Raw genomic sequence first — 244884 nt, forward strand, 5'->3', positions numbered from 1 at the left:
AGTAAAGTACTACATTTGTTACTCAGAAATGATTTGATATTGAGATTTTTTTTTAAATGGCTGCATTGGGCCTTTAATAACACACAGACATTCTACAACTACCCAAACTCGCTAATAAGACACTCACACCCTCTCAGCAATTAATATCACTTTGTTTCCTGAATTGTTCTCTTTAGCAGCATCATGTTCATTTGGGACATTAACACAGAGGCATTCTGAAGGATGAGGAGAGGTAGACAATAGGCGTGCTGTTAAAAGGTATGTTGCCTGGTTCTAGAGCAAAGCTATTTCAATCACAGGACAAAAACTCAAACTTTTGTGGAATGTAACCTATTGTATGAAATGGATTTGGAGGGAACCTAATCATGTGACGTTTTTGTTATCGTTTTATTTACACATAAACGACTTACAATAGCAGAAAATAACTCAAGGGGAGAGCCCATATTGTATTAAAGGTCGTCCTTGTTCACAACCATGACAACCATTCATAAGAACATGGTCACTGATTGACTCGTGACTTAAACATGCAAAACAACACCGGGTGTAATATTCACCTTCTTTCCATGGGCTCTCTGCTACCAACTATCTATGTCATATACTCCGTTATTGTTACTGTTGGTTATTATATGACAAATTCTCTCCTTGAGCTCTTGGCTACCAATCATCACGTTCACATAGATCTTAAGCTATGAAGGCCCTAATAGTTTTCCCACTGCTTGGGTGTCGGTCTCCTCTTCTCATATTTGCTGTGAGGCAAATTTCATAAAATATGCAAACATTTATCCCACCACCCAGCAGAGAACCTCTAACAAAGTAAACAAATTAATTAAACAAAGTTATCCATGACTGCAGGCTGGGAGTAAAGGTCATTAGGTACATGACTATGAGGAGAGTCACAATAGCCTGATTTTCACTCTCATCTCAACAACATGAATGGAAGAGCCGGAGGGGGGAGATAGTGGGTGGAAAGACAAAAAAAGAGAGAGAGAGAGAGAGAGAGAGAGAGAGAGAGAGAGAAAGAGGAAGGAAGAGGAGGAGTCTGCAAAGGCCAGAAGCAGGAATTGGGAGGGTGAGATAGAGAGATAGGAGTGGTATTGTAGTTGATCTGAAACCAGCTCACTATCCAGTGATAGAGTTCCACAGAAGGAGTTTACTGTTCTCTCCCCACAAAACTCATGGAGCGAGCCTAGTGAAGAACTCAGTCTATAGGAGGCTTGGTATTACCTATACGTTCAAGGTAAGCAGACTGGTTTTCCAGAATTTTTCTTTCTGCATTCTATTCTCCTCCTCTTCCCTCTCCTATTTCTCCCCTGCCTTGCTTACACGGTTTTCTGGGTGAGGTATTTGCAGCTGTGTTTCTAGGCCTCTGGCCAGCTTCACACACACACACACACACACACACACACACACACACACACACACACACACACACACACACTCTCTCTCTCTCTCTCTCTCTCTCTCTCTCTCTCTCTCTCTCTCTCTCTCACTATCAGGGTTAGAAAAGCTTCCACCTAAAACACAGAACCAGAACTTGAAAATCTATATTCAGCAATGGAAACAGGTTGTGAAGTGTGAAGTGAGATCTAGTGTGTTTTAGAATCATTCAAAAAACAAGCCACAAACTTCTGGTTTCTGCCTTACACAAGAAAACCTATATGTTACACAACCAGCTGTTCCTGGAGAGCTACCTCCTGTTGATTTTAGAGAGCCCTGCTGTACAATGTGTGGAATGGAGACATCACCTCTCAGGCCGCTCGCTACCTGTACATGGGAAGGCAACCTGGACTCGGGGGTAGACGTAACATATCAAAAGTAAATCTATATCCCTCCATTTAGTATGATATGTTATGTTTTGTATGGTACGCAGCAAATTGGGCGGTGTAACCTAGTGTTGATTTTTCAGTGTAACATTTGTAGTGTTGATTCAGGTGTGAAATGAACTCTATAAGTGTTAAAATAACACTCATTGGTGTAAAACAACCCTAGTGTTGGTGTTAATAACCAGCGTTAAAGGTAAACCACGCCCACCATTATCATGTTTCTCAGCATGCTCTATTGCAGGTAGATTTTTGGAATTGTATTGTTTGTTTGAATATGTATGTTTTTGCATGTATATTAATTGATTAATTAATGTTGTGCTACTCAAATACACATAACATAGATTTTTCCAAACTTATCCAATCTGTTACTTATTGCCCCCGTTATTGAAAAGTCTGTTTCAGTTTACAATGGCTTGCGAAAGTATTTACCCTCCTTGGCATTTTTCCTATTTTGTTGCCTTACAACCTGGAATTAAAATAGATTTTTTTGTGGGGGTTCATATCATTTGATTTACACTACATGCCTATCACTTTGCAAAATATTTTTTATTGTGAAACAAACAAGAAATAAGACAAAAAAAACTTGAACATGCATAACCAGCTCCTTCAAGGCAAAACTGCTCCAGCTCCTTCAAGTTGGATGGGTTCAGCTGGTGTACAGCAATCTTGAAGTCATACCACAGATTTTCAATTGGATTGAGGTCTGGGCTTTGACTAGGCCATTCCAAGACATTTAAATGTTTCCCCTTAAACCACTCAAGTGTTGCTTTAGCAGTATGCTTAGGGTCATTGAAGGTGATCCTCCATCCTCGTCTCAAATTTCTGGAAGACTGAAACAGGTTTACCTCAAGAATGTCCCTGTATTTAGCGTCATCCATCATTCCTTCAATTCTGACCAGTTTCCCAGTCCCTGCCGATGAAAAACATCCCCACAGCATGATGCTGCCACGACCATGCTTCACTGTGGGATGGTATTCTCGGGGTGATGAGAGGTGTTGGGTTTGCGCCAGACATAGCGTTTTCCTTGATGGCCAAAAAGCTCAATTTAGCCTCATCTGACCAGAGTACCTTCTTCCATATGTTTGGGGAGTCTCCCACATGCCTTTTGGCGAATACTAAACGTGTTTGCTTATTTTTATCTTTAAGCAATGACTTTTTTCTGGCCACTCTTCTGTAAAGCTCAGCTCTGTGGAGTGTACAGCTTCAAGTGGTCCCATGGACAGATACTCCAATCTCCGCTATGGAGCTTTGCAGCTCCTTCAGGGTTATCTTTGGTCTCTTTGTTGCCTCTCTGATTATTGCCCTCCTTGCCTGGTCTGTGAGTTTTGGTGGGCGGACCTCTCTTGGCAGGTTTGTTGTGGTGTCATATTATTTCATTTTTTAAATAATGGATTGAATGGTGTTCTGTGGGATGTTCAAAGTTTCTGATATTTTTTTATAACCCAACCCTGATCTGCACTTCTCCACAACTTTGTCCCTGACCTGTTTGGAGAGCTCCTTGGTCTTCATGGTGCCGCTTGCTTGGTGGTTCCCCTTGCTTAGTGGTGTTGCAGACTCTGGGGCCTTTTAGAACAGGCGTATATGTACTGAGATCATGTGACAGATCATGTGACACTTAGATTGCACACGGGGACTTTATTTAACGAACAAATAGCGTCATGAGTGGTCACTATAATTCACTCGAAAGTCAAGGCAGAAGAATGGTTTATGCAGTGTGTTAATTTAATAGTGAAAAATGTGGACTCCTATAGACACTGGACGAGTTTTAAGTTTGACACACTCTCAATGTTGAAAAAACACTGGAGAAATTGCTGGGTATGTATTCTTTTGTTTATTTCAATCATCTATTTCGTATGATATGTTAAGAATTAAAATTCTAATGATATGTTATGAATTGCAATTTGTACAATATGTAACAAATTTGCAATACATACAGTTGAAGTTGGAAGTTTACATACACTTGGAGTTATTAAAACTCATTTTACAACCACTCCACAAATTTCTTGTTAACAAACTATAGTTTTGGCAAGTCAGTTAGGGCATATACTTTGTGCATGACACAAGTAGTTTATCCAACAATTGTTTACAGACAGATTATTTGTCTTATAATTCACTGTATCACAATTCCAGTGGGTCAGAAGTTAACATACACTAAATTGGCTGTGCCTTTAAACAGCTTGGAAGATTTCAGAAAATTATGTCATGGTTTAGAAGCTTCTGATGGGCTAATTGACATCATTTGAGTGAATTGGAGGTGTACCTGTGGATGTATTTCAAGGCCTACCTTCATACTCAGTGCCTCTTTGCTTGACATCATGGGGAAATCAAAAGAAATCAGCCAACACCTCACAAGTCTGGTTCATTCTTAGGAGCAATTTCCAAATGCCTGAAGGTAATACGTTCATCTGTACAAACAATAGTATGCAAGTATAAACACCATGGGACCACGCAGCCGTCATGCCGCTCAGGAAGGAGACGCATTCTGTCTCCAAGAGATGAACGTACTTTGGTGTGCGAAAAGCGCAAATCAATCCCAGAACAACAGCAAAGGACCCTGTGAAGATGCTGAAGGAAACAAGTACAAAAGTATATATATCCACAGTAAAACGAGTCCTATATCGACATAACCTGAAAGGCCGCTCAGCAAGGAAGAAGCCACTGCTCCAAAACCGCCATCAAAAGCCAGACAATGGTTTGCAACTGCACATGGGGACAGAGATCGTACCTTTTAGAGAAATATCCTCTGGTCTGATGAAACAAAAATGGAAAAGGGGAAGGCTTGCAAGCCGAAGAACACCATCCCAACCGTGAATCACGGGGGAGGCAGCATCAAGTTGTGGGGGGGATTTGCTGCAGGAGGAACTGGTGCACTTCACAAAATAGATGGCATCTTGAGGAAGTAAAATTATGTGGATGTATTGAAGCAACATCTCAAGACGTCAGTCAGGAAGTTAAAGCTTGGTCGCAAATGAGTCTTCCAAATGGACAATGACCCCAAGCATACTTCCAAAGTTGTGGCAAAATTGCTTAAGGACAACAAAGTCAAGGTATTGGAGTGGCCATCACAAAGCCCTGACCTCAATCCTATAGAAAATCTGTGGGCAGAACTGAAAAAGTGTGTGTGAGCAAGGAGGCCTACAAACCTGACTCAGTTACACAAGCTCTATCAGGAGGAATGGGCCAAAATTCACCCAACTTATTGTGGGAAGCTTGTGGAAGGCTACTTGAAACGTTTGACTCAAGTTAAGCAATTTATAAGCAAAGCTACCAAATACTAATTGTGTGTATGTAAACTTCTGACCCACTGGGAATGTGATGAAAGAAATATTAGCTGAAATAAATAATTCTCTATACTATTATTCTGACATTTCTCATTCTTAAAATAAAGTGGTGATCCTAACTGACCTAAGACAGGGAATTTTTACTAGGATTGTCAGGAACTGTGAAAAACTGAGTTAAGGTGTATGTAAACTTCTGACTTCAACTGTATATTTGAATGTTCTTTTTCGCCCAGAGTACAAACTTTTGATTTATTGTTATTTTTTTATTATTACTACTGAACCTACATTCTTAAAAACTAAAACAGAGAAAGCGTACATTTTTTTAGGAAAAGCCACAAGAGGCAAAAACACGATGGAAGGGGGGACTAAGAGATGGGTAAAGAGAAGAGTAGAAAACTATTTTTGCTGAAATAACCACTTCCTTTTGTGACTAGAGTCTAATACTTCCTATGGCACACATCAGCGGGTATGATGGGTCACCAAAAAGGATTGTGAAGTGTGCCAGCCCTTGCAGTCCCAAGCTATATCTGAGCCTAGAGGAAAGTCTTTGTCCTCAGGCCTGGAGGGAAGCCAAAGTAATTCCGTTACCCAAGAGTGGTAAAGCAGCCTTTACTGGTTCTATCAGCAGACCTATAAGCTTGCTGCCAGCTTTTAGCAAACTGTTGGAACAATTGTGTTTGACCAAATACAATGCTATTTCTCTGTAAACAAGTTAACAACAGACTTTCAGCTTGCTTATAGAGAAGGGCACTCAACATGTACTGCACTGACACAAATGACTGATTGGTTGAAAGAAATTGATAATAAGAAGATTATGGGAGCTGTACTTTTAGATTTCAGTGCAGCCTTTGATATTATTGACCATAACCTGTTGTTGAAAAAACTTAAGTGCTAGGGCTTTTCAACCTCTGCCATATCTTGGATTCAGAGCTATCTATCTAATAGAACTCAAATGTCTCTAATGTCAAACATGTAAAGTGTAGTGTACCGCAGGGCAGCTCTATAGGCCCTCTACTCTTTTCTATTTTTTACCAATGACCTGCCACTGGCATTAAACACAGCATGTGTGTCCATGTATGCTGATGATTGAACCATATACACATCAGCAACCACAGCTAATGAAGTCACTGAAACCCTTAACAAAGAGTTGCAGTCTGTTTTGGAATGGGTGGCCAGTAATAAACTCGTCCTGAACGTCTCTAAAACGAAGAGCATTATATTTGGTACAAATCATTCCTTAAGTGCTAGACCTCAGCTGAATCTGGTAATGAATGGTGTGGCTGTTTAACAAGTTGAGGAGACTAAATTACTTGGTGTTACCTTAGATTGTAAACTGTCATGGTCAAAACATATAGATTGAACGGTTGTAAAGATGGGGAGAGGTCTGTCTAATAAAGAGATGCTCTGCTTTTTTGACACCACACTCCAAAAAAGCAAGTTCTGCAGGCTCTAGTTTTGTCTAATCTTGATTATTGTCCAGTCATGTGGTCCAGCGCTGCAAGGAAAGACCTAGTTAAGCTGCAGCTGGCCCAGAACAGAGAGGAACATTTAGCTCTTAATTGTAATCAGAGGGCTGATATAAATACTATGCATGCCAGTCTCTCTTGGCTAAGAGTTGAGGAGTGACTGACTGCATCACTTCTTCTTTTTATAAGAAGCATTAATGTGTTAAAAATCCCAAATTGTTTGCATAGTCAACTTACACACAGCTCTGACACACACACTTATCCCACCAGACATGCCACCAGGGGTCTTTTCATAGTCCCCAAATCCAGAACAAATTCAAGAAAACAGTATTATATAGAGCCCTTAGTGCATGGAACTTCCTTCTCATATTGCTCAAATAAACAGCAAACCTGGTTTCAAAACACAGATAAAGCAACACCTCGCAGCACAACACCTCTCCCCTATTTGACCTAGATAGTTTGTGTGTATGCATTAATATGTAGGCTACATGTGCATTTTAAAATAATGTATATAGTTCTGTCCTTGAGTTGTCCTTGTCTAATGATGTTCTGTATTAAGTCACTCTGTATTATGTTTCATGCTTTGTGTGGACCCCAGGAAGACTAGCTGCTGCTTTTGCAACAGCTAATGGTTTGCATACCAAAGACAAACGGGGGTGTCAGAATATGTCATGATTACAAGGGAACTGTAAATGCATGGGTGGATGTGGAACAGTACCCCTTACCAAAGACCCAGGACTTGTTTGCTACTCTAGCCGGGGGTAAACAGTTCAAAGTTAGACCTTACACAGGCCTACCAGCAAGTGGAGGTAGATCAAGAGAAAGCATTTCCTGACTATAAACACATTGAAGGGTTTATACCAGATGAATAGACTGCTTTATGGAGTATCAAATGCTCCAGCTATATTCTAACGTATTATGGACCAGGTCTTACAAGGTTTACCTGGGGTTGTGTGCTTTCTAGGTGTCATTCTTATCACAGGGAAATTGGCTGAGGACCACTTACAGAACGTAGAAGCGGTGTTAAAGAGGCTGCAAGGGCGTGGGTTAAGAGTAAACAGGAACAAGTGTGCATTTTTTCAGTCTAGTGTCACTTAGGTCACAGGATAGACAAACAGGGGCTACATCCAGTGCAGGACAAGACTGAAGCCATAGCAAAGGCTTCAACTAACGTGACAGAGCTCCGAGCATATCTGGCTTTACCTACCAACTATGGCAAGTTCATGGAGAATCTCTCTACTTGCATCAAACCCATGACAGAGCTCTCACAGAAAGATAGACCTTAGGTGTGGTCAGAACAATGTCAGCAAATAACGAAGACACAGCTGCCTTCCTCCGGGGGGGGGGGTCAACTATCGAGTGTCATTTTTAGATGTACCTTTCATTGGCATAGCCAGGGAAACTTCCAAGGACAAGAGTTTTGCAAAAGTGAGGCACTTTACACTTACAGTAATCATGTTACTGATCCTGAACTAAAGCCTTATTAGGTGAGAAGGACTGAGCTCACTGTAGAAAGTGATTGTGTGCTATGGGGTATGAGAGCGGTGGTGCCGGCTACTCTACAGAGGGACTGACTGAAGGAGCTACATGAAAACCACTGGGGCATGGTCAAAATGAAAGCTCCTGCAAGGACATAGAAGACATGGTAAGGAGATGCCAGGTGTCAGTCTAATAGACATATGCCGAACCTTGCACCAGTGCATCCTTGGAAATGGCCTAAGAGGCCCTGGCAGCGCATCCATATAGATTTTGCTCAAAAGGGAAAGTACCCGTTCTTAGTAGTTACGGATGCATACTCATGCTGGCAAGAAGTAATATCGTTTTATATATTGTTTTCCTCTGTTTTTTTCGTATATATTTTAATATCACTTTCCATCTAAGGACTGCATATACTCTCCGGCAACCGCCTCACCCAATGTGGTACGGATCTGCAATTTTTATACTTTAGAACCGGAACCCACATCAGAAGCTAGTTAGCTAACTAGCTAGTAGTCAATTAGCCACTGCTAGCGGTCTTCACCATTAACTAGGACATCAGCCAGCCTCAGCTCGGACAATACTTGCCAGTCTGCACATGCGATATCAACCCAGAGCATATCGGACTTCTTTTTCTGTACCAAATCTCCGGATTCCTACCGCAAACTCTGAACCTTTACGCCGGATCATCGTAGCTAGCTGGCTACTATCCGATCTCTGTCCTGAAGCAAGCATCAGTTAGCCTTGAGCTAGCCTCGAGCTAGGCCCTTCTCCCGGCTTGCCGAAGAAGTCCACCAGCTAATTCTTGGTCTACAATACCTCTTTTGCCAATTGGTCTGGACCCTTTACTGCCAACACGGAGCCCCGCCGATCCATCATAACTGGTCTGCCGACCTAATAGCCCGAGGTAGTTTCAACAGTCTCTTCCATTGCGACATCGCCAAAGCCCCACCTGCTAGCCCCGGCCCGCTAGCTGTCTGAATCGCCGCATAGTAGCAACTACTGAATCGGCTCCCTGACTCACCTATTGCTACTCTCTGGACCCTATGATCACTTGGCTACACATGCCCCTCCCTAATGTCAATAAGCCTTGTCTATTGCTGTTTTGGTTAGTGATTAATTGTCTTATTTCACTGTAGAGCCCCCAGCCCTGCCCAATATGCCTTAGATAGCTCATTTGTCCCACATGCGGTGACCTCCCCCCCACATGCGGTGACCTCACCTGGCTTAACTGGTTCCTCTAGAGACAAAACCTCTCTCCTAGTCACTCAATGCCTAGGTTTACCTCCACTGTACTCATATCCTACAGTACCCTTGTCCATACATTATATTCTTCCACGCCCAGAAATCTGCTCCTTTTACTCTCTGTTCTGAACGCACTAGACGACCAGTTCTTATAGCCTTTAGCCGTCCCCTTATCCTACTCCTCCTCTGTTCCTCTGGTGATGTAGATGTTAACCCAGGCTCTGCAGCCTCCAGCACCACTCCCATTCCCCAGGCGCTCTCTTTTGTTGACTTCTGTAACCGTAAAAGCCTTGGTTTCATGCATGTTAACATCAGAAGCCTCCTCCCTAAGTTTGTATTATTCACTGCTTTAGCACACTCCGCCAACCCTGATGTCCTAGCCGTGTATGAATCCTGGCTTAGGAAGGCCACCGAATATCCTGAAATTTCCATCCCCAACTACAACATTTTCCGACAAGATAGAACTGCCAAAGGGGGTGGAGTTGCAATCTACTGCAGATATAGCCTGCAGAGTTCTCATACTATCCAGGTCTGCGCCCAAACAATTCGAGCTTCTAGTTTTAAAAATCCACCTTTCCAGAAACAAGTCTCTCACCGTTGCCTCTTGTTATAGACCCCCCTCAGCCCCCAGCTGTGCCCTGGACACCATATGTGAATTCACTGCCCCCCATCTATCTTCAGAGTTCGTACTGTTAGGTGACCTAAACTGGGATATGCTTAACACCCCGGCCGTCCTACAATCTAAGCTAAGTGCCCTTAATCTAACACAAATTATCAAGTAACCTACCATGTACAACCCCAAATCCGTAACCCTGAGCACCCTCTTAGATATCATCCTGACCAACATGCCCTCTAAATACACCTCTGCCGTCTTCAACCAAGATCTCAGCGATCACCGCCTCATTGCCTGCGTCCGTAATGGGTCCGCGGTCAATTGACCATCCCCCATCACTGTCAAACACTCCCTAAAACACATCAGCGAGCAGGGCTTTCTATTCGATCTGGCCCGGGTATCCTGGAAGGATATTGACCTCATCCCATCAGTACAGGATGCCTGGTTGCTCTTTAAAAGTGCTTTCCTCACCATCTTAAATAAGAATGCCCCATTCAAAAAATGTAGAACTGAGGACAGATATAGCCCTTGGTTCACCCCAGACTTGATTGCCCTTGACCAGCACAAAAACATCCTGTGGCGTACTGCATTAGCATCGAATAGCCCCTGCGATATGCAACTTTTCAGGGAAGTCAGGAACCACTATACACAGTCAGTTAGGAAAGCTAAGGCTCGCTTTTCAAACAAAAAATATGCGCCCTGTAGCACTAATTCCAAAAGGTTTTGGGACACTAAAGTCTATGGAGAATAAGAGCATCTCCTCCCAGCTGCCCACTGCACTGATGCTAGGTGTCACCACCGATAAATCTACAATAATTGATCATTTCAATAAGCATTTTTCTACAGCTGGCCATGCTTTCCACCTGGCTACCTCTACCCCGGCCAACAGCTCGGCACCCCCTGCAGCAACTTGCCCAAGTCACCCCCCCCCCCCCACTTCTCCTTCACCCAAATCCAGATAGCTGAATGTTCTGAAAGAGCTGCAAAATCTGGATCCCTACAAATCAGCTGGGCTTGACAATCTGGACCCTCTCTTTCTAGAATTATCAGCCGTAATTGTTGCAACCCCTATTACTAGCCTGTTCAACCTCTCTTTCGTATCTTCTGAGATCCCCAAAGATTGGAAAGCTGGCGCAGTCATCCCCCTCTTCAAAGGAGGTGACACTCTAGACCCAAACTGTTATAGACCTATATCCATCCTGCCCTGCCTTTCTAAAATCTTCGAAAGCCAAGTTAACAAACAGATCAACGACCATTTCAAATCCCATCGTACCTTCTCCACGATGCAATCTGGCTTCCGAGCTGGTAATGGGTGCACCTCAGCCACGCTCAAGGTCCTAAACGATATCATAACCGCCATCAATAAAAGACAGTACTGTGCTGCCGTCTTCATCAACCTGGCCAAGGCTTTTCAAACACTGCATTCTTATCGGCGGACTCAATAGCCTTGGTTTCTCAAATGACTGCCTCGCCTGGTCCACCAACTACTTCTCAGATAGAGTTCCGTGTGTCAAATCGGAGGGCCTTGTTGTCCGAACTTGTGGCAGTCTCTATAGGGGTGCCACAGGGTTCAATTCTCGGGCTGACTCTTTTCTCTGAACATGTCAATGATGTCGCTCTTGCTGCTGGTGATTCTCTGATCCACCTCCTAGCAGACGACACCATTCTGTATACATCTGGACCTTCTTTAGACACTGTGTTAACAAACCTCCAAACCAGCTTCAATGCCATACAACACTCCTTCCGTGGCCTCCAACTGCTTTTAAATGCTAGTAAAACTAAATGCATGTTCTTCAATCGATTGCTGCCCGCATCCGCTCGCCCGACTCGCATCACTTCTCTGGAGGAGTCTGACTTAGAATATGTGGACAACTATAAATACCTAGGTGTCTGGCTGGACTGTAATCTCTTCTTCCAGACTTACATTAAGCATTTCCAATCCAAAATTAAATCTAGAATCGGCTTCCTATTTCACAACAAAGCCTCCTTCACCCATGCTGCCAAACATACCCTCGTAAAACTGACTATCCTACCGATCCTCGACTTCAGCGATGTCATCTACAAAATAGCTCCAACACTCTACTCAGCAAACTGGATGTAGTCTATTATCACAGTGCCATCCACTTTGTCACCAAAGCCCCATATACTTCCAACCACTGTGACTTGTATGCTCTCGTTGGCTGGCCCTCGCTACATATTCGTCTCCAAACCCACTGGCTCCAGGTCATCTTTGCTAGGTAAAACCCCACCTTATCTCAGCTCACTGGTCATCAAAGCAACGCCCACCTGTAGTACGTGCTCCAGCAGGTATACGGTGTATACACTACTTCCGGCGCCGACAGAGATGGCCGCCTCGCTTCGCGTTCCTAGGAAACTATGCAGTTTTTTGTTTTTTTACGTGTTATTTCTTACATTAGTACCCCGGGTCATCTTAGGTTTCATTACATACAGTCGAGAAGAACTACTGTATATAAGATCAGCGTCAACTCACCATCAGTACGACCAAGAATATGTTTTTCGCGACGCGGATCCTGTGTTCTGCCTTACAAACAGGACAACGGAATGGATCGCATGCAGCGACCCAAAAAAACGACTCTGAAAAAGAGGGAAATGTGGCGGTCTTCTGGTCAGACTACGGAGACGGGCACATCGTGCCCCACTTCCTAGCATTCTTCTTGCCAATGTCCAGTCTCTTGACAACAAGGTTGATGAAATCCGAGCAAGGGTAGCATTCCAGAGGGACATCAGCGACTGTAACGTTCTGTGCTTCACGGAAACATGGCTCACTGGAGAGACGCTATCCAAAGCGGTGCAGCCAACGGGTTTCTCCACGCATCGCGCCGACAGAAACAAACACCTTTCTGGTAAGAAGAAGGGTGGGGGTGTATGCCTTATGGCTAACGAGGCATGGTGCGATGAAAGAAACATACAGGAACTCAAATCCTTCTGTTCACCTGATTTAGAATTCCTCACAATCAAATGTAGACCGCATTATCTACCAAGAGAATTCTCTTCGATTATAATCACAGCCGTATATATCCCCCCCCAAGCAGACACATCGATGGCTCTGAACAAACTTTATTTAACTCTTTGCAAACTGGAAACCATTTATCCGGAGGCTGCATTCATTGTTGTTGGGGATTTTAACAAGGCTAATCTGAAAACAAGACTCCCTAAATTTTATCAGCATATCGATTGTGCAACCAGGGGCGGAAAAACCTTGGATCACTGTTACTCTAACTTCCGCGACGCATATAAGGCCCTGCCCCGCCCCCCTTTCGGAAAAGCTGACCACGACTCCATTTTGCTGATACCTGCCTACAGACAAAAGCTAAAAAAGAAGCTCCCACGCTGAGGTCTGTCCAACGCTGGTCCGACCAAGCTGACTCCACACTCCAAGACTGCTTCCATCACGTGGACTGGGACATGTTTCGTATTGCGTCAAATAACAACATTGACGAATACGCTGATTCGGTGTGCGAGTTCATTAGAACGTGCATTGAAGATGTCGTTCCCATAGCAACGATTAAAACATTCCCTAACCAGAAACCTTGGATTGATGGCAGCATTCGCGTGAAACTGAAAGCGCGAACCACTGCTTTCAATCAGGGCAAGGTGTCTGGTAACATGACTGAATACAAACAATGCAGCTATTCCCTCCGTAAAGCTATCAAACAAGCTAAGCGTCAGTACAGAGACAAAGTAGAATCTCAATTCAACGGCTCAGACACAAGAGGCATGTGGCAGGGTCTACAGTCAATCACGGACTACAGGAAGAAATCCAGCCCAGTCACGGACCAGGATGTCTTGCTCCCAGGCAGACTAAATAACTTTTTTGCCCACTTTGAGGACAATACAGTGCCACTGACACGGCCTGCAACGGAAACATGCGGTCTCTCCTTCACTGCAGCCGAGGTGAGTAAAACATTTAAACGTGTTAAGCCTCGCAAGGCTGCAGGCCCAGACGGCATCCCCAGCCGCGCCCTCAGAGCATGCGCAGACCAGCTGGCTGGTGTGTTTATGGACATATTCAATCAATCCCTATACCAGTCTGCTGTTCCCACATGCTTCAAGAGGGCCACCATTGTTCCTGTTCCCAAGAAAGCTAAGGTAACTGAGCTAAACGACTACCGCCCCGTAGCACTCACTTCCGTCATCATGAAGTGCTTTGAGAGACTAGTCAAGGACCATATCACCTCCACCCTACCTGACACCCTAGACCCACTCCAATTTGCTTACCGCTCAAATAGGTCCACAGACGATGCAATCTCAACCACACTGCACACTGCCCTAACCCATCTGGACAAGAGGAATACCTATGTGAGAATGCTGTTCATCGACTACAGCTCGGCATTCAACACCATAGTACCCTCCGAGCTCGTCATCAAGCTCGAGACCCTGGATCTCGACCCCGCCCTGTGCAACTGGGTACTGGACTTCCTGACTGGCCGCCCCCAGGTGGTGAGGGTAGGTAACAACATCTCCTCCCCGCTGATCCTCAACACTGGGGCCCCACAAGGGTGCGTTCTGAGCCCTCTCCTGTAGCAAGTAGCAAGTTTTAAGTTCCTCGGCATACACATCACAGACAAACTGAATTGGTCCACTCACACAGACAGCATTGTGAAGAAGGCGCAGCAGCGCCTCTTCAACCTCAGGAGGCTGAAGAAATTCGGCTTGTCACCAAAAGCACTCACAAACTTCTACAGATGCACAATCGAGAGCATCCTGGCGGGCTGTATCACCGCCTGGTACGGCAACTGCTCCGCCCTCAACCGTAAAGCTCTCCAGAGGGTAGTGAGGTCTGCACAACGCATCACCGGGGGCAAACTACCTGCCCTCCAGGACACCTACACCACCCGATGTTATAGGAAGGCCATAAAGATCATCAAGGACATCAACCACCCGAGCCACTGCCTGTTCACCCCGCTATCATCCAGAAGGCGAGGTCAGTACAGGTGCATCAAAGCTGGGACCGAGAGTCTGAAAAACAGCTTCTATCTCAAGGCCATCAGTCTGTTAAACAGCCACCACTAACATTGAGTGGCTGCTGCCAACACACTGACACTGACTCAACTCCAGCCACTTTAATAATGGGAATTGATGGGAAATGATGTAAATATATCACTAGCCATTTTAAACAATGCTACCTTATATAATGTTACTTACCCTACATTATTCATCTCATATGCATACGTATATACTGTACTCTATATCATCGACTGCATCCTTATGCAATACATGTATCACTAGCCACTTTAACTATGCCACTTTGTTTACATACTCATCTCATATGTATATACTGTACTCGATACCATCTACTGTATCTTGCCTATGCTGCTCTGTACCATCACTCATTCATATATCCTTATGTACATATTCTTTATCCCCTTACACTGTGTATAAGACAGTAGTTTAGGAATTGTTAGTTAGATTACTTGTTGGTTATTACTGCATTGTCGGAACTAGAAGCACAAGCAATTCGCTACACTCGCATTAACATCTGCTAACCATGTGTATGTGACAAATAAAATTTGATTTGATATTTCACTGGTCATCCCCAAAGCCAACATGTCCTTTGGCCGCCTTTCCTCCCAGTTCGCTGCAGCCAATGACTAGAATGAATTGCAAAAAAACTGAAGCTGGAAACTTATATCTCCCTCTTTTACTTTAAGCATCAGCTATGAGAGCAGCTTAACGATCACTGTACCTGTACACAGCCAATCTGTAAATAGCACACCAAACTTCCTCATCCCCATATTATTTTCTTCTTGCTCTTTTGCACCCCAGTATCTCTACTTGCACATCATCATCTGCACATCTAACACTCCAGTGTTAATGCTAAATTGTAATCATTTCGCCTCTATGGCCTATTTATTGCCTTACCTCCCTAGTCTTCTACATTTGTACACACTGTACATTGATTTTTCTATTGTGTTATTGACTGTACGTTTGTTTGTAACTCTGTGTTGTTGTTTTTATGGCACTGCTTTGCTTTATCTTGGCCAGGTCGCAGTTGTAAATGAGAATTTGTTCTCAACTGGCCTACCTGGTTAAAAAAATTGAAATAAAACAATTAAGTGTATGAGTAATACTTCAGCTCCAGCCACGGTAGCGTCACTCTGGGGAATGTTCTCAGCCTATGGGTTAGTTGAGGAGTGTGTTCAGACAATGGTTCACAGTTGGTGTCAAAAGAGTTTCGATGTAAAATGGTTACAAATAGCCAATGGGATTTTTTAAAAGGGGTTGAGTTTGAGGTTTAAGATTAGGGTTAGTTAACATGCTAAGTAGTTGCAAAGTAGCTAAAAAGTAGTGTTGTGTCTTTGGCTATGCCGGATTAAGTGATATGACATGCTATTCTATAAAATAATGTCTCGTTATTAATATTACCCGATTGAGCTAATCATGTAAATGTAATTAACTAGAGAGTCGGGGCACCACAAAATAATATTTATAGAGCTGTTATCTTCCGAATAAACTCTTAAAGACCTAGTAATATTTTACATTAATCGCAGTCAATATTAATCGTCACCTTAATTCAGTTTCATCTGAAAGTTGTAAATTCTTGGTTATCTGCACGAATCCTGGCTAACAAGTTGAATCAGCAATACAAAATTGGGTTTAATTATTTATTTACTAAATACCTAACTAATCACACAGAATTACACATACACATAATTAATCATAACTTGATTACAAATTACATCATAAAGGAAAACGTCCCTAACGGGCGGAACAGATATGACAGCTTGTTACACAAAAGAAAAGTGGCTGGGTTTGAGTGAAAGAGCGGGAAGACTGAGGAACAAAGGGCGAAGCTGTGCTATTGTGAATACAATATCTTATGCATTCTAAATTACCGCCCATTTGGAAAAGGAAAATGCAATAAATATTTACTCTGAGCTGCGCTTCAGTAGGTTGGTGGTAGATGGAAGGCCGTGTTGCCCAACCGAGTCCTTTGTCCTTTGAAGAATGTCTCTGCTGGTAAATTGAATACTTTGTAGTAACGTCGTTGTGTGGTAGACGGGATACTCTGTCTGTTCCTACCTAACCTGCGTTTGCAGCTGCTGTTGCTAACTCAACGGCTAGGAGGTATCACTTCTATAGTGAATAAGAGTTCAAAGTTCATACAATTTGCAACCAAAGCTCACGCTGATGTTGGCTTTTTTTCTGTAGTTATTATCTGAACCGTTCTGACATCGGACCGTCGTCCTCACATCCTCGGAACAGGAGGTCACATTGTCATCAAGGCTTTATATAGGATGGGAGCGGAGGGCGTGTTTGAAAAGTTTTATAGTCCATGTCCCTTCACAGGGGCGGGCCACTGATTGAGCATAGCCCTAATTTATGAAAACCCAAATCTCACATTTTAGTAGTTAAAATCACATTTCATCCCATCATGAATAATTTCATATTCAAACATTTAAATTGAACAACAATTCCATGTGAATCCGATAACTCTGATGTGTAGACTTTCCACCGTAGAGTTCATCTTATCATTGATGAGAATGTCTCAGATGACAACCTAACTGACATCATATTCATTAAGTACCACCGCATATGTTCAATTTGTCGGATTACCAGAATATAGTTCATTTCCCCCCACCTTCTGATGTTCCCAGAATCTCTATGTTAACCAAAGGTTTTGAAAATGTAACATCAGTAGGGTAGAGAGAGAAAAAAGGGGGAAAGAGGTATTTATGACTCTCATAAACCTACCCCCAGGCCAACGTCATGATAGTAGTAAGTAAGTGCAAAGTTGCTAGAATACTAAAGTTTGCAATGATGAGATTCAAACACGCAAGCTTTGGGTTTCTAGATGTTCGTGTTATACACCCACAGCCTTTTTGTTTTGTCTTAAGTAGTCTTATGTAACCATACCATTAAATTCGAGTGTCCCGGATTTACGTTTACTAGGTTACTTCTAGTCTATGGGACCAGGCTGGTAAAGGAGGGGGTTAAGATGGGGAGATTATCTTTTGGGTAAAAGACCATCCTTTGTCCTCTCTCCTTCATGACCCGGAAAACCAATAAGAGGTCAAGTGGTCGAGGAGTGTGTCAATTCATTAGACAAGCAGAATAGTGTCCTCCCTTACTTCATAGCCACCTTTCATTGAGGATACGCGTGTATATCCTACTGTTTTAAAACAATATGCTACGTATTGTTATATCTATAAAATATCTTGCACAAGTAACTTAATTTGTTTTGAGCAATTTACACATTTGTTTTGGGATCCAGCCCTGTAAATGTAATTTGCCTAATAATGTGCAAATGTAGAGAAGGAAGTGCTTCCACGTTCACTCTCCTCACCGACTCCCCTTGATTGACTTTGAACTTTTTCAAAAGGAGGCAAGAGAGGACAGAGGAGGTAGGACGCTGGAGGGGAGCAAATCTAAGTGATAAAAGGGCTTTTTATGACTTTACCTGTCCGCAGGCAGGGTTGGGGAGTAACTGTAATGTGTTACATTACCAGCAAAAAAGATTGTAATCAGAATAGATACTTTTGAGAAATTACATGATTATTTCTTTGATTACTTTTAAACCTTTGTTCTTTCATGACATTCGATTCAGTATTGAAAAAGGGTGCAAGTTTAAGTTTGTTCCACCTGAACGAGTCTGACCACAAGCCACTGTTGTTTTCTTCTATATACCTCTGAAAGGAAAAGTAATCAGATTACATTACCGAGTTATGTTATGTTACTGATTACAATTTTGGACAGGTAACTGTAACGGATTACATTTAGAAAGTAACTTACCCAACCCTGGCTGCCGGACACATTAAGGTGTAGTCTAATCCTTTTGTACTTGGGCAGAGAATGACTGACACAGTGTGTAACGTTTCCTGGCAGCAGTGCCAATGTAAACTAGCTAGTCAGACGAGCTAGACTACCTGTACATGCTTTCGGAGCAGAAAACAGTTACTTTCAACATTCACTCTCTTGAAATGTTTTTATTTGTCTTGTGGCATGTTTGATGTGCTAATTCCTCTGTTTCTGCCAGGCCTGCACAAGGTCGGTGGTGCCAAGATAAGTACAGATAACTGATAAGGCTAACGCTTCACAGGATTTACTAGAGGATGGCTGTTGAGGTAGGCAAAGTGTTCCACGTTGTCAAGTGGTTCACGACCAACATTTTTTATTTTATTTTACTAGGCAAGTCAGTTAATTCTTATTTTCAATGACGGCCTAGGAACAGTGGGTTAACTGCCTGTTCAGGGGCAGAACGACAGAGTTGTACCTTGAGTCTCTGACAATTTTATGGGCTTTCCTCTGACACCGCCTATTATATAGGTCCTGGATGGCAGGAAGCTTGGTCCTAGTGATGTACTGGGCCGTGCGCACTACCCTCTGCAGCGCCTTATGGTCAGATGCCAAGCAGTTTCCATATCAAGCGGTGATGCAACCGGTTAGGTTGCTCTCGATGGTGCAACTGTAGAACTTTGAGGATCTGGGGACCCATTACAAATCTTTTTAGTCTCCTGAGGGGGAAAAGGTTTTGTCGTGCCCTCTTCATGACTCTCTTGGTGTATTTTGGACCATAATAGTTTGTTGGTGATGGGGACACCAAGGAACTCTCAACCTGCTCCACTACAGCCCCGTTGATGTTAATGCGGGCCTGTTCGGCCCGCCTTTTCCTGTAGTCCACGATCAGGTCCTTTGTCTTGCTCACATTGAGGTTGTTGTCCTGGCACCACACTGCCAATGCTCTGAACACCTCCCTATCGGCTGTCTCATTGTTGTCGGTGATCAGGCCTACCACTGTTGTGTCGTCAGCAAACTTAATGATGGTGTTGGAGTTGTGTTTGGCCATGCAGTCGTGGGTGAACAGGGGGTACTGGAGGGGACTAAGTACACACCCTTGAGGGGCCCCAGTGTTGAGGATCAGCGTGGCAGAAGTGTTGTTGCCTACCCTTACCACCTGGGGGCAGCCCGACAGGAAGTCCAGGATCCAGTTGCAGAGGTAGTCTCAGGTTCCTTAGCTTAGTGATAAGTTTCGTGGGCACTATGGTGTTGAACGCTGAGCTCCAGTCAATGAACAGCATTCTCACATACAGTTCAAGTCGGAAGTTTACATACACTTAGGTTGGAGTCATTAAAACTAATTTTTCAACCACTCCACATATCTCTTGTTAACAAACTATAGCTTTGGCAAGTCGGTTAGGGCATATACTTTGTGCATGACACAAGTAATTTTTCCAACAATTGTTTACAGACAGATTATTTGTCTTATAATTCACTGTATCACAATTCCAGTGGGGCAGAAGTTTACATACACTAAGTTGACTGTGCCTTTAAACAGCTTGGAAAATTCCAGAAAATGATGTCATGGCTTTAGAAGTTTCTGATAGGCTAATTGACATCATTGTATTTCAAGGCCTACCTTCAAACTCAGTGCCTTTTTGCTTGACATCGTGGGAAAATCAAAAGAAATCAGCCAAGACTTCAGGAAAAACAATTGTAGACCTCCACAAGTCTGGTTCATCCTTGGGAGCAATTTCCAAACGCATGAAGGTACCACATTCATCTGTACAAACAATAATACACAAGTATAAAAACCATGGGACCTCGCAGCCTTCATACCGCTCAGGAAGGAGACGCGTTCTGTCTCCTAGAGATGAATGTCTTTGATGCGAAAAATGCAAATCAATCCCAGAACAGCAAAGGACCTTGTGAAGATGCTGGAGGAAACCGGTACAAACGTATCTATATCCACAGTAAAACGAGTCCTATATCGACATAACCTGAAAGGCCGCTCAGCAAGGAAGAAGCTACTTCTCCAAAACCGCCACCAAAAGCCAGACTACGGTTTGCAACTGCACATGGGGACAAAGATTATACTTTTTGGAGAAATATCCTCTGGTCTGATGAACCAAAAATGAAAAAGGGGGAGGCTTGCAAGCCAAAGAACACCATCCCAACCGTGAAGCACGGGGGTGGCAGCATCATGTTGTGGGGGTGCTTTGCTACAGAAGAGACTGGTGCACTTCACAAAATAGATGGAATCATGAGGAGGTAAAAATGATGTGGATTTACTGAAACAACATCTCAAGACATCAGTTAGGAAGTTAAAGCTTGGTCGCAAATGGGTCTTCCAAATGGACAATGACCCCAAGCATGCTTCCAAAGTTGTACCAAAATGGCCTAAGGACAACAAAGTCAAGGTATTGGAGTGACCATCACAAAGCCCTGACCTCAATCCTATAGAAAATGTGTGGGCAGAACTGAAAAAGTGTGTGCGAGCAAGTAGGCCTACAAACCTGACTCAGTTACACCAGCTCTATCTGCAGGATTCTTAAATATAAAGTGGTGATCCTAACTGACCTAAAATAGGGAATCTTTACTAGGATTAAATGTCAGGAATTGTGAAAAACGGAGTTTAAATGTATTTGGCTAAGGTATGTAAACTTCAGACTTCAACTGTATGTAAATAAGGTATTTCTGTATTTAACTTTTTTAATTTGCTAAAAAAATTCTAAAAACCTGTTTTTGCTTTGCCATTATAGGGTATTGTGTGTAAATTGATGAGGATTTGTTTTATTTAATCAATTTTAGAATAAAGCTGCAATGTAACGAAATGTGGAAAAAGTCAAGGTCTGAATACTTTATGAATGCACTGTAGAGTAAGCAAATTAGTTTAATTCATGATCTCATTCACTCTCAAAATGTTTTGTTCACATCATAACACACTTTATTTTTGTATTTTAATTGAATTTTTACCACCTTTTTTGATATTGTCTCATCGCTGCAACTCCCCAACGGGCTCGGGAGAGGCGAAGGTGGAGTCATGTGATCCACCGACCTAACCGTGCCCCTTAACACCCGCCAGTTTAACCCGGAAGCCAGCCGCACCAATCTGTCGGAGGAAATGCCTTTCAACTGGCGACCGGGGTCAGCCTACAGGCACCCGGCCAGCCACAAGGAGCTGCTAGGGCGCGATGAGCCAAGTAGCCAATTGTGCACCGTCCTTTGGTACTCCTGGCCACGGCCGGTTATGGCACAGCCCCGGAATGAAACGGGACTATAGTAACGCCTCGAGCACTGCGTCACTCAGGAGGCCATCATAACACACTTTAAACTAAAGTAAGTAATGATGTCTAACTTTGAGTGAACATCAATGTGCGATCCACTGTGTGGAGGAACCTCTGCTTGTTTGGTGGAGAGTAGAGGTTTCCTATTTCAGCTGTAACATCTGAAAAATATGTGAGGACCAAGTGCCTGTAATTAACCTCTTGTCATAATAGTTGTGTGTTTCTGTAAAACTACAACAATTTGTCATGATTAAATAAATGCACTATAATGATTTGAAATAACATACGTGTTATTACTATATTGTGGCAAAGAATGAACTTAATCAGCCACACAAGGTGCTGCACAACCAGTAGTGGACTATCGGCCTCCAAGCACTTTCTCTCGAGATACACAGGCCAAAATATGATTGTAGTAATTTGTGTGTTTTGGGATGCTGAAAAAAGTATGTTCTATTGGAGAACGTTCAAGTCTCTGATCTCCTTATCAGAAAGTGTTGGGGTGGGCTGAAATCTTGCCTCAGAACTCTTGCCGCAATTGCGAAATATGGTCAATGGCTTCCCTTCCATTCCCGTAATCGTTATCTGTCAATCAGCAGAAAAAAAATGCTCTGAAACCTTCGTAGATGATTGTTCTTGTGTTGAGTCACATTACGTGAAATGTGTTCTCACAGGCTGCTACTTCTTAGGATCTGAGCCTATATCTGACTCGAGGAAATGGCTGAGGATGGCACTACACGCCAAGTTTGACTACAGTCAGATGCGACTGTTTGCACATAAATATACGGCCTGAAAGGATGACACAATATCCTTGTTGAGTTGCAATACCTCAACAAGGATATTTGTCAAATATATTGACACAATTACATACCCAGGTCATTTTTATCTGATACTGACATATGAGCATGTGTAATATTGGATATATTTTACCGGTCTATTTGTTCAGTGACAGGCAAGTTAGTTTAGACAGTTTAAGAAGTAATTCAGTTTCAGTGGCTAAGCTGATTTATGACTATAGTAAATCTAACACCATAACCGATACATTAGTGGCAACATATTGCATGTTAAATGCATCTATAAGTACATTCTTCAATAGTTGGCATCCCTTCTTGGCTAGGTATCTTTTCCGCCCTCTTAAAAAAAGAAAACGGATCGTAATTCACTGTGACTGTAATTGAATGATTTAAAGCCTCTCTCTCTCTCTCTCTCAGATGGGCGACCAAGATGTTTATGACAGACTGTCTGGGTCCCAGACAGACGGAGAGATGGGTGAAGAGAAAGGAGAAAGCGAAGGAGAGAGTGAAAAGAGGGGGTCGTGGACAGGCGCTGAGAGTTTGTACCAGTTCTCATCCTCTCTACGTGCTGTGGTTCGCATTAGACAGAAATACCTGGCCATGAAGAAACGACGGCTGGAGTTAGCCGGGCTGGGTGTAGTAGGGCCAGTGGTAGGGGCTGGCCTCTTCACTGGGGCCCCTGTTCGCACCAGCCCCAAAATCTTCACCTTTGAGGGGTTGACCCCCTCCAGCACCACCACGACCTTGTCCTCACTCCTCCAAAAGAAGAAGAAGAAGAAGAAGAGGTCGCGGCGGGTCATGTTCCCCAGTGGAGGGGGGTGCAGGGCCCCCGTCATAAAGGAACACAGCCGAGCAAAGAACTGCCTCTTCCTCCTCTGCACCATCCTCTTCCTCCAGGTAATATGTATGTGTGTGAGGTTGATCATCTTCCTCTTTGTCTGTGTTTTTTTGTCTCATTCTGTCCTTTATCCCTCCCTCCCTCCATACAGGTGTATAATGCCATAGAAAACCTTGACGACCATGTCCTGAGGTATGACCTGGAGGGATTAGAGAAGACTCTATGCAGGGAGGTGTTTGGCCAGCAGGGGGCGATGGAGGCTCTGTTAGCCCAACTCAGAGACTACCTCTCTACCTACGTCCACAATAAACCCCTGGTCCTCTCCTTACATGGAACCAGCGGCGTGGGGAAGAGCCACGTAGGGAGACTCCTAGCTGGGCACTTCCGCTCAGTAGTGGGGGAGCCCCTGGTTCTCCAGTACTTTGTGTTGCACCACTGCCCCCTGGAGGATGACGCCTGGCGATGCGCCCGAGCGCTGACGATCTTAGTGTCGGAGACGGTGCTGAGAGCAGAGGAGGAGGAGAAAATTCCAGTATTCATCTTTGACGAAGCAGAGCACCTTCACCCAGAGCTGCTTGATGCGCTGCAGGATCTGGTGCAATCAAAACTCTCCAACGAATACCTTAACGCAGTCTACCTGTTCCTTAGCAACCAAGGACACAATCACATCACCAAGCACCTGCTGCACAACTCCTCCAGCGACTCCATGATGACCGTGTCTGAGTACAATGGCAACTTCATCAAGGAGCTGACCCCGTTGTTGCGGAACACGCTGGAGATGCTCCACCCACTGTGGGCAGAAGCTGAACTCATACCTCTGACCCTGCTGGAGAAAGGTCACGTGACAGAGTGCTTCCTGGATGAGATGATGAGGGAGGGGTTCTACCCGGACCGTACCAACATTGAGAGGCTGGCAGGGGAGATAGAGTACTACCCCGTGGTATGGGGTCGGGTGTATGCCCGGACAGGCTGTAAACAGGTTGTGGCGAAGGTCAACCTGCTATGAGAGACCTACAGAGGGATGTTGAGATGACAGAAGACAGGGACCGAGAAAGACGTGTCCTGAGAAAAGATACTACTGGACCGTGTCAGTGGCGGTTCCAATAACTGTTTTGGCCCATAGTCTTTTGGAGCCTAAATACTTTTGGTGTTTCTTGTGATCCATCAAGCAAACAAAGTCCACGTTACTCGCCAGAACCCACCATTGGGGAAAAAACATTGTCTTATGTCTGAGAATGAGGAGTAATCTCCACGATGAAGGCTAATCATGTCAGATAATCGTCTTTTCTACGTTCTGTAATTTAGCACCATCCGGAACGATCCCCTTGGTTACTAGATTAATAGATAATTACCATTTAGGTATGAGATAGGATAGGTAGGGCTAATATCATAGCCTGCACATCTGGAGAGGAGTCAAAATAAGGAGTTGTGGTCATGGTGAAGAACCACTGCTCATTCTCCCACGATGCTGTTAGGCAAACTGACAGTGATACACAAACCCACTCCCAATAGAGCCTTCAAACTCAACTCAGGACCTCGAAGCCAGTTCCACTTAATTTGTTCATTGTTCCCTTCTAATCAGGAACTGATTTAGACCTGAGACAACAGATGTGTGCAATTAGTTATCAGGGCTAAACAAAAAACCAGCAAGCTCCAGACCTCGTAGTGTAAGAGTTGCATAACACCGCAATAGAGGAAGATATTAGTAATCGTACCAAATGAGTCTGGTTGTGGCAATGACAAAGACAGGGCCAAGAGCAGCACAGGAAAATGTGATGAAGTAGTTGTATTTTGTTAACATACTATAATGATTAAACTGTATCATGCTTTCTGAATTATTCATCTATCCGGTTGACAGCGACCAAGGGGTTTGGGACATAATGCTTGTTCTGAAGCCCCCAGAAATAATTTTTAATAAAAAAATACATATGCAAATTATTCCAACTGAACCAAATACTGGAATAAGCAGGCTGGTATGGTACAATCTCAGAAACACTGTGCCTCTACTCATCACATTGTTATCTATAATCTCAACCCTCTATCACTACTATTCTCACTAAAGTGTTAATGGACCACAAATATTCTCAAAATAACATTGAGAAATAAAAGACATCAAGACAAGCTTTTTTTAATTAGAGTTCCATTACTTGAGGTTGGGGGGAAAAACAAGATGCTGTGTCTCGAACACAACCAATTCAAAAAGACTCATAATTATGACAAAATTGGAGAAAAAAAACAAAGATACATGGAGTCAAGGTTTACGACTTGGTAAAGGAGGGACCGAGCCTACACAACAGCATCACTTCAAATGTTGTCTCACCGTACGAGTGTTGAAACTCGGGAGGAGAATATGTATACTATGTACAGAGAGTGGGACATACAAGGAGGGTCATTTGGCTCCCAAGGGCACCAATGACAGCCAGGAAGGGGTGTAAGTCTAAAGCAGCATGAGCAACAACATCCACATCCCTCTTCATGTGACCACAGATCTTAAGAGTAGATAGATATAAGCAACACTAGAAAGGCCATCTTTTCTCACCTACTGGGAAGATTTCACCATATTGCTTTCACCTACCAGCTGTCCTCTAAAGACGAGTGGCCTCAGAGAAAAGACAAGGAGATGAAGATATATTGAGTTTTGGGACATGTAGAACTGCATTCAGCCGACAATAATCTTAATAGGTCCTTCCGTTTGTAGCGCTGTATGCGTAATGTAGAATCTTCCTCTTCAGTGTAGTTACAGTAACAGCAGACTGTAGTGGTGGTGAAATGGTTGGTTCCCTCTCAGGGTTGGGCTCACTTAAAATCTCAGTTTGGTCAAGTCAGGAATTGAAAGAAAATTGGCTGAAGTGGCATACAATTGAAGTTGTACACATCCAAAATCACAAACATCCTACGATCACACTGGGTTTAAAGGACAACATGGTCCACAACTGAACACAGCACAACCAAAATACACCGAAACATTTTATACTCAAACCAACACAAAAGAAACAGACGGCATTCTTTTTAAACCAAGAGAACACCGGGCTTCAAATGCATCCGGCTTCCATCCTTACTAAAGCCTTCTGTTCTACACCCGGTATTCATTCAGACATGCTTACAATGAAATACGAATGGGGATAATAAACGTATGTAAGTTCACGCCAAGCGACACGTTTACCGAGGACTACTCAGCCAAACTCCTACTGAAATATTAGTGCCACTTCAGTAACCAGTCAGAAGATTAAAAAAAAAAGAAAAAAACTTAGCCGGTGTTTCTGTACAGCGTCAGCTAAAAGGGGAGGTATCCATCCCCAGTGCTTTGCCTTTATGCACTCAGACTGATAACTAACCAACTAAACCAAAAGGCTAGACTATAACAGCCATGACATTACATAATGCCTCTCTCAGTCTCTCTATTCATTCATGTATTTTAGCTACTTTAGTCAAGATGGACATGACGGCCACAGGTCTGACTATTACTGCCAAAACACTCCATGTGTGTGAGTGTAAAGGGACTGTGGTGTGTGAGAGAGAGGTGGGAATGGAGTGTCTACAGGATGACGGTTTTGGATAAGGGCTGTGGTAGGGTGTGTGGGGTTGGGAATGGGGGTGATTGGTTCTGGGCTCTTCTCTAGGTTGTTGGGTCTTGTTCCCTGCCGCTCTATGCCTCCAGCTCGAAGCCCAGGCCCACTTTGTGGCCGCCGGTGTTGAAGTTCTTCCCGTCGATCAGGGCTGACAGAGTCACCTTCACACCTACAGAGGAGAGGAATTTACTGGAGATGTAAAGCAGTAATAGCTCGACCTAAAATGACAGTTGTGCTCAGAGACCTTGCTCAGAGGATATCATGAATTGTAATCAAATCAACCAGTCATTAGATCACCTGGCCTGAGGGTCTGGGTGTAGCCGACTCCAATCAGGCTGGCATTGTTCACTTTGGCCTGCAGTGGGAGACACAGGCAGTCATTGAACGTGTTCTGGTCAGCAAATCTGAATGAATTGCAAAGAGCTGCGTCCCTGCTTGGGGTGGGGCTACAGCAAGAGCCTGGGTTGAGACTAAGATAGACAGAGTGCTTGTGTGCGTGTTACTCACAGACAGGGAAGCATCTTTGTCCAGGGCGTATTTGGCTGCGATGCCGAAGCGTGTGTTGTTGCTGCCGGCCGTCCAGGCCAGAGTGACCGCCGTCTCCAGCTGGTCATCCACCTTCTGGTAGATAGAACCTCCAAACTCAGTCCCATCATTACTGAAAGAGGAGAGAGAAAACAGATAGACATGCCCAAATCAAGCACTTGCTCACACTCCTAGACAACCTCTCTCCATTGTTCCTGAAAGAGAGAGGGGGGCAAGATACAGTAAGAAACAATCCTAAAATGAATGAATACCTCCCTGCTCCATGACATTATTACTGAGAAAGAATCCATAGAGCGGGGCTTCCCCATTCATGTCAATGTTGGCATTATGGGTGGACCCATGAGTTAACCCGTCAAATTGCTAGGGTTAGAGGTGTTACGTTCATGGTTTTAAGTATCCCTATATTGCTGTTATTACGGTGCCGTCACCCTTATTAGTGCACCTGCGCAGGAGTCTCGTTGATGAACACGGCCTAAGTGCAATGGCAACCATGTACTGAGCTAATACGGCTGAGTGAACGTTAAACTGGAATCTTATCGTTGTGTCATTTTGACTTAACATGAGGTTCTTAGCCATTCTATGGATTCATTTTCTATTAGAGAGACACAGGGCAACAGTTACCAAACTTGTATCATCTAACACATTTCTACACTTATGATGATTCACAAAAACAAAACCAGCGTTTTTAGCCATGACCCACTGCACTGGGGATACTCACACGTTGGTGTGGAGCTGGAAGTCTCCAGCCTTGTATCCCAGGGCGAAGTTGTTCTGGGCCAGTTTGGACTTGGCCATATCGAAGGCCATCTGGTACCCGGCAAGCCAGCCGTCATAACCCACCACGGCTGCTGCGTGGATTATGGGACCCTCGAAGTCAACATCACAGCCCACATTAAGGAAGTCACGCTTGTAGCCAGTCTTCAGCTTGCCACTCTTCTTGCTGAGTACAGATGGAGAAGAGAAAGAGCAAATTAGACAGCCAACAAATATCCTTTCATATCTGATCCTTGATTTTCTAAAAAAAAGGTGATAGCATCGTCAATAAATAAATCCTAAATCCTTTCATATCTTTTCGTCAAATCATTTTAGTTAACCTCGCCTTTCGTGTAAAAACATCATGTACATCATGCTTTTAGGTAATTCTGGGCATGTATTAAATTGTGAGTTCGACCAATTACAGTCCCCTTGCTTAGGACAGGGGTTTTCAAAGTAGGGTATTGCAGGAGGTCCGTGGGCAAGTCTCTTCATATATAATTTTGGCCAAGGGATCCATGGAACATGTGCCTGGCAGGCTCACAGGGATATTGGTATCCACACTACTCCACCAATTATACATTTTTCGACTCAATACTTCTTGGATTCCCCAAAAGTGATTTTCTTTTCAACATAAATGCACTGTAATTTAAGCTTTAAACTGTAATGCTCTCTCTGCCTAATGACAAAATGTGTTGAAAAAGCAGGAAATTTGCCAAGAGATGGGCCTTTAAATATTCCTTCCGAGGGACCCAGGACTTGGGTTCGTCTGGCCATGCACTATTAGAACTCCTTGTATGCTATATTTATGTCACTTGAGTTGTGTTCTGATTATGAGGGGGTCCCTGATGAATTCACCATCACTAAAGGGGTCCCCCATCATTTTTATGTAGAAGGACTGAAAAGCTCAGTTCTAGTGATGTTTCTACAACTTGATTGGAGTCCACCAGTGAAAAATGAAATTGATTGGACATGATTTGGAAAGGCACACACCTGTCTATATAAAGATCCCACATTTGACAGTGCATGTCAGAGCAAAAAGCAAGCCACGAGGTTGAACGAATTGTCCGTAGAGCTACATTTCTAAAAAAACTAAAACTGTTTTTTTGCTTTGTCATTATGGTGTATTGTGTGCAGATGGATGAGGGGGAAAAAACGATTGAATCCGTTTAAAAATAAAAGGCTGTAACGTAACACTTACAAATAAAATCACCCCCTACCAGATAGGAAACACTGGTCTAAACAATGCTTGAAACTCCAGTTGTACGTGCTTTTTTTTTTTTAAACGATGCCACGCGCAATTGTAGGAGTAGCGATATAAATGTGGTTGCGATGGAAAGCTGGGACCAACGTACTGCTTTACAGAAGAAATATCAGCCTGCGCATAGAAGCACGAGATTGAACTTCACTCAACTTTCTAGAACTTTCCCCGTTAGTATACTCCATCAACGTTTGTGAGAGAAGGAAAAAATGGTCTTTGCATTACCTTAAGGCTTATATAAATGATAGGAGTGTTACTCTGGTTGTGCAAGTTGCTGTTTTCACATAACTCTGTACCTAATTCACCACGGCTGTGCACATCTCGTGTTCTTACCCCCCCACCCTCTGTACTCTGAAACTTGCACGTTCGGAACGAGGTATCTCTATTCCAAACAGTCTCTCCTTATCCTCTTTCTAAGAATAAACTGTTCTTAGGTCTCGCAGGAGACCTCGCAGGAGGACTCAGAATATATGGCCACCTCATCTAGTAGATATGGGTTGGTTCGACACATTTTTTAATATATATTTTTCCTTTATTTAACTAGGCAAGTCAGTTAAGAACAAATTCTTATTTTCAATGATAACCCACTGTTCCTAGGCTAACTGCCTGTCTCAGTGCAGAACGACAGATTTGTACCTTGTCAGCTCGGGGATCAGTTACTAGTCCAAACCTCTAACCACTAGGCTTCCCTGCCGCCCACAATGAGACAGTTGTGGTGGATTATGGAAATGTACCAGGTTGGGCTATATAAGGCAAGCCCCAACTCAGAATCATTAAGCTCTCAACGAATCACCTACGGTGGGTCGTTGACCAGCTCCATTATTGTAATAATTAATCATTATCAAAGAAAATTAGAGAGTGTCAAGGCAAAGGGTGGCTACCCTGAATCTCAAATATATTTGGATTTGTTTAACACGTTTTTGGTTACTACATGATTCCATATGTGTTATTTCATAGTTCTGATGTCTTCACTATTATTCTACAATGTAGAAAACAGTAAAAATTAAGAAAAACTCTGAAATGGGTAGGTGTGTCCAAACTTTTGACTGGTACTGTAGATCATTTGTATACAGCAATAGGGGAGTAGCGTGATTTGTCTGATTCTCAGTAATAATGGTATGGGAATAATGTAGCATTTTATTTTGTAAAGTATTTTTTTGCATCTAACACCACAACAACATTTTCAGTCACCTCCTTGTCTGAAGGACAATTGGATAAGTCTCATGGTATGTAGGCCTACATTGAACACCCCACATTGGCTGCTACTGTAGGCTAAATGATATCAGATATTTCCATGATAAAATGTTATGCAATGCATTTTCTCCATAGTTTTCCCCATTATGATCAAATAGCCACAGTAGCCTACTTGACCACTGTTAAAACTAACTTAAAGCGGGTACATCCTGCTTTCACAGTAAACGTGCACCCTGGAGGTTGCACAGAATGTTCACAATGTTCAGGTTCGCACTCAGCAGACCTGTCATTTGCTCAGTGCCCCCAAAAAATTGAGAAATATTTATCTCGCATAGAATGCACAACATTATTTGGGAATTTATTTAATCGAATAGACATGCTACTTTATTAGGCAATGTTATCCCCTCCCCTGAGATTTTTTATTGCCCACCGAAAACGTTAACATCTGTAAATGGCATATATACACTGAGTACACCAAACATTAGGAACACCTTCCCAATATTGAGTTGCACCCCCTTCTGCCCTCAGAACAGCCTCAATTCAGGGCATGGACTCTAAAAGCTGTCGAACGTGTTCCACACGGATGCTGGCCCATGTTGTATCCAACGCTTCCCACGGTTGTATCAAGTTAGCTGGATGTCCTTTGGGTGATGGACCATTCTTGATACACACAGGAAACTGTTGAGTGTGAAAAACCCAGCAGCGCTGCAGTTCTTGACACACTCCAACTGGTGTGCCTGGCACCTACAACCATACCTTGTTCAAAGGCACCTCAATCTTTTATCTTGCCCATTCACCCTCTGAATGGCACACATAAACAATCCATGTGTCGATTGTCTCAAGGCTTAAAAATCCTTCTTTAACCGGTCTCTTCCACTTAATTCACACTGATTGAAGTGGATTTAACAAGTGACATCAATAAGAAATCATAGCCTTCACCTTGATTCACCTGGTTAGTCTACGTCATGGAAAGAGCAGGTGTTCTTAATGTTTTGTCCATACATATCAGATGGACGTCTCTCTCTCACCCTGTGTTTGGTACGAAGGATGTGTCCAGGGCCACCTTGAGTCCCTGAGCCAGCTGGTCCTCCACAGTGACCTCTGTAGCCAGGGTGTTGTCGGTGTTCCACTTCTGGTTGAAGCTCAGGCCCAGCTCCTTCATCTTGTACTTGGTCTCCAGGTTACCTGCTGCCTTCCCTGTGTCTGTGTTACTGGAACCTGATGTGTTGAACTCCTGAGAGGGTGAGAGAGGAAACAAAAAGAGAGTGGGACAATGTGTGAGACAAGCAATGGTGTGAGGGGATAGAGAGTTGAGGTCAAAGAGTTTGAAAGGACTGAGTGTGCGAGTGTGAGAACGGGAGAAAGAGACATCCAGAGGAGCAGATCGTTGAAACGGGCAGTTTTGTGCTGACTGCAGAAGACATCCTGACAGAATCATGCATTATGTGAGGGGAGACACAGAAAACATTACAGGTGGGAAGAAAAGTATGCGAGGAAAATAAAGGTCAATAAAATGAGGGATGCAAGGTAAGGATGGTGGGTGACTGGATCCCTGGGAGAGAGGAAGGATAGATCATTTGGATGGAGACAAAAATTATTATCATTTTCACTGGACAGTGATGAAGAGGCAAACAGACCGACATTACCATCAGCGGGACATAATTTTAACAGTGAGATCAGACCGTCTGAATCTCCCGGCACATATCACATATATATATATATATATTTTTCTTACTTGCTATATTGTATTTACTTTGCCACCAAGGCCTTTTTTTGCCTTTACCTGCCTTATCTCACCTCATTTGCTCACATTATATATAGACTCATTTTTCTACTGTATTATTGACTGTATGTTTGTTTTACTCCATGTGTAACTCTGTGTTGTTGTTCGTGTCGAACTGCTTTGCTTTATCTTGGCCAGGTCACAATTGTAAATGAGAACTTGTTCTCAACTTGCCTACCTGGTTAAATAAAGGTGAAATAAAACATATCACAGATCATGCTGTATATAGTACAGACATCAGTACACTGTGGGAGAGAGTCTTACCATCTACAGTAGAGAGCAATCCAGGAGGCAGCGGGACAGAGCAGGGGTTAGGATGGCAGATAGGGAGACACACACACACACAGTCTTACACAGCAGGCCTTACACACAACCTATTGAATGGTTGTGTTATTACAGAACCATAGACAGGATTAGAGAGAGAGAGAAGCTGAGGCAGAGCAGAGCAGGTGGGACAGAGGATAAAGTGAGACAGAGCAGAGCAGGTGGGACAGAGGATAAAGTGAGGCAGAGCAGAGCTGGTGGGACAGAGGATAAAGTGAGACAGAGCAGAGCAGGTGGGACAGAGGATAAAGTGAGGCAGAGCAGAGCAGGTGGGACAGAGGATAAAGTGAGGCAGAGCAGAGCAGGTGGGACAGAGGATAAAGTGAGGCAGAGCAGAGCTGGTGGGACAGAGGATAAAGTGAGGCAGAGCAGAGCAGGTGGGACAGAGGATAAAGTGAGGCAGAGCAGAGCAGGTGGGACAGAGGATAAAGTAAAGGGGAAAAGGACAGTAACAGAAGACTTACCACTCCACTCTGAGACTTGGTCTTCAGGTCCAGCTTCACAATGCCAAAGCCTGGATGGTTAAACAAGAGGTTGATGAGTTAATGTTACATCTGAGCAGACTCGTAGAGTCATAAAACACATATGGCCGCCATATAGTCAAAGACTTCTGAGAAAGCACGAATGACAATTGGTTTATGAGGCATTCAATTACACATATTGTTTGCTTTGCTTTCGAACAAACCATAACCTCGCCAGCCAAGTACAATTTTAAAATGTATTACATCACATTGACTGATTCCCAGTTGACTTCTGAGTTTCAAATTCTGGCAAGACCAGGATATAAACAGTAACTTGATCTGTTCTTCACTGCTTTAGCCAACTCCCTGGCGGTCATTTGTTTTGTGTGTAATTTTGGCTTCTCCTTAGCCTTACTGTTCAGGTGTGCAAACATTTTTACTATTAACTCACCATAGCCCTTGCTGAATATGTCCTTGGCAGTCTTGCCCAGGTCTGAATATGAAGGAGGAACAGCCATTGCACTTGGAGAAGAGAGAAGACAGGACATTCAACACATGTAGGCATGTATCCCACTGCAAAATTTGTTCACATAGATCAGGTGGTTAGTCAGTGGTGTGTGATTTTCTAGAATATTGCAAACAGCCGACACGATTCCCTCAGGACTGATTTGGAAAAGTCAGAGGTGGTATGCATTTCCTTGACAGAACAGGCTGCAGTATTTGCAGACCTAGACCCTTGTTATGGCATGACAGGACTGGGTATAGACACATATTGCAACAATATTTGCAGGCATCACAAAACCAAACTAAGAAAACAAGTGTATTTGTGTTTATTAAGCATCCTAGCAGCTACTCTTCCTGGGTTCCAAACACATTAAGGTACATACATCACACATAAAACAAAAGATAAAACAGTACAACATTACCCTCTTCCTGTGGAACCAGAAGATGTAAGGATTGGAGAGAAGGGGGGTGTCTGAATTGGAGAATATATACTTGTGATGGTAGGAACCTGTCTTTGCCTGAATTACTGCTGTAACGACCCCTTGAGAAGAATTCAACTTGGTTGACCTTCTCTAGTTTCCATGAGTTATTTACTCTGAAAATGTAGAACCTAACAGAAGGCAGAGCAGCGCTTTATTATGGACAGACTTCTCCCCATTTTAGGTACTGTTGTATCAACATGTTTTGACTTGGGATGAAACGGTTACCGGTTTCACAATAAAATTCCCAACGGTTAGTATTACTGTTTCTAATTTTTATTATCGTTAAAACGCACGGTAAATACTGTCCAGCATCAACCAAAGTTAGAAACAGTCGAACGCAGGCGCAGCATTGGTTTTATTTTGTGTGGAAACATGGCGGAAGGCAGTGACAGCGATCGGGAGATTTTTCAGCCTTCTAATAAGAGGTCAACATCTGAAGTGTGGTCGTATTTTGAGTTTTACACGAGTGCTGAAGGAAGCTTAATTGAAGATGGTCACTGTCTGCAGAACACGCAACGACAAAACGCTGCAACACTTCAAATCTCATGAGTCATCTTTTCGTAACCAACACCCACTAACGTTACTTTATTGCGAATTAAAGGTAATTTAACGTTTAGCTCAACGCATGTGGGGACTTCGTAAAGGGGGAAAATGTAATACTTTGTCTGTCTAACTTGCTCATAGCCTGTCAATAATGGAAACTGAAGCTTTCAGTGTTACCTACTTTTGTAAAAACACTACACGTTGTTCTGCTGCTGTATGCGACGTGTGTCTGCACACTATTCGTCCATTGCACAGGATAACACGTTGTTTAGTCACGCAACCAACATATTTTGTTCATTTAAAATCCGGCAGTTGTCGACTTGGTTGTAAAAGTGTTCCAACAGGAGAAACACTAGACTCTTATACAAGACTCCTGTATTTATGTCAATTGTTGGGCTCATTGCAATTACTATCACTGTCTTCTTAAGACTCAATTGTATTTAAGTAAATTGTGCATGGGTCATTGCATATACTCAAATGCAACACAGAATTTCGACTGTGTGTAATAATAATTAATACATTTGCTATTCCCTTGTTTACAGAGTGGGCGTGCAGCTATGTTACTATTTTAAATGTTTATGCACACAAAGTGCATAGTGCTGCTAATTCTATTTGTTGTTTATCCCATTTGCTTACTTAAGGTTGTGTGCACAAGATAAATTTACCTCATGGCCACATGGTGCCATCTTTAATGTTATTATTTTAATGTTTATGCAAAGTGCATAGTTATGCTAATTGTATTTGTTGGTTTTCAATATAACACTTGGTGAAATGTCAGTGTGTATATCAGTACATTTCCAGCACATTTGAACAATACCGCGATAATGCTGATAACTGATCACTATAATCGTGATATGAAATGTTCGAATCGTTTAATCTCTAGTTTTGACCATGACAGATTACAATCCAATATTACTTCAAGCAGTTTAGTCACCTCAACTTGCTAAATATCCACATTATTCATTACAACATTTTGTCGATGGCTAACTAGTTGATTTTAGAGACATTTCTATTCATGTGTATTTTGAGAAACCTTTAAATGTCGCAAAGCATTTCTATTCATTAATGATCAGGTAACCAATAATCAGTCAATGTATTTATAATATTGAAAAAATATAATTTGCTATTCTAGTTAGCTAATGTTCAACGCTATAAAATTGTATTATCCTGCCAACTACCTAACAATGACTGGTTAATCCACTCCTGATTTTTTATTTTACCTTTATTTAACTAGGCAAGTCAGTTATTATAGGAACAGTGGATTATCTTTCAAAATGAGCAGTCAATGATAGCTAACGTTAGCTGAAAGCTAGTATTTAAGGTGAGGGCCATCGGCATAAAATAATACCTTTGTGCCCTAATATCGGGCTTAACATGTATTGTGCACCGTCAATTTCAGACAAAGGACAGTTTGGAGAGTGGTCTTTAGCAAGGCTAGCCAAATTGTCCTAGTTGGAATGCTGGCTAGGCTAGGTAACTAGCTACATCTGCGTTGGGGTGGCTTGACTTCATCAGTAAATTAGCCAACTAGCCAACATTAAGTAATTCGTATGTTAAGTCATTGTAATGTAATCATTTATATTGAGTTTCAACACAAAATTATACTTGGGATTAGACGGTACGACATTGGCAAACAACATTATGTAACATTTGCTAGGGCACTAGCCAGTGCTCTGAACTACCTAGTTAGCTTGCTATCCAACCACATTTACTCAACAGATGAACATTGGAATAGTCCCTTGTAGCCGGCTAGTTGGTGCAGTGGCTGACCTTGGACAAACGCGCTAGTTAGTGACATGCATTTTCCATGATTATTGCATGCAATAAACAGCATTATAACAAATAAACCGTTGTGCTTTATAATAGCTAGATTGTTCATACCTATGTTGTGAAGCGTCTGAGCACTGTTCTTCCTTCACCCTGTCAAAGCTAGCGTACTTTAGTTCTCTCCCACCAACTAGCATGAAGAATCTGCTTGGCAAAGATAAGACACAATGAGCATGCGCAATTCACCGGGGCGAGGGCATGAATGACTGCAGCAGAATGTTTTAGCTCCATAATTTGTCAAATTCATTCCAGCAATTTGCCAATAGAACAATATATTCCGTGAATTCAATTTATTCATAATAAAATTGCATCTCAAAGTGGCTTGGTAGGGACACTGTCTCTTTTGCAATCTTCAGACTTTTTGCAACCTACAATTTATTTGGTCAGGGTACGCCTCTTCTGTGAAGTACGCATTTGCACTCCTCAACGAGATTTAAAAAAACTTTTGCAAAGGGTAAAGTCTACGAAACGTAGTCCACTCTGTTCATAACATATTATAGTTTTGGGAACAGAACTGTATTGAGATCAAATGTTTCATCGATGAGAAAATGTGCAGAATTTCGGCCTAAATCCATCTCGTTCGGTATTCTCCTACTGCCGGCCAGTGGTCTTCCTCTCCCTACCATATTTGTTAGTGAGTGGAAACGCTAAGCGGATGCTTCACATTTATAGAACAATATTGTGTATCTGTGGTATAGCCATCTTTGACTTTGTGGCCATGGTAACTAGTGGAAACCGCATCCACTGGAGATTCATAGTGGCCACTAGCGACTGCGCAGCCTATGACGAAAATAGCCATTGTTTAGTGACAAATAATAGGATAAGAAGTCGTCACTACTGTTGTTGTAGGCTACATAAATGGGGGGGATGTAGTAAGCTTACCTAATATAGGGTCCAATGACGTGTCAGTGTAGAAGGCTGCCAATAATTTGTGTAAAGCTCCCGAGTGGCGCAGCGGTCTAAGGCACTGCATCTCAGAACAATAGGCGTCACTATAGTACCTGATTTGGAGTCCCATAGTCCCAGTGTCGTCCGGGTGTGGCCAGAGTAGGCCGTCATTGTAAATAATAATTTGTTCTTAACTGACTTTCCTAGTTAAATAATATTTATTTATTTATTTTAAGCCCAATGTGAGGGTCACATTGGTGAATATTTTTGTGTATACCTACATACCAGGCCACCCTAAGAAATGTACAGGTTGTTTGAAGAGGTCAATGTCGGAAACGTTTTATAAATGTGGTGGTAGAGGCCAACAAGGGCTATGGGGCCACTATGAATAACACGAGACTACTGACTGATATATTTCTTTAGGGGAGGCTGCAGTTACTCTGTCTGGACTATGGCACAGTGAACTACAGGGCTAATCAAAGCAGCTGAGGGAATTTCCCGTTCCACCTTAAATCTGGTTTGTTTGTGAAAAATATGGAGACGTTCTCTTTTTACGTGGAAGGGTGAAAGCCCCGCCCTGTGAACACTTGCAATGCACGAGTGAACTTCAACTGTCAAAAGTGGAGGACACATTAGCTTTTGAGCTGTGCGGTTTTCAATTATCATCATCGCCTTTGTAAGTGATCGCACATCAATACGCTGTAGGTGTGATCGAGGCGCAATTTGTACACAAAGCGCCGGAGTGCACGGAGGCTGACGATCGGGAGGGATAAAGAGTGTCGTCCTAGAAGTGAACAAGTTCTTGGTTGTTTTGGGGGGCCGATTGTTGCCAATATGTCCAGGAATCCCACATTTGTGAGTCCATTCCACAGACCCCACTGTTTGGCCGCTGCCGCCCAGGCAGGAAAAGCCAAACTCACCCACCCTGGCAAAGCCATTCTAGCAGGTAAGGATACATTCATTCATCTTTCCTTGTGTAGGCTGCTGATATTGCTTCACAATTCAGGCAGCGTTCATTATAGCGTCTTGTTACGTTGTAACAATGCAAATCATTGTCACTGTGACAATACAATATATTATACAGGACTTTCTTTTTACTTTTGTAGTGGCAGTCAGTTTGTAGCAAGATATTTCAACACTATTGCCTGCCTACTGTATAGAGCTTGCCATGGGAGGCAACGTGAACTTTGTTAGTGTAGTAAATCATTATTTAAGTCTACTAATCTATTCAGCCTTTTTTCTTAATTTCTTCATGAACTACGTGTCCGTTGCTAGGGAGTAAGGCACATTTGATCACAATATAGCAACACAATTATGTGCTGTGCTCGACAGGGTGTCCAAACCGCCTCTAAAACGGCACCAGTGGCAAGTAAGTATCCAATGTGCTTTGGCATGAGATATTGTGTATCTGGTCATATGCCTTGTTTTTTGTGACTGATGGGGGAGGTTTGTGATTCAAAAGTAACTAGTCACCCTTTGAGTACGATGTACTGTCTTCATGCACTGTGGAACTTGAGGAGTGGCATGAATCTGCAGCCTGCCGTGTGTGTGTGTGGGAGCTGCAATATGATAATTATTGAATGCATATGAGACTTTAGGAATACAAGGCAGTATTCAATTGTTTGCAATGTCTATGCCTGGATTCTCTTCACATTGTGCACTCCCAAAGTGCACACCTCATTTCGACTATAGTTCAGGAGAACTGGCTGCATCTGTTGAACTATCAATTTGCCCTTTTAACCTTTGATTCAACTTGTCTGTGTGAGCGATCTGTTATTCCTCTTTTCACAAAATGTATTCCATAGCATGGTGCTTTGGAAGAAGGATTGTTGACATATATTTGACATTTGTATCTAAAAGCATAATAAAGAAATAATGAATAAAAGTTGGCATATTTATTACATTTTGGCCATACCCAGACCTCCTTTAAGACTCCATGTTGGCGCAACAAAGCTAAAATGTGTGTCATATGAAGCTTTACCGCTTGCTCTGTAATACGAGTAGTATACTGATTTCAATAGAAACGTTCTTACATAAATGTATTAGTATAGTAAAATAAACATGAATATATAAAATGTTTGACTTGGCAATTTAAAGAAATATATTGTTGAACATAATATACTTTTTGGCAGTGTTTCCCAAACTCGGTCATGGGGACCCCAAGGGGTGCACATTTTGGTTTTTGCCCTAGCACTACACAGCTGATTCAAGTCATCATCCAGCTTTGATTATTTGAATTAGCTGGGTAGGGCTAGGGCAAAAAAACAAAATGTGTCCCCATGACCGAGTTTGGGAAATGCTGGTCTATGGGCATATTAAAGTTCCAGAGTGGGCAATGAAGGAGGGCTGTGATTGGTTACATTGCCTACTATGACAATGTATTGAAAGATTTGCTGACTCAATTATGTTTGTTTTTTCAATATTCACGTTTTTATATTTTGAAACATTCAAATTAATGTAAGAACTACTACTACTATTACAGAGCAATATGACAATCTTGTCTGCTTTGTAGCATCTACACACAAAAATATTATGGGGGCTTTGGTATGGCGAAAACTTAGGTTAATAACAGGTTATTTCTCAATTATGCTGTTAGATTAAAATGTGTCAACAATCCTTCCTCCAAAGGACCATTCTACGATTAACATTTTGTTAAAATCCTCCAAATCATGGTTGTTTTTTTTGGTCTGGGTTTCAAGACAGATCACTCCTGTTCTACAAGGACACATGCTTTGCTCTAGTCGTCAGTTCCAGGGTGTGTAGAGTTAATTAGATGTGTCATGGTCCTTTTCTCTGGTAATTCCTGACCCCATGATCATACCAAAGCCCCCTTTCCCTTAGTCCAGCAGAGTGTGGTCATCATGGCTGATGAATGGGAGTTTGGCAGACTCCTCTCACAGCACTGAGTGGGATGTGCCGGACACTGTAAAGCTAGGCTACAGAGGTACAAAATCCAAGCCAACCATGTCCTTGTGTTCCACAGCTGTGTAGAGATGTGTAGCCCTAGTAAGGCGTGTCAAGGTTTGCATGCAGCCTGATGAGTAAGGTCCTTAGATGGAACCGTTGCTGCACGTGGATCCTTGAATGCAGTTGCACTACTTAGTTTGTCTCTTTTGGGACAATGCATGGCGCCGCATTATTGAGGGGATTCATGGTTGATAACTCATTTGTTTGCGTAAATTGCTTCTGTATCTTGCTTCTTGCAAGAGTAACAAGTGAACACTGATCCATTCCAATTCCTTGATATAGTAGAACTATCCTCTCCTATCAGGTGATAGAAACCATTTGTCTATCTTAGTTCTCTGGCACATGTTTCAGCCCTGTTTTCCCATGTCTATCAGCCTATCCTTGTCAAGCAACTACGCTTTCACCTGGTGTAAATTGTAAGCTAACGGGGCCTGCTCATTTGCACTCACAGGACAGATGAGAGCAATATGATGGATGTCTACCAGGAAGTGCTTTCCCAATCAAACCAGATGAAGGAAAGGAGATGACAGGGAACCTATTACACTACCAGTGAGATTCACCCAGTAGTGTGAGTGCTTGACAGGGGGCTGAGGCCTGCAGTGCAGTACAGTGTTGTGTGCCTGAATCCATGAGCCATGATGACACAGCACAAACTGCACACACTTCTGCAGTTCAGAGAGTACACACACACACACTCCTGTACACACACACACACACTCCTGCACAGACACACCGCTTCACACATGGCACACATGCAGCTGGTTTACAACACCCTTTCACCAGACCGGGGGCGCATGCTGGCGGGTCGGGGGTTATAATTTACCTTCAATGATCACTCTTCAGTCCACTTTTTGAACTTGATTACCCCCCATTTGAATGCAAAGCACTCTGAGACCTACTAAAATGTGCTGTAAAATGAATTAGTAATGTTGTTGAGCATTATTATTGCACTCAACACACCCTCATCTACCCAGATTAAGTTATATCTTGCGAAACATGCAGTCGTTTGGCTTGCTTCTTATCTCTCAGGTTGTGTGGCTTTTTGTAATTCAGCTGACACCTGCTTCCTTAGAATAGTAGGGAATGAATGACTGGCCTGTTATGAGGAAACAATTGGACATGTCTAATTATAAAACATCTAGCGTTTATGACAGGCACTGGACAGAATTTCTAGCCTATTGTGTAATAACAAGATAATGAACATATGAGCCTACTTGTGAGAAAAAAAACACTCTTTAGGCAGCTTTTTGAAAAGGGGAAGAAAAATAATTCTGGGCTGGACCCACTTCAGACAGACAACTCTCCCAACAAATCACGAGGTACACATGCCAGAAAGTGGTTTTAGGTGAAGCTAGTTTATGTAAATTAGCCACTTGCGAAATGCACTCATTAAAAAGAACCACTCATCTCCATCTTGCAAGCTACTAGTTTGTTTTTTATTCAAGCGGTTAAGGAAGTGACATAGAGGAACTATGCCGAACTAAAGTGTTCTGTTACATGCAGACTTGTTAAGCCGGAACATTTGGAAATTGTGGGAGGCAATATGGATGTCTAGGGTTAGGGTGCTGTAGGTCATGTAACTATTTGTTACATGCAATATGCTTTGTGGACTTCAACGGACAGAGGCTGCACTCCAGTTTTGTGATAAAACAAAGGTGTGGTTGAATTTATTCTAACACTGTGTCTTATTTCCTTGGCCTTAGTTCCTATGCCTTGCGACTGTGATACATAGGCCTAACAGGTTATAGAGCAAACAACGTAAGATTCTCAACACATACTTTTGCATATATAGTGTATGTGGACACCCCTTCAAATTAGAGGATTCAGCTATTTCAGCCACACCCATTGCTGACAGGTATATAGAAATCGAGGACACCGCCATGCAGTCTCCGTAGACATTGCCAGTAGAATGTCCTTACTGAAGAGTTCCGTGACTTTCAAAGTGGCACCTTAATAGGATGCCACCTTTCCAACAAGTCAGTTATTGTGAAGTGGAAATGTCTAGGAGCAACAACGGCTCAGCTGCGAAGTGGTAGGCCACACAAGCTCACAGAATGGGACTGCCGAATGCTGACGCGTGTAAAAATAGCCTGTCCTCGGTTGCAGCACTCACTACCGAGTTTCAAACTTCCTCTGGAAGTAACGTCGGCACAAGAACTGTTCCTCTAGAGCTTTATAAAATGGGTATCCATGGCCGAGCAGCCGCACACAAGCCTAAGATCACCATGTGCAATGCCAAGCGTTGGCTGGAGTGGTGTAAAGCTCGCCGCCATTAGACTCTGGAGCAGTGGAAGCGCGCTCTCTGGAGTGACAAATCACGCTAAACCATCTGGCAGTCTGACGGATGAATCTTGGATTGGCAAACTCCATGGGAACACTACCTGCCCCAATGCATAGTGCCAACTGTAAAGTTTGGTGGAGGAGGAATAATGGTCTGGGGCAGTTTGTTCATGGTTCTGGCAAAGGCCCTTAGATTCAATGAAGGGAAATCTTAACGCTACAGCATACATTGACATTCTGGATGATTCTGTGCTTCCAACTTTGTGGCAACAGTTTGGGGAAGGCCCTTTCCTGTTTACAAAGCGAGGTCCATACAGAAATGGTTTGTCGAGATCGGTGTGGAAGAACTTGACTGAGCTGCACAGAGCTCTGACCTCAACCCTATCGAACACTTTTGAGAGGAATTGGAACGCCGACTGCAAGCCAGGCCTAATCGTCCAACATCAGTGCCCGACCTCACTAATGCTCTTGTGGCTGAATGGAAGCAAGTCCCCGCAGCAATGTTCCAACATCTAGTGGAAAGCCTTTCAGAAGAGTGGATGCTGTTATAGCAGCAAAAGGGGAAACAACTCCATATTAATACCCATGATTATGGAATGAGATGTTCGGCAAGCAGGTGTGCACATATTTTGTCATGTAGTGTAGGTTGTAATATAGCTTTTGGGGGGGCTTCCCAAGTGATTAAAAGAAATATATTTACCCACATGCCACTACTAAGAGGGACTAATTGTGTGTGTGCTTGTGGATAATGAAGTGTTGCATGACCATTCCTGTGTGGGACTGACCACCCTGCATGCTTGTGTGGAGAGGTGAAAGGCATGCTGAAGTCCAGAGCCTCAACAAATGTCTCTTTCAGAAGCATCAGCATGGGGTTGATGTTTAGACTCAACCAGGACGTTTCCCACACACACATTAGGGTCAGCTTTCCCCACTTCAAATCAAACAGATTTTCAAATGGGGATTGTTCAGTTAACTGGTTAGAGATATGTGGTTGAGCATGCTATGTTATCACATAACTGTTTGAGAACTTGGAAGACAGTTTGCTCAGCTCTTATGGAGTTGCCCCTTGACCCAAAGTTGGTTTGTTGCCAGCAACAAACTCTATCGGTTTATGACGACTCTGTGTGAGAGGCGTCCACATGCTTCTCAGCCGAAACAGTTTCGGTAGAGTTCGTGCATATTTTGTGACGTCTTTGTTCGTATGGACTTCGGTGAGGGTTTTTCGGCTGTTCGGGCTCACCACTTTTTTTTCTGGAGGCAAGCCGAAGTTTGGAGCCGAAGTCTACGCCCCCTCGTCGGTGATTAGTTAACAGTAGGGATTCTTCAATAAAGTTTCTGTTGTTATTCAACGAGAGACGACTCGTTTTCATTCACCAAACATCTTAGTTCGATGTAAAAACTGCGCGAAAGATCTATTCGGCAAACACGTCAAAATAAATGACAGATTTCTTGTTCTCTTAGATTAGTTATATATTAAGTGTATACTGGCTACGGCGTCTCAAAATGGACAAGCAGTACTTTTTCTCGTTTTTCAAGCAAAGGTATTTCATTAAGGGAGTAATGCGAACACACTCGTTCGGCTAGCTGAGTTCCGAACTGAAACATGCTGACGTCTTAACTCTCTCTGTCAGTGGAATCACACCCCCACTGATCAGAGGAGAGGGGCGTATCCTGTGGACAGAATCCCAGCTCAGCCAATCAGAGCCCTCTTTTCTGTTAGCCATTCAACTGCAGATGTGTGGAGCTCCGGCTGTTAAGGTGGAACCAGGAGGTTACCGATAAAACTACAGTTACAGAGAAACTGATTAAGAGGACTTAAAAAATATAAAAATACATCCGTTTTTGAGACACTGATGATACTTTATATTGTATTTTATTTGTGAATGTAGTAATAACGTTATACATAAAATGATGCCATCTATTCAGCCACAGCAGAGAAGACACAAGCCTTTAACTGAACTTGTCTGTTTTTCCAGATGGAGCAGGGGGAATAGAGATCCGCCTAACGACCATAACTTTTCTGTCTCTCCCTTTCTCTCTCTAGGTGGTATTGCTGGAGGAATAGAGATCTGTATTACATTCCCTACAGAGTATGTGAAGACTCAGCTGCAGTTGGATGAGAAGGCCAACCCTCCCAGATATAAAGGCATCGGTGGGTATCTCAAATCAAGTGTTATTTGTCACATGCTACATGCTTCAACAGGTGTAGACTAATAGTGAAATGCGTACTTACGGGTCCTTTTCCAACAATGCAGAGTTAAAGATTGTATTTAAATAGAAAGTGACATGAGGAATACATGCAATGAATAAAAATAATAAGTAAAACATTTTTTGGCTATATACAGGGAGTTCCAGTACCGAGTCAATGTGCATAGGTACGAGGTAATTGAGGTAGTATGTACAGTACCAGTCAAAAGTTAGGACACACCTACTCATTCAAGGGTTTTTCTTTATTTGTACTATTTTCGACATTGTAGAATAATAGTGAAGACATCAAAACTGTGAAATAACACATATGGAATAATGTAGTAACCAAAAACAAATCAAAATAGATTTAAAATTCTTTAAAGTGCCTTGATGACAACTTTGCACACTCTTGGCATTCTCTCAACCAGCATCATGAGGAATGCTTTCCAACAGTCTTGATGGAGTTCCCACATGCAGAGCACTTGTTGGCTGCTTTTCTTTCACTCTGCGGTCCAACTCATCCCAAACCATCTCAGTTGGGATGAAGTCGGGTGATTGGAGGCCAGGTCATCTGATGCAGCACTCCATCACTCTCCTTCTTGGTCAAATAGCCCTTACACAGCCTGGAGGTGTGTTGGGTCATTGTCCTGTTGAAAAACAATTGATTATCCCACTGAGTGCAAACCAGATGGAATGTCATATCGCTGTAGAATGTTGTAGTATATTTTGATTTGTTTAACACTTATTTGATTACTACATGATTCCATATGTGTTATTTCATAGCTTTGATGTCTTCACTATTATTCTAGAATGTAAAAAATAGCACAAATAAAGAAACTCTTCAATGCGTAGATGTGTCCAAACCTTTGACTGGTACTGTACATAGTAGGGGTAAAGTGACTAGGTTGCAGCAGTATACTGTATGTGGTGAGTGTTTAAAGCTGCAACTCGCTGTTGGCTGGGCTCCCTGCCTGTGCCATTAAACCCCTACAACTCATCCAGAACGCCGCAGCCCGTCTGGTGTTCAACCTTCCCAAGTTCTCTCACGTCACCCCGCTCCTCCGCTCTCTCCACTGGCTTCCAGTTGAAGCTCGCATCCGCTACAAGACCATGGTGCTTGCCTACGGAGCTGTGAGGGGAACGGCACCGCAGTACCTCCAGGCTCTGATCAGGCCCTACACCCAAGCAAGGGCACTGCGTTCATCCACCTCTGGCCTGCTCGCCTCCCTACCACTGAGGAAGTACAGTTCCCGCTCAGCTCAGTCAAAACTGTTCGCTGCTCTGGCCCCCCAATGGTGGAACAAACTCCCTCACGACGCCAGGACAGCGGAGTCAATCACCACCTTCCGGAGACACCTGAAACCCCACCTCTTCAAGGAATACCTAGGATAGGATAAGTAATCCTTCTCACCCCCCCCCTTAATGATTTAGATGCACTATTGTAAAGTGGCTGTTCCACTGGATGTCAGAAGGTGAATTCACCAATTTGTAAGTCGCTCTGGATAAGAGCGTCTGCTAAATGACTTAAATGTAAATGTAAATGTAAATTTAGTGTGTGTATTGGGTTGTCAGTTTTAGTATGCGTGGGTAGAGTCCAGTTATGTGCATAGAGTTAGTGCAAAAAAGGGTCAATGCAGGTAGTCCTGGTAGCTGTTTGATTAGCTAATTTTCTGTCTTGTTTGCAGTCTCATGGCTTGGGGGTAGAAGCTGTTAACTTCTTATGGCTGGGGGCAGTATTGAGTATCTTGGATGAATAAGGTGCCCAGAGTAAACTGCCTGCTACTCAGTCCCAGTTGCTAATACATGCATATTATTAGTATATTTGGACAGAAAACACTCTGAAGTTTCTAAAACTGTTTGAATGATGTCTGTGAGTATAACAGAAATCATATGGCAGGCAAAAACCCGAGAAAAAAATCCAACCAGGAAGTGGGAAATCTGAGGTTGGTCGTTTTTCAACTCATTCCCTATTGAAGATATAGTGGGATGTTGGTCATGTTGCACTTCCTAAGGCTTCCACTAGATATCAACCGTCTTTAGAAACTTGTTTGAGGCTTCTACTGTAAAGGAGGGGCTCGTAAGGGCTCTTTTGAGTCAGTGGTCTGGCAGATTGCCACAAGCTCATGACGTTCCTTCGTGTGAGAGTTAGCTCGCGTTCCATTGCTTTTCTGAAGACAAAGGAATTTTCCAGTTGGAACATTTTATTGAAGATTTATGTTAAAAACATCCTAAAGCTTGATTCTATACATCGTTTGACATGTTTCTACGGACTGTAACGGAACTCTTTGACTTTTTGTCTGCAACTAGTGAACGTGCTTCGTGAGTTTTGGATTTGTTTACAGAACGCGCTAACTAAAAGTAGCTATTTGGACATAAATGATGGACATTATCGAACAAAACAAACATTTATTGTGGAACTGGGATTCCTGGGAGTGCATTCTGATGAAGATCATCAAAGGTAAGTGAATATTTATAATTTTATTTCTGACTTCTGTTGACTGCACAAAATGGCGGATATCTTTTTGGCTTCTTCGGTCTCTGAGCTCCGTACTCAGATTATTGCATGGTTTGCTTTTTCCGTAAAGCTTTTTTGAAATCTGACAGCGGTTGCATTAAGGAGAAGTGATTCTAAAGGTCCATGCATAACACTTGTATTTTCATCAAAATTTATTATGAGAATTTCTGTAAATTGATGTGGCTCTCTGCAAAATCACCAGACGTTTTTGGAACTACTGAACGTAACGCGCCAATGTATACTGCGATTTAAAAAATATATAAATATGAACTTTATCGAACAAAACATACATGTATTGTGTAACATGAAGTCCTATGAGTGTTATCTGATGAAGATCATCAAAGGTTAGTGATTAATTCTATCGCTATTTTTGATTTTTGTGACGCCTCTCTTTGGCTGGAAAAATGGCTGTGTTTTTCTGTGACTTGGCTCTGACCTAACATAATTGTTTGTGGTGCTTTCGCCTTAAAGCCTATTTGAAATCGAACACTGTGGTGGGATTAACAAGAAATATATCTTTAAAATGGTGTGAAATACTTCTATATTTTGAGGAATTTTAATTATTGGATTTCTGTTGTTTTGAATTTGGCGCCCTGCACTTTCACTGGCTGTCATATCGATCCCGTTAGCGGGATCTCAGCCCTAAGAAGTTTAAGGATCCTCTTGGTTCCAGACCTGGTGCACTGATACATCTTGCCAACAGTTGCTCCTAAACAGGAGGGGGAAATATTTGTTTTTTTGACAGCATCCCATTTGTTTTAAACAAAAACTTTCCACACGTCTACCCAGGAAAGAAGGTTAAAGTGACTTTTTGGACTCGAATGCCAAAACATTCAGTTGACCCATTTTGCATAGCCCACCGTACCATGAAACATCCATGTCTTCATCACTGGAAAAGATAAATGGTTGAGTTTGTTATAATTTAAAAGCTAAAAAAAAACAGGGTTGTCAAACTGTTTAATCATTTATTGAATTCCACTTTTTTTTAAATAGGAATTGTCAATTATCCAAAAACGCATTAACTTAGATTCTTCTCATATTCGCATATTTTGTAGCTTAGACCATATTTTATTTACCTCATCTGAGGTTTTTGTGTTGTGCCCGCCATCGTTGAGACACAACATGCTTTTGAATACTGTGTGGGTGTCAGCAGCTGTTTGCATGAGGCCTTACAGTAGGCCTTACATGTCAGATTAATAAAAAGCCGAGCAAGGGATCTGTAAATCAATAGGAGAGGTCCAAAGTGGAAATGTTTGTGTATTAAAACAGCGGCTCAATCAATCAAATTTTTTTATAAAGCCCTTTTTACATCTGCCGATGTCACAAAGTTCTACACAGAAACCCAGCCTAAAACCCCAAACCGCAAGCAATTCCGATGTAGAAGCACAGTGGCTAGGAAAAACTCCCTAGAAAGGGAGGAACCAGGCTCAGAGGGGTGGCCAGTCCTCTTCTGGCTGTGCCGGGTGGAGATTATAACAGTACATAGCCAAGATGTTCAAACGTTCATAGATGACCAGCAGGGTCTAATAATAATAATAATCACAGTGTGGTAGAGGGTGCAACAGGTCAGCACCTCTGGAGTAAATGTCAGTTGGCTTTTGAGAGAGAGCGAGCTCTTAAATTCACACTGGATAAGACAGGAGAAATACTCCAGATATAACAGACTGCCCCCACACCACTACACTGCTAGTGAGTTCCAGTGACTTTCCTGAGAACTTCAGAGCTTCCTCTGTGTGTGTGTGTGTTTGTTTGTTTGTTTGTTTACTTGTGTTCAGCCTAGCCGTGTTATCTGTATGTTCAGAGTCACTGAACTTTGTCCTGGAGTCTGTCTGAAACAACATGTTTGTCAGTCAGTACTGAGTTCACTCTCCTGGACTTAACTGTAGCTGCGAGCACCATGACTCTCACTAACAGTTTCCTGTACCCGTACAATGCAAAGTTATTTGCTAAAATACCGTTGAATGTCCCACAGGTAACGTGCACAAAACACCATGCAAAAAAACAACAACTCAAAAGTGATTTGAAATATCTGCAGTTGACTGTGTATGTTTTTGTGTCCTCTCTGATTCTCTCTCTGTCTCTTCCTTACCCTCCCTGTAGTTGACTGTGTGAAGCAGACGGTAGACGGTCATGGGGTGAGAGGTCTATACAGAGGGCTCAGCTCACTGCTCTATGGCTCCATACCCAAAGCAGCTGTCAGGTACACACACACACACACACACACATCACACTGTCCCTCTCTGCCTCATCCTCTGCCTCGGTCCATTTTCAATATGTCCCTGACATCCTCTCTCTCTCTATCAGGTTTGGTGTGTTTGAGTTCCTCAGTAATAAGATGCGTGATGAGAGTGGGAAACTGGACAGTACCCGGGGTCTTCTCTGTGGGCTGGGGGCTGGAGTGGCTGAGGCTGTGGTGGTGGTCTGCCCCATGGAGACGGTCAAGGTGTGTGTGTCTTAAATGACTTAATGAAATCTTAAACCGTTATCTGCATGTATCGGTGTGTGACGTTACTAGTTTGAAAAAACAAAGGTCTGCATATAACTTGAATCTGTGTTGTCCTCTTGTCATTTCAGGTAAAGTTTATCCATGACCAATCGTCAGCCAACCCAAAGTACCGGGGATTCTTCCATGGAGTCAGGGAGATCGTCAGAACAGAAGGTAAGGAAACGAGACAGACACTGAGTTTACTGCCACCCAATGTTCCCCCGAGACTGCCTTGCAGCTCCCCCAGGACTGCTGCACAGAATAAATATCAGCCCACAGAGAGAAGCACGAGATTGAACTTCACTCAACTTTCTAGAGCAGTGGTCACCAACCTGTCGATCGGCAAACATTTCTGTAAAAAACCCAAACATAAAGCTATTCCTGTTCCTATTTCTTTTTGTTGTCTGGGGCTGTTTGTAGGCGCACCCGAATCAGGTGAACTGTTGCCATTTTGAACCATTTCATGTGTCTGAAGGTACAAACTCTGCCTTACCGGCGGGCCCGGAGAGCTAATCAAGTGCTCTATAGGCCTACTGCTGGTAATCTGAGATTAGTGTCTGCAGTAACGTAGCAGGCATGAAAGGCTACAACAAAGTTGATACTGTGAGATTTCAAAACGTTTAAAACCGTGACTAGAGAGAGGCTGTCAACGAATACAGCAAAGAGCTGCTGTTTTTATGAGTCTGTTCATGTTTAAGTTCTTATTCGGCACTGTCAACACATTGTATTCAACAATTTTATAAGTCATAAAATATGCGTTCTTCCTATTTCAACTCATCGCTACAACAAGCACTGTAGCAGAAATGAATGAGTAGGAAAATGTATCTATAGGCTTGCGTTTATTATTAGCTTGCTCAAGGAATATTTCACTTTCTCTGTTCATAGGAGTAACAACTTGAATTTGTGCATGAGGCAAAAAATGATGTGGTGCGACTCGAGTTTCGCCATCAGCTGGAAGACGGTTTACCTTTTTGGTCAGTGTCAGCGGAGGGATGTTGAGAGGGGGACCCTCAGTCTGCTGCGTTCTCTCTGCACTGAGACTGACCATTAGATGCAGGCACCATCAGCCCAGTAAAATAAAAAGCTAATTATTTAAATGTATGCTCACTCAGCTGTGACTCATAAGTAATACATCAAACGATCTATTACCGGTGTGATCATATAGCCTACCTCCAAAAAATGGCCCGAAAGAGCAAAGCCAATATGTGGTGACAATGTATTGGGCCTATAGCTTACTGCACAAACCTCATTGCTACAGTACTGTTTTTAATTGGTTAATGATGCACAGGCTTCCGTTTCTTTAAGTCATGTTTAAAAAGAAATCTGAGCGGTAGATCTTGGCGTGCTTTTTGACTCAAAGTGATCTTGACAAGGAAAAGTTTTGTGACCACTGTTCTAGAGGTTTTTTTTTTCCCTGTTAACCCTATCAATGTTTTCCTTTACTGTGGCAATTGTGATTAAATCAATGCAATATTAACCACTTTCAATGCAACATACCAAAACAAAATGAACAATACAAGAGATTTTGTTGTAGGCAGAACGCATCGGAGTAGGATTCTATTGCATTGACATGCAAGACTCAGCCCGTACTCTAAACAGACCGGTGTGGCATAAACAATCAGAGCTGCAGTAGGCATATATGCAATTAGACCATTGCCATATATGGATCTGTGCAATTTACTTTAAACTGGACTGTGTTTACAGCATGAACGGTCGTGAGTAGATGAGCTTGTTTTGAGATCAAAGCAAGAGCTGCATGTAGCCACATGTGCACATTGGCTGCTACTGTAGGTTGAATGATAGAACAGCTATTTCCATGTTGAAATGTTATGGATGCATTTTCTCCATTGTTTTAATGATAGGCCACTCTGGTAGACCTACATTATTATCAAATAGTCACAGTAGCCTACTTGGCCAGTTAAAGCAGGTATAGCCTCAGTGTTCACAGTAAATGTGTGCTGGAAGTTGCACAGAATTTTCACAACGTTCAAGTTTGTGCTCAGTGCCTCTTTTTTTGATGGAACATTGCTGCCACCTGAACCACAGAAAGAAGAGGGTGTGGTGTCCACAGATCCATCATGTAGCTGTTGTAGTGTCAGTCTGTGAGTGAGTATGTAGAGTCCTGTGAGTGTGCAGAGTCGGTGTAAAAATAAAAGGATCAATGCAGATAGTCCGTATAGCCATTTTGTTAGCTGTCTTATGGCTTGGGGAAAGAAGCTGTTCAGGAGCCTGTTCGTGTCAGACTTGATGCTCTGGTACCGCTTGCCGTACAGAACCAAAGAGAACCGTCTATGGCTTGGGTAGCCGAAGTTAAAATAATAATAATAATCATCTGGGCATTCCTTTCACACCGCCTGATATAGAGGTCCTGGATGGTAGGGAGCTCAGCTCCAGTGATGTACTGGGCTGTCCGCACCATCCTCTGTAGCGCCATGCGTTCGTGGGTGTTGCAGTGATGCAGCCAGTCAAGATGCTTTCAATGGTGCAGCTCTAGAACTTGAGGATTTGAGTGCCCATTACACATCTTTTCAACCTCTTGAGGGGTTCGTCACGACTGCAAGTGTGTGTGGACCATTTTAAACTCTTGACCCGCTCCATTCCAGCCCTGCAGATATCCCCCTCCCCCTTTGCTGTAGTCCTCAATCAGCTCCTTGGTATTACTGACGTTGAGGAAGAGGTTGTTATCCTGGAACCACACTGCCAGGTCACTGCCGACCTCCCTGTAGGCTGTCTCATCATCGCCGGTGATCAGGCCTATCACTGTTGGAGTCGAGCTTGGCCACACAGTTGTGGGTGAACAGGGAGTACAGAAGGGGACTCTAAGCACACACCCCTGTGGGGCCCCCATGTTGAGGATCAGCGTGGCAGATGTTGCCTACCCTCACCACCTGGGGTTGACCCGTCAGGAAGTCCAGGATCCAGTTGCAGAGGCAGGTGTTCAGTCTCAGGGTCCTAAACTTGGTGACGAGCTTGGAGGGGACTATGGTGTTGAACGTTGAGCTGTAGTCAATTATCAGCGTTCTCACATAGGTATGGCTCTTATCTCTGTGCGTAAGGGCAGCGTGGAGTGCAATAGAGATTGCATCATCTGGATCTGTTAGGGCGGTATGCAAATTGATTGGGTCTTGGGTTTCTGGGATAATGGTGTTGATGTGAGCCATGACCAGCCTTTCGAGGGCACTTCATGGCTACAGACGTGAGTGCTACGGGTTGGTTGTTGTTTAGGCAGGTTACCTTAGTGGTCTTGGGCAGAGGCACTATGGTGGTCTGCTTGAAACATTTTGGTATTACAGACTCGGACAGGGAGAGGTTGAAAATGTCAGGGAAGACACTTGCCAGTTGGTCAGCGCATGCACTGAGTACATGTCCTGGTAATCCGTCTGGCCTTTTGAATGTTGACCTGTTTAAACGTCTTATACACATTGGCGTGATCACACAGTAGTCTGGAACAGCTGATGCTCTCATGCATGTTTCAGTGTTACTTGCCTCGAAGCAAGCATAGAAGTAGTTTAGCTCATCTGGTAGGCTCGTGTCACTTGGCAGGTCTCTGCTGTGCTCCCCTTTGTAGTCTGTAATAGTCTGCAAGTCCTGCAATGAGCGTCGGAGCCAGTGTAGTACGAGTCGATCTTAGTCCTGTATTGTCGCTTTGCCTTTTTTATGGTTCGTTTGAGGGCATAGTGGGATTTCGTATATGCTTCCGGGTTAGAGTTCCGCTCCTTGAAATCGGCATCTCTACTCTTTAGCTCAGTGCGGATGTTGCCTGTAATCCATGGCTTCTGGTTGGGGCATGTACGTACAGGCACTGTGGGGACGACGTCATCAATGCACTTATTGATGACGCGAGTGACTGATGTAGTTTAATCCTCAATGCCATCGGAAGAATCCCGGGAACATATTCCAGCCTGTGCTAGCAAAACAGTCCTTTATCTTAGCATCTGCTTCATCCGACCACTGGTGCTTCCTGCTTGAATTTTTGCTTGTAAGCAGAAATCGGGAGGATAGAATTACGGTCAGATTTGCCAAATGGAGGATAGAGCTTTGTACTTGTCTCTGTGTGTGGAGTGAAGGTGGCCTAGAGTTTTCTTAAATTAATTTTTATAAATTGTATTCCTCTGGTTGCACATTTAACATGCTGGTGGAAATTTGTTCAAATGGATTTACGTTTCCCTGCATTAAAGCGTTTCCTGTTTGCTTATGGCGGTATACAGCTTATTGAGTGCGGTCTTAGTTCCAGCATCGGTGGTATGGTGGTATGCAGACAGCTGCGGAAAATACAGAGAAACTCTAGTTAGATAGTGTGGTCTACAGCTTATCATGAGATACTCTACCTCAGGCGAGCAAAACCTTGAGACTTCCTTAGATATTGTACAAAATATGTTGTTTACAAATATACATAGGCAGCCACTCCTTGTCTTACCAGAGGCTGCTGTTCTATCCTTTCGATACAGTGTAAAACCCACCAGCTGTATGATATTCATGTCGTCATTCAGCCACGACTCGGTGAAACATAAGATAATACAGTTTAATGTCCCAATGGAAGTTTAATCTTGCTCGTACGTCATCTATTTATTTATTTTCAATAATTGCATGTTTGCCAATTATTACGGATGGCAGTGTAGTTTCACTTGCTCGCCTACGAATTTCTAAGAAGGCAGCCTGACCTGTGTGTTGATGTGTTGTGTTATCTATGTCTCCTCTAGGCCTGAGGGGGACGTACCAGGGTCTGACAGCCACGGTACTGAAACAGGGATCCAACCAGGCCATCCGCTTCTACGTCATGACATCTCTAAGGAACTGGTACAAAGGTGTGTGTGTGTGTGTGTGTGTGTGTGTGTGTGTGATCAACTGAGTTTGAACCCTTCTCTCCTGTGTGTGTGTTTTTCCAGAGTGTCTCACTGCTCTGTCTCTCTCTCTCTGTTCCCTAGGTGAAGATCCTAACAAGGCCATTAACCCTCTGGTCACGGGAGCATTCGGAGCCTTCGCTGGAGCTGTCAGTGTGTTTGGAAACACTCCTCTGGATGTCATCAAAACCAGGATGCAGGTACACACCACCATTATTAATGACCTGGTCACTTGCAGTGAATTGAATCTCTTTTACTATACTATTGTTTTGTTAGTTAAACCCTGTCACTCTCTCTACTAACAGGGTCTGGAGGCTCACAAGTACAAAAGCACCCTGGACTGTGCCGTCAAGATCATGAAGCATGAGGGCCCTAAAGCGTAAGTGTCTCTGTACACACTAACTTTGACCTCCTGTCTCATTTTCATCGATTTGTATCAGATATAATTGTATTGATCCTGTCTGCTCTTTGCCTCCTTCCTTCATTATTTCCTCTCTCCCCAGGTTCTATAAGGGTACAGTCCCCAGGCTGGGCAGGGTGTGTATGGACGTAGCCATTGTCTTCATAATCTACGAGGAGGTGGTGAAGGTCCTTAACAAAGTCTGGAAGACGGACTGAGATCACGTTTCCGTGACAACCAGCAGAGTGGAGAACCCTCGGGCAGGGCGGGGCAATGGCCTGATTCCAAACCCAATCCCTCTGCCCTATCCTTAGGTTATCCATGACTTGCTACCTCCTTACAGATCTGATATGGCTCGTTATATTTCATTACAAAAAAGTTGGTCTCTGTCCCCTGCCATTGTTTGCTTTAGTCAGTTGGAATGAAATGCAGCCATGATAAGTGTAAACAATCTGGGGATGAGTGCACTTCGCCTATGATCCTATTGGGGATACTACTATCATATTGTTTATACCTACATCCTCTGTTCTTCTTTATATCCACAGTGGGGAGTGAGCAAGGGCACATGGGTAGGGTGAGGGATTTGGCCTATATGACTGGAATAATGGGAACATTGTATCATTCCAAAGCAGTGTCTTAGACCGACAGTGCTTCAGTTCACTAATTGCTATTATTAACATCTTATGTTGTACATTAATCAAAGATGAAACAATACTTATAGCTAAAAACCCAATATAATGTGATGTAAATCAAAGGAAAAAAACTTGAAATGAGAGAGGAGGAGGATCAAAGGCTTTTAACTCCAAAGACCATGTTGTATATTTAACACGATGGTGTGACCCAGTGAAATGGGTCTGGTAGAGATGTGGAGGCCGTCGTTCATACACATGATTTCACTACAACAGACATGCCTGTTCACGTGTCACATGGGTGTTGTTTTTCAGGTTTAATGCGGGTCTGAAATTCATCCGCTTTACATACCTGAGTGCAATTGCAACACAATGCCTTATATGTCATAATATTCAGAGATATCTTTATGGTAGAGCGCTACTATATGTACAGTGCCTTAAAAGTATTTGCCCCCTTTCTGAGTTTCTCTATTTTTGCATATATTTTTTTAATACTGAATGTTATCAGATCTTCAATCAAAAGGGAACCTGAGTTTACAAATAACAAAAAATATGTACTTATTTTATTTATTTAACATTTTGCTTACTGGGACTTCTAATTTTGAGAGGGGCAGCATTTTTTGGTCTCGCCTAGGGTGGCAGAACAGCATGGACTGGCCCTGCTTCCAAGAGTCTTGATGATAATCCAGGTGCTTCCAAGAGTCTTGATGATAATCCAGGTGCTTCCAAGAGTCTTGATGATAATCCAGGTGCTTCCAAGAGTCTTGATGATAATCCAGGTGCTTCCAAGAGTCTTGATGATCATCCAGGTGCTTCCAGGTTCTTTATGGCAAACTTGTCAACTTTTTGGAGGTCATGTGTCTGTATATGCCTAGCAAAAACCAAACCAGGCACTCCACAGTAAGAACCTTACACCAACGGTCAAACATAGGAGTCTAGGTGTCATTTAGATGTTGGCCACAAGAGGCAACAGGGGTTCAAACTGTAGAACCCAGTTCCAACATTTTTAATATAAAAATTGATTTTATCAAACAAAACTATGCTACATTTTATCTCTTGGACCTTCAGTATGACAAATCAGAGCAAGATTACTGAATGTAAGTACATTTATTTACCTTCAGAGGTGAATGTATCAAACCAGTTGCTGTGATAAGTATTTTGTTGTTGTGCACTCAATAAATAGCATGCTATTTTTTGTATTTTTGTTTTACTGTAATAGCTACTGTAAATTGGACACTGCAGTTAGATTAACAATAATTTAACTTTTCTGCCCATATAAGACATGTCTATGTCCTGGAAAGTTGGCTGTTGTCATTCTAGTCACATTAGCTCACGTTAGCAACAACCGCCCCAGTTTAGGGACACTGATCCCATAGAGGTTAAAGCAGTTCTGCATGGAAATTCCTCCGCAGCGACGTGAGAGACTGATCAAGAACTACAGGACATGTTTGGTTGAAATCATTGCAGCTTAAGCTGGCACAACCAGTTATTGAGTGTAAGGGGGCAATTACTTTTTCACCTCCGCAGCGATGTGAGAGACTGATCAAGAACTACAGGACATGTTTGGTTGAAATCATTGCAGCTTAAGCTGGCACAACCAGTTATTGAGTGTAAGGGGGCAATTACTTTTTCACAGAGGGGCATTCAGTGTTGCAGCATAATTTTGTTCATGAAATAAGTAAGTGATTGTTGTTATTTGTTCACTCCGGTTCCCTTTATCTTGTATTAGGTTTTGGTTGAAGACCTGATAACATTCAGTAAAATTAGAAAGGGAGCAAATACTTTTTCACAGCACTGTATGTAGTAGTATAATATTAATTGTTAAAATAAGAACTCAGTTTTGAATTACTATTCATTCTTATTCTATGGTTGTCATAACCCTGTTTTGGCATAGAATTAAGAATGAGAATCCTAATTAAATAGTATTTTTAATAGGATTTCTATGTTTTTTGGTGTCTGTCGACTACAGAGATGAACATGTTGTACAGTATACTCAGACATTCTGCAGAATGAACCAAAACTTTTCAAGTGAATTACATAAAAACTGACCAAGATTGAGATGGTGAGGGACTTTGCAGTTGTAAATGTGAAACATCAGAAATATATTTACATAATGATTGTTTGTGCTTGCAAATGTAGTTTGATGGTTTTAGAAAGCTGGTGTAACATCTCTCGTGCTACTAATGTCTAAAATTGAAATGATTCATGTTGCATGTCTTAGCTGGGTCAGTTTTTCCTCACTGAGTTACAGTATGATACAATAACACCTAATCATTGTTTTTAAAGTGTTAATTTGATATAGACAGTAACACATTGTAATGATGCCTTGCTGAGATGTTTATCAAATCTACTGGTACTAGTTGACAGTATAGCTTACCAGATCATCTTTGTAATACAGCCTTGAGTAATTCAATGTGATGAGATATTGCCTGGTAATGTTACCTGACAGTTATCGAGTAGGTATAAATGCCCTTAGATTTACAATTAGTTCACACATATTTTCTTAGTAGTGTTAGTGGAGGGGGTGGGGACACCAATTTTTATTTAAGATGTCTTGATGTATCCTTTTCCAAAACCTAATAGACATTTTTAATGAAACAATACATTTGCCACTGTCATGGTCTGCCCAATGTAAGATGCATCTATTTTTTATGCTCAAAGACAAGATCTTATGTAAGCATATTTTATTGAAAGACCATGCACAGCCATTGCAGATTGTAGTGCCTGAGAGACATTTGTAACATTTGCGTTTGGGATTTTGAATATGCCATGTGTGCATTAAAGAGTGTAAAGGATTGTATACAAGATGATTGAGTCTGTTTTGCAGTGATTTTTAAAGTGTTTTGGGCATCTTACAACTGAAGTATTGTTTGCAGACCATAATACCATAGAATAAGATAACAGGAGTAGTTATCGTCAAGGTCCTAAAGCTGCATCCTCCCACATCAAGATGTTTGTGTGACCACATGAGCCTTCAAACCTATTTTTTATAATCCCCTATTCATTGTCAACCCAACTGGAACATTTGACATTTAATTAATCTTATATAATTCTTCAATTTCTGGTTCTCAGCCGACATGATTTGAGAAACATTCGAGTTCTCAAATTGTTTGACTTCAAAACCTTGATCATTGCTTACCATTAACAACGCATTTTTCTAATGACCTTGTACTGCGCCGTATGAACTCACGTGCTCGCCGTAGTTGTTGGTGTCCGCTATCTAGTTAGCTTGCCCTCTTCGCAGTGGTAAGCGCTGTAAAATGTTCTTACTACCTGTTTGTGTTGAATTATAAAAATGTCTGCGAAGGCAACAGGAACCAGAGGATTTTATTTCAATACTGTCTTGTCCTTGGCGCGCTCTTTGGCCGCACACCGCCCTGCGCCAATAGATAAGGTGAGTCTGAATGATTTAAAAGCATTAGTGAGCTAATGCTAGCTAAGTTGGCTATTAGGTTCGGTTAACATTACATGTGTACCTTGTTGCTATATGTACATGGCTAACTCATAGTGATGTGCGATGCTATCGAGACCAGCTACTAGCTAGCTACTCGTTTTCCATAAGCTACACAGCTGTTGGAGAAACAGTTTACTAACCTAGCTATGTTAGTCATTCATTCTCAAACAAGGCCCTTGCTTTGGCTTGTCATTCCACATCGGAACATGATACAGCAACAAGGCAGTTTTACACATTGGGCTAGTTCGTTTTGCATGACCCGGTGCCCAGGAGGATGAAGATTGCATTTAAGGACCAATGGAAAAGTCTAAGATGACCAAACTCCGCCTACCCGGAGCACCGTGCCTTGCAAAACGAACTAGCCCATACTGACAACCTAGTTTAATAACTAGCAAAAAATTTGCTAGGTACGCCTTTAGCTGCCTGTCGATGATATGGTCGATTGTCATTCCATCAGAATGAGGAAGTTAGTATAGCCATTAGTTATCAAGTTAGCTGTCAAACCTGTCAAATGAGTTAACGCCCCCATTTATTTGTCAACATTGGTCATTGATTGATTTACTATTTACTTGAATGTGCTGAATTCTTTATTTCAACCATACGGTTTATGATTTCAACAAACATAATTTGCCTTATTTCACATATCGCAGTCATATTAAACCAACAACATGATTTGGGGTGTGTTGTATTGCGTGGCTAATTATTCAGCGGTTGGCAGGAAAGCTGCGTGGGAGGAACTGTCAGCCAAACTCTATTAAAAAACTGGAAGTTATCAATAGTATAACAAAACACAACCATATCTCCCATCTATGAAATGGATTCTTGTGTAAAAATGTTTTACTGCAAAAGTGGTTACATTGATGGCACCACCCCTTAACTCAAACAGTGCAGAATAATGCCAGGCTGGAGGGGGGAGTGGCCACAAAGCTATGTAACCCAATATTACAAGCTCTGATATTGCTCAAATTTGTTATACAAGTAGTCAGCTGTCTGCCATACACACATAAATAGCATTATACCTGTAAACAGACAGATACAATAGGCGTAAATATAAACTCATCATGGTAAATGTAAACTTTTTGCACTCATTCAGTGCTGTATGGTCATGCCTGGAAATAATGCATACTGTTGCAAATATGTTGATGTTGTGGCTATTGTAATAGGCTCTACGGAAATCAAGTGGGCTCAGACATAGAAATAAAAACTTTTTGTGTCCAAGGTTCCTTAAGTGATTATGTATCTATAGCCCCGAGTCTTGCAATTAAGTCAAAGGGCCAAACACAGATGACCTTTGATTTTTTTGCTTCAAATCCAATATGGCTGCCTTTATAACATTTGCTGGAGGTTAAACCACCTGTAAATAGGAATTTAGTAAGTTGAGCATTTTTGTTTAGAAGTGTGTACAACAGTCATGCCTATAAAGACTGTTGGTTTGAATATAAGTAGCCCTTGTTCATTTGTATTGTTTTATTCTTCTTGTTTGAATTGTTTGAATAGCCGACGCCAACTAGTTTTTCAATATGCGTTCATGTTTTAATCTCATTCACACACTTACAGCATATCAACAATGGGCAATTCCACCAAAATATAGTAACAAGCAGAAATTAGCATAACCAAGTTACAGGAAAGCAATCGTAATACAACAGGCAGCTACTCTAGTAGTGTATAAATACAGCTCTTTTCCCCAATAAAACTAAGTGTGCAAGGTTGATTCAAAGTCTTTGAGCTGACCAGGTCATGAGTGTGTCCTTAAAGGATGAGGAGACAATGTAGTCAGTGGTGGTTATAGTTCTGTGGCCTGACCAGTAGTGGTTGTAGTTCTGTGGCCTGACCAGTAGTGGTTGTAGTTCTGGGGCCTGACCAGTAGCCAGTGGTGGTTGTAGTTCTGGGGCCTGACCAGTAGCCAGTGGTGGTTGTAGTTCTGGGGCCTGACCAGTAGCCAGTGGTGGTTGTAGTTCTGGGGCCTGACCAGTAGCCAGTGGTGGTTGTAGTTCTGGGGCCTGACCAGTAGCCAGTGGTGGTTCTGGGGCTTGACGAGTTTACACAGCTAACTGGTCATTCTGGGCAATCTGCAGCAACAATGTTAGTATCTGGGCCGGCAGGGTAGCCTAGTGGTTAGAGCGTTGGAGGTTGTGAGTTCAAACCCCCGAGCTGACAAGGTACAAATCTGTCGTTCTGCCCCTGAACAGGCAGTTAACCCACTGTTCCCAGGCCATCATTGAAAATAAGAATTTGTTCTTAACTGACTTGCCTGGTTAAATAAAGGTAAAATAAAAAAAATAAAATCCTTCCTGTATGACTGGTGGGATATTGGGGCTGTGGGCTACATTTTTACAAATGTATTAAAAATAAAAAGCTTAAATCTCTTGGGTCAATAAGTTGTCTCTTAGGCAAGCCTAAATAAGTTCAGGAGTAAAAATGTGCTTTACAAGCCATATAATAAGTTGCATGAACTCACTCTGTGTGCAATAATGGTGTTTACAGGATTTTTTGAATGACTACCTCATCTCTGTACCCGACACCAGAGTTTCTGAACAATGTGACCGGGAAGATTTTAATTTACCAGACAATTTGAGAAATTTAACGGACATCCATTTGATTCTGAACTGGGGCAGCCAGGGCCATCAATAAACAAGTTATATTGGCCAAATGAGACACATTTACGTGTCCTTAAAAACAGTATATAAAAAATTACCAAAACACCATTCCTTGCGTTTCAATATGTAGCATACTTTGGGGGGGGGTTTTACTTTCCTAAAACAATAATTGTCCACATCACGGTTCAGGTGTCAGAGATTTGAGCACGACATGCATCAGAGCATTGAATGCATACAGTGCCATAGGAAAGTATTCAGATCTGTTCACTTTTTCCACATTTTGTTATGTTACAGCCCATATTCTAAAATGAATAAAATAAAATTAAAAACTTCAGTAATCGACACAAAATACCCAATAATGGCAAAGTGAAAACAGATTTTTAGAAATGTTTGCTAATTTATTAAAAATAAAATACCTTATTTACATAAGTATTCAGACCCTTTGCTATGAGACTCAATTGAGCTCAGGTGCATTTTGTTTCCATTGATCATCCTTGAGATGTTTCTGCAACTTGCTTGGAGTCCACCTGTGGTAAATTCAATTGATTGGACATGATTTGGAAAGGCTCACACCTGTCTATATAAGGTCCCACAGTTGACAGTGCATGTCAGAGCAAAAACCAAGCCATGAGGTCGAAGGAATTGTCCGTCAAGGCACAAAACTGGGGAAAGGTACCGAAAAATGTCTGCAGCATTGAAGGTCCTCAAGAACACAGTGGCCTCCATCATTCTTAAATGTAGGAAGTTTGGAACCACCAAGACTCTTCCTAGAGTTGGCCGCCCGGCCAAACGGAGCAATCGGGGGAGAAGGGCCTTGGTCAGGGAGAGCAATGGGCTAGTAACCAAAAGGTTGCAAGTTCGTATCCCGAGCTGACAAGGTACAAATCTGTCGTTCTGCCCCTGAACAAGGCAGTTCCTAGGCCACCATTGAAAACTGACTTGCCTAGTTAAATAAAGGGAAAATAACATTTAAAAAACCTGATGGTCACTGCCAGAGCTCTAGAGTTCTTCTGTGGAGATGGGAGAATTTTCCAGAAGGACAACCATCTCTGCAGCGCTACACCAATCAGGCCTTTATGGTAGTGACCAGACAGAAGCTACTCTTCAGTAAAAGGCACCTAAAGACTCTCAGACCATGAGAAACAGGATTCTCTGGTCTGATGAATCCAAGATTGAACTCGTTGGCCTGAATGCAAAGTGTCACTTCTGAAGGAAACCTGGTACCGTCCCTACGGTGAAGCATGATGGTGGCAGCATCATGCTGTAGGGATGTTTTTCAGCGGCAGGTACTGAGAGACTAGTCAGGATTTGAGGCATAGATGAACAGAGCAAATACAGAGAGATCCTTGATGAAAACCTGCTCAGGGCCTCCGACTGGGGCGAAGGTTCACCTTCCAACAGGACAACGACCCTAAGCACACAGCCAAGACAATGCAGGAGTGGCTTCAGGACAAGTCTCTCTGAATATTCTTGAGTGGCCCAGCCAGAGCCCGGAATTGAACCCGATCGAACATCTTTGGAGAGACGTGAAAATAGTTGTGCAGCAACACTCCCCATCCAACCTGATAGAGGTTTGTGCAGTAGACAGGACTTGTACATTATCACAGCATATTAGCTATATGCCTTGCCTGACAATGTTGTTCTTCTCAGAGCATATTCTATTTAAAAACTCAAGCTTTGATAGCAAAATATATTTAGTTTAGAGCCTGAAATCAACTTTTTGGTCCACCAGCCAATGTGGCAGGTAGAAGAAAAACAATTCTATCAGCCAAATAATCTTTTTTTTTTATAATCTTTTGCTATATATACATTAAAAACGGATGAGCGTACTTTGTAATGTAACTGCTGCTGACCTCACAACGGCAGTCAAGCACCCAAGCTAACTGGCTGAAGTTGGCTAGCTTCCTAGCTACTTCCAGTCACAAATGAGAGAACACCTCAGTCACCGTTTTTCTCACCCAAGCAGAGCTGGTTAGGCTGTTTTCATGTTATCTAGAATGTTAGTGACTGTAACTGTGCTGCTGGCAACAATGAAACTTTTTTTTTATGCCAGAGAAGCCCGTGTTTGGAGGATATATTGGTACGTGTGTTATTCTCCAAACACCGGCTTCAAGGGCATTATCACTTATACTATTTCATCCTTCCACAAGATATAGTCCCGACACAAATCAAGGGTTGCTACCTGAGCCAGCTGGTCGTTCTTACTTTCGGTTCGGTTGCCAGAGACGCGACCCTATCGGTCAGTCATTTTGTTCTTTATCTATGGACGTGACCCACTCATTCGTTCTAAATGTTCTATTGCCACACTGACTGGCAACGTTATTATTCCTTGCTTTCTATCTAGCCAACTACGGCTAACTTAGTCACCCAAACAGTGCAGCCAGAATAACAACAAAGTAGCAGCATTTGCATATTTTTAAGCTTTTCTCTAGTGACATTTATTTGGATACATCTGTAAGAATGAGCTAATGATTTGAAATTTCACCTGGCATAGAAAATGTGCTCACTCGTCAGGACACTGTTGTTCAGAGGAGCTAGCCAACAACACAGCTAACACAATCACTTCAAACTGAAGCTGGAAAGACTGCAAACTAGCCGCACTTCGTTTCGTTCTACCTATTTCTTTGTCTATATCCATACAAATTATGCTCATTCATGATTTCGACTGCCTGAGAAAAGCTGCCTGTCTGTCTGTTTCATCCAGACTCGTTCATTACTATGGGACAGCTGGATATCAATTTGAATATTGAAACAATGTTGCAAATGTCGGAGAGACAGACGGCTAAGTTTATACACATCTCTCTGCTGTTGAAAACTAAATGTTAGTCTAAAAGAAATGTGAGATAATGTTTAGATGCTTTTATAGTGGAGATCAAGAGTATAAATTGCCTGGCTGGGCTGATGAGAAAGTGGATTGCACAGTCAGATGGAACAGAGTAAATAGGCATTTTAACTTCGTAGCTTTAGCCAGTGGTAACATGTGGAATAGACACCGGCTGGAATGCTGAACCAATCATCATCCAGGATTTGACCCACCGGTTGAATAACTGAGATATAGGGCAAGATACTACATTTGTTTTATCCCCTTATTGGTGGCGGTTAGGACTGATGGACTGACTAGTTAGCAAAATACAAGCCACATGTTTGCTGTTCATCTCTCTTTCAGGTCCAGAAGCTACAATGCATGTGTCCAGTAGATTTCAGAGGGGTGTTCCAGCTGGACGAGAGAAGGAGGGATGCGGTCATAGCTCTGGGCATCTTCCTGGTCGAGTCGGACCTACAGGTAGTTTGAACTGAAGCAGCTAGGCCTACTCTGTTAATGGTTGCGTTTTTATAATGCTTTATATGGGACGGATGTTCCTTGAGTCCCTGACCCTGTCAGACCAATAACTGGCTACTATCTCAGCACCCTGTGTGCCCCCCTTAGCTGTTTAGTGGCTTTTGCTCGAGCAATTTGATGTTTTTATTGCAGCACAAAGACGCAATCATCCCCTACCTGTTGGGGCTGCTGAAGGGACTTCCCAGAGTTCAATGGATCGAAGAAAGCTCTGGAAGCAAGGGACTTGGTAAGGAAAGAGATGCAAGCATTTGTCTGTCTCATGGCATTCAGTATGAATTCATCCTGTGACTGGTTGATGGTCTATCTTCCTGTCCAACAGAGATCCTGCCGGTAGCAGAGAACTTCTGCTTCTGTCTGGGCACTCTTCTATCTGACGTTGCCCAGCGAGATAACACCTTGCGAGGACAGATCCTGGAGGCCATCATGGACATAATGCAGGTCCTGCTGGACATCTGCCTGGACCCAGAGAGCCATGATAAAGGTACCAGCATGTGTTCTCTATGTCACCATTTCACTTTCAACAGTGTTTAAGGAAAATGTTAGTTCCAGGTTAGTTATTGAGTTAATTTCTCTTGTCCTCACAAATGTTGTGATATATGTAGATGGACACAGAAAGAGCATAGAATGAAAAAAGCAGCTGTTCACCTGTCTGTCTCTTTCTCTCACCCCTCTCCCTTCCTCCCTAGAATACCTGTGCCGGTACACTGTGCCCTGCCTGTTGGGCGTGGCCCGGGCCTTCGGTCGCTATAGCAACACAGAGGAGCCCCTGCTGTCCAAGCTATTTCCGCGGGCGGGAGCCCCGCTCCTGTCTGGTGCCGAGGAGGCTGACCCGTCACGACGGCGCTCCTTCAACGACTTCCGCTCCATCATGCCGGCCTCGCTGCTCACAGTTTGTCAGGGAGACACCATCAGGCGCAAAGGAAGCTCCGTGTCCAGCATATCACAGCAGGTACTATTACCATACTATACCAACACTACTACCATCACTACTGCTTCACCATAGTACTGTCATTACTGCTCATTGTGTGTCAGGGAGACACCATAAGACTCAAGGGCTCCTCTGTTACTATTTCAGTACAGAGAATACGTCTGTACTACCATACCCTGCCACTAGAGGTCAAGGGAGTCTCGTATTTGAAATGTCTGAAAATGTTATTTCTTCTGTAGGCCAGTCCAGAGCGAGCAGGACTGACCCTCAGCTGCCCAGTTGATCCCTCTGCACAGTACTTTGAAGGTGAGGAAATATAAGAAAAGCAATATCCACTGCTCAAAAAAATAACACATCCTATGAAATATTCTTATTAAATACTTTTTTCTTTACATAGTTGAATGTGCTGACAACAAAATCACACAAATTATCAATGGAAATCAAATTTATCAACCATGGAGGTCTGGATATGGAGTCACACTCAAAATGAAAGTGGAAAACCACACTATAGGCTGATCCAACTTTGATGTAATGTCCTTAAAACAAGTCAAATTGAGGCTCAGTAGTGTGTGTGGCCTCCACGTGCCTGTTTGACCTCCCTACAACACATGGGCATGCTCCTGATGAGGTGGCGGATGGTCTCCTGAGGGATCTCCTCCCAGACCTGGACTAAAGCATCCGCCAACTCCTGGACAGTCTGTGGTGCAATGTGGCGTTGGTGGATGGAGCGAGACATGATGTCCCAGATGTGCTCAATTGGATTCAGGTCTGGGGAACGGGCGGGCCAGTCCATAGCATCAATGCCTTCCTCTTGCAGGAACTACTGACACACTCCAGCCACATGAGGTCTAGCATGGTCTTGCATTAGGAGGAACCCAGGGCCAACCGCACCAGCATATGGTCTCACAAGGGATCTGAGGATCTCATCTCGGTACCTAATGGCAGTCAGGCTACCTCTGGCGAGCACATGGAGGGCTGTGCGGCCCCCCAAAGAAATGCCACCCCACACCATGACTGACCCACCGCCAAACCGGTCATGCTGGAGGATGTTGCAGGCAGCAGAACGTTCTCTACGGTGTCTCCAGACTCTGTCACTTCTGTCACATGTGCTCAGTGTGTACCTGCTTTCATCCGTGAAGAGCACAGGGCACCAGTGGCGAATTTGCCGATCTTGGTGTTCTCTGGCAAATGCCAAACGTCCTGCACGGTGTTGGGCTGTAAGCACAACCCCCACCTGTGGACGTCGGGCCCTCATACCACCCTCATGGAGTCTGTTTCTGACCGTTTGAGCAGACACATGCACATTTGTGGCCTGCTGGAGGTCATTTTGCAGGGCTCTGGCAGTGCTCCTCCTGCTGCTGGGTTGTTGCCCTCCTACGGCCTCCTCCACATCTGTCTCCTGGTAGCGCCTCCATGCTCTGGACACTACGCTGACAGACATAGCAAACCTTCTTGCCACAGCTCGCATTGATGAGCTGCACTACCTGAGCCACTTGTGTGGGTTGTAGACTCCGTCTCATGCTACCACTAGAGTGAAAGCACCGCCAGCATTCAAAAGTGACCAAAACATCAGCCAGGAAGTGAGAAGTGGTCTGTGGTCGCCACCTGCAGAACCACTCCTTTATTGGGGGTGTCTTGCTAATTGCCTATAGTTTCCACCTGTTGTCTATTCCATTTGCACAACAGCATGTGAAATGTATTGTCAATCAGTGTTGCTTCCTAAGTGGACAGTTTGATTTCACAGAAGTGTGATTGACTTGAAGTTACATTGTGTTGTTTAAGTCTTTATTTTTTTTGAGCAGTGTATTTCGGAAGTATTTCAGTTGATTTAGTAGCCCACGTCTCACTTTTTGACTGATACTTTTCTCATTATATATCACTCTCTCTCACGCTCCCTCTCTCTATCCCCCCTCTCACCCTCCCTTCCTCTCTCTATCACTCCATCTCACCTTCTCTCTCTATCCCTCTCTCTCTCTTTCTTTCTTTCCACCCAGGCTCCTATCTTCCGGATGGTAGTGCTGTGGATCCAGACTATTACTTCTCCACCATCAGTTCTAGTTTCTCTGTGTCTCCTCTGTTCACGGGCAGTGCCCAGGGAGAGTTTGACGTCCCTCTGGACATTCTGCGCCAGCTCCTCAACATGGTCAGTACATGTGTAGAATCGGATTGGATAGAACTGTGGACTCGGGTTGGATAGAACTGTGGAATCGTTTTTCAGAATTTATTTCTAAGTGTTCTGTTTGTCTTGTGCAGGTTGAGCAGTTTGTCGCTGAATCCTTTCTGAAAACACTGGATGACACCTTGCAGGAACTTCTGGAGGTAGGTTCATTTCCCCTCTATTTGAATGAAAGCCCTTTCCTGTGGAGCCCTCAAGATCGATGTTACATCATGTTTGTTGTGTTCTCTCCCTGTAGTTGAACCCAGGTATGCACCTGCACTACAGGACCTTCAGTGATCCTCTGTATGTGACCATCTTCAAGATGCTCAGAGACACGCTGTATAACCTGAAAGGTAACAACCCCACTGGTCTCTCACCCGAATCTTTTTAAAGGGGAGAAATCTGCAGTTGCTACATCCATGTTTGGACGTATACATGAATGATATGTACCCATATCTTATAATTGCCTCCTGAACTCAACTGTCGTACCCCATCAGAACTCAAAAGATAAGTTGGTTGTAAGCAAACACTATACAGCCTCAAAACATGGTTACAATTATCATTTTGATTTCATGCATGAAATCAATTTGTGAATTTGAGAGTGGTTACATTTCTCCAGTCCAGTCCCTCAGCTGTTTAGCAAAACCAGTGTTGTTGTTTGAACGGCAGATTGCCCCTTTAACCTGACCCTAACCTTTAGCCTAACCTAACCCATCTCTAATATACAGAAAGCCTATTGATATGACCTGATTTGCTATTGTTCAGAATCAGTTCAGCGGACTGTTTGCTGCACGTGTTTCTGACTGTTCCACGAGCGTGTTATTGATGTTGGTGTGGCGGTGTTCCCAGACCTGCAGACGGGCTATGTGAAGGAGGTTCATGACTTTGTCCTGGAGCAGTTCAGTAGTAGCCAGTCAGAGCTGCAGAGGATCCTACATGATGTAGATCACCTCCACAGTGAGCTGAGTCCTCTGAAGCTACGCTGCCAGGCGAACGCTGCCTGCGTCGACCTCATGGTCTGGGCCGTCACTGAGGAGCAGGGTAAGCTTGCTCCCCATGCGCATGCCTTGAAAAGCAGGGGGGGGGGGATTGGGTCATTCATTTGGAATGAACGCAAACCGACTGTTCATGCGTTTTGCTTTGATCAGGAGCTGAGAACCTGTGTACCAAGCTGTCGGAGAAGCTGCAGTCCAAGACGTCCAGTAAAGTTATCATCGCTCACATGCCCCTGCTCATCTGCTGTCTACAGGTAGGTTCTGCAATGCCGACAGTGGTTCCCTCCGAGTCGCTTCCTGTTTTTATCTGTCTTCACAATATTGTGTTGATGAGAATGCCAATCAATCATACCTGATAAGAATGTTCCTGGGTGTGTTTGTGTGTAGGGTCTGGGTCGTCTGTGTGAGCGGTTCCCGGTGGTGGCCCACTCTGTCACCATGTCTCTCAGAGACTTCCTGGTGGTCCCCTCTCCTGTCCTCGTCAAGTTGTACAAGTACCACAGCCAGTACACCACAGGGACCGGCGAGGTCAAGATCCACGTGACCAATGAGCACTCCCAGTCTACGTTCAGTGCTCACGCTAATAAGAAGAGCCAGCCCTCCATGTACGAACAGCTCCGAGACATCTCCATAGACAACATCTGCAGGTGAGGAAAGACTTTTGTTCTCAGAGAAGAGAAATATGAGCAACGTTCATGTCTTTCATTCGCCGCTGTCACCAAATATGCGGTCTGTGTCTTTCCCTTCTCTCAGCTGTCTGAAGGCTGGTCTGACTATGGACAGTGTTATAGTGGAGGCTTTCCTAGCCAGCCTGTCCAACCGTCTCTACATCTCTCAGGAGAATGACAAGTAAGTCTATCTGACCCCAACATCACCTCTTACTTTACTTATGAGCAGGCTGTACTACCTCTGAGAAATAACTCTCAATGTTAGCTAGTGAACCTCAGGTGACCTGCCTAGAAAGACTCCTGCAGTGATTGATAGGAGCTCTAACCAATCCCCATCTCCGTGGCAATGACTGTCAGCCCCTCTGACCAACTGTATGTCTCCCCCCCCCCCCAGAGAGGCCCACTTGATCCCAGACCACACCATCAGAGCCCTGGGTCACATCGCGGTGGCTCTGAGGGACACGCCCCGCGTCATGGAGCCCATCCTACAGATCCTACAGCAGAAGTTCTGCCAGCCGCCTTCACAGCTAGACGTACTCATTATAGATCAGCTGGGATGCATGGTCATCACTGGGAATGTGAGGCGCTCACACACTCGATCTTGTCTTTTTATACTCATTCCTTCTTGCCTCTCTCCCCTTTGCAATACATCCCTCAGCAAACGCATTGTTTTCTCTCACCTCACAGCAATATATCTACCAGGAGGTGTGGAACCTGTTCCAGCAGATCAGTGTGAAGGCCTCCTCTATGGTCTACTCTACCAAGGACTACAAGGACCACGGATACAGGTGTCATCAGCCCCTAAACCTTTGCCCCCTATCCTATCCTCAGTAGCCAATCATGACTATAGGAGCTAGGGCTTCCGAGGGACCAGAAATCTTCCAATACGTTGTATCAAACAAACAAAAATCAAGAAGAAAACAGAAAACATTATCTTCTTTAGTTGGTCTGATGACATCATGAATGAATCAAACAGGCCTGGCAGCGCTTCGGGCTGCCGCACACACAGAGTCAGAACCGGCACGTACACGACGTGACACACAGCATAAAATAATGCGACCGTCAAAACAAAAAAATCACATTGACCACGTTTACATGCGCACAGTATTTCGGATAGTAGCTCATATCCCGCTTAAGGTCTTATTCGGGATAAGCTGTTTACATGCACTTTTGATATCTCGCTCACTAGTATCTCTGTAACCATGAATAAACAGAACATTCCTCATTTAAGATCATCAGGTTTAAATGGAATCATAACTGACATCTGGACACTGCCTATAGGTCTATAACCTCTCACATGTAGTGTAATACCATATTAACTCCTGCAGAATTATGCATTTCTTGCAGTAAAATGATACACCAAATGTTGATTTAGTCTCGGGAACAGGAGTGGAGAAATATGCTTTCTTTCAGCGTCTCTTGAGAAAATGCAAATGTGGGTGTCACGTGTTGTCTTGGACACTGTTATGCAAGGAGACAGTATTTCAACCACATAAAATATGCACCCAAGACGAACTGAACTGTCTTATCAGAGACGTGTTTTATTGATTTTTCTCAGCTTTTCATTTCCTTAAAACCGGTCAAACTGATGACATTTTGCACAGGTCCATTCTTTCCTCTGTTGTGGAGTTATTGACTTTTCTCCCCGGTTTCCTAAACGAAACCGACATCTTTACCGGTGTCAGCTAGATTACTAATGCATTCATTCTATTGATGTAAGACATTCTGGTGAGCACTGCTTTATTTAGTCTTCTGGGGCAACAAGTTATGACCGAAGAGAATCTGCATGTATCTATGTAACAAACAAATAGCCTACCAAATGTTGGAAATTATAAGCAAAAACGTATTTAAATTAGGCGTGAAAGTAGCATAACCCAGTAGGTCAGCGTCCCCCTAACTCGGTGCGCGTTTTGGTTTTTGCCTTAGCATTACAGCCGTGTAGTACTCCAACAAAAAAACAAAACGTGCACCTCTTGGGGTCCCCAGGACCGAGTTTGGGAAACACCGCAGTAGGCTATATCGTCCAGTAGCCTGCAGAGTATCAGCAAAACCAATTATTCTAGATGTACTATGGTGGATGGGACTGCGCAGGTATCCTACTTTCTGAAGGGATTTGTTTGACAATCCGGTGAGAACATCATCACATGACACCCGTGATATGTGAAACTGAGCAGACTGTGAAAAACAACAGTAAACAGAATAAGATGTTTACATGCCACTGTATCCCATCTGAGATCAACATATCCCAGCTATCTTATCCGGGTTTCTCATGACCCGGATACAAGCTTTTCCAGGTTATGGTAAATGGGATAAGATGTGTAGGGTGCCGTCTTTCGGATGGGACGTTAAACGGGTGTCCTGACTCTTTGTGGTCACTAAAAGATTCCATGGCACTTATCATAAGAGTAAGGGTGTTAACCCCGGTGTCCTGGCTAAATTCCCATTCTGGCTGTCGTACCATCATGGTCACTTAATCATCCCCCGTTTCTAATTGGATCATTCATCCCGCCTCCACTCCCCTGTAACTATTCCCCAAGTCGTTGATGTAAATGAGTGTGGAGGGGTTAATACTGTTTTTAATTATGTTTATATGCGTCAACTCCCAAAAAAATAATAACGGGATATTGGTGTGCGTGTAAACGTGGTTACTGTTTACACAACCTATGATAGCCTAACACCACTGTCACCAATAGAGACAACAACATTGTCACATCAATGGTGACAGGCTCGTTGTGCTGGAAGGACAGCGACCGTAATACCTGTGTTCTTCAGTTTTGGTCAAATACATAGACACGGCTGATAGACAGACGACAGAAGTCACACACAGCATCAAATAATGTTAAAGAATAAGCAGCCAATCAGAACAATGCAAAAGGCCTTCTGTCCAGCTTCTGAAGGCCTAGCCAATGGCTGGCTGAACTAGTTAGATTGTTCTACCCAGAGACCACCAAAGCAAAATCCTGATGGGATATTTTTAATACTCTTCAGTATTAACCCACTCACTGCCTGACTCAAACTGAAGAGATTAAATCAGAAGATCATTAAAATGATTGTAAAAAAACAAAAACATTTTGTTTAAATCCTCAGGCCTTCCCTGTTCCCCACAGTCCCCCACTGCCGAACCCCTAACTCACTGCACATGGCCAGCTCCATGACCCACTATACTAAAAACGACTATGCAAATCTCATGTGTGTTTCAGACACTGTTCCCTGGCGGTGATCAATGCGTTAGCAAACATAGCAGCTAACCTGGCCGCAGAGCAGATGGTAGATGAGCTGCTGGTCAACCTACTGGAGCTGTTTGTCCAGCTTGGACTGGAGGGCAAGAGGGCCAGCGAGAGGGCCTCGGACAAGGGCCCCGCACTGAAGGTACACTCCATTTACACAGTAACCATAACTTAGGCTAGACTACAAGGTTCCTTGACAACAGGCTTGTGTTAGTTGTTTTGTGTTGACATTGTTTAGCTATCGTTTATTTATTTCCAGGCGTCAAGCAGTGCAGGAAACCTTGGAGTACTGATTCCTGTTATTGCCGTGGTATGTGGGTTGCCTCTATACATTTTTGTATTTTCAACAGTTTGTGCAGTATTTGTCTCGAGTGTCTGTGCAGCACTACTTCATCTCTACACTCCGTGTTGATCTGGGTCTCCTCTGTGTAGCTGACAAAGCGTCTGCCGCCCATCAAGGAAGCGAAGCCTCGCCTGCAGAAGCTGTTCAGAGACTTCTGGCTCTACTCTGTGGTGATGGGCTTCGCTGTTGAGGGATCAGGTGGCTGTTTAAGATTATATTAACATATACTACAGTAAACCACCAGGATTGGTGTACAATCTATAGAATTGACTCGACGTGGTTTAAATGGTGGCCTATACCCATCTCGTGGTAAGATTAAAGTGAGTTTATCAGGCTAACAGTCATTCTGCTGTGTAAAAGTGCATAGGTGTAATAAAGGTTTTGTGTGTTCTGCAGGTCTGTGGCCAGAGGAGTGGTATGAGGGAGTTTGTGAGATCGCCACCAAGTCTCCCCTCCTCACTTTCCCCAGTGGAGAACCTCTACGCTCTGAACTACAGTACAACTCTGCCCTGAAGAACGACACTGTCACCGCAGTACGAAACGCAACCACACACACATACAGATCGTGTACAGACATACACACACGTCCTACTACAAACACACACACACAGGCTGACGTTCCCTGGTTTTGTGTGTGTGTGTGTGTGTTTTCAGGCGGAGCTGAATGACCTGAGAAGCACCATTATAAACCTGCTAGATCCTCCTCCTGAGGTGTCTGCTCTCATCAACAAACTAGACTTTGCCATGTCGACCTACCTACTGTCTGTGTACAGGCTGGAGTACATGAGGTAATCTCTCCCCTCTTCTCTCACCAGGATGCTGCGTGCTCTAGACTCTGACCTATTCCAATCCATCTCTCCCCTCTTCTCTCACCAGGATGCTGCGTGCTCTAGACTCTGACCTTTTCCAATCCATCTCTCCCCTCTTCTCTCACCAGGATGCTGCGTGCTCTAGACTCTGACCGTTTCCAGGTGATGTTCCGCTACTTTGAGGACAGAGCCATCCAGAAGGACAAGTCTGGTAAGCTGCATTACACAGTCATTGCAGTTAATACACAGGTATTACAGGTGTTACACAGGTATTACTCATGTATTAGACCGCTATTACACATTTATTACACCTATATTTTCCATTTATTCCACATGATTTAGACAGTGATATAATGAATGTCTCCTCTCTTTGTCTCCAGGTATGATGCAGTGTGTGATAGCCGTTGGGGACAAAGTGTTTGAGGTCTTCCTACAGATGATGGCTGAGAAGGTAAGGTTGTCGGATAACACTTAACACCCAACACTAGCCATGGAGTCGTACAACGAATATTTGAGGGCCGTCGTCAGATTCAATCAAAACGGAGAGACGCAAGAGCATCTGAAAGTCAAGGACACCTGACCGTCTGTGGAGCATGTCCTCTCCAATGATTGGTGGGTTGGTTTAACCGTTGCTCTCTCCTGTGTTTCTCTCCCCAGCCGAAGACTAAAGCCCACGAGGAGGAGTTGGAGCGCCACGCTCAGTTCCTATTGGTCAACTTCAACCACATCCACAAGAGGATCCGTAGGGTGGCCGACAAATACCTGTCAGGTCTGGCCGAAACGTTCCCCCACCTGCTGTGGAGTGGCCGCGTACTGAAGACTATGCTGGACATCCTGCAGACCCTCTCCCTCTCCCTCGGCGCGGTGCGGACACATTGCTCTCTGGTATCCACCTGCCATTTGTTATTCTCTGTGATCCCTCAATGTATTGATTTGTGCCCCTGCTTTGTGTATAGGACATCCATAAGGACCAGCCGTACTACGACATCCCGGACACCCCCTACAGGATCACTGTACCAGACACATACGAGGCCAGAGAGGTAGGAATGGGTGTTTGGTGTGTGTGTGTGTGTTTTCTGAATGTTGCATTGACATTTCTCTGTGGTTGTAGAGCATAGTGAAGGACTTTGCTGCTCGCTGTGGGGAGATCCTGAAAGAAGCCATGAAGTGGGCCCCCTCTGTCACCAAGTCACACCTACAGGTGAGCTACACACACACACACACACACACACACATTTTGTAAAGGAAAAGCAGATGGAAACGCATTGCAGATGTTCTGTCAAATCATTGTTCATGAAGAGGTTCTAAATGGCTTTTTTTGAGGAAGTCAAGGTTTTAAATGAGTCTTGTCTTTATTCCCTGTTTTTGATGTTCTTCTCTATCTCCAGGAGTACCTGAACAAGCATCAGAACTGGGTGTCAGGTCTGTCCCAGCACACTGGCCTGGCCATGGCTACAGAGAGCATCCTGCACTTCGCTGGCTACAACAGACAGAGCACTACGCTAGGGGTGAGAACACACACACACCTAAAATGTATTTCCATTCAAAATTGTATTTTCCATAACTCTAACCCTAAACCTAACCCCTAAGCCTAAAATAGCCTTTTTACAAGCGAGGACGGCAAAATATCCTGACTTCTCAGAGTTGTAGGACTTCTGGTACTCACAAGTATAGTAAAACGTGTCCACACACACACACACACACACACAATAACCAAGTCCCTTCCTCCCTCCAGATCACTCAGCTGACAGAGAGGCCAGCCTGTGTGAAGAAAGACTACTCCAACTTCATGGCCTCACTCAACCTGAGGAATCGCTATGCTGGAGAGGTACAGAGATTCACTACTACAGTTCTAGACCGGACACTCACTTCTTCATAGACTTCATATTTCTTCGGCTGAGTCAACAGAACAATGTTGCGGTTCACATCGACATTGCGTGTGTGTGTTTCTCCCTCCAGGTGGCAGGTATGATTCATTTCATTGAGGCGGTGCGTAGCCAGTCAGACCTGTCCACCCTGATGGTCAAACAGATGACGGAGGCCCTTGACACTCAGAACCCTGAGGCCTTCACTGAGAACATGTTCAAACTGGCTGCTCTGCTCATCAGCACTAAAGGTGTGTGTGCTGACGAGTTGACTTTGGTTTGGAAGGGAAAGAAGGCACCATGTAGCCCAGGGTAGGGCAATCATTTCCGGCTACATCGGGCTTTCAAAATTCAGCTGAAGGGCTGCACTTATTTTTGTCCAGATCGATTTGTTCATCAGAAGTCTTTAGCGGGCCAGAGAAAGGGCAGCTATTTGAAAACGTATCGGTCCATTATGATGTCTACATACTTTCTGTCTAGTTTTAGAGTGGCCTGGATTTATTATAGATAGATATAGATGTTTTGTTTTTTACTCCAACCTCCCCGGGCCAGATTGAATGGATTCGGCCCATTGCCCATCCCTGATATTGCCCATTGGGGTGCATTTTTCCATGGATGTAGTCCCTTGTCCAGTTTTCGCTGTGGTGTCTCTGTCTGCCTGTCTGTCGGTCTCTGTCTGTCTCATTATATTGAAGTCTTGTGTTGTCTCCCTCTCTCTGTGAAGAGTGTGATCCTCAGCTGCTACACCACCTGTGTTGGTCTCCTCTGAAGATGTTTACAGAGCACGGCATGGAGACGGCTATCGCCTGCTGGGAATGGCTGCTGGCTGCTCGCACTGGAGTGGAGGTCCCGGTAAGCATGTTGTAGACATCTATTGCTGGAGTTGAAGTAACATTGTGTATTTCTGTGAAAATAGTGGTGGGACCCGGATTCAACCCCACACTAACACGGGTATTCTCTCTCTCTGTCTGTAGTTCATGCGTGAGATGGCGGGGGCGTGGCAGATGACAGTGGAGCTGAAGATGGGCTTGTTCTCTGATGCTCAGGTGGAGGCTGATCCCCTAGCAGCCTCAGAAGAGAGTCAGCCTGTCCCCTGTCCCCCCGACGTCACCCCTCACTGCATTTGGATAGAGGTGTGTGTGTGAGTTCAATCCAGTTCGCTTAAAATACTAGAGTAAGTGGAATTCCCTGCATGAGTCCTATGTGTTTTCATTCCATGCCCCCCCCCTCCTCCCGCTCCAACTCGTCTTCTACTTTCTCCTTCTCTCTCTCCCTCTTTCTCTCTCCAGTTTCTGGTTCAGAGGTTTGAGATAGCTAAATATTCCAGTGAAGACCAGGTGGAGATATTCGGGAGCCTATTACAACGCTCGCTCTCCCTCAATGTAGGCGGGGCCAAGAGCAGCCTCAACCGCCACGTAGCCGCCATCGGACCTCGCTTTAGGTCCACACAAACATATATATACACACACACAAGATCCAGTTTCTGATTCAGAGCAAATTCATTGAGGTAATCTCTGTGTGTGCGTGTGTGTGTGTGTGTGTGTGTGTGTGTAGGCTCCTAACTCTGGGTCTAGCACTGCTCCATTCTGACGTAGTCACCAACACCACCATCAGAAATGTCCTCCGAGAGAAGATCTACTCCACCGCCTTCGACTACTTCAGGTACACGCACACACACAGGAAGTTCTACTCCACCGTCTTCGACTACTTCAGGTACACACACACAGGAAGTTCTACTCCACCGCCTTCGACTACTTCAGGTACACACACACACACACACACACACAGGAAGTTCTACTCCACCGCTTTCGACTACTTCAGGTACACACACACACACACACACACAGGAAGATCTACTCCACCGTCTTCGACTACTTCAGGTACACACACACAGGAAGTTCTACTCCACCATCTTCGACTACTTCAGGTACACACACACACACACACACACAGGAAGTTCTACTCCACCGCCTTCGACTACTTCAGGTACACACACACACAGGAAGTTCTACTCCACCGCCTTCGACTACTTCAGGTACACACACACACACACACACACAGGAAGTTCTACTCCACCGCCTTCGACTACTTCAGGTACACACACACACACACACACACACACAGGAAGATCTACTCCACCGCCTTCGACTACTTCAGGTACACACACATACAGGAGGTTCTACTCCATAGTCCTTCACTACTAACATGGGCGATAACTTTCCCTCTCTAAATCAGTATCTTTACCACAAGGAGAGAGCGTCTTGTTGACTCAACAATATGCGATATGACATTTTAATAAATAGTTTCCTCTCCGAGGGAGGATCCTCAAAAGCCAGATGATGTGATGCCAGGTAGCCCTAAGCAGGGGAAAGGAGTTCCAATGATGGGTCTTGAGGTTATTATAGCTGGTGGTGGTTAAACAGCAAGTGTGAGGATTGTGCATTATTGTGCCGTGGTTATAGACTATAAGGTCAATAGGTCAATGACATTCCACACATGGCTACCAGGAAAGCGGAGAAGAAACAGGACACTATGCTGCTGATGATACGTTTGTATTCATTCCCAATCGGTTGTGTAAAGTACTTAAGTAAAAATACTTTAAAGTACTACTTACAGTTGAAGTCGGAAGTTTAAATACACCTTAGACAAATAAATATGAACTCAGTTTTTCACAATTCCTGACATTTAATCCTAGCAAAAATTCCCTGTCTTAGGTCCGTTAGGATCACCACTTTATTTTAAGAATGTGAAATGTCAGAATAATAGTAGAGAGAATGATTTATTTCAGATTTGACTTATTTCATCACATTCCCAGTGGGTCAGAAGTTTACATACACACAATTAGTATTTGGTAGCATTGCCTTTTAAATTGTTTAACTTTGGTCAAACGTTTTGGGTAGCCTTTCACAAGCTTCCCACAATAAGTTGGGTGAATTTTGGCCCATTCCTCCTGACAGAGCTGGTGTAACCGAGTCAGGTTTGTTGGCCTCCTTGCTCGCACAAGCTTTTTCAGTTCTGCCCACAAATGTTCTATAGGATTGAGGTCAGGGCTTTGGTAATGGCCACTCCAATACCTTGGCTTTGTTGTCCTTAAGCCGTTTTGCCACAACTTTGGAAGTTTGCTTGGGGTCATTGTCCATTTGGAAGACCCAAGCTTTAACTTCCTGACTGATGTCTTGAGATGTTGCTTCAATATTTCCATAATTTTCCTGCCATCTATTTTGTGAAGTGCACCAGTCCCTCCTGCAGCAAAGCACCCACACAACATGAATCTGCCACCGCTGTGATTCACGGCTTGCAAGCCTCCCCCTTTTTCCTCCAAACATAACGATGGTCATTATGGCCAAACACTACTATTTTAGTTTAATCAGACCAGAGGACATTTCTCCAAAAAGTACAATCTTTGTTCCCATGTGCAGTTGCAAACCGTAGTCTGGCTTTTTTTTATGGCGGTTTTGGAGGAAAAAGGGTACAAAAAAATACGCTTGTGGCCACCTGTTGAACACCTGTTCAGGGTCGGGCCTGATTAGTACTGGGACGGGAGACCGCCTATGAATACCAGGTGCCGTAAGCTAAAATTATAATACTAATGTAAAAAAGGTATTTATTATGCAGAATGTTGTTGTTCGTAAACACGTGTCATTGGCCCAAAGGGGCCGATGATCCAGAGGTCAGGATTTTCTTGTGTTAATTAATTGTATACTTCCCTCATTCTCTTTCCCCCCCCCCTCCCTCTCTAGTGCCCCACCTAAGTTCCCTACTCAGGGGGACAAGCGTCTGCGCGAGGACATCAGCTTCATGATTCGTTTCTACGCCAGCATCCTGTCGGACAAGAAGTACCTGGCGGCGTGCCAACTGGTTCCTCCCGGTGAGCTAGGCGCCGTGCCCACCCCCAGCACCCTCTCTGCCGGGATATTCGGATCACTAATCGTGTCCAGCACTTCTCCGATATCGATGCTAAGTAAGCCTACAGCGGTGGAAACACCGGCTGATTAACAACAGCATTGCAAGACTACAAGAGCATGTTTTTACACAGGTCAAATCTGACGCCTAATCAGGCTCCTTGCTACGTTGCTCATAGATCGATAAATCTTCATAGTCTGTAGGATCTCTCTCTATTTATTTCTGTCTCTCTTTCTCTGTCTATTTCTGTCTCTTTCTCTGTCTTTCTCTATTTTTCTGTGTCTGTTGCTCTTTTTCTTTCTCTCTCTCTTTTCTTTCTCTCCTTTCTCTCTCTCTCGCTCTATTCTTTCGGTCTCTCTTTCTTTATATCTATTTTACTCTATCCATCTATTTGTCTGCTGCGGAGCAAGGCGCAGATTTGCCACCTCTGATAAAATGCATGATTGATTATTTATTATTATTCTACACATTATATCATGCCGATCCGCCCCTCAGCTCGATTTGTCAATTTGTCAACAAAAAGAAAAGAAACAAATTGAGAAATTTGAGAGACGTATTTCTTCTCCACCACCCACACCGCTCCTTCCTCCTGTCCGTCCCTGGCGACCCCAAGAACAACATGATCTCACTTCATAACACATCGGATCGCGCCGGGTAGAAACTAGCCCTAACCACAGATCTAGAATCAGATGACTCTACCCTCAATGGTAACCCTTTACCATCAGGTGGGTGAAATAATGTCTGGCTGTATCAGCGGTTAGGGGTAAATTCTACCACTGCCTGTGGGACCAACGCATGGTCATCTCATATAATACAGGACTAACGTTATAAAGCTCATCATATCGCTCTTCAAAAACTCCTTCCTCTCCATCGAATGCTGAGACGATGCTCGTCGCCTCATTTTATATTTCACAATGTCTTGTCGTTGGATGGTGATGCATGTCCGTGTGGATTTAGACAGGAATGAATGCATTGAGTGGTAGAGAGATGGGATGCATGTCAATGTTGTTTTAGATGAATGTTTTGAGGGATGGAGAAAGATTGAGCTAGAGAATGTGAAGGAATTAGGCGTTAGATGGACAGAGATAATTGCAGCAGGAGATAGTTGAGTTTGTAGTGGAAAGAGGGAGGGACAAAGAGATATGGATAGAGAGTGTTAAATGAGGAAGTAGATTACAGTCGGGAAAACCCCAGGGCCCAAATAATGAGGGATAGAAAGACTGTGTGTGTGTACTTTATCCCTACCTACAGTGTATTCAGAAAGTATTCACATCCCTTGACTTTTTCCACATTTTGTTGTTATAGCCTGAATTTAAAAGGAATTAAATTCAAATGAATTAAAACAAAAACAAATTGTCACTGGTTTACACACAATACCCTGTGTCAAAGGAGTATGATGTTTTTAGAAATGTTTACAAATTAATTAAAAATGAAAAGCTGAAATGTCTTCAGTCAATAAGTATTCAACCCCTTTATTATGGCCAAAATAAGTTCAGGGGCAAACATTTGCTTAACAAGTCACATAATAAGTGACATGGACTTACTGTGTAATAGTTTAGCATGATTTTTTTTTTTAAATGACTACCTCATCTCTGTGCCCCACACATACAATTATCTGTAAGGTCCCTCAGTCAAGCAGTGAATTTCAAAGTGTCGATTCAACCACAAAGACCAAGGAGGTTTTCCAATGCTTCGCAATGAAGGGCACCTATTGGTAGATGTGTTTTAATTTTATTTTTTACCGTCTTTGAATATCCCCTTTGAGCATGGTGAAGTTATTAATTACACTTTGGATGGTGTATCAATACACCCAGTCAATACAAAGATAAAGGAGTCCTTCCTAACTCAGTTGCTGGAGAGGAAGGAAACCGCTCAGGGATTTCACCATGAGGCCAAAGGTTTTTAAAACAGTTAAAAAGTTTAATAGCAATGATAGGAGAACTGAGGATGGGTCAACAACACTGTAGTTACTCCACAATACTAACCTAATTGACAGATTAGGTTAATATTGTGGATAAGGCACTAAAGTAAAACTGCAAAAAATGTGGCAAAGAACTTTAGTTTTTGTCCTGAATACAAAGTGTTATGTTTGGGGCAAATCCAACACAACACTGAGTACCACTCTTCATATTTTAAAGCATGGTGGTGGCTGCATCATGTTATGGTTATGCTTGTCATCGGCAAGGACTAGGGAGTTCTTTTTTGGATCAAAAGAAACGGAATAGAGCTAAGCACAAGCAAAATCCTAGAGGAAAAGCTGGTTCAGTCTGCATTTCACCAGACACTGGGAGACAAATTCACCTTTCAGCAGGACAATAACCTAAAACACAAGGCCAAATCTACACTGGAGTTGCTTACCAAAATGACATGGGATGTTCCTGGGTGGCTGAGTTACAGCGTTTACTTTAAATTGGCTTGAAAATCTACGGCAAGACTTGAAAAGGGCTGTCTAGCAATGGTCAACAACCAACTTTACTGAGCTTGAAGAATTTTAAAAAGAACAATGTGCAAATATTGTGCAAAGCTCTTAGAGGCTTGCCCAGAACGACTCTGTCTCAGAACTACAACTGTAGTCGCTGCCAAATGTGATTTTAACATGTATTGACTTACGGGGTTGAATACTTATCTAATCAATATGTAATAATGTTTTATTTGTAATTAGTTTGTTTTTTTACAAATGCTAGAATTTTTCTTCTACTTTGACATTTACAGAGTATTTTGTGTAGATCATTATCAAAATAATGACATCTATTTGAATCCCACTTTGTAACACAACGAACTGTGGAAAGAGTAAAGGGGTGTGAATACCTTCTGAAAGCACTGTATGCCTGTCTGTGTGTGTGTGTGTGTGTGTAGACAACCAGGACCCGTCTTTGAACAGTCTGTCTGTGATGACGGCCCAGGACCCCAGGAGCACCATGTCTCATGACTCCAGCTCCCGCTCCCAGCAGAGTGGCCAGAGTGGCTGGATCAACACCTACCCTCTGTCCTCTGGCATGTCCACCGCCTCCAAGAAGTCAGGTAACACACACAAGACAGACAGACGCAATGCGCCCACACACACGCGACGAGATCTGACCATGTCCTTCCTGTCCCCAGGCATGTCTAAGAAGAGTAACAGAGGGACTCAGCTCCATAAGTACTACATGAAGCGTCGGACCCTGCTGCTGGCCTTACTGGTGAGAGCAACAGTGGGGATTTTTACTGTGGAAGGTTTCGGTACTGTGGAAGGTTTCGGTTCGGACAGAAACATTCCCTTTGAATCTCCCTCTTTGCTATTCATTTGCTGTTAGTCTACATTCTGACCGTCCACTTTGTTGCTAGGACTGATGTCCTCTTCCCCCCCCCCCCCACCACCTCCTCTAGGCCAGTGAGATTGAGCGGTTGACTACCTGGTACAACCCTCTGTGCACCCAGGAGTTGGCCATCGCTACAGAACAGTCCGTGGAGACCAGCATCGCCAACTGGAGGTCCAAGTACATCAGCCTCAGTGAGAAACAGTGGAAAGACAACGTCAACCTGGCCTGGAGTATAGCTCCTTATCTGGCTATGCAGCTACCTGCCAGGTAAACACACACAGTCTCACACAGACATTTGTAGGGGAAACGTGGAAAAGCTTTAGATTGGTTCCACCTGAATAATAACTGTTGTCAGGTTGAAGAACGTTGCGATTGTGGCATGTTAGTGCTAACCCTCTCGCGTGTGTGTGTGTGTTTAGGTTTAAGAACGATGCGATCGTGGCTGAGGTGACCCGGCTGGTGAGGCTGGACCCTGGAGCGGTCAGTGACGTACCTGAGGCCGTCAAGGTGAGTCAACCTGTAGTTCGGCAGTCATCTGCTACACAGGAGTGGTCAATGCTCATCATACCTCAAAGATGTTTGTTGAAGAACATGTTTTTTTTCTTGTCAGAGCCACGAAGTTCAGGTTTAAAAGTGGTGGTGTTTCTAATTGAATGTTTTTTTGTCATTCAACAAATTAAATAATTGTGTGTTTTCTAGTTCCTGGTGACGTGGCACACCATTGATGCAGACTCTCCAGAGCTGAGTCATATCCTGTGTTGGGCTCCTGCTGACCCTCCCACCGGCCTGTCCTACTTCTCCTCCATGTACCCCCCACATCCCCTCACCGCTCAGTACGGGGTCAAAGTACTACGGTCGTTTCCTCCGGTACGAAACACACACACACACACACACACACACACACTTTATACCGTCACTTATCCTAATGTATTTGTTTCTTCTCTAGGATGCCATCCTGTTTTACATTCCTCAGATAGTTCAGGCCCTGCGCTATGACAAGGTGAGTGACACTACTAACTAGCTGCTGTGTTTCTACATTACCCTGTGTGTGGTGTGAAAGATAACAAGCTTGTGTTTGATTGGCAGATGGGCTATGTGAGAGAGTACATCCTGTGGGCGGCCCAGAAGTCTCAGCTGTTGGCCCACCAGTTCATCTGGAACATGAAGACGAACATCTACCTGGACGAAGAGGCACACCACAAAGACCGTGAGACACACACACATAGTCACGACCAAAATTATAAGCATCCTTTGGTGAAGGATGCATATGCAGAAAAGAACCCCATACCTACTGTAAAATATGGTGATGGATCTTTGATGTTACGGGGCTATTTTGCTTCCACTGGTCCTGGGGCCCCTGTTAAGGTCAATGGCATCATGAAATTTACCAAGTACCAGGACATTTTAGCCAAAAACCTGGTTGCCTCTGACAACACTTGTTTGCAAGTGGATCTTCCAGCAAGACAATTGTATTAGTATAGAATGAGAACATAAAATACACTGTAGCTCAGTGTTTTTGTAATTGATTTTATACAGCCTTTTTTTGCTCATCTTTATCAATAATGTTGGTCGTGACTTATACACACGTGCGCATATGTACACACTCACTCTTACCACTCCTTTCTTTCTCCCCCTCTCTCTCTGTCTCACTCTCGCTCTCCGTGTAGCCGACATCGGGGATCTGTTGGAGGAGATGGTTGAGGAGATAATAGGTGCTCAGTCTGGTGCAGCTAAAGACTTCTTCCAGAGAGAGTTTGACTTCTTCGACAAAATCACCAACGTATCTGCAATCATTAAGTGAGACTAACACCCATCCTTATATAGTCCACTACTGTTAACCAGTTCAGTCTTTGGACATTGAAGTGTTGGTGTTTTTCAGGCCCACCCCAAAGGGAGATGAGAGGAAGAGGGCCTGTCTCAAGGCTCTGTCTGACATCAAAGTCCAGCCAGGTAACAACAGCCTTTCCTTAATTGGATTTGCTCAACTCCTGTGTCCTCTCTCCTCCATTTTAAATGTATTTATTTTTTATAAAAAAAAAAAAAACACATTAAAACAGGTCAAATGTAATTGAGGCGAGGACGGAACCTGGGTGAAAAATGACCTTGTATGAAACGAGACTCCTTCTCCACCCGCACGTCATCAGGCAAATGACAAAATCAATGTGTGAAGTGATGAAAAACAAGTGAAGTTACTTGTGCAAGACATTTTATAGATAAAACAATAAATAGTATGTTGTCTTTAAACGTGTGCATGCTTTCAAAAGCTGGTTTCAAAGGGTGTCGTAGATTCTTTTCAACTCTTCCGCGAAGGGCTCAGGTAGGATACACATGACTGTCCTGCCCTCCTCGAGGGGAGGACACTTTCCCGTTCGCCTACTAACAAATTGACTTCTCCTTGACCTCTCAACCACTTATCGGTTTCCGGGTCACAGAGGGTGGAGGACGGACTTTTGCCCAAATGATGAAATACCTATGTCTGTGCGGGTGCGTGTTCGATGACAGTGAGGTGTATTGTAAATGTATGAATAGTTTTACCCAAGGTGTTTTGACCTCTGTAAGCAGTTGATTCCGATATCTGTGATTGTGCTACGTGGAAGCAGTAGTGTAAGGTATGTGTGTGTCTGACCGTTGTATGTCTGTCCTCCACTGGTGGCCATCCTCCAGGCTGCTATCTGCCCAGTAACCCAGAGGCCATCGTACTAGACATCGACTACAAGTCTGGAACACCCATGCAAAGGTACTGACGAATTGATTTTATTCATTCGATTGATTTAATTGATGATTTTTTCATGCCTGACAAAGACCTTCCAGTTGAAACGTTGCAATAAAGTATACAGGAGCATTCAATGTAGCCTAGTGGTTAGGGTAGCCTAGTGGTCAGAGCGTTGGACTAGCAGCCGAAAGGTTGCAAGCGACAAGGTACAAATATGTCGTTCTGCCACCGAACAGGCAGTTAACCCACTGTTCCTAGGCCGTCATTGAAAATAAGAATTTGTTCTTAACTGACTTGCCTAGTTAAATAAAAGTTTAAAAAAATGGTATGTGGATATCTATTCCTTTCTATGGCTAATTCAAGAAAGGTTTATTTTCCTATCTCACAGGATGTACAGTGCATTTGGAAAGTATTCTGACCCTTTGACCTTTTACAAATTTTGTTACGTTACATCTTTATTTTAAAATGGATGAAATTGTTTTTTCCCCCTCGAGCTACACACGATACCCCATAATGACAAAGCTAAAACAGGTTTTTAAACATAACTGCAATATCACATTCACATAAATATTCAGACCCTTTACTCAGTACTTTTTTGAAGCACCTTTGGCAGTGATTACAGCATCGAGTCTTCTTGGGTATGACGCTACAAGCTTGGCACACCTGTATTTGGGGAGTTTCTCCCATTCTGCTCTGCAGATCTTCTCAAGCTCTGTCAGGTTGGATGGGGAGTGTTGCTGCATAGCTATTTTCAGGTCTCTCCAGAGATGTTCGATCGGTTTCAAGTCCGGGCTCTGGCTGGGCCACTCAAGAACATTCAGAAACTTGTCCTGAAACCACTCCTGTGTTGTCTTGGCTGTGTGCTTAGGTCATTGTCCTGTTGGAAGATGAACCTTTGCCCCATTCTGAGGTCCTGAGCGCTCTGGAGCAGGTTTTCATCAAGGATCTCTCTGTACTTTGCTCTGTTCATCTTTCCCTCGATCCTAACTATTCTCCGAGTCCCTGCCACTGAAAAACATCCCCACAACATGATGCTTCCACCACCATGCTTCACCGTAGGGATGGTGCCAGGTTTCCTTCAGACGTGACCTTTAGGTGCCCTTTGGAAAACCTCCAAGCGGGCTGTCATGTGCTTTTTACTGAGGAGTTGTTTCCGTCTGGCCACTCTACCATAAAGGCCTGATTGTTGGAGTGCTGCAGAGATGGTTGTCCTTCTGGAAGGTTCTCCCATCTCCACAAAGGAACTCTGGAGCACTGTCAGATTGACAATCGAGTACTTGGTCACCTCCCTCACCAAGGCCCTTCTCCCCCGATTGCTCAGTTTGGCTGGGCGGCCAGCACTAGAAAGAGTCTTGGTGGTTCCAAACTTCTTCCATTTAGAAACGATGGAGGCAACTGTGTTCTTGGGGACCTTCAATACTGGTACCCTTCTCCAGATCTGTGCCTCAACACAATCCTGTCTCGGAGTTCTACAGACAATTCCTTTGACCTCGTGGCTAGGTTTTTGCACTGACATGCACTGTCAACTGTGGGACCTTATATGGACAGGTGTGTGTCTTTTTTAATTGTCCAATCAATTGAATTTACCACAGGTGGACTCCAAGCAAGTTGCGGAAACATCTCAAGGATGATCAATCGAAACAGGATGCACCTGAGTTCAATATAGCAAAGAGTCTGAATACTTATGTAAATAAGCTATTTCAGTTTTTTATATTTAATACATTTCGTGAAATTTGTCATTATGAGGTTTTGTGTGTAGATTGGTGAGGAAAATAATTCATTGAATCCATTTTAGAATAAGGCTGTAACGTAACAAAATGTGGAAAAATGGAAGGGGTTTGAATACTTTCTGAATGCACTGTATATCCGACTGCTGTCTCTGGTCTCTCCCAGTGCTGCCAAGGCCCCGTACCTAGCTAAGTTCAAGGTGAAGCGTTGTGGGGTCAGTGAGCTGGAGAAGGAGGGTCTGCGTTGTCAGTCAGACTCTCAGGACGGGGAGGACAGCGAAGAAGTAGCTCGCAGGATCGTCTGGCAAGCTGCCATCTTCAAAGTGGGCGACGACTGCAGACAGGTAGGATACACACACACACACACCACACGCATATTTTACATACTCAGCACTTTATAAACAGCACAAAATGTCATCAGCATTTTCTGATAATTGTATTATCTCCATACCTCCTTTTCTTTCCCTCCTCTCTCTTCCTCTCTCTTTGTCCCTCCAGGACATGCTGGCTCTCCAGATCATTGGTCTGTTTAAGAACATCTTCCAGCTGGTGGGACTGGACCTGTTTGTGTTTCCCTACAGAGTGGTTGCTACTGCCCCCGGGGTAAGAATACCCTCTACACCCCTTTTTGCAGGCCCACGGATCAATTTCGAAATTGCACCTGGTGTATTCCACTATTCTAACTCCGAACAGTAAGTTGAGACCGTGGCTCTTTTTTTTTTTTTACCCTGTAGCTGTCTCAACTTACTGTTCAGAGTTAGAATAGTGGAATACACCAGGTGCAATTTCAACATTTTGTCGTGCATCAGCATGTCAGCTAAGATTTTTTTTATTGGTAAGTTAGTCTAGGCCAGTTATATAAACAAGCATTTCGCTACACTCGCATTAACATCTGCTAACAATGTGTATGTGACCAATAAAATGTGAATTATTCTCTCTGCCCCATATCAACATTTTTCGATGTGCATGAAATGAGTTAGAAACTTGCTAAATCTTCTCTCTGCCCCATGGCAAAATGAGTAGAATTGCATGAAATTAGTTGTACATTTGTCAAATCTTCTCTGCTAAAATGTGTAGAATTGCAGAAATCTGCTCTAAAACTTCCATTTTTACTTTCCGCTGTCAAGAGGGGGGGCGCTAAAATGTTTTGCTCACAAGTTGGGGTGGTCTACACCCCAGCCCTTAAACCTTACCCGTTGTCTTGTTACTCTGTGCTGTGTAGCATCACAGTAATGGTTTCCTTGTATCTGTCTCGGTGTCCAGTGTGGTGTGATCGAGTGTATCCCCGACTGTAAGTCCCGTGACCAGCTGGGCAGACAGACGGACTTTGGGATGTACGACTATTTCAGGAACCAGTACGGAGATGAGTCCACTCTGGCCTTTCAGAAGGTGAGATGACTGTCCCCCAACCCCTGAACCTTCATCCCTGACCTGACCCACTGTGGTATTTTTTTCACGTATTTGGACATATACTTACAGTGCCTTCAGAAGGTATTCACACGTCTTAACTTTTTCCACATTTTGTTGTTACAGCCTGAATTTAAAATGGATTAAATTTAGATTTTGTTTTGTCACTGGCCTACACACAATAGCCAATAATGTCAAAGTAGAATTAGTTTTTTTGAGATTTTTACTAATTAATAAAAAATGAAAAGCTGAAATATCTTCAGTCAAAAAGTTTTCAACCCCTTTGTTATGGCAAGCCTATATATGTTCAGGAGTAAACATTTCCTTAACAAATCACATAATAAGTTGCATGGATTCAATACACCCAGACACTAGAAAGATACAGGCATCCTTCCTAACTAATTTGTCAGAGAGGAAGTAAACCACACAGGGATTTAACCATGAGGCCAATGGTGACTTTAAAACAGAGTTTGGCTGTGATAGGAGAAAACTAAGGATGGATCAACAACATTGTAGTTACTCCACAATACTAACCTAAATGACAGAGTGACCAGAAAGAAGCCTGTACAGAATACAAATATTCCAAACATGCATCCTGTTTGCAACAAGGCACTAAAGTAATACTGCAAAAGATTTTGTAAAGCAATTCACTTTTTATCTTGAATACAAAGTGTTGTTGTATTGGATTTGCTCCAACCATATTACTGAGTACCACTCTCCATATTTTCAAGCATAGTTTTGGCTGCATCATGTCATGAATATGCTTGTAATTGTTAAGAACTGTAGTTTCAGGATAAACAAAGAAACAGAATCCTAGAAGAAAACCTTGTTTGGTCTGCTTTCCTCCAGACACTGGGAGAACCTTTCAGCAGGACAATAAACTAAAACACAAGGCCAAATCTACACTGGAATTGCTTACCATGAAGACAGTGAATGTTCCTGAGTGGTCGAGTTAGATTTTCAAGTAGATTTATGTTAAAACTATGGCAAGACCTGGAAATGGTGGTCTAGCATTGATAATGATCAACAACCAAGTTGACAGAGCATGAATATTATTTTGTTATAATAATGGGCAAATGTTGCACAATCCAGGTGTGGAATGCTCTAAGAGACTTTCCTAGAAAGACTCACAGCTGTAAATTAGATTTCTGTATTTAGTTTCAATACATTTGCTAAAATGTCTAAACATGTTTTTACTTTGTCATTATGGGGTATTGTGTGTAGATGGATGAGAGAAAGAATATTTAATCGATTATGAATTCCGGCTGTAACCCAACAAAATGTGGAATAAGTCAAGGGGTATGAATACATTCTGAAGGCACTGTATGTCTCTTGTCATTAAAATGGAACAGTTGCCTTAATATACATCAACTCTTTTACCTCACCAACATTGTGCACAGAAGGCGCAACCTATTCTCTCTCTCCGTCATCCACACTTTCTAGGCGAGGTACAACTTCATCCGTAGTATGGCAGCCTACAGCCTGCTGCTCTTTCTGCTGCAAATCAAAGATAGGCACAACGGGAACATCATGCTGGACAGCAAGGGACACCTCATCCACATAGGTACAAAATCATCCATACCATAGTCCATATTGGTACACAATCAGTCATCCTTAACCTCATCCACACAATCATTCATTCAATATAGCAAGGGACACATTATTTATCTTTGGGACAATAAAGATATTCATTTAATTTACAGTGGGGTCTGAAATGGACACGTTTTGATAAAGATGAGCAATGATGAATAAAATAAATAATTAAAATACTGAGGTATATTGTAGGCAAAAAAGGGGGAAATTATACTTTTTTATACTAATACAATTTCTCAGAGAAACAGGAAAAAAATGTTATCAAAAAGGTAGGGGCCAAGATGATTGTACAAACAGAGTGAAGACTGAAACGGACGACTGGTGAAAGCGCAGACCAATTGTATTCAACCCACTGCGTGCCTCAGCTGCAAGCACACTGCACATGATCAAACAACCATTTATATGTCATGACGAGAGTAGGGTTACAACTTCTTGGAACTTCTTATGTGTTGCCCAACTGTTGCTCTGGTCAAACAGTCTGGTAGCAGTTCCTCTTTTTCCGGTCACTTCTCCATGATGTTTATCAGTGACATCCTGTTCACCTTACTCGACAGACCGGGGTCGTATACTGTTTTCCTTTTCTCTCACAGTAAATGTCCATTCACAAAGTTCCTATTCACTCTTCATTGACCCCTAACACCAATATAATTTTAACATGTACATGTGACGTAATCAATAAGTTCTAATATCGCGACTGGAATAAGTATATTTCAAGTTAGAACCCCTAAAGATTCTTATAAATCAAGTAGTCAAACGTTTAATATATGTTGGATGCATTTGCGGTTCGTTTTGGTTGTTTCTCTGGTTTATTTTGTGCCCAATAGAAATGAATGGTAAATCATGTAATTGTGTCGTTTTGGAGTCACTTTTATTGTAAATAAGAATATAATGTTTCTTAACATTTCTAAATTAATGTGGATGCTACCAAGATTATGGATAATCCTGAATTAATTGTGAATAATGAGTGAGAAAGGGTCACAGATCATACCCCCAAGACCAGCTAACCTCCCGTTATGGGTAATGGTGAGAGGGAAAGTAAATCATTCAGACTCCTATCTTTTTTAGGAAAAACTAATATTACTTGTTTAAACTAAATCTATTTCTCTGAGTAATTGTGTTAGTATAAAATACCATTTTCCAAATGTTTTTTTACATCAATACAGCTCAGTATTTGAGTTATTTATGTTATACAGTCATTTACTGCTCATCTTTAATCAAGGGTGTCAATCGTTTTAGTCCCCCACTGTATAGGAGTTGTCTAACAAAAATATCTACTTTCAGACTTTGGCTTCATGTTTGAGAGTTCTCCTGGTGGTAACCTGGGCTGGGAGCCGGACATCAAGCTGACTGATGAGATGGTGATGATCATGGGAGGCAAGATGGAAGCCACTCCCTTCAAATGGTTCATGGAGATGTGTGTCAGGGGTTACCTGGCTGTCAGGTAGGAGTGGGTGTGTCTCTCAATCTTATTTGCATCTAAACTGTCGTTCTTTTGGGTTAATCAGATTTTTGTTCTCCTCTGCGTTAGGCCCTACATGGACGCGGTGGTGTCTCTTGTCACTTTGATGCTGGACACTGGACTACCATGCTTCAGAGGACAGACCATCAAACTGCTCAAGTCAGTACATCAATAAACCACATGGGTGCATAGATTACATTTTTGCAAAGTCTCTTTTGACCATTTCTGAACATGTGTGTTTGGGTTCATAGGCAGCGGTTCAACCCCAGTATGAGTGAGAAGGAGGCGGCCGCTTACATCATCAAGGTCATCCAGAGCTGCTTCCTCAGCAGCAGGTAACACCAGAGGCCCTGTCCCTTTCCAGTCTCTAGCGCCTTCCCTCACTCTATGGCCCTGTCCGTTTCCAGTCTCTAGCGCCTTTCCTCACTCTAGCCCTGTCCGTTTCCAGTCTCTAGCGCCTTCCCTCACTCTAGCCCTGTCCGTTTCCAGTCTCTTGGTCCTTTCCTCACTCCTATAACCCCATGTCAATAACCAGAAATATCTATATACCGTAATTTCCGGACTTTAAGCCGCTACTTTATTCCCACGCTTTGAACCTCGGTTTATACAATGACGCGGCTAATTTATGGATTTTTCCCGCTGTCACAAGATTCATGTCACCAAAAAACTGAGCACCGTCACATGATGTGACGTAAATCGAGCACGCTCAAACTTCCCATCATTCTGATTACGGTAGTAATTTTGTCACCCTCATCATGGCAAAGACACGGAGAAATGCATAAGATGCAGCTTTCAAGTTGAAGGCGATCGATCTGGCTGTTGGAAAAGGAAATAGAGCTGCTGCACGGGAGCTTGGCCTTAATGAGTCGATGATAAGACGTTGGAAACAGCAGCGTGAGGAACTGACTCAGTGCAAAAAGACAACAAAAGCTTTCAGAGGGAAGAAAAACAGATGGCCCAAAGTATTTGCAGCCACTCGACATCAGTGTAAATCGTGCATTTAAGGTGGCGCTCCTTGTTCAGTGGGAGGCTTGGATGACAAGTGGGGAGAAATCCTTCACTAAAACGGCCCACATGCGAAGAGCAACTTATGGTCAAGTCTGCCAGTGGGTCCTGACAGCGTGGAGCATTGTCAAAAAATCCACTATCATCAACGGGTTTCGAAAGGCTGGACTGCTGCGTGTTGAAGGGGCAGCATGAGCTCAGCGGGGTATTTGCCTCTGGATGAAAGTGACGAGAGCGACAATGAAAACGATCCAACACCGGATTAAGCAATTCTGAGGCTATTCAACTCCGACACCGAAGGAGATGACTTCAGTGGTTTCAGTGCACAGGAGGAGGAAGATGGTGACCAAGTTCATTTGTTTCAATGTACCGGTATGCACCTGCGGCTTATAGACATGTGCGGCTTATTTATGTACAAAATACACATTTTTTAAATAATTCAGTGGGTGCGGTTTATATTCGGGTGCGCTTAATAGTCCAGCAATTACGGTACATGCTAACTGTCTATATACACATCCTATACATGCTGGCTAACAGTCTATATACACACACGCTATACATGCTGTCTATATATACATGCTAACGAACTGTCTGTATACAAATGCTATACATGCTTATTTATACATGCTAACTAACTGTATACAGATGCTATACAGTGCATTCGGAAAGTATTCAGACCCCTTGACTTTTTCCACATTGTGTTATGTTACAACCATTATAAAATGGATTAAATTGTTTTTTCCCCTCATCAATCTACACACAATACCTCAAAATGAAAAATCAAAAACAGTTTTTTTGCAATTTTTTCAAATATATCAAAAATAAACTATCACATTTACATAAGTATTCAGACCCTTTACTCAGTACTTTGTTGAAGCACCTTTGGCAGCGATTACACCTGTATTTGGGGAGTTTCTCCCATTCTTCTCTGCAGATCCTCTCAAGCTCTGTCAGGTTGGATGGGGAGTGTCACTGCACAGCTATTTTCAGGTCTCTCCAGAGATGTTCGATCGGGTTCAAGTCTGGGCTCTGACAGGCCCATTCAAGGATATTCAGAGACTTGTCCCGAAGCCGCTGTGTGCTTAGGGTTGTTGTCCTGTTGGAAGGTGAACCTTTGCCCCAGTCTGAGGTCCTGAGCACTCTGGAGCAGGTTTTCATCAAGGATTTCTCTGTACTTTGCCCCGTTCATCTTTCCCTCGATCCTGACTAGACTCCCAGTCCCTGCCGCTGAAAAACATGCCTACAGCATGATGCTGCCATTACCATGCTTCACCGTAGGGATGGTGCCAGGTTTCCTCCAGATGTGAAGCTTGGCATTCAGGCCAAATAGTTCAATATTGGTTTCATCAGACCAGAGTATCTTGTTTCTCATGGTCTGAGAGTCTCTAGGTGCCTTTTGTTTGGCAAACTCCAAGCGGGCTCTCATGGGCCTTTTACCGAGGAGTGGCTTCCATCTGGCCACTCTACCATAAAGACCTGATTGATGGAGTGCTGCAGAGATGGTTGTCCTTCTGGAAGGTTCTCCTATCTCCACAGAGGAACTCTGGAGCTCTGTCAGATTGACCATCGGGTTCTTGGTCACCTCCCTGACCAAGGCCCTTCTCCCCTGATTGCTCACTTTGGCTGGTCGGCCAGCTCTAGGAAGAGTCCTGGTGGTTCCAAACTTTTATAATTTCAGAATGATAAAGGCCACTGTGGGATCTTATATTGACAGGTGTGTGCCTTTCCAAATCATGTCCAATCAATTGAGTTGACCACAGGTGGAACACCAAGTTGTAGAAACATCTCAAGGATGACCAATCGAAACAGGATGCACCTGAACTCAATTTCGAGTCTCATAGCAAAGGGTCTGAATACTTATGTAAATAAGGTATTTCTGTTTTTTGTTTTTAATAAATTTTTATAAAAAAATATGTTTTTTGCTTTGTCATTATGGGGTATTCTGTGTAGATGAGGAACATGTTAATTTAATCGATTTTAGAATAAGGCTGTAACAACAAAATTTGGAAAAAGTCTAGGGGTCTGAAAGCTTTTCCCGAATGCACTGTACATGTTGACTGTCTGTATACACATGCTTATACAGTTGAAGTGGGAAGTTTACATTCACTGAGGTTGGAGTCATTAAAACTTGTTTTTCAGCCACTCCACAAATTTCTTGATAACAAACTATAGTTTTGGCAAGTCTGTTAGGACATCTACTTTGTGCATGACACAAGTAATTTTTCCAACAATTGTTTACAGACAGATTATTTCACTTATAATTCACTGTATCACAATTCCAGTGTGTCAGAAGTTTACATACACTAAGTTGACTGTGCCTTTTAAACAGCTTGCAAGATTCCAGAAAAAGATGTCATGGCTTTAGAAGCTTCTGATGGGTCAATTGACATAATTTGAGTCAATTGGAGGTGTACCTGTGGATGTATTTCAGGACCTACCTTCAAACTCAGTGCCTCTTTGCTTGACATCACAAGTCTGGTTCATCCTTGGGAGCAATTTCCAAATGCCTGAAGGTACCACGTTCAGAAGTACAACAGTACACAAGTATAAACACCATGGGACCATATAGCCGTCATACCGCTCAGGAAGGAGACGCGTTCTGTCTCCTAGAGATGAACATACTTTGGTGCGAAAAGTGCAAATCAATCCCAGAAGCACAGCAAAGGACCTTGTGAACATGCTGGAGGAAACGGGTATCGATATCCACAGTAAAACGAGTCCTATATTGACATAACCTGTAAGGCCGTTCAGCAAGGATGAAGCCATTGCTCCAAAACCCCCACAAAAAGGCCAGACTACGGTTTGCAACTGCACATGGGGGCAAAGATCGTACTTTTTGGAGAAATATCCTCTGGTCTGATGAACCAAAAATAGAACTGTTTGGCCATAATGACCATCGTTATGTTTGGAGGAAAAAGGGGAGGCTTGCAAGCTGAAGAACACCATCCCAACCGTGAAGCATGGGGGTGGCAGCATCATGTTGTGGGGGTGCTTTGCTGCAGGAGGGACTGGTGCACTTCACAAAATAGATGGCATCATGCGGAAAAAAAATATGTGGATATATTGGAGCAACATCTCAAGACATCAGTCAGGAAGTTAAAGCTTGGTTGCAAATGGGTCTTCCAAATGGACAATGACCCCAAGCATACTTCCAAAGTTGTGGCAAAATGGCTTAAGGACAACGAAGTCAAGGTATTGGAGTGGCCATCACAAAGCCCTGACCTCAATCCTATAGAGAATTTGTGGGCAGAACTGAAAAAGCGTGTGCGAGCAAGGAGGCCTATAAACCTGACTCTGTTACACCAGCTCTGTCAGGAGAAATGGGCTAAAATTCACCCAACTTATTGTAGGAAGCTTGTGGATGGCTACCTGAAACATTTGACCCAAGTTAAACATTTTAAAGGCAATGCTACCAAATACTAATTGAGTGTATGTAAACTACTGACCCACTGGGAATGTGATGAAAGAAGTAAAATATTAAATAAATCATTCTCTCTACTATTATTCTGACATTACCCATTCTTAAAATAAAGTGGTGATCCTAACTGACCTAAGACAGGGAATTTGTACTAGGATTAAATGTCAGGAATTGTGAAAAACTGAGTTTAAATATAATTGGCTAAGGTGTATGTAAACTTCTGACTTCAGCTGTACATGCAAACTGTCTATACACATGCTAACTGTCTGTGTTCTGTCTTTATTCAGGAGCAAGACCTACGATATGCTGCAGTATTACCAGAACCAGATCCCATACTAAAGACCTGCTGCAGTATTATCACATACTTGGACCTGTCTGATATGAGTCCTTATTCCCTATATATGCAGTAACCTCTGCTTTTTGTCCTGTTTGTAAGGTCAGAGGTTGTCCTGTACAAAGTCATTCTCTTCAGCTAGCTAGCATCAAGCATCTTGTGCACTTTATAGATCATTGTATTTCACCCACCTGATTGGACCCTGATCAAGAGTTGTTACACCAGACTGGAGAATTCACACTAACCTATCAATCAACTAACCAACCAACCAGTCGATTCCTGCGAAAGGCAATCACACAACCGGTTACTGAACTCCAATACAATCAGCAAATCTCACGGTCATAATACATATCACATATCAATCATATACTAATGCTGTGTGTGCGGGTGTCTTTAGTAGTCAAAAGCGATAAGAGTAGATCTTCTCTCGGGGGACATTTCTAATGGTGGCGCTAGTGACTATATCTGTCTTGAATCAATAACATTGTGTCGTGTGTGTGTGTGTGTGTGGACTTGTTTAACTATTCTTGTGGGGACCAGTTTTCCCCACAAGCATAGTAGTCCCCACAAGAATAGTAATCAAACAAATATTTGACAAACTGGGGACATTTTATAGTCCCCACAAGGTCTAATGCTATTTCTAGGGGGGGGTTAGGAGCTAGGGTTAAGGTTAGGTTTTTGGGTTAAGAGTAGGGGTTAGGGAAAATAGGATTTTGAATGGGACTGAATTGTGTCCCCACAAGGTTAGCTGTACCACACTCTCTGTGTGTGTGTGTGTGTGTGTGTGTGCGCGCGTGTATCAGCTCCAAGGTGGTTGGGTCCAGTCTAGGATAAACCAATGTTGTTTGTTTACCTACTAACCTACTAACTCTGCATGTCTTAAGACCAGACCTTTACTAGTATTAACATCTTACATGGATTTAGTTAGCTGTCTTAAACGTGTGTGATTTCTATTTGGAGACATTCCTCTTTCTGTACAAAAAGATTTTCACCTTCGACCCTCTACTTGAATCTCCAGGATTTGGGTTTAGTATTATGATGATGGTAGTGATGATAATGATAACTATGAAGACCCAAAAAGCCATTTCTCTAATCCTTGGCACAAACAGAAGTGTAATTACATAACTACTCTCCTCTGACGTTATGCAAGATGTTACCGTCTTAATGTGTGTCAACATATGAGATTGCTGTCATTATCCCTTCAAAAGCCCTGCTGTTGTGCTGTACTAAATGTTCTGTCTTTATGAAGATGTTTTACTTGATAGTCTGTATAGATAATGAATCTTACATCTGTTTATCATTTTAGATTAGAATGGTATGTATTATATTTGTTCTGAATGGATATGTTATAATTAACTTAAGGGTATGTTACTTGGATGTATAAGATGAAATAACCTATGTATGTATTACAGATTTGTAATATGAAGGAAATTACAGAGGGCTGTATGTTTGTAATAACTAACAAGACATGCATTTCAGACCAATAAGAGCTGTTACATTATTAACCCCTAGTTGTAAAAGCCTGAGTCCATTGCTGTAGTCTTTTAATTGGACTATTGTCGTTTGATTTAATGTCTGTTTTCTACTGTCCTCTGTCAGCCACTGTCTGCACCTTTTTTGTGGTTTCAGGTCTAAGTTCTACCATATCAATCTCTCTCTGTGTGCACGTTTCTAGGATCTTAGTAGAGAGCACATTACACCCCCCCCCACACACCCAATGTATAATTGTGATCAAGTGCTGAAACATAAACCCCAGTTGCAGCTACAAACACTTGATGTCTGTGTCATTTGATCTGCGGTTTTGAAACGTTATCATTAAGACCTGAGTGTGGGATTATCCTTGCCAGAACAGGTGCTACTCTACTGCACTTAATCATTTTGCACTTGTCCAAAACCGCTGTCCAAAAGAGAAACAACGATGAGTATTTTCAGGTAGTGACTCCTGTTTCCAAGCATTTGCTCCCATCCCCTGCCAACTGGCCTATGTAAACATTTTTTAATTGATGACTTCAAACATCATTTCGTGGTGAGCTGGGCTGAAGGGGGGAAAGCCCAGTAGTATTAAAATAGGTCCTCAGATGCTCCAGCGCTTATCTTTTAGACTATTGGTTACCAAGGCCTACCGTGCCTTCCTGCCCCATGCGGCTCTAAATCAGGCCTTTCTGCCCCACGTGCTGATCTGTGTGGGGGTAAGGTGGGTGAATTAGATTAAACGGCATGTAGTCTCGAAGAATCAGTTGCTTGATCTCAGATCCACCAGATTACTGCCTGCCACAAGCATCTTAGGTGCCCAGTAATAAACTAAAACTAAGAGCATTGTATTTGGTACAAATCATTCCCTAAATTCTAGACCTCAGCTGAATCTGGTAATGAATGGTGTGGCTGTTGAACAAGTTGAGGAGACTAAATTACTTGGTGTTACCTTCGATTGTAAACTGTCATGGTCAAGACATATAGATGGGGAGAGGTCTGTCTAATAAAGAGATGCTCTGCTTTTTTGACATCACACTCCACAAATCAAGTCCTGCAGGCTGTAGTTCTATCTGATCTTGATTATTGTCCAGTCATAAGGTCAAGTGCTGCAAAGAAAGACCTAGTTAAGCTGCAGCTGGCCCAGAACAGTTTCTCTTGGCTAAGAGTTGAGGAAAGACTGACTGCGTCACTTCTTGGAAATTCCAAATTGTTTGCATAGTCAACTTACACCAGACATGCCACCAGGGGTCTTTTCATAGTCCCCAGGTCCAGAACAAATTCAAGGAAACGTACAGTATTATACAAAGCAGTGAGTGCATGGAACTCCCATCTTTATATAGCACAAGTGAACAGAAAGCCTAGATTAAAAAACAAAGCAAGTCTCTCCCCCATGCGACCTACTTGTGTGTATGTACTGACATGTATGTGTAACTGATCGATGCACACACACACACACTACACCATCTTTTTATTATAAAGTATTTTGTCAGTAATGTATTTTTCGTTGGACCCCAGTAAGACTAGCTGACGCCATTGGTGTCGGCTAATGGGGATCCTAATAAATCAATTCTTCGACCTGAGAGAGGGCAAGGCTAAGGACCAATTAACCCGTTCTTTATCTCCCGGGATAATAGGTTCTTGTTATGACAGACCTCAACTCAGGACCGGCGTTATGGGCAGGCCTTATAGGGGCCATGGCCCGCCCTGCCATTTCCTCATTCAAATAAAATATTGAAATACAGATACTTTATTTGGAGGAGACTCGTGCCGACCAAAAGACACATCAATCTCAGATAAAGCATCTGAACGAGCGAAACAACGCCCATCTGTCTCAGTGTGTGTACATGGGCTACAAAGAGTAAAACAGAGGGGCGCTGTTTCGCTTGCTCGGATGCTTTCTTTGGGAGATAGTTTAAACCACTTGCTATACAGAGATGTGGTGCTGCTGTCCTGCGGAGGAATGGTGCAGAATATCACGGAGCTGGTAAAAATATAGATGGGAAATGTAATGAATGATTTAATTGCAACTAAAATTCCATGAAAACGATAGAATGCTAAAGTCACTAAATATGTAAGCTATAGCAACCTATACATAGGTAAATAGTGGTTTCTTCTCTTTCTCTCTCTGGCGGTGGTGGGAATAATTAATAACTAAAGGCGTGTTCTGAGTACCGTCTGTTGGACGCTTGACCACTTCAAGCAGGACAAATCCGATGAAACAAGAAACGCGAAAGACAGACAATTCTACCAAGAGTTTCTAAAACGGCTGTTCTCCAAACAGTTCGTTATGGACTTGGGGTTGGGACTCGTGACCCGCCCTTCTGTCCGAGTGCTTACAGATACCGTACCACCTCGATTACGTATGCAAACAAACTGATCCACCGCGTGAACCTTATCGTCACACCAATGAAATCTAGGATCCAAATTCACCGCCTGTCTGCCAAAAAACACGGACCGCCTATTGCGCAGTGGAATCCGGAACGATATGTCAAGGTGCTGTCCAGTGCCATAATTCAAAGGGCGCTCAAATCGCTTAAAATAACCCCCATCATTCTGTTTTCTACGCCTAATAGTTATACTACTCACTTATTATTATTACAAATAAGAGTATCACTTCTCACAATGGTGTTGGTTTAGTAAAGTTAGATCAAAGCTGAATCAATGTCTTGCAAGATCAAATAATGATTAGTTAGTATTTTACATAAAATAACTGAATATAATAGCATATGCTGTAGCATGGTAGTCCTAAAATATGTTACACCAAAACCACATCCTCGGTAATTTCTTATCTGAAGCTCAATAGCAACAAAAAAAAGACAAAACTCAACAGCGCTCGACACTAGTCAGGATATATGCTTTCACATATCCTGCCTATGTGGTTTTGGTGCCAGAGAGAGAAAGGGAAGAAACCACTATTTACCTATGTATAGGCGGCTATAGCTTACATATTTAGTTACTTTATCATTCTATCGTTTTCATGGCATTTTAGTTGCAATTCAATCGTTCATTACATTTCCCATCATTATTTAATAGATAGTTTAAGCCACTTGCTATTCAGAGATGTGGTGCTGCTGTCCTGCGGAGGAACGGTGCAGAATATCACGGAGCTGGTAAAAATATTGAAGAAAAGCTAATGGTTTGTTAACACCGCTTGCTTTAATTCGGCCACGAAACAGTAATTCAAGCAGATCTAAATGCATATTCCCATTAAACTGATTGAGATCAAATTTCTGGCATGCAGTTTGGACATTGTACCTCTAAAACGTGAGGAATTGTCATTTACGATTGACTGGGACGATGGCCTATTTTGGTGTTTGGGGGTATTAAAAATATAACATTGTTTTGAGACAAATGTGTGAGCATAGGCAGACATGGCAATAGGAGGAAATATGTTATGCATAGGCCTATTCTAGAATGATATTCGATAGTCTGTCAGTACAAACGTTGAGAAATTACATCATTTTTCTATACTTTTTTACATTGTGCTCTCTGACCTAAAATAAAATAACACTACACCACTGGAATCTGGGAAAGTTTGGTGGGTGCACAGTGCACAGTTCGGATGTTGGTATTATTTTGTTTGGAGGAACATGGGAAGGTAACATAAGAATTTTTGTTTGACAATCCGATGAGAACATGACTGGCTGTGTTCATTGTTACAGTTAAATTACGTCTTTACTCAAAACTTTTTTTTAATGGTGCACTTGCACAATTCCGTGAATAAAACTTTAAAAGCACTGAATTTGTGTCCCTTATCTTACCGACAGACAAAGCGCTATGAATGGATCAGTGGCTCACAAATCAGGGCCTTGATGAGCTCAGAAACTGGAACAAGGTGCGATGTGTAATGAAAAGCGTTTTGGGGGGGGGGAAGAAATGTTCTTTGGGACCATCTGATGACGCCCTAAAACGTCTTTAGGAGTCCATGGTCCGGGGACCATGACATGACCCTGTTTTCAACATCCTAGGAGACATGGAATGTTCTTGCAATGTTCCCATGAAAGGTGTCTAGAACATGAATATCTTATATTCTGAGGACATGGCAACCATGATTACAGCCCCCCCTCATCTCTCTGATTCAGAGAGGTTGGTTTAAATGCAGGAGACACATTTTGGTTGAATGCATTCAGTTGTGCAACTGACTAGGTATCCCCTTTCCCTTTCCATAAAACTGGACACTCAAACACCAGGGGAACATTACGGGTAACATTACAAAAACGTTCTCTCTCCCTAGAATTGTTAGCTGGGATGGGTGGTCTAGAGGCTTGGTATGAACAGCCAACAAAGTAGACATACACACACATGTCCTGTAAATTAGGTGTGCTAGTTCTAGAATAAATCCATTACGTGGAATGGCTGGGGGTACTCAAGTAGAGTTTAAGTCTCCCAGTCTTCCGGATAGGGATTAAATTAAACCTCTCAGTGTGAGATCAGTGGGTTGGGTCCAGGGCACTGAAGGCAGGGCCTCCTGTTCTACCTCTAAACCTATACTCTCTCTACCAGTCAGCTTATCAGAGAAGATTACTTCCCGCTGGGCACAGCACGTAATTTCAACGTGGATAGTTGGATAACGTTTGGTTGAGACGTTGGTCAATAAGATTACCACCTATATTGGTTAAATTTACAATTTGTTATCACGATGCTTTCAAATATCTAAAACAGGGGTTCCCAAACTTTTTCGGACCGCGAACCCATTTTGATATAAAAAGAAATGTGCGATCACATCATGTAAAAAAAAAAAAAAAGAAGTGATGTACTCAACAGCCAATGTTGACTTTTTAAAATTGGTGCTCTGAGAGTCTATTACAAATCAGTCTGACAGTACTTTGACCCGTATTTTAAGCTGAAGGAAGTATATGACTTAAACTGACTGAAATATATTGGGAAGTTCAGAAGATCATCAGGCAATAATTTTGTTTGTTTACCCAGTCTAATGTACAATCAATTGGTGAGAGACTCAAATATCACATTCATTTGTACATATCCACTGGATACATGAATTGCAGCAAAGTTGGTTCCTGTTTCAGTCACGTCTTTGGAAGCCTCTGCCCAAATCCCCAACAACCCAGATGTTCTGGTTTTCGGGGGAAATGGAAAGAGAGCCTGTGACGCGACTTCCGCTTTTGGACGTTAACAAAGGCGTCATCTTTTTTTATTCAAGTCAAGTCTAGTATGTAGAGGATCTAGTTTCAGGTGGTTATTTTACTCTGGCAACATTAGGTTAAGTCTCTGCTCACGTTCAGGTGGGTCAAACAAAAACACACAACTGACAGGCGATGGCTGCAGGGTGAAGTTGGTGACGAGCAACTGACAGAGCTTCCCACAGTGCAGGCGATGGCTGCAGGGTGAAGTTGGCGACGAGCAACTGACAGAGCCTCCCACAGTGTAGGCGATGGCTGCAGGGGGAAGTTGGTGACGAGCAACTGACAGAGCCTCCCACAGTGCAGGCGATGGCTGCAGGGTGAAGTTGGTGACGAGCAACTGACAGAGCCTCCCACAGTGCAGGCGATGGCTGCAGGGTGAAGTTGGTGACGAGCAACTGACAGAGCCTCCCACAGTGCAGGCGATGGCTGCAGGGTGAAGTTGGTGACGAGCAACTGACAGAGCCTCCCACAGTGCAGGCGATGGCTGCAGGGTGAAGTGATAACTGATATATATATATATTCACACTATGAGGTTGGCCCTTTAACTTTTATTTTTGGTTGGGTTGGAGAAATGAATCTCCAAGTTAAAAGGCTATTTATTGTATTTCGAAAGTGATATTGAATTGTATTTGGTTGTCAACACAAACCAAATGTTAACATTTGAAGGAGATTTATCTTCAGCTTCGATAGTTCCATCTGTGCCATTGACTTAGTCTGGCTTTATTTCTAGTTTGTCTACAAATTAATAATGGATATGTCTCAACCTCAACCAAAAATCTAAGTATCAGAGTTTTGATGTCCTCACTATTATTCTACAATGTAGAACATTTTAAAAATAAAGAAAAACCCTGGAATGAGTAGGTGTGTCAAACGTTTGACTGATACTGTATGTGTTATAGCTTTACACCCCTGCTATATTGTGGATAAAGAGTTACCTGTCTAACAGAACACAGAGGGTGTTCTTTAATGGTAGCCTCTCCAACAAAATCCAGGTAGAATCAGGAATTCCCTAGGGCAGCTGTCTAGGCCCCTTACATTTTTCAATCCTTACTAACAATATTCCACTGGCTTTGAGTAAAGCCAGTGTATCTATGTATGCGGATGACTCAACACTATACACGTCAGTTACCACAGCGACTGAAATGACAGCAACACTTAACAAAGAGCTGCAGTTAGTTTCAGAATGGATGGCAAGGAATAAATTAGTCCTAAATATTTAAAAAACTAAAAGCATGGTATTTGGGACAAATCTTTCACTAAACTCAACTAAATCTTGTAATAAATAATGTGGAAATTGAGCAAGTCGAGGAAACTAAACTGCTTGGAGTAGCCCTGGATTGTAAACTGTCATGGTCAAAACATATTGATACAACAGTTATGAGGATGGGGAAAGGTCTTTCTATAATTAAGCGCTGCCCTGCATTCTTAACAGCACAATCAACATGGCAGGTCCTACAGGCCCTAGTTTTGTCGCACCTGGTTTACTGTTCAGTCGTTTAGTCAGGTGCCACAAAGAGGGACTTAGGAAAATCGCAATTGGCTCAGAACAGGGCAGCACGACTTGCCCTTGGATGTATACGGAGAGCTAACATTAATAATATGCATGTCAATCTCTCCTGGCTGAAAGTGGAGGAGTGATTGACTTCATCACTACTTGTACTTGTGAGAGGTTGACAGGTTCAACATTGACATGTTGAATGCACCGAGCTGTCTGTTTGAACCACTGGCACACAGCTCGGACACCACACATACCCCACAAGACATGCCACTAGAGGTCTCTTCACAGTCCCCAAGTCCAGAATAAACTATGGGAGGTGCACAATTGTCTTGTCTTGTTTTAGTCAACTGAAATGAAAACTCATTTTCGTTTAGTTATGTATTTTTTGGGTCTATTTACTCACTTATTGTTCAGTCAATTGCCACTGAAAAATGCAGAATATTTTAGCCACAATTTTTGTTAACGAAATTAACAGTGGCCCGATTTCGTCTTTGCTTTGGTCACTAAGAGCCCTGTTGGTTTGACAGTAAAGCTTGTTTCTGAGCTACTTAAAGTAAGGCGTTAAAGATATTATGTAAAAGTAATGACCGCTCACTCTATAGTCGTGGGCACAAAGACATGAGTGTGTTGTGTTGGGGAGGGGGGTCTCTGAACATCACAGCTGGCCCTGGGGACTTAAAGGACCTCTGCCACACACACTCCAGTCCCCCCCCCCCTCAGTACCCAGGCCCACCACTGAAGGACAAAGGGGGTTGGTCGAGTCGGGCATCTGGGGTTAGGGTGGATGGAAGCCTCAGAAGGCAACAAAAGGATGGAGACAGAAACAGAAGGATGGAGAGAGCAGTGGGACGAAAACTCATAGCATCTGCTGCTTTCTTGCTCTGTATGCTAATGGTTTGTGGATGATATGTAGACAAAGTCATGCCCATTGTCAACTAGATGTGATTGTTTGATTGCCTACAGACTCAGCTAGGATCACATCCCATCTCTAGAACACACATAAAAAAATGAACAATGAGCTCTGTTATTTAATCGGCCTTAATCGTGGTGACCTGATGAGATGACTGGCAGAGAGAGATTAGACTTTGTCGACAGGAGTAGACAATCAAAACACGCATTGGGATCTGACTGTGATTAGATTTTCTTGACCAACTTCAGAGTTAGTCAAAGACACATCTTGTAAAGACATCCTTGAAGTGTAAACGAGTCCAGACAACGATGCATATGAATTTGGCCAACGTCATGTTTGTCCCGCCCTCTCAAAAAAATGACACTGGCCAGTTGAATTAGAAACCAAGTGCCTACTTGCACTGTGATCAGTTGCCAAAGCCCAATACCGTGTCCAGCTCTTAATAAAATTGGCATGTATAGAAATAAATATATTTATGAAGAAATATCATCCCGAATGAGAGAAAATGGGTTCTCCGGTTCCCACGTCCGATGCCAGCTCAAAATCGAATATTTGGAAACATTGCAGGCTATAGAAAGGCCAAGGACTGCAATAGCAGAATTTAGACTGAACTACAAATGTACTGGAGATGTATGGGATGGACTGTAGTGTATGGCAAATTATAATGTGCTGCAACCTGGTGTCAGAGCATGTCGTATTATTTTATACGTAAAATCAGAAACAACATTTAGTATGATATGTTACGTTTCATATAGTATGTATTAGTTTGTGGATGTCCATCGCCCATTTAGTAGTTAATGTTACGAATTACAATTCATATTATATGTTACATATTTGAAAAACGTACTATATGTTACAAATGAGCAAAATGTACAATATGTTACCAATTTGCTAAACTTATGTTATGATTTCTTGCTAGGTAGCTAACGTTAGCTAGCAGGCTAATGTTAGGTAAGCTGGGGGTTAGGGTAAGGGTTAGCTAACATGCTAAGTAGTTGCAAAGTAGATAAAAAGTTGTAGTAGTAGTTGAAAAGTTGCTAATTAGCTCAAATGCTAAAGTTGTCTTTGATAAGATTTGAACTCGCGTTATATGTCCACCCCTCCAACCACCCTATTTTCATTTTTTGTCTTAAGTAACCATCTGTCTTATGTAACCATACCAAACTTAACATATCACACTAAAAGAGTGTCTGGATTTACATTTACTATGTTACGTTACTCTATGAGACCAATCTGTAAAACTAGACTACTTGCAGATGTACCATTAACCATTTGTTTAGGCTACACCTTGTTCAGTCATGATATATATAGCCTATGGAGCTAATGAGGTAACAACCTGGGGAAAAACAAAGAAAAATAAATCAATGATAAAACATTTAAAAATACAACCTGGGGCGGGTTCAGCAGGACACGTTTTGGAACGTTCAGATAGAAATATGCTAGGTAGAACAAACATGCCTCTCTGACATGTTGAATAAGAAACATCTGCTCTATTCATGGTATTTCCATCTGCAATGTTCAGAACATTTAGCAACTGAACGTGGCACTGGTAACATTGCCAGTAGTCTATATAGCACAGAAAGAAAGGAAAAGGGATAGCGAACAATTTATTGACTAAATTCCTCTTGCCACTACACTATATCCGACTATGTAAATCCTTTTATTTTAAGTTAATGGGGACCCAGTGACTCAGGCTTGAGCACTTTGACCAGGACTCGAGCACTGGGACTCGACTTGTGACTCGATCATTGGTGACTCTGGCTTGGACTCGAGCACAGTGGACTTGGGACTCGATTTGGACTCAAGGTTTAGTAACGAGACGACATCACTGGACGAAACATTAGCCCCTGTTCTGCTTTTGGACACAAATGTGGCTGTGGAACAGTGATAACAATGGCAAGGACGAGACCTAGTGATGGAGGTGCAACCCATACTACTTACCAATACTTTGCGGCACCATCTAATGATTGTGCTACTCTCGCTCTTTCTGCACTTTTGTGTGTCTGTTTTGTGTGTATTGTGCAATATCTATGTATGCTGATAAGGAATTTACATGGCCAGATTACTCTTATATATTCTATTCTGCTGTTGGGAAGAAATGAGGAGGTTATGCAGAAAAATGTGTTGGTAGGACAAGGCTATGTATGTTTGAAAGTCAGTGATTTATGTTAATGAAGCACTACAAATGTGATGTGACTAAAATGTGACTAAAATGAAAGGGCATTTAGTGAACTAAAATGGCCCACTGTTTTTGTCATTTTGACAATAACTAAACTAAATCATAATTCAAATAACAAAAATGTGACTTCATTATATTTGAGTCAAAATTCCTAAGAATAGACTAAATCAACAACAACAAAAAATGAGTTCCAAAATTAACACTGGCTCGGGCAGGCCTTAACTGCTCATTTCTGGAATCAGCAACACCAGTCCACCTTCAACCTGCCCCTCCAAAATGCAAATCCCTTCACGTCCACCCTCAGATTGAAACGCATCTAATTATGTATCCCTGCCTGCTGCCATATTTGGGCGCGGTGGCCATGAAAGGAGGACATAGGGAGGGAGGAGGGAGGGGGTTGAATAAAAATGCAGTCTATTGTGTTGGACCTTGACCCCTTTAAGGGTCAACTGGCATGTGACACCAGGAGGGGAGGGGCTTTACATGGGCCTCACATTATCAACCGCTCCACTCCCCCAGGGGCTAGGGTGTGTGTTTAAGTGTGTTGGGGGAGTAAGTGGGGTGTACAGGTTACCACATACACAGACAAACACAGGCAGGCTATGACCAAAAGGACTGCTGTGCTTCCCACTGAAAATGTCTAATGAAGCTTTGGAGTGTACAACTATCTTCAGACCAATTCTCCAATTCCAATCCTCACCGTTGTGATAACTGAACTAGGAGGGGGGGGGCAGAGAGAGAGACAGAAGGAGTCAGTCTGTTGAAGGAACGCCTATTTGACTTGGGCACAATAGACCGTCCTACAGATGGTAGACGTTGCCCCATGCCCCTCCCCACACACGACTCTTCAACCATGCCCAACTGGAACAGCCCCCCCCCCTCCCGGGTCTGAACCCATCCCCTCCCCCTCTCTTTCCTCACCCCCATAATATCCACCAGTGACCAGTGACCAGTGAACCCCCCCCGACACACCACACAAAAAAACTAAAGAATCATTCAGTTCTTTCTAATCAAGTTTAATTAAAATATTGTTATTAGATTACATTCCCATATCTGTACATTAAGACTGTAGGTTGACCAGTGGATTCTGAATCATGTGACGGTGCAGTGTGTGAGCCACACGGATAAAGAAACTCCTGAACACAAACTGAGGAATTAAAACAACTTTGGAGTTGTCTGCAAGCATGTTCAATTAAGACACAAAATATTTGCTCAATTATATTTTCTAGAACAGAGAAACCTGTTCTACAAAAACAGACATAAGTAAATTAATACATAGATGCAGCTTTGACATGGTTTTAGCCCAGTAGTCTTAGGAATTACATTGCTTTTGGGTGGATTCATTCGTGGCTTGGTTTGGATTTGCAGTGGCATGTGTGACTACTACGTACATATTAAAGCTGCCATAGACACCTTTGGTTTTCTGGTAGAGATTAAACAAGAAGCATCTCTGTACTAGTAACAATACCAGCCTTCAACAGAAGTTGCTTTGGGAAAAAAAAACATGCTTTCTGTAGGATACAATACATAGTGTCTACCACGAGTTGGGGTTTCCATTCCAATGGATAAACTAGCATATAAAACAGATGACATGACAATAAACACAGATCACATTCTCAAAAAAAAAAAAAAAAAAAAAAATGCAGCACAGTAAAAATATGTCATCTTTGTATTCTTCTTACTTTGGGATAAAAGTGGTATAAAACACATCAAACGCCTCAGGAGCAGTACATTAAATTCCCCCCCCGTCTCCAGTGTCTTGGGCTCGGAGCTTGATGTGGTTTATGGTTATTTCATGTTTTAAAAGGGACATTTCACCAAAGATATCATACTATGGCACTCTCACAATGTCGTCATCAAGTTGTTTGGGGTTAACTTAGCTCAGACCTGCCGATCTTGAAGAATCTTTACGAGTTACACGCCAGCGAGACAGCGACGCCCCTGGACCCCACGACGGCTCCACCACGCTCAGATCCGAGACAAATGTACCCTTTTTTTTTTTTGCCTGATAATGACGTTGGCAGAAGACCGCCTCAGTACGAATGGTAGGCTATAGACTCATGGGTGCTTGGTTTTGGCTAAGATGTTTAATTTACAAACCAGGGATCTCCCTAGAATTTTCTGATATTGGTGTTAATGGAGGCCTGAGGTCAGGTAAGGGGGAGGTGACCCCATCTGAAAGTTGGAGCGTTTAGCTTTTTTGAAAAACTGCAATTTTCTGAAACTTAGGGAATTAAATTATATCAATACAATGTAGCCAACGCAGAAGTTGATCCTGAATGAATTTTGAGTGGTTCTCAATTACTTTGAAACATTTCTAATAGGTTACATTTAGGGGGGGGGGCGACAAATTCTGAATAGGCCTAGTTCAATTACTAGATGCAATGTAGTAGACCTAGTCTACTGTAAATGGAATAACCATGGAACACCTGAACAAGGCCTATATATTTTTTAAATGTAACCTTTATTTAACAAGGCAAGTCAGTTAAGAACAAATTCTTATTTACAATGAACAGTGGGTTAACTGTCTTGTTCAGGTGGCTTAACTGTGGGTTAACTGCCTTGTTCAAGGGCAGAATGACTGATTTTTATCTCGTCAGCTCGGGGATTCGATCCAGCAACCTTTCGGTTACTGGCCCAACGCTCGAACCACTGGGCTACCCTGCCGCCCCTATACGAGCTTGTTTCAGATCTCCATCCTTGACTTAATTAATCAATCTTCCTTCTCAGTTCAGGTCTACCATTCATTCAATATGCCTTGTCGTCATTGGTGAACTGACTAGGAGGCTATTATCACATCATTAGCAGCCGAGGACAGATCAAGAACTGATGAATAGAATGAACTAAGCTAGCGCAACACCGCTCGTTTCCTTGCTAGTCAATCCGCTCGCGTTCAGCAGCAGAGACGTTGACGGTGCAGCTACTTAGCATATTTTTTTCTGGGTGAGCAGGAACAAAGTAGCAAAGCCCATGACTATCATCCACTGAGTTATCATAAAGAGGCTTAAAACAGGATCCAACTAATAAATACATTCGTGAATAATCAATAGACATCAACACTAAGTTTCTGCAACAACATCCTAAACAGAGGGACAGCAACAGACAAATAGAACAATCTTACTAGATAAAGGGTTTGTTGACCAAATGCATGCTGATATAACATTCAAGAGCTAAAATAGTAAAATTGATATTTCATCACGCAGTTATTTGAAAGAAGATAATCACCACCTTCTCCCTGTAAAAAAATCTCTTGTGTAGGAAGCTAGTGTTTATGCTTTCCGCACAGACATTTGACAGTGCAGACTATTTGACAACACAACGAACACTCCCTGAAGATATGAGTCAGAAGTATCCCTGTCACAGCTCAAACATGTTTCTCTCGGCTCTCTTTCATTTGAGTTGTCGACATATTACATTCTAAATGCCTCAACCAAAACAACCAGAGAGAGTGTTGATAAGGAGTGTATAGATGCCAGACCCTGACAGCAATGGTTCCTGAGTTGAGGAGTAATATACATGTTTCTGGTGTAAAAATGACTTTCTTTCAACAATTGAGCGATAAACATGAAGGAAAGAGGATTTAAATACTAGTCCAAAACAGAGTCATACAACAGTCTTAGATTTTTGGTCTGAAATGAAATGTAGTCCTCCTGAGGACAGAGTAAAGATAATGCAAGACCATAAAGTGAGGTTGGTCCAATCAACATTGGTAATTCCAACCACGTGGCTGTTTGTGTGGAACGAGGAGTGGACTATACCATAGACATAATAACATGGGTACAACTTCACTTTGACACTGAAAGACTTTGGTTGTTAAGTTTGTTGGTTTTGTATTCGTTCTCTTTGGATTTCAATATACAATCTCGTAGCAGTTTCAGCTCTGTCATACACTAGTAATACACTGTCCAGAAAGCTATGCTCTCCTCACAGCACTAAAGACATGCTCTGGAACTTTGGCTAAGTGTTTTTTAAATCTCCAGGTTTGGGCTGAATGTGTCAATATGTAGTTCATACATGCATAATCTATGAGCAGAAATACTATTTTACCTCAATTTGCCACGAAATCCCTAGTTTGAAAGCGACTGTTTTTCTGGAAACTGTGCTGTGCCATTTTCCCTACATTTTCTCCCATGTGGGCCAGCCCGATTGCAATTTGAGTTCTAGCCAATGAGCTTCAGTCCCTCGCCATTTGAGTGACAGCTAGCAAGATGCACACACAGCAGAGCAAGAGAGCAATGACGTGGTGAACATATCAGCACATACAGTGACGTAGTAAGCATTTTTCAGCGACCACTTTTGGCTGGTGAGCATGACATTTAGAACTACTAGCTAAAAAGGTATACAAAAGTACCGGAGAATCTCTTTAAGAGATAGGAGGAACTTGTTGAAAACCAAAAGCAAACTTAATACAGGGATACTGGCCACCTGTCTCAGTAGACCAGCCCTTTAAAGAAAAAAAACACTACACACAAAACACAACAGTACCACCAGAGTATGATGCCTCACAGAAAATATCCCCACCCCTCCCAGGCCCAAAGCAGAAATATCCAGTTTAAACATTCACAAAAGCGTACCAATAAGTTCTCAAAACATTTAACCCCCCCAAGTTTGGCTTTTTCAAGACTTCACATAAAATACAAACCCTGACCTGTAAACCAACAGTAAAGTAAACATCATTGCGTTAAGAATACCCCCTGATCAATTTCTAATAACGGCAAGTTTCAAACAGGCTGTGTATGTGGAGGTGAAAATGTATTATTATATACACAGAGGATAGGCTGACTAACCTGTTCCATCTAGCTGGAGAACATAGTATTACTACTGACTGTTAGCCAGTCATGCCTGGGGTCCAGTATGTGTCTTATAATGAGGTAGTAGAGGCATTGAGGTCACACATTGACCAGCGAGAGACAGCTACAGCAGCCTGGAGGCACAGAACTGACACCCTGGGAGGACTAGTTTGGTTGGATGCTAAAAGCTATCATCAAAACACGTTTGAGCCACCTTGGATGGGAAGGAGTCTTTGGCAGATGGCGAGGTGTGGTGTGTTGACCCTGAGATGGCCAGTACATCTGGCTGGCTGGCTCTATGTGGATTTTATGATGGGGTTCTGAGGGTGATGTAATGGTTGGTATTAGTAAGATGGGGTTCTGAGGGTGACGTAATGGTTGGTATTAGTAAGATGGGGTTCTGAGGGTGACGTAATGGTTGGTATTAGTAAGATGGGGTTCTGAGGGTGACGTAATGGTTGGTATTAGTAAGATAGGGTTCTGAGGGTGACGTAATGGTTGGTATTAGTAAAATGGGGTTCTGAGGGTGACGTAATGGTTGGTATTAATAAGATGGGGTTCTGAGGGTGACGTAATGGTTGGTATTAGTAAAATGGGGTTCTGAGGGTGACGTAATGGTTGGTATTAGTAAGATGGGGTTCTGAGGGTGACGTAATGGTTGGTATTAGTAAAATGGGGTTGAGGCAAGTCAGAGGAACAGTTGTCATGAGTGAGGCTATGGGTGAAGGTTGTTATGAGGTTGATGTATGGGTGAAGGTTGTTATGAGGTTGATGTATGGGTGATGGTTGATTTGAGGTATGGGTGATGGTTGATTTGAGGTATGGGTGATGGTTGTTAAGAGGTTGAGGTATGGGTGATGGTTGTTTTGAGGTTGAGGTATGGGTGATGGTTGAGGTATGGGTGATGGTTGTTATGAGGTTGAGGTATGGGTGATGGTTGAGGTATGGGTGATGGTTGTTATGAGGTTGAGGTATGGGTGATGGTTGATTTGAGGTGTGGGTGATGGTTGTTAAGAGGTTGAGATAAAGTAAAGGAGCAGAGTTACTCAGGAGGAGTGGTTATAAAGGTGGGGTCATTCCTTTCAAGGTGAGTTTCTAAAGTTGAGGTAGAACCCAGGTGTGTTTACAAGGGTGAGGAGGTACTATGGGTAACAGCAACACCAGATAGCATCTGAAGATGAGGCAGACAGCCTAATAGAGCCCAGATATCTGTGGTCCAGCTGCAGTAACCATGGTGAAGTGTCCTCTATGAGGGCGAGGTGTGCATCTTTAGATGGCTGAGGAGGTTGCGTTGCTGGGTGAACTTTCCGCCACACAGCTGGCACTCGTAGGGCTTCTCCCCCGAGTGGACCCGCATGTGCTCGGCGAGACGGTACTGGCGTGTGAAGCGCATGCCGCACTCCTCGCAGGCGAAGGGCTTGAGGCCCAGGTGGCTCCTCATGTGGCGGGTCATGGTGCCTCGCTGGGTGAACAACTTGCCACAGATGTTACAGGGGAACGGCCGGTTCAGCCAATGGCTCTTCTCGTGTTCCCGTAGCGACACCGCGTCCTTGCAGGTCTTACTGCAGACTGTGCAACGATGCCGAGGTTCGTCAGCGCCAGGCTCCACCCCCCGTGATGCATAGATGTCAGGGTCTTCATCCTTCAGGTATACACCACCCTCCTCTTCTTCCTCCTCCTCTTCTTCGAGGTAGATTTCATCCTGGGTGTGTGTGTCGACGTGGGCGTTAAGCTGCTCGGAGCTGGGGAAGCCTTTCCCACAGGGGATGCAGACGTACAGATTGTCCCCCACACCTGGCTCAAACCCTGGCTGGGGCTGACGGTAGATATAGTTGGTGTTCCCATTTCTCTTCCCTCCTCCTCCTCCTCCTCCCTCACTCCCACTGTGCCCACTCTCTTCACTCTGGTCATGGCCATTCTCCTCTCCATCCACCTCCCCATCCTCCAGGTCTGGGGTCACTCTATCCCCTCTGACCAGCTTTTCGTGCCCTGGTGCACCTGGTTTCTTCACTAGGCCCTTGTGCATTGCCTTGCCCGTCTCTCCCAGGTTGGTGGCCTCTCTGTGGGGTCGGGGTCTCTTGCAAGGGGCCCTAGGCAAGAGGTCTGTGGAGGTATTTGGAAGCTGCCTCTGGTTCTCCCTAGGCTCTGCCGTGGTGGGAGGAGTGGGAGAAACAGATGAGGAGTGGGGGGAGGAGCTTTGGGGGAGACTGCTGGGGGACACTTCCTCTGTGGCGGTGCTTCCTGATGGACTCCTCTTGGACAGGTCCAGTCCTAGAGCCAGCCCATTAACCCTACTTCCTCCAGAGGGGCTGAGGGAAGCACACCGCGAGCCCGAAATAAACACCTCCTCCTCGGAGAGATCCTCTCTCAGCCTCCCCTCCTGGCCCCATCTCTGGTTCCTCAGGTTGCCCTTCCTGGACCCTGAGTGGTTGTTATGGTGGCTGGGGGTTGCTCTGAGGGGGGTGGAGGAGAGGCGGAGGGGGCCAGGGGTGTGTCCATTGGGGGTTGGGGAGGTGGTGGTCAACTTGTTGGAGCTGGAGGGGGTCTGTCCATTGTGTTTGAGCTTCCTCCGACAGAGAGCAGCTAGTTCGGTCAGCTGGAGGTAGGAGGCGGCGGTCAGGAGGGACGAGACACTGTGGTCACTGACAGAGTCAGAACTGGACAGACGACCTGTATAGATGAAGTCCAATACCTAGAGGAGGGGGGGGGGATATTTATATTGTTCCAATGAGCAATTTGTTTCACGGCAAGTTGATATCAGAATACAGATAAAACAGCTGAGCTTTCAACGATTGATATGGAATCTAAATTGATGAATGACAGAGTTCAACACAAATATATCTGTGTATCTGTGCCTACGGTCAGTGAGATGCTGCCTGTCAGGTAACCCACCTGTCTGAAGACGGAGGGGCTGACCATCTCCGTGTCCAGGTTGATCAGGTTATCGTGGGGGACCAGTGACTTGAAGTAGACGCTGCTGGCCGCCAGGACGTTCTTATGGGCGCGGAACAGCGCATTCTCCACCACGATGATGACATCACACAGGTACCCTTTGGCTCGCTGCTGGTTGAGCTGCAGCAACAGCTGCTTGAAATGGTTTTGCTGCTCCATCTCACACACACTTTGGTTAACACACATGGGAGGGAGGAGGAAATAGGGAGAGGTCAGTTACTCCGTTCTGAGAACTCAAAGAATCCAACCACTGATATTCCTAGACTAATTTAAAGTTCTGCAGGCCCAAATGTGTTCCTGAAATTCTTGCAATGCCCAGGATCACCCACAAATGGCCACATACTTAACACCTCTCTGCTCTCCCTACAACCATCGCAGTGGTTTCTTCACATAAGCCCAAACAGCATACTAGCAAGCGGAGAAAGATAAGCGCATTGTAGCTCCTCTGGCAGCATTAGATTCTGAGGAATGAGATCTATCAGTCTGTTCATTAACAAAGCATGCAGCCATACATGCACATGCCAGCGTACCTACACCATGATGTGGGCCAAAAGTTCCATCCCACCAGAACAGACTGAAATTCCCAGTATTTCAGGGGCATTCTTTTCACAATTTCAGAGTGTTATTTTGACCTCAGTGTGGAAATATATATATTTTTTTTAAACAGGAAATAACTGCACTGGCCTTTTAGAGACACCTGAAACCCCACCTCTTTAAGGAATACCTAGGATAGGATAAAGTAATCCTTCTCACCCCCCCACACCCCCCTTAAATGATTTAGATGCACTATTGTAAAGTGGCTGTTCCACTGGATGTCATAAGGTGAATTCACCAATTTGTAAGTCGCTCTGGATAAGAGCGTCTGCCAAATGACTTAAATGTAAATGTAAATGTTAAATGTTTTAATGAATCATAAACCAAATGATCAGTAAAAACACTATAACTAACTGATGGGTCTGCCTTCACTTCTTTGAACCTTCCTCCCTCCTCACGCGGGATAAAATATCATATAGATGTGGGTTTTTTGGTAACAGACACAAGGCAATATTTCTCAAACTTACAGAAGGAAAATAATTTCTGGAAAACTAAATATTAATATTAGTTGGCAGGGGTCTTGACTTCAACATTATTGTGTTTTGATGTACTGGTAATACCTTTAAGAATTTTTCTGCTAGATGTTTTCTAAGATGCCTTTTCCATGGGTTTGGCCAGAAATCACAGCCTTAATAACACATACATATTATACATACATACATAACTGTTCAAAAGTTTCGGGTCACTTAGAAATGTCCTTGATTTTGAAAGAAAAGCACATTTTCTGTCCATTAAAATAACATAAAATTGATCAGAAATACAGTGTAGACATTGTTGATGTTGTAAATGACTATTGTAGCTGGAAACGGCAGATTTTTTAAATGGAATATCTACATAGGCCCATTATCAGCAACCATCACTACTGTGTTCCAATGGCACGTTGTGTTAACTAATCCAAGTTTATAATTTTAAAAGGCTAATTGATCATTAGAAAACCTTTTTGCAATTACGTTAGCACAGCTGAAAACTGTTGTTCTGATTAAAGAAGCAATAAAACTAGCCTTCTGGAGCATCAGCATTCGTGGGTTTGATTACAGGCTCAAAATGGCCAGAAACAAAGAACTTTCTTTTGAAACTCATCAGTCTATTCTTGTTCTGAGAAATGATAGCTATTCCATGCGAGAAATTGCCAAGAAACTGAAGATCTCATAGAACACTGTGTACTACTCCCTTCACAGAACAGCACAAACTGGCTCTAACCAGAATAGAAAGAGTGGGAGGCCCCCGTGCACAACTGAGCAAGAGGACAAGTACATTAGAGTGTCTAGTTTGAGAAACAGACGCCTCACAAGTCCTCAAATGGCAGCTTCATTAAATAGTACCCGCAAAATCCAGTCTCAACGTCAACAGTGAAGAGGCGACTCCACGATGCTGGCCTTCTAGGCAGAGTTCCTCTGTCCAGTGTTTGTTATTTTGCCCATCTTAATCTTTTCTTTTTATTGGCCAGTCTGAGATATGGCTTTTTATTTACAGCTCTGCCTAGAACGCCAGCATCCCGGAGTCGCCTCTTCACTGTTGACGTTGAGACTGGTATTTTGCGGGTACTATTTAATGAAGCTGCCAGTGTGTTGTTAGTGTGTTGCAAAGGGAAGTGCTGCCAACACCTTGAAAATGAAGATTAAGAATACATTTAATGAGGAACAACGTCTTTCTCCCACCTTGTGGACAAAAAAACCTGCTAATAACCATGTTTATTAAATAGACGTGTACACTTAAAATGTACAACATTTTGGATGCATTATTATAGTCATCCACTTCGTCACATATGCGTTATTTGACACTAGCACCAGTAGGAGATTGTTTTTCTAATAAAAAAAAGGATGTTGTGTATGGAACGCGAAACTACACAAAAAGTATCAGAGCATACTGTCTTAGCAGGGGACACTACCTGTACTAACTAAATTGAAGTGATCTGAAGGGATGGGTCCATTCTATTTCTATGATTGAAATGCCACCCACCCTCATTTTCAATTGGATTGGACCAATTTACAGTAGTTCTAATGAAGGTACTAAGCTTCGGCAAAACTTAAGACCGAACTACTCTTCAGTTCTGATCCTCCATCTCCACCAATCTGTTGCCCTACATCTGTACAAGTGGCAGCACCCCGGGGGTCATTTTTGCTTTTAAACCAGGGAGATACAAAGTTAGAAATAGTACTACTGATAACAACACATCCCATCTGTCTTGCCATACATCGATGCAGTATCACCCCCCCCCCTCCCCCCCTAAAATACACACTGGGAAAAAAAGAGACGTTTGGGTAATCTGTCTATCTAACGACTGCACAACACACCGATGGTGATAAGATGCTGAGGGTCCTTTTATGGACCTTACAGGCCCCTTCTGCCCCCCTCCTCCCCTGCCTGCTCAAAAACAACCTCATCGCTTCAAAAGAGAGAACCATAGACTTATATAAACAGGCTGTAACCACAGTCTGGAGGAAAGAGAACAGAGAGCAGGCCATATAACCAGGTGGTCTGGTTTGGAGAGGGCGCCTGACCTACAGCATCAATGAGTTTGCCCTGCTAGCTTCTGATCAGCATGCCTATTTAAGAAGACTACTACAATTCAATGTAGGTTCAGTTAACCTACATTGTTCTGTAACGGTTCTAGTCTTGTGTTCTGGTTTGGCCTGTGTTCGAGCCAAGCCTGTGTCTGTTCTAACCTGTTTTCTGTTATTTCCTGTGTTGTGTTGGCCTGTGTCCTGTTCATTTGTCCAGTGTTTCATCTTGACTCCCTGGCAGAGATCACTGTCAGTAAATCACAAGATCTGGTCATTTAGCTGGGTTTTAGGCATGTTAGAGCAAAAGCAGCTTGTCCCTCTGGTAAAAACCTGTAGAATATTGATCATCTGAGCCGGCCCACTTTATATACTCTCCTTAATGCTCGTTAACTCAAATACACTGTTTTCTACAGGAGATTTGTTTAGACCTGAAGTCAGCCACCCTTGTCCCAGAAAACTACCAGGGTCTAATCCTAATCAGCACCAAACCCAATCGATTCAACCTAACCTGAGGTTAGTCTCATTGAGATAAAAATCTATTTTGCAAGAGAGACCTGGTCTAAGATAGCAGCAGGGTCAACGTTTAATTGCTGGGCTAAAACCCCCCAACCAACCAACCACACACACACACACACACCACACACACACACACACACTAGAGGTAGAGAGAGGTATTTGAAGTGAGCAAGACAATGTGAGCATACATTGTTGACATTTTCTAAATATGACCAGCCTCTGATCGTCAAAACTTCCTCTGTGTTAATGTTGACAGAGTTTATTATAACCAGAAACTGACGTTCTGGTTCATAGTGGTTTGTGTCATGTTAATGTTATGTTCCACTCTACCTTCGGGCCACCTGGTGAGTGAGAAGGGAGGGGGCTTGATTGCATTAATCACCGATACCTGAAATGAGACTGCCACAGTAAATACAGCACATGGGGGATGTGTGAAACTTACTCTGTCCTCAGCCTGTATCCCCACTTGCGCCAGCGAATAACTCGCTTTTCGTCCTTTACATACAAAGTGGCGTTACCAATAACCTTCTTACCAGAGTGCCAATACGGAGTAGAGTTGGCCTGAGCAGATCAGGTCACAGATTAGCGAGAACCCTGTTAGCCACAGAGTTATTAACCTGGCTCAAAACGATGTCCCCAGTGTGACTCTTACTGAGACAGATTTACACAGCGTTCCTGGAAAGGCCACCCCAAGGTTAGTCCATCACGCATGATCCCTCCTAACTAGCTAACTTAATTATTACTAAACACATGTGAACTCCGAACATAATTAGGTGTAAGAATCGTTTTATACATAGATTTTCCAGATATTATGGGAAGGGAACTTTGTTTCGTCCATGTTTGTGTTCATTCGGTTAAACCAAAAAAAGGATAGTAGGTTTTTACAGCCACAATCCTGAGTTTGTGTTTCAGACAAACAGCATCCCTAACACTTGGTATAAAACTGAGGGATGTGGCTGAGGAAATGTAACCACTAAAACTCAAAGACCAAGCATAAAATTGATTTAACATCACCGTTTTAAACATATTCCCAGACATTGTTTGTTTACAGACCTAAATGGCAACAAAACAAACATTGGAGTAAAATAACCGTAGGCCTATTTTGTGTTAGGATAGGGTAAGACAGTTGTACTACCTGATGTAAACAACCATGATACTTTATGATATATTTTTCAGGAATCAAATCATTAGGACGAATTGAAATTAAACAGCAGGAAATATTCGAAGAGATTGTGGCAGATATCAGAAAATGAATTTGAAAAAACACAATAAACAAATGAATAACAAAATCCCCATAACCATGTTTTTATTTGAGCTATTTACACTATTTTGTGTTAATTCTGATTAATTTTGGTCTAACCTACGCAGTAAAACGTCCAAATCATTAGTATTGTTTATAATGTTGCGAAAGCCTGACGTTCCTCACATATTGGAGAAACATTTAAATTCACTGCAGTATCCATCATCACACAAGCGATTGTATAAACCAGTGTTTCTATCCCATGATTTAAAATATCTGATTCAATGACACACAGTTGAGAGAAAGAAATAAGAGGGGAAAAAAAACATTAAATGGGCGATACTCGCCTACCACAAAAGAGATAATGGTCTACGCGCCGAAGGGGTAGGGCGAAGGAAGGAATCCAACAATGCCTTTTATTCAATTAACCTACATTGCTGCGTCTGCCCTGCATCAGATTTCAGTTCATATTTTTGTTTGTTATAAGTTTATTATATCATAAAGTTATTTATCTTATTCCAAAGATGTGAAAAATAAACCAAAGGCAGCAATCCACGGGTTAAAAGGAGTGCAGGTATTAAGGTGGTTGCCAAGCTGGTAATACTAGCTCTGACTTTGGCTACACACTGGGAGACCCCTCTGGGCATATGCTACGAGCCAAATGTTAGGTGTTTCTGGTATTTCTTCAAACAACGTAGTGCAAACTCCTTGAACACGACTACACACACCAAGTTGCATTACAAAACATGCGAGGAACTGAAAAAAAAAAATATAGATTTACCTTAAATCATCGATGATCGCGTTTTTAATTTACCATCCTCTCTCCTACCTCACTACCCTCGGTTCGCACTCCCCCACTACTATTCTGCAAGCAGTACTGGCGATGACGTCACTTTTCTATGGTAATGAGGAAACCTTCAAAATAAACGCCTGAATTTCAAAATATTGGAAGGTGGATAACTCCACACCAGGGATTGGCAGCTTTGATGGGGGGTGGGAACTCATCATGTGGGGCCGCAGTGGCTCGTGGGTCTGCATACCGTGCGTCAGTTCTATAACTAATTTCATGCAATTCTGCACATTTTGCCATAGGGTGGATGGAAATGTTTGCAGTTTTTGATATAATAACTCATGATCAATGGGCCCCACCCCTGTCAGTAATTGGACAATGCTAACTACAAGTTTAGATAGCTGGCCAATAGACCAATTTACCAATCCCAAAAAGTGTTGGCTGACATGGGCCAATTGAGTGACCGCTAAAGGACAACCAAATTTTGAAATTGCACAGTAAGTTGAGACCCCTTCTGGTCTGGGGACCAACAAAAGGGGGGCATGGGCCGCCAGTTGCCTACCCCTGCTTAACACTGTTTGTCAATTTCAGTTTCTGTGAGAAAATAATTATTGAATAGTGTAGGGCCTCCATACTCAACTGGCGGGCAGGATCTGGACCCATAACGGGGTCAATACGGACAGGCTTCAATCCCTGGTATCATATAAACACACATAAGACATGGAACAATGTGTAGAATTGCAGGACATTCGCTTAAAACAGAAGAAGAAGAGAAACTGCTGCATGCAAAATGTCTAGAATTAGCTTTAAAAATGCATAATTTTCTCTCCGAGAAACAAGAGGCGTGTGAGTGGGGGTGTGTTACTATGTTATCCATTCGAACCTTTGCCACCTAAAACATTTGTGTAACTAGACCTTCTCAAAAAGCTATTGAGTACCCCTGGTATTGGGAATCATTCTACCAATCTAAATCGCTGTGAAATATATTTTCAATAACAAAAAATATTATTTTTAGGTTCAGCTGTTTGAAACTGGGTGGACCAAAACTGCTGTTCGAAGCTGGTGGAACAAAACCGAAAGTAACTTTTGTACAGCTCTATAAACCATATTTTTTGTTATTGAAAATATATTTTCGATGGTGATTTAGATGATACAATGATCCCCTACATTATTCATTGCTTGTTTTGTCACATAAACGGAAATTGAGCGAACAGTGTAAATTTTAGCAACCAGGAAATGACAGAGCGATTTCCACTAGATAACCCTGCCACAAAGTCGGGACAGCTTTCCCAAAATGACAACAGATACTGCTCCAGTCCGAGAAATCAAGAGCAATATCACAGCCAATCACAACACTGGCGGGTAAGTAATACCGTGAAAAACTATCGTTCACTGGTTGGTTATGAATATGATTGGTTTGTTTATTATTACTGGCAATGTCAATAGTTTGTATGTATGCTTGTTTCCATGTAACTATTCCTCTTTTGTTTGTTGATATTTGTTTGTAAATAAAACAACAATAAAAATACAATTGTAAAAAAAGAAGATACGAAAAAAATGTGCCGGTTGCTTAGCAACAAACCCCAACATTCAAAACACATCAAAACAATAGATGGTATCATGAGCTGAAAGGAGCCAAATAAGATTTCCCACATGGCAGTTTCTTGTCATTCTTGCTAGCAATCTGGCCATCCAGAGTCACAACAACATGCTGACTTCTGCAACATAGAAGCGCGCACATAATTGTCATGGCGTGGTCAGCTACATGTACATAGAGAAATAATAATGGCGTCTTTTTGTAGGCACAAACTCCGCCATGGTTCGTCGGACGAAGCCTATGAGGAAAAATAATAGAATTTCTGTAGGGTTTTTGGATAAACACTGAAAATATGGTCTGTGGTAAACACAGGCTTAGGAGGTCTTGTACGTTTTGTTCTATGATCTCATATTCAACAGCTTTACGGCACTTTGTGAATTATGAAGAATTTATGTAATAATAAAAAACACAAATCACATAAAGGCTTTATGATTTATAAAAGTTAACTGACTGCTATTATCTCATAAAACAAAACGTATAAGATCTCCTAAGCCTGTGTTAACCTCAGACCTTGTTTTCGCGTTTATTCCAAAACCCTATTCTTTCCCCGTTCATTGTTCCCATGGGGATGGCTGAACAAACCAGAGGTAACTTATTTCCGGGTTTTAGGACTAAAAATTGGAGAGCTCTATTAGCGCCAGATATATTATGGCCATTTTCTGAAATTACAATGCAAAAATAAAAAATAAATCCTATGTGTAGCACCTTTAAAAGTGAAACATTGTTTTTGAGGTAGTACAGGCAGAGTGCAAGGCATGTGTTAACCCTCGCTTTACCAAACTAAATGCAAGGTTGGAAGCAAGGGTAAATAATGTGTGAGTTTAAATAAATACAAGCGGTGATTCGGACAGCAAAATTAAAGTGATTATTTTCAGATGGAACTGTTAGCAGGCATAGGTGTGCCTGTGACGGCCAATACAGCGCGGCTTGGAACGCAGCTTGTCCAATCAATCAATCAAATGTATTTATAAAGCCCTTTTTAAATCAGCTGCAGGCTAAAAAGATGTTCTCCAATCAGCACCCAGGAGCCAAACAGCCAGTTTTACATTACATTTGAATCAATTTCGATTTTTTTTTGTGCTTATAAGAACTGCACGAAGGAATTTTAAGACCACTGTTGAAAAATACAATGTTCAGGCTAGTATGTTGACAATGTTGGGCTTATAGTGGAAAAAAAACGTGCCGATATAAAAGTGGGGTTGGGAGTACTCCGTAGGTTCTGTAGAATCTATATATTGTGTAATTTCATACGGCACTGAATAATATGGAGTGTTGCTGGCCTTTTACCCCACCCATTCCATAGGCCACAATCAGAGGTGGGTAGTAACGCCCAACAAGTAAGTCTTTACATGCACGTAAGTCATTTTTGGAGGAACTAGTACTTGTTTAGTTACTTTCTGTGGGCTATACTCTTACTCAAGTAACTTAATTTTTACTCAGTTACATTTTATCAAATCACTTTAGTTACATACATTTATATTATTATATCGTTGCTGACAGATAACCTCATCTCTCCAAATTTTTAATGGTTATCATTCACTATTCAAAATAGCTTGTCATCAAGTCTTAAGTCCATTGGCTCTCAAACCGGCTCTTGACGTGAAGCGCTCCTCTTCACTCCTGAGGTTATTTTTTGTTGTTGTCAGTTCTTAGCCAGACGCGATTTAAGTTGCGCTATAATTACCTTCTGCTTTTGTAATATTATATATTTCTGGAGTAAGATAAGTATTTGTCTGATATTCTGCTGTTGAAATGGTTTTGTTGGCAAGTGGAAATTAAACGACTAAGTAACTAGATAGTTAACTCCGTATCTGACAATGTTTAAAGGGATTCTTTACTCCCCCAGTGTCAGATGAACTTGTGGATACCAATTTTATATCTGCGTGCAGTTTGAAAAAAGATGCTAACTAGCGTTACCCCTGGACTTCCAGTCATTGCGCTATCTGCTAGCATGCGGTGGGACTAGCAGATACCCATCGACCCCCAGTCATTGCCTTAATGTTAGTTAGCATTGGCTCGCAAAACTACCTCTAACTTCCTTCATACTGGACATAGAGAATTGCTTAAATATATTTATATTTTATTAAAAGTGTATTTCTTTACATATACATGTAGCCTACACACTAGCTTTCAACATACTAGTATTGGTGTAAACTTTCTAAAGAAATGCTGTTATAAATATAAAGGTATGGCGAATTATCCATACATCTTTTTAAAAAGATTGTTGCCATGCTGTAAAAAACAGTTCTATTGCACTAGAGTGCAAAAAAAATGACATTCACAAAGATTAGCATTTATTTGCAGGGGGCTCTTATTTTGACAAAAATACATCTGTGATTGTGCTGCCAGCATAATTTCCTGCAGACAGGTGAATGGTAATGGGATCCCTAACCCCTTGACCCAAATTTAAATAAAAGCAAACTGAAAGGGGAGGGAGGAGAAAAGCCTCTCCTTAGCCCTGCCAGACCAGCTGCTGATGCGCAGAAGTGCCCAAGGGAAAAAGTTTTGTCAGTTTAACCTGAACAACCAGGATACAAGCCGGATAAGTTGACCAGAATCGACAAAGATAACTGCCTGCCACACTGTATGTATGGGCCCCTGACATTGTACAAACTGAAATATCCTTGGCTTAAAACAGGCTCCTTGAGGGTGCTTGACTTAGGCAGGAGCTCACCGGAGCTGAGTCTTGGCACCTCAAATGTTCTACTGCATGAGCTCCTCTTCCTCTTGATAGAATATTAGCTTAAAAGTATTGTGGAGCTCCTGCACCTAAATGTAAACAGTACCGGTACCCAAAATGAGTACCGACACCTATTTTAGTCCAAGTCAAGCACAGCTCCTTGATGAAATAAAGCACTGGTGAGTAAAGGGTGTGGTGCAGGCTGATTTATAGGTTACATCAGTGTTTCCCAACCAGGGGTACTAGGGGGTACTTGAGAAGACTCATGAGACCATAGGTTTACTGGTAAAATGCACATGAGGGGGAACTTCAGGGGTACTCTGGGCAGAGCAAAATGTACTTGGTGGTACATTAACTGAAAAAGGTTGGGGAACCACTGGGTTACATAATGTCTCTGTCAGAGAATGGACTTCAAATCTTTCATGTCTTAAAGCTTGCTGACATGAAGGCTCAGTATTATTTCATGCCTTGACATGTATTATTGATTATGACTGTGCCAAAAAATGAACACGTTTTGTGTGAGATAAAAAGAGCTCCCAAATTAGTGGACCTCTTAAATATAAATTTTAAAGAAACATTTTGACGAGAAATTGACAGGGTTAATAAATCATGGAAAGGTTGTGGTTTAAAAGCCATTGTTAATAAATGCATGAGTTCAACTGTAATGCTTATGTGTGTTACTTTCTAAATGTAATCCATAACATGAGAAGGATTTATCAAGAACAACTTCCCGCGTCTCTGTTAGTTACTAGTTACCTGTCCAAAATCGTAATTAGTAACATAACTTTTGGATTACCCAAACTCAGTAACATAATCTGATTACTTTCATCAGATAAAGCAGATGGAGCCAACATGAGCCAGCACCTTTTTCCAATGCTGAATTGAATGTCATTGATAAAACGGAAAGGTGTCATAATGTATTTTTCTCTGCAAAAATACCTTTCTGAATTTAAAAGTAAGCCAAGAAGTAATCTAGTTTTTCAAAAGTGTCTGTAATCTGATACAATATTTTTGCTGGTAACATAACTCATTACAGTAAACAAAAATTGTAATCAGATTAGATTTAACTGATTACATGTGTGTGCTCTCTCGAGGCTGCAAGGGATTCTACATGGACTAGTATTCCCTCTAGAGGACACTGTATACACTTTTATAACATCTACTTCAGTTTAAATCTGCCAAGCAACTTTTAGGTATTGAACCTACAGTATACCATATCATGGTAGTAGGCTATTCAATAGCTATGAAGCAAAAGGTTGATTATTTGTACACCTTATATTGTTCCTGGTGCATAAACAAATTATTTGAAAAATAAACTCCACCACACTGGTATTCTTGTAGCTTCAGAATGTGTTATTGATTAGGCTCACCAGGGGGCATGGCATTGAAACCATTGTAACGTATTTTGTAACATGATCTTATCTTTTTATTTCAACATCAACCTGCTACCAGTGTGTTTATATTGCCTCAGATGAATACCCTTTTACTATTTCAATCAAGTGAGGAATAGTGGCCCATGTTTTGGATTCTCCCAAAATAGCCGTAATAAATGGACGAATACTCTCATTTGACAAAATGACTTCCGGATAAATATACTAAAATCAAAGTAGCCGTGCACTCCAAGTACAGTGTTGTTTTTCATTCGGAAAGAGTGCGTGCGTACACACTGTACAGAGGAGACTGTAAGAGCCAACATTTGGATATCGCTGTGTATTCTGGGTACAGACAGTAATTCCACGATGGCGGCGAGCAGGAGGCTGCACAAGGTATATTTCCTGATCAATCCAATTAGGATTTTCTCTTGTTAGGTTAAAGAAAGTAAAATATTCGGACTCCCAAATCTCAGATACAATTAAATGTGTCGTTAAATTAGTTTTATTTAGCCCCACAGTGACAGAAACCTCATGAAACTCGTTAGGCGGAAAATGACGTTAGTATGCTAGGCTAACCAGCTAGCAGTTGTTTTTTGGTCATGTTAGCACCGGCATATTAATAGGCTAGATTCGAATTAAACGGTTTATCTAAATTCATTAACAAGGTTAACCATGTGTCATCATAAATTAAGATTTAATTCAGTATGGTGTCATCAGTTGGGTGATAATCGCGCTTCAACATTTTTGATCTTCGGCACAGAAAAACTTTAGCTAGCTACGTATTGTAGCTAGCTTAATACTATTTTAGCAGGGAGTTAATTGTGCTAGCTAGCTACGCACAACAGTTACATAGGTCGCTAGCAGTGTGGTTCGTTGCGCTAGCTAGCGAGTTAGCAATTCGGGTTATTTTCTCAATGTGAAACCGAGGCGAGGAAGCTGACCAGCTAACGTTATCCCGATGTATATACAATCTTGCTAACGTTATGATGTAGCTACCGGTAAACAGCCAAACCTACTTCCTGTGATTTGGTTTCTTAGCTTTGAATTGTTTTGAGTAGTCTAGTAAATCGAAAGTGAAATTGAGCATGCGGCTGCCAAGTAACGTTAAGCTAGCTAGTTAACATAGCTTAATTTCATTCATTCGATCTCAATATTCGAGGTAACACAGTGTTGAGAACATGATTTAAACCCGGTGTGTCAACAACCCGGCCTTATCATAATTGGCATTTATATTTTCCCTTGCATTTGTCAGCCACCATTTGACCCAGTCTAGGATAAGTACTCCTAGTAAACAGTCCCCATCAAGTCAACAAGAATACATACAATGTTTTGAACTCCACACATCTTAGTTTGACAGTCGTTTGCATTGTAATCCTGTAGCAGTGGTCTTATCCAGAGCAAGAATAAGGCTACATTTGCGCTCTGATTTGATAATACATGAAATCAGGAAGCTGTGCACATGTTTAATTCTAATGTGTATGGGTGTGTTAACTGTAAAGTCCTTGTCACTATAACAATACCCCCAATCTCATGATTTCCAGTGAAAGGTGGGATTTATGAATCAGTCCTCTGGTGTGTCAGAAGGCAGTGTTCTGTAGTGAGATTAGTGTGAGAATGCACTGGATCACTTCCTGGTTGAGAAGGGGTGTGGCTGCTTGGTTCCAGGGATGAGACTGACAGTTGATATGTTAATCCCTAGTACTTTTAGGCATCCAGTCTTCTATTTGTATGACTTTTTTTTAAATTTAGGGCAAATTAGTGTTTAGTGCCTTGTCGGCTCGGGTATTCAAACCAGTGACCTTTCGGTTACAGGCCCAAAGCCGTAACCGCTAGGCTACCTGCCACCCTGTGTGAGTAGTTCCGTATGTCACCCCGTTTGTTTATAGTTCTGTATGTCACCCTGTGTTTTTGTGTCTGTAGTCATTCTGTTGTTTTTGACCTATAGGACACAGGTTGTTTAGTGGTTACTTGGACTCAGCCAACACAGAAACATGTATTATCAGTTCTTTATCTCTTGTTTGATAAAAAAACCTTTCTGCTTCCTGTAATGGTTATGATTAACTAACTGTACAGGGGAACTTGCTCATGATGTATTCATCCTCTTTTTCAGGAACTTGATGAAATCCGCAAGTCTGGAATGAAAAATTTTCGTAACATTCAAGTGGATGAATCAAATATTTTGACTTGGCAAGGCCTCATTGTTCCAGTAAGTCACCATTTACTACTCTTGTCTCCGGACAGACATGAACATGACCAGAATAACAAGGAGGACCAAGGCACTCTCCGCGATATTGCAATTCCTTTGTTGCTGTGGCATGTTCAGTAGGACATCAGCTCACCTTTTAACCAAACGTCATTGTCTCTCTCCCCTCTAAAAGGACAACCCTCCATACGATAAAGGTGCTTTCAGAATCGAGATCATCTTCCCAGCAGAGTACCCCTTCAAGCCCCCCAAGATCACATTCAAGACCAAGATCTACCACCCCAACATCGACGAGAAGGGACAGGTGTGTCTGCCTGTGATCAGCGCAGAGAACTGGAAACCAGCCACTAAAACTGACCAAGGTACGGCGGAAAGACGCACCCACACTCAGACAAAGACAATAGACAGTGGTTTCTTCTCATAACTTTTTAAGTAGTAGTTATTATTGCAGTTCTTTGTAATTTCTCATTGAAATGCCGCCTGAACCCTAACCCTCCAGTCTCCTCTCCCTCGGAGGCTCCTGTCTATTTGGCTGGAGAGGTTTCCATAGTGCAACCTCTACGTGGTTATGGACTTCAATGTCTTTCTCATCTGTTTCATCTGGTCTACATGACGTCATCCTCCATTTTTACATAATTCTTAGTCTCCTCTTTTTGTTCTGCTTGTCTCCCTGCAGTGATCCAGTCCCTGATTGCGCTGGTCAACGACCCCCAGCCAGAGCATCCTCTCAGGGCAGACCTAGCAGAGGAATACTCTAAGGACCGTAAAAAATTCTTTAAGAACGCAGAAGAGTTTACAAAGAAACATGGAGAAAAACGACCTGTGGACTGAGAACGCAAACGTGTGACTCCCTCTTCCTATCCCCCCTCTTTTCCCCCCCTTCCAAACCCCCCCCCCCCTACACCCCTCTCTGCTCTTACCCAATCTCCTGAAAATGCCCCCACACACGTACACACATCCTTCTAGCCCCCCTCCTCCTGGGGTGATATATCTCAGCTCCACTTCTCCCTGGCAACAGGACTGTGTCGTGATTCAGGCAAGTTGGTCACCTCTGGGTGTCAGCTTGTGGCTGTTACTAACTTTCTACTGATTTCTTAAATTATAAAAATGCCGGAATTGGGCCCAAGAGAGCAACTTGTTAAAGAGGGAACAAAACAAATACAACAAAAGATCTAGATGGAAATGTTATGCTCAATTTGTACACAGAAGTGCTGGTGCAGACCTCTGTATAAAGATGATCAAGTGTTTTGAAAACTATTTGGTAAATGCTCAACTTGTGGTCTGATTGTTAACCCTTTTCATCTCACTCCTTCCCCTCACTAAAATATGTAACAGAAAAAAATCAAACCCAAAGCAACAAAATGATAAAAAAAAACAACACTTAAAGCATCAAGGTTCAGGTGTGGCGAAATGTTTATTTTGTATTTCTTCTTTTTTTTTTGCCTATGTTGCACTTTACTCTGTGGAACTAGTTTTTAAGTTTACCATAAAACATCAGTTTGTCACCAATTCAATGGTCCAGATGTTATAAAAGGGAAAAAAATGTTTGACTGAACTTGCTTTTGTTTCTTTGAGAGGTTACGATGAAATGTTTTGTTCATATGTTGTATACTTAGCAGACGGTTTGACCATGTGACAGGAAGTACTGCTCTTCATGCCATTGCTCACTGGCCTCTTTTCAAGGTTCTGACTAGAGGGAGTACAGCTATGACCAGAAGTTACACTCTTTTTTTTTTTTTGTAGCGGGTTAGGAGATTTAGGTCAAGAAATAACGTTTGACACCCCGTTCCCATTGAAACTGCTCGTCAGTCTCCGCCCCAACCAGCAAGGCACTGCACAAATTCACCAATCTTAATCACATGAGTAGTTATTTGGCATAAAAAGTGATTTGTGAATGATGATGATGGTAGAAGTTTAGTCATTTAGACATGCAACAACCAGCAGACCAGTACCAGTAGAACAGTAGCTGCCATGAGGGTGTAAATTACATTGGACCCGCCATTGTGGGAAATATTTTGGAAGCCCTAGAAATGCATTCATGTTTACATTTATTTTTACCACGTTTATTCTACTACAGCCACCTTAATGCACACTTTAAAATTGTGTGAGCTAAACATATGTATGAAATGTTATGGATATTACTAATGCTATGGTCCCTACTACAAAAAAAAAAAAATACTTGTAATTTTGTCCTTAACATTTATTTGAAATACTGTAGAATTCCTTTCATTCTTATGGAGATCTGTTCCTTCTGCGGTGAGGCAATATGTCCGACTGGTGGCTTCAAAGCCTGTCAGTGGCCAATAAATAGCATCAGCAATCCAGGGTTTATATCCGTCACTGCTTTATTTAAGTTATTGGTTAAGACCAATAATGTATTGGTTAGGGCTCGGTGCCAATGAAATGCATACATTAGTGTATTGAGACCGGTGTGTCACTTTTCACCACTAGAGGGCAGTACTTCTCTACAATAGAAATTGACTCCATATCCGAAGGTCTCTGGTCTTATGCTGTGGCCTGTGTACAGTCTACCATAGGTGGTATATGGTCTCTACCCATATATGAACTGTGAAGTCTACCATTAAATTGTAAATAATCAGTGTGTCCAAAGAGATCGGTCTGAGCAAAACACTGTGCACTAATCTTGATCACAGAGTGAGCTGATAGTTGAGGTGCAAAATGATTTGTAGATCAGTGATTCTGCACAGGGCCTTGCTTAGACCGATTACCTCAAACATATATGAACTCTTGTTGTATTGGATTGTCTCTGCAGTACGGACTCCGTTTCCCATGGTCCTCAACACCTCTCTAATAGGCCAATAGGTGTTGGAGCGTCGGTGAGGTAACTGCTCGCTCCTGCTGCTAACAATGACCTGTGACTGAGGACATGGTTATGGGAAATACATTTATTACATGCAGTACCACACTGTTATACTGATTTAATCTTATATAGCTTGACCATTGGGTGGGTTATGTGAATTATCCAAATGGAAATTCAAGTCTTAGAGCTTAGTGGCTGTTCTGATATGATTTATTTTCATTGGGTAATCTAGATCCCAGGCTAAGATGTCATATAGCTGTACTGAACATAAGCAAAGCATAGTGGGGTCGGCAAGCCTAGAAATGAAGACGTGACGTTGCATGTAGCCTAAACTGTTGCTGTCCTGTTGCTCGTCTGAATCATACCACATCTCCCATGAGACGGACCTACAACCCTCCTCTCTCAAACTTCTAGTGTGTCCTTTTTGGTATTACACAGAAGTCTAGTGGTCAGCACGTAGACCACTGCTAAAAATACACAGACCAGATTCAGTTTCCTCTCCAACACACACCCTCTCACACCTACTCAAACACAAACCCACTGGCCCCTGCCCTCTCAGTCACGCTATGTCCAGCGGGCCCTCTGGTCTTTTCCCACGTGCAATAAATATGTACACTTAATGCCTTCTGTTTCTTTGGTCCTCTGGCCCTGCTCATACTAACCCTCCTTAGTGTGTAAGTACAGCAGGCAGCGATTAGTTGATTAGCTCCACGTCACTAAGCTGCTCCAAGAAGCCCAATTACCCTCCCTGTACTATACAGACGAACAGAGCCAACCCTTTAAGACAGACAGACGTTTTGGCACTGATGATGCTTCCATTCCTGTCTGGGAGTCAGCGTCCTCAGCGCTTACTTCCAAATCCACGACAATGTTGGGTTTTTGTATTTTATCTCATTGAGAATAACCCGGATGAAGAAAGGTTAAATGAGAGACATCTGTGTGAATTCTGTTGGTAGTTTCCCGTTGATGGAATTGGGCTTCTGCCATGCTTCTTCCTGTCTGTTCCTCTCACTGACCTCTAGAAGTGCTTAACTCAGTGTTAAACACTGTTACTGCAGTAAACCTATTATGGCAGATCAGCTGCTGGGAGACAGATACACTGGCGTGACTAGAACTGTAAATATTTTACATTTAGTACTTTAGCACTTCTCCAGAGCGACTTCCGCCTCACGCCAGACTTCCATCCGTAACACAGCCATGTACAGTCAACTTCACAGGAAGTGAATCATCTATTACATAGCCATTGCACATGAAAAGTACAATGACATGTATGAGCACGTTATGGAAAGTCCAAGTCAGTTGTTAATTGCTAAGGTGTTTAAACTCTTAGTGAGGTAGTGAAGTTAGCAGGAGGAGAAAGGCACACGCTGTAATATCGCCTTGGAAAGCGAGCCGAGAACGAGTCGTTTTGTGGATCAGAAATCAGATGTTTTATTAAGGTCGATTTTTATTTTATTTTATTGAGGTTAGTGTTACAGGTACGATTTCTCACTCCTGGTAGAAGTTGCTCCTAACCACAGACCTAGGATCAGATTATGATATCCCCAACCCCAGCCTTAACCACAAGGGGAATACACCAACACCTTTACCTGGACTAGTGGAAATGTAACCTTTATTTAAGTCAGTTAAGAACAAATTCTTATTTACAATGACGGCCTACCGGGGAACAGTGGGTTAACTGCCTTGTTCAGGGGGCAGAATGACAGATACTACTGCTACTTTATTCCAAACCGCTCAGTTTGGTCACAAGTGGATGGATCGGGCCTCCTCGCTGGCGCCTCACTTCCTGCTCTCCCTAACCGCAGAGCAGGTCACTTCCTCTCAGAGGTGGGGCTCAGGTGTTTCACTTCCTGAACTGGACGATGGGGGCGGGGATCTTGATGTCCTGGCCCCTTTCCAGCCTCTTCTCACAGTCGATCAGATAGTTGACTCCATCAACCAGCAACTGGACCAGCTCCACCTATACACACACACACATGGATACGCAGGTATTAGCAGTCGAGGTGAGGTGGTTTTCTCTTTTCTCTGGCCCTGATACGAGTTTATGGTTTCATTCAGTCTCAGAATAGCGGTTCTAGTTTTACCTCAGATTTTCCCAGACGGTCGTTGTTGGAGATGTCGAAGGTGTCTCCAGTTGTGGCTGTGTCGACTCCGCCTGTCCCTCTCTTCTGCAGACGCATGTTGTCCAGGATCTTACTGAAGCGGGTATCCTGCAGGGTAAGTATAGAACTTTAATCAATGCTCTGTCTTGGGAAGGAGGGGGTCAATGCACAGGGACACTTCAAGTAAAAACATTAGAGAGAGGGGGGAGGAGGGAGAGAGAGAGAGTTACCTTGCTGAGTTTGGGCAGTCTGACGTGCACTCCAGCCCTGAGTCCAGTGCCCAGGTTGGAGGGGCAGGTGAGGATGTAACCCAGGTGCTCGTTCCACATGAACTCCCAGCCTCTCTCCTGGATCAGCTTCTCCACCTAGAGGATGGAAGGACACGTGAGGTATTCTATACTGTATACTGTGTGTTCATATTCACGTCCCCAAAAAATCTCTAAACCACTAAGACGTAACATGTAAAGTACCTGTTGGAGTCCTCTGCAGAACCTCTCGAACACTCTCTTCATGTTTCCTCCCTTCTCCATGGAGATGACCCTAGTGTGGTCCTCCTCATTGACCCAGATCAGGAAGGTCTTCTCATTGTTGTGCCTGGAAGAAAGAACACATTCCTAAGAATCCAGAAACATTTGTTGATTGCACTGATTATGTCAACGTCTATGATCACAGAACACACATGCTGGTTAGAGGCTTCTGCTAGTAAGAGCCTTGTAGACCATACCAGAGGCCCCTGCCGTCGGGCCAATCACGGGCCATGAAGGCACACGTCAACAAGGGGGAGACAGGCTTGTCAAACAGGAAGTGGTCCTACGGGGGAGAGGAGGGAGGAGGTGGAGGAGGAGAAGGTAGTGGTCAAGGAAAGGGAAGTCAGGGTTACAACTACATAGAGGTAATTCTACTTTGGGGAGGAGGAAGAGGAGTTGAGAGGAAGAAACCTTCCCCAAAGACCTCTAATGCTATGGGAACATGGTTTTGCTTTCTACTCCTTTGGTCTCACCAGATTCCCCTATTCACAGATAGCACAGATAGCACATCTCTACAGCTATTATAATACAAGATACTCTTACAGGCTTTTAAATCTACAGGGACAGGGTCCGGCTCTCTACTGCTCTGGTCTTACCAGATGCCCCTGGCATCAGGCCAGTCACGGGCCATGAAGGCAGAGGTCAGCAGAGGAGAGATGGGCTTGTCGAACAGGAAGTGCTCCTGAGGCAACGTGAGGGTGAGAGGGCAAAGGTCAATGAGACTGAGGGTTGAAGGTCAACACTAGTCTAGTCTCTCCCAAATCCCCAAAGGATTGCCTCTATTTTCAATCCTTATCATAGCCGTTAGGCTTTAAAGGCAACATGATGTCACCCTAATGTGTCAAGACAGAGTGGATCAACTTGGTAACTAAAAACTCTGCTTCCCTGAAATAATTGGATGGGCTACCAATGGGGAATGACGATAAATTAGTGCAATCGAGAACCATGTCTTCAGAAGAGTCGGGTCAGATAAAACTGATGTGACAATGCTGTCACTACAGTTCAGGTTCCTGTGGCACTGTTTCAGTCTTCACAACAGTCCCTGCCATTAACATGGTAATACAAACAGGCAATATCACAGATAAGAGGAATCCTGTATGCAGTCAGGTTACAAAGAAAACACGTAGTCATGTACTTTTTGGACGCAGACACAGACCAATGGGAAAGGAGAGGGGGGATACAGAGATCGATAGCAGTCCTTTGTGAGTGCCTCACATCAATAAGCTGCTGCTGCTCCTTCTCCGTCATGTCTCCCAGGCTGTAGTAGCGCCCGGACAGGTCACCCTTCAGGCCGGCCAGGGCCTGCACGGTCACACGCTCCACCTCGCGGCGCTCCGAGCGGGAGCAGCACGGGGGCAGGCTCAGACCGCGGATACTACGGCCTGTGCGCACGCGAGACGACAGAACGTATTTCTCATCGAAAACACCGTTAGTGATCTGAGGAGGGAATGGGACAGTTATTGTGCATACATATGAGAACAATGAACTATACTGTGTGTGTGTGTGTGTGTGTGTGTGTGTGTGTGTGTGTGTGTGTGTGTGTGTGTGTGTGTGTGTGTGTGTGTGAGAGAGAGAGTTACTTTGGATGCATCCAGATCAGTGGGGTGTTTCATTGTCTTGGGGTCGTAGCCGTTGTGTCGGTCTTTAATGACGGGGTCAAAGAGGTCGGCGAACACCTGGAGAGAACGGGATGGACTGTTAAAAGATCTCCTTCAGATAGATCGAAAGATGCACACAGGCAACCTCCACCACGTACCTTGTAGCTCTCCTCGTCCCCAGCCACCATGCCGACAGTCTTGATGAAGGGGTGGCCCGGGTTGTCCACTCCGGTCTGGATGCACTGGTCCAGAGTCCAGTTGTTAGGCGTCACCTGGTCTCTCAGCTTGCCGTAGATAGCAGGGGTCAGAGCGTGCGCCATGCAGTTGTTGTGCCTCCTCAGGTCAGGAAAGTCAGCGCTGGGGAAGATGGGAGAAGTCGTTTTCATTCAAACCATAGAGATGAAAAGATGGAAAGGTGTGCATTATGAAGGACATTTCAAAATAGAGTGATGTGATTAAATAAATGTGATTATGGACACCGTCCTGGCCAAGAGGACAGCTTATACACTGCTGTTTTGGATGTGATGTGGATTAAAAACGTTTTTTTTTTACAGGTACATATTGACTGGTCGCTTGATTGATTGAGACAAGTAGAGGAAGTTGTTTTAGAGTGTTGGTGATGTGTCTAATCTGTGGCTCAAGGCTTAGTTCCTGATCTTGTGTGTTTGTGCGTGTGTGCGTGTGTGTGTGTGCGTGCGTGCGTGTGTGTGTATACGTGTGTGTGTACGTGTGTGTGTACGTGTGTGTGTACGTGTGTGTGTACGTGTGTGTGTATACGTGTGTGTGTGTACGTGTGGGTGTATACGTGCGTCTGTGTATGTGTACGTGTGTGTGTATACGTGTGTGTGTGTGTGTGTGTCTACTATATGTGGATGTAAGAAAGGGCAGAGGATGTATCTACTAAACGTCTTAGGTTTCATTCCCTGTCCCACCCCTCTACCTTTGACTTACATTTCAGACTGACTGCAAACTGGGTGTCAGATTCAGGTTTCTTCCCATTCAACAGGTGCAGCTATCCCAGGCCCCACTCATGTGCTCCAAATTATTTCTCCAACCTCTGTAGGTCGTCTGTATATGGCCAAGCTTTTTGTAGGCCACAGGCCATTAGAGGCCATGTTGTTTTGTAGTCCTACCTGGGTGGGTAGAGCTTCCTCCTCTCTTCAGCGGAAAGGATGTTGCTGTCAGTCATCAGGTAGCAGGTTGCCATGGTGCCTGCTCCCAGGCTGGCCAACAGCGTGGCCGTGTTACGTCTGGACATCATTCTAGTGAAGGAGAACGCCATCTTGGACGGTTCAAAGGTCAGAATCAGGTCAACTGGGGGTGGGAGAGAGAGAGGAAGCGGCAAGAAGAGAGAGAGAGACACAAAGGTATAAGTTACACATTTAAAAGGCTGTACTTCCTCAAAATTCTTAAATATGTGTTTATTTATGCATTGGTTTCTTGTTGTGTGTGTATGACTGTCGTTGGATTCTTAAGAGCAGTTCACTTCCTTCCTTTAACCTTTCGGCCTGTCTGACGGTCTTTTTCTGTTGTAGCAAGCTTCACGATGCAGAGTCAGACAGTCACCCTCTTCACCCTTTGACCTCTACATTTTGTCCATCGAATACAGACTGTGGATGATGCAGGTCAAGCAGACTCCATGTCCTCAGTTGAGTTACAATGTGCTTCCGGTTTGTTGATTGTACTGCATTCAATCGTATCATACTAAGTACTTTAAAAAAGTTCATCAAGTTCGTGCAGGTTGTCAATAACAAGCTTAAAGTATGAGAGGGGAGTCTCAGCAGGTGGCTGGTTAAGCTCAGTCTGCTGATTTGGCCTCACAGGACGGCCTTTTAACTATCCCAAAATGGCTGACGCAAAATGGCCACCACCATCAAGGGGGAGGAGGTAGGAGGAAGTTGCCTCTGTACACCGATCGTAGGTCACCAAGATAAAACTAACTTTGGTGTAGCCCCTGAGCAAGGTATTCCTTTCCATATGTCCTGTGACTAAAATCTAAAGGTGAAAGGTCATTCTCACCCACTTGTCCTTCACTTCAGCACAGAGGAGAGAAAGAGGGAGAAATAGAGAGGCAGAGCGATTGGAAAAAGAGAGAGAGAGAGATACAGAAATAGGGAAAGCAGTCTTAAAACAGAGAGGTCTATATAGATCTGTAGAGGTCTAGTCACTAAAAGAACAGAAGCAGGGATTGACTTTCTGTTTCATTAATACTTCTACACACCTATAATATCATTGTCTGCAGTCTTCAGTTGACAAAGTTCCATGTGATTGTTCTTCATTAAGACAGTAACGACTTGGAGGAAGAATACAATTCAGCTTGATCGCTAGATCGTCAGTTAGCTGCAAAGCTGACAATGCACCCGCTCTAATCTACGATCCATATCAATGAAGCCCAATGTGCAACTCAGTGTCTGAACATAAGGTCTCTGGGTCAACTCAACACTATTGACCTCAAAGTCATGGCTGTGTTTACCCCCAAGTTAAGTACAGCAGACCAGAACAAAGTAGGTGGCTGAGGGGTTTGAGAGGATGAGGCAGCCTGAGAGGAGGAGGCAGCCTGAGAGGATGAGGCAGCCTGAGAGGAGGAGGCAGTCAGCGCTGAAAGACATATTTATTTATATAGAAATCTAGAGGAGAGAAACCGTGCCAAACGGGTCTAATGCCATGACCGCTCTTTCAGGAATCAAAACACCGCAGGCCACGTGTTCTGTCCTGCTCTGACATTCCGAACCGGTCACAGCCTCTCATTACAGGACACAGGCCAAGACAAGGACACGGGGAGTGAATGAGAGAGAGAGAGAGAGAGAGAGAGAGAGAGAGAGAGAGAGAGAGAGAGAGAAAGAAAGAGAGAGACACACACACACACACACACACACACGGAGAGACATAGAGAGATAGAGAAAGAGCAATGGTTACAGAGATGAATCAGTGAATCAGTGATAAGGTTATGTCATAAATGGCGAGCAGCTGGTATGACAGGCCTGAATGGTGGTTTAAATGCCTCGGAGTCACAGTGGTAATAAAAGCCTTAAAGCCAGGATTACACTAGAACCAGCTCTGAAACCACAGATCTAGGATCAGTTTACCATCAGGGGGAGAAACGTAAAAACTGACCTTAGATCAGTGTCGGGGAGCAATTACATGCTACTAGCCATACGGAGAGGAGTGTTAAACCCATGGTGATGGAATACTACTTCTCTGTAAAGCTCTTGAAAGGATGCATTATCTCAAGTCGTGAAGCAGCTCATGACCATTATGACAGCTAATAATGTGCTTAAGGAACTGATGCTCTGCTGTCCTTCAGAACGTCAGACAAGACCATGTAGACCAGTCTACGTTCCCTACGCCAAAAGGCTCCTGCTCTGTCCATCAATGTCATGTCAATACAGCAATTATAGTGACAACTATCAGCCAAATCTCATGAAGATACGCATAAGGAAACTTGAACTAATAACCTGTAGGTGGAAGGGAGATGTTAACAACTACTTGGCTGTATCTAGAACTTTTAAAATGTATACATTTAAAACAGCCTGTTATTATCCCCCTTGTCTGAATGAGAGATAGAGAGCTACAGAGAGAGGGAACACAGAATTAAAGATAGAGGGTACAGTACCTGTTTCACTGCTGGTTTCCCTCCCTGCTAAAGATTTCTCTTTCAGGAGTCTATTTCTCTTTCTGATCCCACACTCTACCCACTAACACGTGACTAGGACCTGTGCTTTAGGCCAATTAAAATGTCTGAATTTACGCTGTGAGCCAATGGGTATGTAAGAAGCTGTGCTGCTGACCAATCAAATGTATTTCTGGTGCAACACCTTGGATGGTCCTGGCTCTGCTGCCCGTATTGACCTTGATCTGTACTAGACGCAAAGACCCCTCCCCTCTCCAAACATAGATAGCGTCTCTCTCTCTCTCTCTCCCCCCCCCCCCCTCTCTCCCCCTCCCCTCGCTCTCTGTCCCCCCCCCTCTCTCTCTCTCCCCCCCTCTCTCAGCTCTTGACTGTAGAGATGAATATCAACTTACTATAGAAGTGACATGAACAACTTTTATTTTATTTCCAAACCAGGGGTGTAAATCTGTACATTCTCTAAGGAAGTGCATGGAACAATACAGTGGTAAAACAGCAGGTTTTATAACAAAGTACATGGTCAGGTAGAAAAGCAGGACCGTAGAAACTATCAGGATGTGCGAAAAATTCCTGGCATTCAGGACCGTAGATACTATCAGGATGTGAGAAAGATTCCTGCCATTCAGGACCGTAGATACTATCAGGATGTGAGAAAGATTCCTCCATTCAGCCATTCAGGATGTGAGAAAGATTCCTGCCATTCAGATACTATCAGGATGTTCCTGCCATTCAGGACCGTAATACTATCAGGATGTCCTGCCATTCAGGACCGTAGATACTATCAGGATGTGAAAGAATTCAGATTACCAGGATGTGAGAAAGATTCCATTCAGGACCGTAGATACTATCAGGATGTGAGAAAGATTCCTGCCATTCAGGACCGACTATCAGGATGTGAGAAAGATTCCTGCCATTCAGGACCGTATCAGGATGTGAGAAAGATTCCTGCCATTCAGGACCGTAGATACTATCAGGATGTGAGAAAGATTCCTGCCATTCAGGACCGTAGATACTATCAGGATGTGAGAAAGATTCCTGCCATTCAGGACCGTAGATACTATCAGGATGTGAGAAAGATTCCTGCCATTCAGGACCGTAGATACTATCAGGATGTGAGAAAGATTCCTGCCATTCAGGACTGTAGAAAACGGAAGCAGTCTGGAAAAAGCAGTTATCTGAAGAATGACACTGTAAGGAAAGAGAAACATGCTAAACCGCTTAAACGATCCAAAATCTCCAAGAAGTTACAAATCTATTGGCATACTTTACAAATCAATAGCGCAAGATTTCCAAAAAATACTGTTTAACAAGTGATCAGATAAAAATCAAACAAATACTAATAAATAAACACATCCAGAGATAAGCTACAACAATTGAGAAATATTCAGACAAAAGTTGTAAGTAAACTTTAACGACCGTTTGGGTCAAGTCCCTTTACTTGAATGTCGTCATTCGCAAAACAGACATGTTACACTTGATTGAACAACATTTCTGAAACTGCAATTTGGGTCAGGACTGGCAAAGGTAAAGCTTTACATGTATATTCTCTTATACACTGTCTGGCTCTGGGGAGAATTAGCTACAGTATATTAGATTGTGCAAAATTACACGGTTGAGAAAAGTGGCTCCTCATATGCGTTTACATGTTCTTCAAATGTTTCTTGTAACAAATAACAGTTGAAAACCTTCATACAGAGAACCCACGGGCACACACTGGTTTAATCAATGTTGTTTCCACCTCATTTCACCTTGAACCAATGTGGAATAGATGTTGAATTGGTGTCAGTGTCCAGTGTGAATACAATAATAGACAGAAGTAAAACAATGTTTAAAATGCTTAATACATAAGTAAATAAATAAACATGCTAAATGACAGGATGTAAAGTCCATGCTTACATCATCAGTGTGTGTCAACAGGAACAAGGCCGGAACCAATCAGGCAATTGTTCAACAGACACAGATCGACTCGATTGGACCCGAGTGATCATTTTTTGTATGTTTATCTTCCAAGTTCGTCTTCTGGTTAACAAATAGGTTTTGATGACAATCAGACATGATGACAATCAGACAGGACACGACCCGGACCCGAGGGAAAATATTGAATTTTGAACCCGGTCGGGTCTCGGGTATTTGGGTTCGGGTGGACCCATGAAGATGTCTTCAAGGAAGAGCAAAAAAAAACTTTGGGGAATGTTAATCACTATTTGATGAGGCTGTTAACCAGTAGAGGGCAATATAGTGACCGCCACTGTTCCTCCTCACTCGTCTGCCCACAGCTGCCATTAGTCCGGCAAGCGAGACGTCTCTCCTAATCAGTTACAGCCAAACCTGCCTTTTTCAGAGCAAATGTAATTGGATACATGGAAATTCATGCAAGATCATCAGGAAATCATTATAACATGTTATAAAAACACTTTACAGCTTATTACTACATCTTGATATGTACATATTTACAAGCAAGGCACATCTTCACCAGAGTTCTTAAGCATAATCATTGGCAATGGTGATAAAGTAAGAGGAACCCTTAATAGGGTGATTCTCAGGGCTCTCCTGTCCACTGGTTCCATAGTTACCAAGCAGACAACAATAAGAAAACTAACTACTAAGTGTCTGATGCAGCTGGACTGAGACCGACTGTTCCTGTGTGTTTAGCCAGGAGGGATGCGGGGTTCAATCTTCAGGGACAGCTCATACAACGTGTCCTCATCCATCACCAGAGTCTTATCCAGCAGGAACTGAGTCACCTGGGAGAGAGCGAGACGGAGAGGAAATCCGGCGAGTCAGTTAGTTCTAACAGGGTTGTAGCTAGAAACAATGATTGGCTGTGCGGCGGGTGCTACCTTGGCTTGGTGCTCTATCCTGTAGGGCGCACCCTGGAACTGACGGATCTCTCTGATGATGTGAGAAATCTGGAACAGACAGGAGAACAGGGAGGAGAGACATGAGACAGGCAGAGAGAGAGAGAGAGATACAGGCTGACTGATTGACTGACTGTGTGTGCGTGCGTTTGTGCGGTTACCATCCTCATCTTGGAGAAGTTGACGAGACCCTCCTCGGTGAAGTTGGGCGTTCCCTCTTCGATGAAGGCCAGGTCAGTCAGGTACATCCCCAGATAGGGCACACAGGGAGGGTTGCAGCTGCACACGGACCAATCCATCAATCAATGTTCACATAGTATTCAAGTTTTTCCTAACTTTTCACAAGTCCTTAAAGAGATTGAACAGGATCTACAGCCCTTACAAATGTGTAACATATCATACGAATTTCAGGATTAAAATAAATAAATAAAATGCGGGACGGAATATCATACGCGATGGATGACTATGTACAGTACACCATTGTGCACCATTTCCTGGGACCCATTTTGTCTCGTGAGCGCTGCTTTCAGAACTACTGGCTGAAATGATACAAAACTTCTACAGCATCACTTTAATTATTTAAAAAAATATGCACTTAATCATGTGGACAAATATTCTGCCTCTATTGTATTGTGCTTGCTCAAGGGCACATCGGCAGATTTTTCACCTTGTCAGCACGGTATTCGAACTGGCCCAAACACTCTAACTGCAAGGCTACCTGACATACTATAGCTCCTTGGTGAGATTTCACTGTTCGCCCAGGTACACGTCGTGGCGATAATCTGTGACCAATACCCAGACACTCAAATCCTCCCTTTATCTCCCCTCTTCCTTACTTTTTCAGGGTTTCTCTCAGGTTCTTGAAACGGCCCTCTGATGACACTGTCTTCTGCAGCCTGTCCATCAACGACTTGGTCTGTTTGCAGACTTTGGCCCATGTCTTCTTCAGCCTGTAGATGGCGCTGCGGTTGAGAGCTGACGTGATCTCTAGAACTCCGTTATAGTTGTTAAGGCAGCGACAGATATCAGCAACCGCCAACCACTTCTCTATGGAGTTAGCCCTGGAGCCCACGTCTGTATGGGCAATGATCTGAGACGCTACCAGGTTACTCATCTAGAGCAGGAAAACAGAAGAAAAACAGAGAGGGGGAAGGGAGAGAAGGGATGAGAGAAATAAGGGAAGTGGGAAAGAGGCATAGATACAGAAAAGAGGGACAGGGAAATATGTTGAGATACGAGTATAGATCTGAAGCGCTGGCTGGTATAGAGTTATTGAGTATAGATCTGTTTGAAATCTTACATCGTTAAAGTGCTGACTGGTCTTCATGATGTATGGAGTTCTCTCTGACTTGTCCAGCTTCATCCAGCCCTGGCCCAGAAACTCTCTGGTGGACACGGAACACACCACAACTATGCAACAACAACACAACAACACTATTCTCTGATGTAGAATATACACTCACACTATTCTCTGATGTAGAATATACACTCACTCGTAAGGGATGCTCCTGAACACAATGTGGTCGAGCAGGGTGATCTGTTCAGCCAGCTCCATCGCAGACAGAGACTCAAAACACTCTGCTTTGGGACACTCCGCCTGGTAAACCAATATTAAACAGTGTTCCATGTCTGCACTACAAACGGGTTGACATCTAATATACACAAATAAGGGGACCTTATATACAGTAAGTGTATATCTTGCATATCCCCCTGAAAGTGAGGTCATGGCCAGGGTTCAGCCATTACTCAAGGCGACCCTGGAGGAATTAGGGTCAAGTGTCTCGACAGACTTTTCACATTGTCGGCTCAGTTGGTCAAACTAGCAACCTCTCGGTTACCGGCCCAACACTCTAACCGCTAGGCTACCTGGCAGGTAGCCGCTAAATAAAAGGCCACCGTGGACTAATATGGCTCTACTGGGGACTAAAACCAGGGTCACATACATAGTGCATGTCAAATACTTTACAATACTTGAGCTAAGCTTGATTTATATCCCCTGTAAAATAGAAGCAATGGCGTTTTCCCAAAAGTGAAATCTCCAATCGAAATCAAGCGCACCTCAAATACTTCTAAATACATTCTAAAGTATTTTACATAAAGTATTGGTTGGGTCTTCAGGGGATGCTCCACCGCACTACACACTAATATAACTAATACTGTAGGTTCTAATTATTTATAGCGAAGACTTCAAATAGTCTAAATCCAGACTATGTATCTGGACAACGTCTTACCAGGATGAAGTGGAGCAGTGGACTTCTCTGTTCCAAAGTCAGCATTCCAAATTACATCAACATTCATTTACTGACTAAATAATGACTAAACACACTTTCTACCACTATATTGTTATAAGATGGCGCCGGAGAAGAAGGCAGACGTTTGACGTTTCCCCAACCGATTGTGTTTTTTGTTTGTTTATTTGCGTTGTTTGTAACTTATTTCTTTAACTTATTTTGTACATAATGTTGCAGCTACCGTCTCTTATGACCGAAAATAACTTCTGGACATCAGGACTGTGATTACTCACCACGGACTGGCAGGATCCATTTTTTACTTTAACGAGTTTGACGAGGCCGATGCGAACGATATACTGCTTTCTCGGGAACAGGCCCAGATCCCCATGATTTGCGTGAAGAGGAGGCGGAGAAAATGGGCCTGGGTTGGCTGCCTTCTGAGAATTCGTAGGCGATCAAACAAACCCCCACTTCTTTCCATTCTGCTAGCAAACGTGCAATCTTTGGACAATAAAATAGATGATTTACGCAGATGATTAAACTACCAACGGGACATTCAACACTGTAATATCTTAAGCTTCACAGAGACGTGGCTGAACGACGACACTATCAACATACAGCTGGCTGGTTATACACTGTACCGGCCGGATAGAACAGCGGTGTCTGGTAAGACAAGGGGCGGTGGATTATGTATTTTTGTAAATAACAGGTGGTGCACAATATCTAAGGAAGTCTAGCGCTATTGCTCTCCTGAGGTATCGTATCTCATGATAAACTGTAGACCACACTATCGACCTAGAGAGTTTTCATCTGTATTTTTCTTAGCTGTTTACATAACACCACAGTCAGAGGCTGGCACTAAGACTGCATTGAATGAGCTGTATTCCGGCATAAGCAAACAAGAAAACGCTAATCCAGAGGCAGCGCTCTTAGTAGCCAAGGACTTTAATGCAGGGAAACTTAAATATGCTTTACCAAATTTCTATCAGCATGTTAAATGTGCAACCAAAGGAAAAAAAACTCTGGACCACCTTTACTCCACACACAGAGACGCATACAAAGCTCTCCCTCGCCCTCCTTTTGGCAAATCTGACCATAATTCTATCCTCCTGATTCCTACTTACAAACAAAAATTAAAGCAGGAAGCGCCGGTGACTAGATCAATAAAAAAGTGGTCAGATGAAGCAGATGCTAAGCTACAGGACTGTTTCGGTAGCACAGACTGGACTATGTTCCGGGATTCCTCCGATGGCATTGAGGAGTACACCACATCAGTCATTGGCTTCATCAATAAGTGCATCGATGGCGTCACCACAGTGACCATACGTACATGACCCAAACAGAAGCCATGGATTTACAGGCAACATCCGCACTGAGCTAAAGGCTAGAACTGCCGCTTTCAAGGAGCGGAAGCTTATAAGAAATCCTGCTATGCCCTCCGACAAACCTTCAAATAGGCAAAGAGTCAATACAGGACTAACATTGAATCGTACAACACCAGCTCTGATGCTCGTCGGATGTGGCAGGGCCTGCAAACCATTACAGACTACAAAGGGAAGCACAGCCGAGAGCTGCCCAGTGACCCGAGCCTACCAGACGAGCTAAACTACTTCTATGCTCGCCTCGAGTCAAGTAACACTGAAACATGCATGAGAGCACCAGCTGTTCTGGAAGACTGTGTGATCACGCTCTCCTCAGCCGATGTGAGTACGACCTTAAAACATGTTAACATTATCAAAGGTCGCAGGGCCAGACGGATTACCCGGAAGTGCACTGCGAGCATGCGCTGACCGACTAGCAAGTGTCTTCACTGACATTTTCAACCTCTCCCTGTCTGAGTCTGTAATACCAACATGTTTTAAGCAGACCACCATAGTGCCTGTGCCCAAGAACACTAATGTAACCTGCATAAACAACAACTGACCCGTAGCACTCACTTCTGTAGCCATGAAGTGCTTCAAAAAGTTGGTCATGGCTCACATCAACACCATTATCCCATAAACTCTAGACCCACTCCAATTTGCATACTGCCCCAAAAGATTTGCATACTGCCCCAAAAGATCCACAGATGATGTAATCTCTATTGCACTCTACATGGGCCTTTCCCACCTGGACAAAAGGAACACCTATGTGAGAATGCTTTTCATTGACTACAGCTCAGCGTTCAACACCATAGTGCGCTCAAAGTTCATCAATAAGCTAAGGATCCTGGGACTAAACACCTCCCTCTGCAACTGGATCCTGGACTTCCTGATGGGCCACCCCAAGGTAAAAACACATGCGCCACTCTGATCCTCAACACAGGGGCCCCTCAGGGGTGCGTGCTCAGTCCCCTCCACAGCCAACAACGACAGCAACGAGACAGCCTATAGGGAGGAGGTCAGAGACCTGGCCATGTGGTGCCAGGACAACAACCTCTCCCTGAACGTGATCAAGACAAAGGAGATGATTGTGGACTTCAGGGAAAAGAGGATTGGGCACGCCCCCATTCTCATCGACTGGGCTGCAGTGGAGCAGGTTGAGAGCAAGTTCCTTGGTGTCCACATCACCAACAAACTAACACGGTCCAACCACACCAAGACAGTTGTGAAGAGGGCACGACAAAACCTATTTCCCCTCAGGAGACTGAAAATATTTGGCAGATCCTCAAAAGATTCTGCAGCTGCACCATCGAGAGCATCCTGACTGGTTGCATCACTGCCTGGTATGGCAACTGCTCAGCCTCCGACCACAAGGCACTAGAGAGGGTAGTGCGAACAGCCCAGTACATCACTGGGGCCAAGCTTCCTGCCATCCAGGACCTCTATACCAGGCGGTGTCAGAGGAAGGCCCTAAAAATTGTCAAAGACTCCAGCCACCCTAGTCATAGACTGTTCTCTCTGCTACCGCATGGCAAGTGGTACCGGAGTGCCAAGTCCAGGTCCAAGAGGCTTCTAAACAGCTTCTACCCCCAAGCCATAAGACTCCTGAACACCCAATCAAATGGCTACCCAGACTATTTGCATTTCCCCTCCCTTTTTTTTACAGTGCTGCTACTCTCTGTTGTTATCATCTACGCATAGTCACTTTAATAACTCTACCTACATGTACATATTACCTCAACTAACCCTGCACATTGACTCTGTATCGGTACCCCCCTGTATATAGTCTTGCTATTTTACTGCTGCTCTTTAATCACTTGTTACTTTTATTTCTTATTCTTTTCCGTATTTTTTAAAAACTGCATAGTTGGTTAGGGGCTCGTAAGTAAGCATTTCACTGTAAGTCCTACACCTGTTGTATTCGGAGCATGACAAATACAATTTGATTTGACTAGATTTGATATTTTGCAAATGAAATAGTAGTTGTGTGTGTGTGTGTGATTGAACTATACATACCGTCTGTAGGATGTCTTCTATCTTGAGTTGAGCATCATCTTGTTCATCTTGAGAAAGGGCACTGAGAGACAAGCAGTCTCATGAATAACAAATGTAATGACACAAACACACACCCACTTTCACACACACTCTCACACGGTATACTAAGGTACACACACACTCACTAACTCTCACTGTGTGTGTGTGTGTGTGTGAGCGTGTGTGAGCTTGTACTTAAGCATGTGTGTGTGTGTGTGTGTTTGTGTGTGTGTCTGCGAGTGTGTGTGTGTGTCTGCGAGTGTGTGTGTGCTTGTACTTTAGCTCGCGCGTGTGTACCTTAGAATGTTTCCGGTGGCTTTCCTCTCTTGAGGCAGCAGGTCTGCGTCTCGTAGCACCTCCTCCAGAAGGGTCATTACACCCACCTTCAGCTCACTGTTCATCTCAAAGTCCTGACACACGCACAAACACACACGCAGCTTAGCGATCATTTCCCCCAGTCATTTCTTCAGAGGATGCTGTAAACTCACAGGTACATCGTTCACCCCCTTCCACATCAGAATTATTATAGAGCATAAATTGACCTCTTCTCTCTGCGTCAACATCAGCCTGTTTCAGCATGTATGGTCACCTACGCCATACTCTGTCTGCTACAGAGGGCAGGACACCAGGGGGCCCCAGTGGAGCAGGGTGACATTTCTCTGGACGTCACGAGAGTTGGACAGAGGACAACAGGGGTAGGCAGGCAGTGTTTGTGTGTGTATGTGGTTCAGACCTGTGAGTGCTTGGAGACCCAGTGACGCAGTACGTTGAGGACTCTGTTGGTAGCAGCTCTACGGATGATAAACTCCTTGTCACAGGTCCTCTCGCTATTATTGAAACCTGAGAGAGAGAGAGAGAGAGGGAGAGGGAGAGGGAGAGGGAGAGGGAGAGAGAGAGAGAGAGAGAGAGAGAGAGAGAGAGAGAGAGAGAGAGAGAGAGAGAGAGAAGGAGAACTTGTGGTGAAATGGCAAATGCTGCTGGCAAGACGGTTGTTATTGTTCATGTTGTCTGTTACCCTGGGAACTGCCGTGTCCGGCGGCTGCCGTGGCAATAGCGAAGGCTGAGGCTGGTGACATAGTACCACGATTGTTTTCCCCCGTGGAACCTCCAGACTGTCTGTATCGCATGTGTCTGGGTGTAGAGGGGGAGCGACAGGGGGACTCTGTCAGGGGGACTCGGTCCTCGCTGACTTGAGGGTTAGACTCTGGGAGGAACTTCTCCAGAGAAACCGTCTCCAGAACAGCTGTTAATTAAAATATACAGGCACTCAGTGATTGTGTGTCTGTGTTTGAGCGTGTATGTCTGTGTTTGAGCGTGTATGTCTGTGTTTGAGCGTGTATGTCTGTGTTTGAGCGTGTATGTCTGTGTTTGAGCGTGTATGTCTGTGTTTGAGCGTGTATGTCTGTGTTTGAGCGTGTATGTCTGTGTTTGAGCGTGTATGTCTGTGTTTGAGCGTGTATGTCTGTGTTTGTTTGAGCGTGTATGTCTGTGTTTGTTTGTCTGTGTTTGAGCGTGTATGTCTGTGTTTGAGCGTGTATGTCTGTGTTTGAGCGTGTCTGTGTTTGATGTATGTCTGTGTTTGATGTCTGTGTTTGAGCGTGTATGTCTGTGTTTGAGCGTGTATGTCTGTGTTTGAGCGTGTATGTGTGTGTTTGAGCGTGTATGTGTGTGTTTGAGCGTGTATGTGTGTGTTTGAGCGTGTATGTGTGTGTTTGAGCGTGTATGTGTGTGTTTGAGCGTGTATGTGTGTGTTTGAGCGTGTATGTCTGTGTTTGAGCGTGTATGTCTGTGTTTGAGCGTGTATGTCTGTGTTTGAGCGTGTATGTCTGTGTTTGAGCGTGTATGTCTGTGTTTGAGCGTGTATGTCTGTGTTTGAGCGTGTATGTCTGTGTTTGAGCGTGTATGTGTGTGCCAGCCTACCCCTGCGGATGCTGCGTCTGAGTTTTCCACAGAATGCGTCGATGCGCGGCATGTCTCCTCCCTCTTCCGGCGTTGGGGGGACAGGTTCCTGTGAACAGGTGGGGCGGCTCAGTTCTAGAAGGGCTTTTGTGGTGGTGGGAGGGGAGGTGGAGACCCCCAGGACTGTTGGCAGGCTGGGAGCCCGCGTACAGGTGGGAGGGGGGGACGAGAACCCAGATGGAGCCCGGGTGGCGTTGGGAGGAGGGGAGGAAAAACCCGAAGGGGGCCTGGTGGCGTTGGGAGGGGGGGAGGAGATGGAGGGAGGGTGAGAGGAAGTGGGGGAGTTAGCAGCAGAGGAGGAAGGGGTGGAGAGGTCTAGAACCCCTGCCTTGGAGGAGACCGGGGAGGAGAGGGAGAGTTTGCGGGAGTGAACCGGGGAGGAGGTGCGGGAGGGGATGGTGAGAGGAGGAGGAGAGGAGAACTTGCGACAGAGACGGGGGGATTTGTTGTTGAGGTGCTCGCCTCCCCACGTCCCCTGGTTGGTGGCAAAGAACAACTCCAGAGACCTGAGGAGGGACAGAGGGATGGGAGAAGAAGAGGAGGATAAAGACAAAAAGGAAGCACTTGATTATTCCTACGTCATATGAGAAACCTATGTAACATCTATGTTAGCCCTCTGAACTAAAACCAAAAAGAAAAGGTATTTTTGTTTGAAAGGCTGTATGAGTGAAATGAACCAATGAAAGAGTCAATGGAGAGGCAGTGAAAAGAGGAGAATGTACGAGAAAAAAGAAAACAAAAGAGTGTCACTCTTTTTGGTCCAGAGCAAGCCGTGTGATCTTCAGACTGTAGTCAGGACAGAGAGACGTGATGGACAGACGATCGGAGGAGTGATACTGAACCCTGAGAGGAGAGGAGGAGAGAAGGAGAAGAGGAGAGGGCAGGATGGCATGGGAGAGGAGGTGTCGAAGGGAAAGATGTGGAAGGAGGGGGTGAGGAGGAGTGACAAAACCAGGAGTGGAGGAGGGGAGTGGAGTGGAGTGGAGTGGAGGGGGAGGAAAGAGAAGGAAAGAGACAGAGAGAGTGATGGTCAGCATGCATGTCTATTATACGAGGATAGAGGGAGGAAGAGACAGAATGGATGAAGGAGTGATGGAGTGATGTGGCATGAGAAGATACAATGTGTGTGTGGGTTCATACTGTATATCTTTCTACCTGACCGGTATAGAGGTAAAAGGTTTCTTGTATATGTCGGCCAGTTTGTCCATGACCACAGCAGCGGTAGTAAAGATCCTGTACGTGTGGAGGAAGGTGTTGAGGAAGTCGATAGAGAGGAAGCGCAGGTCAGTCAGTCTCTCCAGCAGCCGCTCCACGCTGGCGTAGCGGATCTGGGGGACCTTGCAGGAGTTGAGCGTTTTGCTGAAGCAGATGTCCACATCATCTTTGTGCAGCCGTGCGTCCGACCTGGTGGGACAAGTATCAATAAGATTATCAGCTATTGGGTGATCTCCCAGATGGGCAAAGGGGATTGGATAACCTGGGGATTATCAACCCTCACTGACGTGGAAAAGAATTTACAGTCTTTATTTGGGCTCTTACTTGATCATGTGCGGCACAGTTACTTTAGAGTTCTCCTCAAATACACTGGTCATCAGGCCATTACAGCGGATATTATCTATACACTATAGACAGAGAGAAAGAAAAAGGTACAGAATGAAAGAAAGACAGAGAGAGACAAGAGGGGAGAGACAGTCATGTTACTGTCCATGGTGCTGAACCTCTTTCAAAATCAGTGCAGAGACTTGCAGAAGCAGTAGGTGTAGGAGTTGATTTGGGACTGGGCATCTCATCCCCAGGTATGTTTACCTGACTGATGTCACTGGTCCAGGCAGCTTTCTCCTGGCGGGAGGGAGCCAATAGGACGACAGAGAAGGCGGGGCCATCAGGGGGTTCCACCACGATTTTAAACTCCAGGTGGTTGAAGCCCTGACCTCCTGCATTGTCTACAGAAGGGAGGTGGGAAGGATCAAGGTCAAAAGTTTGTTGATGTATTGAATTGACTTATTCAGTTATTTATTACTTTATGAAAGATACTTACAGTCCTCATCATTGGCATCTAGCTCCTCTACAAGGGTACATTCTATTAGGGACAACACCCCACCCTGCTGTGAGGGTCAAAGGGCAGAGGTTAGAGGCCATACATCTAACACGCACGTGTAGAGGGAAGGTCAACTGTGTCAAAATCTGCTTGACATACAAACGTTTTAGAACACCTACTCATTCACGGGTTTTTCTTTATTTGTACTATTTTCTACATTGTAGAATAATAGTGAAGGCATCAAAACTATGAAATAACACATATGGAATCCTGTTGTAACCGAAAAAGTGTCAAACAAATCAAAATATATGTTTTATTTGAGAATCTTCAAATAGCCACCCTTTTCCTTGATGGCAGCTCTGCACACTCTTGGCATTCTCTCAACCAGCTTCACCTGAAATGCTTTTGCAACAGTTTCCACATATGCTGAGATTGGTTGAGGTCGGGGGATTGTGGAGGCCAGGTCATCTGATGCAGCACTCCATCACTCTCCTTCTTGGTAAAATAGCCCTTACACAGCCTGGAGGTGTGTTGGGTCATTGTCCTGTTGAAAAGAAAATGATAGTCCCACTAAGCCCAAACCAGATGGGATGGCGTATCGCTGCAGAATGTTGTGGTAGCCTTGTTGGTTAAGTGTGCCTTGAATTCTAAGTAAATCACAGACAGTGTCATCAGCAAAGCACCCCCACACCATAATACCTCCTCCTCCATGCTTTACGGTAGGAAATACACATGTGGAGATCATCCGTTCACCCACACTGCGCCTCACAAAACACAGCGGTTGGAACAAAAAATCTCAAATTTGGACTCCAGATTAAAGGACACATTTCCACCGGTCTAATGTCCTTAACTTGTGTTTCTTGGCCCAAGCAAGTCACTTCTTCTTATTGGTGTCCTTTAGTAGTGGTTTCTTTGCAGAAATTTGACCACGAAGGCCTGATTCACACAATCTTCTCTGAACAGTCAATGTTGAGATGTGTCTCTGTGAAGCATTTATTTGGGCTGCAATTTCTGAGGCTGGTAACTAATGAACTTGGTCTTTTACCAAATAGGGCTATCTTCTGTATACCCCTCTACCTTGTCACAACACAACTGATTGGCTCAAACCCAGGAAGGAAAGAAATTCCACAAATGAACTTTTAAGTAGGCACACCTGTTAATTGAAATGCATTCCGGGTGACTACCTCATGAAGCTGGTTGAGAGAATGCCAGGAGTTGGCATCAAAGCAAAGGGTGGCTATTTGAAGAATCTCAAGTATAAAGTATATTTTGATTTATTTAACACTTTTTTGGTTACTACATGATTCCATATGTGTTATTTCATAGTTTCGATGTCTTCAATATTATTCTACAATGTAGAAAATAATCAAAATAAAGAAAAAGTAGGTGTTCTAAAACTTTTGACCGGTAGTGTATAATAACACATTTCGTATGTAAATGTTTGCATGTGTCTGACCACGTGAAAGTACAGATGTCGCATCTTAATTTGAGGAAAATAATCCTGCAGCAAGAGGCTTTGAATATCTGGAGAAATATTAAGAATCGCCACCAGGGGGCAGCTGAAGCGGTGTTTATGTACAATGCAGCACCGTACCTACATTGTACCTTAGACTGCAGGTCCACTGGGCGCCTGTTCAAGTAGCGTCTTGTGTGAATTCTTATGTGGATTATAATTAACGGGCATATTTGTAGGGGATAGACGTATTTTTCGTTAGGGCATATCCGTTGAAATAAATATAGATAACTTGTTTTATTATAAGTGCAAGGGAAGCAATAGCAAGAATAGATGATTGGTGGCCTCAGTGCCTGTGTGGTCCAGGGGTTACAACCGCTGACCCTGGCACACATATGGTTTTGAATCCGGCCCACTGCCCTTTGACTCCCCCTATCTTCTCCATCTTTACAACACTGTTCTAACTCTTCAGGGTAAGCAACAACAACAAAAAATACTTCAATTCATTTAGATAACCTACATTAGGCCCACAAGCTAATTGCATTAATTTCAATGTTTTCAAGAAGTAAAACGAATAGCCTGATAATTTTCACATCAAAGAAACGTGTTTCAGCTCAACAAAATAGTTCTTGGATAGGCTCAAACGCATACACATCCTGACAGCTTTAAGAAAGGACATTTTAAAGCCACACAATAAAGGCTTTCAATCCACAACAAGGATGACTTCAAATGCCGGCATCAAACTGGAAGCACAGCAGGCCTTTGCTACTGTAGCCGGCGCATAACAGTTTGGTAATGGAAATGTATAAAACGTGGGCGAGTACTGGAAGAAAGTTTATCGTTCTACGGCGGGCATTCATCTAACAATCAACTGATGGCCGAAATCAACTCAGACAGGGGAACACAAACAGTATGTGATTGGGTAGTTTAGAGAACGTATTGGAATATAATCAAATAACAAGGAACCTAATTGCAACCATCGATGGCACTAGATCATCACCAGCTGATGTCTTTTTAAACGATCAATACGTGCTAAATTCACCCGCACAGCTGATCTCAATTGCAACCATTATTGGTCACCTGATTACCGCGCCCTGAAAGATGATATCGGTGTTGCCTTCGTCCTGGTTGCAACCAAAGTCTTTCAAGATATGTTCGCCCTCTGGTTGGTATTATCATCGGAACAACTTAGTCATTTTGAAAATACTAAGGGTGATTTATCTATTTGACAAAATAAATTTAGTATTTCCTAATTTACCACGGCAAGTCTACTGTGGCAATTTACCCCACACTTTGTATGAAACTGACGTTGGTGTAGCCCACTGCTATTATTTTGTTTGTTAATAGATTTAAAATTACTGTTGCATGTCTTCACACCATTATGTCCTCTTAGTATGAACAGATTGTTTTTATATATCCTTAGAGAGTGACAGTAGTGTTGGGTTGAAGCTCTTTGTGCATGAGAAGTCCAATTATTTCATGGACTGTAGGAATGTCTACTCTCAGTTACTCATTGCCTCTCCTGACTGTGAAATACACGGAGGAGCACAAATGAATCCTGGCTGATGGAAAAGTACCGAAGTACATCTTTGTGGAAGGGAGGGGGTGAGAGCTAAGGGTATAAATGAACACTGCGCTGTACTGAATGTACAGTATGTATTCGACTGTTACATCTTCGCCAAGTAAACATTTGAAACATCACTCGGAGTTTGGGCTCTTTTGTATGATAAATATCTTTATTTTATTTTGAGATATTGCTTTTCTTATCAGTTTCCTATTTACAGTATGTTATCTATTAAATACATCTGTCTTTCTAATAAAAGTGTCTGGTATGGTGATTTTCTTATCAAGTTTGGTGGTAAAATATCCCTGGACTGTCCATACTTAAAATGTGTAACTAGTGCCAGAAGGGTATGGGATGGAATCGAATCCACGCCGACAGGGTAGGCCTAAATGTCAAATGCAATTTTATTTGTCACATGCGCCAAATACAACAGGTGTAGACCTTACAGTGAAATGCTTACTTACAATCCCTTAACCAACAATGCTTTAAGAAGTTAAGAAAAACGTGTTCAGTAAAAAAATAGGATAAGTTAAAAAAATATATTTAAAAAAAGTAACAAATAATTAAACAGCAGCAGTAAAATAACAGTGAGGATATATACATGGGGTATCTGTACAAAGTGACCATGTGTAGATAATAAACAGAGGGTAGCAGCTGCGTAAAAGAGGTGTCTGGGTAGCCCTTTGATTAGCTGTTCAGGAGTCTTATGGCTTGGGGCTAGAAGCTGTTAAGAAGCCTTTTGGACCGAGACTTGGCGCTCCGGTATTGCTTGCCGGAGCGCTTCTCGATGGTGCAGCTGTAGAACCTTTGAGGATCTTAAGACCCATGTCAAATCTTTTCCGTCTCCTGATGGAGAAGGAACAGGCTTTGTCGTGTCCTCTTCACAACTGTCTTGGTGTGATTGGACCATGATAGTTTGTTGGTGATGTGGACACCAAGGAACTTCAAGTTCTCAATCTTCTCCACTGCAGCCCCGTCGATGAGAATGGGGGCGTGCTCGGTCCTCCTTTTCCTGTAGTCCACAATCATCTCCTTTGTCTTGATCACGTTGAGGGAGAGGTTGTTGTCCTTGCACCACACGGTCAGGACTCTGACCTTCTCCCTATAGGCTGTCTCATCATTGTTGGTGATAAGGCCTAGCACTATTGTGTCATCGGCAAACTTAATGATGGTGTTGGAGTCTTGCCTGGCCATGCTGTCATGAGTGAACAGGGAGTACAGGAGGGGACCGTGCACACACCCCTGTGGGTCCCCTGTGTTGAGGATCAGTGTGGCAGATGTGTTGTTACTTACCATTACCACCTGGGGGCAGCACATCAGGAAGTCCACGTTCCAGTTGCAGAGGGAGGTGTTTAGTCCCAGGGTCCTTAGCTTAGTGATGAGGTTTGTGGACACTGTGATGTTGAACGCTGAGCTGTAGTCAATGCACTGCATTCTCACATAGGTGTTCCTACTGTCCAGGTGGGAAAGGGCAGTGTGGAGTGCAATAGCGATTGTATCATTTGTGGATCTGTTGGAGCTGTTTGCAAATTGGAGTGGGTCTAGGGTCTCTGGGATAATGGTGTTGATATGAGCCATGACCAGCCTTTCAAAGCACTTCATGGCTACAGAGTGCTACAGGTCGGTAGTCATTTAGGCACGTTACCTTAGTGTTCTTGGGCAGGAACTGTGGTGGTCTATTTGAAACATGTTGGTATTACAGACATGTTGGTATTATAAAGCAGCGGTCCTAACAACTAGACTGCCCCAGGCCATGATTGAACTACATTTTGACAGTTGATTCATAACCTTACGTTCGCGATAAACCTTGAAATGTTTTTAGGTTTTTGATAATACACTGTAGATTTCAAAAATCATGGGCCAAGTTTTTTTTGCCTGCTTTTACATCTTGTCTTTACATCTGATATTACAGGCTATAGGCTATAGCCTATCAGGGTTGGGGAGTAATAGATTACACGTAATCCGTTACATGTAAGGGATTGCAAAAATAAATAAATGGTAACTGTAATCCATTACATTAACAGCAAAAATACTGTAATCAGATTACAGATACTTTTGGAAAACAAGATGATTACTCCGAGGATGACTTTTAAATTCAGAAAGGATGTTTGCACATTTTTTGGGGATACTTTTCTCAATGACATTCGAATCAGCATTGAAAAAAGGCGCAAGTTCAAGTTTGTTCCACCTGAATGAGTCTGACCACAAGTCAGAGACCGTTATGATGACACACCAAATGTGTTTGATGGATCGCGGGTAAAGAGCAAGAATGGGCTTTTGTGGGCTACAGTCTAAGCTGTGTCTTCCAATGGGCGACTGCTGTCGGCATCCAAAGCTTATCCAACTTGAATAAACGCTTGGAGGTCAGGATGACAGCAGTGGTGTAGTGTACGGCGATACGGATATCACTTACTATTGATATCTACATAGCACATTGATGTGAATCACACTGCTGCTCTCTCATTTAGCTATTTGTGTCTTACTATTGTGGTTGTTGTGGATGGCTGTTCACAAATCAAAATGTGTATTTGAACCCAATAATGGTTGAATTCAAGATGTTTACGCTGCCTATCAATCATTGCTTTTGAAACCAGTGGACAGCCAGTGAAAAATGTGCTCTTGCAACAGCAGCACAGTGCGGATCCCAGCCTATGGAATAACATCTGCACAGTGCGGATCTAAGCCTATGGAATAACAGCTGCACAGTGCGGATCTAAGCCTATGGAATAACAGCTGCACAGTGCGGATCTAAGCCTATGGAATAACATCTGCACAGTGCGGATCTAAGCCTATGGAATAACATCTGCACAGTGCGGATCTAAGCCTATGGAATAACAGCTGCACAGTGCGGATCTAAGCCTATGGAATAACAGCTGCACAGTGCGGATCTAAGCCTATGGAATAACAGCTGCACAGGGCGGATCTAAGCCTATGGAATAACAGCTGCACAGTGCGGATCTAAGCCTATGGAATAAAAGTGTGACTTTTATTGCTCAATCTAATTGATGCTGATAAAAGAAATACATCTATAGGCCTAATGGACACGTGTATGGATACATTTCAGATGAGTCCATTTGAATGTGGGGGTGATGGGACCTATAGGCCTACAGCAGCAGTAGGACATTGTCTAGCTTGAGCCTATGAGCAAAGTCAGAGAAGGAATATGATTTTGATAGCTGGCGCTGGTCTGAATGACTTGACTGCCCCTGAATACGTTTTTGTGAAAGCATCTGAATCATGAGACTCATTTTAAGTCCCTGTTGCGCAGGAAAATTTCACGAGACAAAACAGTGATCAAATTAAGATCGGACATCTGTACATGCATAATGTGTCTGTGTCTGTGTTTGACTCTCACCTTGAGCAGGTGCAGCTTTCCCCCGGAGGTGCGTGTGCAGACAAGGAAGTGTTTCGTAAATAGGAAGCACTGTCGTTCTCCTTCCTTCCTGAGGGACAGAGAGCCCAGACGGACCTTACTGAGCATGCCCCGTTCACTGCTGGATGGGAGCTGGATCAGAGAGCCTGATGGGTAGAGAGTGTGTGTGTGTGTGTGAGTTTGGTGGGAGGGGGAAAAAACAAAAAACATAGGCTACACATACTGTACTACTGATGACAGTTACCAGTAGCCATCTTATAATGCTCGGGATTCTGGCTGGTGTGTGTGTGTGTGTGAGTGCATTTGTACAGTATGTGTGTGTGGACTCACCCTGTCTGACAAAGGTCTGGCTGGTATCCAGCAATATGTCACAGCCTTCTACGATCATTCTCTCGATGGCCAGATTCTTACGAATGTTCTCTGTATCGCTCACCTCATCATGCATCATCCTGACAACACAACCACCATTAGCTACATTATCCACAACACAACCACTGTTAACTACATTATCTACCACACAACCGTGGTTAACGACATTATCTACAGCACAACCACCATTAGCTACATTATCCACAACACAACCATTGTTAACTACACTACCCACCACACAACCACTGTTAACTACATTATCCACCACCCAACCACCATTAGCTCCATTATCCACTACACAACCACTGTTTACTACACTACCTACCACACAGCCAATGTTAACTACATTATCCACCACACAACCACCATTAGCTACATTATCCACCACACAACCACTGTTAACTACATTATCTACCACACAATCACTGTTAACTACATTACCTACTACACAGCCACTGCTAACTACATTACCTACCACACAACTACTGTTGGCTACATGATCTACTACACAACCACTGTTGGCTACATGATCTACTACACAACCAATGTTAACTACATTATCCACCACACAACCACCATTAGCTACATTATCCACCACACACCCACTGTTAACTACATTATCTACCACACAATCACTGTTAACTACATTACCTACTACACAGCCACTGCTAACTACATTACCTACCACACAACCACTGTTGGCTACATGATCTACTACACAACCACTGTTGGCTACATGATCTACTACACAACCACTGTTGGCTACATGATCTACTACACAACCACTGTTGGCTACATGATCTACTACACAACCACTACAGCTCCGTTATCCTCACTTTGACAGCTCCTCTAGTTTGGACTTGGCGAACTCCAGGCTCTTGCGCTCCACGTGCTCATGAGGCGTGTGTGCCAGCAGCTCATGGAGAGTGATGATGTAACGAGGGATCTGAAACACAACGGAGAGGTGTCAGTCAGGTCTGGGCCGTAGACTAACATGTGGAAGAGGAGGGGTGAAAGGGCGGAGGTTAATGAGGTCCGGACGCGTGTGCGACGTGCTACCTGGAACATGGGGTACGTGAGGAAGGTCTCCAGCATGCGTCCCTCGCAGGCAGCGTTCGCCTCATACTGCTTCAGCAGCTTGTCCAAGTCCCGGTTCTGTTTACAGTTGGCCAGCACCTGCAGGCTGTACTGGTGGTTCCTCACAAACTCCTGGTAGATGTTCAGCATGGGCAGCAGGATGTCAAACAGGTCCGCTGGGGAGACAGACACATAAAACATCCCACACAAAGATAATGGTAGAGGTTAGCTCGAGTAGATTTCACCCAACATAGACGCCTCATATCTCACCCAGCACCAGCGTGGGCCAGTTGGCTATCCGAGCCTTCAGGCCCTGATGAAAGATCTCATGGAGGAACATGATGGTCTCACTAAAGGGACACAAAGAAGAAAAAGATATTGCTATGACATCTATTCAATCCGTTCGCAAGTGTCTAAGGGGTAGGGGCTGTGGGTTGATTCTGGAGGGGGGTCAGACGGTGTGTTTACCTGTTGAGGAAGATGCTGCTGACGTCATCGTGGCTGATGGGAGGTTTCTTGGAGCTGGCGGCCATACGTAGCGGCCTGAGGAAGAAGTTGACCAGGACAGAGAGCTGGCAGACGTACTCGGTCTCGGCCTCCACCATGTTGAACACAATGTGGTTCCTCTTCCTCATGTTCTCAGCGTGGGGGGAACAGATGTAGTCCTGGACGATGATCTTCCACTTCCTCCGACACAGCCAGCCTCGCATGAAACTCTGGACCTTTTTGATCTTTTTAATGTCTGGGTCCTCCTCCTCCTGGTTGGTCTGGTAAGGCAGCATCCTCTCCTTGGCCTTGTTCAACAGCACGATCTGGAAGCACACAGACCACAGTCAACACACACCAGTCCACACACAAAAGTCCACAGTCAACACACACCAGTCCATACACAACAGTCCACAGTCCACACACACCAGTCCACACACACCAGTCCACACACAACTGTCCACAGTCAACACACAACAGTCCACAGTCAACACACAACACACACCAGTCCACACACAACAGTCCACAGTCAACACACAACAGTTAACACACAACAGTCCACAGTCAACACACAACACACACCAGTCCACACACAACAGTCCACAGTCAACACACTACAGTCAACACATAACAGACAACACATAACAGACAACAGTCCACAGACAACAGTCCACAGTCAACACACAACAGTCAACACACAACAGTCCACAGACAACAGTCCACAGACAACAGTCCACAGTCAACACACAACAGTCAACACACAACAGTCCACAGTCAACACACAACACACACCAGTCCACACACAACAGTCCACAGTCAACACACAACACACACCAGTCCACACACAACACACAACAGTCAACACACAACAGTCAACACACAACAGTCCACAGTCAACACACAACAGTCAACACACAACAGGCTACAGTCAACACACAACAGTCAACACACAACAGTCAACACAACAGTCCACAGACAACAGTCAACACACAACACACAACAGTCATCGCACAACAGTCAACACAAATCAAACACTAGCCAGATCCCCTTGCCTAACGGAAACCTTTATTTGTGTCCATTTTTGTGTGTGAGCAATGTGGCCGTGTGTGTGTGTGTGAGGGAGCACGTGTGTGGTTGTGTGTGTGTGTGTACGTGAGTGTGCGAGAGACCGTGTAAATGTGTGTGTACCTCTGCTTTCAGCCTCTCTATCTCTGTGTCCTGGTCCTCTAGCTGGGTGCGTAGCTGGTTGGCCGCCACCTTCTCTGTCTCCATGATCTGGACCAGGTGGATGTACTTCTGCATCAGGACCTCGCGCTCAATGATGATGTCAGAGTAACTACAGGTGGAATGGTAAGTGTGGAATGGTGAGTTTAAACCCAGTCGACATGGTGCACTCTGCACAGGGAACGCCACAGAAGCATTATGCTCTATGCATATTACCGAGAAACATTTAAAAGTAAACACCATAGCATAAATGTATTCATCATCCCTCAGTGTGCATAGAGAGAGAGAGAGAGAGAGAGAGGGAGAGAGAGATTACAGTAGTGGGGTGAAGAGAGAGAGAGAGAGAGAATGTGGGAGATGTAGAGAGAGCGAGACAGAGAAGTTACAGTAGTGGGGTGAAGAGAGAGAGAAAGTGCTGGATAGAGACAGAGAGGAGAGGGGGAGAGAGAGAGAAAGTGCTGGATAGAGACAGAGAGAGGAGGGGGGGGAGAGCGAGGTGGAGTGTCGAGGTTAGGGCTGTGATGTAATCACTCTGGTGGTACAGCACCAGAGTGTGACCTAAATGTGAACTGCTCCGAGCAGAGCACACACAAACTCCTACAAATGGAGAAGACATATGGAGAGGGGGTTGTGTGTGTGTGTTTAGTGTGAGGATCACTACACAGTCACTGTGTGTCTCAGAGCAGAACACAGCATACCGGCTGCCTAGGTGACAGTCAACCAGTGCATTTGCATGTGTGTCATGAGTAAAACAAGCAAGCCAGACCGAAATCCGAGCCTAACTCCTATCCTTCCCTTAGCACCTCGCTGCTACAGTAGCTACGAGTTCTTAGCCCCCAGGCTCCTGTAAAGAGGCGTTGACGTGATGTCCTTGGATAGACTCCACCCTCTTACCTGGCCTGTTGGATAGACTCCACCCACTTTTTGCAGTCTGACTCCTCCTCCGTCCGCAGCTCCAGAGGCTTCTGACCGTCATGGCCAAACACCACCAGGAAGTAGTGCTGGAGAAAACAGGAAACATAAATACTATTACCAGGAAGTAAACAGGAAATAGAATCAACATTTCAGGTGGTACCAGAGAGGAAGAGGCGAAGTGACAGGGTCCACTTCTGTCAAAATCTGTCCATGCGAGAATACAAAAAAAAATCCCCAGTTGGTCTGCTTATATTGGTCTGCTTAACCTTTCACTGCAGTGGGCTAAATCAGGGTCACACAGAATGTCCTGGAAAGCCACACACACGCACGTAGATGTACACACATTCACAAAACCCAGAACTTACAATCCAGTATGAGAAGAATGATGCTGTTTTTGTCAAACTAGTGTTTATCCTTGTCTTGTTCTTTCTCTGAAAGGAATCATATAAACACACTTTCCTACATGTTAAGCATTCCCACTACATCAACAAAACTCTCATAATATCAAACCTGACTTCATTGTTTAAAAACAGGAGAGAATATATCTTGGGCATGGAAAGCAGGAAATGGCATCCCAAATGAGCCCTTCTGTTTGTCACTCAGTTCCCTGACCAAGAGAACAGGAGAGAGGATAGAAGAGAGGATCGGACAGGAGAGAGGACAGGAGAGAGGACAGGCGAGAGAACAGGAGAGAGAACAGGAGAGAGAACAGGAGAGAGGACAGGCGAGAGAACAGGAGAGAGAACAGGAGAGAGAACAGGAGAGAGGACAGGAGAGAGGACAGGAGAGAGGATAGGAGAGAGGATAGGAGAGAGGATAGGAGAGAGGACAGGCGAGAGAACAGGAGAGAGGACAGGAGAGAACAGGAGAGAGGACAGGAGAGAGAACAGGACAGAGGACAGGAGAGAGGATAGGAGAGAGGATAGGAGAGAGGACAGGAGAGAGGACAGGAGAGAGAACAGGAGAGAGAACAGGCGAGAGAACAGGCGAGAGAACAGGAGAGAGGATAGGAGAGAGAACAGGAGAGAGGATAGGATAGGAGAGAGGACAGGACAGAGGACAGGAGAGAGGATAGGACAGGAGAGAGAACAGGAGAGAGGACAGGAGAGAGGACAGGCGAGAGAACAGGAGAGAGAACAGGAGAGAGAACAGGAGAGAGAACAGGAGAGAGAACAGGCGAGAGAACAGGAGAGAGGATAGGAGAGAGAACAGGAGAGAGGATAGGATAGGAGAGAGGACAGGACAGAGGACAGGAGAGAGGATAGGACAGGAGAGAGAACAGGAGAGAGAACAGGAGAGAGGACATGAGAGAGAACAGGAGCGAGGATAGGACAGGAGAGAGAACAGGAGAGAGGACAGGAGAGAGGACATGAGAGAGAACCGGAGAGAGAACAGGAGCGAGGACAGGAGAGAGAACAGGAGAGAGGATAGGAGAGAGGACAGGAGAGAGGACAGGAGAGGAGAGAGAACAGGAGAGAGAACCGGAGAGAGGACAGGAGAGAGGATAGGAGAGAGAACAGGAGAGAGGATAGGAGAGAGGACAGGAGAGAGGATAGGACAGGAGAGAGAAGAGGAGAGAGGATAGTACAGGAGAGAGGACAGGAGAGAGGACAGGAGAGAGAACAGGAGAGAGGATAGGGCAGGAGAGAGAACATGAGAGAGAACAGGAGAGAGGACAAGAGAGAGAACAGGAGAGAGGACAGGAGAAGGGGACAGGAGAGAGGACAGGAGAGAGAACAGGAGCGAGGACATGGGAGAGAACAGGAGAGAGAACAGGAGAGAGGACATGAGAAGGGGACAGGAGAGGGGATAGGAGAGAGGACAGGAGAGAGGACAGGAGAGGAGAGAGAACAGGAGAGAGAACCGGAGAGAGGACAGGAGAGAGGATAGGAGAGAGAACAGGAGAGAGGATAGGAGAGAGGACAGGAGAGAGGATAGGACAGGAGAGAGAAGAGGAGAGAGGATAGTACAGGAGAGAGGACAGGAGAGAGAACAGGAGAGAGGATAGGGCAGGAGAGAGAACATGAGAGAGAACAGGAGAGAGGACAAGAGAGAGAACAGGAGAGAGGACAGGAGAAGGGGACAGGAGAGAGGACAGGAGAGAGAACAGGAGCGAGGACATGGGAGAGAACAGGAGAGAGAACAGGAGAGAGGACATGAGAAGGGGACAGGAGAGGGGACATGAGAAGGGGACAGGAGAGAGGACATGAGAGAGGACATGAGAAGGGGACAGGAGAGAGGACAGGGGAGAGGACAGGAGAGAGACTAGGAGAGAGACTAGGAGAGTGAACAGGAGAGTGAACAGGAGAGTGAACAGGAGAGAGGACATGGAAAACAGGAGATTGAACAGGAGAGAGGACAGGACAAAACCGGAGATTGAACAGGAGAGAGGACAGGAGAAAACAGGAGAGAGGACAGGAGAGAGGACAGGAGAAAACAGGAGATTGAACAGGAGCGAGGACAGGAGGAAACAGGAGAGAGGACAGGAGAGAGGACAGGACAAAACCGGAGATTGAACAGGAGAGAGGACAGGAGAGAGGACAGGAGAAAACAGGAGATTGAACAGGAGCGAGGACAGGAGGAAACAGGAGATTGAACAGGAGCGAGGACAGGAGGAAACAGGAGAGAGGACAGGAGAGAGGACAGGAGAAAACAGGGGTGAGGACATGAGAGAGAACAGGAGAGAGGACATGAGAAGGGGACAGGAGAGAACAGGAGAGAGAACAGGAGAGAGAACAGGAGAGAGGACATGAGAGAGGATAGGACAGGAGAGAGAGCAGGAGAGAGGACATGAGAAGGGGACCAGAGAGAGGACAGGAAAGGGGACAGGAGAGAGGACATGGGAGAGAACAGGAGAGAGGATAGGAGAGAGAACATGAGAGAGGATAGGAGAGAGGACATGAGAAGGGGACAGGAGAGGACAGGAGAGAGAACAGGAGAGAGGACAGGAGAGAGGACATGGGAGAGAACAGAAGAGAGAACATGAGAGAGAACAGGAGAGAGAACAGGAGAGAGGACATGAGAGAGGATAGGACAGGAGAGAGAACAGGAGAGAGGACATGAGAACGGGACAGGAGAGAGGACAGGAGAGAGAACAGGAGAGGGGACAGGAAAGAGGACAGGAGAGAGGACAGGAGAGAGAACAGGAGATTGAACAGGAGAGGGGACAGGAGAGAGGACAGGAGAAAACAGGAGATTGAACAGGAGCGAGGACAGGAGGAAACAGGAGATTGAACAGGAGAGAGGACAGGAGAAAACAGGAGATTGAACAGGAGAGAGGACAGGAGATTGAACAGGAGAGGGGACAGGAGAGAGGACAGGAGAAAACAGGAGATTGAACAGGAGCGAGGACAGGAGGAAACAGGAGATGAAACAGGAGATTGAACAGGAGAGAGGACAGGAGATTGAACAGGAGAGGGGACAGGAGAGAGGACAGGAGAAAACAGGAGATTGAACAGGAGCGAGGACAGGAGGAAACAGGAGAGAGGACAGGAGAGAGGACAGGAGAAAACAGGAGATTGAACAGGAGAGAGGACAGGAGAGAGGACAGGCGAGAGGATAGGAGAGAGGACAGCAGAAAACAGGAGAGAGGACAGGAGAGAGGACAGGAGAAAACAGGAGAGAGGACAGGTGATTGAACAGGAGAGAGGACAGGAGAAAACAGGAGAGAGGACAGGAGAAAACAGGAGAGAAAACAGGAGAGAGGACAGGAGAAAACAGGAGAGAGGACAGGAGAAAACAGGAGAGAGGACAGGAGAAAACAGGAGAGAGGACAGGAGAAAACAGGAGAGAAAACAGGAGAGGACAGGAGAAAACAGGAGAGAGGACAGGAGAAAACAGGAGAGAGGACAGGAGAAAACAGGAGAGAGGACAGGAGAAAACAGGAGAGAGGACAGGAGAAAACAGGAGAGAAAACAGGAGAGAGGACAGGAGAAAACAGGAGAGTGCTATAGAGCATGTAGTTCAGAACCAGGTTTCCTGAAAAATAAATGTTGTTTTATTTATCTACTGTGTTCTGCCCACTGATTCCTTGGGAAGAAAAGGAAGGTAATATTTTGTATTCTATTCTATTCTATTAAACAATATTATTACACATTGAATGTTAATTTTCTTTTTTTAAATTAAAATGTATTTTCCTATAATTATGATTTGAATGTCACCACTGGTCTGCTTATTTAGAAAATAAACATGTTGTCTGTACCTGATACATTAAATACTGGATTCAATTAGAATTCATTACAATTCATTACAATTCAATTCATCAACTACACTCAAATTCCACCACAAGAATTTGTTGATATCAAATCAAATCTGATGATACAAACGTGTGTGCGGGTGCATGTGAGTACAGTATATAAGTGGGTGAGAGACACTAGCTAGTGTGTGTGCCTGTTAAGAGACCAGAGAGAGGCTTAAGGGCTTGTCCGTGTTGTGTGTGTGTGCGTGTGTGTGTGTGTTAGCGTGTGTGTGTGTTAGCGTGTGTGTGCAGGTTACATAACCACCAGTGCTTGTGCAGCTCCTTACTGCGACTAATGCGGCGTCCCGAAGGCCTGTTGTCAGCTGGGGATAACAATGAGAGAGAGAGAGAGATGGAGGGATAGAGAGAGAGAGATGGAGGTAAAGAGAGAGAGAGATGGAGGTAAAGAGAGAGAGAGGGAGGGGGAGAGATGGAGGGAAATAGAGAGAGAGAGGGAGAGGGAGAGAGAGAGGGGGGATGGAGATGGAGAGAGAGAGGGATAGAGATGGAGGGAAAGAGAGAGAGAGGGAGGGAGAGAGAGAGTGGGGGATAGAGATGGAGAGAGAGAGAGAGGGATAGAGATGGAGGGAAAGAGAGTAAGAGAGAGGGAGGTGGAGAGAGAAAGTGAGAGAGGGGGACGCAGGCCCACACACAGGACTACTCCACAGCGAGCCATCAGTTCATATCTCTGGTGTCCAATCTGAACAACAACATGATAGAACCCCTAGGCAGTATGTCAACACAGCGAGCCATCAGTTCATATCTCTGGTGTCCAATCTGAACAACAACATGATAGAACTCCTAGGCAGCATGTCAACACAGCGAGCCATCGGTTCATATCTCTGGTGTCCAATCTGAACAACAACATGATAGAACTCCTAGGCAGCATGTCAACACAGCGAGCCATCAGTTCATATCTCTGGTGTCCAATCTGAACAACAACATGATAGAACTCCTAGGCAGTATGTCAACACAGCGAGCCATCGGTTCATATCTCTGGTGTCCAATCTGAACAACAACATGATAGAACCCCTAGGCAGCATGTCAACACAGCGAGCCATCAGTTCATATCTCTGGTGTCCAATCTGAACAACAACATGATAGAACCCCTAGGCAGCATGTCAACAGAGAGACTGAAAAACAGCTTCTATCTCAAGGCCATCAGACTGTTAAACAGCCACCACTAACATTGAGTGGCTGCTGCCAACACACTGTCACTGACTCAACTCCAGCCACTTTAATAATGGGAATTGATGGGAAATGATGTAAATATATCACTAGCCACTTTAAACAATGCATATGTATATACTGTACTCTATATCATCGACTGCATCCTTATGTAATACATGTATCACTAGCCACTTTAACTATGCCACTTTGTTTACATACTCATCTCATATGTATATACTGTACTCGATACCATCTACTGTATCTTGCCTATGCTGCTCTGTACCATCACCCATTCATATATCCTTATGTACATATTCTTTATCCCCTTACACTGTGTATAAGACAGTAGTTTAGGAATTGTTAGTTAGATTACTTGTTGGTTATTACTGCATTGTCGGAACTAGAAGCACAAGCATTTTGCTACACTCGCATTAACATCTGCTAACCATGTGTATGTGACAAATAAATTTGATTTGATTTGAACACAGCGAGCCATCAGTTCATATCTCTGGTGTCCAATCTGAACAACAACATGATAGAACCCGTAGGCAGCATGTCAACACAGCGAGTCACAACAGGTGCAACAACCATAAAGGCCTGTGGACCAATAGTTGACTTCCATTTATGTGTCAGACTGGAGAGCTTTAAGCCGGCAGACAGATCTGTCTAAAGTATCAAAATACAAATAGGCCTGTAGGTGTGCGTGTGCGTGTGTGTGTGTGTGTGTGTGTGTGTGTGTATTCATGTCTCTGTGTGCGTCTGCATGTGTGTGTTAATGTGAGGACAGAGGAAGGATTTCTGCTGGTCAGTTGGGTGCTTGAGCTGCTTGCAGCAGCAAAACACAAACATGCTGATTTCCTCTGAATGATACAACTGAGAAAAACACACTCACTCACACACACAGTCCCAGGCCTCAACATATCCAGGTAAACAGAGAGCTCTGTAAAGTATGTAGACTGTGTGGCTTGAGGCTAAAGGACCAGCAAGCTGCTATTCTTAGTCAGAAGCATCCCAGAGCACTTGTACCCTAATACACATAAAAAAACACACACACACAGAAACACACACACACACACACACATATACAAACACACACAGTAACATACAAACACATAGAAACACACACATAGAAACACACACACACCTAGAAACACACACACACCTAGAAACACACACACACACACACAGACCGGGCATCTGATTCTCCAGCAACCTTCATCTCTCAGTATCCTGCTTGCTTTCGGTCTTCCGCTCTCTCTCTCTCTCTGGTGGATTTCTGTGCTAGTATGTTAAATGTTTTAAATGTACATACAGTTCCATAGCTTTCCGTTGACCTAATTAAGTGTTTTTTAAATTCAAATAGTTTCTCTCTCCCTCTCTCAGCCTCTCTCCAAAAGGGTTTCTGTTAGGAAACTGTGGCGCCGGACAACGTGAAGATTTTAATTTACTGGCAATTTGAGAATTTACCTGATGAATGGGTGCTCATAACCCGCGGTGATCAGAATGACAGAAATCACATGTAGATTATGGTAGTGCATTTTAGCAGAACATGCAACTCAGGTAATGAAGCAGCCAATGAAATGTTGTTTGAAACATTTTGCTCAAATGCAATTCGCGGGAAAACACCATTCTAAACAGTGCAGCGGACAGCAGTGTTGGGTAGGTTACTTTCTAAATGTAATCTGTTACAGTTACTGGTAACCTAATCTGATTACATTCAGTTACTTTTAGATTACTTTCCCCTTAAGAGACATGAGAAGAAGACAAAAATGTATGTTTCCAGCTATTGCAGGATAAATCCATGTTAAAGTTTACATAGCTGGCCATATATGGATGTTACATGTTACTTTATGGGTTGGATGTGTAGGCTTCTTCTAACCCATTTGCTTTCTACTACATATAATAATACGATTATATTATATATTTTGTCACGCCCTGATCTGTTTCACCTGTCGTTTTGCTTGTCACCACCCCCCTCCAGGTGTCACCCATCTTCCCCATTATTCCCCTGGGTACTTACAGTGGGGCAAAAAAATGCACTGCTCCAAAAAATAAAGGGAACACTAAAATAACACATCCTAGATCTGAATGAATGAAATATTCTTATTAAATACTTTTTTCTTTACATAGTTGAATGTGCTGACAACAAAATCACACAAAAATGATCAATGGAAATCAAATGTATCAACCCATGGAGGTCTGGAATTGGAGTCACACTCAAAATTAAAGTGGAAAACCACACTTCAGGCTGATCCAACTTTGATGTAATGTCCTTAAAACAAGTCAAAATGAGGCTCAGTAGTGTATGTGGCCTCCACATGCCTGTATGACCTCCCTACAATGCCTGGGCATGCTCCTGATGAGGTGGAGGATGGTCTCCTGAGGGATCTCCTCCCAGACCTGCACTAAAGCATCCGCCAACTCCTGGACAGTCTGTGGTGCAACGTGGTGTTGGTGGATGGAGCGAGACATGATATCCCAGATGTACTCAATTGGATTCAGGTCTGGGGAACGGGCGGGCCAGTCCATAGCATCAATGCCTTCCTCTTGCAGGAACTGCTGACACACTACAGCCACATGAGGTCTAGCATTGTCTTGCATTAGGAGGAACCCAGGGCCAACCGCACCAGCATATGGTCTCACAAGGATTCTGAGGATCTCATCTCGGTACCTAATGGCAGTCAGGCTACCTCTGGCGAGCACATGGAGGGCTGTGCGGCCTCCCAAAGAAATGCCACCCCACACCATGACTGACCCACCGCCAAACCGGTCATGCTGGAGGATGTTGCAGGCAGCAGAACGTTCTCCACGGCGTCTCCAGACTCTGTCACGTCTGTCACATGTGCTCAGTGTGAACCTGCTTTCATCTGTGAAGAGCACAGGGCGCCAGTGGCGAATTTGCCAATCTTGGTGTTCTCTGGCAAATGCCAAACGTCCTGCACGGTGTTGGGCTGTCAGCACAACCCCCACCTGTGGATGTCGGGCCCTCATTACCACCCTCATGGAGTCTGTTTCTGACCGTTTGAGCAGACACATGCACATTTGTGGCCTCCTGGAGGTCATTTTGCAGGGCTCTGGCAATGCTCATCCTGCTCCTCCTTGCACAAAGGCGGAGGTAGCGGTCCTGCTGCTGGGTTGTTGCCGTCTCCTGATGTACTGGCCTGTCTCCTGGTAGCGCCTCCATGCTCTGGACACTATGCTGACAGACACAGCAAACCTTCTCGTAGGAAGCATTTCAAGGTCCTGGAGTGGCCTAGCCAGTCTCCAGAACTCAACCCCATAGAAAATCTTTGGAGCAACAGCAACAGCCCCAAAACATCATTGCTCTAGAGGAGATCTGCATGGAGGAACGGGCCAAAATACCAGCAACAGTGTGTGAAGACTTACAGAAAATGTTTGACCTCTGTCATTGCCAACAAAGGGTATATAACAAAGTATTGAGATAAACTTTTGTTATTGACCAAATACTTATTTTCCACCATAATGTGCAAATAAATTCATTAAAAATCATACAATGTGATTTTCTGGATTTTTTTTCTAATTTGTCTGTCATAGTTGAAGTGTACCTATGATGACAATGACAGGCCTCTCATCTTTTTAAGTGGGATAACTTGCACCATTGGTGGCTGACTAAATACTTTTTTGCCCCACTGTATACCTGTGTTTTCTGTCTGTGCGACTTCATTCAAACCTACCAGTGGTTTCCCTTCTTTGCTATAGTCCCTGTTTTTGACCTTTCCTGTCTGACGTTGTCACGTCCTGACCTTAGTTCCTTTTTTATGTCTCTACTTTAGTTTGGTCAGGGTGTGAGTTGGGGTGGGCATTCTATGTTTTGTGTTCTATGTTTTCTATTTCTATGTGTTTGGCCTGGTATGGTTCCCAATCAGAGGCAGCTGGCAATCATTGTCTCTGATTGAGAACCATACTTAGACGGCCTGTTTTCCCACTATGGGGGGTGGGTAGTTATTTTCTGTTTAGTGTTTTTGTTGCATTTTACAGAACTGTTTGTTTGTCGGTTTGTTGTTTTTGTTCAGTATTCATCTTTATTAAAATCATTATGAAAACATACCACGCTGCACTTTGGTCCTCTTCTCCTTCTCCCGACGACAACCGTTACAGCCGTCCTGTACCTTTGCCTCTACTCTGGATTACCGACCTCTGCCTGACCTGACCCAGCCTGCTGTTCCACCCTCTCTGGATGACCGACCTCTGCCTGACCTGACCCAGCCTGCTGTTCCACCCTCTCTGGATTACCGACCTCTGCCTGACCTGACCCAGCCTGCTGTTCCACCCTCTCTGGATTACCGACCTCTGCCTGACCTGACCCAGCCTGCTGTTCCACCCTCTCTGGATTACCGACCTCTGCCTGACCTGACCCAGCCTGCTGTTCCACCCTCTCTGGATTACCGACCTCTGCCTGACCTGACCCAGCCTGCTGTTCCACCCTCTCTGAATTATTGACCCCTGCCTGACCTGACCCAGCCTGCTGTTCCACCCTCTCTGGATTACCGACCTCTGCCTGACCTGACCCAGCCTGCTGTTCCACCCTCTCTGGATTATTGACCCCTGCCTGACCTGACCCAGCCTGCTGTTCCACCCTTTCTGGATTACCGACCTCTGCTTGACCTGACCCAGCCTGCTGTTCCACCCTCTCTGGATGACCGACCTCTGCCTGACCTGACCCAGCCTGCTGTTCCACCCTCTCTGGATTACCGACCTCTGCCTGACCTGACCCAGCCTGCTGTTCCACCCTCTCTGGATTACCGACCTCTGCCTGACCTGACCCAGCCTGCTGTTCCACCCTGTCTGGATTACCGACCTCTGCCTGACCTGACCCAGCCTGCTGTTCCACCCTCTCTGGATTATTGACCCCTGCCTGACCTGACCCAGCCTGCTGTTCCACCCTCTCTGGATTAACGACCTCTGCCTGACCTGACCCAGCCTGCTGTTCCACCCTCTCTGGATTATCGACCTCTGCCTGACCTGACCCAGCCTGCTGTTCCACCCTCTCTGGATTATTGACCCCTGCCTGACCTGACCCAGCCTGCTGTTCCACCCTCTCTGGATTATTGACCCCTGCCTGACTTGACCCAGCCTGCTGTTCCGGTGATTTACCCCTCTCTGGATTATTGACCCCTGCCTGATTTGACCCAGCCTGCTGTTCCGGTGCTTTACCCCTCTCTGGATTATTGACCCCTGCCTGACTTGACCCAGCCTGCTGTTCCGGTGCTTTACCCCTCTCTGGATTATTGACCCAGCCTGCTGTTCCGGTGCTTTACCCCTCTCTGGATTATTGACCCCTGCCTGACTTGACCCAGCCTGCTGTTCCACCCTCTCTGGATTATTGACCCCTGCCTGACTTGACCCAGCCTGCTGTTCCGGTGCTTTACCCCTCTCTGGATTATTGACCCCTGCCTGACTTGACCCAGCCTGCTGTTCCGGTGCTTTACCCCTCTCTGGATTATTGACCCCTGCCTGACCTGACCCAGCCTGCTGTTCCACCCTCTCTGGATTATTGACCCCTGCCTGACTTGACCCAGCCTGCTGTTCCGGTGCTTTACCCCTCTCTGGATTATTGACCCCTGCCTGACTTGACCCAGCCTGCTGTTCCGGGGCTTTACCCCTCTCTGGATTATTGACCCCTACCTGACCCAGCCTGCTGTTCCGGTGCTTTACCCCTCTCTGGATTATTGACCCCTGCCTGCCATTTTTTTTATTTATTTTTATTTTTTAGATTCAACAACAACTGGGACACAATCATGAAGTGGAACAACATTTATTGGATATTTCAAACTTTTTTAACAAATCAAAAACTGAAAAATTGGGCGTGCAAAATTATTCAGCCCCTTTACTTTCAGTGCAGCAAACTCTCTCCAGAAGTTCAGTAAGGATCTCTGAATGATCCAATGTTGACCTAAATGACTAATGATGATAAATACAATCCACCTGTGTGTAATCAAGTCTCCGTATAAATGCACCTGCACTGTGATAGTCTCAGAGGTCCGTTAAAAGCGCAGAGAGCATCATGAAGAACAAGGAACACACCAGGCAGGTCCGAGATACTGTTGTGAAGAAGTTTAAAGCCGGATTTGGATACAAAAAGATTTCCCAAGCTTTAAACATCCCAAGGAGCACTGTGCAAGCGATAATATTGAAATGGAAGGAGTATCAGACCACTGCAAATCTACCAAGACCTGGCCGTCCCTCTAAACGTTCAGCTCATACAAGGAGAAGACTGATCAGAGATGCAGCCAAGAGGCCCATGATCACTCTGGATGAACTGCAGAGATCTACAGCTGAGGTGGGAGACTCTGTCCATAGGACAACAATCAGTTGTATATTGCACAAATCTGGCCTTTATGGAAGAGTGGCAAGAAGAAAGCCATTTCTTAAAGATATCCATAAAACGTGTTGTTTAAAGTTTGCCACAAGCCACCTGGGAGACACACCAAACATGTGGAAGAAGGTGCTCTGGTCAGATGAAACCAAAATTGAACTTTTTGGCAACAATGCAAAACGTTATGTTTGGCGTAAAAGCAACACAGCTCATCACCCTGAACACACCATCCCCACTGTCAATCATGGTGGTGGCAGCATCATGGTTTGGGCCTGCTTTTCTTCTGCAGGGACAGGGAAGATGGTTAAAATTGATGGGAAGATGGATGGAGCCAAATACAGGACCATTCTGGAAGAAAACCTGATGGAGTCTGCAAAAGACCTGAGACTGGGACGGAGATTTGTCTTCCAACAAGACAATGATCCAAAACATAAAGCAAAATCTACAATGGAATGGTTCAAAAATAAACATATCCAGGTGTTAGAATGGCCAAGTCAAAGTCCAGACCTGAATCCAATCGAGAATCTGTGGAAAGAACTGAAAACTGCTGTTCACAAATGCTCTCCATCCAACCTCACTGAGCTCGAGCTGTTTTGCAAGGAGGAATGGGAAAAAATGTCAGTCTCTCGATGTGCAAAACTGATAGAGACATACCCCAAGCGACTTACAGCTGTAATCGCAGCAAAAGGTGGCGCTACAAAGTATTAACTTAAGGGGGCTGAATAATTTTGCACGGCCAATTTTTCAGTTTTTGATTTGTTAAAAAAGTTTGAAATATCCAATAAATGTCGTTCCACTTCATGATTGTGTCCCACTTGTTGTTGATTCTTCACAAAAAAATACAGTTTTATATCTTCATGTTTGAAGCCTGAAATGTGGCAAAAGGTCGCAAAGTTCAAGGGGGCCGAATACTTTCGCAAGGCACTGTACTTCCAAAGTTGTGGCAAAATGGCTTAAGGACAACAAAGTCAAGGTATTGGAGTGGCCATCACAAAGCCCTGATCTCAATGCTATAGAAAATGTGTGGGCAGAACTGAAAAAGCATGTGCGAGCAAGGAGGCCTACAAACCTGACAGTTACACCAGCTCTGTCAGTAGGAATGGGCCAAAATTCACCCAACTTATTGTGGGAAGCTGGTGGAAGGCTACCTGAATTGTTTGACCCATTTTAAACAATTTAAAAGCAAATTCTAATTGAGCATATGTAAACTTCTGACCCACTGGGAATGTGATGAAAGAAATAAAAGCTGAAATAAATCATTCTCTCTACTAATTATTCTGACATTTCACGTTCTTAATATAAAGTGGTGATCCTAACTGACCTAAAACAGGGAATTGTTACTAGGATTAAATGTCAGGAATTGTGAAAAACTGAGTTTAAATGTATTTGGCTAAGGTGTATGTAAACTTCCGACTTCAACTGTATATACTACTGTTCACTTAGAAATGTCCTTGTTCTTGAGAAAAGCTAAAAAAAGATTGTCCATTAAAATAACATCAAATTGATCAGAAATACAGTGTTGACATTGTTGTAAATTACTATTGTAGCTGGAAACGGCAGATTTTTAATTGAATATCTACATAGGCGTTCAGAGGCCCATTATCAGCAAGCATCGCTCCTGTGTTCCAATGGCAAGTTGTGTTAGCTAATCCAAGTTAATCATTTTAAAAGGCTAATAGATCATTAGAAAACCCCTTTGCAATTATGTTAGCACAGCTGAAAGCTGTTGTTCTGATTAAACAAGCAATACATCTGGCCTTCTTTAGACTAGTTGAGCATCTGGAGCATCAGCATTTGTGGGTTCGATTACAGGATCAAAATGGCCAGAAACAAAGAACTTTCTTCTGAAACTTGTCAGTCTAACCTTGTTCTGCGAAATGAAGGCTATTCCATGTGAGAAATTGCCTAGAAACTGAAAAACTCTTACAACGCTGTGTACTACTCGTTTCACAGAACAGAGCAAACTGGCTCTAAACCAGAATAGAGAGGAGTGGGAGGCCCTGGTGCACAACTGAGCAAAGGACAAGTACATTAGTGTCTAGTTTGAGAACAGATGCCTCACAAGTCACCAACTGGAAGCTTCATTAAATAGCACCCGCAAAACACCAGTCTCAATGTCAAAAGTCAGGAGGCAACTCCGGGATGTTGGCCTTCTAGTCTTTTCTTTTTAATTGGCCAGTCTGAGATTTGTCTTTTTCTTTGCAACTCTGCCTAGAAGGCCAACATCCCGGAGTTTCCGCTTCACTGTTGACGTTGAGACCTTTTTCTATGGCTAAACCAACTAGGCTCGTAATTTATTTTTATTTTTATACCCCCTTTTTGCTCCCCGATTTCGTGGTATCCAATTGTTAGTAGTTACTGTCTTGTCTCAGCGCTACCCCTCCGGTACGGGCTCGGGAGAGACGAAGGTCGAGAGCCATGCGTCCTCCGAAACACAACCCAACCAAGCAGCACTGCTTCTTAACACAGCGCGCATCCAACCTGGAAGCCAGACACACCAATGTGTCGGAGGTAACACCGTACACCTAGCGACCTGGTCAGCGTGCACTGCGCCCGGCCCGTCACAGAAGTCACTAGTGCGCGATGAGACAAGGATATCCCTACCGGCCAAACCTTCCCTAACCCGGACGAAGCTTGGCCAATTGTGCTTCGCCCCATGGACGGCTGCGTCAGAGCCTGGGCGCGAACCCAGTGTCTCTGGTGGCACAGCTAGCACTGCGATGCAGTGGCTTAGACCACTGGCAGGAGGCCTATGCTCGTCATTTAACCATTTTATTTGTATTTACAGATGACATACAAGTTTGATAATAAGGCACATGAAAGTTCACATGTGCGAGAAGGCATTTCGGCCAAAAAGCAAGTTCAGGGAGTGGATACATTTAATGAATAAACAAAACATAATACAAAACGCGAACGACGCACAGACATGCTTTCTTGAACATGTGAACTTTCATATGCCTTAACATCAAACTTGTATGTCATCTGTAAATATGAATAAAATTGTTCAATTATGAGCCTAGTTGGTTTAGCCACAGAAAAAGACAGCAGTCTCAACAATTTTATTCGACATACAAGTTTGATATTAAGGCACATGAAAGTTCACATATTCGAGAAGGCATTTCTGCCAAAAAACGCATTTTGATAAATATTTTTTTACGTTCAAAAGGCTCTTCTGTGAAGTCGTGACTTGTGACATATTGCCTAGTGTCTTGAACTGGGTCACATTTGGTGTGTCATCATCATGGTCTCTGACTTGTGGTCAGACTCACTCAGGTGGAACAAACTTAAATTTGTGTCTTTTTTCAATGCTGATCTAAATGTCATTGAGAAGACATAGAAGTGTCAAAGATTGTTTTTCGCAAACATCCTTTCTGAATTTGAAAGTAATCCAAGAAGTAATCATCTAAATTTTCAAAAGTATCTGCAATCTGATTACAACATTTGTCACGTTGTGCTCCCTCTCCGGCCTCTAGGTCACCAGGCTGCTCGTTATGACACACACCTGTCACCATCGTTACACGCATTATGACACTCACCTGGACTCCATCACCTCCTTGATTACCTGCCTTTTATATGTCACTCCCTTTGGTTCCTTCCCCAGGCGTCATTGTTTCATGTCTGTGCGTAGAGTGCTCCATATGAGCATGTGTCTGGTTACTCTGTCCTGATAATGTTGAGGGAGCGCAAGCACCTGAGCACGCATAGACTTTCCTGGCTTGCTGCACAGAAATATAGGAACGTGTTTGTTTTTTAACATCCATTGCAAATGGTAATATATTAAAACAATAGTTCCTCACAGTAAGCTATTTGAAAAATCATTCCAACAAACTCCCCCTCGATGATCACCAATCCTCGGTGTGAAAGAGCAACCAATGGACGTTATAGGCCTACTGCTGCATTGGTTTATAGGCTATCAGTTCCATGCGCTTATGTCTTTAGCCGCCAATGGATCTCGGTGTATCAATGTGTCATATGGTAGAGGCTGGTGATCTCACATTAGTTGACTTTTAACTTTCACTTTTTTGTGTGTGTGAATTTTCATTCAAATTTTATGATTGACCAATGTGGCAATGATTTTGAGAAACTTTATTCCTGAACTGAAACTGTTTGAACGGTAGAAATGGTAGGATACATTTTAAACTCACGCTCAGCCGATTAAGTCTTTATTAAATAACTTCCTCGAAGTTCCCATGGTTGGATTTTGCCTGTAGGCTACATTGAAGCAAGGTAAGACATGCCTCATAATATAAAATAAAACATTTAGGTTTCAAACAAGTATGTTTTCAAAATGCATACGGCCTCCAGCTCACATTGTAAAGTGGTGGGTGAGTGCATTTAGCCTGTTCCCTGCACTTGAATGGTGAATGGGAGCCGAGCTTCAATTACCAATTGAGAAATAAAAATAGTAGCTATTTTTTTTATTCTGCACCAAAACTGTTTTAAACACGTGATGGCATTTTGAATTTTTCCACCATGAATGGTCACGTTTTACTCCAATGAAAATACGCACAAGCCTATTTAATTGCACAAAATTATACAAATGAACCTATAGACCGATAAGTGTGACTGTCAAATGTTTTTACATGGAATGGCATTTTCATCATTGAATAAAAAGCATTATTTTGCAATGGGATTTGTTTTGTCCCGATCATTTTGGCCGGCAACAGTTTTATTTATTGGTTTATCTTTTTTTTAATCGGCCAAAAGCTGGCAATGGCAGGTTAACGGAAACTCTGCTCTCTAATTGTCACAGTCAGTTTTCAGGGTGTAGTGAACCGTGTGTACTAAGAGTAGACACCATCACAGCAGAGGGCCACACACACAACCTTTACAACCCTCCGCTCATTCCCTCCCTTTTTCTCATCACACATCATACTTAATACGGTCAATCACATCCCAGTTCTCATTTACAAACTCATCACCTCTTCCTCTCTCTCTCTCCTCATCTACAATATTTCTCTCTACTCATCTCCAGCCTTTTACTCCCTTATCATCTCTCATTCACTCCCTCAGTCTTTCTAATTATCTTTCTCTGCCAGAACTTGTAGACCACCTTGTATAACATTTCTTGAAGTGCTACTTCTCTCTGTGTGTGTGTGTGTGTGTGTGTGTGTGTGTGTGTGTGTGTGTGTGTGTGTGTGTGTGTGTGTGTGTGTGTGTGTGTGTGTGTGTGTGCGGTATGTGTTCTCAAACTGTGCCACTTCAACTATCAACCCTGGTAACCATGGTAACCCATCAATCAGCCGGCTGGCTGGCATTGAAGTAGCCTATAGTAGGCCGCATCATTAGCATACAGAACTTTCCTATGCGAGACCACAGAGAGGTAGATTATCTAAGGACTTACATAAAGAGAGAGATGGGAAAGAGAGATAGATAAAGACAGACAGACAGACAGAAAACACTTACACACTTACAGGCAGTCTGCATTACCTATCCTCCCCCCCTTCCTCTCTTCATTCCATCCTTTCCCCCTTCCTCTCTTCATTCCATCCTTTCCCCCTTCCTCTCTTCCTTCCATCCTTTCCCCCTTCCTCTCTTCATTCCATCCTTTCCCCCTTCCTCTCTTCATTCCATCCTTTCCCCCTTCCTCTCTTCCTTCCATGCTTTCCCCCTTCCTCTCTTCATTCCATCCTTTCCCCCTTCCTCTCTTCCTTCCATGCTTTCCAGCTTCCTCTCTTCATTCCATCCTTTCCCCCTTCCTCTCTTCCTTCCATGCTTTCCCCCTTCCTCTCTTCATTCCATCCTTTCCCCCTTCCTCTCTTCCTTCCATGCTTTCCCCTTCCTCTCTTCATTCCATCCTTTCCCCCTTCCTCTCTTCCTTCCATCCTTTCCCCCTTCCTCTCTTCCTTCCATCCTTTCCCCCTTCCTCTCTTCATTCCAAGCTTTCCCCCTTCCTCTCTTCCTTCCATGCTTTCCCCCTTCCTCTCTTCATTCCATCCTTTCCCCCTTCCTCTCTTCCTTCCATGCTTTCCAGCTTCCTCTCTTCATTCCATCCTTTCCCCTTCCTCTCTTCCTTCCATGCTTTCCCCCTTCCTCTCTTCATTCCATCCTTTCCCCCTTCCTCTCTTCCTTCCATGCTTTCCCCCTTCCTCTCTTCATTCCATCCTTTCCCCCTTCCTCTCTTCCTTCCATGCTTTCCCCCTTCCTCTCTTCCTTCCATGCTTTCCCCTTCCTCTCTTCATTCCATCCTTTCCCCCTTCCTCTCTTCCTTCCATCCTTTCCCCCTTCCTCTCTTCATTCCATCCTTTCCCCCTTCCTCTCTTCATTCCATCCTTTCCCCCTTCCTCTCTTCCTTCCATGCTTTCCCCCTTCCTCTCTTCATTCCATCCTTTCCCCCTTCCTCTCTTCCTTCCATGCTTTCCAGCTTCCTCTCTTCATTCCATCCTTTCCCCCTTCCTCTCTTCCTTCCATGCTTTCCCCCTCCTCTCTTCATTCCATCCTTTCCCCCTTCCTCTCTTCCTTCCCTGCTTTCCCCCTTCCTCTCTTCATTCCATCCTTTCCCCCTTCCTCTCTTCCTTCCATCCTTTCCCCCTTCCTCTCTTCCTTCCATCCTTTCCCCCTTCCTCTCTTCATTCCATGCTTTCCCCCTTCCTCTCTTCCTTCCATGCTTTCCCCCTTCCTCTCTTCATTCCATCCTTTCCCCCTTCCTCTCTTCCTTCCATGCTTTCCAGCTTCCTCTCTTCATTCCATCCTTTCCCCCTTCCTCTCTTCCTTCCATGCTTTCCCCCTTCCTCTCTTCATTCCATCCTTTCCCCCTTCCTCTCTTCCTTCCATGCTTTCCCCCTTCCTCTCTTCATTCCATCCTTTCCCCCTTCCTCTCTTCCTTCCATGCTTTCCCCCTTCCTCTCTTCCTTCCATGCTTTCCCCCTTCCTCTCTTCATTCCATCCTTTCCCCCTTCCTCTCTTCCTTCCATCCTTTCCCCCTTCCTCCATATAAAACAATTAAGGCTTCATTTGGCCTCATTTGCGTCTGCAGCTCTCAATGTTGCTTTAGGGTCCTTTGCACACCCCCTCCCAAAATAATTAGAGGAAACACTGCTTCCCAAACTGCTGCTATTTGCATGTTTACAGTCTGTCCTTTTCACCAGAGACTGAGCCTTCACACGGACTTTTCCGTGACTATCTCCCCTCTCTGCGCAGAGTCTACACCCTCAGAGCCTGCAGCTTGGCTACAGACACACGCTATCCTCCACTACCTCACAAGAGCAGGACCACACATACACACACACACACGAGACATTAACAAAAGACACAGCCCAAACCCCCGAGACGCTTACAGTCGCTACAGTAGTTGATTTAGTTGAAGTTTAAAAAAACGATGACAACAGCAACTTTAAGGACATGAGGCTGCGGCTCTAAGGCACGATATCATGTTCTGTGACAATAAAGCTGCTGCTCTATTATTTCAAACTGTAACACTCTCTCTCTCTGTGTGTGTGTGTGTGTGTGTGTGTGTGTGTGTGTGTGTGTGTGCGTGCTATCTGAGAGGACATCAGTAGAACACTTCTCTGCCTCTCAATCAGACATTGCCACTTTGAAGCTCTCTGATGTTTTAGTCTGGTTTAAATGCTTCGACGTCTTTGTGGATTGCGCGTGTGCCTGCGTGTGTTTTTGTGAAGGTGTGTGTGTGCGTGCGCGTACATGTTTGCGTTTTCATGGGTGTTTGTGTTTAAAACCCTCTCACTTTCCAGCCTTTCGAGCTGTGTGTTCGGTAGTCCACTAAGTGGCCGTGATCTGACAGAATTAAACACCGCATTGTTTTTCATGGATGTCCCATGAATATATTCATCTGAAGCACCAGATAGACATCAATTAAGTTCACAATACATAGACATTACGACCTCAGTAGCATCATTGTAATATGTGTCTAAATACAGTGTAATTACAGTCGCCCAATCTAATGGTATAATACTGTTGTAAGACTGTTCCATGTGTTTGTTTCACATACACACACACACACACACTTCAACCGCACACACCAGAGCTAAACTGAGTACATGGCACACGGGAGGGTCAGTGACCTCATCTATAACATCACAATCACAGGAGGAACAGAGTCTGAGGGGGGAAAGAGTTAGATACTGCAGTTGCCATTTCTCACTGTAAGACAACATTGACTGATTTGGTTTGTTCAATGTTCAATGGAGCAATGTGTCTGTAGCTGCTATTGCTGTTAGGGTCCTGTTGGTTTGCAGGGGTGTCAGACAGACACACACACACACACACACACTTCAGACATGGGTGCGGAGGAAATCTAATGTGGTCAAAATGTGATCTAACTTGTCCCCAACACCAACACCAACCTCTAAGATAACATGACTTGATCTGATGTGACAATGAAAATCCCTCTTCCTGCTGCCTCCAGGCTATGAGCTGATCTCTGTCTCATTAGAGGATGATTGTGGTGTGTTGGTGATTTTTGTTGTCGTCCTATTTCCAACAATGAGCCGCCTTTCTGACACTTCTGATCTCATTGGGGTTTTAACCCAAAAAAAGCACAAAACTGGAAATTATATTCGAAGGTGAATTACGTTGACACCCCTGATCTAGAGCATGTAAATTGATGTTGATGAAGTGATTGTTTTTCAGTCTAGTACAGTAGGCCTATATATAGTACAGTACATGAATGCAGGTTCATTTCAACGGCAGGGGTTGAATACTGTGCCAAGGTGACAGTAGCAGCACACATTGGAGAGATACAGACACAGGTAAGTACCTAAAGAGAGAAATGCCAAGCGTCGACTGGAGTGGTGTAAAGCTTGCTGCCATTGGATTCTGGAGCAGTGGAAACGTATTCTCTGGAGTGATGAATCACGCTTCACCATCTGGCAGTCCGATGGACGAATCTGGGTTTGGCGGATGCCAGGAGAAAGCTACCTGCCAGAATGCATAGTGCTAACTGTAACGTTTGGTGGAGGGCGATTCTGTGCTTCCAACTTTGTGGAAACAGTTTGGAGAAGGCCCTTTCCCTTTTTCGGCATGACAATGCCCCTGTGCACCAAGCGAGGTCCATACAGAAATGTTTTGTCGCAATCATTCTGGAAGAACATGACTGGCCTGCACAGAGCCCTGACCTCAACCCCATCAAACACCTTTGGGATTAATTGGAACGCCGACTGTGAGCCAGGCCTCATTGCCCAACATCAGCGCCCAAGTCCCCACAGCAATGTTCCAAAATCGAGTGGAAAGCCTTCCCTGAAGAGTGGAGACTGTTATAGCAGCAAAGGGGGGACCAACTCCATATTAATGCCCATGATTTTGGAATGAGATGTTCGACGAGCAGGTGTCCACATACTTTTGGTCATGTAGTGTACATACGTAGATGTGGAGACCCACAGACAGATTACAGGTTACTGTGTGAATGCAAAAATATATATACGTTAGAAGAAACATTTGTATAAATGTGCTAACACAAAGCTAGTAGACTACTGTAGTGTACACAGAGCCAGTGAATGTGCTGTCTCCACTCTCCAACTGTGAGGATGTAATAGGTCAACAAGAAAACATCTGTACCCAGTCACTGACTCCATGCAGCTCATCACAATAACAAAGATGTCAGTCAGTAATGGAGCTCTTCATAGGGACTATTATACTTGTATTTCCATATTTAGCTTCCATTCACTACACTCTTAGAAAAAAAGGGGTCCTAAAGGGTTCTTTAGCGGTCCCCATAGGAGAACCCTTTTTGGTTCCAGGTAGAACTTTTTTGGGTTCCATGTAGAACCCTCTGCGTAAAAGGTTCTACAGGGAACTCAAAAGGGTTCTACCTGGAACGAAAAGGGTTCTACCTGAAACCAAAAAGGGTTCTTCAAAGCGTTCTCCTATGAGGACAGCCGAAGAACCCTTTTAGGTTCCAGATAGCACCTTTTTATTCTAAGAGTGTACATGGGAATATATTAACTACAGCAACTTTCATGAGGATATGGCATACTGGTAGTAGTATGTGCTGCTTCATTCTAAAAGTGTAAAGCCACATTTTGAAATATTCTACATGTATTCTAGGTAGGCCTAGCTGTGTAATATCTAACTGCCCATGCTGTCCCTCAACGTCCCAGGCCTCTGGTTCTCTCTGGGACAGACACAGTATGCTACGGAGGAAATCAATTGTCATCCCTCCATCCCTCCTCTCCTCCCAACTAAAGTGCACTTTCTATGCGTAATCCCCGTCTGTGCTGCAAATCCTTAATCTGTTTTACGTAAGAAACCAGGGTGAGAGTAGGGTGCCAAACCTCAGTGTCAACACAGCGAGCAGAGACCAAAACCAAAGCACAACCATGTCAGGTGGTGCACTACCATGGTCACTAGGGTACCTAACCCACCTGCTGCTTGTCCACCATGTCCTTACTGACCGTGGCGCCTTTGGGCGCGGGAACCCTCTCGCACGTGCACCCCTCCAGCAAGTAAATCCCGGAGGGCCGAGTGCTCTGGTCGTTCTCGAAGTAAAAGAGCACATTCTGGTAGAGAGCAAAGTACTTGTCATTCCACCGACTGTTCTCCGTCGTCTTCTTGCTCAGGATGCCGCGTTTCGTGCCCTCTTTGCGCGCGACAAGCGACAGATATAGAGCGTGCCCCTCATTATAGCGCACGCTCTTCTGCATTTTCCGTGAGACCCCTTCTCTTTCAGTCGATTTCAAAAAGTGGTCGTTGTTATTGATGTCATATCTGTGGCATATCTATCATATTTTCGGAGAGAGTTGGACAGTATAGGAGAGAGAAAGTAGATGTGGAGGAGAGAGCGCGCTAATCCAAGTTCACCACAGACGCGCAGGGGGGAATTTGAGTCCGGTCCACTCTGTGCGCCGCGAAGAAGCCAGAAATAAATAAATAATCCCACGTCTCATGCCTCAAACTTTTTAGAAATGGGATCCAAATCATCCCAAATGACGAGAAAAATATAGCATATACAAATGGAAAATCGCAAAGGATTTATCGTGCAGGCTGTAGCAGCGTAAAACCAAAATAGATTGAGGAGAACAGACGGTGAAAACAGCGCTAATCGGCTTTGACAGTAATTTAAAGAGACAGGTCGCTGTAATGTATTCCACTGGACTAGAGCTACTGTTTGTCTCTGTCTAATCCACTGTAGCATAGCCTGGCTACTGTCTGTCTGCCTGTCTGCCGGGGCGGGGCGGGCCGACGGACGGTCTTCTGTACAGTCTAGACAAGGGTTTGCGCTTCCCTCGCTCTCATTCACGGTAAAAGGTGAAACTGTAGGTTTTACTATGCTGGACCAGCAGTGTTGCTGACCAATGGAATGGAAATTATATGGACAAATATATTTTAACGCCACTATACCAAATCCGTGGCGTTGAGTGAAAACGAGTGTTTTTAGAGTGAACCTGCAACTCCTTCAAGTTGCTTCGAGTCGCTGTGAAGTCGTTACTTATAAAATGTAAATTCTTAAACTTGTACTTTATATCTATGTTTGGCCTTTGTTGTTGCCTGCCTTTCTTTGTTTGCTGAAATCCATACTTTTTAATAAACGTTCATCAAATACAACCCCTGACTGTTTCCTCATTGAGATTCAATTGGCATATGGGCATTTGCACTGAGTTACCTCTTCGAACAACAGCAACAAGGAAACAGTCAGAGGTTGTATTTGATTAACGTTAAATGAAAAAGTGTGGATTTCCACAAAGAAAACATTTTTTTAAGTATCGACTTTACGCTGAGTCATGATGGAGTTGAGAAATACCTGACTAGAAACGATCAAACTTTAGTGACCACAGTCAGGACACCTGTTTTAACGTCCCATCCGAAAGACGGCACCCTACGCAGGGCAATGTCCCCTTCACTGCATTGGGGTCTCCTTAGACCAGAGGGAAGAGTGCCCACTACTGGACCTCCAACACCACTTCCAGCAGTATCTGTTCTCCCATCCAGGGACAGACCAGGACCAACTCTAGCTTCAGAGGCAAGGATGGAAGGCTGCTGGCGCAGGGTGGTATAGTTTCCCTCAGTCCTGATTTCAGATCAGAATTTGACAAAAAAGCATATGCAGATCAACGGTTGATTTCAAAATGCAGTTGTTTGTTTTGAAACTGCCAGCCAGCTTGAGAGAAAACAACAGATGTTCCTATGCTCCTAGTCTCTCTGTGTGTGTATGATGTATGCCTCCCTTTGCATTACCAGATGCCATAGTTATGTGATATTGTAAATACCCAGCAGGGGGGTGGAGGGAGGGAGATAAAGAGATTGATGGTTAACTTTTTTTTTGGACTCGTTTCCAAACAGACTGCTGAAGCGACCAAAGGTGGGATAGCACACACAGTACAGAGTATAGTAGAATATTTACTTTGAATTTATTTTGCTACGTGTACATGTTGTAAATGTGTTATTATGTAATACTTACTTAATTCATACTATTTTGCTTCTTTAGGATTCATTCAAGCAAGCAAAAAAAAACATTTCATGAGAAAACAGGAACCACCTAGAATCGAGTGTATAATATGGAAAGACACAATAAAGTGTTCCAGAGATCCCCAGCGTTGCCCACTCACAACGCAACCGTCCTACGCTCAGCAGCTCTTCAGCGAAAACACACACACCAAGTGTTTCTTCAGGTGGCCTCTGGCGCCACTAAGAACAGCTCAAAGCTGCTGACTAATGTTCTTATACAGACTCTAAGTGAAGGAAGGCCATGCATGGAGGAACAAAGACGATAACCCCAGATGAGAATAACGCAAGCACTCTCCTATACAGACTTGTTCCCCCTCATCTTACTGTACTGTATTGCCCTGAGCTGACCCGCCATCCACCAGCTAAACAACTTACAACAGCAGCCAGATTTGAAAAAAGTCTCATAGCGGCTTAAAATTCTGTAACAGAGGTTGAGGGGGGACAGAGAGGTAAATAATTTCACTGAGGTTAGAGGAGAGGCAAGGACATGCTTCTGTTGCATCACCACTGGGGACGAGCTACAGCCAGACAGGGGGGGGGGGGGCTATAGGGAAATGGTGACAAGGTGAGAGGAAAAGGGGACAATTGACAGTGGGAGAGAGTGTCAGAGGGAGAGCGGGGTCAGGACCAGCGGGACAAGGCTACGACTGTAGAGTTGAGAGAGATTGGAGGCAGGCAGAGGGCTATCTTCTGTATACCAACCCTACCTTGTCACAACACAAATGATTGGCTCAAACGCATTAAGAAGGAAAGAAATTCCACAAATGAACTTTTAAGAAGGCACACCTGGTATTTGAAATGCATTCCAGGCGACTACCTCATGAAGCTGGTTGAGAGAATGCCAAGAGTGTGCAAAGCTGTCATCAAGGCAAAAGGTGGCTACTTTGAAGAATTTGGTGGAAAAGCACAAGTGCATAAGGGAAGTACCAAAACACCTTGATAGGGGAGGAGCATGCAAGCAAATTAGGAAATGTGGCTATATGGAAGACATTATATAGTCAAACCTGCAAAATGGTGAATGTTAATCAGGGACAAAATGCACTACTCTCACCAAAGCAAAAAAAAGTTAGACAGCCCTCCCCTATTTTGGACCAGCCTCCCCATCCCAGTAAATGTCGAACTATCCCTTAGAAAAGGGGAGAGACATAGATAGTGGTCCTGTAGGGGTATTAAAAACCTCTCTCTCCTCAGTGGACAGAGGGAGCACTGAAGGATTATGGGGGATTACCAATACTGTATGTCCGTCAATCCTAAAATAACCCCCACCCAGGCCATTAGTCCCTAAAATGACCATACCACACCACAATCTGTTTTGTTGATGTTTGGAGTATAAACAAACCCTTAACGGCAACAGCGAGAAAGGGATGGTGAGAAAGAGAGATTATTTCCTCGTCATCTATTTTATATGTACAAATACTGTGCCTTCAGAAAGTATTAAGACGCCTTGACTTTTTCAAAATGTTGTTACGTTACAGCCCTGTTCTAAAATCGATTAAATAAATAAAAATCCTCAGCAATCTACACACAATACCATATAGTGACAACAGAAAAACTGAAAACACCTTATTTATATAAGTATTCAGACCCTTTTCTATGAAACTCAAAATTGAGCTCAGGTGCATCCTGCATGCATTGATTATCCTTGCGATGTTTCTACAACTTTATTGGAATCCACCTGTGGTAAATTCAATTGATTGGACATGATTTGGAAAGGCACACACATGTCTATTGTAATGGACATTTTTACGTTTGTACTTTTCTAATAACCAATTTCTGTGTTCTGTTTGTGCTTTTCTATAAACCAATTTCTGTGTATATGCAAGTGACTGATTGAACGAATCCTCACTATCAGTATCTGCAATTTGGCAGTACGCCCAGAACCTTGTTTAGAGAAAGGGATATCTCAGTTTTCCAGGTCTCAGCTTAGAGAGAAGAAGCGTTGTGAGGTATTGGTCTGTCATGTGCATGACCCAGTATTGGTCATCACATGAATGAAGCAAACATTAATTTTGAATGATGAATAAGCTAAATCATGCAAATATAACTTGTCAGTATGTAAGGGAACTAACGGGACTGCCCTGTTAGGGCTCCTGACAGATGTTTGTTGGAACCTCTCCAGCGAGCAAGACAGTGAACAATGAATAATTTAATATTGACTTCGGCGCCTTCCGAGTGGCGCAGTGGTCTATGGCACTGCATCACAGCGCAAGCTGTGCCACGAGAGATTCTGGGTTTGAGTCCAGGCTCTGTCAAGACCGAGAGACCCATGGGGCGGTGCACAAATGGCCCAGCGTCGTCCAGTTTAGGGGAGGGTTTAGCTGGCAGGGATGTCCTTGTTCCATCGCGCACTAGCAACTCCTGTGGCAGGCCAGGCGCAGTGCATGTTGACACGGTTACCAGGTGTACAGTGTATCCTCCGACACATTGTTGCTGCTGGATTCCTGGTCAAGTGGGCATTGTGTCAAGAAGCAGTGCGGCTTGGTTGGGTTGTGTTTTGGGGGACGCACTGCTCTCAACCTTTGCCTCTCCCGAGTCCGTATGGGAGTTGCAGCGATGAGACAGGACTGTAACTACCAATTGGATACCACAAATTTGGGGAGAAAAAGATGTAAACACAAAATAAAGATGAAATAAAAAATATAGCAAAATAATAATAATAATAAATAATATTGACTTTGATTGTCCCTGTGTAACAATTTCCTTGACGATTTGGCTCCAACGAACAGGATGACTGATTCTGCTTGCGGAGCTTTCCAGTGTGGGTCTGTGAGGAAAACCGCTTTAAGAAGCGTGAGGGAAATTCCCATCTGAAATTCCCAAAAGATGACCAGACCAGACCAGACCCTTACTGTGAGCTGCCCAGGAGGAGACACATCATCCGCAAAACAATTGAGGGACGACAACTGATTTCAGTAAGTCAATTTAAATTAATTTGTATAAAAAATGTCAAATACAAATATGATAGAACCAATAAAACCAAACATAAAGATGTAGAAGGAGGGTACCACTAGTCTTAAGTAATAGCACAAAGTGTTATTCTATATGTATGGGAAGAGGCAAGACTATAAAGTCTATAGAGACCATAGCATTTATTACTATATAAACTATTGATACTATGGATGCTGATGGACTATGGAGGCTGTAGGGACTATGATGCTGTCGGGACCATAGATATTATGGATGCTATAGGGACTGTGACGCTATAGGGACTATGGATGCCCAGGGACCATGGATACTGTAGAGACTATAGAGGAACCGTTGAAGATACATATGACAGAAGAAGACTAGAGCTAGTCTTAGAGAGAAGACTAGAGCGAGGGAAAGTAACGATACCACGCCCTGTTGACAGCTGTCTGTAGGCATTTATAAGTGTCTACGTGGTCTGCTCCCACTGGTAGAGAATAGCATAATGTGTACCACGTGCTATTCTACATGTATAGTGAAGATACATATGGTGCATAGGAAGTAAGGACAAAGAATTGTTGAAGATACACATGGGGTAATAAGGGAGATTGCTGAGTGTGTTTGGGAATAGTACTAAGTGAATGTGGATGTGAAAGTTGTGTATGGTTGTGTCAGTGTGGAAAGGACGTGTTAAGACAGCTGTCAGGAGACTACTTCCAGTGTGAATGTGGAGTGAAGTGTGAGCTGAGTTTTCCAGTTCTGTGTGGCTGAGTTTAAAAAAATCTATAACGTTATCTAGGGGTTCCGTCCACCACTGCCCATCGTAGTCTGAGACTACTAATAATAGCATGTGGTGTTATTGAGCACGGGGTGTTGTTTTATATGAGTGATGTGGATGTGAATACCTAAGTATAGAAGTTATATTGGGAAAAGTTAATGTTAAGATATGAAAGAATATAAGTACTATTTCCGAATATGCTGTTAAATAGAACACTAGAGCGAAGATTTAAACCCCTGTATGAATAGAACACTGGTGTAGAGGAGAAATTTGTGATATAACACAAATGTATAATGGGTTACTTGAGATAAAGTAACATAATAGGGAGTATAATCGGTTACTAGAGATCTGATGAAGTAACAATAGAAAAAGTATAATAATATACAACTTGCACATGCAGATGTACGTAAGCGGTGTAAACGTATTCTGAGGAATGTTCAGAGTGGATCATTTGAAAAAAATAAGGTTAACGCATTGTACGGGACTTGACTTACCCCTAACCAATAAAACTATAAATGCTTACGAGATTTCTTCCACCCTGGTAATACATTTTGAAATAAACCCCATTCCCTGTTAAATAGAACCAATGGTTTTCTGTATTCACCTACTTTACGTGCTTGGCAGAGGCTTATTATGGGCAGAGCATGCCATCTATGGGGGACTGATAGACAGTGCCAGCCCAGTAATACATATTGATCCCTCCAAAGCATTACATGTTACAGCCCAGCAATACATGTTACTAAAATATTGGACATTTAATAAGTGTGAAGCAGAAAATGAATATCCAACAGAAATTTGAAATAAATATATAGAGTAACATTGTCATGACTTGCTCTCCTTGGTGAGGATCAAAGGTGCCAGATCAGCTTGGCAAATGGCTGACAGATAGCCAGACCTCCCCCTTCCCATCTCCCACAGGAGTGGAGAGGGGGGAGTTGGGACGGTTTTATGACTCTTAACAACCGGTCATAAACAGTTTGCAGAAAAGGACTCCTTTTGGTCTCTAGTATTGGAAGACTGAAATCTCCTTTGCTACAGGGAGACTCTTGTTGCCAAAAAAAAATCTAAAAAAAGGTAAACATTAGAACATTATTCCTGACATCCAAATGTTTGGAATGATTAGTGGGGGTCGAAAGAATAATCATGTCATATTATTATTTTGTGATGTCATTACGGATGGTATAACGAAATAAGAGTAACTCTGAAAGTGGACATGTTCTATTTATCAAGTTTACATCTAAATGTACTATAAAATATATGATTAAGTATGAGAGTACTTTTGTGAAGATAGCAATGTGATTTTATTATTTTAATAAAATAATTGTTTTATATAAACCTTTTCTCGGTCAGTAACCATGCCCAAGTGAGCACAGACATTGTGTCGGCATGATGGACGATCAACAATGTTGCTCTTGCTGCGGGTGATTTCTTGATCCACCTCTATGCAGACAAGACCATTCTGTATACATCTGGTCCTTCTTTGGACACTGTGTTAACAAACCTCCAAACAAGCTTCAATGCCATACAACATTCCTTCCGTGGCCTCCAACTGCTCTTAAATGCTAGTAAAACGAAATGCACGCTTTTGAACCGATCGCTGCCCACACCCACTAGTCTGAACGGTTCTGACTTAGAATATGTGAACAACTACAAATACCTAGGTGTCTGGCTAGATTGTAAACTCTCCTTCCAGACTCACATTAAGTATATCCAATCCAAAATTAAATCTAGAATTGGCTTCCTATTTCGCAACAAAGCCTTCTTCACTCACGCTGCCAAACATACCCTAGTAAAACTGACTATCCTACCGATCCTTGACTTCGGCGATGTCATTTACAAAATAGCCTCCAACACTCTAGGACAAACTGAAACACTATCTGATGAAGAAAATGTAGAAATGCCAGAAGGATGAGTGCCAATAGGAAGGGGGTGGTTGAGAGAATAACAAGTGTGTAAAGCTGTCATCAAAGCAAAGGGTGGCTACTTTGAAGAATCTCAAATATAAAATATACATATTTTTTTAATGTTGGTTACTACATGATTCCGTATGTGTTATTTCACAGTTTTGATGTCTCCACTATTATTCTACAATGTAGAAAATAGTAAAAAATTAAGAAAAACCCTTGAATGAGTAGATGTGTCCAAACCTTTGACTGGTACTGTACATTTTTCCACCAGCAGTCTTAGATCGACAATGTCAAAAGCCGCACTGAAGTCAAACAAAACAGCCCTCACCATATTTGTATCATCAATTTCTTTCAGCCAATCATCAGACATTTGTGTTAGTGCTGTGCTTGTTGAATATCCTTCACTATAAACATGCTGAAAGTCTGTTGTCAATTTGTTTATTGTAAAATAGCATTGAATCTGGTCAAACACAATTTTTTCCAAAAGGTAACTAAGGGTTGGTAACAGGCTGATTGGTCGGCTATTTGAGACAGTGAAGGGGGCTTTACTGTTCTTAAGTAGCGGAATTACTTTTACTTCCCTCCAAGCCTGGGGGCACACACTTTCTAGTAGGATTAAATTGAAAATGTGGCAATATCGTCTGCTATTATCTTCAGTAATTTGACCTTGTATTCCTACCACTGTATCATCAAAGGTATTATCTAAGTGAGTTTCAGAGATATTCAGAATATGAATGCCATCTGTTACTAGCAAATTATTGTTTTCAGGGACCTTGTTTCTTCAGCTACATATGTTAACGTGAGCTATTTTGAGCACTTTTCTGCTGGGATGCTTACTTGTTTTCATTGCTTTACTGGGAAGCTTAGCAGAAGTAGATATCCTCATGTTATTTATGTTTAGTGCAGGATGAACTGCACACAGTGGACTTCCTCCTAGGGCACATCGTCTCAGTGCTAACAGTATACATCTGATTCATAGGCACATGATTACTACATACAATAGCTGTAGGATCAACAGAGGCATTCAGGGCAGTTAGAGTGACATAAATTAGGTTACTTACATTGTGTCTACCAATGCCCCTGGTGTAATGTACATTGGCTGAAGCATTATGACAACTCTGCGTCACAATGGTAAGGATTAGCTGAGCTGGGCTTGGGTCATTGATAAGTCATTGTCATAACGTAGCCTTATAATGCTGTGAAAGGATCCAGGAACCCAAATGATTTGGGTGGATCGAATCCTCTTTAAAAAAACGTGTTTTGTTACCAAAAGGTATCCAAATGATTAACAAAAGTTACAATCATTGAGCTGCAATAATCACGAAGCCAGTTGTGAAGAGAAATAATCCTGCTAAAGTGTTCGATGCCACGATTCAGAGAGGGCACGGGGCCAGATATGATGGGTCTTTTGTTAGTGTCAAGCAGAGAGTCAATCAGCTCTTTAAAATCCAGTTTCAACTGTTCAGAGCTGCCTTCATAATGTTATTAAAACCCACATGAACTACAATAGAATCGATTTCCATGTCCTGACGTAGTACAATCGGGAGCAGCTTAGTAATGTAATTTACTCAAGCTCCGGTATAAGACATTTTTGAATATACTGTCTGTCAATGTAAATGTATATTCTGCCAGTATTGATGTGTAGGTGTGTGCTAAGTTGAGGGTCTTAAATTAAAGTGATAGAACCAATGTGAAGCACTAAGAACTGTCATTCTAAATGTGGGTTGGATAATTTATCAATAGTTATAATTATGATTTGGAAATGCGAGGCTTCTGGAGACAGAGATATGCCCCTAAAATGTGAGGAGAGACACTAGATTGTAGCTTGGGCTAACCTTGCCCCAATCTCATTCTTATCAATGTTGGTGTGGAACTGTTATAACATGTGTTCTCTCTCTTCCCTGTGAAAGTCAATATGCATGTGCCCTAGACCAAATTCGGAAGACATCTAGAGACTTAGGGAAAATTGTCAATGCTAAAAGAAAAATGTAAATTGGCTCTGCAAAAAAGAGAGGCTCTTGACTATCTTTTGGCAGGTCAAGGGGGCACTTGTGCAATCATTGGCAATGAATGTACTTATGTTCCAGGTTCCTCTTCTGATATGACTGATCTCGCTGAATACATTGCCACTGTTGCTAAGAATAATTCCCCACAACCAGAGTGGATGCCTGCAACTTGGTTGGAATTCCTGTTTGGAAGTTGTGAATCCTAAGTTGCAAAATGGGCTGCAGCGTGTGTTTTTTTCTTAGTTTGTCTGAATTGTGATATTTAACATGCTGTGTGTGTGTGTGTATTTTTGATCAATTCACTCCCGTTAATAGAAGTATAACCTTTATTATGATAATAATGTTAGCATACTAAATGGATTGTACAACCACGAATGAAGGGTTTGAAATGATGAAGTGTTTGGGTTTATGTGATGATTTCCCTTACTGAAATAGAAATATGATATACAAGCTAACATCTAAATGCTTACATTGAAATGTTATGATTATTTTCACACAAGTGATAAGAGGATGGAATGCGATGGCCATTTTTATGTTTGTGCTTTTCTGATAACACATTTCTGTGCTTTTCTATAAACCAATTTCTGTGTTTGTGCAAGTCACTGATTGAACAAATCTTCCCTGCAATTTAATATTAACATTGAGTGCCCCTGTTTAAGTATTTTCACAACACTATATAAGGCCCACAGTTATCAGAGCAAAAACCAAGCCATGAGGTCGAAGGAATTGTCTGTAGAGCTCCGAGGCAGGATTGTGTCGAGGCACAGATTTGGGGAAGGGTACCAAAGCATTTCTGCAGCATTGAAGTTCCCCTAGAACACAGTGGCCTCCATCATTTTTATATTGAAAAAGTTTGGAACCACCAATACTCTTCCTAGAGCTGTCTGCCCAGGCAAAATGAGCAATCTGGGAGAAGGGCCTTGGTCAGCAAGATGACCAAGAACCCGATGGTCACTGACAGAGCTCTAGAGTTCTACTGTGGAGATGGGAGAACCTTCCAGAAGAACAACCATCTCTGCAGCACTCCACCAAACAGGTCTTTATGGTAGAGTGGCCAGACAGAAGCCACTCCTCAGTAAAAGGCACATGAGAGCCCACTTGGAATTTGCCAAAAGGTACCTAAAGGACTCTAAGACCATGAGAAACAAGAGTCTCTGGTCTGATGAAACCAAAATTGAACTCTTTGGCCTGAATGCCAAGGGTCACATCTTGGGGAAACCTGCCACCATCCCTACGGTGAAAGCATGGTGGTAGTAGCATCATGTTGTGGGGATGTTTTATAGAGGCAGGGACTGGTAGACCAGTCAGGATTGAGGTATAGATGAACGGAGCAAAGTACAGAGAGATCCTTAATGAAAACCTGCTCCACACCGCTCAGGACCTCAGACTTGGGCGAAGGTTCACCTTCCAACAGGAGAATGACCCTAAGCACACAGCCAAGACAATGCAGGAGTGGCTTCAGGATAAGTTTTTGAATGTCCTTGAGTGGCCCAGTCAGAGCCCGAACTTGAACCCAATCTAATATCTTTCGGGAGACCTTCAAATAGCTGTGCAGCGATGCTCCCCATCCAACCTGACAGAGCTTGAGAGGATCAGCAGAGAAGAATGGGAGAAACTCCCCAAATACAAGTGTGCCAAGAGTGTAGCGTCATACCCAAACTGTTTTTGCTTTGTCATTATGGGTATTGTGTGTAGAACCTACCAGGTACAACCCCAAATCCGTAAACTCGGGCAGATATAGATATCATCCTGACCAACCTGCCCTCTAAATACAACTCGGCTGTCTTCAACCAGGATCTCAGCGATCACTGCCTCATTGCCTGCGTCCGTAATGGGTCCGCGGTCAAACGACCATCCCTCATTACTGTCAAACGCTACCTAAAACACTTCAGCCAGAAGGCCTTTCTAATCGACCTGGCCAGGGTATCCTGGAAGGATATTGACCTCATCCCATCAGTAGAGGATGTCTGGTTGCTCTTTACAAGTGCATTCCTCACCATCTTAAATAAGCATGCCCCGTTCAATAAATGTAGAACCAGGAACAGATATAGCCCTTGGTTCACGCCAGACCTGACTGCCCTTGCCCAGCACAAAAACATCCTGTGGCGTACTGCATTAGCATCGAATAGCCTCCGCGATATGCAATTTTTCAGGGAAGTTAGGAACCAATATACACAGGCAGTTGGAAAGCAAAGGCTAGCTTTTTCAAACAGAAATGTGCATCCTGTAGCGCAAACTCCCAAATGTTCTGGGACACTGTCAAGTCCATGGAGAATAAGAGCACCTCCTCCCAGCTGCCCACTTCATTGAGGTTAGGAAACACTGTCACCACCGATAAATCTACGATAATCAAGAATTTCCATAAGCATTTCTCTACGGCTGGCCATGCTTTCCACCTGGCTACCCCTACCCCGGTCAACAGCTCTGCACCCCACACAGCAACTTGCACAAGTCTCTCCCATTTCTCCTTCACCCAAATCCAGATAGCTGATGTTCTGAAAAATCTGGACCCCTACAAATCAGCTGGGCTAGACAATCTGGACCCTCTCTTTCTAAAATTATCCACCACAATTGTTGCAACCCCTATTACTAGCCTGTTCAACCTCTCTTTTGTTTCATCTGAGATCCCCAAAGATTGGAAAGATGCCGCGGACATCCCCCTCTTCAAAGGGGGAGACACTATAGACCCAAACTTTTACAGACCTATATCTATCCTACCATGCCTTTCTAAGGTCTTTGAAAGCCAAGTTAACAAACAGATCACCGACCATTTCAAATCCCACCGTACCTTCTCCGCTATGCAATCTGGTTTCCGAGCTGGTCATGGGTGCACCTCAGCCACGCTCAGGGTCCTAATCGACTTCATAACCACCATTGACAAAAGACAATACTGTGCAGCCGTCTTCATCGACCTGGCCAAGGCTTTCGACTCTGTCAATCACTGCATTCTTATCGGGCAGACTCAACAGCCTTGGTTTCTCAAATGACTGCCTCGCCTGTTTAACCAGCTACTTCTCAGACAGAGTTCAGTGTGTCAAATCGGAGGGCCTGTTGTCCGGACCTCTGGCAATCTCTAAGGGGGTGCCACAGGGTTCAATTCTTGGGTCGACTCTTTTCTCTGTATACATCAATGATACCACTCTTGCGGCTGGTGATTCTCTGATCCACCTCTACGCAGACAACACCATTCTGTATACATCTGGCCCTTCTTTGGACACTGTGTTAACAAACCTCCAGACGAGCTTCAATGCCATACAACTCTCCTTCCACGGCCTCCAACTACTCTTAAATGCAAGTAAACTAAATGCATGCTCTTCAACCGATCGCTGCCCGCACCCGCCCGCCTGCCTCGCATCACTACTCTGGACGGTTCTGACTTAGAATATGTGGACAACTACAAATACCTATGTGTCTGGTTAGACTGTAAACTCTCCTTCCAGACTCATATTAAGCATCTCCAATCCAAAATTAAATTGAGATTTGGCTTCCTATTTCGCAACAAAGCCTCCTTCACTCATGCTGCCAAACATACCCTTGTAAAACTGACTATCCTACCGATCCTTGACTTTGGTGATGTCATTTACAAAATAGCCTCCAACACTCTACTCAGCAAATTGGATGCAGTCTATCACAGTGCCATCCGTTTCGTCATCAAAGCCCCATATACTACCCACCACTGCGACCTGTATGCTCTTGTTGGCTGCCCATTGCTACATATTCATATTCGTTGCTCAACCCACTGGCTCCAGGTCATCTATAAGTCTTTGCTAGGTAAAGCCCACCTTATCTCAGCTCACTGGTCACCATAGCAGCACCCACCCGTAGCACGCACTCCAGCAGGTATATTTCACTGGTCACCCCCAATTCCTCATTTGGCCGTCTTTCCTTTCCTTCCTTTCCGTCTCTGCTGCCAATGACTGGAACAAATTGCAAAAATCACTGAAGCTGGAGACTCATATCTCCCTCACTAACTTTAAGCATCAGCTATCAGAGCAGCTTACAGATCATTGCACCTGTACATCTTTAAATAGCCCATCCAACTACCTCATTTCCATATTGTTATTTATTTTATTTATATATTTTTTGCTCATTTGCACCCCAGTATCTCTACTTGCACATTCATCTTCTGCACATCTGTCACTCCAGTGTTTATTTGCTAAATTGTAATTATTTCGCCACTACAGCCTATTTATTGCCTTACCTCCCTAATCTTACTTCATTTGCACACACTGTATATAGACTTCTCTATTGTGTTATTGACTGTACGTTTCTTTATTCCATGTGTAACTCTGTGTTGTTGTTTGTGTCACACTGCTTTGCTTGATCTTGGCCAGGTTGCGGTTGTAAATGAGAACTTGTTCTCAACTGGCCTACCTGGTTAAATAAAGGTGAAATAAAAAAAGTCTCTAATAAAAACAGGCAACATCCGCACCGAGCTAAAGGCTGGAACTGGTGCTTTCAAGGAGCAGGACACTAATCTGATGCCTATAATAAATTATTTTATTTTCTACTTTATTTAGTAAATGTTTTCTTAACTCTATTTCCTGAACTGCATTATTGTTTAAGGGGTTGTAAAGTAAGCATTTCACAGTAAGGTCTACACCTATTGTATTCTGTGCATGTGACAAATATGATTTGATCTTTCTCCCTCCCCAGCCAGTCTCCTGCTGCAGACAGGTTAGGTCAGACTGTGACTGGACAACACCAGGGTATACCTCTCATCTCACCAGCAGACCTTCCCATTGAGACATGATGACATTTACAATATATTCTCCTGTAGTCATAAAGCAGGCACTTTTTATTATTATTTTTCAACCAAACGATTCAACCATAGACTGTTAGAGGGGGGTGTCATCTGGTGGTAAAACATGGAACTGTCCTGGAAATCCATATTCATGAGAATGGCCCTGGCTGACCTCACTGAGAATGGTCTTTTAGGCCTAGTGGTCCATCTGTGATCATGTAAAAGTGTAACAGAGATGATCGACTTGAGTAACGTTAGCTGAGACCTGATGACTTGTTTTGGCTCCCCAATGGTTCATTGAGCGAATGCACAGGTTTTGGTATAGGGGGTTATGTGCTTTTTTTGGAACCTGGAGACCCAAGTTCAAATCCTGTCAGTCACATTGGGCCTGTATCTCGGCTGGATATCTGCAAGAATAATTAGGTCAAAATGTGGTGTAGTGTAAAAGTAGTTTGAAACCAGCCTTCCATGTTGTGTAACCACATGAGACCTGAAGACTTCTGTTGGCTCATCTAGACTGTGAAACAAAGCATTATTAAAGGAAGCAAAGGTTTACAACATGTATGTCCCCAATCCCCAAAGCGGACACATAGGACTGGAAGACTACATATTTAACTAATGTTTAGCATGCAGTGCCACACTCATAAACCTTTCTATAGTGTTTGATTAATTCTCATTTCAGAACAGAAAATAACGCAATTAAGCAGTTTCCCTTTAAGAGCGAGGTAAACAAAGAGCAAGGTTTGTTTTATGTGAGCCGTATTTTATTTTACGGATTTTAAAATTCTGTAAAGTTGCATGGGGCAACTTTCGTAAGGATTGCGCGACTCGCGAGCGTAAATGCTTACTGAATGTGAAAATCTGCGCGCATGCACTTTGTTAGGGGGAGTGAGAGAGGAGCATGAATGGAGCAAAATGGCGGATCATGTGCAGGTAACCACAGCTTTATGTTTTTGTAGTATATAAATCCACAATAACTATTTGAATGAGCTGTAATATATATTTCGATACGTTATTTGATATATAGAGTGAATGCATCCATTAAACAGTCGCCGTACAGGTTGTGTGGGATATATGTATAGGATGCGGGCTGCAGTGTTGACTTGTGGCCTGTCATCGTGTAACGTTAACTTTCGCCGTTTAGCTAGCTAACTACCTATAGATGCGGACAGAACACATTTTTGTTTATGAAAGAGGACTGTTTCAACTGGGCGATTGTATCGCTTGTACCGGCTAGTTATTGTGTTTTATCTCTTGCCTATTTAAGGAAGTAACGCCAAACAAACCCTTCAACAGATATGTTCAATGGGTAGGCCTATCTGCTAGCTAGGAGAAGATGGAGGGGGGCTAACTTGCTACAGTAACGCTAGCTAAGTTGTTAGCTAGCACTAATTGGTTAGCAACTCAAGACCGCATTCGCGGCTCTGAACTAAAATGTATCTAATGTGCAAATGTAATTGTTGGATTGTGATTGGCTTGCTTGGTCAGACCTCAATGTTGTGCTATTGGTTAGCGAAGGAGTTGGCTGTTGCTAGCTTACAAGCAGCACAATACATTTCTCCCGCGCTACCCCTTTCGAAATATCATTGCGTTTTTACACGCTGTGAGCAGCAATGTCGCTAGCTCGACAGCTCGTGCATCGTTGTTATTTGGCTACTTAAACCACACCGTGCACATTATGCAACCAGAACAATGTTACATTGCGAAACTGACACGCATAGTTAGCTAGCATAGCATTAGCAAATCAACTAACGTTAACGTTAGCCAGCTTTCCAGCCAATTCTACATAGCCAGCATTCCAGCTACAAGCTAGCTATGTCGAGCTGTCATGTGGGCACCTTGTACCATTGACATTAGGTAGCACTTACAGCCGTCACCTCAAGCAATGAATACATAAACTACATTGAAAAATGTTTACCTGCAAATGTACAGCATTATACTGGCACCGGAGTTGCCAGCTTAAGAGGTAGCCTGGTGGTTAGAGCGTTGGGCCAGTTGCCCGAAAGGTTGCTGGATCGAATCCCCGAGCTGACAGGGGCAGAACGACAGATGTGTACCTTGAAGAAGGCAGTTAACCCACTGTTCCTAGGCCGTCATTGTAAATAAGAATTTGTTCTTAGCTGATTTGTCTAGTTAAATAAAAACATTTTTTCTCTCAACCCTGCTGTGCATTTAGAGATGCTGTAATATTTTACAGTAAAAAAACATAGTACTATGAAATGTATTACATCTTTGCTGTAAATGAAAATGACAGTAATAAGCTGGCAAATCTGGTGTCTTAATCTAAATGTAAGACAAACAATACATTTGTACATGCATTTATTCAAATTGGTAACAGCAAATTAACAGAATTGGCAAAAGAAGTAACAACAGTTAACCCATTTAACCAAATAGGAGCATCATTACGACACTAATTTAAAAATTATATTTGGGTGTGCTGTGGAGGGAGAGACAGAGTTACAATTGGGATTGGGTACAATCCTAGATCTATCAGAGGCAACTCTATTTGGGGTAAGGGGCAGAGGCAGTGAAACCCACAACGGGACCATTTGGACAGAAGCGAGAAGTCCTCGAAGTGTCCGGTGTTCCTCATGGGGCTCCGGAACAATCATCCTCAGTTTGGATTTGTCAGCTCTTCTAACCCCTAGGACAAGCATAGAAAAAAAATCAGTTGAATGACAGCACTGTGGGTGCACAATTGAATGACAGCACTGACAGACTGATGACAAGGGACATGTCAAGTTGTGTGTGTACATGTACCTCACCAGAGGTCTTCATTCAAACTCTGTGAGCTCTTGGAAGAATGGGTCAAAGTAGTGGTTGAGAACAGGTTGAGGTCCATCTTCAGTGTTCATCTTGGGTTGAACCTACAGCATATATCCAATATAGTTTATGAAATCAATTGAGGCATTGAACAAATTAAAATAAGACGGCTAGATAAAACATTGCTATAGCCTACACCAAGGCTCCCCAACCTTGTTCCTGGAGAGCTATTCTCCTGTAGTTTTTTTTTTCTATCCAACCCCAGTTGTAACTAACTTGATGCAGCTGATCAACCAGCTAATTATTCAAATCAGATGCCAGGGTTTCTGTTCACTGGGAAATGCCTGCTTTTGACCTATACATTTTTTTAAAAGTATTAAATGAAAAGTTGGTAAATAAAATTTCCTGCCAAATTGTCTGGGAGATGGAAATACCAGTTGTGCTCCAAAATTGGCAAAGATTTAGTTGATTATCCCTGTTCCCAGTGTACCTGCTGAGAGGGGATTCTTTCTCCAAAACAGAGTAAACACCAGAGACAGTCAAGATCACGCCTTCTTGAGGACTTAGTAACAAGGCTGCAAGCTTCCCAACAGCAGCGACTACCTTTGAGCAGGCCAAGGCCCGCCGCAAACGCAAGTAAATTAGAGGCAAATGATTGTGTTGGTCAGGCCTGGTCCTAGCTGTTCTGCATATGCTGCACCTGTGTCATGTATAAAGATTTGGAATGGCTTGAGTAGAGTGATGATGTGTATCATGCGCAATTGGTTCATTTTAGTTGCGCTTATTCAGTAGTGCAACTTGTAAACATCGTTGCCAACTTCACATCGGTGAGTTCGTTTTGCAGTCACTAGGCAGCCAACTGCCTTTAGTAGGAAACAGAGTTATCAGTAAGCCATTTATATCACACATGACACGAGTCAAGACCCCACGATGGTTTAAATTACAATAAATTTTACATCACCCAGTAGAAGTGTAAAAAGAGGTATCATTTGAGCTTTGGAAACAAGTGCTTTCATAAATACATGGCTCTGTCTTTGTTTCACATGAGCATTGTAAAATAAGCTTTCTTTCAATGAACCAGTCTTAACAAATTATGTTTATTTACATATCGAATTTGTTTGTCCAACATCAGTTTTATAATTTTTTTCATTTTGTGACTGTCTGGCGTGGCCTCCTTCCACTGCTGTGGTGCAGAATCGCAGTGGGAGTGGGGCGGGTCGGCCCAGGTGTTACTAGAGAGCCATGTTTTTGTTATTTATTAGGCCTAATTAAAATGTTCATGCCTAGGCTAAATGAAATTGGAGAGGCCTAGATTGTATTTGAAAACGTGTTTTGTTATTTATTAATTAAAATGTTCATACAAATAGCCTATAGGACAGGTCATTTGGAAATTATATTTTACAGATATATTTTGACATTGTTTTATTACTGTGTAGGCAACTTGTTCTTCAAGGCTAAGTGTTTTAAATTATATTAGTTTATGATTTATAGCAGGGATGACGACGCCACGGACAATGTTAGGTTTTATTGAAAGCACGTAATGTTGGCATACTTTATAAAAAACTTTACAGGCTAATTTCTATTAAGATGAATTCCAATAATCTGAATGTGACTTTGAGCACTGTGTGTGGACGCCCTAAGGCATTGGATGTCTGGTAAGTTTCTCAAATGTCCAGTAAATTGAAATCTTGCCGGTCACTTTGTCCAGCGCCAAATTTTCCTAAGCGAACCCTGTCAGGTGCGCTAGATTAGGGCTGTAATGAAAACCTACTGGACGGTAGCTCTCCAGGAACAGGGTTGGAAGCCCTGGCCTACACAATACCACTAATTTATTTTTACCAGACTCACAACCTTTTTTTCTCACAACCTTTTTTTTTTTTTCTGTGCCACCAAATGTTTGCACACTACTGGTAAAGTGAACAGGTTTAGCTAATATTGTAACATTATGGAACAATGTTTAAATTAAACAAATGGTTAGTGGGGAGAGGCTATACAGACACTCCTGGTCTGCAAACGGTTATGTATCTGACCTCAAGTGTGTTCTTTATGGCATTCAGAAGCTGTTGTACAGCGAGGCCTATCATCATCACAAAATTTATTTTTGGGTGATGTTTTCTTAGGTTGTACGTCAATATTTTGCCGAGCAATTTAGTAAAGACCGAAATGGCTTGTGGCAACGTTAGCCAGCTAGCTAGCTTGTTCGGTTAGGTTAGAAAACATGCAGTAATTCAAAGTTGGCTAGCAATAAAGATACTTATAAGCAAGTCAATCCAGCAGCTGCTGAAAATGTTATTCCACTTCACACCCACTTTACTAAAATAGTCTGAGCTTCATGTCTCACCCGACAGCATGAGATTGTTGCCTGGAACAGATCATTTTAATCTACAGTAGGCATAAGCTATTACTGAAAAGAAATACATTATGTTAAAGTAATTTTTACCATAGGCTTCCAATTAGTTAAGTATTTTTCATAATTTTACCCACAGTGGAGTCAGTGTTTAATGCTGTAAAGCACATTTACTGTGCTTTCTACGGTGTTTCTGTTGAAATGACAAAGTCTTTGTGTATATCTGCCTCGTGCTGTCCATAGCTCCTTTTTGTGTTTGTAGTAACCTCAAGCTGTCGGTGACTACTTAACTTAGCCAGCTACACTGCTGATGCAACAGTATCTGGCTAATCATTTTGTTGATAGCTAAGTCGGACATGTAGCTATGTAGCAACACCTATGTGTTGATTAAATTGTCTTCACCCCTCCCATGTTAATTCTGTGCATAGAAATATACAATTTAGAGATCCGCAGTGTCAGTATTTAGGTAACTTTAGCTTAGCGGGCTCGTGAGAAACCTGGATAGCTTATCAATAATTACTGCAGGTGCATTTGCACCGAGGGATGCGCTTTCTGGTCAGGATGCCTGACCGTGTGATGTAACAGTCTCTTATTGCGAAGTCATCATGCACGACACACGCACACTGTACGCTCTAGACACGCACATTCTATTTTGGCCTGCTCAAACCATTAGATCTTGACACTGTTCTCAGGAACCTGGTATAACATGCTATCGGTAGCCCACATCCTTAGCTAGCTATGGACTACACAGCATCAGGACTGTGTATTCATAGGAGCCATATTAGTGTGTGTGTGTCAGCAGTAGTGTTGGGGGTATTGAGCTCTTATCTATGCATGGCAGTCCTCTTCTCACCAGCCATGTGGCTCCCACCCTATCTATACTAGTACATACTGTACTATATCAGCAGCTAGCGTCACACTATCTTTGGGATTCTTCTGACTAGTCCTTGAAACAATATGGTGTCGGTCAGGCTAGCTGGGAGGTGTGTGATTAGGTAAATAGTTCTTTACAACAATGGTGTTACTGACGGTTGCTGAGGTGAATAGTCGGCAGCAGTGTTACTGGTGGATTTAGTGTCAGTTAGGTGGATGGGTTTAGTTGGTATGTTAGTAAGTTAACTAACCATTACCCCAGTACAACACACTATCTGGTGACTAGTCCCATCCAGCCCCTTTAACCACTACTGCACCCGTCTCTCTGTCTGTCTCGCCCCTGTGGTCTTGTCTTATTTCTGTCTAAAAGGTCTACATCGTTGTGCCGTACTGAACACAGCCCAATACACCTATACATCCGTCTCCTGGCAGTTGACACGGAACGCTTTTAGTGCTCTACTCACTTCGTCTCTCTCTCGTGTGTGTGTGTGTGTGTGTGTGTGTGTGTGTGTGTGTGTGTGTGTGTGTGTGTGTGTAGAGCCTAGCCCAGTTAGAGATCCTATGTAAGCAGCTGTATGAGACAACAGAGACGGGGGTGAGGCTGCAGGCAGAGAAAGCCCTGGTGGAGTTCACTAACAGCCCCGACTGTCTCAGCAAGTGTCAGCTACTACTGGAGAGAGGCAGCGTGAGTAGTATACACACACACACACTGACGCTATATCAATAAACTGTTGATATTACATTATTACTTGATCAAAAAAAGCTCCGCTGATGTTGCGGTGTCTCCTGTCTATGCCTGTATCCCCATATTCCCCTCTCTCTCTCTCTCTCTCTCCAGTCTTCCTACTCTCAACTCCTTGCAGCTACCTGTCTGTCTAAACTGGTATCGCGTACAAGCAACCCTCTTCCTTTGGAGCATCGCATTGACATCCGTAAGACTCAGTCACACACATCCAAAGAGTCTATATTCATGCTCCACAAGTCAGTCCATAAGGCTCATATCTGTGTGTGTGTGCAGGGAACTATGTGCTAAACTATCTGGCGACGCGGCCGAAGTTGGCCGAGTTTGTTACCCAGGCTCTGATCCAGCTGTACTCCAGGTAAACGTCTCTTCGCTGTCCTCTCTCCTCCTCCTCATCCGTCTCTCCTCCATGTGAGTAATTCTCTCCGTGTTTGTCTCCTCCAGGATCACCAAGCTTGGCTGGTTCGACTGTCAGAAAGACGACTATGTCTTCAGAAACGTCATCGCGGACGTCACACGCTTCCTACAGGTACAACCGTGTGTCGCCAATAGAATGTGTTTTCTTGAAACAGGAAGTGAGCTGATCGACTCTGCCTGTATCTGTCTGTCTGTCAGCAGGACAGTGTAGAACACTGCATCATAGGCGTCACCATCCTATCCCAACTGACCAATGAGATCAACCAGGTACACTACCTCTCCCTCTTTCCTCTCCTCCACACCTCTCTAGCGTAGCACCTCGTGTTGTTGGCATATTCAACAGAGTTTAAGAAATCTAATAACACAGTTGAAGGTGTCTTGTGATCAAGCCATTTAATGTTTTGTTATCATTAGTCTAGTAAAAATGTTAGCAATTAGCTATAAAAAAAATCCACATCCCGTATTATCGGCATGCCAGTTATTGGCCACCGTACTATTTTGTTAAATTACAAGATCTGTCTGTTTTTAATTTTGTTTAAAAAAAAGAGATGACAACCTCGTATCCGAAGTGTTTACTAGATAGTTGAATAGTTGGCTAGCCTTCCAGTAAAAAAACAATGGCTTGCCTGTCAACTTTCCATTGCACAGCCCAGTGCGCCCTCCTGTAGACTCTTAATGGTTCTTCACCAATGTCTTTTCTTCAGTGTTTTACACATTCATCTTATGTTTTGAGAAAGTAGATAACGGTTTAATATTCACATATACATGAGCATGAATAATTTAGGTAAAAGTTTGATATTAAATGTGTGGCCTGTCGCGCAGTTGAATTTTACAATATACAGCGTGTCCCACAAAATGTGACTTTTCTTTGTTTGTTGAAAACTCTCAAAACCTAACTTGCATAAACTTCAATGGAAATCGGTGGTCAGCTAGCTAGAAGGGTGTCTTTAGTCGCAAAACGCACTGTTATTTTCCAGGCCATTTAAAAGTTGAGCTCGGGGGGGATTTTAATCCTCCAACCACTAGGGGGTGTCCGATGTTAGGGGGTGTCCGATGTTAGGGGGTGTCCGATGTTGGGGGAAAATGAGCTACTCTTATTTTCCCTTCTTTCCTCTCATTTAAAGTGGTGGTGTTGTATGTGTTTTTGAAAGTGTGTGTGTGTGTGAGTTAAATCTGTGTTTGCGTGTACAGGCAGACACCAGCCACCCACTGACCAAACACAGGAAGATTGCGTCGTCGTTCAGAGACTCGTCCCTCTTCGACATATTCACCCTGTCCTGCAATCTCCTCAAACAGGTGTGTGTTTAGTGGTGGTGGCAGTAGCAATAGTCGTAGCAGCAGCCTATGTGTTAGAGATTGTAGTAACGTATTGACATTTCCAGTCGTTCTTGTGACCTGTGTGTGTGTGTGTGTGTGTGTGTTTGTAGGCGTCGGGTAAGAACCTGAACCTGAATGATGAGAGTCAGCATGGTCTGCTGATGCAGCTGCTGAAGCTCAGCCACAACTGTCTGAACTATGACTTCATCGGAACATCCACAGACGAGTCCTCTGATGACCTCTGCACTGTTCAGATCCCCACCTCCTGGAGATCAGGTGACACCTTCTGACAATTCTGTAAAATAGCTGGGCTGTGCCACCCATTACTGTGTAGTAACCTAACCGGTCTCTCTTTCTCTCGCAGCGTTTTTGGATTCCTCCACTCTCCAGCTCTTTTTTGATTTGTATCATTCCATCCCTCCCTCCCTCTCCCCGTTGGTGAGTAAAGCTGAACGTGTGTCTGGTATATTCACTTCAGAGCATAATGGATGTAGTGTTTAATGGTGTGTGTGTATGTGTAGGTGTTGTCGTGTCTAGTCCAGATAGCGTCGGTGCGGAGGTCTCTGTTCAACAACGCAGAGCGAGCCAAGTTCCTCTCTCACCTGGTGGACGGAGTCAAGAGGATACTAGAGAACCCGCAGGTATTACACACACACACTGTTGCGTGTTACATGTAAAACATTAGTTTTAGTTTTTTACTTTTATTTAACTAGACAAGTCAGTAAAGAACAAATTCTTATTTTCAATGACGGCCTAGGAACAGTGGGTTTAACTGCCTTGTTCAGGGGCAGAACGACAGATTTTTACCATGTCAGCTCGGGGATTCAGTCTTGCAACCTTTCAGTTACTTGTCCAACGCTCTAACCACTAGGCTACATGCCCCTGTGCTGTGAGAAATGATGTTCTCCCTTCAAACCCATCCTTGGTTTTTGGGTTCTTTTTCTTGCTGACCCATATCTCTCTGATACCACATCGTGTGCCTCAACCAGCGCCGCTGTGCTTGTGTTCCAGAGCCTGTCAGACCCTAACAACTACCATGAGTTTTGTCGTCTGTTGGCGCGGCTGAAGAGTAACTACCAGCTAGGAGAGCTGGTCAAAGTAGAAAACTACCCAGAAGTCATCAGGCTTATAGCCAACTTTACTGTCACCAGTTTACAGGTACTGTGTGTGTGAGCTCCTATGCCTTAGTCATGTCACTTGTGCGTGGGGTGGGATGGTATGTTAGATGCAAGCGTTAATGTTCTGCTGAAACCTTTTTCCTCCTTATTGATTGTATCAGAAAAAGATTGTCGTTGTTGTATGTTAACCTTTTTATATTGTGTGTGTTTCAGCACTGGGAGTTTGCCCCTAACTCTGTCCACTACCTGTTGAGCCTGTGGCAGCGCCTGGCAGCGTCGGTCCCTTACGTTAAAGCCACCGAGCCTCACCTGCTAGAGACATACACACCTGAAGTCACCAAGGCCTACATCACCTCCCGCCTCGAGTCTGTCTGCATCATCCTCAGGTAACTGTCTCAAACTCACAGGTCAAATTGTGGAACTTTGAAACCATTTTCACGTGTGTGTGTGTGTGTAGGGATGGGCTTGAGGACCCTCTAGATGACGCAGGTTTAGTCCAGCAGCAGTTAGACCAGCTCTCCACCATCGGTCGCTGTGAATACGAGAAGACCTGTGCCCTATTGGTCCAGCTCTTTGACCAATCAGCACAGACCTACCAGGAACTACTGCAGTCTACCAACTCTAGTACCATCGACATCACTGTCCAGGAGGGTGAGTCTCTCTCCCTCTCAATCAATCAAAGAAATATGTGACAAAATAGCGCTTTAAACATGTTTTTGTTACCAGGCAGGTTGTTGTTGTTGGTGTATATAATTATATCTCTACAGGAAGGTTAACATGGTTGGTATTTATAATTATATCTCTACAGGAAGGTTAACATGGTTGGTGTATATAATCGGGGCGGTCATTGGAGGAAGAGTGTCCTTCGCCTCCACAGATGAGCAAGATGCCATGGACGGAGAACTAGTCTGCCGGTATGTCCGCACACAAGCAACCTCACCCTAAGCATCCTCACCCTAACCAATATGTCCTATTGGAAATATTTGTCCGGATTAGGGCTGACCCCATTTAGTCGACTGGCCCATTGATTGGTCGATAGGCTGTAAAAAATGTCGCAACACTAATAAATCAAATATTATTTTATAACATGCGCTTTCTCCCACATTGGATACGGTCATTGTCAACGGTTCTGAAACATTGTCTTTAGTGCGCCGTAGAATTGGCTCTTTTCCCTATGTTGCTATGTGCATAATAATGGGGATTGAGGACATTGTGGCGGAGGCAGCAGAGATGAGGAAACAGCCCTTGCCTAATTGTCTAAGAAAATTGGGTCTATAATCAATAGCCTAACTGTTAAATGTGCTTAATAGCTTACTGATTCCGTGTGCACCAAGCCTCATGCAACGACAAAATGTTGCATAAAGCAATTTCACAGATTCGGCTGTTTTTCTTTACGCTTTTCATTGCTTTAATAAAGGCTTCACACTTTATTTTTTCATTAGAATAGACTGTTATTTTTGTTCGAACGGACACTTTGTTTGCACTTCTAAATGGTCAGAAGAAATGATTGTAATCTAACAGCAGTGTTCTGAGTTTATTACCAGTGTTTATGTGATTATGATAGGCTATAGGTCAGGCCATATTGGTGGGATGCGACGCTTACATGTTTCACCTAAGAGAGCAAGGGTTGAGGGAATAGGGAATGTTTTTCCTAAACAATTTAGGGATTTCGGTAACCAAAACTTTTCAGTTAGAAACAAGTAAAACAACTAAATGGCTGTAATGATGGTGCAGCATCAGCACGGACAGCGCAATAAACAGTTGCTGTGGTACCTTTTCGCTGCAGTAGGGAGGAGAGCGAGACAACGTGCGCCAGTCACACAGGCACTCGCTGTCATTTAAAAAAAAAAAGTGTGACCATCGGGCTCTTGAGTTATCTGTATCGTAATAGTGTAATCAAACGGTGTGCTTAAAGCATCGGACAAGCTCATTGCATATGTAATTTTTATTCAAACGCATAGGGGGGTGTGTCTGTCAATAAATGGAAAGAAACATTTCGATCAGTGGAAAGAACAGGACCGCTCTCGGTCGAAGATTTGTTGTCTGGGACAGCCCTGCTATGGATGCTGCAGCAGATGAATTGATCAGTGTGTGTGTGTGTCGTCTCAGGGTGCTCCAGCTGATGAACCTAACCGACTCGCGGCTGGCCCAGGCGGGTAACGAGCGGTTGGAGTTGGCCATGCTCAGCTTCTTCGAACAGTTCAGGAAAATCTACATCGGAGACCAGGTGCAAAAGTCCTCAAAGGTAAGTACTGATACCATACACACACTGTTATGCTTCAGACCTGAAATGTGATCTAATGTTGAGATGATCCACAGCAATGTTGTGTCTAGGACAATTTCCCCCACCAAGGACGATGCTAGGCTTGGGCGGTATACCAGGGTGTTTGGAGGATGGTTTCTCTTCACAGGATGGTTTTCCTTTGCAGTTTTTCAATACACTTGAATAGTTGTAGCTACTTTTTTTAAGTGAATGCCTTCAGTCAACTTGTGCAATACGTTTGGAGATTAAGCCGATTGCGTTCTTCATTTCGCCGATCACATTATGAAGCTTACCGTAGTTCCCCGGGAAACAGTTGAGCCAGTCACGTGTTAGTACAGTAAAATAGCACAATGGGAGAAAGCGAGCTGATGGTGTTCTGTATCTATTGGCGAGCCTCTGTCTGTACAGCGCACATAAGGTGAAGTTAAGCATGTATGAAACTACTAAGTGTTTGCCATCAGATATTTTGTAATGGATTGCTGCCGGAAGTTAGAGCTCTGGATGTGTTGTCTGTACAGCTACCATTTTTGTTTTCCTTTGCCTCTTTCTAGCGATTTTACTTTTTTATTTTTTTATAAATGATTATTAAAAAAATTCCCCTCTGTTCTCCCATCTGCTCCGTGTACACATGCTGCATCCCCTTTGTTCATTTACACAATTTCTCTTGTAAATGGCCACATTCGCCAAAAATGATATTTGGTAGCTACTAGCCATTATTGTATAACTTTATTAGCTGGATTTTCCTGTCTTTGCAATTATTTTATGTTAGCTAAATGCTAACAAGCAAAAACAAACAGCATCTGTGATTTCGCTATTTGTTTGTGCTAAATTTGTTAGCATTCTGGTAATGGATGCCCAATGGACTTTTCTTGCGTTTTTAGCACCCCCTTGTGTGCTATGCCAGTAATACCATAAATCCAGGGATGAGAGAAGGACGATATGAAAATCTGGATAGCGCCCAAGCCTAGACAACACAGTTTATCCTATTAAATGTCTGACTAACTCTGTTAATCTCTCTCCCTCCCTCCCTCTTTCTCTCTCTCCCTCCCTCTTTTAGACTGTTACTAGTGAGAGTTATGTGTTATCTTTTAACTAGCAGCTCTTTTGTCCCAGACTCCATTGTCTGTGGGTGTGTTAGAGCAGACACAGCCTTTCTACAATACAACTTGGGCTGACTGACTGCGTTTTCTTTGTGCTGTGCAGAGGCTGCAAAATGTGAACAGCCCAGATAAGTGGCGACAGTAGAGAGAGCAGCCCCCCCCCCTCCCCCTCCCTGCCGCGCTACATGTCTGTTTGGTGTTATAGTAATCCTTTCCTACCCCTTCCTAGTGACATGACATGGTCAGTGTTACTGCTAACATGGCAAGCCAGAAAGAGCCCAATGGCAGTGGGGTGGAGGCAGGGGAGTTCTAGAATAATTTGTATGATGAGGGCTCTGGAATGTCTGATATTTCAAGTTGGGTATGTGTGAGATGGACCGTATGAGTCTGACCTGTCAGATTAAAGCACAATAAAGACCAGCAGATGATACATACATACCCCTCTATAATACCCCTCACTCTAATCCCCCCTCCCTCCCGCTACTTAGGCAAATCACCTTCAGCTCTGCTCAATTTAACACTCTACCACACACACTACCTCACATTTTCATTTGGCATTTTAAACATTTAGCGACTTAGTTAGATATTTTATCTGAAGATAGCTCGGTTGGAAAACCACATACAGTGCATTTGGAAAGTATTCAGACCCCTTCCCCTTTTCCACATTTTGTTAAGTTACAGCCTTTTTCTAAAATGGATCAATCTACACACACTACCCCATAATGACAAAACAGAAATACCTTATTTACATAAGTCTTAAGAACTTTTGCTATGAGACTGGAAATTGAGCTCAGGTGCATCCTGTTTCCATCATTCTTGAGATGTTTCTACAACTTGATTGGAGTCCACCTGTGTAAATTTCAATTGGTTGACTGTCTTATATAAGGTCCCACAGTTGACAGTGTATGTCAGAGCAAAAACCAAGCCATGAGGTCAAATGAATAGTCCATAAAGCTCCGAGACAGGATTGTGTCAAGGCACAGATGTGGGGAATGGTACCAAAAAATGTATGCAGCATTGAAGGTCCTCAAGAACACTTGCCTCCATCATAGTTAAATGAAAGACGTTTGGAACCACCTCTTCCTAAAGATGTCCGTCCGGCCAAACTGAGCAATCAGGGAGGTGACAAAGAACCCGCCACTCTGACAGAGCTTCAGAGTTCCTCTGTGGAGATGGGAGAACCTTCTAGAAGGACAACCATATCTGCAGCACTCCACTAATCAGGCCTTTATGTTAGTGGCCAGACGGAAGCCACATAACAGCCCGCTTGGTGTTTTCTAAAAGTAATCTAAAGAACTCTGAGAAACAAGATTCTCTGGTCTGATGAAACCAAGATTGAACTCTTTGGCCTGAATGCCAAGCGTCACATCTGGAGGAAACCTGCCACCATCCCTATGGTGAAACATGATGGTGGCAGCATTATGCTGCAGGGATGTTTTTCAGGGACTGGGAGACTAGTCAGGATCAAGGGAAAGATGAACGGAGCAAAGTACAGAGACATCCTTGATGAAAACCTGTTTCCGGACAAGTCTCTGAATCTCGAGTGGCCCAGCCAGAGCCCAGTCTTGAACCTGATCGAACATCTCTGGAGAGGCCTGAAAATAGCTGTGCAGCTACCCTCCCCATCCAACTTGACAGCACTTACGAGGATCTGCAGAGAAGAATGGGACAACTCCCCAAATACAGGTGTGCCGAGCTTGTAGCATCAGGTAGCCTAGTGGTTAGAGCGTTGGACTAGTAACCGAAAGGTTGCCGGATCGAATCCCCGAGCTGACAAGGTAAAAATCTGTCATTCTGCCCCTGAACAAGGCAGTTAACCCACTGTTCCTAGGCAGTCATTGAAAATAAGAAGTTGTTCTTAACTGACTTGCCTAGTTAAATAAAGGTTAAATAAAAAATGTAAAAATACCCAAGAAGACTCTGCTGTAATCACTGCCGAAGATGCTTCAACTAAGTAAAGGGTCTGAATACTTATGGAAATGTAATATTGTTTTATTTGATATACATTAGCAACAATGTCAACCTGTTTTTTTTTTGCTTTGTCATTATGGGGTATTGTGTGTAGATTGAGGGGGGGGGAACAATTAAATCCATTTTAGAACAAGGCTGTAATGCAACAATGTGGAGAAGGGGTCTGAATGCTTTCCGTATGCACGTTCTCATTAATAGTACACTTTCCCTACAAACTAGTTTACTATCAGCAAAGTCAGAGCTAGTAAGGGGGGGGGGGGGGGTGAAGTGCGCATGTTTGTTCACAAAAGGCATTTTGCTCACACACAATAATATACCTCCAAGTTGTGGAGGAATATACGGCCATGCTGGGGAGATGAGAGCAGAGTTGATGGGTGTGTGTTGTCTTCAACCCTGTGGAGATGTATGGCTGGTGTCACGCTGCTAGCAGATGATTATATCCTCGTTTCTCCTACTTTAGCTGTGTAGCTGCTCTCTCTCTGGGGGGTGTTCCAATGGTTAATGACGTGTGTCTGTGTGTGTCCCAGCTGTACCGGCGGCTGTCAGAGGTTCTGGGGCTAAATGATGAGACCATGGTACTGAGCGTCTTCATCGGAAAAATGTGAGTTTACTGTGGTATTGGTACTGGTACTGGTACTATGAAGTAACGATTGATTGATTACCATTTGTAATTGCAGCATCACCAATCTGAAGTACTGGGGCCAGTGTGAACCGATCACCTCCAAGACACTTCAGTTACTCAACGACCTTTCCATAGGATATCCTTTACTGTGTGTGTGAAAAGGGGTGGGGTTTCGTTCTCTGTTATATTCCAGCTCCTGTGTTGTCTCCTTGACGGTGTGTGTGTACATACAGCAGTGTGAGGAAGTTGGTGAAACTCAGCGCTGTTCAGTTCATGCTGAACAACCACACAGTAAGAACTCTTACCCTGACCACTAACTGCCTGAAACTCAATTTATGCCTTTTGATCCAGTTATTTTTCGGTAATGCCTTTTGCTTTTCTCCTATGTCAGAGCGAGCACTTCTCCTTCCTGGGTGTGAACAACCAATCAAACCTCAGCGACATGAGATGCCGCACCACATTCTACACCGCGCTGGGACGTCTGCTGATGGTCGACCTAGGTAGACACACACACCTATCTACACAATTATCAGTAATATAAAATTAAAATAAAATTCTTATTTGGATAACTTTTCATTCTTTCACCTTTTCGTGTGTGTGTAGGTGAGGATGAGGACCAGTTTGAACAGTTCATGCTGCCCCTGACGGCAGCTTTTGAAGCGGTTGCTCAGATGTTCAGCACCAACACGTTCAACGAGCAGGAGGCCAAGAGGACGTTGGTGGGGCTGGTCAGAGACCTGAGAGGTATCGCCTTTGCCTTCAACGCCAAGACCAGCTTCATGATGCTCTTCGACTGGATGTATCCTTCACTGACCCCAGACCTCTATACACCCTCAATCCTGTCCTCTGACCTGTAACCCCTGATCTTTACTGACCAGGGTTTAGGAGGTTGCAAGGTTACAGAATGTTAGGAATGCGTTGTCTAGAAGAAATAAGACCGTCTGTCGCAGAATAGGGAATCACTGTAGCAGCGGAGATGTGATTGGTTGACAGTTTTGTCCTTAACCCCTCCACCAGCTACCCAGCCTACATGCCCATTCTGCAGAGAGCAATAGAACTCTGGTACCACGTACCAGCATGCACCACTCCTGTCCTAAAGCTCATGGCTGAGCTCGTCCACAACAGGTACACAAACATGCACACACTTCTAGCCCTAATTTTTTTTTTTTTTTTTACCAAGTGCATTCCCGAGGGGAAATTGTTTTTGGCAACTGGAACAAATATGTACAATTTTCGATGTCGAACTAATGTGGAAATACAAAATATGCAATGCTACCAGAACCCTGACACTTCTCCCTCGACCTCTAAACCTGTGTTGGGGTTAAAAGCTGGAATTCTTAATGGTGAAACTGCGATGTCCGTTTGTGATATGACAATGAGGTTTCTGTAGACAACGAACACTGTTTATTCCCCTCTGACATCATTGCATGTGCAATAGAACAGCGGTGTACTGCAATTTATTTTTCATAACGATGTGCGACTCTCCCCAACTCTTCTTCGCCAACAAAACAATAACGGCCATAAGGGGGGGCTGTGGGGCTGTTTTACCTACTGAGGATTCCAACTTCAACGCCGGTTTCACTGTAGTGCAATGCCGGTTGCACCAAAATATAAACAGCGGCTGCTAACAAAAAGCCTAATACATTGTCTGCAAAAGCGCTCAAGGAAATAGACATTCGCAAAAATGTTCCATGTTACACTAACAAAAGCGATGGGTCAGATTTACTGGGAATTGACCGAAAGCTGTCCATGGTGCTGATTTTATGCTATTGGTAATGTTAGGTTCTAAATGAACCTATTAAAACTCACGGGTGATTAGTAAAGCTTAAACCAAGTTTGTTCACCCATTGGGTCAATACAGCTGCATAAGACAAACATATTCACACAACCACTCATATGGGGAGGCATGTAGCTTAGTGGTTAGAGCGTTGGACAAGTCACCGAAAGGTTGCAATATCGAATCCCCGAGCTGATAGGTAAAAATCCCGAGCTGAAAGGTAAACATCTGTTGTTCTGCCCCTGAACAAGGCAGTTAACCCACTGTACCAAGGCCGTCATTGAAAATAAGAATGTGCTCTTAATAACTGACTGGCCTAGTTAAATTAAAGTTACAAAAAAAAAGAAACCTTTATTTTTGACCCTTTTTCCTATGCTGAGTCTCCTCCTACACATCTGAACAGCCAATGCATCTCTGTTGCTAGATAGAACCTTAATGATATATGTTCTTCCTCACTTCAGCTGACCTGACCTCTGCCCCAAAGTGCTCACTCATTCCTACTCACGGCTGTCATGTTGACTCTTCCCAGAATGATGTGTCTCTCTTCCTACCATACGGTCCCAACAATAATGCATACGGACAGAATGTAAACGTTATACATTCCCCTCTCTCCCTCAGGGACATGAATAAATATATTTCATATTTTCAGAACCCAACAGTACTATTTGACGTGGTTTGCTTGTCTGTCACAGTGAACATACAGTTGAAGTCGGAAGTTTACATACACTTAGGTTGGCGTCATTAAAACCCATTTTTCAACCACTCCACAAATTTCTTGTTAACAAACAATCGTTTTGGCAAGTCGGTTAGGACATCTACTTTGTGCATGACACAAGTATTTTTCCAACAATTGTTTACAGACAGATTATTTCACTTATAATTCACTGTATCAAAATTCCAGTGGACCAGAAGTTTACATACACTAGGTTGACTGTGCCTTTAAACAGCTTGGACAATGACAGAAAATTATGTCATGGCTTTAGAAGCTTCTGATAGACTCAAATGATGTCAATTAGCCTATTGGAGGTGTACCTGTGGATGTATTACAAGGCCTACCTTCAAACTCAGTGCCTCGTTTGCTTGACATCATGGGAAAATCAAAATAAATGAGCCAAGACCTCAGCAAAAATGTGTAGACCTCCAAGTCTGGTTTGTCCTTGGGAGCAACTTCCAAATGCCTGAAGGTACTACGCTCATCTGTACAAACAATATATAGTATAAAAGTATGGGACCACGCAGCCGTCATACCGCTCAGGAAGGAGATGCGTTCTGTCTCCTAGAGATGTGCGCAAAGTGCAAATCAATCCCAGAACAACAGCAAAGGACCTTGTGAAGATGCTGGAGGAAACGAGCACAAAAGTATCCAAATCAAGAGTACAACTAATCTTACATCGACATAACCTGAAAGGCCGCTCAGCAGGGAAGAAGTCAATGCTCCAAAACCGGCATAAAAAAGCCAGACTACGGTTTGCAACTGCACATGGGGACAAAGATCGTACTTTTTGGAGAAATGTCCTCTGGTCTGATGAAACAAAAATAGAACTGTTTGGCCATAATGACCATTGTTATGTTTGGGGGAGGAAAAAAGGGGAGGCTTGCAAGCCAAAGAACACCATCCCAACCGTGAAGCACGGGGGTGGCAGCATCATGTTGTGGGGTTGCTTTGCTGCAGGAGGGACTGGTGCACTTAACAAAATAGATGGCATCGTGAGGCATGAAAATTAGGTGGATATATTGAAGCATCATCTCAAGACATCAGTCAGGATGTTAAAGCTTGGTCGCAAATGGGTCTTCCAAATGGACAATGACCCCAAGCATACTTCCAAAGTTGTGGCAAAATGGCCTAAGGGCCACTCCAATACCTTGGCCTTGTTGTCATCACAAAGCCCTGACCTCAATCCCATAGAAAGTTTGTGGGCAGAACTGAAAAGGTCTGTGCAAGCAAGGAGGCTGACAAACCTGACTCAGTTACACCAGCTCTGTCAGGAGGAATGGTCCAAAATCTTATTGTGGGAAGCTTGTGGAAGCTACCTGAAATGTTTGACCCAAGTACAACATTTTAAAGGCAATGCTACCAAATACTAATTGAGTGCATGTTTGCTTCTGACCATTGGAATTGTGATACAGTTAAATAATTGGTCTGTAAACAATTGTTGGAAAAATTGTCATGCACAAAGTAGATGTCTTAACGTGTTCACGTTACACGGTCCCCAAGGGCACCTCCTGTTAAGGCTCGGGACAATACTGCCCCCTTTGGATGAATTGCGTGCCCATAGTAAACTGAAAATAAATCTGTCCAAAATTGCTAATATATGCATATAATAATTATTATTGAATAGAAAACACTCTAAAGCTTCTAAAACCGTCCACATACTCTTGTGTATATATGGTGTATCTAATGCTGCGCTAAACACAGTCCCTTACATAACTCACTTATTATAGTATATACAGTCAGAATCTTCCCAATTGCCCTGATAGCCAGGCAGCTGCTCTTAAAGGGGAGAGGAGAGAGCATACAAGCTGGGTGACATCTTTCTGTTGATCGTAAAATTACCATTTTCATTAGCTGTAATAACCTACAATTATTTGACCATTTGGCCAACAGTGCTTCATAGGCCTACATTCAAACTATAAGCTACAGCAACTAAGTAATAGGATGACTTTGAAAGAACTTTGAGTTGATTCAATTGCAACACAACAGGAAACTGTTAGATTCCTCTGTGTATTTCTCAATTTACAGTGGTATAATTGTCCATTTTCCCCTTGCTGGTATTATATGCTTTTAGATACCATTTCCGGTTTGAACTAGAATCTCAGGATGTCTGGGAAAGTCTTGGGATGGAAAATTTGTTAGATTTTTCTGGAAAATAGGAATCCCGAACTCTGTTTCCAGGTCTCAGAGGTTACAGTTTGACGTGTCGTCGCCCAACGGAATCCTGCTGTTCAGAGAAACCAGCAAGATGATCACCACCTATGGTAAAACATTTAAACATTGTCTTATTGCAACAGTTGCTGTTCACTGGAGCATTGTAATTTGGTTGGTCAGCCAGACAATTTTATGTTAATTTCCTTGGTTCTCCCTCTCCCCTTCTCCAGGTAATCGTATCCTGACCATCGGAGAGGTGCCTAAGGACCAGGTGTACAGTGTGAAGCTGAAGGGTGTCAGTGTGTGCTTCTCTATGCTGAAGGCTGTGCTTTCTGGGAACTACGTCAATTTCGGGGTGTTCCGTCTCTATGGAGATGACGCACTGGACAACGCACTACAAACCTTCATCAAACTGCTGCTGTCCATACCACACAGCGACCTGCTGGTAGATGCATACATACAGTGATCTATTTCTCTGAACATTGTATATTTACAATCTGACAATGGCAGTTCCAGCAAAACTTGCACCAACTCTCCTTTGCTCTCCTGTCTGCATCCCTCCCTCCAGGACTATCCCAAGTTGAGCCAGTCGTTCTACAGTCTGTTGGAGGTGTTGACTCAGGATCACATGAACTTCATTGCTTCTCTAGAGCCGCATGTCGTCATGTACATACTGTCATCTATCTCCGAGGGACTCACTGCACTGGGTAATATATATATACACACACACACTGCACCACACTGTACTGTGTAGTATTCAGTGGGGCAGAAGATTATTTAGTCAGCCACCAATTGTGCAAGTTCTCCCACTTAAAAAGATGGGAGAGGCCTGTAATTTATCATAGGTACACTTCAACTATGACAGACAATGAGGGGGGAAAATCACATTGTAGGATTTTTTAATTAATTTATTTGCAAATTATGGTGGAAAGTAAGTATTTGGTCAATAACAAAAGTTTATCTCAGGTGGTGCAGTGGTTAAGGGCGCTGTACTGCAGCGCCAGCTGTGCCATCAGAGACTCTGGGTTCGCGCCCAGACTCTGTCGTAACCGGCCGCGACCGGGAGGTCTGTGGGGCGACACACCGTCGTCCGGGTTAGGGAGGGCTTGGTTGGTAGGGATGTCCTTGTCTCATTGTGCACCAGCGACTCCTGTGGTGGGACGGGCGCAGTGCGCGCTAACCAAGGTTGCCAGGTACACAGTGTTTCCTCCGGCACATTGGTGCGGCTGGCTTCCGGGTTGGATGTGCGCTGTGTATCGGAGGAGGCATGACTTTCAACCTTCGTCTCTCCCGAGCCCGTACGAGCCCGTACGGGAGTTGTAGCGATGAGACAAGATAGTAGCTACTACAACAATTGGATACCACGAAATTGGGGAGAAAAGGGGTAAAAATTCAACAAAACAAAACAAACAAAAAAATACTTTGTTATATCCTTTGTTGGCAATGACAGAGGTGAAGACTTACAGAAAACATTTGACAAGGTTTTCACACACTGTTGCTGGTATTTTTGGCCCATTCCTCCATGCAGATCTCCTCTAGAGCAGTGATGTTTTGGGGCTGTTGCTGGGCAACACGGACTTTCAACTCCCTCCAAAGATTTTCTATGGGGTTGAGATCTGGAGACTGGCTAGGCCATTCCAGGACCTTGAAATGCTTCTTACGAAGCCACTCCTTCGTTGCCCAGGTGGTGTGTTTGGGGTCATTGTCATGCTGAAAGATCCAGCAAAGTTTCATCTTCAATGTCCTTGCTGATGGAAGGAGGTTTTCAATCTGACGGTACATGGCCCCATTCATTCTTTCCTTTACACGGATCAGTCGTCCTGGTCCCTTTGCAGAAAAACAGCCCCAAAGAATGATGTTTCCACCCCCATGCTTCACAGCAGGTATGGTGTTCTTTGGATGCAACTCAGCATTCTTTGTCCTCCAAACACGACGAGTTGAGTTTTTACCAAAAAGTTCTATTTTGGTTTCATCTGACCATATGACATTCTCCCAATCTTCTTCTGGATCATCCAAATGCTTTCTAGCAAACTTCACACGGGCCTGGACATGTACTGGCTTAAGCAGGGGGACACGTCTGACACTGCAGGATTTGAGTCCCTGGCGGCGTAGCGTGTTACCGATGGTAGGCTTTGTTACTTTGGGTCACACACTAGGTACCCCTGTGTGGTTCTGGGATTTTTGCTCACCGTTCTTGTGATCATTTTGACCCCACGGGTAAGATCTTGCGTGGAGTCCCAGATCGAGGGAGATTATCAGTGGTCTTGTATGTCTTCCATTTCCTAATAATTGCTCCCACAGTTGATTTCTTCAAACCAAGCAGCTTACCTATTGCAGATTCAGTCTTCCCAGGCTGGTGCAGGTCTACAATTTTGTTTCTGGTGTCCTTTGACAGCTCTTTGGTCTCGGCAATAGTGGAATTTGGAGTGTGACTGTTTGAGGTTGTGGACAGGTGTCTTTTATACTGATAACAAGTTCAAACAGGTGCCATTAATACAGGTAACGAGTGGAGGACAGAGGAGCCTGTTAAAGAAGAAGTTACAGGTCTGTGAGAGCCAGACATCTTGCTTGTTTGTAGGTGACCAAATACTTATTTTCCAGCATAATTTGCAAATAAATTCATTAAAAATCCTACTATGTGATTTTCTGGAATTTTTTTTCTCATTTTCTCTGTCATAGTTAAAGCTTACCTATGATGAAAATTACAGGCCTCATCTTTTTAAGTGGGAGAACTTGCACAATTGGTGGCTGACTAAATACTTTTTTTTATACAGTTGAAGTCGGAGGTTTACATACACCTTAGCCAAATACTTTAAATTCAGTTTTTCACAATTCCTAACATTTAGGTCAGGTCAGTTAGGATCACCACTTTATTATAAGAATGTGAAATGTCTGAATAATAAAAGAGAGAATGATTGATTTATTTCAGGTTTGAATTCATTCATCACATTCCCAGTGGGTCAGAAGTTTACACACACTCAATTAGTATTCTGTAGCATTGCCTTTAAATTGTTTAACTTGGGACAAATGTTTCGGGTAGCCTTCCACAAGCTTCCCACAATAGGTCGGGTGAATTTTGGACCATTCCTCTTGACAGAGCTGGTGTAACTGAGTCAGGTTTGTAGGCCTCCTTGCTCGCACATGCTTTTTCAGTTCTGCCCACAAATATTCTATGGGATTGAGGTCAGGGCTTTGTGATGGCTACTCCAATACCTTGACTTTGTTGTCCTGAAGCCGTTTTGCCACAACCTTTGAAGTATGTTTGGGGTCATTGTCCATTTGGAAGACCCATTTGCGACAAAGCTTTAACCTGACTGATGTCTTGAGATGATGCTTCAATATATCCACCTAATTTTCCTGCCTCATGATGCCATCTATTTTGTGAAGTGCACCAGTCCCTCCTGCAGAAAAGCACCCCCACAACATGATGCTGCCACCCCCGTGCTTCACGGTTGGGATGGTATTCCTCGGCTTGCAAGCCTCCCCCTTTTTCCTCCAAACATAACTATGGTCATTATGGCTGACGAGTTCTATTTTTGGTTCATCAGACCAGAGGACATTTCTCCAAAAAGTACAATCTTTGTCCTCATGTGCAGTTGCAAACCGTAGTCTGGCTTTTTTATGGCAGTTTTGGAGCAGTGGCTTCTTCCTTGCTGAGCGGCCTTTCAGGTTATGTCGATATAGGACTCGTTTTTACTGTGGATATAGATACGTTTGTGCCTGTTTCCTCCAGCATCTTCACAAGGTCCTTTGCTGTTCTGGGATTGATTTGCACTTTTCGCACCAAAGTACGTTCATCTCTAGGAGACAGAATGCGTCTCCTTCCTGAGCGGTATGACGGCTGCGTGGTCCCATGGTGTTTATACTTGCGTACTATTGTTTGTACAGATGAACGTGGTGCCTTCAGGCGTTTGGAAATTGCTCCCAAGGATGAACAAGACTTGTGAAGGTCTACAATTTTTTTTTCTGAGGTCTTGGCTGATTTCTTTTGATTTTCCCATGATGTCAAGCAAAGAGGCACTGAGTGTGAAGGTAAGCCTTGAAATACATCCACAGGTACACCTCCAATTGACCCAAATGATGTCAATTAGCCTATCAGAAGCTTATAAAGCCATGGTTACATTTTCTGTAATTTTCCAAGCTGTTTCAAGGCACAGTCAACTTAGTGTATGTAAACTTCTGACCCACTGGAATTGTGATACAGTGAAATAATCTGTCTGTAAACAATTGTTGGAAAAATTACATGTAATGCACAAAGTAGATGTCCTAACCCGATTTGCCAAAACTATAGTTTAACAAGACATTTGTGGAGTGGTTGAAAAACGTGTGTGTGTGTTTTTGTTATAGATACCATGGTGTGTACTGGGTGTTGTTCCAGTCTGGACCACATTGTCACCTACCTGTTCAAACAGGTAACAACTGCCTCCATGTAGATCTATAATCTATTCATATGACATTATACCTGTATGTTCTGTGTTGACATGAATGTAAATAAAATGTCTTATTTCTATTCAGCTGTCGCGCTCCACTAAGAAACGACCTGCAGCTATGGCAACAGATGACCGCTTCCTACACATCATGCAGCAACACCCAGAGATGATCCAACAGGTACAAACACACATGATATTTCAGTTTTTTATTTTGAATACATTTACAAAAATGTCAAAGAACCGGCTTTTGCCTTGTCATTATGGGGTATTGTGTGTAGATTAAAATAGATTCCATTTTAGATAACAATATTTGGGAAAAGTCCCGGGGTCTGAATACTTTCCGAATGCACTGTAAGTAGGCCAGTTGTAAAATAAATATCATTAGCCTATTGCTGTCATTTTGTTGGGTAGCCTATAACACAGGCACTCGCCTTTTGTTGGTAAGCCTAATTGCTGCAATATAGGTTTGAACCAGTTTCTTTAAATATGCAACAAGTGTTTTTTTCATTCTGTTGAGCCATTTTCTTTGGCTAAATTAAGTTCTAACTTTAATGTTGTGTTTGCAGCAGTATAATGGAATTACGATTGTTAATCTCACTCAAACCATGAAAAGAAAAAAAAAAACAAGTAGACCGAGAAGAAAAAATTAACAATTTAATGCTGCAACTTAATAACCTGTTCATATTTTCCCTATAAACAATGGCTTTACTTACTTTTGTTATTACCCTAATAAAGTTTGGAAACTTTTGTGAACATTTGGTGTGTTGTGGCTATGATAGGCTTTAGCTACAGCAGGCCTGTGTAAACAGGCCGGTGCTCCAACTACCTCAACAGTTGAACTTGATGTGAGGAAGAATGTTTTAGGCCTACCAGAGTAACTCCTTTAATGTAACAATATATAATGCTCATCTTTATCAAAAATATTCTGATTGAAATGAACTATTTAGTCTCCTGTACGCCTATCTCTTTGCAGCAGTAGTAGACGATCTGGGTCTGTTTTTCCACAGTCCTTTTTCCGAACTGGTCTGACTGTCCTCGAGTCCATTCGGAACAGGCCCCAGTTTTATTTATTTCTATTTATGCATATTGGGTTAGGTGGGAAAGCCACTGGTCCAACATTTTGGACCTGTGAAGACCTCTAATGGGTGCTATTCTGTTTCTCAACTGTGCTGCAAAAGAAAGGAAGACAAAGTAGGCAAATCGCCTCATTGTACAGTGAATTTCACAAAGGCATGCACATGGTGTCAGTTTAGGCCAGGGATGGGCAACTTTGGGGGTGGGATTCACAGAGTTAATTTTGTGCAATTCTACACATTTTGCCTTGGGGCATAGAGAGAAAGTAGTTTTTTTTAAAGCATGTTTGCTGCAATTCTACAAATTGTTCCATAGGGTGGAGAGAGATGTTTGCAGGTTTTAATATGATACACTATATATACAAAAGTATGTGGACACTCTTTTAAATGAGTGGATTCTGCTATTTCAGCCACACCTGTTGCTAACAGGTGTATAAAATCGAGTCCACCAGCCATCTTCATAGACAAACATTGACAGTAGAATGGCCTTACTGAAGAGCTCAGTGACTTTCAATGTTGCACTGTCATAGAATGCCCCTTTTCCAACAAGTGTCTGCCCTGCAAGTGCTGCCCTGTTCAACTGTAAGTGCTTTTACTGTGAAGTGGAAACCTCTAGGAGCAACAACGGGTGAGCTGCGAAATGGTAGGCCACACAAGCTCACAGAACAGGACAATCGAGTGCTGAAGACGATTCTCTGCTTCCGACTTTGTGACAACAGGTTGGGGAAGGCGGTTTCCTTTTTTAGCATGAGAATGCCCCAGTGTACAAAGGGAGGTCTATACAGAAATGGTTTGTCAATCGGTGTGGCGCAACTTGACTGATCTACACAGAGCCCTGACCTCAACACCATCGAACACCTTTGGGATGAATTAGAACGCCGACCGCGAGCCAGGCATAATCGGCCAACATCAGTGCCCGACCTCACTAATGCTCTTGTGACTGAATGGAAACAAGTCCCCGCAGTGATGTTCCCAGAACAGTAGATGCTGTTATAGCAGGAAAGGTGGGACCATCTTAATATTAACGCCAATGATTTTGGAATGGGATGTTTGACAAGCATACTTTTCATCATGTAGTGTATCTGAGTGAGACTAACAAAATCAATGATCTGAGCGGGCTGCCAGTTTCCCATCCCTGGTTTAGGCTTTTGTTTACCATTTTTTTTGGTTTCAGCAAACATTTGGCTACTGTTCAATACAAAAATGTTCAGCAAAAATTTGGCTACTGTTCAATACAAAAATGTTGAGTTAAAAACATTATTGTTGAAGAGACAAAAAGGGAACTAACTGTACAGTGCAATTTCTATATTTGCGGGTTAGGGTCAGGCCTCAGGATTTCACTATCACATAGTTGGGCGGATGGGTTATTAGTAATTACGGGTGGATGCTGGTGAACAAACAGCTGACCCGCACATCACTAACACAAACACACACTAATCAATCTGTGTGTTTGTCCTACAGATGCTGTCCACGGTGTTGAACATCATCATCTTTGAGGACTGCAGGAACCAGTGGTCCATGTCCAGACCTCTACTGGGCCTCATCCTGCTCAACGAGAAGGTACAGGTACACAACCACACACCCACTATCCCACCACTCCCTGGAACACATGTGCAGGGGTTAAAGGATTTTTCGTCATATGGATTCTGGAGAGGCCATTTTTGAGATCGGCAAGAAAAATCTCTGTGGGGCTTGTTTGAAAATGACATGGCCTAAATCAGAATCATGTCTGTTTTATGAAATACACTATACTACCGTTCAAAAGTTTGGGGTCACTTAGCAATGTCCTTGTTGTCCATGAAAACATACATGAAATGAGTTCCAAAATTAATAGGAAATATAGTTATATATACATATATTCAAACTTTGCTTTCGTCAAAGAATCCTCCATTTTCAGCAATTACAGCCTTGCAGACCTTTGGCATTCTAGTTGTTAATTTGTTGAGATAATCTGAAGAGATTTCACCACATGCTTTCTGAAGCACCTCCCACGAGTTGGATTGGCTTGATGTGTACTTCTTACGTACCATATGGTCAAGATGCTCCAACAACAGCTCAATAGGGTTGAGATCCGGTGACTGCTGGTCACTCCATTATAGACAGAATACCAGTTTACTGCTTCTTCCCTAAATAGTTCTTGCATAATTTGGAGCTGTGCTTTGGGTCATTGTCCTGTTGTAGGAGGAAATTGGCTCCAATTAAGTGCAAGGTATGGCATGGTGTTGCAAAATGGAGTGATACCCTTAAATTTCCCACTTTACCACCACCAAAGCAGATTAGTCTGTCCATATCACTTTTTTCTAATCTACCTCTATCCAGTGTCTGTTATTTTGTCCATCTTAATATTTTATTTTTATTGGCCAGTCTGAGATATGGCTTTTTCTTTGCAACTCTGCCTAGAAGGCCAGCATCCCGGAGTCGTCTCTTTACTGTTGACATTGAGACTACTATTTAATGAAGCTGCCAGTTGAGTACTTGAGGTGTCTGTTTCTCTAACTAGACCCTCTAATGTATTTGTCCTTTTGCTCAGTAGTGCACCGGGGCCTCCCACTCATCTTTCTATTCTGGTTAGAGCCAGTTTGAGCTGTTTTGTGAAGGGAGTAACACACAGCGTTGTACGAGATTTTCAGTTTCTTGTAAATTTCTCGCATGGAATAGAACCCACAAATGCTGATGCTACAGATGCTCAACTAGTCTAAAGAAGGCCATTGCTTCTTTATTCAGCGCAAATCTTCAGCTGTGCTAACATAACTGCAAAAGGGTTTTCTAATGATCAATTAGCCTTTTTTAAATTCTAAACTTGAATTAGCTAACACAACGTGCCATTGGAACACAGGAGCGATGGTTGCTGATAATGAGCCTGTGTAGATATTCCATAAAAAAATCTGCCGTTTCCAGCTACAATAGTCATTTACAACATTAACAATGTCTACACTGTATATGATCAATTTGATGTTATTTTAACGGACAAAAAAATTGCTTTTCTTTCAAAAACAAGGACATTTTCTAAGTGACCACAAACTTTTGAACGATAGTGTATATTTTCTCTTGTGTGCACTGAACTGACATACAAAACATTTGGAACACCTGGTTAGTCTCATTCCATGACTGACCAGGTGAAAGCAATGATCCCAGTGTAGATGAAGGGGAGGACACGGGTTAAAGAAGGATTTTTGACCTTTGTTTAAAAAAAAAACTGTTGATCCCAGTTTTCCATTGCTACCACCATACCACGTTTAATTCTCTTCTACTCCTTCAATTGCGCGTGTGACATTTTACAAATGCAGTTACAAGTGAGATTTAGGTGCAGCTGCGGCAACAAATGCAGAAGAACAAACCCCATGCTTCAGCCTATGTACATTTTATTTTTTGTCATTATGCTGCATTAGTTGGGCTACAGGTGATCATGCTTATTGCTTATAACACCTTTGATAATATAGACCATGTGTAGGCAGTGTATGGTCCAGTATGTTATTGGGCTCATTTCTGGAGGTGGAAATTATATTTTAGATGGTGTCATTATTTTTAGATTAGATTGTCTTTTTAGCTTCTGTCCTACATAAAAATGATCCCGGGGAAGACCCCAGACCCCCTAAGCAAGTGAAAATACATGTTCAAAATGAACCCCTTTCCCTAAAAGCATTATGCTAATTACTATCTTACACGAAAAGGGAGGTTAACTTGGTCCCAGACAATCAATCTGAGATCGATTTACGTTTGTCATGGGATTTTTTTGCTTGTTGCTGAGTGGACGATCCTGGTAAAAAATGACAAAATCCTGACACAGCTTCTACGTGTGTGTGTGTGTGTGTGTGTGTGTATACCTCCATTCCTGCAGTATTTGTCCGATCAGAGAAGCTGAATTTTTGTCTGGGTGTGTAGTATTTTGCAGACTTGAGAAACAGTATTGTGAACAGCCAGCCTCCAGAGAAGCAGCAGGCCATGCATCTCTGCTTTGAAAACCTGATGGAGGGGATAGAACGCAACCTGCTAACCAAGAACCGAGACAGGTACAGACAATCCCAGCAACTCTCTCTTCCACACGTGTTATCGGTGTGCACAGTCACTGTTAACTCTCTCTGTATTAATCTGTGCAGGTTCACCCAGAATCTGTCGGTGTTCCGGAGGGAGGTGAACGACAGCATGAAGAACTCTTCTTACGGCGTCAACAGCAATGACATGATGAGCTGACCTTCCACGCACTCCTGCTCCACACAGAGCAGCTTCCCCCTCCCAATTCAACCCCTCCTCTCCTCCCCCTTTTGGTTCCCCCCTCCTTTTTATAGAAGCCTATAAATATACAGATCTATTTTAAAGCCAGTTTGTAGAGGTCACCGCAGGTCGCTCTGCTGGGAGGAGAGGAGAGGAGGAGAAGGAAGATGGACGGAGGATACCTCTACACATTCTGGCGGGAGAGGAGTGGGGGGGATGAAAGAGGAGAGCGGGTGAAAAGGGGGAAGCTGGTAAATGTAGTTCTCTGCTTCTGCCTGCCTTGTATAGAAACAACAAAACAAGTGTACATTTTTTTTCATAACATTTTGAACAATGTTTATATTGATTGAATTTAAAACAAAATGAGAAACGTGTGATTGAACTTTTTACAGTGTAGTGAGTCAGTGCACCTGTTTGTCTGTGGGGAGCAAACTTTCTACAGGGGATGAGAGAGCACTAGAGCTGCAAAGGGGCAGAGAAAGAGTGGCTGTGTTGTACATTTCCTCTGGCCTTTTAGTTGGAGCGCTGTAAATACCCACCCCCCTTACTCCCTAGACACTAACCCTAGCACCGAGACACTTTGCCTAGAAAATGATTACTTGTTCCATTAGGATTTGGGTATGGGGCAGGGTTAAATGGGTTAAGGTTATGCTCCACTTTACCCTCTGGTAGGCTGGTTGGAGCTGACACTAACCTTAAGGGAGTTAGTTGGGTTAGGGGAGGGGTGAAGTGTCTGAGCAGGCTAGTGTGTAGGGGTCACAGATCTGATAACTCAATGGACAGGAGTGTCACTGCAGTTTCTGGTGTGTTAGTGTGAGGTGTGTGTGGCCTCCTAGGGTGCTGTGAAGGAGCGGTGAGCTCCAGCCAGAACCTACCAGGAAATTCTAGAACTTTCAGCACTCGTCTCCAAGCTCCCTGAAGGATTGTTTATTTCTAAATGATTAAATGAAGAATGCAACCTTTAGTAGAACAGAGCTGTGTATTACAGGGATATGGATGATAGGAATAAGAATACAGAACTGTGTATTAGAGGAGATGGGGGTTCAGAGTTCATTAGCAACTTGTGCTACTCTACAGATGTTGCTGCTAACTGTTTGTGACGACTAGCTCATCTCTAACCATGTTGATTTGACTTCTGGTTTCTATTGTTTTGGTTCCCTGAAGTTTGTGTGTGTGTTGGATCAGTAGCTTGGTTCTCTGATGTGAGTGTGTGTTGGATCGGTAGCTTGGTTGAGTTGTGTGGATGTCGGCTACATATTATAGTGTCATCATTGACTGCAAATAAACGTCATTTGGTTTGTATACCGCGCTGTCAGTTCTTCCACTGCACAACATGGGGTAATGTCTTTAGTGTGTGGTGCAGACTAGCAAGATAATATTGTCATACGGATTAAACAAACTCAGGCTACATGCTGATTCCAGACATCCATTTATTCAGATTTGTATTTTTACCATTCACTCAACCAGTCAGTGAATGCGGTCGGATACACACACCGGGCAAATCAAAAAGGACACCCCATTTTCCATTATAGTGCACCACTTTTAGCCAGCACACTGGTCAAAGTGGTTCACTATAAAGAATGTCATTTGAAACAAACTGTACAAGAACATACCCAGAAATTATTGGCACAAATTAGAGAACATAATTACATATACAACGCCTGAAAGTATTCACACCGTGGGATAAAAAAAAAGTCCTTTTGTGTGAACAATCTACACAATACTCATGTCAAAGTGGGGAAATTATATTTTTTAGACAAGTATTCAACACCCTGAGTCAATTCATGTTAGAATCATCTTTGCACACCTGGATTGTATAATATATGCACATTCTCTTAAATTCTTCAAGCTCTGTCAAGTTGGTCATTGTTAGACAGCCATTTAAGTCAACTATGCCACTCAGGAACATTCAATGTCTTTGGTAAGCAACCATATTTAGCCTTGTGTTTTAGGTTATGGTCCTGCTGAAAGGTGAATGTCTCCCAGTGTATGTTGGAAAGCAGACACCAGGTTTTCGCCTGTGCTTAGCTCTGTTCTGTTTATTTGTATCCCAAACTCCCTAGTCATAAATATTATGTGGTACTCAGTGATGTTGGATTTGCCTCAAAACAATGCTTTGTATTCAGGACAAAGTTAATTTCTTAGCCAATTGTTTGCAGTTTTACGTTGGTGCCTTATTGCAAACAGTATACATTTTTGGGAGAATGTGTTTTCACTGTCATTTCAGTTCTTGTGGAGTAACTACAATGTTGATCCATCCTCAATTTTCTATCACAGCCATTAAACTAACGGTTTTAAAGTCACTATTGGCCTCATGGTGAAATCCCTGAGCGGTTTCCTTCCTCTCCGGCAACTGAGTTAGGATGGATGCATTTATCCTTGTAGTGACTGGGTGTATCAATTCACCAGCCAAAGTGTAATAACTCTACCATGTTCAGTCTTTTTTTTTTTACCCATCTACCCTTTGAGGCATTGGAAAACCTCCCTGGTCTGGATAAATCTGTGTTTGATATTCACTGCTCGTCTGAGGGACCTTACAATTATCTGTGGGTTACAGAGATGAGGTCGTCGTTAAATCATGTTAAACACATTTCTACTCCTGAACCTATTTAGGCTGGCCATGTAAGGGGTTGAATACTTGACTCAAGGCTTTAGATTTTCTAAAAACATAATTCCACTAACATTACGGGGTATTGTGTAGGCCAGTGACACAATCACAACTTCCACTTTAAATTCAGGCTGTAACAAGATGTGGAAAATCAAGGGGTGTGAATACTTTCTGAAGGCTCTGTAGCTACCATGCTCAGTTTGGACATCAGTACACGCACTCATGCACAGTGGGATGCAGGCTGCAGTGTGGACCTCTGGGCCACCCTCAGTAAGCAAACGTTGCAGATAAGTCATTGTTCTATATATCTATGAACGTTCCACAACGTGGTGCCCTGCTGAACGTGCCACTGGTCTCGTATCCAGTCGACGATCACAGGAAAAGTGTAAGGAGATGGATGTCAAGCAATGGGGATGTTAAGCCTGGTAACCAGGGCTGTTGAAATGTTATCTGTTCCTGGGTTAGAGTTTGTAGGTGATGTGGGGTTCAGAGTATCCCATACCTAGGTCAAAAGGTAGGGTGTCAAACCAGGGCTGTTGAAACTCTTCCTTGGTTGGGTTTACAAGGGTGTTGGAGACTAGGCTAAGAAGGTTATAGGGTATGGGTTAAGAAGGCTGTTTTTTGGCCTGAAATACAGGGGTGTTGAATCCTTCTCTGTTCCTAGCGATCTCGATGGCAAAGAACTGGATCCTGGTGGCTGCAGGAACAACATAATCGAGGTTAACACTGGTGTAGTCACTCGGCTACAGAGGACCCTTACACTGCTATGCTCCTAATGCCACTTTTTAACAGTGACAACGTTTTGTATGCGTAATAGTGAACATACCAAATATGGTGTTTTCCTCTGTGTAGTCCTTCTCACAGTCAAGTCGTAGCAAAGTCCCATAGTTAAAGTCCTCCACCACCCCGTCGAACTGGTTACAGAATGGACGCCACTTCTAGACACCAACACAGACTAAGTTAGTTTCTCTCTCACTCTTCCACCGTCCCTTTTTGTATTTCTGACACCTATAACACACCCAGTCCCCTACCTCTTTGGCATCAGCCGTTTTGAGCATGTCTGGGTCCAAGTTCTTGATGTTGAGGTCTGAGAAGGATTCTCTGAAGGACGTATAGATCTGGTCATCCACCTTGGTCAGCTTCAGATTACTGGGGTCTACTGACGAGATCAGCTACACACACAGACACGATTAGCTGGAGGGAAGGACTAGTGCAATGTGGTTGCTCGTATTGGTATTATGCTCCACCTACCCACATAAAAAAAACATACTATGGTCTAAATACTGTAGTATTATAGTGCGTTTGCAGACTTTAATGTAAACTTTTGTGTTTACTACAGTATTTAATGTAGTGTTTTTGTGGACTGTTGTATACTGTAGTACAGCTATTCTCAACTGGTGGGTCGTGACCCCAGTTCGGGTCTGGAGAGGTTTTGAATATATACATAGTTTATATTTTAATCAAAAAACTACAAACCTGGAAGAATATATGAACTATCAATGTTTCAAAATAGATCTATTAACAGCACTATTTTTGGTTGATTTTGCGGTCTCAAGCCAGTGAGTTTAACATTCTTCAAGAATATGGGCAAAATGTATTTATTGAAAATGAGGTGAGAATGTTGTTCCCTTGTCATAATTGCCACATTTACTATCAATATAACATTAAATATAGTTTTCCAGATTGTATATTGGGTCGCGACTGAGGCAACCTGGTTCAATTTGGGTCCTGGGGCAAAACCTATAGATCCACTGCTGTAGTATTTTTGAGGACTAATAATATACTGTAGTATTTACTGTAGTGTTGTCTATAACCTGTATGGCACACAATATGGTTATACTTTGCATGTAGGTTTCTCACTTATGGGTGGCAAAGTTGGGATATTGGGGGAGGGAAATTGGCAGGGTATATGCAAATTAAATACTGTAGTGTTTTTGTATATAAATACTGTAGTATTTACTACAGTTCTTGTGGATAATACTGTACTATTCTATAGTAAACTGTAGTATTTTTTCCATGTGGGTAGTTTACCTGATTTCAGGTGCTTGTGAGAAAGAGATACTCACATTAAAGTAGATCTCTGCATGATTGTAGGCCTTCATCGCCCACATCACCTCCAGTTGAGGCTGAGGCACACACACACACAGGTTAGTTGCAATGTTGGGAAAGAGTTCTCTAGGTAAGAATTTAATTTGACTGTTTTACACCTGTTGTATCCTGTGCACGTGGCGAATAAACTTTGAAACTAACACACTAGAAAACTATTGTGTTGTGAGTTTGTGTCAGAGAGGAAACCTTAATAGCACCGGTGTGTTACTCACATCGTTCCCATAAGCCTCAGCTGGTAGAGACAGAGCCTGGGCGGCTGCTGTAGCTCCCTCCACACCCTGAATAACATAACCATTACAAAAGAAAAGTATTACAATTGATATCACACCCTATATAACGACAAAATGTCATTAGCATTAGTAATTCAATATTGCTGCAGTGTAATGGTAAGCACATGTTTAACTCAATCAACGTTGTCCTCGTTTAGCCAGCGGCATTTTAAACAGCAGGCCGGCATCAGTCCAAATAAAACATGCATCGTATACTTTAACTGTTCACTTATATATGCAGCTACAATATACCCGTATATTACATGTACATTAAGTTAAAATACTGTTATTTAATCTTGTAGATTCTCACCAGAGAAGCAATTCCATTTCCCGACGCCATAGCTGGAAACTTTGACCCAATGACGTCACGTCGTTCGAGCGCAAGCTGTCTACGCCTCTGCAATGCTGTAAGGCAACGCAGCGGTTCATTGGAAATGAATGTAATTCTGGTGTACCAAAATGCAATAACGCTTCGAACACCCCGACAGTGAATTTGCGCAAAAATAGTATGCAGCATCATCAACATTCACCTTCTGCTACCATATCTGTCAAGCCGGTTACACATACAGTTTGATACATAGGTTCGATAAATCCAACATATGCACCACACCGAATACACTGCAACTGCCTCTGCAAGGCAAACCCATTGTTTAATTGGAAAGTAAAATGCAGTGTACCAAAATGCAGACACTGTCGAAGCGTTATACTTTTAGAGCAGAGGTGTCAAACACATTTTTCAATGTTTGGAAAAGATATTCATCTATCCATCGTTTTTGGAATGTTTGATACTCTCCGACTGTTTAGCTTTAATTTTGGTGATTATTAGAGAGCTGTACACAGTGAAGAAACTTGTGTAGGTCCAGTGGCGATTTTAGCATGTAAATATTGGTGGGGCAAACAAAAAAATGTGGGATTCATGCCAACAAAGCCACTACACTACACTACACAACACAACACTAAACAATACATTAATTGCACTATAACGGTGTCAAACGGTGCACACAAACTATTAGGGCCTACATAAAGCTGCCCCAACAATGAGGTTAGTCATTTAATGTTAGCCATATTTGTTCGGTAACATTGAAAACGTTTGCATTGAAGATTACGGTCCTTGTAATTCTATTGATTCATAAGTTACCACTGCTACACCTGGCTATCAGCGGAGCCTTGTCTGGCAGCGAAACAGTTAATTCAGTCTCATTTACTGCCTTTAAAAAACACAGCTGATATGGCAGACTTGCTTAAACAAATGTGGTTTATACTGCCAATTGAGATGTACAAACTATGGCATAAGGGGAGGACAAGCGGGTAAGAGGCAATCCGTAATTTCAATTAAGACATTAATGAACAAGCGATGACGGACAAAGTCAATATAACTATTTGTTCAGTACTTTTGAAATGTACAGCGACAGAATTCAGAACATGGGCGGTTCTTACAGTGTACAAGTCAGAACTGTAGGATAAATACAGGGGGCATATAAACAGATAATGAAAGCTCTTATAATATTAAATGATTACATTTCTCTAAAACAGGTTATAGGCTACATGTGCACCTCCAAGTTAGAACAGTAGGCGAAATTAAGAGATGAAAATAGACTAAATTGTTAGGGTGAGGCACATTGAACGCCGTTTGGGTCTTTGCATGTAAAAAAAAAGCAATATTTGACGTGTGAAATAAGCTTTTAATTTGACACGTCAAATAACACAATTCTATTATAGAATGTGGTGTATGCTGAATTTGCACGTGCAAGCCAAGCACAACCACTACTATCAGTAGCACTGTCAAATCTGTACAAAAAAGATGTAACTCTCTCTTGGACAAGGTGACATTTATCAATGTATTCCGCTTTATTTACTCTCATATTCGAAAATGCTAATTAACATCAAATTAGACATCATGCAAGACTACAAATCCCTGCAAGCTCTTGCATGTAATCTCTTGTCAAAGCCTTGCTGTCAGCAAGCTAGCTAGTATCTACCTTGATCCAAAAGGAAATGTAACATTTTCATTAACTGTTCCATATTTTATTTAACAATTATTCGTTGACTTATTTATGCATTTGGTCTTCTCTTGTACATAATACTTTCCTAGTAGTGATCTTCATCTGGGCCTTCTCCTGAGCCTTGACAATGGGGCGGATGAATAACACGACAATGGGCCTCAGGATCTTGTCACGGTATCTCTGTGCATTCAAAATTGCCATTGATAAAATGCAATTGGGTTCATTATCCGTAGCTTATGCCTTATCATACCATAACCCCACTGCCACCATGGGGCACTCTGTTCACAAAGTTGAAATCAGCAAACCGCTCGCCCAAACTATGGCTGCCATTTGCCCACTGAAGTCAGTTACCATGCTGAACTGCATTTAGGTCCAGACCCTGGTGAGGGCGATGAGCACGCAGACTAGCTTCCCTGAGATGGATTCTGACAGTTTTTGCAGAAATTATTTGATTGTACAAAGCCACAGTTTCATCCACTATCCAGGTGGCTGGTCTCAGACAATCCCGAAGGTCAAGAAGCCGGATGTGGAGTTCCTGGGTTGACGTGGTTTCACGTGGTCTGCAGTTGTGAGGCAGTTTGGACTTCCTGAAAAATTCTCTAAAATTACGTTGGAGGCGGCTTATGATAGAGAAATGAACATTAGATTCTCTGGCAACAGCTTTAGTGGACATTCCTGCAGTCAGTTGCATGCTCCCTCAAAACCTGAGACATGCACAAGATTGGAGAGAAATAAGATTTCTGTGCATAATGTAAAAATTCTGGGATCTTTTAACACTTTACAATTTGCGTTTATGTTTTTGTTCAGTATATATTTTTGCTCAGTATAGTTGACTGCTGTGGCTAGCCAAAAATGACTCGTTTTGAAAGTTGGACCGTCTTATCCATTGAGGCTTTCAGTGTTCTTACATGAGATTTTGAACATTTAAAGCAACTGGGGAACATACATGGCAGGCATTGTCCCCTTACCCTGCTACATAACTTCTGAGTGATAGCAAGCACTTCTACCAATCAGCCTACACCACTGCGCACACACTGGTTGTTACTATGACAACTAGTGTAGCCATGTCAGCAAATGTTTGCTGTCTGAACACACAAATCCGATTTTGTCACTTATCACTTGTGGACAGTCAGTATTCCAAAACGGATATGAAAAATAAAACTTATTTGAGCAGTGTGAAAAAGGTTATAGTGCATACTAAAAGTATGTGAAACCTTGGATTTAATAACTGGTTGACTCTCCTCTGGCAGCACCAACCTCAACTAAATGTTTTCTGTAGTTGCAGATCAGACCTGCACAACAGTCAGGAGGAATTTTGGGCCATTCCTCTTTACAAAACACTTTTCAGTTTAGCAATATTCTTGGGATGTCTGGTGTGAACCGCTCTCTTGAGGTCATGCCACAGCATCTCAATCGGGTTGAGGTCAGGACTCTGACTGGGCCACTCCAGAAGGCGTATTTTCTTCTGTTGAAGCCATTCTGTTGTTGATTTACTTCAGCGTTTTGGGTCATTGTCCTGTTGCATCACCCAACTTCTGTTGAGCTTCAGTTAGCGGACAGATAGCCTTACATTCTCCTGCAAAATGTCTTGATAAACTTGGGAATACATTTTTCCGTTGATGATAGCAAACTGTCCAGGCCCTGAGGCAACAAAACAGCTCCAAACCATGATGCTCCCTCCACCATACTTTACAGTTGGGATTAGGTTTTGATGTTGGTGTGCTGTGCCTTTTTTTCCTCCACACATAGTGTTGTATGTTCCTTCCAAACAACTCAACTTTAGTTTAATCTGTCCACAGAATATTTTGCCAGTAGTGCTGTGAAACATCCAGATGCTCTTTTGCGAACTTCAGGCGTGCATCAATGTTTTTTTTGGACAGCAGTGACTTCTTCCGTAGTGTCCTCCCATCAACACCATTCTTGTTTAGTGTTTTACCTATCGTAGACTCGTCAGCAGAGATGTTAGCATGTTCCAGAGATTTCTGTAAGTCTTTAGCTGACACTCTATGATTCTTCTTAATCTCATTGAGCATTCTGTGCTGTGCACTTGCAGTCATCTTTGCAGCACGGCCACTCCTAGGGAGAGTAGCAACAGTGCTGAAGTTTCTCCATTTAGAGACAATTTGTCTTACCATGGATTGATGAACATAAAGGCTTTTAGAGATACCTTTGTAACCATTTCCTGCTTTTTGCAAGTCAACAATTCTTAATCTTGGGTCTTCTGAGATCTCTTTTGTTTGAGGCATGGTTCACATCAGGCAATGTGTCTTGTGAATAGCAAACTCAAATTTTGTAAATGTTTTTTATAGGGCAGGGCAGCTCTAACCAACATCGCCAAGCTCGTCTCAATGATTGTACTCCAGGTTAGCTGACTCCTGACTCCAATTAGCTTTTGGAGAAGTCATTAGCCTAGGGGTCCACATACTTTTCCCAACCTACACTGTGATTGTTTAAACAATGTATTCAATATAGACAAGAAAAATACAATAATTTGTGTGTTATTAGTTTAAGCAGACTGTGTTTGTCTGTTGTTGTGACTTAGATGAAGATCAGATCTAATTTTATGACCAATTTATGCAGAAATACAGATAATTCCAAAGGATTCACACAGTTTTTCTTGCCACTGTAAGCATTCAGACCCTTTACTTAGTACTTTATTCTTGGGTATGATTCTATAAGCTTGGCACACCTCTATTTGGGGAGTTTCTCCCATTCTTCTCTGCAGATCCTCTCAAGTTCTGTCAGTTTGGATATGGAGCGTCGCTGCACAGCTATATTCAGATCTCTCCAGAGATGTTAGATCGGGTTCAAGTCCGGACTCTGGCTGGGTCACTCAAGGACATTCAGGGACTTGTCCCGAAGCACTTTCTGTGTTGTCTTGGCTGTGTGCTTCGGGTCATTGTTGTGTTGGAAGGAGAACCTTCCCCCAAGTCTGAGGTCCTGATCGCTCTGGAGCAGGTTTTCATCAAGAATCTCTGTACTTTGCTCCATTCATCCTTCCCTTGATCCTGAAAAACATCCCCACTACATGATTCTGCCAACAACATGCTTCACCGTAGGGACTGTACCAGGTTTCCTCCAGACATGACGCTTGGCATTCAGGCCAAATAGTTCAATCTTGGTTTCATCAGACTAGAGAATCTTGTTTCTCATGGTCTGAGAGTCCTTTAGGTGCTTTTGGCAAACTCCAAGCGGGCTGTCATGTGCCTTTTACTGAGGAGTGGCTTCTGTCTGGCCATTCTACCATAAAGGCCTGATTGGTGGAGTGCTGCAGAGATGGTTGTCCTTCTGGAAGATTCTCCCATCTCCACAGAGGAACTCTGGAGCTCCTTCAGAGTGACCATTGGGTTCTTGGTCACCTCCCTGACCAAGGCCCTTCTCCGATTGCTCAGTTTGGCTGGGTGGCCAGCTCTAGGAAGAGTCTTGGTGGTTCCAAACTTCATCCATTTAAGAATGATGGAGGCCACTGCGTTATTGGGGACCTTCAATGCTGCAGACATTTTTTGGTCCCCTTCCCCATATCTGTGCCTCGACACAATCCTGTCTCAGAGCTCTACAGAAAATTCCTTTGATCTCATGGAGTGGTTTTTGCTCTGACATGCACTTTCAACCATGGGACCTTATATAGACAGGTGTGGCCTTTCCAAATCATGTCCAATCAATTGAATTTACAACAAGTGGATTCCAATCAAGTTGTAGAAACATCTCAAGGATTACCAATGGAAACAGGATGCACCTGAGCTCAATTTCGAGTCTCATAGCAAAGGGTTTGAGTTCTTATAAAAGGTTTTCAGTTTTTAAAAAAAAAAGTACATTTGCAAAAAATTATAAACATTTTTTTCTTTGTCATTATGGGGTTGTGTGTGTAGATTGCTGAGTTTTTATTTAAAACAAATCTATTTTAGAATAAGGCTGTAACGTAACAAAATGTGGAAAAAGTCAAGTGGTCTTTTTCCAACTTTCCGAAGGCACTGTGTCGTGGAAATTCTTACACGGGGACACTGGAAGTCAATCTTAAATGAATCATTGTTTACTGTCAGCGCATTAGAGAGGTTCCAACCAACTCAACGCACCATAAAACACATGTCAATCAGGAGCTCTCCCTGTAGACCCAGAAGTTGTCTTATATACGGCTATACATAGACAAGCCATATTTGCATGATTTAGCATAATTCATTATTCATTACCATTTTGTTTAATTCATGTGACCGACCAATACTGTTTCATAACATGTGAGAGACCAACACCTCACGAGGCTTCTTTCTCTGTAAACTGAGACCTTGAAACTGAGATATCTTTCGTTCGTTCTCAATACAAGGTCTGGGCGTACTGCCAAATTGCAGCTACTGCTGCAAGTGAGGATTTGTTCCAGTCAGCCACTTGCATGAACACAGAAATTGGTTATTGGTTATTGGTTATTAGAACAGCACATGAATAGAAGACAGAAATTAGTTATAAGAAAAGCACAAACATGAACATTTTCCTTACAACTGTACAGTAATAAGGTGGCTAGAGTTGAGGATACAGTTGAAGCCGGAAGTTGACATAAATCTTAGCCAAACACATTTAAACTCAATTTTTCACAATTCCTGACATTTAATCCTAGTAAAAATTCCCTGTCTTAGGTCAGTTAGGATCACAGCTTTATTTTAAGAATGTGAAAAGTAAGAATAATAGTACAGAGAATGATTTATTTCAGCTTTTATTTCTTTCATCACATTCCCAGTGGGTCAGAAGTTTACATACACAGTATTTGGTAGCATTGCCTTTAAATTGTTTAACTTGGGTCAAATGTTTCAGGTAGCCTTCCACAAACTTCCCACAATAAGTTGGGTGACTTTTGGACCATTCCTCCTGACAGAGCTGGTGTAACTGAGTGAGGGTTGTAGGCTTCCTTGCTCACACACGCTTTTTCAGTTCAGCCCACAAATTTTATATGGGATGTGATGGCCACTCCAATACCTTGACCGTGTTGTCCTTAAGCCATTTTGCCACAACTTTGGATGTATGCTTGGGGTCATTGTCCATTTTGGAAGACCCATTTGCGACCAAGCTTTAACTTCCTGACTGATGTCTTGAGATGTTGCTTCATTATATCCACATAACGTTCCTTCTCATCAATCCATCTATTTTGTGAAGTGCACCAGTCCGTCCTGCAGCAAAGCACCCCCACAACATGATGCTGCCACCCCGTGATTCACGGTTCGGATGGTGTTCTTGGGTTTGCAAGCTTCCCCCTTTTTCCTCCAAACATAACGAGGGTCATTATGGCCAAACAGTTCTATTTTTGGTTCATCAGACCAGAGGACATTTCTCCAAAAAGTACCATCTTTGTCCCCATGTGCAGTTGCAAACCGTAGTCTGGCTTTTTTAGGGCAGTTTTGGAGCAGTGGCTTCCTCCTTGGTGAGCGGCCTTTCAGGTTATGTCGATATAGGACTCGTTTTTACTGTGGATATAGATACGTTTGTGCCTGTTTCCTCCAGCATCTTCACAAGGTCTTTTGCTGTTGTTCTGGGATTGATTTGCATTTTTCGTACCAAAGTACAGTCATCTCTAATAGACAGAACGCGTCTACTTCCTGAGCGGTATGAAGGCTGCGTGGTCCCATGGTGTTTATACTTGCGTACTATTGTTTGTACAGATGAACGTGGTGCATTTGGAAATTGCTCCCAAGGATGAACCAGACTTGTGAGGTCTTGGCTCATTTATTTTGATTTTCCCATGATGTCAAGCAACGAGGCACTGAGTTTGAAGGTAGGCCTTGTAATACATCCACAGGTACACCTCCAATAGACTCAAATGATGTCAATTAGCCTATCAGAAGCTTCCAAAGCCATGACATAATTTTCTGTCATTGTCCAAGCTGATTAAAGGCACAGTCAACCTAGTGTATGTAAACTTCTATGGCTTGGGTTGTTGGAGTCTTTAAAGATTTTTCGGGCCTTCTTTCAGAACGGCTGATATAGAGATCCTGCATGGCAGGGAGCTCGGCCCCAGTGATGTACTGGGCGGTCCGCACCACCCTCTGTAGCACCAATGCGATCGAGGGTGGTGCTATTCTCATACCAAGTAGTGATGCAGCCAGCCAAGATGCTCTCAATGGTACAGCTGTAGACCTTTTCGACAATTTGGGGGCCCATGCCAAAGTTTTCAACCTCCTGAGGGGGAAGAGGCGCTGCCCTCCCCCTTTTCCTGTAGTCCACGATCAGCTCCTTCGTCTTACTGACGGTGAGGGAGAGGTTGTTGATCAGGCCTATCACCGCCGTGTCGTCAGCAAACTTGATGATGGTGTTGGAATCGTGCATGGCCACACAGTCGTGGGTGAACAGGGAGTACAGGAGGGGACTAAGCACACACCCCTGCGGGGCCCCCGTGTTGAGGGTCAGTGTGGCGGAGATGATGTTGCCTATCCTCACCTCCTGGGGTCGGACCGTCAGGAAGTCCAGGATCCAGTTACAGAGGGAGGTGTTCAGTCCGGGGGTCCTAAGCTTGGTGACGAGGTTGGAGGAGACAATGGTGTTGAACGCTGAGCTGTAGTCAATGAACAGCATTTTCACATAGGCATTCCTCTTTTCTAGGTGGTTGAGGGCAGTGCAATTGAGATTACGTGGTCTAGTGATCTGTTAGGGTGGCATGTACATTTGAATGGGCCCAGGGTGTCTGGGATAATGGAGTTGATGTGTGCCTTAACCAGCCTCTCAAAGCACTTCATGATTACAAATGTGACTGCTATGGGGTGATAGTTATTGTGGCATGAAGTCTTAGATTTCTTGGGAATAGGAATTTTATGTTTTACATTTTAGTAATTTAGTAGACACTCTTATCCAGAGTGACTTACGGTAGTGAGTGCATACATTTGTAATAGTTTTTCGTACTGGGAAAATTCATAGACAGAGCTATGGATGCAGTAACAATATGTTTTTTTCCCCGCCATGTACACCCCTAAATATTTAACATGATCTTTCACTGGAATATTGTCAATGGATTGGTCATTTGAATTATGCAGGAACAATACTTCACATTTACTGTATTTAAGTTTGAAAATGTATGCACTCATGTAAGTCGCTTTGGATAAAAACGTCTGCTAAATTACTAAAATGTAAATGTACGTTAAGTTCCAGATCAGAAACTGAAGAGAATGATTTGATAGTGTTAAGTACAATAGATGACAGCTTTACACACTCTTGGCATTCTTCAACCAGCATCATGAGGAATGATAGTCCTACTAATCGCAAACCAGATGGGATGGGTTATGCTACAGAATGCGGTGGTAGCCATGCTGGTTAAGTGTGCATTGAATTATAAATAAATCAGTGATAGTGTGACCAGAAAAGCAACCCACATCATCACACACCCTCCTCCATGCTTCATGGTGGGAACCACACATGCAGAGATCATCCGTTCACCTACTCTGCGTCTCACAAAGACACGGCGATTGGAACCAAAAATCTCAAATTTGGACTCATCAGACCAAAGGACAGATTTCCACAGGTCTAATGTCCATTGCTCGTGTTTATTTGCCCAAGCAAGTCTCTTGATCTTATTGGTGTCCTTTAGTAGTGGCTTCATGGTTCTCACCCCCTTCCACAGTAATTATGACAACTTCCAGAGGACGTCCTCCAACCTATCAGAGCTCATGCAGCATGAACTGACATGTTGTCCACCCAATCAAAATATCAGAGAATGAACACAAAATGCATAATCTACAGCTAGCTAGCACTGCAGTGCATAAAATGTGGTGAGTAATGACTCAGAGAGAGAAAGACAATAGATGAACAGTTTTGAACAAATTAATTTATTCTGAAAATAAAAAGAAGCGAGAGAGAAAGAGAGCTAGCTATATTTGGTTGTATTTTTAAAAACTTTTACTTTGATTTGGCTAAATAATCTGGCTGTAGACTGTAATGCGTAATTGTAGCTAATGGGTTTACTGGCGGGTTAGTTCTAGTAGCTATGTTGACTATGACTTGACAATGATGTAGGCTGTGTGTAGTGGTTATAACGATCATGATATGAAGGATTGGCTTGGAAAGGTTTTTTCGGATGGTCACAGTCAAGCGAAGGGAAAAGGTGAGAGGAGGAGATCGCGTAGATAGTTGCGAGAAGGAATTATATACACAACGAGCAACGTGATGACACTGTTTTTATGTGGCTGCTGTGAACGTGAACTGTGTTTGTGTGTGATAAGGGGTGTATTCATTCCGCCGATTCTGTTGAAAA

At 43.4% G+C, this 244884-nt stretch overlaps 10 protein-coding genes and 1 long non-coding RNA gene across 25 annotated transcripts; 5 read left to right on the plus strand and 6 right to left on the minus strand.

Annotated features, from left to right (window-relative positions):
- Window positions 1-1054: 1054 nt before the first annotated feature.
- tor4aa (torsin family 4, member Aa) lies at window positions 1055-25394 on the plus strand. Of its 2 annotated transcripts, none has more exons than XM_064942290.1 (3): window positions 1055-1237; window positions 23139-23618; window positions 23711-25394. In XM_064942290.1, the coding sequence occupies exons 2-3, from the start codon at window positions 23139-23141 to the stop codon at window positions 24563-24565; spliced, it is 1335 nt and encodes a 444-aa protein (XP_064798362.1). In that variant the 5' UTR covers window positions 1055-1237; the 3' UTR covers window positions 24566-25394. The 2 variants fall into 2 exon arrangements, with proteins under 2 accessions (XP_064798362.1, XP_064798363.1); XM_064942291.1 differs by lacking the exon at window positions 1055-1237 and adding an exon at window positions 21733-21982.
- Window positions 25395-25671: 277 nt separating this feature from the next.
- On the minus strand, window positions 25672-37712 carry LOC135517731 (voltage-dependent anion-selective channel protein 2-like). 2 transcript variants are annotated; one of them, XM_064942292.1, is made up of 9 exons: window positions 37689-37712; window positions 36861-36950; window positions 33902-33972; window positions 33454-33503; window positions 31911-32116; window positions 28393-28614; window positions 27636-27786; window positions 27426-27483; window positions 25672-27297 (listed from the first exon to the last, which is right to left on the minus strand). In XM_064942292.1, the coding sequence occupies exons 2-9, from the start codon at window positions 36941-36943 to the stop codon at window positions 27206-27208; spliced, it is 933 nt and encodes a 310-aa protein (XP_064798364.1). In that variant the 5' UTR covers window positions 36944-36950; window positions 37689-37712; the 3' UTR covers window positions 25672-27205. The 2 variants fall into 2 exon arrangements, with proteins under 2 accessions (XP_064798364.1, XP_064798365.1); XM_064942293.1 differs by lacking the exon at window positions 37689-37712 and adding an exon at window positions 34377-34426 and having other exon boundaries at window positions 36861-36914.
- A 554-nt stretch (window positions 37713-38266) lies between these two features.
- On the plus strand, window positions 38267-58805 carry slc25a1b (slc25a1 solute carrier family 25 member 1b). Of its 2 annotated transcripts, none has more exons than XM_064942294.1 (9): window positions 38267-38640; window positions 44986-45093; window positions 49744-49843; window positions 49948-50086; window positions 50218-50302; window positions 54829-54933; window positions 55054-55169; window positions 55275-55348; window positions 55473-58805. In XM_064942294.1, the coding sequence occupies exons 1-9, from the start codon at window positions 38529-38531 to the stop codon at window positions 55585-55587; spliced, it is 954 nt and encodes a 317-aa protein (XP_064798366.1). In that variant the 5' UTR covers window positions 38267-38528; the 3' UTR covers window positions 55588-58805. The 2 variants fall into 2 exon arrangements, with proteins under 2 accessions (XP_064798366.1, XP_064798367.1); XM_064942295.1 differs by lacking the exon at window positions 38267-38640 and adding an exon at window positions 38994-39063.
- A 401-nt stretch (window positions 58806-59206) lies between these two features.
- On the plus strand, window positions 59207-99011 carry pi4kaa (phosphatidylinositol 4-kinase, catalytic, alpha a). Of its 2 annotated transcripts, none has more exons than XM_064942297.1 (51): window positions 59207-59392; window positions 65216-65332; window positions 65522-65615; window positions 65709-65870; window positions 66076-66338; window positions 66557-66623; window positions 68312-68460; window positions 68571-68636; window positions 68732-68828; window positions 69325-69516; window positions 69624-69724; window positions 69858-70117; window positions 70224-70319; window positions 70533-70716; window positions 70826-70926; window positions 73339-73507; window positions 73625-73675; window positions 73798-73906; window positions 74105-74241; window positions 74363-74496; window positions 74646-74728; window positions 74898-74968; window positions 75175-75381; window positions 75474-75557; window positions 75629-75718; window positions 75906-76025; window positions 76253-76345; window positions 76477-76633; window positions 77107-77234; window positions 77357-77515; window positions 77672-77823; window positions 77937-78044; window positions 80123-80343; window positions 83142-83306; window positions 83385-83464; window positions 83652-83851; window positions 84004-84091; window positions 84284-84451; window positions 84531-84584; window positions 84671-84791; window positions 85252-85381; window positions 85464-85534; window positions 86249-86321; window positions 88191-88368; window positions 88523-88627; window positions 89288-89413; window positions 90875-90995; window positions 92306-92465; window positions 92553-92642; window positions 92735-92818; window positions 97194-99011. In XM_064942297.1, exons 1-51 carry the CDS (start codon window positions 59294-59296, stop codon window positions 97243-97245), a joined length of 6387 nt encoding a protein of 2128 aa, XP_064798369.1. In that variant the 5' UTR covers window positions 59207-59293; the 3' UTR covers window positions 97246-99011. The 2 variants fall into 2 exon arrangements, with proteins under 2 accessions (XP_064798369.1, XP_064798370.1); XM_064942298.1 differs by having other exon boundaries at window positions 80123-80250.
- A 10442-nt stretch (window positions 99012-109453) lies between these two features.
- Window positions 109454-121900, minus strand: LOC135517735 (hypermethylated in cancer 2 protein-like). 2 transcript variants are annotated; one of them, XM_064942300.1, is made up of 4 exons: window positions 121822-121898; window positions 120131-120188; window positions 116127-116355; window positions 109454-115926 (listed from the first exon to the last, which is right to left on the minus strand). In XM_064942300.1, the coding sequence occupies exons 3-4, from the start codon at window positions 116343-116345 to the stop codon at window positions 114481-114483; spliced, it is 1665 nt and encodes a 554-aa protein (XP_064798372.1). In that variant the 5' UTR covers window positions 116346-116355; window positions 120131-120188; window positions 121822-121898; the 3' UTR covers window positions 109454-114480. The 2 variants fall into 2 exon arrangements, with proteins under 2 accessions (XP_064798372.1, XP_064798371.1); XM_064942299.1 differs by lacking the exon at window positions 120131-120188 and having other exon boundaries at window positions 121822-121900.
- A 1151-nt stretch (window positions 121901-123051) lies between these two features.
- LOC135517736 (ubiquitin-conjugating enzyme E2 L3) lies at window positions 123052-131238 on the plus strand. Of its 2 annotated transcripts, none has more exons than XM_064942301.1 (4): window positions 123052-123192; window positions 129591-129686; window positions 129859-130045; window positions 130360-131238. In XM_064942301.1, the coding sequence occupies exons 1-4, from the start codon at window positions 123067-123069 to the stop codon at window positions 130512-130514; spliced, it is 564 nt and encodes a 187-aa protein (XP_064798373.1). In that variant the 5' UTR covers window positions 123052-123066; the 3' UTR covers window positions 130515-131238. The 2 variants fall into 2 exon arrangements, with proteins under 2 accessions (XP_064798373.1, XP_064798374.1); XM_064942302.1 differs by lacking the exon at window positions 123052-123192 and adding an exon at window positions 127767-127873.
- A 2688-nt stretch (window positions 131239-133926) lies between these two features.
- LOC135517737 (creatine kinase U-type, mitochondrial-like) lies at window positions 133927-140434 on the minus strand. Of its 2 annotated transcripts, none has more exons than XM_064942303.1 (10): window positions 140345-140434; window positions 137865-138045; window positions 136890-137088; window positions 136714-136809; window positions 136349-136570; window positions 135331-135416; window positions 135077-135200; window positions 134837-134971; window positions 134589-134714; window positions 133927-134464 (listed from the first exon to the last, which is right to left on the minus strand). In XM_064942303.1, the coding sequence occupies exons 2-10, from the start codon at window positions 138011-138013 to the stop codon at window positions 134348-134350; spliced, it is 1254 nt and encodes a 417-aa protein (XP_064798375.1). In that variant the 5' UTR covers window positions 138014-138045; window positions 140345-140434; the 3' UTR covers window positions 133927-134347. The 2 variants fall into 2 exon arrangements, with proteins under 2 accessions (XP_064798375.1, XP_064798376.1); XM_064942304.1 differs by lacking the exon at window positions 135331-135416 and adding an exon at window positions 135730-135815.
- Window positions 140435-141288: 854 nt separating this feature from the next.
- rasgrf2a (Ras protein-specific guanine nucleotide-releasing factor 2a) lies at window positions 141289-201857 on the minus strand. Of its 2 annotated transcripts, none has more exons than XM_064942305.1 (25): window positions 201702-201857; window positions 163281-163387; window positions 162351-162498; window positions 161145-161488; window positions 160947-161026; window positions 160659-160852; window positions 160436-160545; window positions 159561-159679; window positions 159213-159376; window positions 152841-152907; window positions 152609-152745; window positions 152342-152424; window positions 151958-152206; window positions 151553-151645; window positions 150764-151308; window positions 149859-150086; window positions 149577-149683; window positions 149141-149253; window positions 148826-148886; window positions 144711-144814; window positions 144518-144602; window positions 144054-144331; window positions 143379-143496; window positions 143200-143268; window positions 141289-143103 (listed from the first exon to the last, which is right to left on the minus strand). In XM_064942305.1, exons 3-25 carry the CDS (start codon window positions 162462-162464, stop codon window positions 143008-143010), a joined length of 3558 nt encoding a protein of 1185 aa, XP_064798377.1. In that variant the 5' UTR covers window positions 162465-162498; window positions 163281-163387; window positions 201702-201857; the 3' UTR covers window positions 141289-143007. The 2 variants fall into 2 exon arrangements, with proteins under 2 accessions (XP_064798377.1, XP_064798378.1); XM_064942306.1 differs by lacking the exon at window positions 201702-201857 and adding an exon at window positions 185365-185988.
- Window positions 200611-230976, plus strand: LOC135517740 (exportin-7). 5 transcript variants are annotated; one of them, XM_064942307.1, is made up of 29 exons: window positions 200611-200716; window positions 206305-206451; window positions 206605-206698; window positions 206785-206866; window positions 206953-207037; window positions 207124-207192; window positions 208117-208221; window positions 208353-208518; window positions 208607-208680; window positions 208764-208883; window positions 209254-209400; window positions 209574-209746; window positions 209818-210011; window positions 210169-210274; window positions 211470-211605; window positions 215222-215295; window positions 215372-215452; window positions 215544-215607; window positions 215708-215816; window positions 215920-216115; window positions 216334-216441; window positions 219987-220069; window positions 220190-220404; window positions 220528-220666; window positions 224307-224371; window positions 224475-224567; window positions 226924-227028; window positions 229345-229472; window positions 229560-230976. In XM_064942307.1, the coding sequence occupies exons 1-29, from the start codon at window positions 200624-200626 to the stop codon at window positions 229651-229653; spliced, it is 3345 nt and encodes a 1114-aa protein (XP_064798379.1). In that variant the 5' UTR covers window positions 200611-200623; the 3' UTR covers window positions 229654-230976. The 5 variants fall into 5 exon arrangements, with proteins under 5 accessions (XP_064798379.1, XP_064798381.1, XP_064798380.1 ...); XM_064942309.1 differs by having other exon boundaries at window positions 226924-227022; XM_064942308.1 differs by having other exon boundaries at window positions 207127-207192.
- Window positions 202094-205508, minus strand: LOC135517742 (uncharacterized). Of its 3 annotated transcripts, none has more exons than XR_010452079.1 (3): window positions 205031-205508; window positions 202544-204950; window positions 202094-202427 (listed from the first exon to the last, which is right to left on the minus strand). It is a non-coding gene; the product is annotated as an uncharacterized LOC135517742 (long non-coding RNA). The 3 variants fall into 3 exon arrangements; XR_010452078.1 differs by having other exon boundaries at window positions 202544-202650; window positions 204577-205508; XR_010452077.1 differs by having other exon boundaries at window positions 202544-202650; window positions 203037-205508.
- Window positions 230977-231086: 110 nt separating the features above from the next.
- On the minus strand, window positions 231087-235077 carry pbdc1 (polysaccharide biosynthesis domain containing 1). The gene is made up of 6 exons (XM_064942313.1): window positions 234971-235077; window positions 234604-234669; window positions 234349-234408; window positions 233314-233454; window positions 233109-233220; window positions 231087-232979 (listed from the first exon to the last, which is right to left on the minus strand). The coding sequence occupies exons 1-6, from the start codon at window positions 234998-235000 to the stop codon at window positions 232888-232890; spliced, it is 501 nt and encodes a 166-aa protein (XP_064798385.1). The 5' UTR covers window positions 235001-235077; the 3' UTR covers window positions 231087-232887.
- Between the last annotated feature and the right edge of the window lie 9807 nt (window positions 235078-244884).

The sequence above is a fragment of the Oncorhynchus masou genome, chromosome 28, assembly GCF_036934945.1.
Source record: "Oncorhynchus masou masou isolate Uvic2021 chromosome 28, UVic_Omas_1.1, whole genome shotgun sequence".
Lineage (NCBI taxonomy): Eukaryota > Metazoa > Chordata > Actinopteri > Salmoniformes > Salmonidae > Oncorhynchus > Oncorhynchus masou.

Excerpts from the sequence above, each read along its gene's own strand:
- tor4aa (XM_064942290.1), top strand. The coding sequence starts at position 23,139 with ATGGGCGACCAAGATGTTTATGACAGACTGTCTGGGTCCCAGACAGAC. Across the intron at positions 23,619-23,710 it reads GCACCATCCTCTTCCTCCAG|GTGTATAATGCCATAGAAAA; the intron begins GTAATATGTATG and ends CCCTCCATACAG.
- LOC135517731 (XM_064942292.1), bottom strand. The coding sequence starts at position 36,943 with ATGCTAGTTGGTGGGAGAGAACTAAAGTACGCTAGCTTTGACAGGGTG. Across the intron at positions 27,787-28,392 it reads TTCCAGCTCCACACCAACGT|TAATGATGGGACTGAGTTTG; the intron begins GTGAGTATCCCC and ends CTCCTCTTTCAG. Across the intron at positions 27,298-27,425 it reads CACCCAGACCCTCAGGCCAG|GTGTGAAGGTGACTCTGTCA; the intron begins GTGATCTAATGA and ends TCTCCTCTGTAG.
- slc25a1b (XM_064942294.1), top strand. The coding sequence starts at position 38,529 with ATGTCCAGGAATCCCACATTTGTGAGTCCATTCCACAGACCCCACTGT. Across the intron at positions 50,087-50,217 it reads GCCCCATGGAGACGGTCAAG|GTAAAGTTTATCCATGACCA; the intron begins GTGTGTGTGTCT and ends TTGTCATTTCAG. Across the intron at positions 54,934-55,053 it reads TCTAAGGAACTGGTACAAAG|GTGAAGATCCTAACAAGGCC; the intron begins GTGTGTGTGTGT and ends TCTGTTCCCTAG.
- pi4kaa (XM_064942297.1), top strand. The coding sequence starts at position 59,294 with ATGTCTGCGAAGGCAACAGGAACCAGAGGATTTTATTTCAATACTGTC. Across the intron at positions 75,719-75,905 it reads TCACCAAGTCACACCTACAG|GAGTACCTGAACAAGCATCA; the intron begins GTGAGCTACACA and ends CTCTATCTCCAG. Across the intron at positions 83,852-84,003 it reads GCTATGCAGCTACCTGCCAG|GTTTAAGAACGATGCGATCG; the intron begins GTAAACACACAC and ends GTGTGTGTTTAG.
- LOC135517735 (XM_064942299.1), bottom strand. The coding sequence starts at position 116,345 with ATGGAGCAGCAAAACCATTTCAAGCAGCTGTTGCTGCAGCTCAACCAG. Across the intron at positions 115,927-116,126 it reads GCCCCTCCGTCTTCAGACAG|GTATTGGACTTCATCTATAC; the intron begins GTGGGTTACCTG and ends CCCCTCCTCTAG.
- LOC135517736 (XM_064942301.1), top strand. The coding sequence starts at position 123,067 with ATGACAGAGCGATTTCCACTAGATAACCCTGCCACAAAGTCGGGACAG. Across the intron at positions 129,687-129,858 it reads GGCAAGGCCTCATTGTTCCA|GACAACCCTCCATACGATAA; the intron begins GTAAGTCACCAT and ends CCCCTCTAAAAG. Across the intron at positions 130,046-130,359 it reads AGCCACTAAAACTGACCAAG|TGATCCAGTCCCTGATTGCG; the intron begins GTACGGCGGAAA and ends GTCTCCCTGCAG.
- LOC135517737 (XM_064942303.1), bottom strand. The coding sequence starts at position 138,013 with ATGGCGTTCTCCTTCACTAGAATGATGTCCAGACGTAACACGGCCACG. Across the intron at positions 137,089-137,864 it reads AGGAAGCTCTACCCACCCAG|CGCTGACTTTCCTGACCTGA; the intron begins GTAGGACTACAA and ends CATCTTCCCCAG. Across the intron at positions 136,571-136,713 it reads CTGATCTGGATGCATCCAAA|ATCACTAACGGTGTTTTCGA; the intron begins GTAACTCTCTCT and ends TTCCCTCCTCAG.
- rasgrf2a (XM_064942306.1), bottom strand. The coding sequence starts at position 185,643 with ATGCAGAAGAGCGTGCGCTATAATGAGGGGCACGCTCTATATCTGTCG. Across the intron at positions 144,603-144,710 it reads TTCAGGAGCATCCCTTACGA|AGAGTTTCTGGGCCAGGGCT; the intron begins GTGAGTGTATAT and ends CGTGTCCACCAG. Across the intron at positions 143,269-143,378 it reads ACTTCTCCAAGATGAGGATG|ATTTCTCACATCATCAGAGA; the intron begins GTAACCGCACAA and ends TGTCTGTTCCAG.
- LOC135517740 (XM_064942307.1), top strand. The coding sequence starts at position 200,624 with ATGCTTACTGAATGTGAAAATCTGCGCGCATGCACTTTGTTAGGGGGA. Across the intron at positions 209,747-209,817 it reads TCTGTCTGCATCATCCTCAG|GGATGGGCTTGAGGACCCTC; the intron begins GTAACTGTCTCA and ends GTGTGTGTGTAG. Across the intron at positions 227,029-229,344 it reads TGCTCAACGAGAAGGTACAG|TATTTTGCAGACTTGAGAAA; the intron begins GTACACAACCAC and ends CTGGGTGTGTAG.
- pbdc1 (XM_064942313.1), bottom strand. The coding sequence starts at position 235,000 with ATGGCGTCGGGAAATGGAATTGCTTCTCTG. Across the intron at positions 234,670-234,970 it reads GAAATGGAATTGCTTCTCTG|GGTGTGGAGGGAGCTACAGC; the intron begins GTGAGAATCTAC and ends TATGTTATTCAG. Across the intron at positions 233,455-234,348 it reads ATGCAGAGATCTACTTTAAT|CTGATCTCGTCAGTAGACCC; the intron begins GTGAGTATCTCT and ends CTGTGTGTGTAG.